At 40.5% G+C, this 204,608-nt stretch overlaps 1 protein-coding gene and 1 long non-coding RNA gene across 2 annotated transcripts; one reads left to right on the plus strand and one right to left on the minus strand.

Moving 5' to 3' along the window:
- Positions 1-53,104: 53,104 nt before the first annotated feature.
- On the minus strand, positions 53,105-57,503 carry LOC148123542 (uncharacterized). Its single transcript, XR_015739067.1, has 3 exons — positions 56,170-57,503; positions 54,160-54,483; positions 53,105-53,847 (listed from the first exon to the last, which is right to left on the minus strand). It is a non-coding gene; the product is annotated as an uncharacterized LOC148123542 (long non-coding RNA).
- A 542-nt stretch (positions 57,504-58,045) lies between these two features.
- Rnf217 (ring finger protein 217) lies at positions 58,046-168,108 on the plus strand. Its single transcript, XM_048425521.3, has 6 exons — positions 58,046-58,988; positions 130,025-130,258; positions 145,149-145,313; positions 160,298-160,499; positions 165,549-165,620; positions 166,645-168,108. The coding sequence occupies exons 1-6, from the start codon at positions 58,173-58,175 to the stop codon at positions 166,716-166,718; spliced, it is 1,563 nt and encodes a 520-aa protein (XP_048281478.3). The 5' UTR covers positions 58,046-58,172; the 3' UTR covers positions 166,719-168,108.
- Positions 168,109-204,608: the final 36,500 nt, after the last annotated feature.

The raw sequence follows: 204,608 nt of genomic DNA on the forward strand, positions 1-204,608 counted from the left end.
TCCTCTCCATTAGCTGCAATTGAAATTCTGGTACATATGCACATATATATCATATATGTCTGCACATATATGCATACATACTATGTGGGCATGTATACATATGTGTGTATATATTTGTGTATGTATATGTATATATTCGTGTATTTAGATGTATACATGCATATGTGTTTGCTTATAAACATGTATGTGTGTGTATAAAATCAGAGAGGCAGAGACAGAGAGAAGAGCAAATTAAGACACATTGTGTGTTGTTGTTTTATTTTTCAAGATTTTTTTTTTTTGCGTAACTAGTACACTTAGAGCCCAAGAATCTATCGACATAGTCGCATCAGTGGGATCAACAAAATCAGTGGGCACTCTAGGCCAAAGCACCATGAATGGAATATCCTAGAAAGGCAAAAACCTTTCAGACAATAGCCACTCGGCTCAAGCCAGGCACCCCAGGGTAAACAAACGTTAGTCTCCACAGAGTGAGTAAAAGAGAACCCACGGTTCTTTTTGTGAGGCCCTAATCTGGGACGCAAACTATTACCTTCCAGCCCTGCTAAACTTGTGCCAAAGGAAACAGGAAGCAGTCAAGATTTGTGTGCCAACCAGGTTCAGGTCCCTGCGTCTGCAGCATGGGGCAGAACCTGTGTGTGGAAGCTAGCATGCCATGCTACTCTGGCAGTAACGAGGAGCCCTCTGCCGGCTTCCCACAGCAACGGTTTCGTGTCTGTAGTGCCTGCGTTTCAGTCTCATCCATTCTAAGACAACTTCATCAGTGGTAAGAGAGGGAGTGAAGTTTCTTTCTTTTGCATGTGGCCACCAACTTCCCTAGACTTCTTATTGTGTCATTGTTGGCTGCCCTGTTTGACATAGAGTCTTATTTTACATATCACAATCTTCCTTCCACAGCTTTCCAACTGCTGGGTCTACACACGTGCACCTATATATCTGGCTGCTTGTTGTTTTAGACAATGTGTCTAATTGGGTTTTCTTTAATTCCAAGATTAAATCAAAGTTTCTGAACTATGTCTGTTTGCTACATATTGTTTGCTAGAAAATAATTTTGAGATGTAGATGTGAATTTTTTAATATTTATTTATTTATTTATTATGTATACAATATTTTGTCTGTGTATATGCCTGCAGGCCAGAAGAGGGCACCAGAACCCATTACAGATGGTTGTGAGCCACCATGTGGTTGCTGGGAATTGAACTCAAGACCTTTGGAAGAGCAGGCAATGCTCTTAACCTCTGAGCCATCTCTACAGCCCCCTAGATGTGAATCTTTAAATTTCATTATTATTGGTTGTGTGCTGTTAAGTTCTTGTCAACTTGACACAAACCTAGACATGTCTGTGTGAAGGGAATCTCAACCAAGAAATTGCCTCCCTCAAATAGATCTGTGGGTATGTCTATGGGGTATTTTCTCAAATGTTCATTGATGTAAAAGAACGGAGCCCACTGTGGCCAGTGCCTTCTTGAGGCAGGTGGGACTAGCTTTCATAAGAAAAGTATCTAGCAAACCAGGGGTAGCAAGCCAACAATCAAAACTCCTCTGTGACCTGGTGGTGATGGCACACACCTTTAATTCCAACACTTGGGAGGCAGAGGCAGGAGGATCTCTGTGAGTTGGAGGCCAGTCTCGTTTACAAGAGCTAGTTCCAGGACAGATTCACAGAATCCAAAGCTACAGAGAAACCCTGTCTCAAAAAACCAAACAAACAAACAAACAAACAAATAAACAAACAAAACTCCTCTGTGATCACTGTTTTACATCCTGCCTCCAGGTTCCTGACTTTGAGTTTCTGACTTGACTTCCCTGGGTGATGAACCTGTCATTTTCCAGATATAAGTATGGGAAAGGACTTTTTGGACAGAGAGCATCAGGATACAAGAAACAAAAGCAAACAGTGTAAGATGATTACTTTGAACTAAGATGCTTCTGGAGTGGTCTCATCCCAAAAATGGCAGAAGACTGAGAAATAATACACAAGGTTCACCTGCTTCCACACTATGCACAAACATTCTCACATTTTCTCTCTTTCTCTCTCTCTCTCTCTCTCTCTCTCTCTCTCTCTCTCTCTCTCACACACACACACACACACACACACAGAGAGAGAGAGAGAGAGAGAGAGAGAGAGAGAGAGAGTCTTTAATGTGTTTTCACACAGATCTTTAAAAATACTTAACCAGACAAGTCAGTTGTACTTTGCAACTTATAACCTAGACCTTAATTCTGGTGGGTTGTTTGTTTGTCTTGTTGTTTTTGTCTTTAAGATGAGGTTTTTCTGTGTAGCCCTGGCTGCCCTAGAACTAGCTCTGTAGACTAGGCTGGCCTTGAACTCACAGAGATGCACCTGCCTCTGCATCCCAAGTGCTGGGATCAAAGGCTTACACCACCACCACCCTGCCCATCTGAAGTTCTTATAGAAATGTATTTGGGTCATATTAAACCACTCTGTCATTATTAATTTATTAATAAGTGTATGTATGCCACATACATTTAGTATAAATATTATTTTTTTCTTTTTAAAAATTATCTCTTTTTTGTGTTTTATTTTCATACCTGCCATGAAGTTGACAGGAACAGCATATTTTTTTAATTCAATTTTAAGTATCCATGTAAGTTTTTTTAGTATTCATTTTTGTAAAACTTTGTAAAGCTTGTTCTAGTGGCTACTCACATATATGTACATAATCATATAACAACCCACTGATGTTGCTACTAACTATTATTGGTTTCAGTAAACAGAAAATCATATGTCCTTTTCCATGTCTTTACCTAAACATTCCCAGAATTAAATTTAGAAACTCAGAACATTTTATGTTTTTATTTTTGAAAATTTGATATGATAAATTTGATAAAATTTGATATATTTACATCATTATCTCCATCTCCTCTTATGTCCCTGTAACTCCTTATCAAAATCACAGTCTCTTACTCTTTAATTATAACATACACTTTTAATTATATCATATAAATATTACACACACACACACACACACACACACACACATATATATATCCTGCTGAATCATACAGCGTTACTCATATGTGTTGTTCAGGGCTGGCATCTTAAAGATCTGGTAATCTATCAGGGGTCCCTTTTCTGGAGAGGGTAGCCAGGAATGAACACGAGGCCTCCACCTACACTCCCTCTCTCTGCAGTTATTAATTCCCTATAACTCTTCTTCTAGGGTAGAAGCCTTATGAGAATTCCCCCATGTTAGCATGTCAACCAAAGTCATTTCTAAGGTCTCTTTTAGGCACACATATTGCTGAAATCTCCTGGTGCTGTTTCCCTGTCATACATAGAAGACACAGTCTCATAGCAGACAGCCCATTCCCTGGTTCTTTCCATACCTCTTCATCAGTGTCCCCTGAGCCTTAGGGGTAAGAGTTATAATGTACATACATCAGTTGGGGTTTGACACACAATACTCAGTTGTTTCCTGCACTTTGACCATTTTAACTTCCTGGAACTGTCTCTATCTGCTGCACAAAGAAGATTCTTTGGAGCAGGGAAGAGCTACACTTCTCTGTGGGTATAATGATAAATGTTTAGACTGTAGAAAACTGGAGTGCCTTAGTAAAGTGGCAGCAGTGGACTCTCTTCTAAGTTCTTGACATCACCACACAGGTAGTTGGCTAGGTTTACAATATCAGGCATGAATTCCCTCCTATTGAGTGGGCCTTAAGTCTGAGCTGCTGTTGGTTACCCCCGATGTATAAATGGCACTACTGCGCCTTTGGGGAGACCTTGTCATGCTAGTCATAGTTGCGGTGCAGAGTCACAGTCTGGGTAGGCCTTTTGATTGCTTTTCTACATTAGCAGCTTGCATGGCTCCTTCCGATATTATTAAAGCTGGCCCTCAGATAGGAAGCTTCCAGATCAGTTCCAGCTCCGTTCCTCTAGAAGTCCTCTGTCTGAAGCATACGGCAGCTTCAGCAACATGGTCTTGTCTTCAACTTTTAGAAGGCAGAGAGAGGCAACAACATTTGCATATTTGGAGGGTCTCAGACTCCTCTAGCCAACAGTTTGAAAGACGTTTTCCTATGTTTGGCACTGCAGGGAGTGGGGGTTGTGGGAGAGTCTATGGCTCTTGGGGATAACATAGTCTTTCCATGTAGCTTAACTTTGTTTTAAAAATAGATGATAGATAGGTAGGTAAGTAGGTAGGTAGATAGATAGATAGATAGATAGATAGATAGATAGATAGATAGATAGATAGATAGATAGAGGATAGACACAGATAAATGATGAAGTATGTACATATATCTAAATAAGCCTAATTAAATTATTTTGTTACTTCTTTTTTTTTAGATAATTCCCATCATTTCCCTCTTTCCTTCCCTCCTTCAAATGCTCTGATGTACCCAAGCTTGCTCTCTTTCAAATTCATGACTTTCTTTTCATCAATTGTTGCTGTTGTATGCATATATGTACATACTTGTATACGTGAAAGTTTAAGTAAGCATAAAACAATGTGATTCCATGACCTTTTCAAACACCTTTAATGTTGCCAATCTCACCTCCTCCCTTTCTTTCCCTCACTGTTGCCTCCTTTTTCTCCCCCCTCACCACCACTTTTCTCATTCCCCCTTCATAGTACCTAGTGTACTTCTGTTCCCCTACCTAGAGTTCCTTCTCCCCGCCACTGACTGCACTTCTGCTTTCTGGGTCCTTTCTCCTTTTTTGATGTTCAAGGTTCTTTCTTCTACTGTTTTTCTTCTGTTTCCAGATTTTTCTATTAGCCTGTTTGCGAGGACAGGTCTGTGGCTAATCCCACCTCAGATTTCCTTCATCTAACGATGCTTCTGTTTATGAATATTCTGCTGGCTTTATAATTCCATTCTTTCTGCCTTTGGAAATTTTTATTTCCTTCTGGTCTGCATGGTTTCTAATGAGAAATCTATCATTTAAATTGTATTTTTGTCCCATGGGATTGAGGAAGTAGTGCAATGGCCAAGCACTCACTTGACTCATAAATGTAGCACTCACTTGACTTGTAAATGTAAAATCTTGGATCCAACCCCAATATAAAAAAAAAATAGAAGAAAATAAGTATCTTTCTCTAAGAAAGGCACAAACACACCCTTTTCTCCTCATTTCCCCCCTGTTTTCCTTTTCTTCTTTCCCCTCTCCCATTAAGATTTTCTTTTATTAGATTTCAGAATCTGATGACTTTGGACTTAGCTGCTTGAGATTCACTAAACTTCTTGGATTTGTAGTTTGGTTTTGGGGGGAGCAAATTTGGAATGTTTTCAGCTACTATTTCTTAGAGTTTATCAGCACTGTCTCCTTTTCTCTCTGACGCCTGACTGCAACTACTAGAAACAGATCTTCCTCCACAGTTCCAACCTTCTCATTAGCTCTTTCCCCGGTTGCTTTTACTGCATCATTTCTATTACACTATCCTCACGTTCATCAATTCCTCTGCCCACTCCATGCTGCTTCTGAACCCAGAGATTGCCGTTATTAAACTTAGGTTCTTGTATTCCTTTCCATGAAGATTTTTACAGTTGATTCATGCACGCCTGTTTCTGTGCACAGGCTCTCTTTTTATTTGCCTACACTTGTTTATTATTGTCACTAAATGGTATGTATGATAGTCATTTAAAAGTATTTCTGCATTGTGGAAGTGATCAACCAATGGCTGGCCCAACTTGAGACCCATACCTTCTGAGAGCCAGTACTCGAAGGGGAGAGAGCCCAGAGACCTATGATAGAATTAAACACAGCTAGGCCAAAAAAATAAAAATAGTCAATGAAATGATTCCTAATGGTATTCTACTGTACTCATAGATTCGGGCCTATTCCAACTGTCATTAGAAAGGTTTCACCCAGCAACTGATGGAAACAGATGCAGAGACCCACTGCCAAACATTAGGCAGAGGTTGAGCAATCCTGCGGAAGAGGGGGAGGAAAGATTGTAGGAGTCAGAGGAGTCAAGGACATCACGAGAAAACCCACAGAATCACCTAACCTGAACACATAGGAGCCTGCATGGGACTGACCCAGGCCCTCTACATATATGTTCCAGTTGCGTAATTTGGTCTTTTTGTGGGATTCCTAACAGTGGGAGCAAGGGCTGTCTCTGACTCTGTTTCCTGCTCTTCCTAGTGGATTGCCTCATCCAGTCTTAGCAGGAAAGGAGATGCCTAGTTTCGCTGCAACTTGTTATACTATGGCTGGTTGATAACCATGAGAGGCCTGCCCTTTTCTGCAGAGAAACAGAAGAGGACTGGATGGGGGTGGATGAAAGAAGGAAGTTCGGGGAAGGAACTGGGGGGAGAGGAGGGAGGGGAAACTGCTGTCAGGGTGTAAAAACAAAACATGAATAAACAAATAAACAACAAAAAAATCACATTTTATTCTAATATGTCTGTTATCTCGCTATTGACATTTATTCTGTTTATGTTGAAATTGAAAGACTGGTTCCTACATACCTTTAGGATAAAGGAATCCAAGATAACAAGAATGTGCCATCCTACACACCATGATAGAAATGGGCTTTGAAGAAGGCAGATTGAATTATACCTTTAATTTAGTATAGTCTACACACAGTGACTACTAAAAATCTTTTTGCCCTGAGATTTTGCTCGTCCTCAATATACGAATCTTCCTCATTTTTCTACAGCTAGAAGCCATTCCGCCCTTAGTGGAAAGAATGGCTGAGAAGAGGGAGCTTTTTCTATGTCTGACCCCAGAGAGAGATGAGCTGCCGAGAGCAGGTGTGATTGGCTTGGAGAGGCAAGTAAGGTAGAGGCCCTAAGGAGTCAGTCTAAAGAGAACCCAGTGCTGGTTTGCGTTCTTGATTTCCAGTCTGTTTCTATTACGTGTATTTCCATCTCCCAAGGAAAGGTTATTTCAACTTTTCGAGACTTCATTTCCATAAAACCCTACATTTATTTATTCATGTATTTACTGGTGATTGTATGAGAAGAAAAACAAAACAAAAATGACAATGACAACCTTATCCCTTCTTTATGGAATGGCTAGCCTCGTTCCCACGACAAAGGCAAACGTAAAGAGAGTGCATATTCGTGCCAGACAATCTAGACTCGCTAACTCACTCCATCTCAAAGGCGCTCCATGACATACGCCCTGCAAATAAACTTCATCTGCACAGAACATGAGTTAGGAGCTTAACATCCATGATCCTGCAGCCAGTGAGTTCTGTGGCTGGGGATCAAAGGCTTGAAGGTCTTAAAGTATAACTGCTGCGGGGCCTCTTTCAGGTCTTTCCTAATCGTGTTTGCTAATGGATGTTTTGTTTATTGAACTCATCAGTACTGTACTTTGTTTCACTCACTAATAGGATTTACACCAGAAGTAGTGTGCAGCCTGGAAACCTCCTGGCTTCTGTTACCGGCGCACTGCCCGTGGATCTATGACATCAGAGGGCAGCTGCGCTATCTGCTGGAGTCACGAAATCCCCCCAGGTCTCTGGGAAACTCGGGAGTCGGATTCGATTATCTTTGAGCTCAAGGACTCTGCTGCTGATTCTTTTTTTCCTTTCTGGGTTAAATTATGAACATCACAGATGCTTCCAGAAGGTAATTGATTAAATTTTATTACATCATTTTGTTTACAAATAAAGCTAGGAAGATGCTAGGGAGTATTTTAAAAAGAAGAAAATAATTCTTTATATCAAATTTACTTTTAAGAAGCTAGGAAAATAGATAAATCCAAGTATGAAGAAAAATATGTTTGGTTTTTTTTTCTGTTCATTCTGCTGCAGCTGCTGGGTTGCATGAATTTAAATGTTCTGTTTATAATTCTTTCATGAGACAAGAGACAAAAATTTTTGCTCATTCTATGGCTGATGTGTTCTCTTTTGATAGGGCATTTTGATAAACAAATTCTTAATTGTTTTGAATTAATAACATGGTGGTTTGAATGAGAATGCCCCCATAGTCTCACCTACTTAAATGGTCCTCAGGCAGTAAAGCTGTTTTTTGGAAAGGATCAGGAGGCAGGGCATTGGTGGAGGAGGTGTGCCACTAGGGGTGGGCTTTGGCCAGGGTCCAGTCTCTGTCTCTGTCTCTGTCTCTCTTTCCCCTTCTCCCTCTCTCCCTCCTGCTCCCACTCTGCCTTGGGCTTGTGAGACAGAGCTAGGCTCTCAACTACTGCTCCAGGGTCTTGGCTGCCTGCCTGTTGCCATGCTCCCTACCACGATGGTCAAACTCACCCTCTGAAAGAGTAAGCAAGTCCCGAGTTAAACGCTTTCTTTGAGAAGTTGTCCTGGTGTCTCTTCTCAGCAATAGAAAGGCAACTAAGACCCTCAGCCAATCTATTTCTTCCCTGTATTTGTGATGTTATTTTCAAGGCCACCTTTTTAAAGCCTGTGCAGATCTTTCTGCTTTCTCCTAAGAGCTGTATAATTTTTACCTGTTTCATTTAGGTCTTTGGTCCATTTTTTAATTTAATTTTGTATGGGGCACTTATTTGTTTTGCATATAAATGTCCAGTTTTCATAGCATTATTTCTTTAGAATGGTGCCCTTTTTATTAAACGGTCTTAACACACTTGTTAAAAATCTTTAGTGACAAGCCTGAAGAGATGGCTCAGCCACTTAAGAGCACTGAATACTCTTCCAGAGGACCCCAGTTCAATTCCCAGCACCCATAGAGCATCTACAACTGCTTGGAACTCCTGTTCCAGGGAATCTGACATCCTCACACAGACATGCATGTAGGCAAACACCAATACACATAAAATAAAATAAAATTTTAAAAAAATCTTTGGCTAACCGTTGGCATGATGAGGCAGGCATCAATGCCAGCACTCAGGAGGTAGAAGCAGGAGGGATCTCAGTGAGTGTGAGCCAAAAATAGTCTCCATAGCAAGCCCCAGGCCAGCCAGGGCTACACAGCAAGACCCTGTCTCAGAAAAGAGAAGTCTTTGGCGCTAAATGTAGAGATATATCTCTGGTTCTCTATTTCGCTCCTTTGGCCTGTGTATCATTTGTCGATGCCACGCTACATTGATCACTGTAGACTTCAGAAAATGTTGAGCTTGGAAAGAATTAGTGTCGACTTTGTTATTTTTTAAGATTGTTCAGACTAAAGAAAACGAAATTGGGTGGGTAGGGAGGTGGGGAGAAACTGAGAGGATTTGGAGGAGGGGAAACATGATCAAAATAGAGAGCATAAAAGTTTTAAGAAAAAATAAATATTAAATAACAATAAAGTCTGTAAAGAGCGACTAACAAGTATGTAATATTTATAATATACATAATAACATAGAAATGCTCAAAATGCCTGACACACATAAACAGAGAAAAGAATTGTTCGGATAATTGAGGAAAGGTCAGTGTTTTAATGAAGCAAACAAACAAAACTCATTGTAAGAGCTGGGCAGATGGCTCAGTAGACAAAGCCATTAGCCATACAAGCCTTCAAAACAACCTGAGTTAGGACCCAAAACGTACATTTAAAAAAAGCCAATTGTGCGGACATGCATTTCTAACCTCAGCTTCTTTATGGTGAGATGGAAGGTGAAAATAGGAGAATTGCCCAGAAATTCTTGAACCTGTCATTTGAAAACGTGTAGTACAGAGCCTGACTCTGCCTCCAAACAAAGTGGAAGTGGCAAATCAACTCCAGAGTTGTCCCTGTGATCTCACACGAGCCCTGTGACTCATTGCCTGCCCCCCGCCCCCCCACACACAATACAAAAGCACACCACACCATTGAGGTTAGCCTTTTATATAATCATACAAAAATGTAATGATCTTAACCGAATAAGAATTCATCAAGGAGCTGCTTCTCTGGGAAGATTCATTCTCAGCATAATACAAAATAAAAGCACCATCAGATAAACAAGCAAGTTTCAGGGTTGCTGAAGCTTCCCAGGAGGGTTCATCACAGAGGAGGTAAAGCATCAAGTGTAAGAAGTAACCAGAGGTAACAATGAAAGTGTAATGCTGGCCCTTCTACTCTTTATTTTTACCCTGGTTCTATGTGCAATGGTGGATGTTTCCAATATACTTTTATATTATTTTTTAAAGCCATAATTTAAAAAGAAAAATCAAATAATCTCTTAGATAATGTACCATAATTCATTTCATTATATACTTTTCCAACTGTGAGAATAACAGCACACATATTTTCCAATATGTTTTTCAAACTAGTAAATTTAAGTGCCTTGTTTAAAAGACCTATAGTTTGAGTATCTGTGTGCATTGACAAAATAATTCTATAAATTGACCATGGTAGTAGTTACCTATGTGCATGTACTTTGTGCTACTGAACTGTACACTTACAAGCAATTAAGATGAGACATTTTATTTATGAAATTACTACTTTTGAAAACAAAGGCATATTTACTGTCTCAGCTATGATATCTTACTAACTGGAAATACTTTGTGTTTAGTTGATGGTCTGTAGTATGTAGCCATGATAATATGTTTCCATGGCACATGCGTGGCAGTTCTAGATGCTCCTGCTTGTGGGAGTAGATTTACATTCCAGGGTAGGTGAACTGACAATGTGGAACTACAGAAGGCAAAATGCTTCCAGGCAACTCTCAGGATGAAACAGTTGTTTCAGTTTAAATGATATATGTTCCAGAACATACAAGAGAAAATTATTATCTAGTCCCTCAGCTTAAGTCCCAGGCAATACATACTCAAGACATTAAGTCAACTAGATAGAATGATTGTGAAATTAAAATATATAGTGCCTGGGGTCCATGCGAAGTACTTTCTCTGGAAATTTAGTAGATGACAGAATGAGATCCATACCTGGGACTAACCATCAAGGATTGCCAGGACTTTTATCTTTTTCTCACCCAAAATGAATCTTCTCTTCCTGCAGTTTCTTGCAAAGATGAGTCATGAGACTTGGTACCAGATCCCCTTTCCTGCGTGGTGCCCAAACAAATATTCTAGATCAAAATTCTCATGAGGTGCTGGGATTGATAGTGAAGGTCTGTAATCTCACCAAGTAAAAGGTCAACGCAGGAGGATAGTGAGTTCTAGGGCACCTGGGCCCACAGGCATAGTTGTAAGCTAGTAGGGACTTCGTACGTAGCAAGGCTGTATCTCGAATGAACCAATCCTATTACCTAAAATGGACTCGAGCTGTAAAACAATGACTGTCTGTCTGAGATCTGAGAGCATGTGAGGCTTTCATTCTACCCTAGAACTGACCTTCAGAATTTGATCCTTCAGATTCGTTTCCACTGAAGTAACTAAGTAGTCCTGAACTTGACAAGATCCATGCATGTATTTGTCTCCTAAATGCCTGCTGAGACCTATTTTGCAAAACCAGCTGATGTGGGATTCCCCCTCTGTATGCTGTGAATATGTTTTATTACCATTCGTTAATGAAAAAGCTGTTTTGACCTATGGCAGGGCAGAGTAGAGTTAGGCAGGAAAACTAAACTAAATGCAAGGAAGAAAGAAGGCAGAATTAGGCAGACGCCATGTAGTTGCCAAAGGAGAAAGATGCTGGAAACTTACTGTTAGGCCACAGCCTTGTGGTGATACACAGATTAATAGAAATGGATTAATTTAAGATGTAAGAGCTAGCTAGGAATATGCCTAAGCTATTGGCCAAACAGTGTTGTAATTATACAGTTTCTGTGTGATTATTCAGTTCTGGGCAGCCAGAAACTAAAGAACAGTCTCCACTTACAGTCAGGGATTACACCTGAAATCCCAGCTTTGGGGAGGTGGAGACTGGAGGAACAAAAGGTCAAGGCCATTGTTGGCTGTGCAGTACTTTGAGAGTACACAGTACTAGGCTTCTTGAGACCTTGTTTGGAAAGAACTAAACAAAACAAGTTGTAATTTGCATATTGATAGGAAGAAAGGGGATATGACAGAGGCCGTTGATACCAATAATCTTTTAAAACAAAAGGAAAAGCTGACAGAATCAGACTCTGTGGAGTGTTTATGTCTATTATTATTACCAATTGTTCATGCATAGAGCAGTCACTGATTTTATGTCTGATGCAAGCCTCCCGGGTGATATATCTTGTGCAACAGCAAATTTTGTGTGTGAGCAGCAATCAGAGAACGGAAAGGGAGTACAGGCATTGGTGACATTCTGAGTTTACAGGGCTTTTGCTATATTTCAGACACTGCACTAAACACTGTGTTTGGAACGTTTCTGATCCCAGTCAAGCTTCTTTTAAAAACGAATAAACACCATTACTTTATAGTTTGGGAACACTGGAGTATAAAGAGGTTAAGCAATTTATCCATGTCAAAATTATGTTTTTCAAAAGAAGTTCTGTCAAATAAATGTAAACCTTTTTGTTACCAATCCAAAAAAAAAAATAGCATCCACACAACAAAAAGCAAAAGCAGGTCACTGTAGATTTCTACCAATAATAAGACAAAGGATTTAAAGATTAATTTTCCCTCTTTTTCCAAGAGATGACTATTTGCTTTTTTCATGTTTTAACTTTCATTTTTTTAACTTTTATCATGTTTTAACTCTCATTTTTTAACTTTTCATTTGTAATGAAAATGTCTCTGATTTAAGATGTAGTTCCCTAAGATAAAGCAGCATGCACTGTGGTACCATATGGTCTTACACCCCAACTGTACATACACGAAAGCCTGCCCATTTCTTTCCTGCAGAAGGGTTCTCATTTGATTCTGAAGAACATGTAGAATGTGTTGAGAAAGCAAAGCTCTCTCCCTCCACAGGAACTGCCATGATCCTGGGGTCTGATCCAGTCCCTAAAGATAGAGTGTCCATCCACACTTGAATCCAGCATATCATGTATCACCCAGGATATAAAAACCCAAGGTATGCTGTTTGCTGGTGTCCCTCAGCTGTGCTACATGGGAGAAACATAGAGACAAGGCTCATCTTCCCAGGGCAGTTTCTCTGAGCCCCTGAGACCACCTTACCACAAATCTGAGGCCCCCGTTACCCCTTGGTGCCTCTGGAAGTAACAAGTCCACTTTTTATGACCTGTGGGGGAAGCGCTCTCATCAGATTAAGAGCATGATGGTGGCCCACACTCAGTGAATCTATTTCCTGATCCTTTTGCCATAATTCATCAGAAAGAGTTCAGCTCCTCTTAGGCCGGAAGGAATTGTTGAAAGAAAAGTAAGCTATCCTTCCTAAGTCATGTTAATGCATGTCAAGTATTCCTACTGAGATGATATAGAATCCCCCAGGAATCCTGCCTGGGGAGAGACAGGGAAAACATACTCCGAATCCTGCATAGCTAGATGATTCCTTTGTTGTTGGTCAGTTCAGGCTTTATTTCTTTGAAACTCAGAAAATCAGAAGCAGTTCATCTACATAATTGTTTGCAGACTCTTTATAAGGCAAATCTAGAAAGAGACTTCACATGTGTAAAATGGTGGCCTGTGTACGAAACCAGATGCTGACTTTGGTGTATCCACTAAAGCTAGGTTCTAATAAGCTTTCCTTAGAAATTAAAGTAATGGAGGAGATGAGGCAGTTGGCACACAAACCTAAGAGAAAAATAAATATGTAAATAACCAGTTCAAGAGCTCCATTCATTGGTTCTAATCATTAAGTCATTCCCTACCTATATTCCTTCTCCAGAACCTGGATTATCACTGGACACTAAGACAGACAAGGTTTATTAAGGTCAAAAGTCAAATTAGAGAATTCATAATTAGAGATGTGACTAAAAATAGGAACAATAACGTTTTTTTTTACATCATAACCTTCCCCCTCCCCCAAGACAGAGTCTCATTTTGTAGCTCAGGCTGGCCTCTAACTCAGTAATCCACTTGTCTCTGCCTCCTGGGATTTAAAATTTGTGTCATTACACATGGCTCCATGGTAAAATTTTTAAAATGTATTAATAAGCTTTAGAAGTATAATTCTAAGTTCTTTCTCATGTCCTTTCTTTCATTAAGTAAAAGCTAACATCACTGGATCCATTTTCCTTTTCCCTGGGGCTTGCCTTCCCCTAATTAAGGAAGATAGTAATGGCACTCACGTTTCATGTAATCTGGCTCTAGATAATTATGCCTCATCGTAGCAATTATAAGTTACATTTATAATGAACAATAAAGGGAAAAGCTTTCGAGTGCACTTTATTAGGCTCTGAAACCTACAGAAGGGACAGTGAAGATATATTTAGAAGGCAATCAAATTCTTTATGGTGAGTATTGAATGTGGCTCTTAGAACTGTGATTTCATTTACTCCTCTGCTTAACCCTCGAAAAGCAGCAGCATTCAAATGCCTCCCAAGTAAGGCCTACCCCAGTAATTTACATAATACATAAAATATAATACTTCTAAGTATTTTATGAAGCTTTCTGTGCTTATGGTCTTGATTCTATGTATAAGCTCAGTGAGGGTGGAACTCATCTCTTTTTTGATTTCCTTTTGTGGAGCTTGATGCAAAGTCCACTTAGCATCTTCAGCTGCTCCCACCTCCCTTTCAAATCCCTTTCACTGGATGGTCCCCTAGGTCAACTCAAAAATCCTTCTAAAGCCATATCTTTTTAAAAACATCTTCCTACTTTAAGGCTGTATCCTCCCCACTACTGATCTCTAACACAATTTCTCATGTCTATCCTTTGCTTGATCCTTATAATATATTGTTTTATATTAAACACAGTTAGTTGCAGGGCTGGAGAGATAGTTCAGTGGTTAAGAGCACTGACTGCTCTCCCAGAGGACTTGGGTTCAATTCCTGGCACCCGCTTGGCAGCTCACAACTGTCTGTAACTCCAAGATCTGACACCTTCACACAGACATACATGCAAAGAAAACATCAATGCAAAAAAGTAAGAATAAATAAATTGTTTAAAATTAAAAAAAAAGATAGCTGCTTAAGAAAAGAAAAACTGGGTGTGGTAGAGCACATCTTTGATCTCAGCACTCTGGAGACAAAGTTGGGTGGGTCTCTGTGAGTTCAAGATCGGCCTGGTCTACACAGTGAGTTTCAGTATAGCCAGATCTACAGAGTGAGATCTTGTCTCCCAAATTAGTAAATAAATAAATAAATAACTGTAGTGTGTGTGTGTGTGTGTGTGTGTGTGTGTGTGTGTGTGTGTGTGTGGTCTAACCTGTAACGTGTTATATCTTACTTTGTACACTTATTCACAAGATGCTTAATAAATTTTTATTTTGATGTTTAGCCTTCATGTATTTTTGATGTGGGAGTCCCCTCTGTGTGCTGTGATTACCATTAATGAATAAAGACACTGCTTTGGCCTGTTGATAGAATGGAACTTAGGTAGGTGGGGAAGACGGAACTGAATGCTTGGAGGAAGAAGGGCAGAGACAGAGAGACACCATGGATCCGCCACCGGAGATAATCATGCTGGAAATTTGCTGGAAGACCATGACCTCGTGGTGATGCAAAGATTAATAGAAGTGGGCTGGGTTAAATTAAGACGTAAGCGTTAGCTAATAAGAATTTAGAGCTAATGGGCCAAGCAGTGATTTAATTAATACAGTTTTTGTGTGATTATTTCGGGTGTAAACTCCTCGGGTGACTGGGAAGAACAAACGGCCCCCTACCACCAACAGATTGGCACCCAACATATTTTCACTTCATCCTTTCTTTCCAACATAGTCTTATACAATGGCCTCCACAGACCAATAACTTCCAACAGCATCAACTCAGACTTTAGTGCCCAGTAAGAGATCACATGTACATAGGTCTAGCTTGTTCTCAATATCATCGTTTGCATATTCTCTAGACATACAAAAGTCATATAATCAAAAGTGAAGTTATCATGTCTCTCACCTCTGAACTTTGACCTAGTTGCTCAAGCTAGAAACTTGAATAAACCTTGTAAGGAGCCGCCAGGATGTCGCCTTGGTGAGATAGTGCCAGTGGTCCTACAGCCTGGAGGTATACAAATCCTTTGATGCTGCCGTGCAGGCCAGTGTGCTTGGGGCCTTGTTTTGCATTTCAGAGACTTGGTTCCCTGACCTGTCCTGTGGCCTTGGGCTCTAGCAGAATGGCATCAACCAATCAGCATTCGACCCTCTCACCCTAGAAAAGCAGCTGCCTTTGGGTTTTTCCTCTCTCTCTAATCTCTCTCTCTCCCTGTGCTCTCTCATCTCTCTCTCATCGCTCTCTCTGGCTTCCTGCTCTCTCTCTTCCTCTCTCCCTTGCGCTCCCTCTCTCTGTCTTTTCTCTCTCTTCCCTTCCCCCAATTTTCCTCAACCGAGTGGCTCCGAATAAAGACGTGATAAGGGAAGGAATCTCGATTTTGTGGCCGTTCATTCCTGCTGGTCAGGAAGCGCACCACAAAACCTGGACTGCAACTATTCTCTTCCTGAGAAATTACACACAAATAGATTGACCTATCATAGTCATGCTCTTGGTCTTTGCATCTGCCATTGTTGGGCCCAGCACATCCATATCTCGCAATCAAACGGTATGCTAAGAAAAACAAACAAACAACAACAACAAAAACCATAGCGGTGTTACTCACCACTGTATTCTCAGGGTCTCTGAAATGTGTATGGTGCAAATAAGAGGGACCTAATGAGAACTGACTGAGTAAACAGTCAATAATTTAATTTATGATTTCACTTTATGTCTGCCAACTCTGAGTGTCTCATCCACAATATGTTGAAACTTATTGCCAATGTAATATGATTAAAAGATGAGGCCTGGGGATGGTGTTAAATCACCATAATAGTGGAGCCTTACAAGTGGCATCAGCGACATTTATAAAAGAGGTGCAAGGGAGTTGTTCATCCATTCTGCCCTCTTGCCCTTGCATTTCATCTGCCCTAAATAATACTATCTATGAGAAATGAGGCTTTATCTTACATCAAACTTGCAGGTACCTCATTCTTGGATTTTTCTGCCTTAGGGCTGTAAGTACTACATTTCTAGGTATAAAGTACCCAGCTTTGAGTATGAATTAAGTCAATACCCTTTCATCTTTTTCTTTTCTCAACACCTGAGCTTCCTCATTGACTAAATAAAGTCAGTAACAGTTAACTAACTGCCTCAGAAGGCTGGAATGAAACTTAAATGAACTAATTGATATAAATCTCTCAAATATAGTTGGCACATGGCAATCACTATAAATGTCAACTCATGTTATTCTACTATTATTTACAAATATAGCTGGGCATAGTTGCACATACCTTTAATCTCAGACTTGGGAACAGATGCAGGCATATCTTTTTGAGTTTCACTGTTTGACTATGTAGAGAGCTCTAGGCTAGCCAGGGCTACATAGTGATACTATGTTTGAAAGAAGAAAATGAAAAAAAAAAACCTTCTTAACATGAGACCTACATGTTTAACAGTTCTAAAAAATGGCAGTCAGTTGGTGGTGGCACACACCTTTAATCGTCACACTCAGGAGGCAGAGGCAGACAGATCTCTGTGAACTTGAAGCCAGCCTTGTCTACAGAGCGAGTTCCAGGATAGCCAGGGCTACAGAAAGAAATCTTGTCTTGGAAAGCAAAATAAACAAACAAAAATGACAACATACCATTTAGCTATAGGTGTATGTCAGATGATGCTTGAACTCTAAGGTTGTCTCTCTTTCAAAAATGAAACAACTTCCTACTTGTTACTAAAAGACCAACTTTGTTATGGCAAAATTTTCAAATGTTTGTTTGAGCAGACAGGAGGCATGGACCAGGCAAACACTAAGTAGAAGAGGCCTGGGGCCCTGCCAAAGGAGCCTGGATATGTGGGCAAGACTTCACAGGATAAATACAGTAACTGGGAAGGAGACATCTCAATTGATTAAAGTATAGGCTTCGTTTGGGTCATTTTAGTGGAAATTTCTTAGTGAGACATTAATCGATATTTCTGTTTCGTTAAAGCCATTTATGCTAGCTTTGTTTGCCATTTGCTTAATTATGAACCAAGAACACTGTTAGTCACCTCTCAGTTACTATAGAAACACCTTTTACAAGCAGCTTCCCAGGCTTCTCCCCACCTACCTATGATAAAGCTCATTCCACTGTGTTTCTCAGTCTGCCATTTTAGATCTTGCATTAATGGAAACACGTAGCACTCTTCTGTGCCTTGCTAATGTCCCTAGCACGTGTCATGTCTCCCCACCCAGGTTGCCACACTAGGTAGCATGTTTTTCTCTTCTAAACTGAGATAACGGTCACAGTTGATATGTAGCATTCTTGTTTGTTGATTTGGTTTGGTTTAGTTTGGTTTGGTTTGGTTTGGTTTGGTTTGGTTTGGTTTTTGAGACAGGATTTTTCTCTGTAGCCCTTGCTGTCCTGGAACTCACTCTGAAGATCAAACTGGCCTTGAACTCACAAAGATCTCCCTGATACTGTTTCCTGTGTGCTAGGATTAAAGGTGTGTATAATCATCACCCAGCTGTGTATATGACATTCTTTTATCCAAAATCGTAAATGAATTCTTGGGTCATGATTATGAGTTCAAAGCAAAATATGCATTAGTAGTAGGAATTCATTAATTGCTTCTCCCACTAAGTTACAAATATCTCAAAACTGGTGTTGCAAATTTTCAATGTGGCTCTATTAAACTTATTTTCCAATGCACTTAAATTGTTGTTATCATAAGAAAGTATAATCCATTATATTCTGTCTTTGTAATATATTCTTTTATCAAAATACTGGGTTTGTCATTTTTAGGATAATATAAGCATGAAGAAACATTGTATTGGTAGCCATATGTTTGGGAGTGAAACTTAGAACTGGTGTTGAAATGTGCTACGTAATTTGTCAATTGTCATCTTAACCTGACATGCCGAGAAGTCATTAAAATATTATCGCTTAGAGTAAAGATCCACATCACCTTCTATACATGTTTAGTTCTTACTTGCAGTTTTCTTATGGCAGCTGGTTATAGAGTGAATGGGATCAGAATGTATATGACTCTCTAATAAATGATACTTTGGCGTACACCATTAGTTCTTAACCTTCCTAATGCTGCGACTCTCTAATACAGTTCCTCATGTTGTGGTGGCCCCAATCATAAAATTATTTTCACTGCTACTTCATAACTCTAATTTTTCTACTATTGCAAATTGCAATGTAAATATCTGGTATGTGGTTCCTATGAAAAGACCACTTAGCTCCTGAAGGGGTCGTGATTTACAGATTGGGAACCACTGACATAGGCTTTAAAGGATGGAGGCTACCGAGAACTGATACATGCAGAGAGAACCCTTTCCAAACCCTCCACTATCTGAGCCAAAGTAGCATCTGCTGGGAAATCAATCAAGCTACAGCAGGGAAAGAGAAGCTCTTGTCTAAAAAAGAGAAGGATTTCTCACAACTCAACTGACAGATGCCATCATAGACATAAACTTTTACATTGTTCATGTGTTCTTCAAAACTCCACTTGTCCTTCTGGAAGTTAACTTTTGGTTTTTCTCTTCTTCTCTCATGTCTCCCTTCTACCTACTAAATTAGGTTTGTAAGACCCAAACACTGGCCATTTAGCACCAAATATTTCATATGCTGGCTCTCTATGCACACCAACATAGCATTTAGCATACCAGATAGCATTTCTCTGTTAATCTGTATTTTGTTAGCCTCATTCACCATCCCAAGAAGATAAACACAATAAAGTAGTGTAATTTTTGGTTCCCTCCATCTATAAGAGCTAGGTTGCTAATTCTTAAATTCTAAAACCAATTCATAGGCTTGCAATCATGCTGTACTGACCTGTAAATTTTTATTCTCGAAGTGTCCTTTGGGTGAAATTAGCTAAAAAAAATAAATCCATCTATTTTAATATTGTATTGCTTTTCTATTGCTGTGATAAAACACCATGACCAAGGCCACTTCTAGAAGAAGGGGTTTATGGTTCCAGACAGATAAGAGCTCATCATGGTAGACAGGCATCGTGACAGAAGCAGGAAGCTGAGAGCTCATGTCTTAACTGCAAACAGGAGAAAGAGAAAGAGAGAGAGAGAGAGAGAGAGAGAGAGAGAGGAGAGAGAGAGGAAAGAACATGTACATTGGGAATGACTCTAACTCTGCAGCCCACTCTCAGTCATATACTTCCTTTTATAAGGCCACACCTCCTAAATCTCCCTAAATACCATCATCAACTGAGGCCCAAGTGTTTAAATACATGAGCCTATGAGGGACATTCTCACTTAAACCACCACAGACACATCACCAAAGTACTTTCCTGGATAAGGCCCAACAGTACTCTGAATGAGAGCAAAGTTTGTTTTGTACAGGGGATAGTAGCACACAAATGTCAGAGCCTCTAAGTCTCCAAGTGGCCACGCTCATGGTTCTGTCCAGGAAGCTGGTGTGATTGATGGCCAATACCAGCCATTTTTCTCAAGCCTTCAAATAGCCTATATCTAACTCTCACCTATCTATATCCTACATGTAGAATGTCCTTTAGATACAATCCTAGACACCTAAGAAATGAGACATATCCTTTGTATATATTCGATTTTCAAGTCACCAAGTTTTTTAATCAAGTTAACACTATGAAGGATTTTAAATGGGGGCTGAGGAGAATATCTTTCCTTCCAGCTCTAGGTATAATTTCCTTCTGTCTAAAAGGGAAAGTTTATAACAACAAACAATTCTGACTTGCTCTTTTACACAGAACGTGCTCTTGCTGTACAAAATTAAAACGCCAAGCACTAATTATTCCCATTTGGAAATACTTTGCTTTTTATGCTAAAGGGGCAGAAGCAAGATCCAAGTGTCAAAACTGGAGAGAAATGGCCCAGCGGTTAAGAATGATGATGGCTGTTATAGGAGACTCAAGTTCAACTCCCAGCATCTACTTGATAGCTCACAACAATCTGTAACTTCAGTTCCAGTGGACTTGATACTTTTTTTTTGGCCTCTGTAAATAGCAGGCAAATACATGATACACAGACATACATACATGCAAAACATTTATACACATAAAGTAAAATAAAAATAAATAAGCAAAATGCTTCAAAGATCAAATGCAAGAGGTTACTGTAGTGGTTTAAAAGAAAATGGTCCCCAAAGGGAGCGGCACTATTAGGAGGTGTGGCTTTGTTGGAGTATGTGTGGTCTTGTTACAGAAAGTGCATCACTCACTATGGAGGTGGGATTTGAGGTCTCTTATATGCTCAAGATACCACCCAGTGTCTCAGATATAGGACTCTCAGCTACCTCTCCAGTACCATGTCTACCAACATGCAACCATATCCCATAATAATAACAATGAACTGAACCTCTGAAGTGTAGGGGAGACACCCCAATTAAATGTTCTCCTTTGTAAGAATTGCCATGGCCATGGTGTCTCTTCACAGCAATAGAAACCTTAACTATGACAATTACCTAAACACAGATCTTAAACAGCAACCTACAGAATTTAATCCCCTGAAGTTCTACATCGCAGTGCTTTTGGAAGTGATTTGGATGGCCTGTTAGAATATGACTCAGTAGGGCTTACTAGTTGACAACTTATGCCAAGTGATACAAATGAATGGCATTTGTACCAGAAGTATTCATAAGCATTCTAATTACTCATAAAACTTAAAACCTTTGAGTAGTAAAATTATAACAAAAACATACGGTACTTTCTTTCAACTTTCTACTTTTTATTTTATTTATTTATTTGTGTGTGGTGTGTGTGTATGTGTGTGTGTGCACGCCATGTGTGTGCCTGTGAAGACTTGCAGAGGCTGTCCGATCTCTTGGAAGAGAAGTTACAGGTAGATTTTAAGCCATAGAAACAAATGCTGGGAGCCAGGTCCTCTGGAAGAGAAGCAAGTGTTCTTCACCTCTTAACAATTAAGCTACCTTTTCCAGTCACAACCTTCTACATTCAAAGAAATAAAATAAATGTGTTACGGCTACCACACACTTCAAACACTGCAAAACACACTACCACACACCTTTCTTTCTAAAGTAATTGAATTTTCAGTTAATAATAAGCCATTTTTCAAGTCTTTTATTTTATTTACAACAGAGCAGGTATTGTGAGAATCATTCTTTTTGTTTTTCTTGTTGTTTGTTTGTTTTAGAGAAAGAGTTCCTCTGTGTAACAGCTCTAACTGCCCTGAAACTCACTTTGTAGGCCAGGCTGTTCTTGAGCTCACAGAGATCTGCCTGTCTGTGCCTTCCAAGTGCTGGGATTAAAGGTTTGCACCACCACATCATTCTTTTTTGAGGGCCTGAAACCTTGTACTGTTTTAGGGTACTACGGACCCCATCCTTTTCATCACCCTCTCCCTCCCCAGTGGATTAAGATCTCCAGAAGCAACCGTGGAACATCTTACAAGCATCCATGCATCTTGTTGTGCTTTGGAACACACACCGCTCTGAAAGATACTCTAGTTTCTGTAACCATAGGACACATCTGTATACTACACCAGCATCAACCTTTAAATCTATTAGCTTTTCAATTCCACTTTTTTTTTTAAAAAAAAAAAAAAAAAGCTTGGAGACTTTTTGGATAAAGCAAGCCTTCAGTACACGCTGCGGAAATAAAGTAAGTGGGTCACACCCAATTGTCTGTATTCTGTGAATGTGGAACGGTGAAGTAGAGCATGCCTTGTGGTGCCCAGGCACAGCAAAGACCACAATGGGGTTTCTTTGAAATGTGTGAGCTGCTGCTGGCTCTGCAGAAGGTCAGGACTTCATTCGTCAGCTCCCCCTTTCTGGGTCAGTGAAAGCATGCTTCTCCTAGTTCTCCCTTCCCCCAAGTGATGACATGGGACCCCGCGGAGCAATTTCCAGGAGAAACAGACATCTTTGGCTAGACCATTACCCAAGAGTCACCTCAGCATTCCTTTCTGCCTACCAAACACGTCTTGAAAAAAGAAATCTATTTAATACCTTTTTAATGTGACCCAGTCTGTTTTCCCAAATGGGAGATTTTCTCAAATGTGGCATTCATACCAGTCTGCATGGGTTTATGTGGCATGAGTAAATCAAACAGGGAGCCTTGCCATTTTGACAGTCTGATTTAACAGAACCATTTTCATGCCCCGGAGAGCAGCAAGAACAAATACAGACAAGCAGACCGAGGAACTTGTAAACTGGCCCAACTAAACCTCATCTTTATTCACACAGACAACTACACTCACCTGAAAAACTCTGAATTTAATTATATTCCATGCTTTCAGAGATTCCATTAGAGATTTTTAAGGACAAGGATTACTCTGTGCCCTACCAAAAGAAATATTTGTGGTTAGCAGAAGTACAAGATCAAGATCATTTCTCCCACTCTTAATCACTGCATCATCTATTCCAAACCCAGAGAGCCTGTTTGGGCCAATACTAGACATAATTGTTTGGTTAATTCCATAGGAAGCTAGGGTCCCTGAACTTAATTAGAGAGAGCTACATGACTGGTTTTCTATGTAAGCATCAAAAGAGAAAAAGCCAATTTTGTTTCATGTAGACAAATTGGCTCAGATACTTTTCAGTCTAAAAAACTGATTTAGAGATGCTAGTCCTGACCAGACAGATTTCACCAAAGTCTGTTTACCTTCACCCAGGTCTTATAACTTTGATGCTATTTGAGTTGCTAGGGCTTAAGTCTCTGTAGGTATACCATGGTTACCTGAGAGCAGAGAAAGAGATGACTAAGAGGGTGTGCTCCCTTTCGAAGCCAGTGAGCAGTTTCCCAGATACTTGTAAGATAGGGCATTTCTCTTGGACTTAAAAGCCAGCTCTCAAGCTTCACTGTTTACGCAATGAAGAAATTAATCAATGAATGCTGGTCTAATTACTGTCAACACAACTACTACAGACAAGTCTATAAGATGAGTGTGGTGATTTAACAGGCTTTTCTCTTAACTCAAAAAAAAAACAAACTTTGGACAGGAGATACATGGGCGGATAGATAGATAGATAGATAGATAGATAGATAGATAGATAGATAGATAGATAAAGTAAATGAGTCAGGCATGGTGAGACACACCTTTAATCCTAGCATTATGGAGGCAGAGGAAATGGATCTCTGAGCTCAAGATTAGCCTGGTCTGCATTATGAGTTCCAGGCCAGCTAGGGCTACATAGTGAAGCCCAGTCTCAGAAAAAACAACAACAACAACAACAAAACAAAACTATAATCTAACACTATGGTCAGGTTAAAAAGAAAGAAGTATTTGGCCAAAGGGAAGAAAATAAAAATCTACTTTAAAGATATTCTGCATAAAACACCCCCTTGTCCCTGTCGTACTGGATACTAGCCTTAAGGAAGCAGGAATCATGAGACTGTGGAGCACTTGAAACATTGTCTTCTTAGAGCCCAGAGCTTTAGAATCAGATAATAACATGGTGAAATAATTGACTTGATAATAGAATATAATTTTTTTGCATCTAAGCAAAAACTTCAAACTAAGCAAATGTTCCAAAGAGATTATTGTGGGTCCAACTCTTCCTTAGGAGACAAAATACCTATTTTACTGCTCCCTAAAGATTTCCCCTTACAAATCTATTCCCACAGAGTTATAATGCCTACTTTCTGCTTTAGCACCATTACTATGTAGATTTGAGTGGGGTTAGTCCTGCTTTCCCTTGGCAAAAGGAACCTGGTTACTCTTTGCCTGCATTAATCTCTTCAGCAAATGATCACTTGGCCTTACCTCTGAAAGTCTCTCTCCAGGACACACATTTTTTTTTAAATCTTTCCACACAGTCAAGCTAAGAGCCATCCAAATCTTTCCTTTCGATTTCTCTTTTAATTGCTCTCTTTAAATAATGTCTTCTTTCATTTTGCTGTAAGTGTTCAAAAAGAAGCAGTGCAGCCCCTCGAGCCATACAATGTCTAAACCGGTGTCCTATCTTAAACTGTACAGAGTTTCAAAACATACGGTGCCTTAAATACTAGTGTCTACACAGTTCATCAATGAGAACTCATTGCTTTTAAATTCTGATTTCCACAAAGAATTTGGACAGAGACATACTTCGATCAACTTTTTGCAGCTATATAAGGATGGTCTTCACGTCACTCCTTTTTTTAAAAAAAAAAAGATTTATTTATTTATTTATTTATTTATTTATTTATTTATTATGTACACAACATTCCTTCCATGTATGCTTGCATGCCAGAAGAGGGCACCAGATCTCATCATAGATGGTTATGAGCCACCATGTGGTTGCTGGGAATTGAACTCAGGACCTCTGGAAGAGCAGTCAGTGCTCTTAACCTCTGAGCCATCTCTCCAGCCCCTTCACTTTACTTCTTAATACCTTGTTCCTCCTTTTTGACTTTGCCCTCACCAGGGATGAATCTACTGTTTATATTTTTGCCAAGAATATGATGATGACCACTTAAGCCAGTGGTTCTCAACCTTCCTAGTGCTGCAACCCTTTAATGCAGTTTCCCATGTTGTGGTGATTCTCCCAACCATAAAATTCCTTTCATTGTTAGTTCGTAACTGTAATTTTGCTGTTGTTATCAATCATAATGTAAATATCTGATATTTCTGATGGGTAGGTGACACCCTGTAAAAGGGTCATTCACTCCCCTCAAAGGGGTCACTACCCATAGGTTAAGAACTGCCGATTAAATGTTCCCTTTGAAAATTTAGGCATACTGCTTTTGTGCTCTTAGTGTTCACAAGAATTGTCCTCAATACCACATTCACGGACACGTCAGTATTTTCCTAACCTGCTCATTCAGCACCATCCAATCTCTACCCATTACCCAGTTCAAGTCACTTCCACATTTTCAAGTATTTATTCTACCATCAGCCTCACTTCTTGGCATCAACTTGCTATTTTCATCTGCTCTGTGCTGTTATCACAGGATATAAGAGACTGGATAATTGACAAAAGAAGAAAGAGAGAAAGAAAGAAAGAAAGAAAGAAAGAAAGAAAGAAAGAAAGAAAGAAAGGAAAAAGGATTTTTCTTCTATTATCTCTGTAGGCTGTTATGTTTAAAACCAAAGGGCTCACATCTGTCAATGGTGTTTTATTGCAACCTCCAAGAGTAGAAGACAAAGAGGAAAAAGAGCAAACTCACCATTTATTCAGAAGTCCTCTTCTATAATAACAAGTCCATTCCCACAATAAAGGTGTTGGATCAATTCCTGAGGGTTTTCAGTGTCCCACCTCTTGGCACTTGCATTAGGAGATTGAATTGGTCACACAAGAACATGGTTGGGGCGGGGGAAGAAGTCAAACTGCTGTACTCTGTCTTTCCATTTAGCCTGACTTTCAATGTGTCACTTAACGGATTCCTTATTAAGTTGTTACACAGTCTTCTGTCTTACGGGATGTTTAAAGTAGTTATGTGTAAGAGAGAGAGAGGAGAAGAGGGAGAGAGGGAGAGCGAAAGGAGGAGAGGGAGAGAAGGAGAGGTGTACGGTTGCAGTGTCTAAAACATCCAGAGGATGATGTAAGATAGATCCTCTCTGTAGCTGGACTTACAGGCAATTGTGAGTAACCTGATGGTGGTGCTGGAACCCAAACTCAGATCTTCTAAAAGAGAACTTAACCACTCAGCCAGCCTCCAGCCCAGGTGATTATGGTTTCTGAGATGGTCTCACTATATAGCCCAGTCTAGCCTTGAACTTATGTGCCAAGAAAGAGGAGGAGGGAGGGAAGGAAAGAGGGAAGAAGGGAGGGAGGTAAGAAAAAAAGAAGGAAGGAAGGAAGAAAGGAAAGGAAGGAAGGAAGGAAGGAACGAAGGAACGAAGGAAAGCAGGCTGTGTTAAGAATTCTACACAGCCGGGTGTAGTAACATACACCTTTAATCCCACACTCAAAAGCAGAGAGAGGCGGATCTGGCTGGCCTGGCAGCCTTTTCTACATGAGTTCCAAGACAACTGGAACTACATAGTGAGACATATCTGAAGAAAAAAAAAATCCACAAAACTAAGCTACTGAACTTTATGATCATGGAGCGTTGAGTTAAAATGCTCTGTAACAGCTGAATTATCTTGTACTATTTTGAGTCCTTTGAAAAGACATTTATTGCCCACCTCTATGTCTGGCCTAACACTCCTGCAACAATCAAAAGTCTTTAAAGTGTATTCTTAGCAAACCACTGACTTCTACCAATGCAAAGCTAAGAATGTCATTGGATAGTTGTGGGACATGTGATGGAGTTTTCTCTACTCTGCTGTGACCTCATACCGGCGGTTCCCACGAGTGCATTTATTTTATGATTTTTAAATCTTTTTATTTTACTACTTTACGTGTTTTGCCTGCATGTGTATCAGTGTACTCCATGAATACAGTACCCACAGAGGCCAGAAGAGGACTTCTGAAGCCCTGGCATTGAAGTTACAAACCGTTGTGAACTGTCATTTGGGTGTTAGGAATTGAACTCAGGTCCTCTGTACGAGCAATCAGTGCTCTTAACCACTGCGCTATCTCTCCTGTCCCCTCGCCAAATATATTATAAATGTTTTGTTTCATGACTTATTTTCTATCCTGTGACTCACAAAACTTCATGTAACTGGATCCACAATGGAACATGGTATTTGGGATAACCTAAGTCAGCACTGCTGGATTCTAGTCAGTCAGATTTGGTTCCAAAATAAACTGTCAGGTTGGAGCTGGTCTTTTTCTTTCTGTTTTGTTTTTGTTTTCTGTTTGTTTGTTTTAGACAGGGTTTCTCTGTGTAGCTATGGCTATCCTGAAACTTGGTCTGAAGACCAGGCTGGCCTAGAATTCACAGAGACCCGCCTGCCTCTGCCTCCAGAGTTCAGATTAAAGGTATGCAGCACCACTGTCCAGCTGGAGCTGTATTTTGGCACTGACGTCTTTTTCTGCCTTCAGCTTTCCTAGTAGCAGGATTATAAATGTGCCACCATACCTGACTGCGTAAGATCTTCTTTCTCAAGCAGCACCATCCTAGCTCCATATAGGGTCAACAATAATTTTTCATTTATTATTACTTATTTATTTTTTCCTTATATTCCCATAAAATGGGTTTTCTCAATGGAACCTGAGCCTGCTAAATCAGTTCTTGGGAACCGATGTGATGATAGCACATATCATCATCACACTGAGTAGACAACTTTCACCTGAATGTAGAAATATCTTTTTATGCTGTATTATAAATTCCAACTAAAGCAAAACGGCTTATGTTTTAGAATTGTAAGCATATTTTAAAAAGCAAAACGTTTGCTTTTTTAAAAAGCAAAACGGCCTGTATTTTAGAATTTTAAGCATGTTTTAACTACTTACAACATAAACACATATTGAACATCTAAATAATGTGCACTCAAGTCTTGAGCCTGAAAAATGAGTCTCTTCTCCTAGAAAGCTGGTCTTAATTTGCATTGAATTTCAATGGCTTCCTTAAGCAAACACCTGGAGGTCTTCCAGCAAAGTGAAACTACGTGTCCACAGACACAATTCTGCAAACACAGTGAGCTCTTTGGCAGTTTTATGAAATTTGAAGGTTGGCCATTTTCCAGACCTCAAGCTGTTCCCTGTGTTAGTCTCAGGCAGAAAGCTTAAGCAAGGTACATTATGCCTTTACTGGAGGAAGAGACTAATGCCAGACCGGCTACAATCAGATGTTTGTGCAAGAGAGGAGCCCCGTTGTCATTACGGCCACACAGAGAGGTTTGAGACATTGGCCAAATCTCTGAGTCCTGAAATGTCTCTCCAGAACTGCCCAAAGGAGACTAACTAGGTACAGATTAGAAGACAAACAAGAGCCACTAGCTTCCTTGTGTCTCTGTCCCCCTTTTTAGAGTGTGAATCTAAGGATATCTTCATTTCCTTTCTTCTTTTCTATTTTGTCAACAACAAATATTATAGTTAACCTAAAGAAAGGCAACTATTGATAATAGATATAGGAAAGGGAGAATATAAAAACCCCTGTTGCACAGCAACAAAATAGAAACAATACTTGCTATATATCAGGAAAACATTAAATGATGCAAAACAATAGGGCCCAGCTAAAGCGTAAGTCCTGAATCAAGAGAAATGGCAACAGTCATAGTCACACTAGGTTCTTATGGGTATGCGTTAACTAAAGGACGCTGTGCCCTACAGGGTTCTTCAGATTTTGTTCTATTGGGATTTTACACAATGTGGGAAAATCCTTTGTTGGACCTGCATCTGTGTCATGTGACAATGGGAAGACTTGGGTAGGTAGGCACGACAAAACAGTGTAAGACAGGCTCTACCAAAGAGGTAAGTAAGTATAATCATTGGCTGGGTATGTGGATCAGTGGAAGGGGATTGCCCAGGGTGCTGTGAGGTCCAATTTGACCACACCGTGGAGGTGATAGGAGACAGGACAGGAATAGAGGCAAAGACAGCACCTGTCTTCAGAAGTAGCACTGCGTATTTACAAACATGGGTAACACATTTGTGAGCATAAAACAGAGGTAAAGTATTTACCCCAAAGGTCTAGGTCAATAAAGTGGTTAAATGACATAGTGCCTGCAAATTCTTTTCTGAACCCTGTGCGACGCTGATTTGTTTTAGAGCCTTCAAAAGGACAATATTTTTGTGTTCTAAAGAGATTCTCAAGTTCAAAAATGTTGTGAATTAATTATGTAAACACCAACTTTAAACACCATTCTAGCCTATTTCTGACATGCACATCAAGGTATTAGGTTGTCAAGACCTATCCAAAGAACTGTTGATATACCCTGGAGAAAAAGAAAAATTTAACTATGCAAAAAGATTAACTTATTTTTATTTCACACATATGAGTGTTTTTCCACTTATGTATGACCAGGCACCATGTATATGCCTGGTACCCACAGAAGCCGAAAAAGTTGTTGGATTCTTCAGAACTAGACTTACACATGGTTGTTCACTGTCACATGGGTGCTGACAACTGAAGCTAGGTCCTCTGGAAGAGCAGTCAGTGCTCTTAACCTCTGAGCCATCCCTCTGCTTACCTCTACCCATTTAAAATTTTGAGGAAAATATGCTTTGATAAACCATTTCTAAATTTGTTAACATTCTGATTATTCTTAATCCCACAGATACAAGAAGAAAGATCACTGACCCAAATCATGATCAAATTAATTAAAGCAAACTTTTTTATTCATAAACATGGGCTGGCTTTCTCCAAGGTGGGGATCAAGAGATTGGCATTTGATGTGAGAAAGATAAAGGTTTTTATAGCTCAGGAGTAGGGGCTTTCCAAATGGGGTATTTGGTAGGCAAATAGGAAGAGGTATAGAACAGAGTATAAGTATAGCAAGCTAATCATAACAATCTCCTAAAACAAAGTCATGGTTACAAGGTGGTCATAACAACAGGTAGTCATAACAACCTTTAGAAGCAAGGGCATGGTTGCTGTATCAGGGCAGAGGGAGTACAGTACCCCCTCTGTACTCTATTTGTGGTTAAAGATATAGGTGGGGGCACAGTCCAATTCTTGAGAAGCAGAGATTTAATCATAAATAGAAAAGAATATAGTTTGTCTTTACTATAAGATGACTTTTTAAGCACAATATGGAGAGGAGGCTGTTTTATCAAACTTGTCAATCTTTCAACACATCATGGAATTATTTAAGTAAGTTATGTACTATACATTCTGGGAATTATGCCATTAGGAAGAAATAGAAATGAACAAACAAAACAAAAAGAATGATTTTGGGTATGTATTTGTCTTACATTAATAATCAAATTAGCAGTTATTAAATTTAACTAAAACTATGGTTTGAAGATCAGTTCTCTAATAAGCAGAGGAACTGTGTAGAATAAAATGAATTTCTTCAGGGTGAAAATGGATGATGTGGAGTCAGGTAATAAAGGTCATTTTATTACAACCAACTTGAAATAAGTATAAGGACTTTAAAAATTAGTTCTGAGGGATAATTTTATCTGAAGGTGAAGAAAAAGGTTAATAAACTGGTGAATTTAAGCTGTCTGAGGTATTTGTATAGACTGATTATCATTAATTGTTATATTTAATTATATTCTAGACTATTTTACATTATCATGAAACATATATATTCTGATTCATGAAAAGGGTGTTACAATGCTGTTTCTCTAAATGAACTTTTTAGAAATGTTCAGTGCTTAATAAAGATACAAGGAAAAAGAAAGAAATCTATGATAACAAGAATGGCTGTGCAGTTGAGAACTATATATGATCTAATTTAGGTCGTGCAGTGACTTAGTCTTAATTTGTTCCAACATTCACTTGCATATTAGAATGAACAGCTGGCTAATTTAATCCTTTCTGCTGTAATTCACTTGCTTCTTGGTTATAATTTCATCTGCTTGCTTTTTATCACATAATACAATGGATATATTCAATTCCTATCTTGGTTATAACAGAAAATTTTCAAAATATTTCCTTAGGAAACTGCCTCTTCAAATGCGGATTCATATAAGACTTCTACTCTCAATGAATTTGATCAGTATTTTAGACTTCTTTAAGATCTTCACCAAATAATATAAATTTGGCAAAGTTGTTTCGTTTTGATTCTACAGTTCTAGCTCTAAAGTGATGCTTTCACTTTATGCTGCCATTTTCGCAGCGGTATAATCTGTACAAAGCTCAGCAAGTTGCCTAAGCAAGCTCACTGGTAACTATTGTCTTTATTCTCTTTTGCTTTTTATAGATACCTGTTGAAATTGACAAACTTTAAACTTGAGTTCTTGAAGGCTAAAGTCCTGCATGCTGGGACACACACACACACACACAGAGACAGACACAATACAGAGTATAACAAGACAAACACAATCATGTGGAAAGAAGACAGACAATGTGGAAAGAAATCATGAGTCATTTGGTTCATAGATCTGTTTAATGAAGACATTATGCTTTTATATTCTTTTGTTTTGTTTTATGAGACAGGGTTTCTCTGTTAAAGTCCTACCTGTCCTGGAACTTACTTTGTAGACCAGGCTGACCTTCATCTCACAGAGCTCTGCCTGCCTCTACCTCCTGTGTGCTGTAATTAAAGATGTACGCCATCACACCCAGCATGGCATTATATGTAATTGGAAGTTTCTCTTCTACCAGCCAGTTCACAAATAAACATTTATAGGCTTATATTAATTACAAAAGTTTGGTTGATGGCTCACACTTATTATTAACTAGCTCTTACAACTTAAATCAACCCAGTTCTTTATTCTATATTTTACTGCAGGGCTCAAGGCTTGTTATTTCACGTCTTGCTTCCTCAGTGGCTGTTGCATCTGTAGGCAGAGGCTGCTCATTCATTTCCTAGCAGCCCAGACATGAAATTATTACACAGAAACTATATTAATTGCAATACTGCTTGGACAACAGCTTGACACCTATTTCTAGCTAGCTCTTACATATTAAATTAACCCATTTCTATTATTTTAGATTTTACCATGAGGCTCATGGTTTACTGGTAAGGTTCCGACTGACAGCTCATGTGTTTCTCCTTCAGCTGCTGCAAGGCATCTCTCTGATTCCACCTACTCTATATCAGATTTCCTGACTGGCTATATTCTGCCCTATATTACAATACTGTTTGACCAATAGCTTAAGCATAGTTCTAGCTAGATCTAGAATTAACTCATTTCTTTTATATTTCATCAAGAGGTGCATGGTTTACCAGTAAGTTTCCTGAGCACATCTGGCTCCTCTGGCAGCTACATGGCATCCCTTCGACTTTGTCTATTTCTCCTACTTTATCTGCTTAGAATTCCTGGCTTGCCCTATTCTGTACTGCAATAGGCCCAAAGCAGATTCTTTATTGACCAATGGTATTCACAGAATTCAGAGGAGAATCCCACATCCGGCATCTCCCTGACTCTGTCGCTTTTCTCTCTATACATCTGCTTAAATTTTCTGCCAGGCTATAATCTGCCCTGCTATTGGCCAAATCAGCTTCTTCATTAACCAATGACAATAAAACATACTCACAGCATACAGAGGGACATCCCACATCAATTATGCTTTACTCTAACTGCCTTATATTATTGCAGGGAAACATTGAAAATGATAGCTTATTAGAAATACCAATGATACCATGGACATCTTTCCTATGGCTGCTGACATATAGGCTTAGATCTAATTTGCTGCACGAATAAAATCATGGGTGTTCATAAGGAAAAATTCTAAATTCTAAATTCTAAAATGACAGCTACCAAAACATTTCTTATTTACAAGGCAAATTAATGTATCAATAATAGACACTAGGTTAGTGTCTTTAATATACATAAGATAATAAGTAGGAAAATGGCCAAAGCTTATGCTTAGGCAATTAAAGCAGAACTAAAAATAGTGAATAAGCATGTGCTAAAATTTTCAATACTGCAAGCAACCAAAAATTGAAGTCTTTTTATAAGAAGAGGACAAAATTAGACACAGAGAAGCAATTCGCTCTTGTGGGCCCAAACAGAGCAAATGAATAGTTCTCTGCTGTCATGCCATCCATGGACACTCTTGCTCCTATTGTCAGAGTGTTCACCGCTGTGACTTCAACTATTCTTTCGGTTAAACCGTGAAATTTGGATCATTAACAATTTAATACAATTAAGAAATAAACTAATTTGAAAAATTTTTATTTGACACTTACTTAAAAGGTTTTTCTTACTTAAAAGGTTTTACTAAATATGCCCTGAATTTTAATGGTTTGGTAATTAAGAGAAAATATATCACATATTATCACAAGGTTTTATGAAAATTAGAAAATTTCAAGAGGAAGCATAACAGTTTGATTTTTTAAATTATCATTGTTATTGATTTTATTATAGTTAAACTTTCTTCTCCAAGATATCAAAATATGTTAGATCTGAATATGACCACAGAGTCCAAGCACTCACAGGATGACTCCCAACCATTTGTAACTCCAGTTCCAGGGTATCAGGTGCCCTCTTCTATCTCCATGGGCACCAGTCACACATGCACAGAGTTCACTTACATACATGAGGATAAACACTCATACACACAAAGTAAAAAATACAAATTTTTGTTTGTTTTTTGAGACACAGCTTCTCTGTGTAACCCTAGCTGTCCTGAACTCACTGAGTAGACCACGCTGGTCTGTAACTCAGAGATCCACCTGCCTCTGCCTCCCAAGTTCTGGGATTAAAGGAGTGTACAACCACTGCCTGGCTAATACATTTTTTTAAGTTTGAAATGAGTAAAAATATTTATACTGTAAATATTTCTTTTATTATAGCTATATGACTGATGCGATGCTGCATACATGAGTGGTTTCTTTGTCTTGAAAGAAATTATGCTTTGGTGAAGAAGGACGAGCAAACAAATAGTTCCGAGCTGGTGAAATACCTGCAGTGTTAACTGGAAGAGTAGACAGTGTGAGAATATTGGTATAATAACCCCAGGATAGCTTCAAATCACATCAGAGAACACGGGAATCAGAGAAAAATCTCTTTTTTAATTTCCTAAATTTAAAAAACATGGTGCAATTGATAAGCACTGATAAACTCTGTAGTGATAATTACAGAAGTTCATTAGGAAATAGGTATTTGGAGAAGAAAATATACCTTAAGTCAGACTACCATAGTGAATGCTAGAATTTCCAGTTTAAAACATTTTTTTAAAATATATCATAAGAAAGACCATCTGTCTTATATGTTATGTTTGCTGACACAAAGGATATGTGTCAAAAACTTGTTTCATCTGTTTCGTAGATGACTTATTGTCTTGTAGATCAAGGCTAAATGTATGATAGTTTGGAGATAGAGATGGAAAATCCATTTTCAAAATTGCCATGAAGTTTACACAGGAGGACTGAGAGATGTCTTAGTGGGTATAGGCTGTGTGTATATGAAGCATAGGCTGTATGTGTATGAAGATCCTAGTTTGGGTCCCCATCACTCACATAAAAAAAAATGGGGCCCAAAGACCAGTGTCTGAATTCCCAATGTTGGTAAGGCTGATTGGGAACCTCAAAGCTCACTTGTCAACCAGTCTAACTGAATTGGTAAGCCCCAGGTTCAAATGGTCCCTGACTCCAAAAACGGGATGAAGAGTACTTGAGGAAGACATCTGATGCCTCTTTCTAACCTCCATGTGAACCTGCACATATGTATACACACACACACACACACACACACACACACACACACACACACACACACACAAGCAGATGTGCAATAACTTCCATTTTACGTTTGTATTTTCAGAAGCACAATACAGGCACTTTTTCATGTTCAGATAGAGCAAAATGTCAATAGACAATGTCCTTCAGGGGCCCTGTAGTTTCTCTTCACTTGAGAACCTGGCTGGCTGCTTTTCTTCCAGTGCTATATTTAAAAGTTTTCACACCAGATTAAGTTAGAATTTGTAAACAGAACAATTAGGCCTAGTTTGTACCTCTATTTTGCTGTTATCTGTAAATTACTGATGGTTTAAAACTTTTATTTGAATTACCTTTAAGATTCTAAGGAATAAGCCAGGCAGTGGTGATGTATGCCTTTAATCCCAGTATTTGGGAGGCAAAGGCAGGTGGATCTCTGCGTTGGAGGTCAGTCTGGGTTGTGAAACGAGTTCCAGGACAGTCAAGGATACACAGATAAACCTTGTACTGAAAAACAAACAAACAGATAACCAACAAAACAAAACAGAACAAAAGATTCTATAGAATAAGATAAAATTGGTATTTTTCCTCTATCTTGTGTAAAGGCATAGGATAAAATAAAAGACTTTTCAAAAATACTTTTGAGTAAGTTCTGTAAGAATTTCAAATACAATCAACAGTTTTAATCACCTCCAAAACATACCTTCTAGTATGGAACTTCCCTGTGCCCCAAAAAGTTATTAAAAATTTCAAACAGAAAATTTAAAAAGAATATAGTAAACACTCATTTAGCCACCACCTGAATTTCTCCATTAGCACATGACGATGTTTATACCTATCTCCCAATCTACTCATACATCTACTGACATAATATTGCATTGTATAAATAAACCATACATTTTAAAATACACTCTGTTCCACTTCTGTTTGGAGCTACTAGGACCAAAATTCTTACAACCACAGTGGTAGTCTTTCTAGTTCATTTGGTTTTGTGTTACATGGGTAACTAACTAGGATTAAAATCATGAAGTCATAAATATGACCATCAACTCTTAAAGCTTGATGTTGTAGTTCTTAGACTTCTTTTTTAAAGTTATTTATTTTATTTTGAAATGTGTGTGTTTGTGTGTGTGTGTGTGTGTGTGTGTGTGCGCGTGCGCACACACACATCTGTAAAATCCAGAAGAAGGCGTCCCATCTCCTGGAACTGTAGTTACAGGATAATGAGAGCTGCCAAATGTGGGTGCTGGGAACAGAGTTCTGATCCTTTATGAGAGGACAATGGGGTTACGATTGAAACTTTGTTGAATTCATAGATCTACTGAAGAAAAATGGCATCTTAATAGGTCTTCACATTCACAAACTTGGTATATCTGCATTCACTTTAATTTCTCTACAGTGCTTTCTAATATCATACGTGGAAGTCATTAATATCTTTTGTTAAATGGACTGCTATGTGTGTATCATTTGCAATCTATTAAAAAGATTTTATTTCATTTCCTAATGTTGCTAATGTATAAAAATCCAATAAACACACCCAATACTTCTAAAGTATAGATTAGATGTAGATTTTTAAACAATTTTATTTTTTAGTAAACAGTTACATCTTCTGTGAATGAAAAGTAGACCATTTCCTTCCTTTCCTCTTGCATCATGCTTCTCTTTCTGTCCTAGCCAGGACCTCCAATACAGTACTAAATATATGGTGGAGGTGGGTACTCCTGCTTTGTGAGTTACGACATTCTAAAAGTATGAAAAGAGGCCAATGGTGGCCTTTAATCCCAGCTCTTGAGAGGCAGAAGCAGGCAGATCTCTGTGAGTTCAAGGTCAGCCTGGTTGACAAAGGGAGTTTTGGGACAGCCAAAACTGTTGTTACACAGAGAAACCCTATCGTGAAAAACCAAAAAAAAAAAAAAAAAAAAAGTTTAAAAAGAACAAAAAAAGTTATCCAAAAATTAATGTGGCAGATGTTTCTTTAAATATTCAATTTAAGGAAATTGAAAAGGAATAATATTTTAGACTGAAAGCATCCATATTAAATTGGTATGTGCCCATGCGTATGTGTATGTGGTATACTTCATTTGTGTATGCTTGTGTGTATGTGCACATATGTGAACATGAGAGGTTGGTTCCTGGCTATTCCTCTAATGCTCTCCACATTGTTTTTTAAAACAGAATCTTCCACTGAAGCTAGGGTTCACAGGAAGACTAGGTGGCCAGCATCAGGGACCCTCCAGTCTCCATGTCCCCAGCGCTAAGACCTATAGGAGTACGTCACTATACCAAGCTTCTTATGTGGGTGCTAGGAATCTAAGTCCTTATGTTTGCACTGCAAGCCTTCGGTGGCTAAGCCATCTCCACACTCTATTTCATACTCTTAATCTTTTTTATTCCCTCACTAGCTAGGATAAGGCTGTACTATATTGCTTCATCCCAAAGATCTGTCTTCACATTGCTTTCCTACTTTCCCCTGAAACGTCTTTATTTCTCCTTTATTCTACAGGGATATTTTTATTTGTCAAGCAACTCTGAGTTGATTTTTTTTCCTATCTTGACAGCTGGAAGATGCTGTCACAGTATCTTTTTGGTCTCAGAGTTTAACGTGTCAGCAAACAATTGAAGCAATGTTTTCCTACACAATGTTATTTTCCTCTGCCTCACAAACACTATCTTATATTGAATTTTCAGCAACTTGAACACGACCAGCAGAGGCCTTTCCCTGTGTTGATTGTACGTGTGCCTTGCTGAAACATTTGGTCATTAAATTAGGGAAGTTTTAAATAGAATTTCCTTAAAGTATGCTTTTTCTTTTCTTTTCTTCTTCTCCTTTCTTGTTTGTTTGTTTGTTTAGACAAGGTTTTACTGTATCTTTGGAACCTGTCCTAGAACTAGCTCTTGCAGACCAGGCTGGCATTGAACTCACAGAGATCCGCCTGCCTCTGCCTCCTGAGTGCTGGGATTCAAGTCATACCCTTCCACCGTCCAGCTAAAGTACTTTTTTAAAGTCACAATCATTCCCTTTCCATTCTGAGATTCCAGTTGTAGACTGATTTCTGTGCTAGGATCAAACATTCTGAACAAAAACAACTTGGGGGAGGAAAGGGATTTATTTCAGATTATAGGTTACAGAGGGCTATCCAGGGAAGCCAGAGCAGGAGGAACTGAAGCGGAGGTCAAGGAGGAATGCTATCTATTGACTTGTTCCTCCCTATGCATGCTCAGTAAGGTTTCTTAAGAAGCCCAGGACCAGCTGCCAGGGGTGGCACTGTACACAGTGGGATGGGACGTCCTACATCAATCTGAAAACGACTCACAGGTAACCACAGGTCAATGCGAGCAAGGCAGTTCCTCAACTCAGGTTCCTATTCACAAGTCTAGGCTGCGCCCAGCTGACAGTTAAAGCTAACTGGGCAATGTGCAAGTCAGATATTTTGCTGTTCTTTCAGCAAACGAGGAGTATGCATTTAACGTTTTGCTCTCTTTCAGATTAAATGATCAAAATTTACCCACCTTCAAGGTTTATTGACTCTCTGTCATCTCTCTTTTGCTGTTATGCCCACGTAGTGACTTTTAAAGTATGGCATCCTGTATTTTTTTCCATTAGAATTCTCCCTCAGTTTTGTTTTATGGTGTCTACGTTTTTGCTGAAAATTCAAAAGTCCATCAAGAACATTCTATTGCTGGTCCTGAGAAATGTCGTCTTAAAGGCAAGAGCTATAATGTAGATGCTGTCTATGCATTATTTTGTCTTCTAAAAATGGGTTGCCTTTTCCTTTTTGATTATATCAAATACTTTTGGATTAAATCCTGGAAATTGAAACAGTGTGTTGTAGAAACTCTTAATTCTTTATATTTCTCAAAAAAAAGCGGGGGGGGCCTTCATTTTCAACCAGTTTACTGTTGACGTGATTCAAGTTTCAGAAGCTGTGGCAAGGTGCAGCACAGTTTCACTGTGTTATCACTTGGGTTACTCATAACCTGTTAATACACATGTGTTTTAGGGCCAGCCAGAGATTTTGGCAGAATTAATGCATAGGATGTATGGTTTGACTTCTAGTGTTTCTCTGAATTCCCTCTTCACTTTCAAGTAGTCAAGACTATCTGAACCTCTGTCTTCTGGTTATTCAAGCTTTTGGAATGCTAACTAGGTTTCAGAATGAGATGATGTTCCCTACTGCTCCATGTCTAGAGCTACCTGGAATATATCCACGAGGTTTGGATCTGTATAACGGTAGTTCAGAACCTGTGGGTCGTGACCCATTTGTGGGTCGCATATCAGGTATTCATTCACATTACAATTCACAATAGTTGCAAAATGACAGTTATGTAATAGCAATGAAATAATTTTACGGTCGGGGTGTCACCACAACATGATGAATTTTATTAAAAGGTCGTAGTATCGGGAAGGTTGAGAATCACTGTTCTACTACATCGCTATCTGTTACTTATTCTACGTTTCTATTGAATTTGGTGATACTCTATAATTTTATTAACTATTGAAAATCAAGAAGGGTTATGTGCAATATTTTAGAAGGGCAATCCCAATCATGATATAGATTGAGAAACACAAAAAATTTTCCATTATCTGTATAGAAAAGCACATTGGAGAGTGTGACTTGGCGTAATAGGCACACCTAGTATCAGCAAGATGGCTCAGTGAGTGAAAGCATTTGCTCCTTAGCTCAAAGGCCTGAGTTCTATCTGTGAGACCCATACGGTGGAAGAGGAGAACCAACTCCCTCAAGATGTCCTCTCCCCTCTGTAACATGAGGTCAGGCTTGTTGGAATTTCTGTCCTGCCCAGTACCCCACAGTCGGCAAGCTCCAAAGAAAAGCACAGAGGTCTCCATAAGATTATAAACTGATTGGCCCATTAGCTCAGTCTTTTTGTACTAACTAATTCTTACATCTTACGGTAACCCATAATTCTTGTCTGTGTTAGCCATGTGGCTCAGTACCTTTTCCAGCGGGGGGCAGGTTACATCTTGCTTCTCTGTGGTCTGGGCAGGAATGGAGGAATGGGCTTCCTCCTTCCTAGCCTTCTCCTGTTCTCATCGCCCCACCTCTACTTCCTGTCTGGTTGACGCACCTATACTTCCTGCCTGGCCAATCAACATTTTATTAAAATACATGATTGACAGAATACAGATAATTCTCCCACACCACCCCTCCTTACACATGCCATGGTATGTACCCCCATATACAATACAATAAATTAATTAATTAAACAATACTTTTTAAAACCAATCTCATATTAAAATACATATCTCAAAAATACTATCATCTTCCCTCTTCTCATTCTTACTATTAATTGCTTATAATGTCAGAATTAAGGAACACCAAAAGAAAGAATTTCTAGTCTTTTGGGGGGGTATCTTCTATTTTATTCTTGTTATTTTAAGATAGGTTTAAAACCAATGGCTTGTACTTCTTCATTCATCTGTAGCTTTTAATAAGTTTTCCTACATTTTATTTCTCTCTCTCTCTCTCTCTCTCTCTCTCTCTCTCTCTCTCTCTCTTTCTTTTTTGGTTTTTCAAGACAGGTTTTTTTTTTTTCTGTGTAATAGTTCTGGCTATCATGGAACTTGCTTTGTAGACCAATTTTGTCTCAAACTCATGGAGATCCGCCTGCCTTTGCCTCTAGAGTGCTGGGATTAAAGGCATGTGCCACCATACCCAGCTTTACATTTTATTTCAATATTATTTGTGTGTATGCGGATGTCAGAGAACAACTTGGTGGAGTCAGTTTTCCCTTTCACCATGGGAAGGGGGAGTTCAAACTCAAGTCTTCAAGGTTGGATTAACGTGCCTTAACCTGCTGAGTAACCTCACTGTGTCCCATGTGTTTGCTTATCTGTTGTGGGAGCTCTGTTCATTTAGCCAATGACTTTTGGGGTGACTTGCCATGGACATGGTTGACTTTGGAAATAAGACCTGATAAAACGGAGAAGGGTTTTGCAGGCTCTGTTGGGTAGTCAGAGCCAGAGCAAGCCTTGCAGTTGGTCCTCATCCCCCTTGGATCAGCAGAGACATCTACTTTGTCCTGTATTTGTGAGTTTGTTTATCCATTGCATCCCTTAATAAATTGTTTAATAGACTTTTGTGGGTTCTCATGACACTTATCTTCTAACAAGGAGGATATTCTCAATGCAAACTAAGGGCAACTTTGTGAAGTAAATGATAGTAAATATTTCAGATTTGGAAGGCATTTTGTTTTTCATTCTTTTTGTTGTTCTCTTTTAAAATAATTCTTTAGAGTGTGTAAAACCATTCTTAATGTGAGAGGCTGTATGAAAACAGATAGGGGGTTCTAGTTTACTATTTCTGCATTCTATATTCTTACTGCACAGTGTGGCTGAAAATCAGACAACATGATGCATGTGAAAACACATTGAAAGTCACTGGAGAAGGGTGAGCTATTATAATAATAGGGAAAACTACCTATTTGTCATTCAGAGGGCTGCACAAAGGTCTGGAGGAATTAAACATAGCCAAATCAAGATTTGGTGGGGGAATGATATTGGCAAATTCTAGGTCTTGTCAGATAAATATGATAAGAAAGTCTATTTTCTGTATAATATGTATAGCCCCTGTCCTAATTCCATGAGAAAGAGTGGGAGAAGAAAATTCAGTATACATAGCATTTTGAAATAGTTTTTTTTCTTTTTTTAATTTTTAATTTTTTTTTTAATTTTCAAGACAGGGTTTCTCTGTGTATCCCTGGCTATTTTGGAACTCATGCTGTAGACCACCAGGCTGGCCTCAAACCCACAGACATCTGTCTGCCTCTACCTCTTAGTGCTGGGATGAAGGTAAGTTTCACCACCATCTGGCTCATTTCCCAATGTTTCTAAAGCCAGGCTTTAGCAAACAAATCTGGTTAGTCTCGGGTTGGGGGAAAAATGTTGAGACCCTCCATCTTAATCATCACCAGACAGGAAAAAGCTATGTTGACTCACTATGACTAGATTCAGACATCCAGGTTGTCAGCAGATGAACTTCTCTCTGAGTTCCTAGCTTTCACTTTTATGCTATAGTTTTTCAACTGATTTTGGTTGGTTAGTTCAACAGTGAATGACCACACTCTGGGAGTCTTCACTGGTGCTTTTGAGTGGAAAAAAAAAAGCTAAAAGAAGAATCAATACTGGAGCAACAACTCAATAGTTAAGAGTATATGTGACTCTTACAGAAAACCCAAGTTTGGGTTCCAGTATCCATATCAGAGAACTCAAAAAAAAACAAAAAACAAAAAACAAAAAACAAAACAGTAACTGTAGCTCCAGGGAATTTGATCTCTCTCTTCCTCTCTCTCTCTCTCTCTCTCTCTCTCTCTCTCTCTCTCTCACACACACACACACACATGCACACACACACTTAAACATAAAAATAAAATCCTAAAAAAAAATGAACCTAAATTTTCAGATTTTTCATTGATCATGATATTTTTAGGAGACATACACAAGCCACCTTCCTCAAAAATCAAGTTCTATTTAATTCAAATTCATTGGAAACGAAGTATTTTAAAAATAGCACAGTGTGGCTTGTGAAGAAGGGACTAAGAGTTTTGTGTATTCATGACTCCTTCCAACAATTGGAGATGGGAGCCTGTCACATCCCTGTATGCTGGTGCAGGTCACACACAGTCAGTACAGCAACGGTGTCACCGTACTGGAGGGTACTTAGGTGTAGAAAGCACCGTGACTTTGCAGTTTCACAATATCTCTTAGTCATGTCTAGAATTGGAATCGGATGATTAGATAACAATGTGCATCACAGAGCGTGCTATTTAATCACATTACAAGCATTGACCAAGACTGTAACTTAACCACTGAGCGCTGAGTCAACTGAGGAAGTACAGGAAGATTAAGATGAACGCAAATAAGTATTAAGAGAAGGAAGAAGCTGGGCACTTTGTAGCCACAGCCCCTGTCATTCAGAACGGCATTAGTGCAATCTGTCAGTAGAAGATACCAATTTACTAATCAGAAGGACAATCTTAGGAGTGTGTTTCTCCATCACACAACACACAGGCAATCTCACAGGAATTGCTAATGCTTATGACTTACATCCATCAGGATTTTTAAAAATAATATTGAAAACTACCATTCAAAATGTGAAATTCAAAACAAACCAAACCCTTTTAGCAAATCTTCTTGACAGCCTTATAAGAAAAGGATAAACAATTACTTGTATGAAATCAGGATTTTCCTACGTGGGCGTGGAACAAGTCTGAGGCTAGTATTTAATTTTTTCTATTCTTTTTCTGTCACTCATAACTATGTTATACTATTACCATTTGTTATAGATTCTACTTTGAGTGGTGACTATCAGTTAATGAATATTTATTGAGCACCCCTGTAGAAGGCTGCAACCACACTCTCCACCTTAGATGGCGCTGCACCGCCAGGTGAGCTAGAAAGCTCACACGTGTTGGTATTTTTCCACTACTCCCAAGGTATCACCTGGGACTGGGAGCAATTGACCAATCAAAGAGTGACACGTCCAAAGCAGGGTCTGTTTCCTATATAAGGGATGGGTTCCATCTTATCTGGGTCTCCGCCATGTGGCTTATGCTCTAGCTCCCAAGAGACATAAAGCTTTTCTGCAGAAGGATCCTATGTGTACCGCGTGGTTCTTGCTGGCGAGACGGTAGCGCGGGGCATCTGGTGCCATACCCGGGAGGAAGAAGAAGAAGAAGAACTTTGCACCGCCGGAGACCCCTTGGACACAAGGAGGATTCAGAACTGCAGGCATGCATGCTTAGAGAGGTACGCTCTAAAGTCCAGAGAGCATATCAGAAACTGAGCAGCAGTGGGAGGTTGTGCGCGCGCACCCAAATAAGTTAAAAAGGACCCCCCAATGATTTTAAAAAAGTAAAAATGGGGGAGAAGGCTGATTTACAAGGTCAGAAGCTTTATGTTATGTTATGTGTGTTGTCTTTTGTGTACTGGATAGGAGAAAGATATTTAAACTTAAAAACTGCTAAGGATATGATGTTTTGGGAAAGAGGTTCTGTTTTCGTCTCCACAGAAAAGGAGAGCCTAAGGGTGTACTTGGGATTTATGTGGTTTGAATCACCGAGACCTCCTGAAATGTTGTAGTGTATACCCCTAAAAATGCAACGGCCCAATTTCAGCAGGAAGCAGCCAAAGAGACTAAACGACGCCCAAATTCCCTAAAAGATTAAATGAGGTCCTTTTAATGATTGCAGACCAGCAAGCCTGCTTCTCTGAGTTCCGCTTTGCTCCGTACACCGGTTTGGGCTCTGAGTGGGTGCAGCTGGGGCTGGAGGGCAGCTGGAGCGGAGCTTTGCTCTGTGGCTATGGTGGGAGGCATATTGCGCAGGCTCAGTTGGTGCCTGGCCTGGAGGGTGTCACCGAGAATGAGAGCGGCGCCACAAGCAGCCAGGCCAGAAGGCTTACAATGTACCTAAAACTGTGCTGGTCTCTGAGGGTAAAATGGCTTGGTTCCATTTGGCTACGCTAAACGATGCTGACTTCAGGCAGGGCTGATTGTATTTATCATAATAAAAGCGCAATTAAGGTTTAGACGCAGTAAACAGGCAGTACCGTATTACATCTACATAGTGCGACTTAAGTTTTTAAGAACTGCTTAGCATTTTAAGAACTCAAGTCCTCCTAAAAGATTGCTGTGTATACGCTTGGCTTGTCTGGTGTTTCGGGATCCGCAGGGCGGTGGATGCGAAGGGCCCTTGGATTTTGGGGTGATTGGGTCGTTGGCTGGATCTGTGAGAGTTTACAGCCGCTTTTGCTGTGGCACAGGTGTTGAGAGTTTGCTAGTAGGGAAGCGGCCCTGGTCGCCGCCTCTCCCATCGGCCCCTTGAGCCTCAGCGGCTCTGGCGCGGACATTGAGATGTTGCTGCCTGTGCCGCCTCGGTCTGAGTGTCGGCTCCCGCCACACTCCGCCACCAACACAGCCTCAGAGAACTAGGCTAGCCCCGCGGGGAAGGCAGGGGCCCCTGGGGGTGGAGCCGCTACTTCTTGGCCTGGGACACGGGGATCCGCGCAGCGAGCAGGCCCAGGTCCGCACACAGCCCTTGGATGGCGGGCGGGCTCTGGAACCCGAGGCCACCGTACCAGCAAGAAATACAGGAGCCAATAAATCTTAAACCTTATATCAACAAACAGGGCCTGGGTTTTTCCTAGGCGCCACTGGGGCAGCACAGCCTATACCATGGAAAACAAAGACCCTCAATCAGTTATCTACCACAGTGGCTACAGCCCTGGATCAGCAGGTTACCATAGATACATCTATTAGAGGTAAAATAATGGTTCTTAATCAAATAATTGACCTAATGCAAGAACAGGTGGATAGCTTATGGCAGCTTGCCCAATTGGGCTGTAAATGGAAAACTCCAGCCTTATGTGTGACCAGTGTACCATATGAGAACTTTATAAAAATGGCTAACTTGTCCCGAGAATTGTCTTTGTATCTTGCAGGAGAATTTTGATGATTTGTTGTCCTCCTTGAGACGGTCCATCGTGACAATCAACTCCATGCGAGTGGACATAAGCCTGGCCAAAGGATTCCAGTCCTGGATTGTGTCCTTCATCTCCTACTTCAAAGAATGGGTGGGGGTGGAAATGTTTTGGAACAGTCCTATACTATGGATTAGTGTTTCTCCTCTGGATGGTCTGCTGACTCAAATCCCAAAATCGTAGGGACAAAGTGGTTATTGCACAAGCACTGGCTGCCCTGGAACAGGGGGCCTCTACTGATGTGTGGTTATTTATGTTAAAGCAGTAAGGTTTAAGCCAACCAGCTCCTGCACCCCTAGGACTGTGGTCCATTGCACAGGGTGGAGTGCTTGGCTTAGCTAGCCCTGAAGGTTGTCGAGCTGAAGAGCATCACACAGAGAATGGCCCTCTCTGAGAGATAAGTCGCTCTGCTTAAGGGTTTCCTGCCGTATATTCCCTTTCCCAGAAAAATGGCAGAGGGCAGGCCGGATAGGTTCCAGGTGTCATGAGCCTAGGGACAGATTCCGTGTAAGCCCATTTTAATGTTTTCATTTTGGGAAGTGCGACCTCTATCTTTACCTTCCTAGGGAGTTGCCTTTCTGCAAAGAAGTAAATTAGGGGGAGATGTAGAAGGCTGCAACCACACTCTCCACCTTAGATGGCGCTGCACCGCCAGGTGAGCTAGAAAGCTCACACGTGTTGGTATTTTTCCACTACTCCCAAGGTATCACCTGGGACTGGGAGCAATTGACCAATCAAAGAGTGACACGTCCAAAGCAGGGTCTGTTTCCTATATAAGGGATGGGTTCCATCTTATCTGGGTCTCCGCCATGTGGCTTATGCTCTAGCTCCCAAGAGACATAAAGCTTTTCTGCAGAAGGATCCTATGTGTACCGCGTGGTTCTTGCTGGCGAGACGGTAGCGCGGGACACACCCCCTTTATCTGGGTGAATTTCCATCAACTACAGACAGAAGAGTACTTTTCTCATGGAATTATAAATATATTATAAAGTACATAACTAACAGAATAATGATGTATTAACTCAGGTGGGTGAATCCTTGGGAAATCACATAAAAGGAGAGAGGACTGGGATGAAGTGGACGGAGTGGTGATGGGGAATGATCAGGAATGACTTAGGAAGGTGTTTCTAGCAAATAGTCTTTTGAACAGAAACCTGAAGAAAGTTGGTCTGTGGATTTATTAGTTTTGTTTCCCACTGTTGTGGAAAAAAACACCTGACCAAAGCAATGTCAGGAAGAGAGGGCTTACTCTCGTTCATAGTTTGAGACTATAGCCCACCAATACCACATGAAGGGCAGAGAAAGAGGTTCTTTTCCTTATTCCAGCTCTGAACCCCAGAGTATGGGACAGTGCTAGCCAGATTTAGGGTAGGTCTTCCTTCTTTAGAAACAGCTCCATCAGAGTGCAAATCCTGCCACGCCTACAGTGAAGATGAACCATCACGGGGTGAGGAGCTAGTGTCAGCGTACAGGGCACAGATTAAAGAACTGAACCTAGAACATGATGGGATGTTTGAGGAAGAGCAAGAAGCGGATTAAGGTATGGGCAGTATTAAGGAAGAGTGGGCCTAAGGGTGGTGAGGAAAATGTCTACCACATAAAAGGTCAGAAGAAGACTTTGGATCACACCCTGGGACACAGGAAGCCTTTGACCACTTCCTATTCTTCCCACTTCCTATCCTTTCCCACTTCCTATTCCATCATGACTTACTAACATAGTCGCAAGAGGTCCTTTCTTCATAACCTTCTGAGACTCCATTCCCTAACACCTATTTGAAGTTGCCAACATAAATAGTTTTCTTAAACCCAGACTGGATCATGATTCTCTGGTTAAAAGCACTCCACAACAAAAAAACCTTCAAAGTCAAACCCAAATCACTCCAAAGGTAATCAAGTCTATATCATCAGAGTCTCTGAAGAATGCAGAAGATAGAAAGAATGCATTTCAGAGAACTTATTAATGGCATCAATTACAAAGACTGGACAGAGTAGGTCTTGAGTATGAGATAATTCAGTACCGTGGGATTAGAAATCATGGAGAGTGGTTTTCTCTTGATGTGAAGTAAGCTGTGTGACTCGAGAAGATCTGTACAGTCCAGATGCCAAGCACTTCAGAATGTTCTCTTATTGAGGTAGGATGGATGCACATGGAATTAGTTCAGATAAAGCCATACTACAATAAGGTAGGATCTTAATCCAAACTAACTACCATCCTTATGAGACGAGGGAAAGAGACACTGATAGAATTATGGCCACATGATGCCAAAGACAGTGATGGCAGTAAAACATCCACAAGGCAAGTGCTTAGTCAGCGTTCTGTAAAGACACAACATGACCACCGAGACTCCTATAAAGCAGAGCATTTAGTTGGGGCTTGCTTACACTTTCCGAGGTTTAGTCCATTATCATGATGAGAAGCATGGCATCATGCAGGAAGACATGGTGCTGGAGAAGGAGCCTAGAGTTCTCCATCTGGATTTGCAGGCAGCAAGAAGATAATGGGCCTGGCTTAGACTCTTGAAACTTCAAAGCCTGCCCCTAATAACATACTTCCTCCAAGAAGGCTATACCTCTTCATCCCTCCCAAACATTGCCACTCTCTGATGACTAAGCATTCAAATATATGAGCCTATAAGGGACATTCTTATTCAAACGGTCACAATAAAGAATGTCAAGGATCATTAGCATCACCAAAGGCTAGAGGAGGGAAGGAAAGATAACCTCCAGTACTTGGGTTGGGTTTCAGTCAATATCATGATTCTAGACTTGAAATCTCAGAACCACAGATTTCTAGAACTTTGAGGCCTTTTGTTTAACCAAACAACTTACCTTGGTTACTACTGTGAGAGCCCTGGAAAGGTGTTTTAGATACAGAGGCAGTAGCTCGGCCTTTGCCAGAATACATAGATAGTATATACTACTGACCTGTCAGGTTAGGAACTAGAAAAGTAAATACCTCCAACACTTTCATCACTTGTTAGTCATTTCCGTTGGATAAACTGAAAGAAAGAAGGCTAGGGAAGTTTCTGACCTGTGACATTGTAGGCCAATATCTAGAGGAACACAGGGCAGACAAGAGAAGAAATGGGATCTAGAATAGCCAACAAAACTATCCTGCCCAAAGTCTCTAGTGCAGTGATATTTTGTTTGTTTTTTAACAAAGTGTTTACTTGAAGATCAGAGTGCAGAACTAAGCCACTAGAGGCCGGGTGACGGTGTGTAATAAGGAGCATGGCCCCTAGTTCCTTCCTGCTCGGCTAGCTTATACCCAAAATAATCACACAGAAATTATATGAACTAAATTATTGCCCAGCCCATTATATCTAGCCTCTTCTTGGCCAACTCTCTCATTTTGATTTAAACCATTTCCATTAATGTGTATCGCCACTTGACTGTTGTTTTCCGGCATGAGTCTAACCAGCGTCTGTCCATCTCAGGCAGGAGAATCTTGGTGTCTGCCACACTGCCTTCTTTCTCTCAGAATTCAGTTCTGTCTTCCCTGCCTGCCTGAGTTCTTCCCTATCAACTAGGCCAAGGCAGTTTCTTTAATAACCAATGAAAGCAACACAAATACAGAAGGGCCTCCTACACCATTTCCCCTTTTCTTTTAAACAAAAAGAAAGGCTTTCACTTTAACATAGTGAAATTACATATAACAGAACAGTCATCAAGCAAGAATTACAGTTACAGTATTTATATATACTTTATCTTTTATCATAACTACAGAAAACTACAACTATCTATCCATTCTTCAACTCCATCAAAGACTCCAGAAGAATATAAAATTACCTAAGTAAACAGGAAATACATTGTGAGCAGCTTCCAAATCCCTAGAAATAATAGAGACGTCTAGCTGCCTGGACAGTCACCCAAAGTTATTCTGTACTGTTGGGGCATCCATCTTCAGCCTACTGGCCCATAGTATCCAGCAGACTTTTCCATGAAGCAGGAAATTTTAAAGACAATTCAGTCACTATCTACTATGTCCTGTAGAATGTCTCACAGACTCTTTCATGAATCAGGAACCCCGAAGGATCATCTCACCTTTAGGCAAGTTTAGCAGTCCTCTCTCTGTGGGTTCTTTGTGTTCAGTTTATGCAACAGTTCAGGCAAGAGCAGTTTCTTGCCAAAATGGCTATCAAACTCCATAAGGAGCCTCTTCAATGCCCATCTTCCTCTTGAAGTAGATTGGTGCTGCCAGGAGCAGATGTGTCTCATTGTCATGAAAAGCCCTAAGTTATTAAAACATTTTAAATGCCATATTCTGTACTCTTTTAAAGATATGAAGAATGCTTATCTGAAATATATCTATGTACATCTAGAAAATCTAACTAACATGACTACAAACTTGATTATAGATGATTATCTATTAACCTATATTTCTTAATTATACATTACATTTTTAAATGAGCTACACAATCACAACACCTTAATCAAGATCAGAAGTACATATACATATAACAAGATTGACCTTAAATTTATATTAATAAATCAAGATTTACACCAATGTAAATTACTCATATCTATATCAATGGTGTTCACACCTTTAATCTCATTACTTGGGAGTCCTACGCCTTTAATCCCAGCACTAGAGAGGTGGAGACAGGAAGGGATATCGTTGGGAAGAGAGAGGAATATAAGGTGGGAGGAGACAAGAACTCAGTGCAGTCTGAGTTTTGGTGGAGACAATTGGAGTCTGAGGACACAGTCTGTGGAGGCAGTTTGAGGACAGGATCACCCCATTTGGTCTGAGAATTCGATAGAGGTAAAAGGTTTCTCTGGTGGCTGGTTGCATCTGACTCCGGGCTTTATTAAGAACAATTAGATTTTTGTGTTATGCTCTAGATACTTTTACGTCATCTGCATGCTTTGCAAACAAACATGATCAGTACCTAGAGCTACTGCTAGCTGTCACTGAAGTCATCGTATTTGCTGTCACTGTGGGCTCATTCATGCAGTCTTATTTTTCAATGATTTGCTGCCTTTCTACCTTCTCCCACACCATACAATTTGCCATGATAGAAATCACTAAGAACTGATGTTCCCACAGGATTGAGTATATAGTTCAATGTTCATACCCAAAGAATCTGAACTCTTCATTACCTTTGTAGCTTTCTCTTCTTAATTGTAAGATTCTTCAGGACTCTGATTGCATTATCATCGCCAAGTATAAGCCCTATCTTATCAAGACAATAGGCACAAAAGACATATGAGCAAGTTGATTGAATAGGAAGTCATGATTCTAGTAATGAGATGAACTCTAGAGCAATTCAGTTAGATTTGCCCATTTTGCAGAAGTGAAAACTGAGGCCGACAGAGTGCAAGCAAATGGATAACTAATAGAAACCAGGACTGGGTTAGAGACAACCCTACTTACCTTGGCACTTCTACCACAGGATTACAGAACCTAAGTGATTCCCCTAAAGTTCACTGGAGCTGCATCAGAGTCATATAAATACCAGAAAATGTAAATGAGTCATGAATGTGTGAATAAAAAGCTGTTTTTGATACTTGCATATTGAGAAATTTAAATAGAAGTATTTGAGAAAATATTTTGAGCTATATTGATGCCACAGTATTTGAGAAACAGCTTGTGGCATTTAACATCCCCCAAAGGCAGCTGGGTTTTTCCCATTCCAACTTGGTAGCAGTGTGTTAAGAGATAAATAGATAAAAATTATTTGGCATAAATTTAAAATAAATTTAGCTGGATGGCTTAAACTGTTGGCTTAAAAACTTCCAGAACCATTTAATTCTCTTGCTAGATTTTTGTCAAGCAAAGGTTCATAACTAATTTCAAGTAGCCATTAAACCAGAAATGAAGGAGTTTCTTTTCTAGACCACCTGAGAAAAAGTCCTTTCTTTTGTGACAAGAACCATGTCCCTTCATATTTTACTGTCTTTATCTTGAATTGGCAGGTGCCCTATCTTTCCAGGGACCCCTTTCTACATGGACAAAAAAAGCAAATAAAAACCTAAAAGGACCAATGAACCTCTGCTTTTCAAGGATTGTAATTCAGGAGGTTTCTAAGAGAATCCTTGAGATAAAGAATTCTCTAGATGGGGCTGGAGAGATGGCTCAGCGGTTAGGAGCATTGCCTGCTCTTCCAAAGGTCCTGAGTTCAATTCCCAGCAACCACATGGTGCTTCACAACCATCTATAATAAGGTCTGGTGCCCTCTTCTGGCCTACAGACATACATGTAGACAGAATATTGTATACATAATAAATAAATAAATATTAAAAAAAAAGAATTCTCTAGATGGACACAGAACTTGGCAGAGCAGCCTGCTGTTAGCCATGATTTATCACCATGAAGAGAAAATATGGATACAAACCATCTGTAGTAAAGACACATAGAGCAGACAGGTTCGGGCAGAGCCACCTATTGTCCTCTGCCGTAGAGATTGGCCAGACCATGCTCCAATATTTCAGAAATGATATATAACAATATGGATAGAACATGGCGAACCATATGGCCAACTACTCAAGACTTACTAGGCTTAATTAGAATGTGCACGCACCTAGGTTATTTTCCATGGTATTCTTGAAGACAAAAGATATTTATAATAATAATCATGACCAAACAACAGTAGTAGCCTGTATGGTTCCCAAGAGATTATACAGCAATTTTTAAAAGAATTTTCAATGCTACATCATGCTCCTACAAGTTTATTATAGTTCTTCAGGGCCTCTTGCTATACAATTTGGAGGCCTATATTCCACACTATGCTTAAATCACTAAAGACTTTCTGCTATTGCTTAGACATCAGGTTGGGTACCAGGCTTCCGTATTTAGGTCAAACCTACTTCCGGCAGTTTGGTATATTTCATATATGGAACAAAGTCATTAATAATAAAAAATTGGAAAGAGGATTAGTCTCTCCATTGAACAAATCAGAAAACTTAGCTTCCCAGAGTTGTACACAGGATCTAATAGACATATCTGTTGAGCCATAGTAAAAGAAGCAGGCCTGTTTGCCTTCATATGACATGCATGCAAAGAGCTATCTTTAATGCCTAATCCATTCTTTTGTTCTTACAGATGAAATTGTTCCACTCTTCCTTTAAAAAATGTTTCCCCATTGTATACATTATAAATCAATCAATAAATCTTAACGTGAATGCTCAGTCACCAGGCTGTGACACTAATTGAGAAAGATTAGGAGGATTAGGGGGCTGGGGGTGTGGCTTTGTTAGAGGAAGTGTGACACTTGCCAGCCCCCTGTTCCCTCCCTCCCTCCCTCCTTCCTTCCCTCCCTCCTTCCCCCCTCTCTCTTTCTCAGCTACTTCTCCAGCACCATACCTGCCTGCCTGCCACCATATTCTCTGACACGATGATAGTGGACTAAGCCTCCGAAACTGTACACAGGCTCCCAGTTAAATGCTTTCCTTCATATGAGTTGCTGTGGTCATGGTGTCTCTTCAAGGAAATAGAACAGTGACTAAGACACTGTCAGGACCCTAACCTCAGGGACGGAAAACCACATCATGAAGATTTAATGATTTATGGCTAGAGGGGGCTTGACAGTTAGTGAAGGATTTCTTTCTCTTTTCTAATTTAAAAAGCATGCCCCTGAATTTAATTTGTGATGGAAAATAGTAAGCAATCTTTAGACCATTTGGAGAAGGAGATTATCTTATATCCACCAGGTTGCTGAGACTATAAGTTGATGCCAAATATATTTGATAATGTGTGTTAAAAGCCTTCAAAATATAACTACTGTTTTCAATAGCAACTTAATTCTTAGGACTTTATGGCATAATTACATTAAAATGCAAATAAAGGATACACTAAATGTTAATAATATATTAATACAAATGTCACATATTTAATGAGATTATAAATTAGCTATTTTGATATAGTGTAATACATATGACAGAGTATACACAGAATGATATTAAATAGTCACAAATCATAACAACTTACAAGTACAGCAATGTAAATGTGTACAGGACAGATTATTACATAATAAAGGCACAGAAACCAAACAAAAAACAAACAAAACCAAACCCTACAACTTCATATATATTATTTTTAATTAAAATATTTATTTATTTAATTATCTTTATATGAACGTGTAACATGAGGGCTGGCTTGTTGGGGTATCTGTTCCCGCCTGATACCCCACAGCCGGCAAGTCCCAGAGAAAATCAATCGCACAGAGATCTCTATAAGTTATAAACTGATTGACCCATTAGGTCAGGCTTCTTATTAGTCCTTGTAATTTATATTAATCCATTATCATTATCTATGTTAGCCACACGGCTCAGTACCTTTTCCAGCGGGGCAGCTTATATCTTTCCTCTCCAGTGGTCTGGGCAGAACTGAAGGGAGCTTCCTGCTTCCCAAAATACTCCCAGTCTCTTTGCTCCACCTCTACTTCCTGTCTGGCTTTCCCGCCTATACTGCCTGCCTGGCCAATCAGCGTTTTATTAAAATATGATTGACAGAATACAGACAATTCTCCCACATGAATGGGTGTTTTGCCTGCATGTATAAATGTGCATCAAATGTACATCCAGTGTCCTCCAAGTCCAGAAGAGGGCGTCGACACCCTGAAATTGAAATTACAGCAGTCAGTTATGAGCTATCAGGTGGCTACTGGAAATCGAACCCAGGTCCTTAGCAAGAGCAGCCAGTGCTCCTAACTATCAAGGCATCTCTGGAACCCGGCCCATTTATAGTTTATAAACAAAGATGCAAATAAAAGAACAATGCATACCAGTGTGTTAAAGTTATTTAAGTGGTTATTTGGGGTTGTGATGATTAGTAACCAGCTTATTCCTCCTCCCAACCCATCCTTACTCTCTCCTCTCTCCCCTCCCTTCCTTCCCTGCTCTCTTTCTTCTCTTTCTCTCTCTTCTTACCTTCTTCTGTTTTCCAAGTGTTTGGGCATGCACTATGTTACTTCACATTTTTGAAGAGACAACAATGTTTGCTTTTCTTAACTTTTTCGTAAGTTTTTCTTTTTGGATTTGTCTTTTCTCTCTTTTTCTTTTCCTTCTCCTTTGCTTCCTCCTCCTCTTTATCTTTTTCTTCTTCTTTTTTTCCAGACAAGGTTTCTCTGGGTAGCCCCGGTTGTCCTGGAACTCCCTTTGTAGACCAGGCTGACCTTGAACAGAGCGATCTACCTCTGTTTCCTGAGTGCTGGGACTGAAGGTGAGTGCCACCACTGCTGGGCGGGATTTTTCCTAAGGTGTTTAGGTGGGAAAAGAAGACAGAGACCTTTGTATTTCTCTTAATGTCCCTTTTCTTCATAATTCCAAAGTCTCTTCCTCCATAGAGGAAATGCAGAAAAACAGGTGAGGAGGACCCAGGGTCCACTGTGTGGCTGAGCAGTGGATTAGAAAGACATCCCACTCCTTCGGCTGCTTCAGGAACCAAAGTTTAGTTAAATAACTGGTTTCCTCGTGCCTCTTTCAATAATTAAGGGACTGTTCTGTGGATAGACAAATCCACTATTTGACATATAACAGTTACAATATCTTTCCACAACAGTTCCAAAGAATCTTATTTTAGCTTTTATGTACACAACTAAAGTGATTTACTTTTTAAGCTATCACGTCTTTTTTTTTCCCCCATTAGCTAATTTTAAGTTTTTAAATAGTCTAGTATATGACTAAAAGCTTTCAAGAGTGCTCCAAACAAGCCATATTTAAAGGCCAGGATAAGAAACGTGCAACAGAAAACATTTAGTAATGACAAAAAAACCACTGAGAGCGGCAGTCACAAGGCTTTGGGTCAGACCTTGAATTCCGAACCAGAGTTCAGATATTAAAGGCGGAGGCTCGTGGGAGCTGCTCAGCTCAGGTTAGGGCATGCTGAAAGCTGGAAGTGGTACAAGGAGACACTAATGACACTTGTGTTGCAGTAACAGCCACATTCAACTTGTCTGCTGATGGACTGAGCTGGGGCAATATTAACTTCATGGTATGTCTGTGGAATTCCTGCCATGTAGTAACCATATTTCCCATCAATCTTTTTAAAAAAAGAAGAAATTTCATCTGTACAATTATCACTGGCACTTCATGAATTTAGGAGAAACTGAGAGGGATAAAAAAAAAAAAACCCCACTATTATAGCCTCTGTATGTAGCAAGCACCGAGACAGAGTCTAAGACCTAGACCATCAGGAAGCCACATCTGACTCCACGTTCAGAACTTTTCTTCCTTCAGTTTTCTCAGGCCCTATGTGTGTTTGCAAGCTGATGTTGGGCACAATGCCAAAAGACTATGTTTGGGGCCAGGCAGTGGTGGCCTACGCCTTTAATCCTGTTTAATCCTTAATCTGAGCACTCCGGAGGCAGAGGCTGGCGGATCTCTGTGAGCACAAGGCCAGCCTGGTCTACAAGAGCTGGTTCCAGGACAGGCTCCAAAGCTACAGAGAAACCCTGTCTCAAAAAACAAAAACAAAAGCAAGCAAACAAACAAAAAACCAAGAAAAACTATGTTTGGATCTCTAGCTCCCAAATGTAACAGAGATTTATTATTAATTATGAAATCTTGGCCATTAGCTTAGGCTTGTCCCATTAGCTCTTATAACTGAAATTAACCCATTTATATTAATCTATGTTTTGCCACATGGCATTACTTCATCTCTGTACTGTCCATTCTGCTTCTTCCAAGTCTGACTAGTGACTCTGCCCTTCTTCTTCCCAGAGAGAGTTCTCTGTCCCCAGAATTCCCACCTAACCTCTTCCTGCGTAGCTATTGGCCATTCAACTCTTTATTATACTGATCACAGCAACACATCTTTATATAGTGTACAAATATCCTACAACATTGCAGGGTGTCTTGTTTAATACTGTTTGGGGCCCTCTGGGTCTCAGACCAATTCAAGGGGTTCCAGGCCCAGGAGTCAAGCCAGTATGGATTTACCTAAAGGAAGGAGATGGGGATCAGAAATGCCAGAAGCACCCAGCAGTAAGAAGACTTGGTGTGGCAATGAAGATGGTCCATCTTCAAGAGTTTCAGTAGTCATCTATTTGCCTGTCTGGGCTTCACCACTGGCTTCTTACTGTTGCGGTTGTACTGAGAGTTGACGGTAGGTCTCCTTGCTTTGACTGAGCTATCTCTCTCCAGGTCACTTGAGTATCACTTCATCTTCAAAAGAAGAATTCTTCAGCCTGTTGGTGATGGCACATGTCTTTAATCCCAGCACTTGGGAAGACAGAAGGAGGGGGGATCTCTGTGAGTTTGAGGCCAGCCTGGTGTACAGAGAAAGTCCCAGGACATCCAGGGCTACACAAAGACACCCTGTCTTGAAAAACCAACCTAACAAACAAACAAACAAACAACACAAAAACCAAAAAAAAAAAAAAAAAGAAGAAGAATTCTTCATTCTTGAAGAGAAGCAGCTCAACCTGCCCAGGTGTACCTGAGGTGGACTGCACCTGATAGAAATGTATGGGCTTTGGTCCACCGCTTGGCCAGTACTGAATTCTTCCTCACCTTGGAGCATTTGCGTCTGCCTTGGAAAATATTTTAGAACAACTCAATAACAACTTCAAGATGAAAAAAAAAAAAGCCTACACACTTCACAGTTTCTTTCTTTGACAAGAACGTGTAAATTGAATTTCCTCCCAAGTTAATAAAAAGGGGAGGAGAGGGGGGCTGGTTTCCCAAAAATGTTTTCATTGGCTTTAAAAAATCAAAACGCACCAGTGTTTGGGTGACTAATACTTCCTGTGAAATAAAGATAGAGCAACACATAATTACGTTCTGGCTCAAATATAATTGTTGTCTTGGAAACAGTTTTGGGTATGAATATGGTTATGTTAATCTCCCTGATTCCTAACAATGATCCAGTTGATTAATTAGGTCAGGCTACCCACTTAAAAGGGTTAAGGAACAAACAAACAACCCCCACCCCCACCCCGCAAAAACCATCTCCGGAGAGAACACTGAGCGGAGGAAAAGGGAGGGATAAATCTCGGATTAGTTATTTGGAAGAGTAGGCGACAAGTGCTTTTTAGATTATTTGTAGTTTTTAAAGATCCGGTCGCACTAGGCAGAAAACAGGGAACTAGGCAGAATACACAATAGCGTGAGGAATCCCTGCCGCTGCTTCTGGGGTGCAACATCCCAGAGTTTTCTCGGTCCGGGGTCTCAGTTCCCAGCAGTTTTGAAGGAACTTCTACTCAGAGCACAGCCCTAAGGGGCGCCGGCGGGCGCTTAAGGGTTTGGCTGGGGCCAAGTGTGAACTCTCGGCGTGCGAGCGCATCTCAGCTTGGCTCACACTCACTCGGCTGTGCGTGCGAGTGTGTGCGCGTGTGCCCGCGCGCGTGTGTACGTGTGGGGAGGTGTGTGCCAAGGGGGTGGGGTGAGGAGGAGGGAGCAGGGCCCTAGGTGAAGCACGAGGGGAGGGAGGTCGCCAGCTCCCGCCTCTCCCCCGGGGGCACCAGCGGCTGCCTACGGCTCGGCCACCTCTCGGTGACGCCACAGGCCTCGCGACCCTCGGCTCGCCGGCCGCGCGCCCCGCCGCGGGGACAGGGATGGCGCGGGACTGACGGTCGCCTCCCCCCTCCCGGGACTCCTCCGCCCCTCCCGGGGCTCGCGGGACCGCGGCACCGCCCCGACCTGCATGCGGGCCGGGCCCTCGCAGCCTGAGGCCCTCGGCGTCCCCGAGGCGGTGCCCTGCCGCGCCAGAGGACGACGACGACGACGAGAAGGAGGAGGAGGAGGAGGAGCCGGCTGCCCGCGCGCTGCGGCCCGGGAGCACGGGCTCCCCGGAGGGAGCTTGGGGCGTCCCGGCCCCGGAGGAGGGACCCGGAAGCAGAAGCGCAGCCGCGACTGGAGGCGAGCCGCTGCCCGCGCTGCCCGGCGCCGGCTGGGGGTCCCGGCGGCTGGATGGGCGGCGGCGGCGCGGGCCGCGGGCGGCGATGGGCGAGGAGCAGAGCACGGTGAGCGGCGGCGGTGGGCCCTGGGAGGCGCGTGTCCCTGCCGGGGGCTCAGCGGGCCAGCCCGAGTCCCCCAGGCCGCGAGGGGACCGCGCTGGGGCTCCCGGGCCGCGCGCCGCCACCTCCTCCTCCTCCTCGGAGGCGAGCAGCGGCGGCTGCGGAAGAGACCCGGACTGCGTGGACGCGAGCGCCCGGGAGCCTGCGAGCAATCGGGCCACGGCGGGGCAGCCCGCGGGACTGCCACTCACCGGGCCCCTCGACCCCCAGAGTTTGGAACTGCAGCTGGAGCGCGAGGCGGAGGGAGCGGGGCCACGGGAGGCGACCCCCGTTCAGCAGTCCCCCGACGGGCTGCTCCTGGACATACTTGCCCAACGACACCCGACCCCCGCCAAGCCGCAAGTCTTCTGCTCCGTGTACTGCGTGGAGAGCGACCTGCCCGAGGCCCCCACCGCCGAGTCATTGTCGCCGCCAGAGTCCCCACCTCGAGCACCGCCGGGGCCGATTCCCGCCAGCCCGCCGCCCTCCTTTCCCAGCTCTCCGTTGTCGCTCCCGGCTGACCCCCTCTCCCCCGACGGCGGCAGCATCGAGCTGGAGTTCTACCTGGCTCCGGAGCCCTTCTCCGTGCCTGGCCTATTAGGAGCTCCACCCTACTCTGGCCTGGGCGGGGTAGGGGACCCCTACGCGCCCCTCATGGTGCTGATGTGCCGGGTGTGCCTGGAAGACAAACCCATCAAGCCCCTGCCCTGCTGCAAGAAGGCGGTGTGCGAGGAGTGCCTCAAAATCTACCTGAGCGCCCAGGTAACTCCCATTGCTCTCTGCCCACTTTCAGCCCATTCACCATGCCAAAGGTCTGGGGAAGAGGTGACCGGGGCCCGCTTACCCAGGGCCTCTAGCAATTACTACCGTCTTAGCTTGTTATTAAGTGTGTTTTTACCACACTGGTTTACTGGCTGGTTAATTCTGCCCTGGGCTTCAGGTTTGGGTTGGCAGCTGCGGGAGGAATGAGGCGGATTGCCCTCTGACTATTTCTCCTGTAGACTGCATGCAAGAGCTTGCTCCGAGGAGAGCAGAAAGACTGCCTCACTGGCCTGGCATCTCAGAAACTAACAGACAGTGAGCATAAAATAAATATTTGTGGAGGTGGTGAAGAGAAGGGTTGGAATTAGTAGGGCAGGGCTGCGTGATACCTGCGTTCCCTTTGCCTATCGAAAGGTAAATTGAAAATATCAGCTCTTGCCCACTTGTCAGTTTCCACACCAAAGTTAAAGTACGTTTCTCTGCTGAAATTTTAAGCCACCACCACAGTACTTTTATTTCCCCAAGAGAGTATCAAAACAGAGCCAAACAAAGCAAAGAGAGAGCAAGAAGAGAATTTCACCCAACAGGCAGCGGGGGAACTTTCCCCCCCAGCCTCCTCCGGAGAGGAGCTGCTTCTTTTTTTTTTTCTTGGAAAGCTTGAGAAACATAGCAACCCTCCTTCATGGTTTTCAGGCTGCGGCGGCATTTCTGCCAGTGTTTTGCACAATCCTTACTGCCCTTTGATCCCATGTCTGATTGTCCTAGGCCTCTTCATCTTTCAAAACCCTGTCAGTTCAGGTGCCAACGCTGGTGTGACGCTTTCTCTCATCCTCCAGGCCCCCGCGCCGATATTTTTAAAATTCGTCTCCAAATCTCTCCTGCCCTGAAATCGTTCCCTTCCTGCCTGCTTGTCTTGCTAGACTGGATGTCGATTTGTAGTCTGGATGGGATAGTTTTCAGATGATAGTGTTGCACGTACTGGCTGAAGGGAATTGAGCAGGGCTCTAGACAGTGTGGTTCCTGTGTATTTTGTGGCCTCTCTGAGAGTGTGTACTGTGCCCCACTGAAAATGCAAAGAACGACTTAGACAGACTGGAATGTTACACAAACAGGAGTTTGGCCCAAACGGCTGAGATTATCCAAACGCCCCGGGAGAGATCGTGGTGTCTGTTTTTAGGATTTTTCCGCCAGTGGAGATTTAGAGCCGAAGGAATGAGGTTGCTTGTTTGTGGTCGTTTCTATGACATCACCCTTGTAGCGATAGTGCTGCCGTCCCTGTGCAGAGCCTCCGGGTGGGACTCGGACATTCCCAAAACATGGGCCTTGCTCCAGAGAACTCATGGTGAGAGCAAATGTCTCCAGAAAATAGTACGCAGTGACATCTAATGAGATGTAAGCAATAATACCAAGTCACATTTATTCATTCATTCATTATTTGTTTTTATTTATTTATAGGCAGGGTCTTTCTGTGTAGCTCAGTCTGACCTTGAACTGGCTAAGTACCCTAGGTGGGCCTTGAACTTTGAGCCCGCGGCCTCCACTTCCTTAGTTATGAGATTAACTTTGTGGTCCTACTGTGCCCGGCTCTAACCCTTACCTACTAAGTGCAAAACCACCAGCTGGTTGTGAAGTTCAAGGCTTGGTTCTCCTGGTGGGTTATGCTGCCTAGCAGGTTGATTTTCTTACCCTGGGTCCTTCCGCCAAAGCAATTTTCTTTTCTTTCTGTCAGCAGAAGTTAGTTTTAGGAAGTTGGTGTTTTGAGCGACAATGAGAAGAGAGAAGGGAGTAGTTCTTTCAGCACGTACCAGCAAATCTCCTTTGAAGTGACAGCAGTGTCTGAATCGTGTCTGCCATCTTTGTGACATCAGTGCCCCTCACCCCCCAAAGCACCTGGCAGGACTTTCTACAGCAAGACGTCGGTATTCTTTCAAATAATCACAGCACAAATTAAGTCTAGACTGCCGGGCATGCTTCCATCTCAGGCCTGCGTACTTGATGCCTGCGTCTAGCAGGTTCCCCTCCCGGATCCTTTACTTGCTCTGTCTACCACCTGCTCCTTTGGGTCCATGTTCACACACCATCCTTTGCTGAGTGTCTTTGTGTGTGTTCATGTGCACACGTGTGTGCATGGTTTTGCACGTCTGTGCACTTGCACAGAGGCCAGAGGAGGATGTTGGGTGTCCAGTGCCATCGCTGTCTTCCTTTGAAGACTGTCTTTTACTGAACCTGAAGCTTGCTGTTTCCCATGGGCTGTCTGACTGAGCTCCTGGAGTCCCCCCCCCCTCCCCCGTCTTTGCTCTCCGGTCTTGGGGTTACAGGCATGCATAACCAAGCCTCGCTTGTTTATGTGGATGCTACGCATTCGCACTCGGGACTTATGCAGCAAGTTGTTTCCTACTGTGCCATCTCCCAGTCTCTGTGATTACTTTTTAAAAGTTGAACCTCATCCCACACTCCCTGTGTCTCTTCCTGGGTTTTAGTTTTTCTACAATAGCATTAATACACTTTCTTGTATCTAAGAGTGAACTTCTGTAAAGACAGGAGTTTCCATATGACTTTGTGAATTTCTGCCAAGTTAGCATATAACTGATATTTGCTCAGTAGTTACTGAATTTGTAAAGAACCTGAGGTCACCCTAGAAAGCCTGGGTGCCTAATTTCACTCAGAGCATTTTTTTGGGGGGGGGTCTGTGGTTAAAGACAGGTTTTCTCTACTTGACTTCTCTGGCTGCCCTGGAACTCCCTTTGTAGATAAGGCTGGCCTTGAACTCAAGAGATCCTGCAGCCTCTGCCTCCTGAGCACTGGGATTTAAGGCGTGTGCCATCACTGCCCGGCTTACTCTGAGCATTTTACATTTAAGAGAAAGACTTAAAGCAGGTAAATGAAATTGGCCACGTTGGCTTTTAGATCTAAGAGTTTAAGCAAACTTTCAGCTTATGCAAACTTAAGTCCTTTTCCATTGAGTAAAATGCAGGACTGTGGCTGTAATATTTCTGAGGTGATCCTGAACTTTAAGATCTGGCAATCTTTATATTCCGAGGTCTTCATTGCATGGTCTGCTGTGCCTGAGTCTTCCCATTGGTAACATTCAACCGCACACAGTGATCTGTGGTGAATCCACCAGTGCCTGAGTGACACCATGTCTAACTCTGTGGTTGCGGGGGCAAAATGGCATTGCAGCCAGGTCTGACAATACAGACCTGTAATCCCAGCTGCTTGGGAGATCGAGACACGGTTTCTTTGTATAGTGTATGGCTGCCCTGGAATTTACTCTATAGACTAGTCTGGACTTGAACTCACAGAGATCCACCTGCCTCTGCCTCCCAAGTGCTGGGATTAAAGGCGTGTGCCACCACCACCCAGCATGATAAGATTCGACCTAAGCAAACATGACAAGCCTTAACTTCCAGGCTTAGAACCTTTTGATGGGGGCTGGGGGAATGACACATGTTTAAAGACCTGTTAGTAACGTTTTTCACATTTGAGTTTGTGCCATCTGCTTGGTGCATTATTTAACATCATTTGAGAATGTAAGGCAATCAGTATTAAACATTTTATACAAGCATTAAAAATGCATATTAATTGTGAGCTGGACTCATGCCTGGTTGAGTGAGCTCTTCTGAAAGGACTGGCTGCATTCTTTCACAGAAGACAGGAATTTGGGAGATGGACACGCTTTTAGTCTTGGAGCAGGGAAGAGTCTTTCAGGGACTGAAGATGTGGCCCAGGGGGATGTGTCTGTATCAGCAGCGTTTTAACATAGGCCTCAGCAGTTAGACAGTGACAGTGTCTCTGTGTCACGATTGGGTAGGGAAGTTTTCTTGGTGGGGTGACTTTATGGTACAGTAGTTACCACACACTTGCTGGTTACCATGGTGAAGAGGAGACCTGTAAATCCGAACAACCGTTAGTCACTGCACCGGGCACTGAGGTTATGGTACGCTGAGACAAAGAGAGTGGATGTTAACCTGGCTTACACTGCCTAGGTATATGCGTGTTTTGTACCTACAGTTTCAGAAGTGTGATTCCCAGTGACAAACATGACTGGCACATAGTTCCCAGGATGCCTGCAATGTCTCCCAGATTCCCAGGGTCTCCTAAGTGTCTCAGCTTGTTTGGCCTTTGCTGCGCTCTCCTTGGAAGAAAGATGAGCCGTTGCCACCTTTGCTCTGCAGAAACCATCCACAAATAGATAGAAAAATGTCTTGTAAATACGAAATAGTAACATTTAGTAAGTGCTTTGGATAACACAAAGGGAGAATTGAGCCTACTAACAGACTGGCTGAAGGCAGCAGCTGTTGTGGCCTTTAGCACACTGCTCAGAAGTGCAGGAGATTGGCAGATGCACATGACTTGGAGTGTGTACACCTGTCTCATGGGTATTAATAGCAGCAAGAAACACATTTCTTCTACACATTGTGAGAAGAACAACTGCTACAGGGTAATGTCCTAAAATGACTGCTACTGTAGTCACCCTAGGGCCGGTGACCTAGCGGCCAGAAGGAAAATGCTCCCTTAGAAAATCTAAGTCACCTAGTCTTCATGGGTAAAGGCGTCGAACTTAGTTCTCTTCCTTTCAGTCTTAATATTCTTAGGTTATCTGACGTGCAGTTTGACCGTCATTGTCTTCATGTGGGTAGATTTGCAGATGCTCCCAGGCCAGAAGTGCTCTGGTCATCTCGACAGGGTGAAGGATGGCGTGAGCGTGAGCTCTGCAGACTTCAGTGTATGGGTTTGTGCGTGCATGTGCGTGTGTGTGTGCACTCTCAGTGCATATTTACGGGGGTGTGCTAACGTTCGTTTTTGCACACCTTCCTGACTTGTGTCCTGTTTTCCTCTTCTTTCTCCACACCATTTCTCTTTAGCAATTGCATCCATTTTTCTTTGACTTTTTGAAGGCGCTTACTTTTGGCAGGACCAATCTCCCATATTGAGCTCTGGGACCGGCAGACCCTGGGCCTCCTGTGGCGGGGCTTTCCCTTGCCTTCCAGCTGACTGGGAGAGAGGCTCTGTAGAGTGTCCTACACTGAGCTCCACGGGTGGAAGATCTCGAGTCACACTGCCAGTACTACTGACCCTCCATATCTACTGACACCTTTAGATGTGATTTTATTTTCCTTCCAGAGTGGATGGAGCTCAACGGTTAGACCTCAACACTCCTTATTATAGAGGTGATTGACTGAAAGGATTGCAATGAATTTTGAGTTCTCAGTGATTTATTAAGAGTTTGCCATGGGCAGTGGAGACAGGCAGCTGGCAGTAATTTTTTATAATTACCCTGTTTACTAACTATTGTTCTGTTTTTGCATTAGACCTGTACCAGGAGATACTCTATAGGCATAGTAAGTGCTCTCAGGAAGCTATTTAATGCCTTGCTGGAAGTATTTTTTTTTCTAATTTTATTGATAAAAGCTCTTTTTAAAGCTGTTAGATACTTATCTTTTTCCTTTTTCTTATTCTCTGGGAGCTTCTTTTAAGACCATGCCAGGAGCCAACTAAGCTTTTATTAAATGTGCTATTTTTTCTCTTACTATGTTTAATTAAAAATAATAAATTTGTATGTACTTTTTAATGTGTATATGTATATTTATATATGTATACACACATGCACATGTATGTTTTAGAATGCATTGCAGCTGTTGGAAATAGAATATCTGTAAGTACCTTCCTCTTTAAAATATTTACTACATTAACTTTAGGGAAAACATAATTTTTGCTAACTTTGTTTTGGTTAATTCATGACAGTTTGACTGAATTTAAAGAAAGAGTGTTTTTTCTTTCCCTGATGCTGATGGAATGCTGTGTGGAATATGCTTATCACATGGTCGGGCCTCACTCACAAACCCTACAGCCGAAGAAAGTGTTTATCTTGTTCACATTCATTTTGTTAGAAGTATTTTACATACCAGACTAAAATGAAATTTCTTACATTAGGTTCTTTCATAGACTGTTAGTTAACTCACTGTCCCTAGGGATGTAGTGTCCTGTATTTACCGTTCTCTGTAGCTTTCAACCATCCTATTTACGCTATCCCTTATGGGATAATTGCGCTTGAACTGTGTCCGTACTCACAAATGCTGAGAACAGCCATTGACTTAGTCTTTATTCTAATCATTCTCATTCATAGTTTATCATTTCATTTAGTTGATTTGTGTATTAGCACCCTCTGTGTTATAGGTACTGTTGTCTGTCCTCAACAAGGAAAGAAGACAGCGAAGCCCCTGGCTTTGTGAAGTTTATATGGTAGGCTATGAAGAAGATACACATCTATTATTAAATAATATTAGAGGAAATGAGAGCTGTGAAGAAAGAAAAGCAAAGGAACGTTGGAAAATGCAGAGGAGGGGGATTGTTACCAGGTTCGTCCTTTGAGGGATTTTGTTAGAGATGGTTTCTTTTCCAAACTACCTTCTCATAAGATCTTCACAGGCCAGTGGTGGAACAGAGCGTATGCACATCTAATAAAGCCGCAGTCGAGTTCCAGTGGCAGAGACTGCTGGGGTGTGCGGTTGTTGTGCAGCAGGTACAGTGGGTGTGGCAGGAGGACAGAAGACAGGGATTTAAGGTCCTAGGGAGTTTACCTTTCTTCTGAATACGATGGGAAACTACAAGGGTGCTGCAGAGTAGCCAGCTACGCCTGTCCTTCTGAAGGGACTGACCGTGTCCATGCAGAATGTGCTGTGCAGATGGAGGAGAAGTAAAAAGATCAGTGTGAAGACAAAGGCATTATTTCAAGCAGAAAATGTATAGTTTAGACTAACGCGATAGAGGGGTTTGAATTTTGAATATATTGCAATGATGTAGATGGCAGAATTTACAGGATTTACTGATCGGATGTGGTGTAAGAGAATTAAGGATGATGCAAGATTTGAGTTCAGACAGAAAACTGGGTTTTCCATTCAGTATAATGAGTAACACAGGAGGAGGACTAGGTTTGGAGAGAATGAGGAGTTCGGAAGACTAAGTGTAAAATGCTATTGAGATATCTAGGAGGGACTTTTTACAGGTGGTTAGTATCTGACATCAGAAGTGAGATCTGAGTAGAAGATATGAATTGGAGTGTTAATGTATGAAACCTGGATGAGGTCACTTGGAGAGAACAGATAGAGAAGGAGGGCTGGGGACCGATTCTGGTCATAGCGATGTGCACACAAATGCAGCGTGGGTCGTATGAAAGAACCAGCAACGAGCTTGGGAGGGAGGAGCCAACCCATCAAGAAGAGAACAGAGATGTGATGCCTCCCAGAAGTTAATAACCACACCTTTAAAAGGGAAGGAGGGTAGGGGAGGTGGAGCAGGGCTGCATGAGTACCTGAGTTTGGAGCCCAGGCTCCTGCATAAAAGCTGGGCTCTGTGCACACACACTGCTGGGGAGGCAGAGATAGGCAGGTCATCCCTGGTTTATTGACAGAGAGCCTGTAAAAAAAAAGGTGGAAGGGACTTGATACAGGTTTCTAGTTTCCACACAATCACACATACAAGCAAGTCCATGTGTGCATAACACCATTCCAAGCACGTGTGCTAGCACACACACACGCGTACACAAGTATAAAATAAATGGGAAGGAATAGTCTTCCATCTCGTGGGTTTGAGTCCCCTTTCCCAACAGGGAGGTGGCTGCTAAGTGTGAATGGATCTGTTTTCATTGGCAGTTGTGCCCTTGGCCTTCAGAGGTCCAAGTGACCAAGAACAACTCACTTTATTTCAGTCTGTAGATAGTGAATAGTGGTTCCCAACCTTCCTGATGCTGCGACCCTTGGTGTGGTGGCCCCAATCGTAAAGTTATTTTTGTTGCTGTTTAATAACTATAACTTTGCTACTGTTGTGAATTGTAATGTAAATATTTGGTATGCAAGATATCTGATGTGTGACCCCTGTGAAAGGGTTATTTGAACCCCACAAAGGGGTCACAACCCACAGGCTGAGAACACTGAGGGTTAGAATAAGTCACTGAGCTATGAAATCTTGGAAGTGGGACTTAAATTTTGATTGGTCTGGCTCTGGAGGCTGCAGCCCTTTTATTATCTTTACATTTTGTTATCTTATCAAAAAGGTGCTGACGACGGAGGTCGCAGGGTGTGGAAGCTGGGTGGATGGGGCATAAGACTGTAACTAATTTGCATTTCCTCCAAGTGGGCTGAGTGGTGTAAGGAGCCAGGAATTGTCAGGTATGACCATCCCTTTGGAAACACTTAATGTCTGTGTGGAGAACGTATCGTGGGAGCTGAGTGGAAGAAGCCACTTATACGAGGAAGGCAGCATTCCAGAGGGGATTTATTTTATTATTTTTTTTTCAAGGGGGGAAACATTTATATCGCACAGAATCAAACCCTCCCGGCTGAAGAAGGAAAAGAGTGGGAGCTGCTGGTGGGATTTAGCAGGGAAGGTTCCCACGCTAATGTAACCAAGGAACACTCCAGAGAAGCAGTGCTTTGATTTGCTGCTCAGTTTTAGGGGCATGTGGTCCTGCTTCCCTCTTGACTTTGAGTCTTTCCTTGACAGCTCCCCAACTCTAGTGTTTGCTAACATTTACTCACTTTCATTTACTCCTGGAGTTCAGGCGGCCTCCATCTGTTCTTATCTCAGAATACTCATCTGAACCCATTGCTCTTCTATCTTTTGACTATAAGGCTTTCTTGGCCAGTTCTAGCAGGACGTTCTACCCAGGCCTACCTGTAGACAGTTCATCTTAAATTGTTCTGTTCATTTCCTTCCCAGAGCTTATTTTCTGCTGTAGGGACCCCTGGCTCCATCAGTCACACCCAATTCAAACACTCAGGCCATGCCTGAGTTCTTTTATCCCCACACCTCCACACGAAGTTCTTTTGGTCCCGCATCCTAAGGCTCTTTCTGTTTCTTTCTGCTATACCTTTCTCCATTTCTGCTGCCATCTCCTTTGCTCCTGTCTCCACCTTTTACCTCCTGGATCATAACATTTTACTTCTCTCTCTCTCTCTCTGTCTCTGTCTCTGTGTGTGTGTGTGTGTGTGTGTGTGTGTGTGTCTGTGAATGTATGTCACATATATGCAGCTGACTGTGGGGACAGGAAAGGGCTCTGGAACTGACATGACAGGTCATTGTGAGCCTACCTGGGTCCTGGAAATCTGACTTGGTTTCTCTGGAAAAGCAGGAAGCAGCCTTAACTATGGATTCATCTCTTGAGCGCCTCCCCCCTGGACTCTGGTAACTTGATTCCCGTGCTTCACTCTTGTCTCCAATCTCCTTTTCCAACACTGAAGCCAGAGGGTTTTTTAGAATGCTTGACCATTTTTGGCTCTCTTGTTTTCAGTTGTGCAGTGGTGGCCTCTTGCTTGTAGAGTAGAATGTGGACATTGTGTGTACATGTCCCTGAGCGAGCTGACTCTAACTCCTGTGTTTTCCAAGCTTTGTCGTTAAGTAGCTCTAAGCCTATAGCCGTGTTAAACTTTTTGATTTTTTTTTTAAATTTTTTCCAGACAGTCCTAGTTGTCCTGGAATTCATTCTGTAGACAAGGCTGGCCTCGAACTCACAGACATCTGCTTGTCTCTGCCTCCCACCACCACCTGGCAAAGACCTAGGACATGCCTGAGGTTTTGCCTTTGGTAACATGTATGTCTGTCTCAGGAGAGCCCTTGTTTTTCCCTTGCTGGTCCGCATCTCTGCTTCTTTCATACACCATCATTCTTCTAGCCTCAGGTTAGGTATTATTCTATGAGGTTTGTTCTTCGCTCCCTATCTATGGATTAAGCATTTTTTTTTATATTCTACCTTTTTTTATTTGTGGGTATAAAACAATGTAGGAATCTTGTAGGATTCTACTTATTCCATTGTATCTAAATTGCCTCTTTCCTGCTCCGTGTTTCTATTAAACTATAAAACAGTATGAAGATAAAACAGCTTTTAGAAAGCTCCCACTTTCGTATACTGTAACTACGTTTCTTTTCTTTCTTCAACCGGGGGAATTTGATTCTGCGTGATACGAATATTTTCCCTCTGGAATGCTGCTTTCCTTGTAGTAAGAACTCAGTGCTATTTTGTTTAGGGATTTCTGGGGTATCTATAAAGTGCTTGCTGCACAAGCATGAAGGCCTGAGTTCGGATCCCCAGGAACCAGGTAGAAAGCTAGGCGTGACAATATGAAGTAAAACCAGCATTGGTTAAATGGAGCTAAGACCTTCCACCCACTCACCCCCACACAAACATGCACACATGGGATACACACACTATACTTATATACAAAATAATTTTCTTTTGTGTTATAGGCATGGAATATTACATATAAAGTGGGCTTGTTTATTCTATTTATATTTAATACATTTAGGATGGTGTTGTCAGTATGTAAAATACTGTGCTAGGTAATGCTGTAGTTTGAATACTGAATGTCTTCCTAAGGAGCCAGACGTCGAGCCCTTCTTCTGCTGGTGACACTATTGTGAAGTGGTAAAATTCTTAGGTGATAGGAGTTAGTGTAAGAAGTCAGGACTTATGGACATGGTTTGGAGGTGATGTTGGGACCCTGGCCCTCTCTGTCTTCTACTTTCTAGAGCCATGAGCTTGGTAGCAGTTATGCATTTGCACCAAGAGGTACTGTGCTGTTACAGGCCCAATGGAACAGTGCCAGGTGACCAGGAAGTTTGTTCGTTCGTTCGTTCTTTCTTTCTTTCCCTTTCTTTTTTTTTTTTTTTTTTGTTTTGTTTTGTTTTTTGAAACAATTTCTCTGTGGAGCCCTCGCAGTCCTGAAACTCACTTGTAGAGCGGTCTGGCGTCGAACTCACAGAAACCTGCCTGCCTCTTCTCCCAAGTGCTGCAGTTACAGGCGTGTGCCACCATCCCTCTGTTTGTGTTTTGTTTGTTATAAATTGATAATCTCAGGTATTTTGTCACAGTGATGCAAAGCTAAGAGCCACATCAATCCTTTGAAATGACAATTTCAGTATTTCGTTCTCTTGTGTGAAAACCTGCAGAAGTTTCCTTCCCCTCACCTCGCATAGAGATCCTAGTTCCCAGCACTGCCAGAAGGATGTGTCTTGCCTTAAGGTTTTCAGCCCTCTCTGACTAAGCTCTCTTCTCTCAATGCCCTTTCTGTGGTCAAGTTCCCTCAGCCTTCAGGTCTCTGCCAAGTCTGCACATGACTCTTGCTTGTTGTCGGTGCTCGCAGCCTTTTTACCGTGTCAGCATGTCCTCGGACCTTTTGTATCTTGTACTTGCTTGTAGGATGATTGGTGTTTGATTCTGTCTTACTGTGATGCCACCCATGGTGTCTTTGTTACTTTCACAACTATCACCTTCGGTTGGTGCCCAAGGTAAAGTGTTCAGTTAATATTTATTAAAACCAAAGGGAATGATGGGAAAATGAGGTATGTTTAGATTGGTTGAAAAGTCAGTGATGTGAATCTGAACTTTTGACATACTGTTCTGTAATCTATTTAAATTTGAATGTAAATACCATGTCTAGCTAGAGTCTGTCTCAAACCATCTCCCAACACTCCAGAGTTTCTTCTCCAGTCCCAGCGCTCGCTCTGGTTACCATGCCTTCTGCTTAACGAATTCTTCCAGAACCCAGGGGCTTAAGATGACCATTTTATTTTGACCATGACACTGTGGGTTAGGAATTTGGGAACTGCTCTGGTGGCCAGTTCACGCCTGGAGTTTCTCATGTGGTTCTAGTCAGATGTCACACTCACTCAGCTTGCAGCTGTTGCCAGGGAGCTCAGCTGTGGCTGTCTACCAAAGTGCCTGCAGTCTTTGGGCTCTGCTTAGAGACTGCTTTCCCTAGAGCCAGCGTCCAGCCAGGTGGATGTTACTTAATCCTTCCACCTTCATTTGCAAGTCTGTCAGCAGCAGCATCTGGGCAAAGCAAACACAAGCCCACCCAGACTCAATGGGAAGGGGCGGTCATCCCTGTTCTCTTTTGGTTTTTTTAGACAGGGTTTCTCTGTGTAGCCCTGGCTTTCCTAGGATTCTCTCTGTAGACCAGTCTGTCCTGGAACTCACAAAGTTCCACCTGCCTCTGCCTCCCCAGTGCTGGGATTAGAGGCATGTACCACCAATACCTGGCCACCCTACTCTTTTTAAGGTTGTGTGGAAGGACTTTGGAGACATATTTTAATAATGACTGCACAATTTCAGATAAAATGCAGAAACAGTGATAATTTAGGTAGCGAAACTTTTTTAGAGTGTTTTACTTTGTTTTTAATGTTCATGTTTTACCTGCCTTTCACACAGTTCCAATATGCCATTCTATTGGTTAATACAATTTAATGTTGTTTAATGTTGTATTTATTCTTTGTGTGTGTGTGTGTGTGTGTGTGTGTGTGTGTGTTTCAAGACAGGGTTTCTCTGTGGCTTTGGAGCCTGTCCTGGAACTAGCTCTTGTAGACCAGGCTGGCCTTGAACTCACGCCTCTGCTTCCTGAGTGCTGGGATTAAAGGCCTGTGCCACCACTTCACGGCATAATGTTGTATTCTTGTGCATTGTGTTTGAATAATTTTATAAGGGCTCATGAAAGCTGTTCCTTCTCAGAATTATTTCAGATATTATTGTAACTGAAATATTTTTGGGTCAACTTTTTCTGATTAGTATTTCTTAAAAGCATTCTCTCTAGTACAGCTTCCTTTCCATTATATCAGAATTTTAGTCACAGTGGTAGTTAAAAATCTCCCTTGAAAAATTTAAGTTTCTGGTTTAAAAGATTTTTTTTTTATTGTGTAGATATATTCTATGTGGAGATGACATTGTAAATTAAAGATACTTTAGAACTACTCCTCCTAGTTAATCCTCATTAGCCCACTGTTGGGATTTGTTGTTTTTGGTAGTCTAGTTTGTATGAATGATTTTTTTGTTTGCTAAGTGTCTTCTTGAACATTTCCTGAAGCAAGTCTGTTGTACTCAGAAGTTCCATCTCTGTGCTTGAAGAAGAAGGGACCTATACTGGAGGGGGATCTATAATAGAGGGGACCTGTACCGGAGGGGCTCTATAATATAGGGGACCTGTACCGGAGGGGGATCTATAATAGAGGGACCTTACTGGAGGGGATCTATAATAGAGGGGACCTTACTGGAGGGGATCTATAATAGAGGGGACCTGTACTGGAGGGGAATCTATAATAGAGGGGACCTGTACTGGAGGGGGATCTATAATAGAGGGGACCTGTACTGGAGGGGGATCTATAATAGAGGGGACCTGTACTGGAGGGAGTCTATAATAGAGTTATCTATGGTAGAAGGGATATATATATACTTGTGTGATGTGGGCTTTTTCTCCTGGCTCAGGTAACGTAATTCAGGGATTAGTCATTCATGTGAATGACTAATCTCTTTTAAAGTCTTCCTAATCTATTTGCCTCAATACTATTCTCTACTGTAAAACTTGAAAGCTAATTATAGGCTACCTGGCAAATCATTTCCCTTTTGTGGTGTACACTCTTGCTGTGTTTCCTCACGTGATCATTGGCCATTCTCAGCGTCTGGGAGACTGACTAGCTCTGGGTTGTGTGTGGCAAGTACAATCGCCACAGCCCGTTCTCCTAGTTGCTGAACAATAGCAACAGCAGGGAAACGAGACAGTTGATTTTTAACTATTTTTCCTAGCGCTTGGAATTTAATTAGTTTGTATCTATCTAAGGACAGCTGTCTGGAAAATTTAGAAGTGACTTTGATGTCGCTGTATTGTCCTACACTTTCTGCTTAAATATGTGACCTTGGCAACAAAGGCCAGTTTCATTTCTCAGCCAAAGATGCCCTGGAAGGGAAATGATAGGAATGATCTCAAGTGTCCTCATTTGGTCCAACTTAACCACCGGTGCCTGTGGGTGGCTTCTTCTCCCTATGTGCTGTGACTTTTTCTTCTCAAGACTGTTTCTGAAAAATGCCTAATGATAGGGTCCCAAAATTTAAGAAAGTAATATAGTGTTGATATATTCATGTTAGAAGTGTGTGTGTGTGTGTGTATACTATGAGTGTCTGTCTGCCTGTCAACTTTCAAAGTTACTTATTTGTGTCACAGGAAGAATATTTACTAATTTTGAAAAATCCAAGTGTACTCTTTTTCCAGCTAAGTTTTTTTTTAAAGTTTATTAAAATATAAAAGTTTCCATTTTCGCCCCTCCTCCCACCACCCTCCCACTCCCCCCACTCCCTCTCCTCTTCCCTCTTCATCCCTAAGAGCAGTCCAGGTTTCCTGCCCTGTGGGTAGTTCAAGTTCCTCCCCGCTCCCTCCAGGTCCAGGAAGGTGAGTATCCAAACAGACTGGATCCCCAAAAATCCAGAATAAGCAGAGGAAACAAGTTCCAGAGTCATTGTCAATGGCTTTTTAGAAAGACTTCGGGTCAGCCACATTCAGGGAATCCAGTCTCCTCCAGAGAATCTGATTGGATCAAGCGCTCCTTCAGTCTCAGTCAACTGGCCTTGGTAAACTCTCATTAGATCAGTCCCCTTGTATCAGTGGGTGATTGCTCCCCTTGTGGTTCTGATTTCCTTTTTCATGTTCTTCCTCCTTCTGCTCCTCCTTTGGACCTTGGGGGGCTCAGTCCGGTGCTCCAATGTGGGTCTCCGTCTGCATCGCCATCCATCGCCGGATGAAGGTTCCCTCTGATCTTGCCCTCCCTGCTCACGTTCTTCTTCCTTCTGCTTCTCGCTTGGACCTAGGGAGTTAAGTCCAGTGTTCCAACGTGGGTCCCCGTCTCTATCTCCATCCATTGCCAGATGAAGGATCTCTCTGGGAAGAGCTCCTCAGCAGTGCAACAGGCCCAGCTAAGTTTTTGTTTCAAGTGTAGTTTGAATTAAACAAAACAGGTAATTCTAACGTTTCCTCTTGTGTTGTCCTGAGTTCTAATGTTACTGTGTAAGGCACTCTTAGTAACTGGGAAGTCTGTAAGAGAGAATGCTTAGGAGGAGAGCCCTGAAAGGATAATGGTGTTTTCCTCAACTTTGCTTGTGTCTGTGCCCTCTACATGAAGATTTTCAGAGAGATTTTAATCTGTCTGTTGAAAGATTTACAAGTTTAGTGCTGTATGTTTAATTATCAGAATGGTTGATGATGGTCAGGGAAGGTGGGCATTCAGCAGTAGCGACTTTCCAATAAGCTACAAATGAGAGGCAACTGTGAGTGCAATGATTTAGCAAAAATACAGCAACGGTGCAATGTTTTTAATCTGCCCTCAATTTTAGAAAGTCATTGTCAAAATAAACAGAATGCAGACTTCAGAACCCAGAATCTCCAACAGCTTACCCAATTTGCAAGAATAATGAAGGCTGTTCTCTTGCTTTGCTTTTATGTGGTTAATTAATTTGTTAGCCTTAAGATGTAAATAAAAACAAACAAACAAACAAAACCAAATCCCTGGAACTGTGGATTGTTCCATCTCAGTATCGTCTTGGTTTGTTACAATCTAGATGGACTGGCAAACCCCTGCTGGTTTGTTCAGCGCTTTAGCTAAGGAGGCCAAGGTCAAGTGGGCAGTCTTCTTCTGGCTGGTGAGCAACTTGCTGATCTATGGCCACATCCTTAACCCTGCACAGTCATGGAAGGACCGGCCTGATGCCGATCATAAGACCAGAGCTCTGGCAAGGTGGGGGAATAATTAATCTTGTCACCTTTTCTGAATGAACAAGTCGCAGGTCAGACAGGCAGCCAGGAGTTCCAGGGCTGGAATCTCACTATCCAAAGCTTTCTTTTCCTTCACTAGAGCCAAGTGTTGAGACCATCCTCCAGCCCTGAGTAAACAGAAGAGGAACAATGGAAGCAGAGACTCAAGTGTTGTTATTCTGTTAAAACAGTTTCAGAGCACAACATATATGGGCGTGCACACTCATCGTTTGCAGGCAGATGGTTCTTTACACAGAAGTTCATGATGTCTTCTCAGAAAATCAACGGGTGAGAAATAATTTCTCCAGCCGAAGATTAGGGTGTAACACATGAGACTAAATTGTACGTTACCTGTTGTTGAAGACAGCGGATCTAGGAAGGGAAAGCTGTGTTTTTGTAAGTAGTCAAAGTTGGAACTTGGCTGGTATCTGGAAAGTGGCTGTTGCCGTAGGATGGGGTAGTTGTGAGCTAGGGTAAGTGAACACACACACACAGTCAAAACACACTTGTGCAAAAAGAGAGGATGTGCAGGGGGCCATGATTGGAGAGGACACTGCGTCAGGCTATGTCACAGCTACAGAAGAAGAACCGATAGCTGAAAGGTGCTGAGCAGAACAGGGACCTCCCCCAGAGTGGAGCCGACCTGGCTTGGCCTTCAGGATCTGAAGGAGGCAGCAGGGCTGCAGCAACTCAGGCAGTGGGAGGCTGTGGAGGGCGCACAGAGGCCACTGTGGGTCAGATTCTAGAGCTCCTCTGTGGAATCGATACTTTATCCAAGTGTGATGAAAAATCACTGGACCGTTGGCACGGTTGTATAAGGGTCATTAATGTTTCAGAAAGATGCTCCCTTTTGTGTGGAGAGGAACCTGTGTTTAAGAAGAATGGCAGCAAGGAGGTGGTGAGGAGACAGTTGGCTTTGCACTGTCCTGCAGGTGCTGCAGGTGGCTTGTCTCTGCCCTGTCCCCTCCTTGCCCTTTGCCTTTCAAAGGTGGTGGGGGGTGCACCGCTGGAGGGCCAGACCCTGCTGGAGAAGCAGACCCTGCCAGAGCCTGCAGCCACTGTTGAGAGGGCTGAGGTTGTGAAACCCTGTGCGCCAGCTGCAGGCTTATCTCCCAGGCAGCGTAGCAAACGTCTCCTTAACTTGATTCTCTGTCCAGATTTCACCTGTCTAGGGTGGCTTTCTGTTTGCTTAGTTTTGAGTGGTTTGGAGACACTGTGTAAAAAGTCATTGCCCTAAAATAAAGATACCCATGTCTGTAGTTGTTTTACTGACGGTCAAAACCAGGTCCTTTTTAGAAGAGAAGTTAACCATTTGCTGTTTCCTTTTTTTTTAAAAAAAAAATTTTTTCCTTCCTTCCTTCCTCCCTTCCTTTCTTTCTGCATAAGAGTTCTCTCCTTAATTTGATGCTCAGTAGTTATCCTTCATCGTCATGTGACACAGGCAAAGGCTCCACCCTCCCCACATAGATAGCAAAGGCTGCAGCAGCAGGGGATACTTTAAGGTGCTGGTAATTCTATTTATGCATGGTAATTCTTACTTTGCTGAGTTGGTTCGTAACTGCCCTTTGCTTCTGCTGTTAACTGTGTTTAATCACTCGTCTTCTTCCTTCTAAGTCTTGGTTTTGTAACAGGCTTCTGTTCGTAACTGCACTTCCTCTGTCTTCAGTGGCACAGGCTGTGGGGTCACGGCTCCACCAGACACAGGCTATGCTGTTTTGATGTGGCTGTCCCAGTCTTTGTTTTCAGTAAGCATATGGTGATAAAGTGGCTGCTTAAACAAAGGTTTGCTCTGTTGGGTGTGTGCTGAGTAACTGAGTTGCCCCTCCCTCCATACATTGATTTATTTCACTCAGTGCATGGGGATTTCCTCTGATACAGTCTGTGTTTATTATAAAACCAGCAACATTTCAGTTGAGGTTAATTTCAGTGTCATGTTTTTCAAAGTATGATCAAAACCTCCAGCATTTTACCTTTCTCCTAGTTCAGTGCCCTAGAATGTTTTGCAGGCATTTTAGAAAACATATAAACATGTACATATGTTTCACCATCAGTCGTTCAGGGTACTGTGTGTGACTCGCCACTAGAAGAAAAGCAATTTAATGAGTAGTGTGCACTAAACATGGAATCTTTCCAGAGTAGTGTGATCCATGACAGGTACTGGCTAGTGTCCAGGAGTACTTCAGTACTTTAAATGGTTATAAAATAGTCTTGGAAACATTAATAGTTTCACTGTATTTATGTTAACAAAACATTGCAGCTCCTTTCAGGAACTTGGACTGCCTTTGTCTTATGTTGTCCTACTTTGTTTTCCCGAATGGTGCCCTTTCATCAAGGCACAGTTCACATCAAGTTCCATGTCACGTACTGCACACAGTGCACATGAGCAATAAGTAATAGCATCTTACTTCTAAAAAAAGGATTTCTTTGTATTTATGTGTGCACATGAACGTGTGCGCACATGTGTGTGTGTGTGTGTGTGTGTGTGTGTGTGTGAGAGAGAGAGAGAGAGAGAGAGAGATGCAGGTATGGTGCTCACAGAGGCTAGAGGGGTCATCAGATGCCCTGGAGCAGGAGTTATGGGCAGGTGTGAGCCATTCCACTCCTGTGCTTGGAACTTAATTTGAGTCATAACGATTTTTTTTTCTAGATTTATTTATTTTATGTGTATGAGTGTTTGCATGCATTTATGTATGTGCACCACAAATGTGCTCACTGCCTCCAGAGACCAAATGTAAGATCCCCTGGAACTAGAGTTACAGACGATTGTGAGCTGCCCATGTGGGTGCTGAGAATCGAACCTGGGTCCTCTACAAGAGCAGCAGACCCCCTTAGCTACTGAGGTTTTTCTCGCTCAGCATGGGGTTTTAACCACTGTGCCATTTCTCCAGCCCTTTTACCCTTTTGAAGGGCATATTTTGGCATGCACACAACGATGAATTTCATAAATCCTCTTTTATTTGACTGTATCATGTACTTTGGTTATATTTGTCTCCCTGTAACCATCCTTCACCCTTCTTCAAGTGTGCTTACTTACACTTTGATGTCATATATATGAATGAATGTATGTATATGTTTATATAAACACATTTTCTTTATCCAGTCATCTGTTGGCTCCATAATTTAAGCTGCTTCTATAATTTAGCTATGTAATTGTGCTATAAAAAACAGCTATGCAATTACTTCTGAAGATGCTGTCTTAAGGTCCTTGGGTTATATTTCTAGGAGAGGTGTACCTGAATCATGATAGCTCTGTTTCTAGTTTTTTTGGGAAAGCTTTCCTGCTGGTGACTATAGTGGCTGTGTTATTTACATGTTTCCCTGCAGTATCCAGAGTTTCTTTCTGCACACCCTCGCCAGCATTTGCTTTTGGTTACGGTGGAAGCCGTGTAGTTTTCATATGCAATTCTGTGATGGCCAGGATGTTTGAATAGTTCTCATTTACTCATTGGTCGTCTATCCCTTATTTATTGAGAAGTGCGAGGCACTTTCACTTCCCCACTTATTCGTGCTGCTATTTGAAATGGGGTGTCGTTTTCTCCCTCTCTGTATGCCTGATGTCACACTTGCCATCACCTTGCTTATGAACTTGATAATTTTCTGCCAGGTCTTTTGTCAGATGCTGGACCCCTTTGGATAAAGTCCTTACTAACGCGTTGTGTCAGTTACTTCTTTGGTTGGTATGACAACACCCTGGCAGGCCGCCTAGGGGAGAAAGGGTTTCGTTTGGCTCCCAGTGGTCAGGGAATGATGGCTGCGGAGCTTGAGGCAGCTGTTAGGTTGCACCTGTGGTCAGGAAGCAAGTGAACGGACACAAGTATCCAGCTGTCCTTCATTCAGTCCAGAGCTCCACCCTTCAGAATAGTGCCACGCAGAGTAAAGGTGACTCTTTCCCCATATCAGTTAATATAGTCAAGATAACCCTTCTAGGCATGCCCAGAGGCTCCCTTACTGGCTGATTGTAGATCCTTTCAACCTGATCATTTAAACCATCACGTGCCTGTACCTGAACTGTGTCCCCCAAGCTTCCCTCTATGGCTTCAGGGTTCCAGGTCTTAGTGAAGCTCCTTGCTCTATTTTGAGCTAATTTTGTACAGATGAGAGACAGGGGTTTAGTTCTAGTCTTCTATACATGGAGAGCCAGTTTTTCCCATTATCATTAGCTGAAGAGGCCTGTTTTTCTCCAGTGAATGTGTTTGGATCTTTGTGGAAACCTTGGTGGCTATTGTGGTACAAATTTGCTTCTGAGTTTTCTATTCTGTACCAATGATTTAATGACCTATGGGTTTTTTTTTTCCCCCTGCAATTAATGTTTTTGAAATTAAGTCTTGTGATGCCCAGCATTGCTCTTTGTGCTTTGGATTGTTTTGGCTATTGATTTAAGATCTTTTTCCTTCTTTATTTTGTGAAGATTGTCATCAAAATTTTGATGAGGAGTGCATGGAATCAGTAGACTCCTTTTGGTAATAAGCTATTTTCACAGATTGAATTTGGAACAGCCTTTTGTGTCTGTGTAACATGTAACCGACCATTGCTCGGTATGAAACAGTCAGATGTTGATGGCACTGTGATATGTGAGAGCAGTTTATTAAGTTCCTCGGAAGGGGACATGAATTTGTGTCACATGCTGCCTTGATCAGGTTGAAGGATCGTAAAGATGAGTCAGACACCTTTTTTGTTCTTGTTATTGTTGTTTTTTTGGTTTTTGAGACAGGGTTTCTCTGTAGTTTTGGAGCCTATCCTGGAACTAGCTCTTGTAGACCAGACTGTCCTCAAACTTACAGAGATCTGCCTGCCTTTGCCACCTCAGTGCTGGAATTAAAGGTGTGCACCACCACCACCACCCCGTTTAGTCACGTTTTTTGAGTTAGCAGTTTTGGGAAGTCAATAAAAACAGAGATGACTATTGTTGTAAAATGTCTTTTATAGACTAATTTGTTTTCAATAAAAAGCAAAACATTTGTTAGATAGTAGTCCCTCCTTCTCTGTGGGAGATGTAGTGTAAACACCCCAGTCGGTGCCCATGCTGGATGATGCTGAACACTCTCTGTACCATGCTTAGTGTTTCCTGAGATACGTCATACATATAATAGTTAATAGATTAGGCACAGTAAGATTAATAAGACTGGGAGCGTGGTGAGTAATTGGAACAACTAAAGATAATGGCACACTGTAGTAAGAGTACAGTTTCTCGGAACACCTTACTGTGTTTGTTGTACCGTGCTAACTCATTTTATGACGGTGATAATAGATGATAACATAGAGCCTGTGTGATAAGATGAAGTGGGGCGAATGTCCTACATTTATTTCTGTTGTTGTGATAAAAATACACCAACAAAAGCCAACCTAGGAGGAAGGGTGTTTATTTTAGGACATGTTACAGTTCATTTTTGTAGAGAAGTCAGGGAGGAACTTGATGCGTGTGATCCCATCCGTAGTCCAGAGCAGGAGGAGCGTGAGTGCATACACACATACTGTTCAGCTGCCTCTCTCGATACTTACGCAGTTCAGGACCCAGACCAGCCTGAGTCTTCCCACACCCAGTAATAATCAGACACACCCACTGGCCAATTTGATCTTGACAGTCCCTTATTGATACTCTTAGGTTGTTCTAGAAAGTGTCATGTAGACAGATAAGCTAACCATCACAGCGAGTGACGTTAGAATTGTCATGAGGTTCAGGCCTCATAGATGAGACTTGAGCCTAGTGTTTGAGACCATGGAGAAGATGCATGTGGCTGTGAAGGACAGAACCTCACTGATTTCAATCTCCTGGCACCTTGCTCTTTGTACACCCCAACTCTAAAACTGTAAGAGATGTACCCTTTGTTGATAAATGAACAACTGTGGGGTATTTTGTTATAGCAGCTTAAATAGACTTAGACACATACTTTGGTGCTTTCTAAGTTAATTGTAAATACCTAGAGGTATCCTTGTAAAGCCCGATGGGTGAGCAGTGCAATCTTTGAGATTTGTCTAGCCCTAGTTAGTTTCTGTGGTCATCACCCTGGTGATGTATGACACAGTATATAACAACAGCACGTCACAGCAGAGGTGGCTGGATTTAAACTCCCCTTTTCAGGCTGGCTGAACTATACACGGCAGTTCATAATTATTCATCATGCTTTTAGTTTTTTAATTTAGCATATAAAGCCATGGATTTCATTGTGGCATTTTCATTGTTTATCCTCGATACTTAGTAAAGTATAAATTCTGGGTCAGTCATAAAAGTAGAAATTATCATCTTCATTAAGGGAGTACAATTCACATCACACTCCTGTTACTCTCCCTTTTCTTGTGGATTGACAGGGTTCTTGAACTTCTGTTGTAGGGAGGTCCTGCTTGTTTGTCCTGGCTGCCTGGCAAACTTAGCCCCAAAATTACCACACAGAAACTGTATTCATTAAATCACTGCTTGGCCCATTAACTCTAACTTCTTATTGGCTAACTCTTACATTAATTTAACCCATTTCTAGTAATTTGTGTATCGCCACGTGGCAGTGGCTTACTGGGCAAAATTTCCAGTGTCTGTTTTTGGCGGCTCCAAGCGTCTCTGACTCTGCTTTCTTTCTCTCAGAATTTAGTTCTGTCTTCTCCGCCTACCTAAGTTCTGCCCTGTCAGGCTGAGGCAGTTTTTTACTCATTAACCAATACAAGCAACACACAGAGGGGACTCCCACATCAAACTTCTAACTGTTTTGATGTGCAAAGCCAGCGATCACTGTTCCTGCCAATGCTTTGCCCTCTTCTGTAACCTCTTTTGGGTTAGTGAGTGTCATGCTGACCTTTCCCTCTGTGTTGAGAAAGCTGCAGTTTTATGTTGGAGGGAGGACAAGAACTGCCAGACTGCAAACCTCCTCTTGCGATAGTGTGATGCACTGATGTGAGATGTGCTCTCCTGTTGTTGAGGTTCCCTCTGTGTTGCTCTGTTTGACCCCTTACCCCTTCATGCTATGTATTTTCATAATTGCATAGCCTAACTCCATGTTAGTAATTGTGCTGATCATTGTAAAGTAGACTCATTGTATTTTATGTGTATGAATGTCTTGCCTGTGTGTATTAAGTGTGTCACATGTGTGTGTGTGTGTGGTGCTCACAGATATGAAAATAGGACTTTGGATCCTCTGGAACTATACTTATAGGTGGTCATGAGCTGCCATGTGGATGCTGGGAATTGAATCCCGTTTCTTCTGCAAGAATAACAAGTACTCTTAAGTCATCTCTTCAAAATCTCAAAGTAGATTTTAAAATTAATTAAAAAAATAAAGCAATTATGTCTGCAATAGTTTACCTATTCAAAATAATTCTCTAACATTTGCCCATTCTTCATCATATATCAAGGGTAGGTTAACACTTTCTGTGAAGGGCAAGATTGGAAATATTTTGAGTTTTCCAGATCAAGAGTTAAAAATCACAAATTTTATGCAGGTACTTTAAGAAGTAGAGAAAATATATAATCAATTTGCACCTATTTTAAATGGCAAACTAAGATAACAGTAGTTGTGGAACTACCAAGATATTTAAAATTTATAATGCTTATCTACTGATATAACAAACAACTGTCTGCTTGATGAGAGTCTAAAGTTATCACTGCTGATTTTGTTAATATTGTCATGTTGTCCTGTATTGAGATTTTGTGCATTTTCACTATTGAACATCTTTTTACACAGATCGTACGAAATGCTGTGTCAGGCCGCTAGCTCATGTGGATATCCGTAATTCGGAAGTTCTTCCTGAGATTCTCTAGTTGTAATGTCACTGCAAAATAAACAGTTCTTTACTGTCTCAGCCGTACTTCACTGCGCCAGCCTTCAAGCATGGGGCTTGAAGTCTATATCATTTCTTCTTTTGGTACATAGAACTACTAATAATAAAGTGCTATAGTAGGGGCTGGAGGAATGGCTGCTAAGAACAGTCCCTGAACCCGGTGGTGGTGCACGCCTTTAATCCCAGCACTCAGGAGGCAGAGGCAAATGGATCTCTGAGTTCCAGACCAGCCTAGTCTGCAGAGTGAGTTCCAGGACAGCCAGGGAGGCCACACAGGGAAACCCTTGTCTCAAAAAACCAAAAACAACAACAACAAAACCAAAACAACAAACAAAAAGGACTTCTCTTTTAGAAGCCCTGGGTTTGGTTACAATCACCCATGACTGGTGCTCACAACCTCCTAAAACTTCAGATTCAGAGAATCTAGCATCCTCTTTTGGCTTTCCTGGGCACCTACACACGTCTGACTTACACTCCCAGACACACACATACACACAAATCTTTAAAAAGTCATTGAAAAAAAGAGTTGTAGACGGGTGACGGAAGCCTTTCAGAATGCTGTCAGGTTGTAGGGGTCTCTCGCTCACAGCTGTCTGAGTGGCAGAGTGTCCGTATCATCTCCGTCACAGGAGCGGCCACCACGGGCAGTGGTAAATCTGAAGCATAACTTGTTCCCAACAATGCTTTATTTGTGAACGTGGAGATAAGATTTTCATACATTATGGAATAGTCCTGAGTTTTCAACCACTTGGAAAGGTATAAACAATTCTTAGTTCACAGTTCTGTTCAGATCCTGCAACACACTGGATTTGGTTGATGGGCCGAAAATGGTTGGTTGACTGGAGTGTGTGCTGTGTCAGTTTTCCCTCTTTCTGGAACTCTCCCATCTGCACAGAAACCAACTGTTACTTCTCTGTTTTCAGGAACAGGGCATGGGTGGGTGGGTCACTGGCTTTTCCCTTTGTTGTAGCTATCCACATCTCTTTAAAGTTGTCTATCCTCCCTCCCCTTACCTTGTCATCCGATCCTACATCATCCAAGCCTCATCTCTGCCTTTCACTGTGAGTGTGTGTGTGAGGATCACTGTAGACTTTTGTTGTCTACAGTGGAGGGAGGTGCCGCTTGTTTGTCCTGGCCGCCCAGAACCGAAATGACCATACAGAAATTATATTAATTAAATCACTGCTTGATCCATTAGCCCCAACTTCTTATTGACTAACTTTTACATCTTAATTTAACCCATTTCTATTAATCTGTGTATCACCATGAGGTCGTGACCTCCCGGCAAAGTTCCAGCATGTCTATCTCCGGCGGCAGATCCATGACGTCTCTGACTTTGCCTTCTTCCTCCCAGCATTCAGTCCAGTGACTTTCCTTTAACTTGATCCGATGTGCCATTTTTTATTGTTGCTGTTCTTACATTATTTGATTTCTCAGTAGTATTTGAAACAATTGATCCCTTACTCCACTTTGAAACACTTTCTTTGCACAGTTTCAAGGACATTATAATCGTTTGAATTTCTTCCTTCCACACTAGGTAATTATTTGTGATTCTTAGTGAATTCATTCTGAGTCACTTCTTAATTTTCCTTTGAAATATTGGAACAACCTCAGCCCTTTTTCATTCTTGCTCACAGCTCCAATGACCTGATAGGTTTATGCTAAATGTTCAGTGCATCACAGATACTCTAACTGGTGTCTGTGAATTGTTTGCCCATCTGTATAATATACATGACTCTTGCATATCTTATATATACTATACCAGTCAAAGACTCAAATTCATATTTCTTTCTAAACCTGTTCTAACCATAGTGTTTAGGATCTCATTTGATGGCTGCAACATGTTTAAGGTGCTTGGATAAGAAACTTAGAATTGACTTACTTGACTGACTTTTCTCTGTCTTAAAACACACTCCCATATTTCATTTACTATTATTTATCCCACCATTAGCATATAAACAGAATAAAGCATTTCTTAGTTTCCTGGCTGCTGACACTGTGAACCAAGCCCCCATCATATCTCACCAGGAACTAACCATGAAAAGCCATGTTCTTCTCCCTGTGTCTGCCATAGTGCTCTTGTAGAGTGACCTTAAGAGTTAAAGCCAGAGGAATGGCTCAGAAGCCTAAATCTCACGTTCCTCTTTTATGTCGGCTAATCAGAATAAAGGCCAAGGATTCCTAGTGGCCCCGCATATCCTTTCCTTTTCGTTTCTGTGGCTCCATATCGCTTCCCCCCACATTGTCCTTGAGGACCAGCTCCCTTGGACTCATTGTTCTTACTGCGTTCTTCACTCTTGCTCACATGAGGACTGTTTCAGTCGCTGCTTGCTCTCCTGTGCCCTGGTCCTGTCTGTTCCTAGCGTTTGCTTAAATACCATCTTCTCCTGGTAATCTCCTCTTAGCACGTATGTGGAGGGCCACCAGTCCTCATCAGGCCAGCATTCTTAATTTGTTCTATTTTCCTATAGCGTTATTATCTTCAAACAGTATGCAATTTTATTCTTATTATCTTTCTTTCATTGTAAGACCTGTGAGCTGGAAGGACACTTTGGTCTCCTTTCTTCATTGGTGAAGTCTGAATGAAGGCTACATTAGTAGGTGCTCCAAGGAGAACTTCTACTTCAGTCGTCATTATCACTATTGCTATTATTATCGTCATTGTTATTCTACTACTGCTACTACTAGTTCTTTGGATAAGTATTTTGACTGAATGTCTGTCTGTATACCACATTCATGCCTGGGGCCTGCAGAAGCAAGAGGAGGAGTCCTGGAACTGGGCCACTGTGTGCATGCTGGGACTTGATCCTGGGTCCTCTACAAGAACAGTCAGTCTTCCAGGTCACCTTTCCAACCCTGAGAATTAGTTTTAAATGTTTTTTTGTGAATACGGTTTTATAAAACAGTTTTATTTCTCTTATTCTTTCAAATTTTTGTTTTGAGACAGGCTTTCTGAAGCTCAGGCTGGCCTTGAACTCTACGTGTGCCAGGTAGAAGGGTGTGTGTATCTGTGCGTGTGCTTGTGTGTGTGCGTGTCTGTCTGTCTGTCTGTCTATGTGTTTGTGAATTTTTTCCCCCTTTGATTTTTTTGAGACAGGCTTGATCTGTAGACCAGGCTGGCTTCACAGAGATCTGGGATTAAAGGCATTTGTTGCCAACACCTTATGGAGAGAGAGAGAGAGAGAGAGAGAGAGAGAGAGAGAGAGAGAGAGAGAGAGAGACTGACTTAGTTTAAAGTTGGTTCACACTCCAGGGCCTCGCAAATGTTAGACAAACACTATACCCTGAACTATTCCGTTTTTGAGACAGAGTTTTGGTTATGACTTAGGGTTATGGCCTAGACAAGTTTCCAAAGCCTGAGTTTAGTTGATTCTCCCACCCCAGCTTCCTAAGTAGCCGAGCCTACAGGCCTCCAGCACTGTGCCTGGCTGGGATTTTATAGTATAGCCCCTATATCTATTAATAGATACTTGGTACTGTGTATCTATAAATTAAAATAAATCATTATTAAATGAAGGATATAGCTCTTCATTCCCAATAGCGACATTGTAAGTGCTCTTGTGCACAGTGACAACAGTATTTGTCAGCACAGGCACAGAACGTTTCTGTCATTAGAGACAGTGATACTGGACTTTCCTGCCTTGGACCCTTGGATTCCTCGATGCCGTGCAGATCATGGTCTAAAACCCTGGCGATGCAAACTGCACAGTAGTGTTTCCCATGTGAGTGCTCTGGAACTCTTGTCAACACTGTTAACATAGCTCTTGTATGTGATGGGGGTGCAGTAAAGCACATGCGATGGGAGCACTCCTGGTATGGTTCAGGTTCTTATTGTAAGTCCCAGAGAAAATATCCAGAGCAGAGAGAAAGGAAACAAACTGACATGGCCATCAGACTGGACATGGCCACCAGACTGGACATTGCCTGGGCTATCTGAGAGAACAGAGACTAGCATGGAGAGGGCAGTGGAGAGAGTAAGAGTATACCAAGAGGGAATCATGAGAATAGCAGGGGCAGGGAATCAACCGTGCAGTTAGAGCAAGAGAACAAATGGGTATCTAGAGAAGGGAAGCCCAGGGAAGTTAAAACTGCTTTGCGGTGATGAACTTCTCATGCTTTAGATCAGAGAGTTCTGTGCTCGGCAGCCAGAGACCTACACAGACCGCTTGTCTCGGGTGCAGCACGTGCTGCGTTATGGTTGGGCATGGCTGCTGGGGCAGTGTAGAACAGAGGGCTATAGGAGGATGCTGTGACCTGAGGTAACAGCTGAGGCTAGTTTAGGAGTGAGCCAGGCAAAGAAAGTGCTGAGAAAACAACTGGCCCAGCTTCAGAGAGTACAAGGCCAGCATGGCTCACAGCTCCCTCCAGGGCTTCAGATTGACTCGGTAAAAGCAAGGGTTCTGGGGAAAAATAACCCTGAGTGAGAGCAAGGAGTTTGTGCCGTTATCCTGCGGCTAGTAGGGAGTCATTTAGAGATGTAATGTCGTACATACTAGAAAATAAATCAGCGGGGGAGAGTGCAAAGGAAGGATTTTTAAAAAGCAAAGAGCACGGTGTATATTATGAGCATGTTTTCATTATGTAAATTTAAAAACATCTAAATTTGCTGAGAGTGGTATCGTCCTCATATGCCCACTACAGCAAATTGGAGAAAAGTACTGGCAGGTCTCTATGTGGATGTAAAGTTTCACAACTTGCTTTTACACCCTTAATGTACCAAATGCTGATATGCCCAGGGTTTTCTGCTGCCCAACAAGGCTGCTAATGCTGTGTGTGGCATTGCGTTCCCAATTATACTTTCATCTTACTGTGCACCTGCTTCTTGCCCCTGGGTTCTGTAGCTCTATGGCTGAGTCCTGGCAGCCTCAAGGATCTGGATCTCACTGTCTGAAAGAAATACCTCTGAGATAGTCAGATCTTTGATGGCCTGGCCACTTACAGCTTCATTTGTAAAGCCAGGCTCCTAGTACTGCACAAAAGTGGGATTGAAAGTTTTTACACTTCCCCAAGCATGACTTGTTTAACAGCTCACTGTTAAGGACCCAAGAGTAAGATTACTAGTAATTCTGGACTGTGTCTGTCACTTTAAATCTGCATTCCTCTGTGTCATTTTCTCAACTCAACATAACAAAGTTTAGTATACTTTGATTGCTTTTTTCTAATCCCTTTAATATTTTTATTTTGCGATATAGTATACATGCAAAAGATGTATATAAAACATGCCATCAAAAATTTTAAAACAGTAATACAATGAATGTTTGCATATCCAGTGTGCATAAGGTAAGAATAACAAAGCCTCTGAAAGTCATGATGGTGCACACCAAAAACAGCCCACACTCTCGTTTCAGAGTTAAGCAGCCTCATAGATTTTCTGAGATCGTGTGTTTCTCTACAGATGTGTGCATTTAAACAGTGTTGCTTAGCTGAACCCAGTATCACCTTACTTTGAACGAAGATATATTGCTATGCTTTTTATAGGAACATTCCTGTTACTCAGTTATTTCAGAGGTGGGGGAGATGGCTTAGTTAGGGAAGTGCTGAAGTGTGCAGTGCACAAACGTGAGGACCCGAGTTCACTCTCCTGGAGTCCAAGTGACAGAGCTCTCCAGTGCCTGTGTCACACCAGGGTGAGGAGGAACAATAAGGAGGGTCTCCAGGGCTTGGCTCAGTGTCAAGCCAGCTAGCCAAATGGGTGAGTTCCGGTTCAGTGAGAGACCCTTCTTAAAAAGTAAGGTGAATGACTGAGGGAGACACTTGCAAGCGACCACTAAACGCCACATGACTGTACACACACACACACACACACGCACGCTTGCCTGTGTCACATGCACACCTACACATATGTACTCTAATGTCAAACATTTGGGCCATTTTTCTCGTTTGGTATTTCTTTTACAGATAGCACACAGGGAATTTTACCTAGGGAAGGTACAGCTGCTTTACAAAATTGTGCGTCTTCAATTTGGCTAGGATTGCCTACAAGTGTTTCCAAAGAGATTGTGCCAAATGATGTTTGCTCACATAGCCAGTGAAAGTTCCAGCTCTGACGTTACCTCTGTAGTAATCTGCGTATTGTATTCGGTTTGGCCAGTATGCTGTGTTTGAAGAAGAACCATAGTTCATATAGGTATTTCCCTGGTTTACAGTGAGGTTGAACTTGCCCTTCACTTTTGCAGATAACAGGTTAACAGGTTATTTATGTATTCTTTGTTGTGCTTTGTCATGGTTTGAGCCATTTGTCTTGATTTAAGAGTTCCATTGCATCTAAAATACTAATCCTTTGTTATTATAATGTGCCTCGAAGATCTCCTCCCCGTTTGTGGTTTTCTCTTCTATTTTTAGCTGAACTTGCCATGTTCTTTGGTTTGTTTGTTTCCGTGTTTGTTTTTGTGGTGCTAGACTTCCCTGCACCCAGGAGTGCTAAGAGTACTGATTCCCAGAGCAAAGTGTAAGCTAGTCCACACTGCCCTTGAGTTAAAGTGTCTTTAGTGTCAACAGTTGAGATTCATAAGGTAGACACACTCTCATGAAGACTTTTATGTAGTATCTGCACAGGTTTCCCTTCCACAATGGGAGTGGCTGTAGATTCTGGTGTGCTTTGTTTTCTCAGCCATTGCTTACAGAAGGGAGTTTTATGTTCTTTTTTGGTGTGATTTTTTTTTTAACTGTTAAACTAACAAGAAAACTTTGGTTCTGACCTAACACAGAGCACACTGCTTATTGCTTTGTGCTTGATGATAGGGGAAGGATTTTCTATACATGAATTTACGGCTCTGCGTCTCATACTTTGTTTGTCTCTTAGTGTTCGTGTACTTTAACAACCACAGCCAAGTCAGTGCTGTCCCAGTGAGATATTCCTGGAGTTATTCCCATACTAGTGTTGGACCAGTTACTTAACTGTATACCCCCAGTGACTGTGGAAGTCCTACAGAATCATCCTCCGTATTTGAAGTTAACGTAATCTCAACTTAGAGTCTTCTTAGGTAAACCTGAAGAAAGGCCTCCTTGTCAGTGCCTTGAAGACACCAGACACAGTCATGCAGGGAGAACAGAGTGGAAAGAGACTAGGGTCCTGACTGAGTGCAGCTAAAATGTTTCTGTACCAACAGGAGCGTAAATGAGCACATTCCTGAGTCCTGGGAAGACGTCTCTGTGTGTGAGAGTCCTGATGTTAGTCCTCGGGTCAGCCTGTTCAGCCTGCTGACTGGCTCTCCACACTAGTCCCTCCTTCACTTCAAAAATCTTTTCGTTCTTGGCCTTATTGCTCTCTCTCCATCACCGACATTTTCTAATCTTCTCTCCTCAATTAATTTATTAATCTATTTAGTTAATTCAATTAATATATCTTTTTACTTTCCCTTTCTTCCCTGGAGGAATCCTCCTGACCTCATTGATTCCATTATTTCTGCTGCTTTTACGCGGCTACCGTTACCTGACTTCTGCCCTTTAGCGGTATCCTTTCCCCCGACATTAGCATACCTTTCTAGAAAGAACATTTAGGAAAACATTTCCTCTAGACTTTTCGTCACAGCGTCCTCAGAAGCTCGGTCCAGCCCTTGTCATTTGTGTAAACATTAACTCTCACAGCTTCCCGTCCACTCCGTGCTTCCCGACTGCTGCCCTCCGGTCTCCCTTTCCGTGGCTTGTTTTCTCTGTACCATCTCCCCAGCTTCGCTCTCGCATTTTACACTGTCGGAAGCACAAACTGCTGTGGAGTACGGACACGGCCTATTCAGCTGTCTTTCTTTTTATGTGCTCCTGAAACAGATCTTCCCTCTGCTTCTGTACGCACTGATTTTGCTTTCCTCGTAACTTTATAGAAATTTGAGTGACCATTTGACAGCAGATTTTTTAAAGACTATAAAATTAGGAACTTACAATGGACAAGAAATCCTTGTCCTAGTTTTGGTCAGAAGCACGTGGCACGTAAACTGGATGAGGTTCTTTTTGAATAGACCCCTTCAGGGCCACGCTGGTGCTACTTCCCGCCTACTATAGGTGGAACACTCCAGTAGGAAAGCATCAGACTGAAAGGGCTCCAAAATTAAGATCATTTGAGTGCTGGCTGGCATATGAATCTGAAATGGTTTCTGGACTATTTCAGATTTTTAGATTGGGTGCTCGACTTTTAAAGTCTGTGCAAATATTTGAAAACTCGGGAAACTCCAAAATCAGACCCACGTCCTCCTCCGCCATTTCAGAAAAGGGAACTAAGCCAAGGGGATCTATCTTTACGTACAGCCTAGAGCCTGCCCTTGCCTCACGGCAGTATTTGATATCAATCAAAGTTTCATCCCCAAGGTGACCCTGATTGTCTAAGAAATGTTTAAGGAAAAAACATAACTGTTGTGAAGAGAACGAGCCAAGCCTGCTGGCTCTTGCCAGCTCTGGTTCTAAGTCTCTTCGTCGAGTTCTGAGAGGGGTTGGTCTTGGGATATTTTATTTTAAATGTCCTCCTGTGGGAACATCATTCCACTTTTAGCCTGCTTGTGACATCAGTGGCCAACTGCAGGTGGCCAAGGAACTTGGCACTTGCCGCTGGCAAGAATTCATTTCTTCTTTGCCTGATGGCCAGCAGGCATCCTCTCAGCTTGGATATACCTACTGCTGTGTGAATGCCTCTAAGTGTATCTCTTCCCCTTTCTCTCCCACTTACAATTTTTTTTTTTTGAGATTAAAGTATGGATACATCCCCTTCCCTCCTCTAAACCCTTCTATATACCCCTCCTTGCTCTCTTTTCAATTCCTGGGCTCTATTTTCATTAATTTTGTGTGTGTGTGTGTGTGTGTGTGTGTGTGTGTGTGTGTGTGTGTGTATGCGTGTATTCGTCAATACATAAATACAACCTACTCAGTGCATAATGTTACTTGTATGTGTTTTTAGGGCTGACTGTTTGGTATTGGTTAACCAGTTGATGTGATTTGCCTTGGGGAAGACTGTTCTCCAGATCTCACCATTCCTTAGTAGCCTGAGTTCTTTGTCTAGAGTTGAAGCCTCATGAACTTTTCCTGCACATGTTAGCATATGTGTCAGTGCCGTCCATGCTCAGCGCATGTTGAGGCATGCATGTTGGTGAGACTTTTGGGTGTAGCTTTTGACATTCCCCAGAGAGACTTTCTCACAGCAAATTCCCTGGTCCTCTGGCTCTAACAGTCTTTCTGCCCTCTCTTCCAAAATGACTCCCAAGCCTTAGGCTCAGAAGTTGGGTTGCAGATTTATCAGCTGGGACCGCGCTTCATAACTCTGCATTTTGGTTGATTGTGATTTTCTGTACTAGTCTGCATCTGTCGCCTGCCTCTTTTTATATTAAATTAGAGGGGCTGAAGAATGAGATGGCTTAGAGGTTAATAGTGCTCCCGTTCCTGCAGAGGACCCAGGTTTGGTTCAGGGCACCCACATCAGGTGACTCACAGCTACCAGTAACTACAGTTATAGGGGTCTGATGCCCTCTGGCTTCTGTGAGCACCAGGCATAAGGCACACATGTGGACCCCCCAAACTCAGGCAGTTACACACACATACACATAAATAAAAATAAGTAACTTTCTTTAAAGATTTAAAAGAAGAAAACAAATAGTCTTATTTTTTAAGTTTTAAAATTATAGCTCAAATTCACTTTTCTGTTTAATATGATCTTACTCTGTGTAGATTCATCATAGCCTACAGTTCTGGCCAGGTGACTGACCTGTGCCACATTTGCCTAATCTTGAAGATGGGGTTGAGCCCTATAGGGCATCATCAGGTGAAGGTAAGCTTTCTGATTATCTTAGGTTCCCCCTTTGCAGTTTACTAGTATTATTATTATTATCATTAATTTTTTTTTTAGACAGGGACTCAGTCTCCAGGGGCCTGCTAGGCAGTTACTCACCACATAGCCCAAGCTGGCTGCTGCCTCCTGCGTGTTGAGATTGCAGATAGGAAGGAGGAGGCTTTTCAGATGTTTTTGTAGTTCATCTTTTCTGTGTCTATTCTCCTCCCTGTTCCACCTTGCTACCAAGTATCTTTAGTGTCTAAAGTGAATTTGGCTTTCAGGTTTGTTGGGTTACATCAGAAAACGCTGTAGTAAAGGCTCTAGTGAATGCTGAATGAAGAATCTGATGCTAATGCTATCTCCTATTACTATTCTGCAACATAACTGGTAAGATGTAATGATATGTTTTGTCAACTAGTAATTAAAATATGACAATAGGAATAAATTAAAATCATTGAGTAGATTCCTTCCAACTGATTCTTAGATGTGCATTCTCTTAAATTACAGAGTTGAAATTTGAATAATAATTGTTGAAATTAGAAGTCATTGTCTGTTCAAATTCCATACACTCCACCTTGTTTTCTAAGTTCCCAATGTTGCGCCAAGGATAGATGTCTCCTGTGTGCAATAGGACCACGTTGTGATGGAGTACTCAGAGCCCCACTGCATGGGTTATGTATGATTTGTGCTGAGAGAGAGAAACAAAATGATTTTTTTTTATGCTGAGTGATACGATTCAAAGCAATGATAAGTGAAAAAAATGCCCAGTCGCTGAAGCGTAAGCAAGAGTGTCCCCGTCAGATTTCCTGACAAGGATGAGAGAGTTGTGAGCAGGCCTCTAGAGTTACTGTTTCCATCCAGGTGGGGAGAGGTGGGGGCAAACACCAGGATCCTTTCTGCACGTAGATTTGAGCTGCTGTTAGATTCTCAGTGTGAACTAAGATTTAGTTAGAGAAATTTTTTATGAACTCCAAGCTTCTGTGGATGGTCTGCATTGAAGAGAGACTGCTGGAGAACCTAATATCTCCCACTGTGACTGTCCTCAACAGGGTGCCTTTCTCCAGCTGGTAGATGGTAAAAGCCTTTCTTTCAGGGAGCCAACCTGGGTGCTGAGGGGTTAAACTGCTCCTTCCTGTGCTCAAAACCATGTGTTTATGAACCAAGTTCCATCCCCTGGACCCTCATTGTGCATGAGAGAGTCGATTCCTGGGAGTTGTCCTCTGACCTTCATGTGGGTGCCATGGCATGCAAATGTCTGCACGTACACACAATGCTAGGTATGAGACGAGTAGAGATTTACTGCACACCATGGTGACAGTGTGTCAAATATTTCAAAATCACTTACGTTGAAAATATTCTACCAAATAAACATAAGCAGATGAGGTGATGGATATGTTAATTAGCTTGATTTAATCACTCTAGAGTGTATGCTCAGATCTTCATAATCTAGATGATTATTATTTTTAAAACGTAAAGTCAGCAAAATGGTTCAGTAGGTAAAAGCACTGCCCATAAAGTTCAGTGCCAGGATCTGTACAGAGGAAGAAAAGAATCAACCACTGCAGGTAGTCCTCTATCACCATATGCACACTACCGTGTTCCACATATACATGCATTCACACATACACACATACATACATACATACATACACATACACACACTACACATACATATACACACACTACACGTACATATACACACACTACACATACATATACTCACATTAAATATTAAGCGTTAGAAAATAAAGATATCTTCATCAAAGAAAAAGACAAGCATATTTGGAGCATTTGCATGTGTCTGTTATTGCAGCTCGTACCATGCAGTTTCACTTATGCGCTGTCCTTTGTCTTTAACGTCTGGTGAGGTATATGGTTTCTGGAAGAGAAGCTTAGATTCAGGTGAGGTAGGAAAAGCCTATGATGGAAATCAAAAGTAGTTGACATCAACATTTATTTATAATCTCACTGTCCAACAGCCGAATAATGTCAAAGCCTGAAAACAATTGTACTTCAAATGCATGTTTTTAAGCTAGATTTCTGATTTTGATCTTTTCTTATATGATGAGATAAGGTTCCCCCCTGCCCAACCCAAATCAGTAGTCAAAGTTACCTTTCTTAGGTGTGGTTTTGAAAACCGAACCCTGTCAGAAAGTGTTAGCCACCCTCTGGAGCTTGCCGCTTTCATCTCTTGTGTCTTGATGTGGGGCTGTAGTCTACTCCTTACACTGTCCCTGCAGCACAGGTCGCATGGAGCCCTGGGGCTGTTGCAGAAATTTCCCTCCCAGGCCTGAGTCTAGGAGCCTGCTTGTGCCCCTCCCCTTCAGCCATTCCTGCCAATTTACAGCCAGGCCAGGTGTCCTGCCCTCAGAAGCTTATCCTTAAGTGAGGCCAGCATGGAAGCTGAAGTGAGCTAAGCAGAGTAGAGAAGTCCTAGCCATGGGAGTGCCAGATCCAAGGCACTAAGAATGATGGCCTTGAGTCCTTAAGGGCAAGCACAGAGCACGCAAAGTCATGATGTCATCCTTAGAGGAAGGCAAGACTCTCAGATGCTCTCTGGAGGTCTGGCCTTTTTAAACTTAGAGAAGCTTTGTGGGAAGAGAGAAACAAAATTATGAATGGATAGATATATACAAACACCAAGGACCATGACTCATGTGAATTCTTCCTGTTTCTTAGAAAGCTGGCCACCCTTCTCTACTGCCATACAAAGTCTTCATTTAGATTTGTGAATAGTGTCCTAAGGTCATAGAAGCTGCTTTCTAAAAGCCCTTGTATGGGATGTATAACCACAGCAGAAGTGGCAGATTCTGTGAACTCGCTCTCCGCCATGAGGCTTCCTCAGGCCATGCAGGGGATCGTCTGATGCTGCTATCAGCATATTGGGACATCAGAGGATCCGATAAAAAGCCTCTGTGTGAGCATGTTGACTCTGCAGTTTAAAGACAGACATGTCTTGCGTAACATGCGGGTTCAAGGTGAAATGACTTCATGGTGATGAGAAAGCAGAAAGAGATTCTGTTTTTCAGACAACAGAATAAACTTGCTGTCAGCTGGAAAGCCACAGCGAAGGTGGATTTATCTGGGTTGGCTTTGGGCCATCCAGCGCTCATTGCCTAAGCTTCCTTAGGAGGAGCAGCTCTGCAGATCCTTGGACGGTCTTCTGCAGTGTTTTTTAAGCCCGAATTTTTGAAAGGCTATTTAAAAAACCCTTTAATTTTTAAAATTCTTGATAAAATACTAGAAATTTATCTACCATGTTACTAAATAAGGAAGCACATGGTAACTGTTTGCACAAACTATACAGTATGGGGTGTTTGAGTATATAGATTACTTAAGTTTCCTGTGGAAATATGCAATATTCAGGCATAATTAAGAATTATGGGAAATAGGGCTGGAGAGATGACTCAGCGGTTAAGAACACTGATTACTCTTCCTGAGGACCTGGGTTTTGAGTTGCAGCACCCACGTGGCAACTCACAACTGTCCGTAACACTAGTTCCAGGGGATCAATGCCCTCCTCTGGCCTTCTTAGACAGTAGGCATACAAGTGGTGTGAGTATGTCTATACCTGCACGAAAACATTTATCCACATAAAAAAATTAAAAATAGAAAGGGTTGAGGAAATCCCTTTGAAAGAGTTACCTGATGCACGTGTCTTGTTCAGTGTTTTATGCTGTGAAAAGGCACCGTGACCACAGCAGCTTTGCTTGTTTTGTTTTGTTTTTTTCAAGATAAGGTTTCTCAGTGTAGCTCTGGTTGTCCTGGAACTCGTTCTGTAGATCAGGCCAGCCTCAAACTCACAGATCCACCTGCCACTGCCTCCAGAGTGCTGGGATTAAAGGTGTGTGCCACCACCACTTGACTATAAAGGAAAACATCTCATTGGGGCTGACTTACAGTTTCATAGGTTTAGTCCATTATCATCATGGCAGGAAAGCATGGTGGCAAGCAGGCAGACACATTGCAGGAGAAGGCGCTAATGGTTCTACATCTGTATCCGCAGGCAACAGGAAGAGAAGGATACTTGGGCTTTAGAAACCTCAAAGCCCACCCCCAAAGTCATACCTACTCCAACAAGGCCACACTCCCTCATCCTTCTCAAGTAGTGCCACTCCCTGATGACCTAGCATTCAAATATATGAACCTATGAGGGGGCATTCTCATTCAAACCTCCACAACAGGTAATTAATAATTCTCAGTTCTTAGCTACAATTTTACAGGCAGGATAAAAAGAATAGCCCCACCTCCCTAGTAGTCTCTCCTATTGTTATTTTACCAGTAGTTATTTTTTTCAATAGCATGGTATGTAGTCAAAATTATTGAACAGAAAATTTAGCATGCCTTTCCCCATTTGCTTTGATTTTACATTTCATCTTCTAATTGCAAACTTTTTTCTTGCCTGCCTTCCTTCCTTCCTTCCTTCCTTCCTTCCTTCCTTCCTTCCTTCCTTCCTTCCTTCCTTCCTTTTTTTGGATAGGGTTTCCTTGTAGCATTGGACCTGTCCTAGAACTAGCTCTTATAGACCAGGCTGGCCTCGAACTCATAGAGATCTGCCTGCCTCTGCCTCTTGAGTGCTGGGATTAAAGGCATGCACCCCTACTACCTGGCATAACAAACTTCGTTCTTAATTTGAATCAAGGCATACTGATCCACCCAATGCATATGGAACAGCCTAATACTCTGAATTATTACAATTATTTTTGGTTTTAAATTTTAGCATTAAAATTGACTCAAAAAAAAAATCCCTACCCATGTAGTTTTGTCAATATTTTTTTAATAATAAATGTAACTATTGCATATATGTTCACTTTATATATATTTGGGGGCTTGGTAGTTGAGACAGGGTTTTTCTGTGTAGCCTCTCCTCTCCTGAAACTCAATTTGTAGATAAGGCTGGCCTCGAACTCAGAGAACCGGCTGCCTCTGCCCCCAAGTGCTGTGTTTGAAGGTGTATACTACCATGACTAGCTTATTTTATATAGTTCTAGTCAAGATTTAGTATAGAGTTCTAGATAATCTTCTGAAACCAATATTTCAATTCACTAAATTGTCTCCAATTCTTGGCTGACTATAAATCAGTTTGTCAACTGAATTATTTCAGTGATTCTCTTTTTATCAAGAAATTCGTTTCATTTTACTTTATTTTTTCCATGAAGTTTCTTTTCTTTGCTAATAGTTTCTTTTCTTCTCATTGTTTGAACCTTTATGTCCTACATATTTTCAAGTCTCTTTTGTTCCCACTGGTGTCCTGTGGGAGTGTTTTTGGTACATGTGGGCACAGGTTTGTATGTGAACGTTCCATTCTCCTTTTTACAGTTGTCTTGTTTGCTAGATGACAGCATTTCTGTTTTCTCCAGATGTCTCATATTCTCTGGGTTATAGAACCATGTGGATAGAGACAATGAGTATTAATTACCTTGTCTGACCTGATCATGTCTTTGCTCTGTTTGGGGTTCTAGCACTTGTACCAAGTGGCGCTCCCATCAGCCCCTTGGAGGCCTGCTGCATGGCCTCTTGTAGTGACTTTTTATGCTCATTTAGCACTGAGAAGATAGCCTTTTGCTTTCATTGGGCATTGGAGTTTGGATCTTGAGATCCAAAAGCCAGTACATTATAGGCTTAATCTCCTTCCTGTGGCACTGTTAGGAGGTCTTGGGGCCTATAAGAGACTGGCCTAGTAGGTAGAAATTAGTTATATGACCTTGAATGACAGTCTCTTTCTCTGTGCTTCCTGGTGGCCATGAGATAATTTTCAGCTGGTATCTGTTGTGACACCAGTGCCCAAAGCAACAGGGCTAAACAACTGTGAATTAAAACTTCTGAAACCATGAGCCAGAATAAGCTTGCTCTGCTATCTTGTAAGGGGATCAGCCCTACATCTGTGTCTCCAACAAGATTTCCTTTCTCCAACTGTGGTTGTGTCTGTCTCTAACCCCTTCCCACTTATGATCCTGGACATTTTTTTTTCATTAGTTTTAAACTGAATTGAAATATTTGTTTTGTTTCATTTTATTTGGTACCGTAATGTGCATATGACTTACTTAGGAGATTTTTTTTCTATAAGTTCAATTTACTGTATTGAACTAAAGTTTCCAAATTACTGGTCCCCAAACCAGCAATATGTGAGAGTTATTCTCTATGCTGATGTTAGTTAATTAGTTAGCATGGAGTGTTGCCATTTATTCAGTGGTTTGAAAGTGATACCCTATTATGTGTTTTTATATATCATGGCATTCAGTTTTATATCACTAGTTAGATCTAGACAGAATCCGCTTCCCTGCGTATATTCCCTGTGGCAATATAGCCGTGAATATAAAGGATTTGTTCTTTGACCTTGTGCTGTGTTTTCCTACCTTCGTATTCATGGGTCTGTTGCCAGGATCTGGGTTAAGGTTCAGAGTAGGAGTATCAGACTGTTGTGTAGTTTCCTTTCTCATCTACATTCACGAGCCAGTTCCCAGAAGGAATGAAGGTGCATTATATGGAAGACACAGTGACGTAGCGGTAGAGTGCTTGCTTGGCATTTGTGAGTACATGGGCTTGAAGATCCCAGGTACTGTAAGAGAAAAATAAAATGCCCTGCCTTGGTGGTCCACATTTGTATTGGGAGGCAGAGCAAGGGGGAGCACAGATTTGATACCACTCTGGGCTACATAATAGGTCCCAGGCCTTCCTGGTCACTATAGTGAAACGGTGTCTCATCTCTCCCTTCAAGGAGAGACACATTTACTAATGTCTTAGGAGTCCTTAGATTTCTTCAAACACTTCTTGTCAGGCTGTTTCTGGAACAGCTGTTTCAAGAACTGGAACTTTTGGAGAACTTTTTTCTTTTATTTTTCCAAGAAGCAGAACTAGTTTTCTGTCAGTTGATACTGTCTCTTCCTGTTAGTAGAATAAGAGAAAGCAGGAGGTGGGAGGAGGGGTCTAAGAGAGTGAGTATTTGCTAGGAAGTTATCCACAGAGTAAAGTGCGTCTTGGTGCCAACAGTTCTTTGAGGCACAGCAGCAGTTTCTCTCCTTTCATGGTGATTAGCTGATGGCTTGCTTTCCCTCTTCTTTATTCCCTCTCTCCTTCCCCTCTTTTTTATTAATGCAGTCCTGAAAAACGTGGATACCAGAGTTTGTGTGTGTGTGTGTTGTGTATTATGTGATCATATGTGTGCATATGTAGAGACTAGATGTCTACCTAGGATAGACATGATCAGTCACTATCTCATTTTTTTTTTTTTTTTTTGAGATAGGGTCACTTGCTGACCTTCAGCTCACTGATTGGCTCAGCTCAGCTGACTAGCCAGCAAGCCCCTGAGATCTGCCTGTCGGCTTGCTCGTTTCTGGGGCTACAGGCCTGTGCCCTCATACCCAGTCCTGTGGATCCAAACTTGGGTTCTTTTGCTTGCACAGCTAGAACATTGCTAACTGAGCCATCTCCTTAAGCCTTTGCTTTGGAACTGACGTCAAAGACACTGCTGAGAAACCACGTTCTGTGTCCGTGTAAGATTGGGAAGCTGCACAAGCTCCCTCTTGCAGTTTTGCTTGAGGTAGATCTTACCTGTGGGGTACTATCTTAGACTCCTTAAAACAACTTAGATTCCTATGTGGTTCCGGTTGTTTCTGACCAGTTTGAGGAGCTTTTGGCCTCCTCCCAGTCCTCTTCCACCCATGCTAATGGCACGATGAGAGCTCTGCCTCCTTTTCTAGATCCTAGGGTCAGAACAGCAGGGTCAGCTTTCCCAGGCAAAGAGGAGATGCCAGTTACTGGCCACCTCCAGGTACCAGCTTTGTCCTCTGCACTCAGGAAACAAATCAGAATTTTCTTAAGCTGCTTTGTAAGGTATTTGTTTCAAAGCAGTGAGGAGGGAGTTTTCAACTAGCAGAGGCTGTGTTTATTGTGGTTACAAATGGTTACTTCTCAGATAGGACTGCCAGACACAATGATTTGCCATCTGTCTTAGTTAGGGTTTCTTTTGCTGTGAAGAGACATCATGACCATTGCAACTCTTGTAAAGGAAAAGCATTTGATTGTTGCGCTTACAGTTCAGAGATTCAGTCCCTTATCATAATAATGGTACCTGGTGGAAAGCAGGCTCTGTCACCGCCGCCCACTGTGGGCTGGGCTCTCCCACAGCAATTGGTAATCAAGAAGATACCCCACAGGCTCTTCTAGAGACCAGTCTTTTGGAAGTCTTCTTTCCTTCCTCTTCTCATATCTATCTTTTCCTAAGGTGACAAAACCTTAACCATCACAGTTTATCTTCCTCACTGTGCTAATGTGATAACACGTGCCTGCAATTACAGGATTCTGCAGGCTGAGGTCGAGAAATATGAGATCAAGACTAGCTTCATCTACATAGTGAAACTGTCTAACCGTCTTTAAAAAAATCCAACAAATCAAAAAGGAAGGAAGGAAGGGGAAGATGTTACAGGTCTAGATAGATGGCTTAGCAGTTAGGAGTGAGTTTGCTTACTACCTACATGGCTGCTAACAGCTGACTGACTCCAGTCCACCTTCCTGGCCTTTGTGGGCACTGCACGCACACGGTGCACAGAGTGGGCAAAACACCCACACATGTAAAACAAAAGACAAATCTCAAAAAGTTATACTGGGGAAAATTATCTTCATTATTATAATTGTCTCCAAAATGAGCAGTTTGTGGGAATGCTGACTCTGAAAATTTCTCTGTCTTTACCAATTAGTTTCTATTCATGTGATGAAACCTTCCTAAGATGTTAAGAAAAATCACATGGATACTTTTAGATCCTAATGTGTGACTTGGGGATATAAATTTTTTCATTCACATTCTAGGAAATTTGATCAGAAGTACATCAATCATGTATAATTTATTCAATAAAATGTGTTGGGTATAAGATTAGTGAACCTCGAGAATTTGGGATGTGCAGTGTTACTGCTTTGGTTTAGTATATATTGCTTTTTAGACTCAGGCTACTTAATTCTAGTGGCAGAATTCACAGGAAGGCCCCTTGCTTCTTTGTTCCTAAACATCTCATTACTTCACAGTCCTCCCGGGGAGAAACCTGCCCCTTCACGGGGCCTCTGAGGTTGGAGTGCCTTAGCCCCTTTGGGGTTGCCGGGCCTGTGCATAGCAGGCCCGAGATGTCTGCGCTTATTGAGAAGTCCTGGCTCCAGATTCCAGCCTTCCCTGTCTGCGTGGCTTGGAAGATTCAATGGTTAGTCTCATGGTTTCACTTCATATGTCCTCCCAAATAGACAAGAGGTGAAATTAAGCCATTACTCAGGCAGGAGGCCATTTACGGGGGTGACTGACACATTAATTAGCCCAGCTTCTTTAGATTTGTTAAGTCACTTTAGAAGGCAGCAATTTTGAAGGTGGCCTACTAGAGGGAACAAAGAGTCTCAGAAACGAGAGCATGTTAAGGAAGCAGAACACAAACAATGGTTATTCTTTTATTTTAAAGTTTTGTTTAGGAATAACTCTAGACAAATTTGAATTTCCAGGGACAGTAGAAGGCTGAGGACAGAGAAAGTGCTGAGGGCAGCTGGGCTGTCACCCTAGCCGTGCAGAGCAATGACCACTGCCACAGTCTACATTTAGTGCATGTTAAGCCATCACTTTCTGGGCCATAGTAACTGTGGTTTTTAGGTCTAATTTGAGTGCCCCAGCTTTTATTCATCTTCCTTCAGGATTTTGAGTCTCTTGGTTTCCTATTTCATACTTACCAGTAGTTTTCACTATTAAATTCAGAAATCTCTCTGCCTGTCTCGCATATGTGCCAACGTGGCTGTAAATGCATCATTTATCGCATTGGCGTTAATCACATTTCCTTAGGGAGAACAAAGAATTGTTGGGTTCTGGAAAAGTCACCTCTAGTTTTAGCAAACGACTTTTAAAAACAAGGTGTTTTCATTTGTATGTAAATACGTGCCTGCAGAGGCCAGGGAAAGGCATTGGATCCTGGGGAGCTGGGGTCACAGGTGACAGGCTCCAGGCTCTTCAGGTTCTCTGCAAGAGCAGAGGGCTTTAGCCACTGAGCAATCTTTCCAGGCCCTTAAAAATGTGGAGTAGAAACAATAATGTCTTGTTTCTTTAATGATGTTTCAGTCTACTTGTTCTTTCCATTGCAATTTATTTTTTCCCTCTCCCTTATTCCTTTTCTTTGTGCACTTTTCATTAGTGGTTCTGTGTGAGGGTTTTTTGTTTTCTCTTGATTTTTAAGATGGAGTCTTACTTTAGTCTAGTCTATTCTTGAATTCACAGTGATCTTGTTCCTTTAAGCCTCCCAAATTCTGGGACTACAGAAGTGAGCCACCGTGCACAACAGCAAAATCTTTTGGCTAGATTAACTAGTGTCTCCCTTTGGGTTCTGAGTTCTTGGCTATTTCTTTGCCTTTATAAGCACCTTAGTGTGAATTCAAGAGGTTATATCAGGAGATTGGCCAAATACCGTTTGGATATCTCAAGCCACTTTTTAAAGAGACACTGAGTATGTATTAAATTTGACCGAATAGTATAATCAAAAAAGGTAGTCAGAAGTGATTTGATATCTAGTCATGTGAAAGAAAAAAATACATTTAGGAGAAAGTAGCAAGAAATTATGAAAGAATAAAGGATCATGGCAGCTTAAATGTTTCAAAGTATTTAAGATATAGCATATATAATACAATGAAAAGTATTACCAAGCAGCTCTCTTGGTTGGCTTGACAGAATGAGTTTTGAGTTGAGTACTTCACTGAATAGAACTTAGGAAGAGTATTGAAAATTAGCATTTATTGACAAATACGAGCAGACTGATGTGAATGTGACATTTTAATGTACTCCATCATTTCTGCTGTAGTTTTTATATGAGTTGCATTAATGCTGCCTGTAGCCATTACGGTTAATGGTCCAGAAATTTTTATAATGCCTTTGGGAGTCTATGTAAAACATTTTTATAATTACTGTCATTTTATTCAAGTCTTTTTGATAAAGGGGGATTTACATATTCCAAGAGAGCATTAGTTTTGTGCCTTAGAGAAATTTACTCTGTTCCAAATTCTTTTGAATTTGTTCCTCTTTTCCATTGGTGCCATAGCATACTATGGTAGAAGATAGCTTGTTGAAATAAATTTAATTTCATTTTTATAACATGATTATCCACCAATGTTGGAATAAAATGTAAGATTTTTTAATTTCCTTTTAATTTTATTTGCAAATCTATAATCATTTTTGAAATATTTATTCATTGCTGTAAGGAGGGCTGCTTGTTGCTTCCTGGCTGCTCAGCTCCAAAATAATCACACAGAAACTGTATTATTTAAAACTCTGCTTGGCCCATTAGCTCTAGCTTCTTATTGGCTAACTCTTATATATTTATTTAACCTATTTCTATTAATCAGTGTATCACCACGTGGCTGTGGCTTACCGGATAAAGTTCCAGCGTCTGTCTGCAGCAAGGCTACATGGCTTCTCCCCGATTCCGCCCTTCTTTCTCCCAGCATTCATTTTAGTTTTCCCTGCCTACCTAAGTTCTGCCCTATATACAGACCTGGGCAGTTTCTTTATTAACCAATGGTATTCACAGCATACAAAAGGGAATCCCATATCAATTCATGAGCATTATGTTTGATAATTGTAGCCTTTAAATTGAAAGTATCCTTTCAGTACTAGAATAAAATGTTTTTTATACAATATATCTTTTTAATGAATAGGTTTTTAATACAGAATATCATATTTACTAAAAACTCCTACTACATTTTTCTTAAAGGTTTGTGAAAAGTATTAAAAATATTTGAAATACTAGGTATTTTATTTGATTTTTTTTATTGAGTCAACATATGTTGATAGAGCATTTATGTCTGCCACAATTTTTTATTGTTCCAGAGCTTTGCTAGTTAACCAAAATTATATAGTTTATATAAACATGAAACAGGATGCAGCTACATTAAAGAAGACACACACAGGCAGGTGCTGTAAGGTGTACATGGGAGTGGTCCATGTCTGTGCTCTGTTTTTAAGCATGATTGTAGACGAATTTATAGATTTACAAGATGAGAACTTTAGTTGTTTTTGAAATGCAGATTTAACCATTGTGTAGTTCTTACTCACATGTCTTGTAGTAAGAAAAATGTCCATGCCCTTCAAGAGAAGCATAGAAAAATAATCCATATTTATTCACCATGTTGTAATGATTCACTGTGTTACAAGACTGAGTTACAACCAGGAAGTGAGTCATAGATTTAGACCTAGCATCAAATCCCCACTTGACCACTATTTAACTACTGAATGATATTTACCAAGTAAATTAAATATAACAGTATTGTAAGTAAAAGGTTCTTATGAATTAATTTGTGAAATGTGTTATCATGAATCCTGTATATGTTGTCTTCTTGGCTATATGTACAAGCATTACTATCAGTTCGTCACTGTTGGCAAAATCATTTGTTTTAGGCCAGACTTGGCTTTTCTATTTGTTTAGTGTGAACACAGCTGCAGGGGACACTGCCTTCCTGGACAGCTCCAGGTATCACCCTTTGTACTTTTTTTTTTCCATGGATCTGGGCTCAGTGGTTGGTCCTAATTAAAATCAGTGATCCAGAATTGACAGAAAACTTTTCTTTTTTTTTTCTTTTTCTTTTTTTTTTTTTTTCAGAAAACTTTTCTTTACCTTTATCAAAATATCTCTGTGTGGAGTAGGCAGGGAGAAGTTTTGAGTAATGGGGTTGTAGTGACAGTTATTAGGTAGTATTGCTTTTTCATACCGTGCTCTAAGTACCCTGCTCACTAACTCTTGAAGCAACTCTGTGTGGTACCTACAGATAAGGAAATTAAATATAAAAGAGAAAATCGAATGATAATTGACGTAAGCTACGACTTCCTCATTATTTCATATAATGATTAATCATTTGGTACCCCATTCAGTCAAGCAGTATGTCTATCTTTCTGATTCAGGAAATGGGGTATGAATCCATTTCTGTGCTGATTAAATCTAATAGGACAGAAGAATCATCCTCTGGGGATGACAAGATCTTTTTGCCAATTACAGTCAGAAGCTGTTGAACGTCACACATCAAAGCTAAACTTTTCATTACCAAAATCTTCGTTCTTCCAGTGACTCATTCATGTATTTGGGGTGCAACTTTCTAAAGAAGCCATTTTCATAATAAAGAGAAATTAGTTTTTAAGTTGAAAATGAATGTTAATTCATGCCAAGGCCATCTCCTGCATACTTGGTCATAGTATTGTTGGGGGCTCAGTCAGGTGCTTGGTTGACCTGACCAAATGCAAAGCTGCTTCTTTCCTTCAGAGGTGCAGATTCTGTCTGTCACTGTCTCTTCCCCTCTCATTCTCTTCTTCTTGCTCTCTCTTTCACACACAGACATGCAGCCTGCATAGAGATTTGGGATAGTCTTTCTGTATTACCTTTAAAAATTAGATAACATCTGGAAATAGCCTCCAAGTTGACCAGTAAGATAATAAACTAATAGAATTTTGCATAAAGTGAGACATAATGCAGAACTTTGACATTTAATAAATATATAATATATGAAGAATCATGTAATTGTCTGAGGATTTCATTTTTCTTGCCCCTTGACTTCACATAGTCTTTTCAGTTGGACAGAAGCAGCTATACGCTGTGCTGTGATAATGACCGTATTATGGCAATACTGTATTCATGTTTATACACTGTGTATTGTTTTCCATTTGCCTTCATAACTAGAAAGTCTCCAGTTAAGTTGGAGATTAATGGAGTTGCCCTGTAAGGTTTTGTAATTAAGGTCTTTTGATGAACCTGCAGGTTGTTCACCTACTTCTGTTCACAGTGGGGCCTCTCTATGACAATATGTTTTACGGTTCTTTTGTGGAATAAGTTAGCCATGCAAATAAAGTATCACGTGAATGCCCAAAACACATAACTTGCTTCACGGGTAAAATAATTTCTTTTCAAGTACTGTTACTACAAGTGGTGTCTATGTTATCTCTGTGGGTACAAGGATTATTTGTTGTATAGGCCTTTAAGCCCAAGGGAATGTAACCCCATCTTTAAAATGGAGATTGAATCCTTCTTTGTGTATAGTCAAACAACACTGAGTTTTTACTGGGAAGTCACTGAATTGTAACTTCTTTTAGTGTGGGCAACAATCCCTTTAATCCTTCTATTCAAATTGTGTTCCGTGGTTGTTTTGGCACAAGCACGGTATTATAATGAATTAACTCATTCAGTAGTGAAACACTGGGGTAGGACATATAGTTACATAGCAGTGAGGTAGGAAAGCAGTTGATCACTTCATACAAGAGGCTGCCACATACATCTCTTATTAGTTTACATAAGAGGTTACTATATATTTCATTAGCCAGGTTTTTCTGAAGCATTTAAATTAGTTTGCTTACACCCAACTCTAACAACGTAACCTCTTGAATTAGAATTGTCCTGAGGACAAGCACTGGTGGTTTGTAATGTTGACTCAGAGCTTGTGAGAAAACAGCATGAAACAATTTAAGAAAGGCTTTGTGTTCATATAGAGACGTAGTGTGGCATTAGCACAGACTATAGTATAGAACCATGTATGGTTAGATTTGTATAGCGGTGGCAGAGAGTCTTAATAATTTCTAGTTAATCCTCCTGCATCACATTGGGAAAAGTTAAAATTAACTTTTATTTTCATCAAGTCATCTTCTCTCGTTTTTATGCCACAGAATGAACTCATTGTGTCATCTCAGGGACAGGTGTCCTTCAGCACAGGGATTTTCACTGAAAACGGCATATCTTGTTTGTTTTTGTTAAGAACTTTCCAAACACATAAACATTCACAAAACTTGAGTTTTAGCTCACTAGAACGGTGAGAACAACAGGGAAGACCACAGGGCACCAGACCCATACTGACTTTTAAAAGAGAGATTGTTGGGGGAATATTGACTTAACAGAGATCATTGAAGGTTAGGTGATTATAGAAGAAATACCAGGAGGAAATATGTTAGACCATACCAGTGAATCTCAGAAGATCCTTGGTGTACATCAATGGTTCATAGCCTGTGGGTTGAGGCCCCTTTGGATGTCAAAGGAAACTTTCACAGGGGTTACCTAAGACTATCAGAAAATACAGATATGTGCAATTATGATTCATAGTAATATAAAGTAGCAAAATTAAAATTATGAAGTAGCGATGAAATTAATTTTGTGGTTGGGGGTCACCACAACATAAGGAACTGTACTAAAGGGCCTCAGCATTAGGAAGTTTGAGGATCACTGGTGTAGATGGTATTTGAATATTTAGATGATGTGATAAATTATGACTGTGAAAGTAGTAGGATTTGTTACAAATCTGAGTAAAGACAGGATTGCCCAGCCTCTTCTCTCCAACCTTGAACAGATAGACAGTTCTTCTCCTTCCAGGGTAATGACTGCAGTCTCAGCCAGTGGGCTTGATGCTGTGATGCGGTAGAAGCACTGGACTGAGAATAGGAATGCGTGGGAAGTACACATAGCTGTGCCCATTCCCCAGCAGCTTCTGGCCACGAATCCCACAACCAATAACACTAGGCATAAAATAGACTCTTCGGAGAAAGTAGACAGCTCAAGGCAGCAAAACCTGGTAATGTGACAGGTGGTGATTTCCCAGCAAAAAGGCCAGCTTGTCAGTGATTGCAATTCACTTTTTACTACTTAATCTTAACTATGGCTTTGATGATACGTCTCCGAATATCTTCTTCAATGATACAGGAACCAGGAGGAAAGGAGCAGATCTGGCACCTGTCTGTGCTGGTCCTGGCCTAAACTTCAGAACGTGTGCACTGGGCCAGGCATGCCAGCTTGTAGCCTGTCTTTTTTGTTGGACTTTCTTTGGACCTCCAGCCCACAAATAACAGCATGGATACTTATTATTAATTATGAAAGCTTGATCATTAGCTTTGGCTTGTTCTCAACCAACTCTTACAACTTAAATTAACCTGTTTCTATTAATCGATGTTCTGCCACATGGCTTTTTACCTCTCCTTCACTCTGTAGGTCCAACTTTCGCAGTGTCTTGCTGCATCTCCTGAGCAACTAGATTAATCCTTCCTGAGTCTCTCTCTCTCTGCCCAGAAGTCCTCCTAACCTCCCCTGCCTAGCTATTGGCCATTCAGCTTTTTATGAAACCAATCAGAAGGTGCCTTTCACATGGCATGATCAAATACCCTGCAATACCAGTTTATGCTTGTAATCCATTAGGGTTTGGGGCTAGAGGATTGTTGTGAGTTCAAGGCTGGCCTGGGTAACTTAATTAGACCATGCCTCAAAATAGAAAATAGAAAGAGGGCTGATGGTGTATCTCTATGGTACAGCATTTGCCTAGCATGCACAGAGCTCCTGGTTCAGTCCCCAGTATTGCGGTGTGTGTGTGTGTGTGTATGTGTGTGTGTGTGTGTCGCTGTTTTGTATAAATCTCCATTTTCAGTTTTGTTTCAGAAGACCATTAGCTTGTGCAGTCACTATATCTAACTGAGCTTTTGACTTACTGACATCACTGAATATCTCACATTGACTTCAGAAATACATTTTTATGGTTCTGGTATATCCTGTTGGAATGACTGCTCTTTTGTCCTGTGTGTGATTTGCAACTGGAAATGCAAAGCTTTAGATAATTGTGGCTTCTGAATTTAGTGCATGATTGACTTGCCCGTCAAAATCTGTCTCGGAATGCTCCTTACAGCGTTGCTGTGGAAGGCCTTCAGAACACGGAATAGTCTCGTATGCGTTTTCTCTATCGTTTTTGTCACTAGGGGGTCTGCCCTCTATTTGCCAGTTAAGTTTTTATGTTGAAATCCCCTAACTCAAGTATATTTAGAATGCTTTGGGGCAACATAGTGAAATAAAAATAAAATCTTGTTTATTTCTATCAAAAAGAAGCATGTTCAGAACAGTGAACTAGACAGAGAGGGAACGCCCTGAGTGGGCAGCGTGGTGTGCCACAGCCGGCTTGAAGTCGAACTCCTCTGCATTCCGACATGGAAATTCTTGTGGATTTTCCACATGGTTTTGATTCTTGAATCACATTGTTTTACTTTCCAAAATCAAAATTAAGTAAAAAAAGAAAATGTTAAAAAGCAAGCCTAAATCAGGCCATGGTGGCACACACCTTTAATGCCAGCACTAGGGAGGCAGAGGCAGGCGGATCGAGGCCAGCCTGGGCTACAGAGCGAGTTCCAGGCCAGCCAGGACTGTTACACAGAGAAACCCTGTCTCAAGAAAAACAAAAAGAGAGAAAAAAGAAGGAGGAAAAAGCAAGCCTAAAACTAGAATGAAAAATGAACAAAGGAACTTAATTGTTTAGTGGATTGACTGCCACCAAGCCGGAAGAATTAACTCGGAAAAGTTACAGGCACCTTGCTGTGACAGTTACTCAGAAATACGCTCTGGGTAGAGGGAAAAAAAAATGTTAGCACCAGTTTTCCCACTGCAGAAAAGAGTCGCAGACCCAGAATGAGAATAGAACTGGAGGCGCTAATGTGTAACCCTAATTTAGAGTAAGGAAGGGGATGGATTGGAGATGCAGTTTTGATGCATGGTCTGGAGGTGGCGATGCTTGGAAACAGTGCATCTCTAAGGCCCAGATCAGGATTAACTCTCCACTCAGAGAAGGGGAGCTCTGGAGAATCAGCTGATTCCAGCTACAGGACAAGGAATTATGCAAGACTAATGCAGACCTGCCAGAAGATGCTGACATAATAGGTCTCCACTGGCCAAACTTGGGACAACTGGAGAGATGGTAGTGGTTTGTAATGTGATAATTTTAAAAGGAAATGCTGAGTATACAATGTTATTTTAAAAAAGGAAAGAAAGAAAAAAGAGCATGGGCTGTACTGTTTTTCCTCCAAAGAATTCCAGATTATAGATGTAAAAGGAATACAAAAACTAGAGAAAGCATTTTCTGACTTCTAGTGCAACATCTGATTCAGGGAAGATCACCAACAAATGGGAAAGCCACCATGTGAAACATTCTTGGGATGCTTTGGAAAGGAATACGGTTCCATGTCTAAGTACCAGCATATATATTCTATATTAGTCACCAAGGGAAGAAGCAGTGCCCTCACGGAGGGCTCCAGCAGACAAGACTGTAACTAAGCCAGCCAACAGCAGCCTTGGGAACTGGAACTGTGTGCCTCCTGGCGCTGTTGTTTGGGAAAACACAGCACCAGAAAAGGTCCGCCTGGGTTTTCTTAGGATGAGGTAATTAACACATTCGCTTTGTGAGACAGTCTTCAAAATAACTGACCTGAATTTCTCACGTTCTAGTGGCAGTAGCTTCTTGAGATGAAGGGCTGGAACAGCTGATCCTCTGGGACAGCTGAACAGACTCTGTGGTCCTTGGTCGATGTTGACGCATGTTTATAAACCAGCTGTAAAGAACATTGGAGAAGAAGTTGAGGAAATGTGAATGTGGCGTTTAGGTAAAAATATTGTTATCTATGCTGTTTTCTCATCACGTAGTCACATTGTGACTAAATAAATGCTTTCAAACGACCAAACCCGGTCCAAAACAGTGTGTTTGAAAGACTTGAAATGTTTCAAAATAGAAAACTAGAAATAAATTATTTGTTGGATAGATTATGGCCTTGTATATTTATTTATTTTTTTAAACAGAATTTATTAAGTTTTCATGACTCTTTTTTAATCTTTATTTTAAACTTTATTTAACTCTATTTTGTGCGCATATAATGATTCAGATTCTCTGGAACTGGAGTTACAGACAGCTGTGAGCTGCCATGTGGGTGCTGGGAATTGAACCCTGATCCTCTGAAAGAGCAATCTTAACCACTGAGCCATCTCGCTAGCGCCATTTATTTATTTTTTTAAAAAGAAGATAAAACAACAACAACAAAAAACTAGTAAAACTCTTTGTAGCTATGCTGAAATGAAATTCAGTTAGTTTATCTTACTATCCATGTAAATAAAAAAGAATATAATTATTCAGTCATAAAGAAGAAATTACATTTTGCAACAGAATAATTCTACTCCAAAGATGCTCATTCATGGTGAATAGAGGACAAAAATGGTCCCCACATTTCTATAAATTTCTCACAGCTTATAATTAGATGATGTTTTCTCTAGAATTTAATGTAGTGTTGTTATTGAAATTATGTTTTTCACTAGTCCTAAGAATCATGAATTTCAGATAATGTTTACAAAGAGCATATCATAATTTAGGAGATTAGATTATAGTTCATAATATTGTACATACCAAAAAACTTTAATATAAGTTTCCTTAGATAAATGCATATTGTTTCAGAAAAAAGAAGATATATTAATAATGTTTTGCCAATAAAGGAATTTGACATTTTTAAATTTGCAAGCAAGGGAGGTTGGAGCAGAAGACAACATTGTATTTTCCTAAATGTGGGTTAGCTCTGAGAAATGTTTTGGAAATAACGGATGACATCATTTTGAGACCATGTAAGTGAAAAGCACTTTCCCTCTAAAAGATCACCTGCGACCATCTGTTTCTTGAGAAAATGAAACAATGTGCTAAAATTATGTCCACAGAAGTCAGACATTGCCAGTTTTGCGTATGAGATTAAAGTAGCAGCCTGCCTTCTGGGTGGCCCTCTTTGTGGAGGGAGGCACAGCAGATGTGGGTCAGAAGCCTCCCAGGTCCCGAGGTTCCCACCTGCTCTCCCGCTTTATGTGGCTTCTCTGGTGCAGGGGGCTGGAGTGGGTGACTTGTGCCCTACAGCAGGACAGAGATGTCCATCCTCTGCCTCTGACTTGGGGACATGTCTGACAAGATTTTGATTATTTTGTTTTAATTTATGTCTGGTTGTGTGTGGGACGGGTCCCGGTGCTATGTCGGGTAGCGAGATTTTAAAGAAAAAACGCGGCATGTGCCCGTGAGAGGGAGGGATCCTGGAAAGAGGGCTCAAGACTGCTCATCAGCACCTTTAGCGAGAGCACAGAGTGGTTCGAAAGCGCAGGGACGTTATGCTGTGAATGCCCCTTGCCTTTCTGTACTGTCATATGCCTCCTCCTCAAACTGGAGGCCTGGACCCAGCTTCCAGATGGTTGGGGCCCTTTACAGAACCATGATTCACGGACCTGAGATCTGGTTGTATATTTTTTAAATTGTCCTGCTTTCTGATGCTAATTACTGCAGCTAGGCTGCCAAGTAAACATGTGCTCAGAGCTGGATTCTGGATAAAGGCTCCCCTTTGGCTGGGCTTGCTGGAAACCATTCATGCTTCACATAGAATATTAGATAATCTCCATGAATACTGCATAGTGTGGGAGCAGCAGTAGTCTGGGATAGGCCAGTACCTGGCTAGAAACCACAGAAAGGGGGAAAATGCACTGACATATATTAAATCTTATAGTTAGCAGCAGACTCATACATAAATACAATGAAATTGCTATTTTGCTTGCCAAATTGAAAAGATTATAAGGTGTGTGTGTGTGTGTGTGTGTGTGTGTGTGTGTGTGTGTGTATGCCTATTTTTTTCTTAAGGTGATCATCTTCCATAGAGAAAAGGGTGGTAAAATGGTTGATATTATATAGTATTACTACAACCCTGGCAATATGTTTTAGGAATATTAGGATAATCATTCCCTTTGGCCTAGTAATTTCCATTCTGGGAGTCTAGCCTAAGCAAATAACCTCAACTACAGAGCACTTTTTGCACTGAGGCCTTCATCCCACATTCGTGAACTGTGTTAAACTGGATGTAGTCTCCACCAGGAGGTTGACTATGGCTTCTCACTCAGGGGTAACAGAATGTTCAGAAATGTTCTCTGCTTCCTGGATACCGGATACTGATCACAGACAAAAATAACGTGAAAAGAGCTCACAGTACCTGGGTATGGAAAGGTGAGATACCAAACCGAGTCACATATAGTCTAAATATGATATAAATATAGTCTATTTATAGGAAATATATTAATAGAAAGAACATTCTCAAAGAAATAAAAAACTTATTTAAAATGGTAATATTTAGACGATAAACTAAAGCCTGATTTTTTTCTACATTTCTGATTTCCATATCTCTTTTATAAAATTCTTTATCAGATATAGGCCATCTCATTTTCCCTATACCAGCAATATATAGGAAAATCAGATATTATATCAGTAAATAAGACCATCCAGTGGCCAAAGCTATCACAAATATTTCCCGGTGCTTTCCAAACCCCCAGTATGTCTTCATCAGAAAAAAAGGAAGAACAGTAGCTACAGCTGCAGAGTAAATAAATACAGCTTTTGCAAGTCAGTTTGACAGATGTCTTAAGAGTCTTACAGTAATCCCACACTTTGACCCAATATTACACTTCATTTTCCTGATACTTCTACCTAGTGAGACCCAAATTATAGCCTCTTGGTTTAGGGGGCAAAATTAAATATTTTAGATCTCTCTTATGAAATAATGAGATTATTCAACAATTATTTGGAGAGTTCTCTTACGTTTAATAAAAATTAAACAACTTAGTAACTTACTCAGCCAGTGAAAATTTGGTAACTAATATATTAATAAATGTCAGCAACAAATGTTTGTGTTACTTAGCTTTTGGTCCTAAGACAAACACCTGAGAAAACCTCAGTGGGATCTTCTTGGCTCATAGTTTCAGGGAACTCTCTGGTTGGTTGGATCTGTTGTTTCTGGGCTATGGAATGTGTGGATATTGTGATGGAAAGCTGTTGACTGTATAGTTTCCAGGAAGCTGGGAGAATTGGAGGGATGGGGCCAAGTACAAGGTCCACCTTTCCAGGACACACCGTGCAAGCAGCCCTGCCTTCCTGAATTTCATTACCTCCCAATTTTCTATTGAGATTTTCAATGAGTCAGTGGAGTTCATTGATGAAGGCACAGTGCTCATGAGCACTTGTATCAGAGATTAAGCCTTTTATATCTGAGACTCTTTGGGGACACTTAATATCCAAACCATAATGTTGCCTTTTCTTCTAAGCTGCCTAGGAACACTTGCAGGAAGCTGGACAGTGAAGGATGGGCAGACAGAATCTCCCTTGCTCCTGTTGTCAGCACTATTGTCTGAGACCATAGCAAGCCAGGAGTCTGGGTGATCTCTTACAAAGTCGGCCTTCCAGCCGGAATGAATCTGCCCTGGTATTTAGGCCTGGTCATTTTTATCCTCATAACCACTAGTAAGGCCATTTTTCATGCCTCCTCCCCCTCGTTAAAATAGTCCAGAATATATCGTTCATTCCATAACAGGGTCATTGTCTCACTTATACCTTATCACCAATGATGCCTACCTGATCGTTACATAAAAAGCCTCGTGTAAGCTGTATTAACCTCTTTTTTAAATTTCAACACATGCTGTTTAAGGTACCTACTCTGTCAGGTAATCAGCTGAGTGTAGGAGGTAGAGGAATAAACAAGACATAGTTCTTATTATGTTAGGGAGTTTATAAGATAACAGGACATACAAGCAATTATTCTAACATAGGATAAATAAAATTATTCGAACAAAGAACATTTGCCATACTGTTTAAGATCACCAGATGCAGTTTTGAGAAAATAAAAAAAGTCTTCAGTAGGATTTGATATCTATACTAAAATCTGAAGAATTTATATGAGAAAATGTTCATCAAATATGTCCTAAATGATGTAAAATGTGCCCTGGCATGTGTAAGAGCCCAGAGGAAAGCAAATATGATTAAGACATGACCTGTAATGGGGGAAATAGGGAGCCTCTGAAGTGGCCAAATCAGGAATTAGGGCTTTGTTTCTCCTGAGTTTACATAATGAGTTTTCATTTTATTTGAATGTAAGAGTATTAGATATTTTAATTTATGAAATACGATGAATGATCAGAATTGTATCTTAAGAAATAATGCCTTGGAAAAAAATATCACCGCTATTGGTGATGATGTTAGCCCAGCTGTTGTAGAGTAGAGCTATCCTACAACCCAGTGATTCCACCAGTGTATATTCCCCAAAGGAAATGTAATCAATGTGTTGCCTTCCCATTGTGGTCCATTGCCAGCCCATTGGTTGTAGCTATGACGTGGAAACAGCCCAAATGTCCATCAGTAGATGAGTGGGTAAATTATGTACATGTATGCAATGAAATAGCCATAAAACAGAAGGATGCTCTGTCATTTGCTATAACCTAGGGGGCATTGTTTTGATCAAGATAAAGTATGCATAGACCCCAATTACCACACGATTTCACTAAAACAATCAAATCTAAAAGCACCAAAATAATAGCAGTGATGACCAGAGTGGGATGAGAGGTCTGGGAAAAGCAGGGACAAAGGACATGCAATGGATGCTGATGATCTCAGTTCTGATGATGGCACTGCATCCTTAAAACAAAGGAATGGAAGTATTTAAATTCTCCTAAATACATAGTTATAAAAATTGAACAGTAATACATATGTGACACCTCAGTTTTCCTTAAGCCCAAATGCTTGCTCAGTAATTTGTATTTTAAAAGCCCTTTCTGGTAATGCTCTAGGCATTGATGAGAAGAAGGAAAGCTAGCTTGTCAGAGAACCAGGATACGTTGTTGACTGCTAAATCTTGCTTAGTATCTCATTTCATCACATCCCAGTGTGCTTCTCAAAGAGGGAAATTGCATTGTATTTATGATTCTTTATAATAACTAAAGAAAAAGCACTGCTCTATAAATTCCTGAACCCAAGCATTCTGCATACCTATTAGGCAAAACTTTATTTTGTAATTAGTCATGAAGTGTTCTCTTCTGTTGCCATCTTGTTTGTTGAGATACAGTCTTATTGTGTTGCTGTGGCTGGCCCCTGATTTAATGGTCCTCCTTTCTCTGCCTCCAGGGATCTGAAGTTCTAGGTGTGAGCTGCCACACCTACTCACTTCAACTGTCCAGTGGAGAGCTATCTATTAAATGCAAGCATTTCCTTTAGACCCAATAATTATCATCTAGGGCATTTATCTACTTAAGTAATTGTGTACAGTTGAATAATATATGTAAAATATTATGCATTCCAGCATTGTTTAATACAGCAAAGTACTAAGAATAATATAAACATCCATATGGGCAGTTTAATTGGTTACAGCAATTAAATAAATGGGATACAGCACAGGGAGTTAGGAGGAAAACCTACTCATGTTAATATAAAAACAGCTCCAAGATGAATTGCCTGGTAAAGAGAGGAAAATGAACGTTATTGTTGTTGTTGTTGTTCCCTAACCTTTGTGTTTGGGGAGGATCTTTGCATTTCTCACTCGTCCTTGTCCTTTCAAGTTCTAGAAGGCGATCCCAGCCCTGTGCTGGGAGGACGAATGGAAGCAGGGTGTTGACGAGATCCAGTGTTTGCTTGCGCTTCATAGTTCAAGAACCATGAGGATTTACAGCCTTACAACATATGAGCTTAAATGTTTAAATTTACTTAAGTAAATGATTATCAAAATTCCGAGAGTGAAGGGGAAGTGCTTAAATAATACAGGAGGGTGGTTACTGGTGTTGTAAAATCCAATAGCCCATTAATTCTCCAATTGCTTTAATTATTTAATATTTGCCCCCCCCCGTGCGTACATACTGTATGTGTGTGAGTGTTGTGTCAGTATATGCTGTCGTAGTGTGTCAGAGGACAATCAGAGATGTTGGTCTTCAGCTTCTGTCTTATTTGAGATCAAATCTCTCATTTCCTTGCTGAATGTAGCAGGCTGCCTGGCCCACGAACTTCCAGAGATTCTCCCCTCTGCCTCCTATTTGAGCTTAGGAGCACTGGCTTCCCAATGTGTACCTCTGCTCAGGCGAATTCAAAGGCTAGTCCTTGTGCTTCCCTGGTGAGTTCTCTACCACTAAGCCACCCCTACCCATCATAGGCCTTGAAAGATTTGTTGATTCTCAAGCGCCTGCCCTGTGGCTCTCTCTTCTCTGAGAACTTAAGCTGAGCACACTTTGATGTCCTCATTGATCACATGGGCATCATCTTTTCTGAAATCCTTCTTCATCCTTTCACCATTTTTTACTGGGTTGGTAGTCTGTATTTTTCTATAACTTGTATTTTCGGGGTATGTAACACTTGTCATTTCTCTTTTGTGAATACCATCTCGTAATTTTGAGATTCCATTCTCCCATTGGTGAGTATAGTTTTAAATTGACCCATTTTTATAATGAATGTCTTCCTGTCACACGTCAGAAACCTTTCAGTTCTGAAAGTGTTTTTGATCATCTTTAGAAGCATCTTTTTTTTTAACTTTTCATGTATGTAACTATAACTCACTTAATGTAAAGCGTGTGTCAGAGACTAATTTTGGTGAATGTTTACAGGGGATCCAGATTAGTTACTGAAAACGCTGACTGTCTCGCTTCCCTGTGGGGTGCTTTTTGTTCTGTGCTCCCTCCCCTCTGGTCCACGTTGCCATCACTGGCCAGCCTCACTCTGTTGCAATTCCTGCAGCACTCTGATTAGTTCAAAATCTTGTAGAACAAGTTTTACTGCTGTGTTTTTCTAGATTGAGTGTTTACTTAGTCCGTTCAGGCCTTTATAACCAAATGCCACACGCTGGGGAGCTTTAGACATTGAAGCCTCAAGGCTTTACATGTGGGAGGCTGGTTAGCATCCTGTGGTGCTATCCTGTGGAACAATAGGAAAGTGGAGGTTGCTTTAGGAGGTGGGGGCTAAAGCAAGAAAGGTAGGTCACTGGTGACATGTACTTGAAGGAGATATGAGGATGTTCCTTTCCTTTGTTCATTACTTCTGTCACTCATTACTGCCACATGCACCATTGTAGCACTCGCTGAAGGCCCAAAGGGAGAATGGATTGGAGCTTCTGAAATGGAGCCCTGAGACTGCCTGTGTCTCCTAACCAGCTTGTTTCCAGTGTGTCCTCTCAACATGGAGGGAGAGAAGCAGATCTCTGGGACCTGTTTCATATGGGAACTGTTCTCACTTCATGACGTAATCACCTTCCAAAGGCCCCATGTCCTGATATTTATGCTGATAATTAAATGTCAATATAGGGACTTTGGGGAGCACAAACAGGAGAAAGTGTCATGATTATGCACATATGTTTTCAAATTATCTTATACTTTTGAGTCCACTTTTCCTGCAAAATAAAAAAGGAAAACTGCTATAAATCTCACTGAACTTGAATTTGGAACTCCTTATGGGTTGATTGTACATCTGACAGTTCAAGAATGCAGTATGTCCTTCCATTCATTTGCTGCTTTTCTAACTCCAAAATCCTTCACTTGTTTCTCGAGGAGGTATTTTGTTACATTTATTTCTGTTGGAAATATTTATATCATCTAAATATCATTGGCTCTTGAGCATTATTTTTATTTTCTCATAACCAGTCTATAGAAGTACACGGCATTTGTATTACTGAACTATTTAGCATACGTGTTTATGTGGAGCGGAGGGAGACTTAAATGAATGTGTGTGTACGGAGTGGGAGAAGGCTCGAGTGAATGTGTTTTGTTGACATGGGCACAGCTATGTCAATAACCCCAGTGCCTCAGACCCATGGGAACTGCAAAGCCTGCCTTTGCTGAGGCTCAGAGGAGCAGCAAAGCCTTCCTCTGGTCCAAGTGTGAATGCTGACAGCCTATGCAAGAAACTCAACCACAGCTTCCTCCTTCCAGATGATTGTGGCCCAAGACAGCGGCCCTGAGCAGACCGTGTTCAGCTGTGTACAGTAAACCTTCCTCTGGTCCAGATGCAGAAAATAAACATGCTGAATTTCTGGTTGCTGTTGCTGCTATTGGTGGTGCATCTCCATCAGGCCCCAGTTTTTCTGCACATGTTATGTGTCTGTCATTTTTTTTTTCCTTTGTCAACTCCTGTTAGGTCAGGGTTCCAGGACCAAGCCATTCAGGATCCTTCTCTTTCTAGATTCCCGTTTAATTCTAGGTGTTTTTCTGTTAGAACTTGAATTTTCTTCATGTATGGTCATGAAATCTGCAAGTCATGAGGGATTTGAGTTCTTCATTTCCAATGGTTTCACTCTCATTTCCTCTTTTTGTTTTCTTACTTTGGTCATGAGTTATAGTCATTGGCATTGGCTATAATTTGCCCCATGCCTAACTTCAAGAAAAAGATTTCACCTTTGTGATGTTTGCTCTGCGTTTTCTTGTAGCTATTCCTCATCACATTAAGAAAATGTCCATGTAACCCTAGTTTGCTAAGATTTTCTCTTGAGTGGATGTTGAGTGTATCAAATATGTTTTCCCGTGTGCCGTGTGCTGATCAAATTTTTTTTCTCCTTATTGTGTTTTAAATTTATTTTTCAAAAGTAGGATTTTTAAAAATTTGTCATTATTGTACTATTGTATTTTATATAACATATGCAAATTTTAATTATTTTAAATTTTTATATATTATGTATCATATAATAATTACAAATATTTTTTAAAACTTTTCAATAGACTGGTGCTTCATGTTCGTTAGCACCTGTCTCATCTCCCCACCAGCAGGTGGTCCAGATCTCTTGCCTTCACATGAAGCTCCAGGAACTTTCCCAGCTCAAACCTAACCTTCTTCAGCATGTCTGCTTTCCTAAGGAAAGCACCCAGAAGAAGTATATGGACTGGCAAGCTGCCCCATGTTTCCCTCAGTGCTGGCCAGAATCAGTGTATTAACTACTTCTTTCAAGACATCTGTGTGTACTCTTGGATCATGATTTCTGTTATCATCTTCCTGGTATGGCAGATGTGTTAGTGCTGAGGTTAGGAGATTTTGCCCACTGGTTGTTGTGTTTTGCAAACCAAATGGTGAAGAGAGGAAGCAAATAGCTGTTAGTAGGCTTAACATTACCATAATCTGTAACAACAGTCTGCCTTTATGTTGTTGTTTGAGAGTGTCGTGTAGGAATGTGTGTTTTGATCTAAGCCACCCCATACCACCCTCTACAATTCCATCCCTCTCCCCACAACCATTTTCCTTCCTAATTTCATATGCTTGTTTAAAAGCCTACCAAGCTCCTTTATGTGCCAGGGTGCAGGACTGTCTACTATAACAAAACTAGCCTCTCAGGGGTCTCATCTTTGACCCGACGAAAACTGACTTCACACCACACCACATCAGTTGCCAAGAGTTCCTTAGTCATTGGTGTAACTTAATGAGCTCTCCCCATCCCTGCTGGAGTTTTGGCTGGCTTTGTCTTACGCAAGTCTTTTGGATGTAGTCACAGCTGCTATGAGTCGAGATGTGCAGTGGCTCTGTCATGGCCTGCAACTATTATTTCTCTGCCAACAGTTGCCACCTCTGCTTCTTAATTTCTCACTATCCCTTTTTCTGTGGCGATCCTTGAGCCTTGAGAGGTGGGCTGTGATATAGATGTCCCAGTTAAGAGCATCCATAGTCTCGTAAGCTCTACATGGTGACCACTTGCAGGTGCCTATAATTAACCTCCATCTACTGCAAAGGGACACTTTTCTAATTAGGGTTGAGAACTTCATGGTCTATAAGTATAAAGAAAAGAATTTGTCTGTGTCCATTTGGAAGAATAATAATATTAGGTTCTTCCCGAGGGCCAATGCCATAACCACATTCAGGTTTTTGGCGCAGTTAGTGGTACTGGACATGATTTCGCCTTAATGTAATGGGCCTTAAATCTAATCGGAAAGTGGCTGATTAATTGCCTAACATTCCTGCCACTGTTGCACTAGTGGGTCTATCTTGTCCGGCTACTCATTATTTGAAAATAGTTTCCAGGGTTCACAGCTGGGTAAGACTGGCTATGTTCCTGTCCCAAAGCAATTACAATAGCCTGTAATGTTTAAGAGTGGTCTGTAGGACGTTTACTGACCAACTCCACTCTTTGACCATAAAATACATTTTGTTCCAGGTAAGATCCTTTCCGTGGAAATTAATCAGTCTTGCCTCAAACATCATCAACAGTTAGGTCAAAGCTCCAAAGTCGACCTCATTGATCTGCAGATCAGCTAGGCTCACCTCACTTCATACACAGCCCCCGATGCATGGGATTCGGTTCTGGTTTCTTGAGTCTGTGGTCATTAGTTTCCTACTATTTCTAATACTGAACTATCTAGAAGTTTTATACCTGACAGATATTAGAAAATGGCTGAACCAATTTCTGCTTGGCTCCCCTTTACTAGTGATTGTAGGAGGGCCACTTGTTTGTTTCTGGCTGCTCAGCCCTGAAATAATCACACAGAAATCATATTATTTACAGTATTGTTTGGCCAATAGCTTAAGCATATTTCTGGCTAACTCATTTCTTAAGTTAACCCATCTCCATTAATCTGTGTATTGCCACGTGGCTGTGGCTTACTGGGTAAAGTTCTGGCATCTGTCTCTGACAGGGTTACATGGCTTCTCACTGACTCCGCCTTCTTTCTCCTAGCATTCAGTTTACTCTTCCCCGCCTAGCTATCAACAAGCCAAAGCAATTTCTTTATTCACCAATGGTATTCACAGCACACAGTGTGGAATCCCTCATCAACCAACTTTTGACAATCACTTGTACTTCACAAACACCATGGTGCTGCTCAGAGAGCCAAAAAAGCTCCTTTGTACTATTCACATGTGAATTACTTCAACTGACAGTCTTGCATTTTTGAAATATAGTCAGCCTCATCATGCTATCTCTCATGCACTGATCTGTTTCCTTTGCTAATACTTTGTCAGGGTTTTTGCATCAATGTTTATAGAAGAGATTGCTTAATATTGGGTTTTTTTTTTTGCAACTTCATTTGCAGGTGTGGTTTTCAGGATTATGCTAACTTCATAAACCAGTCACTGCAATGATTTCCTCCTCTCCTCGTTCTTTCCTCTTTTCTCCAAAAATTACTCTGTACCATTATTGTTATTTTATTCTTGGATGCTTGGTGAATTTGCCTTTTTCCAAACTTGGCTGAAGTTTTTTCATTTGGTGGTATGCCTTTTTTTATTTGGTTGAATTTTATTACTAGTAGTAGTAATAGTAGTGTGTGTAGTGTTTTTGTTTCAGGTCCTTAAATATGATTTTCTTTGCACTGATTCTGCTTGTACCAGAGAGAACTCTGGCTTGATGATTTCTCTCATTATGAAAAGAAAAAACTCTTAGTGACCATCACAGGATACTGTGGAAGCTGCTAAGTGTGGGGGGTAAAAAACGGGTTTAGATGGCTCAGTAGAGAAGTACTTGTACGCGAATGAGGACAGGAGTTTTAATTCCCAGCACTCCCATAGGAATCCAGAAGGTATGACCCTACCTGTATTCCAGGCACTCAGGAGGGAGAGACGGGATCGCAGTGCTATGTTGGAATGCCAAACTAGCAAGCTTTGGGTTCAGCAGGAGACCCTGCCTCAGTCCATAAAGAAATCAATGAGTGAAAACACCCATCTGTCCCTAATCTTTGGCCTCCTCACCCAAGAGCACACACAAGCATACTCATCCACACACATGTACACATATGCTCCCACCCCAAAGCATGTGCCCCAGTAGAGCAGATATCTACCCTCCTGTGGTTACAGATGCTGGAAAGCAGTGAGCCAGGAAACCACTGGCCCAGTGGTACTCAGCACTCAATGCATGCAGTAGTTGCTGAAGGTGTCCTGTTGCTCTTCTCAGTTTCTCAGGACAGCGATTATATGAACTCCTTCAGTATCAAGTGAGCAAAAGGCTGTAAACACCCTGTAAATCTCATGTCTAACACTTAAAACCAAGGTCCAAATCAGACTAAACATTTGACAAGTTGAGTTTGAGGCTCTAGATTGTACTTTTTTCTGTCATTTTCTTTGGAGACTTTAATTAATTAATCCACCACTTCAGAGGCGCCTCTCACCTTAGCCACTAAATTACTTTTGAGTTCTCTCATGTGGCAAATTAGCCATCTAGCTCAGGTGTTAAGTGGATAATTATGCTTCCTGCTGACACCTTTGAGATTGTTTTACAGTTAAGTAATTTTTTTTTCTTACAAGAATGAACTTGTTCGAGAGAAACAGAGAACATAACAGAGAACATATTTTTCAGCGCTGTAAGTAGTGGTTTTAGCATTGAGCACAACAAAAATGCAAAATAAGTTTATGTGTATTCAGAACTTTAATGTATACAGAAGTTAACTGACATTTTGAAAACATTGATTTGATATTTAATAGACATGTGGGAAAATGTTTGGAATCATGGTTATGGTTGCAAAGGAACTTCTTAATTCTTGGAGACATATGAAAATGTTTATGAAAGAAACGGCGTGGTATTCGATAATTTGCTTCAAAGTAAGATGCAAGAACTAAATAAATCAAATCGTCAAAGAAACAGGGTTGGTCATTAGTTGACAACTGTTTCAGTGGAGAATGAATCCTTGAGGATTCATCACGCCTGCCTACCATTTTCATCATATGTTTGTAATTATTCCTAATGAAAGTTTTATAAAACATTGGATCGATTTTATGAAGTGGTACCATCATACCCAAGACTGCCAGCACTAACTGATGTTGTCAAGGCCGTGAAGGATGTTTTCACTCATTAATCTACTTTATATGCCTGTTATTTTTGTTCCTACCACCATAAAAATGGTACTACAAAATGTAAAAAGGATAAATGCTGGAGAAAAGAGAATGTGGGGAAAAGGGAGCCCTTTGGTGCTAGTGATGGGAATGTAAGTTTCAGTCGCCAGACTGGTGGAATGTTCAGTGGGTAAAAATGCATCTGAGTTGAGTCCGCAGGAGCTGTGTGGCAGAGAGAGAGAAGTGGCTCCTGCATATGGCCCCCTGACTTCCACATGTGCTGCGTGTGCTGACTCGCTAAAGTTAATTTTAAAATAAATAAAATAAGCTACACAGCCATTTTGTACAATGAAATGGCTCCCCTCAAATTAACCTCCACAAAGTCACTTATCACAAAATATATATCCATATATTTTGCTCATACATATATGCAAAATAATTATATATACATACAAAATAAATGTAAAAGAGATATCTCCATTCCCATGTTTATTGCATCATTGTTCACAAGAACTAATATGTAGAATCAACCTAAGTATCTATTAGTAGATGAAGACAATAAGCTTCATATCAGTTATTCTCAAATTTCCTAACTCTGCAATCCTTTAATCCAGTTCATGCTGTGGTGACGTCAACCATAAAATTATTTTCATTGCTACCTCATAACTGTAATTTTACCTTTGTTAATGAATCATAATGTAAGTATTTTTTAAGATAGAGGTTTGCCAAAGGGTTTGAGAACCACTGCTTTATATTGTCATATTTATAAATGTACATACACTAACATTGGAATATTTTTTTTAGTTCATAAAAAGAGGAAATCCTGCCATTTGTGGTAGCATTACAAATGTTGAGTAACATGTGAAGTACGCAGACACAGAAAGAAAAATGCGAGATGATCTTAGTTTATTTAGAACCTGAAAAGGATGAACTCAGAGATGCTAAAATAGCTCCAATTATTCAGAGCTGGCTTGTGGCAGTGGTGGGAAAGATATATATATATATATATATATATATATATATATATATATATATATATATATATATATATATTAGAGCTTGGTATGAAAACAGCTGCATGAGCTGGGTATGAAAACAGTTTGGTATTGGCACAAAAACAGGCAGGTGGACCAATGGAATTGAATCGAAGACACTGATATAAATTCACACACCTAAGAACTCCTGATTTTTGACAAAGAAACTAAAACTATAAAGTGGAAAAAAGAAAGCATCTTTAACAAATGGTGCTGGTATAACTGGATGTCGACATGTAGAGAAATGCAAATAGATCCATACCTATTGCCATGCACAAAACACAAGTTCAAATGTATCAAAGACCTCAACATAAAACCAACCACATTGAACCTCATAGAGAAAATGGGAAGTGGCCTTGAACGCATGGGCACAGGAGACCACTTCCTAAATATAACACCAGACACAGACAGTAACAATTGTAGGATCTCCTGAAACTAGGAAGCTTCTGTAAAGCAAAGAACATGATCAACAAAACAAAACGGCAGCCTATGGAATGGGAAAAGACCAGTCCCACATCTGACAGAGGATTGATCTCCAAATTATACAAAGAACTCAAGAAATTTGACATCAACCGACCAAATAATCCAATAAACAAAATAGAATACAGATCTAAACAGAGAACTCTCAACAGAGTAATCTAAAATGGCCAAAAGACACTAAAGAAAATGCTCAACATCCTTTGCCATCAGAGAAATGCAAATCAAAACAACTCTGAGATTCCATCTCACACCTGTCAGAATGGCTAAGATCAAAAACCTTAATGACAGCTTATGCTGGAGAGGATGTGGGAGAAGGTGAACGAACACTCCTTCATTGCTGGTGAAAGTGCAAACTTGTATAGACACTTTCGAAAGCAGTATGGCGTTTTCTCAGAAAATTAGGAGTCATTCTACCTCAAGACCCAGAATTACCACTCTTGAACATATACCCAAAGGATGCACACTCACACCACAAAGAACATTTGTTCAACTTTGTTCATAGCAACATTATTTGTAATAGCCAGAACCTGGAAACAACCTAGATGCCCCTCAACTGAAGAATGGATAAAGAAAGTGTGGCACATTTACACATTAGAGTACTACTCAGCAGTAAAAAACAATGACATCTTGAAATTTGCAGGCAAATGGATAGGACTAGAAAAAGCCATCCTGAGTGAGGTAACCTAGACCCCGAAAGAAAAATATAATATGTACTCACTCATATGTAGATGATAGACATAAAGCAATCTACAGGCCACAACCCCAGAGAATCTAGGTAACAAAGTGGACTCTAAGAGAGACATACATAGATCTGCCTAGCAAGTGGGGAAAAGATCTCCTAAGTAAATTGGGAACATCGAGAGTGGGAAGGGAATGAGTAAAAATGTATAGCACATTCCAATCCAAACAATTAAAATGAGAAGAATGTAATAAAAAAGTTAAAAATTAAAAGAAATATATATGGACTATTTGGCAAATGTTGATCAAAGAATACAAAATTTCAATTAGAAGGACTACATTCAAGGAAACTATTGTCCAGTATGGTGCCTATGATTAATAATGATAAGCTTGAATGTTGATCAGAAAATAGGATTTAAATGTTCCCTCTCCAAAGTAATAAATATTAGAACCAGATGTAACCAGTCCACAGTGTATCTGTATTTTAAAGCATCATGTGTAGCATAAACATAGATAATTTTTGTCAATTTAAAAAGACCCCATTGGTCTCACTTCCATAATTCATACTGACTGTCCCTGAGTTACCCAAATTCAGTCACCAGCTGCCTGCACAATGGAATCCGGTAGAGCCAGGCTTCAGCTGAGGGCTGCTATTGTCTTAGCTTGCATTTTGACTTCTGTATGGTACATTCTCTAAAAAGACCTTGAATGTTTTGTTTTTGTTTCTTTGCTTGTTTTGATTTTTTGAGACAGGATTTCTCTGTGTAAGTCCTAGCTGTCCTGGAACTTGCTTTGTAGATCAAGCTGGCCTCAAACTCACAGAGACCCTCCTGACTCTAACTCCCAAAGTGCTGGGATTAAAGGCGTGCGGCACCACCGCCCAGCTGTTTGTTTTTAATGTGACAAATTACTCCTTCTTTTCAAATCTGGAAATGATTCATATTGAATTTACAGTTTAATGCAGAATTCTTAATATGATCATATCCCACCTAAGATTCCAGCCTGATTTCTGTCCCTAGCATGGCAAACCTTATCCGCTGACCTGTGTTCTGTAGCATAGGCACATCAGGTTCCTCCTGTCTGGGAGCCACAGTCCTTGGTTCTTTTGTCTGTGGAAAGTTTCTCTGTATCACCAATCTTCAGGCTCAGTGGAAAGCTGCCCTTCTCCATCATGGCAAACATTGTAGTCCGCATTTTTTTTTTTCCTCCAACAAGGCCAGCATAGCCGTCCCCTTCTATCTGTCTAGGAGGCTGTCAGGTTGCCTACCCGATGAAGCCCACAGTTTGCTGCAATCCAACAGATGCTGTTATGCCACATACCACCCAGCAAGACTTAATGCTTAACAACTATTGCTTGAAGGACAAATTTTACTTTCTTGGTATTAAAGGACTTTTCCCCCCTTTAGTTAATAGAATGTATATTGCTGGATAAATAAGTGAGTACACATTGCTTACTTGTCAAGATGCCTGTCTAATAATCTTTTGAGAAAACCACTCTGAAAACGATACACATGTAACTGCCAAGAGTCAGATAGGTCATTAGTCACACTGTGCATGAGAAGGGGTGTTGTTCTTAGGAGGAAGCATGAGTAATTGAAAGGCTTGAGTCATTGTTCCAACTGCCAATTATTGGCTTCCTGAATATAATTCAAATTCTGAATGTTGTAGGTCTAGAGTAGGCCAGGAAACTTCAACTCTCAAAAGACTTTTCCAGGATCTTTTGTGCAGTTGTTCTAGAAGCTAATTATGTTTTATACCAAGGGAAGCCAGAAGAGAGGGCCAGATGGAGACAGACTGATGGAATCGCCAGTGGGCGATTGGATCATAGGTGCACCATGTCTCCCTGTGATCAGTAAAATGCTGCATGAGGTCAGTGACTCAGTGTTGTGGGGTAAGGATTTGAGAACTTGGAGAAAGGACAGAGACTATGAAAACTCCAGGAAATAAAGTATCCATGGAAATGGAATAGCTTTGCAGAAAAAACCAAAAACCATTGAAATAGAAGAACAGGTGCCTGGCTGGGTGCTGGATGGCATCCTAGTGTGGTCAGGTAATAAACACCCTCTGCTCCAAAAGAAACAAGATAGCCTCGTCCTTGGGATGCCTGGGATGGTTCTACTCTCCAAACTGCATGGCATCACCATAAGACCTGACTGTCCCAGTTAGCTCTAAAAGTGCTGCATCCCTCACTACCACTTATATGGTTAAAATACAAAATACAAAAAGAGAGAAAAGTCAAATCAAGCTGGGAGCATTCCGTAGCCTGGGTTCCTAAGCATAAAAGTGGACTCCCCCACCCAATAAATGTCAGAAACTGTGCTTCCATGTACTGAGAACTACGTATTTGTTTTTATAGGGAAAAAAAGTCCAGGGTCCTCAGATATGCTAATGCCCTGCCCTTGTGGGCTGACCCAAGTTCATGTTTACAGCCTCTTCTGTACTCATATTTTGGGATCAATCTTATTTTTCCACGCCCTTTTAAGGTGATAATCTTAAATTCACTTGAATGTTTGCTGTGTGGGTCAGTACAGTGGAGGTGACTAGAACACAGCACCCCTGCCCTAGAGATCTCGGCATTTGCCCCAAGGCCTTTCACCCCGTTGGTTCTTCTGGCTCCTGGGAGCAGCTTTGTTCTTATTGATTAAGTCCCATTGATCTTAAGCTCTCATCTGGCTTCCACTCCGTCAAAGAAGCTTAGTCTGAGGCTCCCAGGTCTGAAGAGACCAAGCCACCCCCATCTTTTGGTGGCATTGTGCAGCACCCTGTCAGGCTGACACTGTCATCAGTCTGGTCCCGACTGTGCCTGCCTCGTTCCTGATAGGCACCTGTCTAGCTTCAGCACCCAAGTCAGTGCCCCATTCTCGGCGGGGCTTCACAGATAAATACCGGATATTAAAAGAAGGAACATCTTATCATTGTAAGATACCCGTTGCAATCTTCATAAACCCCAACTCTTATTGTTCCGTGGATATTTTTGTCTCTATGAAAAGCTTATAAGGACTTCTTGCATGAAGTGTAGCTTAAAGTAATTTGTTATAAAACATAGATGGGAAGCGGAATGTAGAAGCACACCTAGCACTCAGGTGGCTGAGCAGGGAAGACTGCAATTGGAGGCCAACCTGGGCTATGAATGGAAAATAAAAATCTTAAACTCACACCCCCTTTCAAGTTCGCTGTTTATCACATACAAACTTGAGAGAAAGTTGGTAAGAAGTTAGAGGCGGAAAGAAACTGGAAAGAACATGGTAATGCCAGGAAAAGGCATGAGCTAACCTGACAGTAACGTGCAAGAGTCTGACTGGCGTTAAAAAAATTTCCTTACCAGTATATTGAAATTTGAATGAAATCAATGCTGAGGCATGCATGGGAGCCCGTATTTGCAGTTCTGCTGAACTTGTCCATATTGGGTTTCATGGTCTAAGTTGATGAGGATGACTGACCAGGTCTCTTCCTCAAGAGGGCATCAGATCTCATTACATCATGTGGTTGCTGGGAATTGAACTCAGGACCTTTGGAAGAGCAGGCAGTGCTCTTAACTGCTGTGCTAAAGTATGAATTACCCTCCAATTTTACATTAAAGCTGTATAAAATGTGTCAACAAACAGGTTTATTTTTTAAAATATCTTCATAATATTTATTTGTTGATAAGTGTGCTCATAGTTACAACCAAATTTTGCCATTGTACTGCAATGACATAATACCACCAATGTATTTTTACCTGTTTTATATTTATTCATTTGATGTATGTGTAGGGAAGGGGACTAGCTTTTGCCAGAGTGTGCATATGGAGTCAGAGGATAACTTTTGGAAGTTGGTCCTCTTCTGTTGTATGGGTCTGGGGGGTTGAACTCATGTCGTTAGGTTGAGTTGGCAAGCACTTATACGTGATGAACTATCTCAGCAACCCAGACTTTTCTTGTTTTTCTTTTCTTACTTCTAAGGTTGTGATAACATCAGAGCTGTTTATGTGCTTGTCAGGGAAGTACCCAAGAAAACATTAACTTTGGGTCATTATTTTTATAAACTGGTAGATACTAAACATAAAGGCTTCATAAAATTTTGCTTTCTAAAGATGCTTCCAAAGCAGAGTGCTGAAGCAGTGTGTGTATTAAGGTTGAAATCTCTGCAATGCCTTTGGTTGGCTGACTCATCCGGTGACTAAGAGCTGGCTCGCTGTCATTTGCTTCCTTAATGAACCTGTGGATCATCAAATAAGTTCACAAACATAATTGTAAGAGAGCATGTAAGCATCCTATGGATCACGATTGGTTTTTGGTACTCAATGTAGGTTTCAAAAGACTAGCATTCGTTAATGCGATCTGGAAAAATGGCTGATAACTTTTTGTTGAAAGCATAAGATAATTAGAGCTGTATGCAGAAACAAGCAACAGAGAACCTTAATAACCAGTGGGCTTTTCCTTTTCCTTCTGTCCTTTCACCTAGGTACAGCTTGGCCAAGTAGAAATCAAATGCCCAATCACGGAGTGTTTCGAATTCCTGGAGGAAACTACTGTCGTCTACAACTTGACCCATGAAGACTCCATCAAGTATAAGTACTTCTTGGAACTTGGCCGAATTGACTCCAGCACCAAGCCGTGTCCTCAGTGCAAACACTTCACAACCTTTAAGAAAAAAGGACATATCCCCACACCTTCCAGATCAGAAAGCAGATACAAAGTAAGCATGCTCTCCAGAGCAGTAGGTTAATGGTCCCAGGATGGGAGCAGGCCTGATGGGCCAACTGGTGGTGGGTGTGTGTGGGGTGGGTATGCGTGGCCTGGGCTTCCTTCTCCTATCCTTTTATCTAGAGCCCGAAGTAAGCAGACTTGTCCTGGGATTCTAGTCTGTAGTCTGGGAAGACTAATGCTGAGAGATTACTCTGGAGGATTTAACCGAAGTTTTCTCTTTGACTCTAATCATGTTAAATCCTTTTACTAACCCAATGGAAGGCTAAGCTTTAGAGTGACAGTCGTCACTGTTACCAAGTGCTAGTAAACGCTAGTGCTCCCCTCTCCCCTTATTTTTAAATAATGAGCTTGACTTTGTCAGTGGTCTCAATTTCATTTCCCCAGCCTTTGTCTATAATGAGCAATACTTGTAGAAAACATTATTCATTCAGTGTTTACCAAAAAACCAGAATGTCGCGATGTGCTTGGCATTTACTCGTATTAGGTGACAAATGGGACCGTCCCTGACTCAAAATAGTCTCATAAAGGTGTGTTGGATAGTTTTCTGTTACTGTAACCAATTCCTGTGATGATCAACTCATAGAGGGAAAGGTTTGTGCTGTCTATTGGCCAGTCTGAGACATTTTCGTCCAGGGAATTTAGTGTGGTCATTTTGGGCCTATGTAGGAGAGCCAGCTGAGCAGAACTACTTACTCATCTTGTGGTTGTACAGCAAAAGAGGCAGGGGTGAAGGGTGGGGGTTGGCGTTCCAGGGTCCCCTTCAAAGGCATAGCCCCAGTGATCCGAAAGCTTGCCATTAGGCCTTGCCTGCTATAGCTCGAACAGTTCTCACTAGTCCCACCCTGGGAACAAGCTTTTCTTTACCATGTAGACATCTGGGGGCGGTGCTTAAGATACAATCTGTTGCAGGAGGGACATATGTAATACGCATGTATAAGTGGAGTGCTTGGGTAGCACCAGCTAGGACGGTAAGAATGGCTTCATGGAGAAGGAATTGTTCTGGCTGACACAGGGGAAAGCATTTCAGAGAAAGCATGAGTCAGTGCTTAGGCCCAGAGGCTGAGGCTGGGTGAGTTGGAAACAGGTGGGGAAAGAAGGGAGAGGCAGCTGAGAAGATGGGTAAGTGCGGGTCAGGCTGAGTCTTGTACCGTGTGTTCACAAGCTGGAGTTTAATCCTGTAGGCATCAGAGAGAAATCAGACTGGCAGCATTCAGAGACTGCTGCAGAGAGCAAGACCAAGGATAGCAACCATGTAAGCGGTGGGATGCAGCCTAGGGAGCTGCTGAGACACAAGAGTACGTCAGCCCTGCCCAGAACAAACATCTTGTAATGTTAGGAGGCTGACCTGCAGCAGAGTGGAGCATTTTCAGTGGAGACCACGAGGCTGCTGCAATAATGCCCTTCTTCACCATCGCAGCCTTCTTTTAGGGACAGTTCCTGCCCATGTGCTGTGTCTTGGAAGCAGTGGTCACTCATCCTGTAGCCTCAGGGAGACTGTGGTTTAGCGAATATTTTCCTTCTCTCCACTGTGACAGCGGGGAGCTAGAGTCCTGTGTGGTTAGTCAAAGTCTCTTCGTGACTAATTGGCCTTTGGGGCTATTCAGTTCTCATCGCTAGAGAATTTTATTTGTGGTTTTGTTGGGCACTCTAGTTTCTTTAAGACATAACTGTCAGAAAAAAAAAAACCCTTTTGTTAAGGCCTGCCATCTTGAGATTATAACATTGTGTAACTGAAACAAAGCTCTACAGAGAGGTTGGATCTTAATAGACTATGTTTATTTCATGCTTTGTATTCTTAGGTCATTTTGAGGAGCTACTTCAGTTGTGTTTTTTATTAATGTTATCAAGAAATGTTTAGTTTTAGAAAAACTTGTCTTTCCCTAACTTAGAATATTTTATTTTTTTTCTAGATCATTTTTAAAATTAGATATATGTATAAAATGAGATACTGTTTTGGAATTTGTGATACTCAAAACATAAATGCATAGTTGAATCAAAGTGAAAATAATTTGAGTAATTTAAACTGTAATGTCATTACTAAATGGGTAACAAGTGCTATAATTTGAGGTACAATTATTGTAAGAATAAAATATTATGTCTTGTTTCATCAAAACTGTGTTAAGATAAGTATAGTTTATCATCTTGCATATATATTTAGCTATGTTTGGTTTGCTTGAAGAAGAGATGTTTGGATAATATTTCCCAATAATAGGCAGCTGCCAGTGTCTGTCAGCTGCTGTAGTTAAGCAAAGGAACAAGGGACAAATGGACCAGAAGAAAAGTTGCTTTGAGGAGAGTAGACATTTAGTAGGAAACAAATGTTGCTCAGAATGAAGTAGTTCTCAATCTTCAGAGATTGAGAAAGGATGGAAAGCCAAGTAAGGATGTGTTAGTCGGCTTTATGTCACTGTGAAAAATGCCGTAGATACTCAGTTCACAAGGACTGAGATTGCCTTCTGGCTTCGGTCCATGACGGGTTATCCTCATTGTGTTGGAACCTGTGGTGAGTAGCAGGAACATGTAGAGTGACCGAGGAAGCAAAAAGAGGAGGGATGGGCTGGGTCTTAATCTTTCTTCAGAGACATACCCACAGTAACCTAACTTCATCTCCTAAACCCCGCCCCCTAAAGAGTTCCTATCAACTGGCAGCATTGTAGGTAGCAGCCCAAAACTCACCAGGGTCCACAGGGTTTTAGGACATTCCAGATGCAAACTGCAGCACTACTGAAAGCAGAGCTGTTAAGCAGATCTCAGCAGCAGCCAGGCCCCCACCTAACGTGGGTGTGGTCAGGTTTGTTGTCCCTAGTTATTCTTCTAGAGGAGAAAAATCACAACAGCCCAGAGACATAGAGCCTTTCAGTTCCGTGCTGTCCGGAGTTTGAGGCATGAGTCTTGTAATTCCTGAAGCCGTACTTCTTACTGCTTTAGTGTAACATTCACATAGCATCTCTCATCACTAAACTCCAAGCCGTGCATTAGCACTGCCAGATTTGCACGCTCAAAATTATCTCCATACTGAGGTGAGGAGGGCACTGACATAGTCATTCCAGCAAACCCCAGGGCATACATGCTTGCAGGGTAGCATTGTGAATGGCACTAAGGTCTTGATATGTGAGGTGAGCAAATGGACTTTTTTTTTCATTTTGATGTATTTTAGTCATCTATCCCAATAACCAAATCCATTTCCCATATGATATAGTGAAGTACTCAATTAAACTATGACATAAGTTAACAACTAAAAAAGGTTGCCAGTAATCCATTATGTCTCTGAGTAATTTAATATATCTTTATGATAATATTTAGATTTCCTAGGCTGATTTTTTTTGTACTTATCAACAGGTTCTTTATCATGTTTACTTATTTTAGTAGTACTGTTTTTTGAATCATTGGGTTGCAGTATTTTACTCGAAGATGTCACTCTGAGCATTTATTATGGTTTTGGCTATCAGGTCAGAAGCACTTAAGGTAGCAGGTTAGAAATTGACTTAAAATATCACAGTCATTCTCTAGCTGAATGAATGCTTCTCACATGGAGTTAAGATCGAAAATGCCGTATCTGAGCCTTTCATTTGGATAGTTTTGTTTGTTTATTTTTTGTAAAGACCATTTGTTAAATATTTGAATTAAACAGATGACAACAGGACAGATAGAAGATAGCACCAGTAATCAGAAGTCTGGGTGCTCATTTGTCCTTCCAGGCCCCCAGTTAACAGTTTGCATAATTTGAGTAAAGTGTGCTGTGTGAACACCATCGTATAAATATAAAATTGAATAAGTGCTTTCTCGAGTTGAGAAACTTACACTGAGACAACCTTGTCAAATCAGTTTTACTTTTTTCCTTCAAAATATTTATATCATTTTGTATTTGTAACCACGCTATAATGCCAAAAATTTGTACAATTCCTTTTCTATAACACTGACTTCAATTTCTGATTGAGAATACAATTTCTAACCTAAATAGTCCCTGTAATGTGTTGATGTCACACTTAATGCCTATCAAGTTGCAAGCAGGTTCACACTGAGAAAATCAATGTGGCTGACTTGTACTCACATGACACCTAGAGACAAATGCATCACCCACTCCTGAAGTTCTTCTCCATAGAGATTATCATATAGGACTTTATGGTACATTTGTGTAGTTGTTTGGTTAGATCCTTGCCTTCCAACTGGTCTCTAGGAGGCTGGTCCAGGCTGACTTCATTCACTGCTGATAAGCAACCGTATGACCTTGACAGTATGCTTATGAAATCTACTTGCTAAGGGAATTAATAAAGGATCGATATGTAAATAATAATAAATATGTTCTGCAGTAGGTGGAGAGTGCTGGGGGTGTAGGAGAATAAAAAAGGAGAGATTGGAAGGGTTTCTTGAAAGAGTAAGTACATTTAGCTTTTAAATTGAATTTACCAAAGTAGGTCAGAACACTGGCTTTGAGCTTGAACTATATTCTCAGCTAGTCACACTTTCTCCAATACCACGCATGTAGTTTACACATCTCTAGCTGAGGGTAGGAATAGCATCTCTGCCCTAAGAGTGTGATGAGAATCGAATGAAATCACCCATGTAAAGGCCTAACATGACTAACACATAGTACATGTTCAACACAAACCAGAAACCACAATGGTCATTATTGTTAGGCAAGGGGAGCAAAGCCAACAGCCCTGAGTATTTAGAAAGGGCACAGAGTCAAAAAGAATAGTAATGGAGTCAGTGATAGGGCAAGAAGTGGATGTAGGAACAGAGGAGGGATGACATTGACTGGAAGGAGAGAAACAGGGTAGGTTGTTAGGCCATAGAAAACCACTTAAGTTAGAAATAAGTTGATGGTACAAAGTGTAAAGACCCTTTGGAACATCGGAGAGATGCCCATAACCGTGGGTCAGAAGTGGTCTTTACAGGTCATCAGTATTAGGAGGTTGGGGAAGAGATTTGTAACTTTATTCAGGGTTCTCTAGACTCTAAAGGAACAGAACTGATAGATAGCTGCCTATCATCTATGTCATCTATCAGTCAATATATGTAAGGGGGAGAGATGGCTAAGATCTATCTGTCTATATGGACAGATATGGATAGATAGATAATAGATTTATTAGGGTGGCTTGGAGATTCCGGCCCAGCTAGTCCCACAGTAGCTGTCTCTCAACGGAAAGTCCAAGAATCCAGTAATTGTTCAGCCTACAAGGGTGGATGTCTCAAATGCTCATCAGTAGAAGCCAGAATCCCAAAGAAGTAGGCTCTAATATCAGTGAATTGGGTGTGAGGGCAAGCAGGTAAAGAGCAAAGAGCTTCCTTCTTCCACAACATTTATATAAGCTGACACCAGAAGATGTGCCCAGATTAAAGGTGTGTCTTCCCACTTAAAATGATTTAATTAGAAAAAATCCCTTACAGCTGTACCCAGTCACTTGGGTTTTAATTAATTCCAGATGTAGTTAAGTCGACGACCAAGAATAGCCATCGCAGTAACTAAACTTAAAAAAAAAAAAGAAGAAAAGAGTTGCTTCAGGGAAGAAAAGTGAGCCATTCTAGGGAAAGGAGAGAAGCAGGTTACCTCCGAGGGTCAGACATAGTAGCTTCTTGTCGTTTACTGAGCTCCTTCGATTCTAAGGTCCCCTCTTTTTCCAAGTGTAGACTAAGAATGAGCCACCTTTTCATTCTGACTCAATTTGAGTTGAACAACATACATATCAACACAGAGAGCCTGTCCAAAGCGCCTCTGTGATCCCTGAAGGCAAAACTAATAACAGCCCTTCCCTGCTCACAAGTGATGATTGCACATGACTGCTCTGACTCACTCCAGGTAGAAGGAAAGCCACACAGATGTCCTGGAGAAATGGCCTTACTGCTTTCGCACCTTCTGGAATGATCGCTGCCCTCTGGGTAATCATATTCTATAAAGCTTCACAATTATGCTGTTTCAGTGTGTGGCAAAGTAGTTTCTTTAGGGTTTTCAGAAAGCTATGGAGTCGGTAGGTGTTGTAAAAAAGCGTACTTAACCTTTCTTCTGATAAAAAACACAGGAGGATTTCTTTCTATGTGTACAAACTGTTTCAGCCTTCCCCATGAATGTGAAATCAGTATGCTTTGCTCTTCTTTCTATGCCCTCCCCCGCTCCCAACACCACCCCCCATCACTTCAAGCTGACTGGTTACAAATGAGAAGTGGCCTGCCAGTCAACGGTCAGGTTAGCTCCTATCACACTCTGCTTCTCGTGGGAGTGATGCATCATCATCCGTGTCAGCAGCCGACAGAAAACAAATGTAGTTTCTCAGATGTCGTTGCACAAGAGAGATAAAAATGAAGTCGTCCAGCCAGATTTAAAGAAGCCAGTTAAACAAAGGGTGTGTTGCATATGTTAGGCTTGAAGCGTTTATGAATGCTCAGCTATGGTGCAAGCCTAGATTTTATGAATACATTTCTTTCTTTCTTTGTTTACGGGGTGCCTTGCCAAAGATGTCTTCTTTTTTCTTTCTTGATTTCATAAAATAACCATAATATTTTTAGAGATATTTTTCCTGCCTTCAACTTCTAACGGCCAATTATTGAAATTCAACTGATGTTTTATCCTTACATCTACCCCAACAACTCCCTAAATTATAATTATTATGTTGACGTGTAGTCAACATAAATTCACCTGCAGTGGTGTTTGGAACAGATTTTGTTTGTTTTTCTTTATCACTTTGTTCTTGAGTCCTTAGAACAAAAGACAACAAAAAATCATTTTTGGTGTTGACCAGCCAGGAGATGGGTAGAAGCCAGTAAAGTCTGGTGCTGGTGAGCAGCTGTCAGAAAATGTCCACGGACCAGAAGAGTTGGGATTCTGTATTCTTCTTTCATCCTCGGTACACCTGCCTTTTCTCACTTACTCTCCCTCATCTGTCCAAACCAGGAAGGTGCCACAGTGACCTGGGGATGAGGCAGCTCAAGACAGAATTTCCCAGTTCCTCCCCTTTTTATATCAATGAAAAAGTGGGTCCCTAATGAAGCTGTAATAGACTCACACACTCTAGGCCTTGAGGGACAGTCTAATTTCCAGGTGGGCTGGTATGTAATGGTGATCCCAGGTGAGGAGATAGGAGCTCTTTGGAAGCAGTCCTCTTCTGCAGCTTCTGACACACTGCCTGAGAAAAACATGCCTCCACTGTGAAAATCTTTTTTAAAGTTTAGAGGTGAATTTATTGTGCAATGACTGCATATGAAATATGTAAAAATAGCCACAAAGTTGGTAGTATGGGAGGTTGGCAGAGTCACATCTTTGGAAGCTTGATATCTTGATACACGTATTCCTGCCCTGCATGAGTCTTCACATGTTTTCTGTCCTTTTGGTTCCCAGTCTTGTGGACTTTCTCTTTTCTTTTTAGCCTGGTTTCATCCCTGCTGGGTGACCAGCAGGCAAGGTTCATTTGGCCACATCCAGGCTCTGTTAAGGGACCTTTCCTCATGAACCTTGTGGGTTCCTGTACTTCTAGAAGAGCCCCCAGTAGACAGTGAAATCTTGAAGAATAGGCTTGTGCAAGGTTACCATGAGACTGGCCACTGCTGCTACTCTGACTATAGGACTGGATGTTAAAAAGGATCAAATAGTGCCTCTTGGGGGTGTTTGGAGCTGCATAGCAGGTTCTTTTACTCCTCTTTGTAACACCTGCACACCTTCACATTCCTTCTCTACAAAACAAATAAATAAATGAAGAGAGAGAAAGAAAGAAGAGGATTTTCCGTTCTTAAAGAAAAAAATACTTATCACTCATATTCTGATAATTTGTTATATTGGCTAGATTCTTTATTAGATGATTCATGTAAAGGGTATCTGAACGATTATACATCTTGGTGCATATGTCAGGGTTGTAGGGATTTGTAGGCTGTTTAGTGGGTAAGTGAGCAAGGCTCAGAGTAAGCTGGCTGAAGTGCTGTCTCAGTTCGTGTTGTTAGAGTAAGTTGTTTCTCTGTGTGCTCTCAGGGCCCTCTCAAGCGCTCCGGTAGACTCTGCCTCACAGAGGGTCTTATCCCATGTTATAGCAACATTCCGTCATTGTGCAAGACCACAGTCCCTCACAGAATTTGCCTTCCAGCCTTCCCTGAAACATCGTTCCCAGAGCAATGATTTGTTCAAGCTTCCACCCTGGCTGGCAGTTATCACTCGGTCTTATTGCTGCCTGGCTTCGTGTCTGTCTGCTCCTAATAAGGTCCTTACAGACAAGATATTTTCATTCTTTTCTGTGTGAAAAACAAAACACAGTACGGTCATTACCTGCCACTCAGGTGCTATATAAATCTCTGTTATGAATGAATGGATGACTGTGTTTCACTATTGCAAATCTGTTTAACCTGATATTCTAATAAGGGAAAGTCCTCCTGGAAAACTGGGGGAGCTCTTATTGTCACAATGCTTCAGTTATGCATGGATGTTGTCTCACATTGAGCATAATAGGTAATGATTTTGTGGTTTTTTTTTTTTTAAATGACAGGGCTAGGCATTGGCTGCGTTGGTGAGCTCCAAGTTCAGTGAGAAACCCTGTCTCAAAAATAAGAGAAAGAACAATAGAGGAAAACATCAGACATTGACCTCTGCCCTCCACACCCAAGTGCAGAAACCCATATGAACCTACACATGCATACACCACACATGTACACAGATTTTTTAAAAGTAAAACTTTGTATAGGAATATGGAAATTGAGTGAAAATTACCTACAGCTTTCTTTGTTTTGGCTTTATTGTCTTGAGTGTTTACTTAGCATGGTGAGTTTGCAGGCAGACATCATTTGATTAGGGCAGCCGAGTTTGAGTCTTACCACCTGGGAGTTAGGATGACAATGGTGCCCGTGAAAACCAGTGTGCTCCTACTGTCAGAGATGTGCTGTAAGGGTCTCTTCTATGTCTTCCTTCATGCAGAAGAATCTGCACCTCAGTAGTGATGACCAGTAGAGTGTCATGAAGACAAAATAGTAAACATCACCTGGTGATATAGTCGTACCATGCTGGTTACTGGGTTTAATCAGAGAACTGAATGACTGCCTCTTCTACTTAGCCGTTTAGAGAATCCAGGAAGAACGAGACAGATGAAGTCTTTGCCCTCAGTGAATTTGTAGACTCTGGGAGAGATTGCATGACTGCATACATAACATAAATTTTCTGGGAAAGGTACTAAATCCAGCTGGGAAGTATAGGGAAGACATTTTGAAGATAGAAACCTTCTAAAGATATGTCAACAGACAGATAGTGTTAATTCGATCCTTTTGTTGTGGGGGTTTCTGTCCTGCCCGGTTCCCGCAGTCATTAAGTCCCAAAGAAATCACACAGAGGTCTACATTAATCGTAAACTGATTGACTCATTAGCTCAGACTTCTTATTAACTCTTATAACTTATATTAGCCCATTATTTTAGTATATGTTAGGCACATGGCTCAGTACTTTTTTCACTGGGGCAAGTCACATCTTCCCTCTTCAATGTCTGGACAGGACTGCAGAGTGAGCTTCCCTCTTCTCAGAATTCTCCTGTTCTCATTGTCCCGCCTCTACCTCCTGTCTGATTGTCCCACCTATACTTCCTGCCTGACTACTGGCCAATCAGCATTTATTTAAAACATAATTGACAGAATACAGAATTGTCCCACAGCAGATAGGTAATCTTTCTCAGCCCATTGCAATGAGGTTTGCAAAGTGTGCCCCATTCTACCCCACCCCTCCTCTCAGAAGTGAGAAGGAATAAAGCAGACCTCAGGGAGAACCAGACACTTCTGGTAACATAAGAACACAAGTTCATACCAGTTCTCTTCTCCAGAGAGCTGCACCTGCTCTTGTCTTTACCTCCAAGGTAAAGGCTGAATGTATGTGTATCCCCATTTTGAATCTAAGGAGAGAAGACAGAATTTTGCTTTTCATCATTGATGAGTGGGTAACCTCTGCTGCCAAAACATGCGCTATTTTTTTTTTGGTCCATCTTATTTTATTTTATTTTTTAAAAAACAGAAAACAATTACCCTTTTTTCATTTTACATATCAGTTCCAGTTCCCACTCCCTCCGCTCCTCCCACCTATCCCACCACCTCCATCCACTTCTCAGAGCAGGTAAGGCACTTGCTTTGGGGAAGGTCCAAGGCCCTCCCTACTATATCTAGGCTGAGCAAGGTATCTATCCAAAGAGAGGGTTTCAAAAAGCCAGTACAAGCAGCAGGGATAAATCCTGGGGCCACTGCCAGTGGCCCCATAGTCTTCCCCACACATACAACTGTCACCCACATTCAGAGGGACTAGTTTGGACCTATGCTGGTTCCTTCTCTGTCTAGTTGGAGTTGGTGAGCTCCCATTAGCTCAGGTAAGCTGTTTCAGTGGATGTCTTCATCAGGGTCTTTACCTCTTTGCTCATATTCTCACTCCTCCCACTTTTCAGATGGAGTTTGGGATCTCAGCCCAGTGCTCCACTGCGGGTCTGTGCCTCTGTTTCCTTCAGTTGTTGGATGAAGATCCTATAGTGACATTTAAAATCGTCATCAGTCTGACTACAAGGCAAGGCCAGTTCAGGCACCCTCTCCTCTATTGCTTAGCGTCTTCTTCTGCTACTTCTTAGCGGCTTGTTAGCTGTGTCAACTGGTAGCCACGTGTATTTGGAAGAATCTGTGGTCAAAGACAGGGAGTTGGAAGGTGTAGGCTAGTCCATTTCAAACTTTAGCCTGGTTACGAATCATCTGAAGACAATCTGGTAAAGAGGTAAACTCTTAATTCCTTGTGTATGGGTTTTCATGAGTTCTGTGTTGCCAACAAGCTCCCAGCTGCTGCTGCTACTGCTGTTCTCCAATTTAACTTTGAATAGTGTCTAAGTGGCCTTTCTTGTTGTGACAAAATATCCAGCAAGAAGCATTGAACATGAGTCGTTTGGGTCTACAATTCAGGAGCCATCCATTCTGCTAGGGAGCATGTGGTAGGAAGAGCATGGGGGCAGCTGGCCACATCGCATCCTCAATCAGAAAGCAGAAGAGTAGACAGGAAGTGGGGCAGGGATCTAAGGCTTCAGCAACTGCCCCAGTGACCCACTTCCCTCCTCTAAGGCTTGGCTCCTAAAGGTTCCACAGGCTTCCCCAACACTGCCCCCAGCTGGAGACCAGGTGCCACATTTCACATGCAGTCCAGTCCAAGTGGGAAGCAGGGAGTATGGTGATCCTGCCTGCAGACCGGTTTACTCAGAAGGCAGACTCTCTGTGTGGCAGCCCTGTGGTTGTGGACTAGCATTTCCTGAGGGCAGTAACAGACCTGGGAGTGGAGGAAGACGCAGTGTTGATATCTGTGTTTGTTAGAAGGCCAATCTTGAATATGGTTAAGGTCATAATGAATAAGGAAGGCGTGGCATCTTCAGACAAAAACTGGTACTGTGACAATTTGTGTATACTCTCTGAGTACTGAAGTTGCTTTTATTGTTTATTATTTTAGTCCAAAGTGTGGTAAGCAGTTGAGTGAGTTACTTCAAATCTTGCTTTATAATGGCTATCTCAGTTTGTCTGTACATTTGTGTTAATAAGAATTAATAGTAGGACTTATTTTTGTCAGGTACCACATTCTCTGGTTCACACACCAGCTACCAGGCTCCTTCATTGTGTTACAAAGATGAACAGCCTCCATGCCTGACTTTTGTTAAATGTGAGTTCTGTGGAATGAACTCAGATCTGCAGGCTTGTTTTATTTATTTCAAGATGGGCCTTACAATTTTTCAGTATTCACAAGTCTAATTAGCCAACTGAGTTAAGTGCTCAAACTTTCTGACATCTGCAAGATGAGCGATGGAAGTTCTTCACTTCTCTACCATCCCATCTGTATGCAAAAGGAAAGGCCCCATTTACAATGTTGTATATATAATGTTTATAGTCTGTTCTGCATTGTTGAATGACTTTTAAGAGAAAAAAATAGTTTCTCTTGCTTTATTTCTGAAGCTTACTCATATCATCTCTTTATTTTTTACTTTAAAAATGACCAGTGAAACAAAGGTAATTCCAGCACTTGAGGGATGGAGGTGGTGGAAGGGTCAAGAGATAAAGAGCATCCTTTACTACATAGTGAGCTGGAGACCAACTTGGCTACATGAAACCCTTTCTTTAAAAAAACAAAGTTCGAGGCCAGCCTGGTCTACAGGACAGGCTCCAAAAGCTACAGAGAAACCCTGTCACGAAAACAAACAGAAAAACAAAACAAGACAAAATAATGTTAGTGTATAGACACTTATTGTTGGTGTACCTAGCCCATGGTTTGAAAGCCAATCTAACGAACTCCCTTTTATTATTTTTAAAAGGGCAATTTTAATTTTAATATACAGAAAAGGCAAATGCTATATATATGTGTACACACACACATATATATGTATATAAATACTGAATAGTAAGAACCTTCCCCCCACAAGCCAAGAAGTATCCTTATTTATATAGTGGATTGGGAACCCTGTAGAATGGTGGCTAGTTGAGTAGTTTAACCATCGTGACCTTTGAGTGCAAGTTTTCACGTATCAAGGAAGGAATGCCACTGAGTATGATCAAGTGTTTTAATTCCGAAAAGACTATGCTGGCCATGTAGCCATACAAGTTTAGGTTCAAGTACCACCTTTCTTCCTCTTTCTCCTCCTCCTCCTTCTTCTTTCTTCATTTCGTTAATTTAAATTTTTTTTTCATTTTACATCCCAACCCCAGTTCCCCCCTCCTTCTTCCATCCCCCCACCCCTCCTCCCGTGCCACCTGACATCTACTCCTTTGAGGGGGTTAAGCCTTCCTTGGGGAGTCAATAAAGTCTGTCATACCAAGTTGAAGGACCAGGCCTCTGGCCCCTGCATCAAGGCTGACCAAGGTATCCCTAAAGAGGATAGGCTCCAAAGAGCCAGTTCATGAATGCAAGATAAGTCTTGGTCCTACTGCTAGAGGCCCCACAAACAGATCAAGTCATACAACCATCACCCACATTCAGAGGGCCTAGTTTGGTCCTATGCAGACTCCCCAGCTGTCAGTCCAGAATCTGTGATCTCCCACTAGCTTGGATTCACTGTCTGTGAGTTTTCCCATCATGATCCTGACCACCCCCTGCTCATATGATCCCTCCTTCCTCTCTTCAACTGAACTCTAGGAGCTCAATCTCAAGTACCTTCTTAATACATTTGTTACTTTGGGTGGGTTACTTAATATCTGTCATCATCTGTAATATACACTTATGAAAGCCATATGTATTTTGTAGCATTATTTTGATAATAAGAAAAATAAGACACATTATTCCCATTTAAACAGAATTTTGAAATTAAAGAATTTTGTGTAAAAACTAAAATTTTTATATAAACTTGAAATCAAAATTGTATCCCTTCATCCTTGCATAGAAAGAATATTACTTATCCTTGCTTTCCTTTTTTTGAGACCTGGTCTCTCTCTCTAGTTCACGGTAGCCTCCAGTCTTCTTCCCAAGTGTCCATACTGAAGTGTGTGCCAGCGTGTCTGGGCTTTTTAATTCTTGACAAGAGTGAAAACTAGAGTCTTCTGGCTTAGAGGCAAAAAGAGTCGTGATGGTAACTGCTTCTTAGTAAATAAATGTACGCAGTGGAGCCTCGCCGTCAGAAAAGCATCAGTAGCCAACAGTCTAAGTGACAATATTAACTACAGTATTAGGTACAGTTCCTATTCTTCAGGCTGTCCAAATTCAGTCTGACTGCTGTGATGCCATGTGCAGAAGCACAAAGAATAGGAGAGGGCTTAGGAGATCATTCGTGGTGAAGAATTTTAGTTCAGTTCATTTTAATCACATGTACGTGGGACCATGTATTTGTGACTATATACTTTTAAGGTTTGAATGGGGACTACTATGTGTAAATGTAACAGTTCACTGCCATTCACAACAAAGGAAGGCACAACAGATATCCCCCATATTAGACAATTTTAGTGCCCGCATCCCATAAATTCAAAAGAAGGATCCTTTCTGGTGGCTTCTTAGGTGTCACCAGCAGGATCGACACTCTGATACCTTTCTCACAGGATCCTCAGTGGTGAATGTTGATTCAACAGTGTGGCATTGAAGGTATGCTTGCCCATTGAGGAGGCATTGTAAAGTTAAGCTAGCCTTTGGTAAGAAAACTTTTTTTCTTACCAAAGAACTGGAAAGCTGGCTCAAGGGATGCATGAACGAACAGCAGTCAAAGTGTTTGGATTTAGCACCTTCGAGATTTACTCTGTGCTTCAACATGGGAGATTTTCATAAAACTAAATTGATTTTCAAAACGCCCCACTTGTTTATGAATGCTTGAGTAGTCTCTAGACAGCAAACCGTCCTTGGCTAAGCAGTTCTCTCCTCTTTCAGTAACAGAGACTCATATTTTTCTGAGGTCTGTTCTTGTTTGTTCTTGGGGAAAGTATTTCAAATAATAACCTTAGCTAGTTTCCCAAACCATTGACATCCTTATCCTTTTAGACACTATGCTGGTTAATTTTTTTTTTTGTCATTTTGGCATAGGTTTACGTCTTCTGTGGAGAAGGAACCTCAGTTGAGAAAATTGCTATCAGATTTAGCTGTAGAGCATTGTTTTGAATTGATGTTGAGTGGGCCCATCCTCCTGTGGGCAGTGCTTTCCCTGGGCAGGTGGTCCTGGGTTGTATAGGAGAGCAGGCTGAGCAAGCCATGAGAAGCAAGCCAGTAAATAGTGTTCCTACGTGGCCTCTGCTTTAAGTCCTGCTGCCAGATTCCTTCCTTGAGTCCCTGCTCTTATTTCCCTTTATGGTGGACTGTGGTTGGGTTATGTGAGCCAAGTAACTCCTTTCCTCCCCAGGCCCCTTTCTTTTGGTCATGGTGGTTATCACAGTAACAGAAAACATTCAGTGTATCTCAAAGTACTAATACTGTTTTTTGTTTTCTTTTTTTTTTTTTTGCACAGATCCAGTGTCCCACTTGCCAATTCATCTGGTGTTTTAAGTGCCACGCTCCTTGGCATGAAGGTGTTAACTGCAAGGAGTACAAAAAAGGAGACAAGTTATTGCGTCACTGGGCCAGCGAAATTGAGCACGGGCAGAGAAATGCCCAGAAGTGTCCAAAGTGCAAGGTGAGATAACCCTTAGCAGAAACGTAAAAAGAAAGTGACCCTGCATGTAGCTGAGTAACACTGACAGTACGAAAGTGTAGCGTGTTCACAATTGCCTACGCAGGCACGAAGAAGGCTTTGCTGTTTCGTTTTTCAAGACTAATGATATTGTATGTCAACCTGAACATGTGTGTGCACATAATGTCTATTGCTGTCATTAGCATTTTAGTTCAAATCTTACAAAAGCTACTAACAAATACTGGTCTAAAACATATTTTTCGCTTTTATGGTAAGATGCATGCACATGTAGATGCCACTGTGAAGACAGTAGAAAAGTTTATTTCCCTTGCTGACATAGCTGCAGTCCCTGTACTGGGTGCAGATTGAGAACCCTGGTCCTCTGCACTTCTCCTGCTGCTGGGCCTGTCACTGCTTTACATGCCTGTCATTACTTTATGTTGACCTCGTTGCCTTTTTTGTAAATCTGTCAAGGACAAAGCTAGTACGAATGTCAGAAATTGGTGATTTCTGAGTCCTGTTTTTCCATTTTCTCTTGACAATCATTCATACCTTCAAGAGTTAGCATGCCTTTGAGCTGGGACCTAGATGTTGAAAACCAGCTCTGCAGTAATCAAGAAAGATTGTCCTCTAGAGAGGTCAGCAAATCATTCTAATTTGAAAATGAACTGGATGCTACATGATTCACATCTGTTGGAATCTAACATTTTTATTTTGGGGTTTACTTTAGAAAGGTGTGTGTGTGTGTGTGTGTGTGTGTGTGTGTGTGTGTATATGTGTGTATAAGTGTTTGTACTTCTGCCATGCATGGCTTATATATTTGAACAAATTTACTTTGGACAACCATATTGGGCCCAATTTTTTTCAAGAATAATTTTACAGTTGCTTACTTGAGACCTAGAACTAGATAAATGAAGTTTATTATTAGAAAAAAATTAAAATAATAATGGTGAACCCAAATTATAGTAAAAGTGTTTTATAAGTTAATGTATTAGTAACATGGCATGTTTTGCTGTACTAAATTCACATTATTTTCTGCTTAAAGAAAGTAAATAGTATAGTGCAAAATTGGTGCTGAATTCTCAGTGACCAGAAGAAGGTTGTGAGAAAATTTCTTTCTATGGTATTCAGGCTGACCTGGAACTCCTGGCCTCAAGAAATCCTCATGCCTCAACCTCCTCAGTAGCTGGACCTACAGGTCAGCTTGACTTAATTCTTGGAAGTGGTCCTTGGTGATTTGTTAAGGTATTCTTACTTTTCCCTGCCCTGGAGAATAGAACGGTTTTTACCTCTCTGCTGCACCGATTGCTCTGTGCACAGTAGTCTGTGTCCTACTGTGAAGCAAGCAAATGATGAGGCAGTTGGCCTTTCTCTTACCTGCCTCTTCATTCTGAGCTATTTCTCAGTTTCAAACCCAATCCAGGCCAGCAGGAGTTGAGGAGTGTTATTAACTCTTTCTACTGAACACTGTCCTGAAGAGTACACTTCACATCTCTCTAAATGGCTGTAAAAACAATTTCCGTTTCGTCTGGTTCTAAAACTGTGCCCTGGATGAGTGACCATGCACTATTATGTAGTGGGGGATTTCTGGATGAACAGAAGCAGTTCAGAAAAATTCCGCTTTTATGACATCGGTGTCTTAACCTAACATTAAATGGAAGTTGAAAGAAAAAGCAGCCAGTGTGTTTATGGAGGGCCCTAACAGCTTCAGTAGTTTCTACAAATACAGATAAATAGCTAAGAGAAAGTGTAAGTGCTGGCAGCCCATTTTGGGTAGCAGGTAAAAGGTAAAGAGTCTTTCAAAAGAGTTACCCTATGGGTAACCCAAAAGAAAGAGCCATAGAACTGTCCACATGACTGCATTGGAGCAATCGTTTGCAGGTGTAATCCACATCCATAAAATGTAAGTCATATTTTATGGCTTGTTTGGATTGCAAGCATTCATTTTCTTCCAGGCATGACTTTAAAGCTCTACATTTTCTGATCTTTTTCTGTTTGGTCTTTGAAGTAACTTATTCTTTCCCCTGCAAGGAACCATTTCTTCTAGTAGGAACTGAGAAAGCAGATTCAGTGAGTGAATATTTTGCATGCTAAGACCTCTTTTGACAAATCATGCGTGAAAATTTACAGATACGAAAAAAATTGAAGCTTCCAAAATTTTGAAGATTTCTATACACAATGCTTCCAAGTGCACAATTGTCAATTTATTTGCATGTAAATATTATCAATATTTGTAACAAAGTACATTGGAATTTGTTTTGACCAAACTTATTTATATTTTGCATTCTCTTATCTTTGTGTTTTTAGTTAATATTCATAGTATTAATCATAGTTTGTATCCTTAAATGTTTGTTTATAAGTACATAAGACTTTATAGAAATTTGGGATGAGCAGGAAAGCATCTCATAGTACTACCACATTCGCTGTTAATATATCCCTGTTTCTCTGAAGCCTGTGGCCTTCTTAAATTACTTTTATAAAGGTTTTAAGGGTGGTATTGTGACTTCTTCATGTCATTAGTTTTTCTATTTAACCACTCAAATGTCTCTGATGTTGCTAAATTGTTTTCTGAACATTTCTGTTAACTGTATCATCTCTGTTAAAATGTCCTTCTGCTGCTGTTTGGTTTAGTTTACTGTTTCACTGTTTTCCAGACACATTTTCTTCTAAGCTTAAAGTATCACTTACCATCCAGAAGTTTGTTATAAAAATGTAATGTGTCTGTTTTCTTCCTTACCTTGAACCTTTTGATGTATCACTATTTTAACTTTTCAGTTTAATCCAACCTTAATTTATTTAGCGTTTATTATGTGTTAGATACTTAATGATTTCTCTCCCACTTTTCTCTCCAAACATCTTGGCTCAATTGTATTTATTTAATAATTCTGCCCTATCAATTAATTTGTAATTCTTACTAAGCAAATGTTAAATCATAATACTTAGTAGTGTCTTTCTGGGGTCTCCAATCTTGTTGCTAAGTTGCTAGAAAAATTCTATAATAAAACTGGTGCGTTTCAGATGATTGTGCCTAAGTAAAATGCATCATTCAGGCAGCACTAGCATGTGGTCACCCTTGTGTGTACTAGTATTTTAACTAAAATAGCTCATTCCTCTCCTTCATTTACCAGTGGCTCTTCTCCACAGTAAGATGCCTTTGCCTCACGTGGAAAGCGCAGTTTCATACATGGCATGGTACTAAAAAAAAATCTGACTTATGTAAGTAGATGAAAACTAGTATTTATAATTGAATTTTGGGGCCAGCAAGATGGCTCAGTGAGTAAATGCACTTGCTGCCAAAGCTGACCACCTGAGTTCAGTCTCTAAACACACATGGTAGAAGGAAAAATCCGACTCCCTCATGTTGTGGTCCAGCCTCTGTAAACGTGCTATGGCATATATGTAGACATGGCATGCATACACACATAGCCATACACAAAGAAATAAAATATAAGAAAAAGTATAATTGAATTTAGCAGGTATTAAAAATAGTGTTTAAAACTCCTTACTATCATTTTTGATCACAATGTTTACTCATAAGTGTGATTATTTTGTATTGAAGTAAACACAGAAAAACAATTCCAGAGATTGAGTTATTGTTATGAAACTATAATAACACCTTATTAAGATGGATTTTGTTTTACCAATTTGATGAATATCATTGCCTCTTTTTGATTAATTTATTTTTATGTATATATGTGAGTACAATCATTAATTTATGTACACCAAATACAAACAGGAGCTCATAGAGTCAGACAGGTCTTTCACTTGTTTGATTAGAGTTACCTCAAAATACTTTATGTGATTTGTGGCTATTGTAAATGGTGATGTTTCTCTGATTTCTTTTTCAGCTCATTTACCATTTGTATATAAGAAGGCTTACTGATTTTTTTGAGTTAATATTGTATGCTTCTACATACTAAAGATGCTTATGAGTTTTAGGAGTTCCCTGGTAGATTTTTTGAAGTCACTTATGTATACTATCAGCAAATAGAGAAAGTTTGACTTCTTCTCCTATTTGCACTACCTTCATCTCCTTTTGTTGTCTTATTACTCTAGCTAGAACTTTGAGTACTATATTAAATAGACATGAAGAGAGTGAACAGTCTTGTCTTACTTCTGATTTCAGTGGGATCACTTTGCATTTTTCTCCATTTAGTCTAATGTTGGCTGTTGGCTTACTGTATATTGCCTTTATTATGCTTAGGTGTGTTTCTTGTATCCCTGGTCTCTCCAAGACCTTTATAATGAAGAAGTGTTCAATTCTGTCAAAGGCTTTTTCAGCATCTAATGAGATGATCATGTGTTGTTTTTTTCTTTCAGTCTATTTCTATAGTATGTTACATTGACAGATTTTCATATGCTGAACTATCCCTGCTTCTCTGGGATGAATCCAACTTAGTCATGGTGGATGATTTTTCTGATGTTTTTTGAATTTGGTTTGCCAGTAATTTTGCATCAAAGTTCATGAGGGAGGTTGATCTATATTTCTCTATCTTAGTTGTGGCTTTTTTGTTTGTTTGTTTAGGTGTCAGGGTAACTGTAGTCTTGTAAAAAGAGTTTGGCAATGTTCTTTTTGTTTTGATTGTGTGGATCAACTTGAGGAGTATTGGTATTAGCTCTTCTTTGAAGTTCTGGCATAATTTTTGCCCCGAACCCATCTGACCCTGAACTTTTTTTGGTTGGGAGGCTTTTAATGACTTTCTATTTCCATCGGGGCTATATCTTGTTTAATTTTGATATGTGGTACTTATCCAGAAAATTGTCCATTTCCTTTAAATTTTCCAATTTTGTGGAGTACAGGTTTTTGAAGTATGACCTGATGGTTCTCTGGATTTCCTCAGTGTCTGTTGTTATGTCCCCCTTTTCATCAGTAGTTTGTTAATTTGGATATTCTCTCTCTGCCTTTGGTTAAGTTGGATAAAGGTTTGTCTATCTTGTTGATTTTCTTAAAGAACCAACTCTTTGTGTCTTTGATTCCTTTTAGCACACACAGGCATGCACAAATAAGCCAAAATACTAATGGATCATACTAAATTCTAGTATGCAGTCTTTACTTCTTCTTTTATGCTGTTAATGCATTAATGATCATAGCAGTACTGTCTAACACATGCTGACATTGACTGCTGCATACCAGCCCCTGACATAGTTAACTCTCAGTCATCCCACAGCAGCCTGTCAGGTGCTGAGATTATGGGCATGTGCCGTCATACCCAACCAGGACTGCATTTTTATGACCAAAAAAAAAAAAAAAAAAACAACTAAACAAAATACTTGCTTACACTTTGGAGCCTTCTGAGGACATGGGGACCTGAGCCCAGGGGAACTGTGGTAAAGGAGGAAGAAAGACGTGTGGGGCAAATTTGTAGCAAAGTTCTACGTGTAGATTGGAAATTGGACAGTTTTATGCCTGCTTCAAAGACTTTTCTTCATTAACTAACTGTAATACAGAAGCGTGCATAAAACTTTCTGTAACAAAAACTAAAAACAAACCCATAGGAGACAATTGAAATTATCAGAGTGTAGTAAGGAGGTTGCTTATCTGTTCCCAGCTGCCCAGAAGCAAAATAATCACACAGAAACTATATTAATTAAATCACTTCTTGGCCTATTAGCTCTAACTTCTTTTTTTTTTCTTTTGGATTGTGGTTTGTAGGCTGGCTTTCTTTGCTTTATGTTTAAAAACCACCTATGAGTGAGTACATGTGATAATTGTCTTACCTCACTCAAAATAACGTTTTGTAGCTCCATCTATTTTCCTGCAAAATTCAAGATGTCGTTATTTTTTTCTGCTGTGTAGTGCTCCATTGTGTAAATGTACCACATTTTCCTTTTCCATTCTTTGGTCGAGGGGCACTTAGGTTGTTTCCAGGTTCTGGTTATGACAAACAAAGCTTCTGTGAACATAGTTGAGCACATGTCCTTGTGGCATGATTGAGCATCCTTTGGATATATATACCCAAAAGTGGTATTACTGGGTGTTGAGGAGGGTTGTTTCCTAATTTTCTGAGAAATCGCCACACTGACAGCCAAAGGGGTTGTACCAGCTTGCATTCCCACCAGTAATGCAAGAGTGTTCCCTTTTCCCTACAACCTCTCCAGCATAAGCTGTTATCAGTGGTTTTGTTCTTGGCCATTCTTACAGATATAAGATAGAATCTCAGTTGTTTTGATTTGCATTTCTCTGATGACTAAGGATGTTGAACATTTCCTTAAGTATCTTTCAGCCATTTTAGATTCCTCTGTTGAGAGTTCTCTGTTTAGGTCTGCATTCTATTTTTTTTATTGGATTATGTGATCTTTTGGTGTCCAATTTCTTGAGATCTTTGTATAATTTGGACATCAGACCTTTGTCTGATGAGGGTTTAGTGAAGATCTTTTCCCATTCTGTAGGTTGTTGTTTTGTCTTGTTGACCGTGTCCTTTGCTTTACAGAAGCTTTTCAGTTTCCCATTTATTAATTGTTTCTCTATTATTGTTTCCAATTAATTGTGTCTGTGCTACTGGGGTTATAGTTAGGAAGTAGTCTCCTGTGCCAATGCATTTAAGTGTACTTCCCACTTTCTCTTCTATAGTGTTCGGTGTGGCTGGCTTTATGCTGAGGTCTTTGATCCATTTGAACTTGAGTTTTGTGCATGGTGATAGATATGGGTCTATTTTCATTCTTCTACATGTTGATATCCAATTATGCCAGCACCACTTGTTAAATATGCTTTCTTTTTTCCGTTTGATATTTTTTGCTTCTTTGTCAAAAAATCAGGTGTTTGAAGATGTGTGGATTGATATCTGGGTCTTCTATTCGGTTCCATTGGTCCTCCCGTCTGTTCTTATGCCAATACCAGGCTGTTTTCAGTATTGTAGCTCTGTAGTAGAATTTGAAGTAAGGGATTGTGATGCCTCCAGACGTTCTTTTATTGTACAGGTTTGTTTTGACTGTCCTGGGTTTTTTTGCTTTTTTCATATGAAGTTGAATACCGCTTTTTTGAGGTCTTTGAAGAATTTTGTTGGGATTTTGATGGGCATTGTGTTGAGTCTGTTAGCTCTAGCTTTTTATTGGCTAGCTTTTACATCTTAATTTAACCCATTTTCATTATTTTATATTTTACCATGAGGTTTGTGGCCTACCAGCAAGGTTCCACATACTGGCGTATCAGTCTCTGGCGGCGGCTCCATAGCTTCTCTCTGACTCAGTCACCTTTTTCCTAGCATTCAGTTAACCAATGGTATTCACAGCATACAGAGGGGAATCCCACATCACCATAAAAAGCTAACATTTTTATAGAAGATACCAAATAATCATAAAATCAACATTTTATTTAGTTTTAAGAACATGCTTGACAGTAAAAACAACTGCTAATTGCCTATCAACAAAAAGCTCTTACCTCCATTCTTAATATTGTCTATTGACTCCCTGATGGCAGCTACAGATCCTTTTTATTTATTTATTCTGTCTTTTGTTTTACATTGCTTTTTAAAATGGGATCTTACTATGTGACCCAGGCTGTCCTCAGGCCTCATGTTCCCAAGTACTTTATTACAGGCATATACTACTACTTAGCTGCTGTGGGAACTCCTTCAGGCCATAGCCTCTAAGATACCAGCCCACTTGGGCTTGGTCTATTATACTATAAATGCAGCCATAAAGCTTGTTCACTCTCTCTCGGCTGCTGGATTTGGTTCCTGTTCCCTGTTCATGCAGAGAACTGTGATCTGTGAGTCTACCCTGAATAAAGAACTCTTTATTATACTCAGTTTTGAGCTAGTGTGGGATTATTTTGTAGTGTCCAACTTCATCTGGCGCCCACATGAATCCCAACTCCTCACCTACCTGGATAGGCCCAAAAGGTCCACAGCCCAGAAAGTCTCCCATCCTCACCTGCCTAGTTTGATTTCACCTATTAAACAGTTTTTTGCCAAAACCCCACCATAGCCAAATGACCACGTAGCAACTTGGCAATTTCGCACATGCTCCCCAACTCTCCCCCACCTCACCCCCACCCGGCTTCTCTGCTACATGGTGCCTTATGAAGCTTCCGGTTTGTGTTCCCTGCTCTCTAGCTCTGGGTTCCTTGATATTCTGGCCACCAAAAAAACTCTCTCGGTGTATGAAATTGATTAAATTGCTTGTAATTTGTCAAGCAAAGCATATTTGTCAGCATTTAAGCAGGCGCCAAAGTGGAATCAAGTGGGATTGTTCACACTACCACCTGTAGCATCTTTTGCCACACAGTTGCAACTGTGACACCTGCTGGCCAGTAAAGATTATTACACCTTCAACAGTTTACTGAAATCTCATAACAGAAGTAACTTTATTTGATTAATAAATAAATCAATAAATTTAAAAGATATAATTGCAGTCAATATTATCATCCAGCATTTTAATAACCTTTTTGCTTATACTGTAGATGGTATTCTGCAAGGCTTATATAGTTTTCCTGATATATCCATTTATTGGGTATTGGGACTTAGCTTTGTTTTTCATATTATATCTTTTAATCTAGTGGTTTGATAACAGAACAAAGATTCAGGCATTTTTAGAAGTGATACAGTCTTTACAGACTAATAATGAACAGGTAGCTGGCAGGATTAATACGATTGAAAAGGATAACGTTAATTTGACAGACAAAATTCAATCCATATCAAAGGGTACTGAGAAATTATCTAAAAAGATTCATAGTGTTGAATTTGATGATCAAAATGTGCTAAACTTTATGATAAGTTAGCAGATAGAGTATCTCTCCAGGAAGGCAATCTCCATACCATCCAAATGATATCCAGGAATGAGAAGTTATACTTAATGGAAGAACTTCATACCTTGAAATCATATGTACAGAATTAAGGACCAGAGGCTAAATGACTCAATGAAAGCACTAGGATTATACACAGGTCAAGAAATTCAGGCTTTACAAAAGACAGTAATAAAAAGATTTGAAATAATTGAGGATGTTATCAGAGCTGAGAGAAGGTACAGCGACTGGATTTAACATCACCAGTACATGTCAGAGTTGACTTCCCCAGAGTTTTAGCTTCCTACCCTGTAATCACCTCTGACAAACCATCAACTTCTAAATCTAAAAAGAATCCAAAGAATGTAGATGGAAACCTATAGGTATAAACGATCTAAAAGAAATTAAGCACGCAGTAGTATTTTATGGCTTGTATTCACATTTATTAGGGAAATTATAAAAACATGGCCTTCAAGCAATAAGGCTGTCCCACATGATTGGCTTCTATTAGTCTCAGTTGTTCTTGAAGATGGACTCAACTGCTATGGAAATGCTACTGGTGAGAAGAGGCAAAAATTTTAGAACAACAGGAAAATCAAAAGGACTTGAGACTTCCCAAGATTAAATTCTTGCTGACTCACAGAACCAAGCTCTTCATGATGAACAAACATATCTTGATCCTATGCCACACAGCAGCCTTAAATGCTTGGAACAGGATTCAAGAACTAGGAAAAAGAAACATATATTAGGGTTAAACAGGGCCAAAGAGAACGTTTAAAAACGTATGTGAGAAATGTCTCTAGATTAACTATAAAACGAAAATTAAAACTTGGTCAACTAGCAGGAATAGACCCAGCAGAGATTATAGTATCTTTTACTACTGATGAAATTAAAAAATTATGGAAAGACAATGAACATTGGCAAAGAACTTGTGCTAATTTTTTAGGAGGAAAGATTAATAGCAGTTATCCCAAAGCAATAGAATTAACCTTAAAAGGAGAACGACTTGGATCCTTCTGTGCATTGTACATGGCACACGAATAACTGAAGCCGTCCATTCTATGCTGATGCACATAAATCAGGAAAGGCAGGCTGCCAATCAAAAGATGTAAGTAAGGTAGAACAAAGCCCATTATATGTTATTCTTATGTTACAAAGGGATTTTAAAGAACCTCTCAATATAGTTACTGATTTGTAATATGCAAAAGAGTTTTTTGCATATTGAAACCTCTGAATTTATACCAGATAATATAGAATTGACTTCATTATTCATTCAAGTTCAATATATAATCAGGAATAGGCTTTGTCCCATATACATAACACACATCCAATCTCATATGGATCTACCAGGTCATTTAGCAAAAGGTAATGCAGAAATTGATTATTGATTGGAAATGTGCTGAACACCTCAGAATTTCATAAAGAACATCATGTCAGTAGCAAAGGTTTAAAGAAAGAGTTTTCTATTTCATGGCAACAAACTAAGGAGATTATAAAGAGATGTCCTATTTACTCTTTCTATAGCCAAATACCACTACCTGCAGGGAGTAACCCAAAGGGTACTCAAAGGAATAAAATCCGGCAGATGTATGTGTTCTACTTTGCAGAATTTGAAAATTAAAAATGTACACCACACTATTGACACTTATTCAGGTTTTCAGTGGCAACTGCTTTGAGTTCAGAAAAGGCTGATTCAGTAATCACACTTTATTAAAAGTTATGACCATTGTGGATATATGTGTACAAATAAAGACATAATCATCTCTCATATGTCTATAAGAAAATAAAACAGTTTTTGCATATTATAATATATAATCATAATAGAGGTATACCAAATAATCCTACAGGTCAGGCAGTTATAGATAGAGCAAACCTAACTATAAAAGATATGTTAAACAAACTGAAAGGGGATGGAAAATACCCCAGAAATATATAGTATAATGCTTTATTAACCCTCAGTTTTCTAAATGCTAATGAGAAAGGAATAACGGCAGCAGAAAGACATTGGATAATAGAGAAAACTTCTGAATCAAAGATGTGTTGACTTCACAATGGAAACTAGAAGATGTGCTATGTTGGTGAAGGGATTTTGCTCCTGTTTCCACAGGAGATGAAAAGGTATGGATACCGTCAAAATTAATAAAGATTTTATTTGAAAAAGAGAAACCTATTGATAAAGAGAATTGAAAGTTCATCCACAGATGTGACAATCATACAGGTGTCGAGGAAATTTCATAAGGGTTGGGGCAGGGATTTGTTCTTGTCTTTGCAGGAAAATACTCATCCTCAGAAAGTCAAGAGACCCTGGACATTTAGATGCCTAAAGAAGAAGAGATAAGTATCCAGAAAGGATCACTAAGCAAAGAGAAATAAGATTTATGAGGACAGGTCATCAGCAGGGTAAAATTTTATTACCTGAACATGAAGATATCACTACTTAAAAATCAAAACTGGCTTTGAAGTTGAACAACGGCTATCCTTCTCTAAATCCAAGCATGTTATTTAAGGAAAACTTCAGAGTTGCTGTTTCGTGTCAGGAGCCATCTGGTATGGGACAGAAAGAAGAAAGAATTTAGGAAAAATTTTACTTTTCTCCATACTTATGTTTGTCTCTATCGTACCTTTTATTGAACATATGTCTACATGAATAATGTTTAAGTTTTCCATAATGAACAATAAATTTTCCTGCAGTAATCTGTGAAGTTTCCAGGAAGAAGATGGGGCCCCACAACAATTATTTCACCTGGTTGATATTCATCATGATGCTGATAGCACTACTTAAGATTGGTTTTGGCTACCAGCTGCTCAAAACGATTCCAACTTGGTTAGCTGAAATGGTGCACCTTCTGACAACGTTTTGGCCAGAACTTCAAATAAGAATATCAAAAAAAAAAAACCCTACTGAATATTCAGAAACTATTTGCAATTATATCAGACAGTAATCTTGAAACTTAACCATCATTTAGTATTGCAGGATCCCATAGTAAGAACATCGTCCCCATGACAGCTGGAAGCAATTCTAGAAGATGACATCCCCTCTCCCAACCAAGTTTATCCTCAGGGTTAGGGACATCAATTACAGGCTGATTATGACTGGTATAGGGTTGGGAGTTGAGGTGGAAATTATATAGGCTCAGGGATCTTTGAAAAAAAGGGTGGGAATTGGATGGGATAATAGGTAGATTAGTGTGTACATACTCACACTAATAATAGTGAATAATAGAGTGAATACTTGTGAGCTATTATTTATAGACAATTTACATTGATATAGATTCTTGTATATTGATACAAATTCAAATTATATTTATCATATTGAATATGCACCTATTTCTGTTTCCAATATTTGTACACCCAGGCAAAGTTATTTTGTCGTATTGTATGCATGCATACTTTTACCTCTGCTTAAGAAATTTTGTATATTGATACAATTTTAGAATATATTTATCGTATTGCACTATACATTATACCTCTGATCAATAAACTTATACATTGTTTACATTTTGAGGTCATTGTCCTCATTTGCTGCACAGTTGTTTAAAGATTGTTTAATATTCTAATATGAGGCCTTCCTCTTTAAGCTATATAGGTAATAAGGTAGTAAGAACTATAGGTCAGTAGTCATACATGTTTGTCATACTTATAGTTAGACTAATCAAGTTCTTTAAATACATAGAGATTGTATTTTGTATAGATAGGTAATCTTCAACCACTTCAAAGAACTTTAGAACATTGCATTTAAGTAACTTAGATTTCTGTTGACATGAGACATAATTGCTCCTGGCAGTACCCATCTATTCCTGAGAAAATGTTGGGCACCGAAGACACTCTATTTGTAGCATGTTTTCTTCTTGGCAAAGCAGACCTTTGGGCAAAGAACTGCCCATGCCTCGACCACTGACAAAAGACCGTCAAACCTTGCCAAGACAGGGTAAGACAGTTCTGAAAATTTTCCTTACTCTGAAAATGGTCTATCAGTTACTCTAGGCCTTAGCCAAAGTTGGTTGCCCCAACATTGTAAATGAGAATTTGGGTGATTGCCCAGGTAGCCAGTGTTGTTACACTAACTGTTGGCAGAGGCTGCTTGTTCATTTCCTAGCCTCCCAGACCCAAAATAACCACACAGAAACTGTATGAATTGAAACATTGCTTGGCCAATCACTTAAGCATATTGCTAGCTAGCTCTTATATCTTAAATTAACCTGTTTCTATTATTTTATATTTTACCACAAGGCTCGTGGTTTACCAGTACCAGTGCCACAGGCATCTTTCTCCTATGACAGCTACATGGTATCTGCCTGACTATATTTTGCCCTGCTATAGGCCCAAAGCAGATTCTTTATTTACAAGATACATATGGGTTTTCATGATAAATTATAGCCATCTGAGTGGTTAGTTTGTTTTTAGGAGAGCTATAGCAATATATATATATATATATATATGTATATATATATATATATGTAAATATAATACTAACCTCTGTCTTAAAGTTTTATGCTTTTAAAATAAAATTGACATTGTTATCAAACTATAACATGTAAATATATTTTATCCAGTACTTTACTTAGCATGTTGATTTAGTATTACCTTGGATGTGAGGAGTTCAGAATTCCAAGTTGCTTATTAGCAAATGTTTGTTATAAATGCCTCCTGCTGACATGAGGCTGCAATGTGCTTGTTTATTTCTAGAGTTACAAAATAATAAAATGTGTTTTATATTATTGCATTCGTCACTTTTTACATCAATGGGATCAAAATAGCTGATAGAAACTTTCATTATTTGTTTCCGTTCATGATTGTAGAGTTTAGTTTGTTGTAGTTGGGAAGCATGGCAGAGTGGCTTCATCCACAGCAGCAGAGCAGGAGGCCAAGACTATTCACACCAGCCCTATTCATGCCAGGAAGGAGAGAGTGGACGGGAACCCATGTTTGGAGTGTAACCATCAAAGGCCTTCCCCTAGTGACCCACCTCTTCCAGCTAGGCTCCACGTCCCCAACATTCTGTAGTCAAATACCTTTCAGAGGTCAGGTCATGAGTGAGAGTGATGGCACCGCAGGACAGATGGAAGACATAGGAGAAGCAGTCTTTGTACTGTGCCTGGAGCACAGCAGTTGTAAAGCAATCCAGTCCTCTCCTTTTGTGGGTCACCCCTGCCATCGCTGTGTTCTCTGGAAAAGCACGAACTGTTAACCTCCATTTTTGTGCAGCATAGAGGCCAAAAGTTGCCAGTAGATGTTGAGTGTTTAGCAGTTAATTTCAAACATGCTTTCTCCTAGTGTCTGGACAACTTGAAGGATCAGGGATGGTTCAGGAGTGCTTTGGCACACACATGTTATTGTTTTGGTTTTTTACTTGGTTTTGTTTTTGAGACAAGGTCTCACATAGTTCAAGTTATCCTTGAAATCTCTTCTGGTGCTGGAGAATGGCCTTGAACTTCTGATTCTCCTGCCTCCCTGTCCTCTAATGGCTGGCTCTACAGGCATGGTCCACAACACTCAGTTTATGAGGTCCTGTGTGCTAAATCTGAGGCTATGTATTGTATTCCCACCCCAGGTCTGAGTTATTTCTTAGTGCCACCTGCAGGCCGCATGGCTACAATCCCACAAGTACTGGCAAATAAGCCCAAAAAGAGGGTTCACTGGACCAGGGGCTGAGTTACTAGCATAGCCCTCTCTCTTAGGCCTTTTATCCCTTTTATCCCAGTTTTGTTTACAGTTTGCATTTGTTCTTAAAGACCCTCAGATAATTGATAGAGTGGACAAAGCCTGTATCCACTGCTCTTGGACCAGCCTACATAAAGAGATAGCCGTCTATCTGTAAAAGGGTCAGGCGACCAGTAGCGATAATCAACAACTTTGGTGATTTAGTAGCGATCCTGGAACATAATGTGTCCTTGACTGCGTACTAACTCTGTGTACCTAAGGAAAAGGAGTAGCAAGTGAAATGCTGAAAGCTGTAGGCTGTGGTCATGACTTACCTAATGAGTCAAACAACAATCTCTGGCAGGTTTGACTCTTGTGTTAACTATGAAGTTCCTAAGTATGTTAAAATAGTCACCAACACACAAGTTGCAAAGCAACATTACAAGCTTATAATGGTAAAAATAATATCAGAAATATTGTAGGTATAAATATGATTATAAACAAATTGAAGACTTCAGGAATGCCACAGAAGACTTTTGTTTTGGTCAAAGTGGTTCCGTAATATTTGACATTTTACTTTTTAAAGACATTAATTCCATTTTCTTTTCTTTATCCCTTTATCTAGATCCATATCCAGAGAACGGAAGGATGTGACCATATGACTTGTTCACAATGTAACACTAATTTCTGTTATCGATGTGGAGAGAGATACCGCCAGCTCCGGTTTTTTGGAGACCACACATCAAACCTCAGTATATTTGGATGCAAATATCGCTACCTCCCAGAGAGACCTCATTTAAGAAGATTAGTTCGAGGGTCAGTCTGTGGTGAGTAGTATCACACACGCTTGCTCTTGGGTATCTTCCTTAGGACCTGAGGTAGAAGTGTCCCAACCTTGAGAATTCACAGTGCTTGCTGTTGCCAAGAATTCTAGTAGAACCAAAAGCTAGGAAGAGAATCACTCCTTTTGTGATCAAAAATGAAAAGTTAAGTCTGTTAATATGACACTCTTTCGAGACCAGCACTTCTGAAACACTGAATGAGAACCAATTGATGACAAGGAGAATGTCATATTTATTTTTATATGGACATTAACAGGTGTCATAAACACATGGTTGCTCAATTGATTCATTAAATAAACACAATACAGCACAAAACAGGGAAGAATGATGAAAAAGTATACACACATCCCAGAGCCCAATAACAGCATTGTATAATATCTATAGAAATGATATTGTCATGTATCTTTGTTATTAGTAATCAACAACTAATCAGATAATGGTATTAGTATGAAGGCTCCCATAAGCCCAAGTCTAGGTACCCAAGTGTACCTAGACTGCTTTGTGAATAGTCTTTAACCCTCTCTTCATCAAACACACAGCCCTGTGCTCACACACATGCACAATGCAAATAGAAGCAGAAATGTTGTTCGTATCAAATCACCCTGGCCCCATGCCCTGCCTTGGTTTATACAGTTCTGCCCTCATCCTATTTCTTGCATTAGCTCCTGACCCCTGAGCCATTTGTCCTCTGTGAGATTTCTTCCTCTTCCGACTGCATGGATCTTAGAGGTTCTTTCTCTGACAGGCTTTCTCGTGTGTACCCAGCACTTTTTAAGCATCTAAACATCTTCCTTCTTGACTACCTCCTTTGCCTAGTTCATGAGAAGCGTTTGTGACTCTCCTCAGCCTCTTTGCCTGTAACTCACCTCACTCTCTGGAGTCATGATGGCTGATTCAAGAAAAGTTAGTCTTTATAATAGCTGCAGACTCTTCATTTTTAAGTATACTTGAATATGTGGAACCCTACGTCACCACTTCCTAAAACCATGCATGATCACTCTAAAACAACAACAGAACTATCTGTACCAAATTTTAATTAAACACACTTTTTCAGAGTCACTAGTTTTAATAATATCCAGTATTTTCTGACCCTTTATTTGCTTGTTAGGTGAAAATTACAATTATGAAACTAGGAGTTGCTTACTGCTTCTGTGGAGTTTGAAGATAACTAAGAAATGCAGACAGGATTTGTAAGAGTTGTCCCATGAGAGAAAGTTACGAAGTTGGGAGTTATGTCGCACCTGTAAATCTGTATACACAGAGAATGACCCCAGACACAAAGCTAATCTCTTCTGTGGCTCTTTTCTTTTCCTGTTTCAGCACCATCTTGGATTGTTTTGATTTGGGGTGTGTGTGTGTGTGTGTGTGTGTGTGTGTGTGTGTGTGTGTGTGTGTTGCCTATCTTGTATTCAGATGCATACAACACACACATCACACATGTGCATTCAATTAAGCCAAGATAAATCTGGCACTATAAGGAGCAGCTGGCTTAAAATAAGTTTCCCTCCCACACATTTTCCAGCCACCAAACACGGCTATCTAATTGGTTACGATGGTTAGTACAGTTGTCAACTTGACACAAGCCAGACACCACACCCCACTGGAGGAGTCCTACCCCTCTTATCCAACTGAAAAGGAAAATAGATTACTCAGTAGCTCACAATACTTACTCCTGCCATATGACAGGATATGAATTATAGTTCAGCCCTCACATCTATCACCCAGTCTGTATTAGCGCTTTTAAGTGCCCTTGGCCAGAGGCATAGCAAGTGCCTGCTTGTCCATCACAGCTGAGGATACAAAACTTGGTCTTCATTCCTGAGATCACATGCAGCTAGAGATCTTCAGGATGATGAGCAGCATCTTGGAAACAGCAGATTATTCAAGGAGTGGTACATTGAGTGCTTTTCAAAATTTTTAATTGCATGTATCTATTTATTCTATATATGTAAGCACTGCCATTCATGTGTATATGCCAAGGCATGAATATGGGCTTCAGAGCCCACGTGTGGAAATTAGTTTTCTCTTTCTACCGTGAGGGTTGCAGGGATCAAATGCAGATTGTTAGGGTGACAGTAAGCACCTTTACCACCTGAGCCGTCCTGTGAGCCTCCAAAATTTGAAGTCTTAAATTATAATTTTTAAAAATAATTCTTTAACTTATCTCCTCAAAGCAAACAATTAGTAGGAGTAAAAACAATGAAGTTGTCTCCAAAAATTCTTTTGAAAAATACTCAGTTTAAATAAAAGAAAGAGATAGGTAGATGACTCAGCAGTTAACAGCTCCTTCAGAGGCTCTGGGCTCAGCTCACAGCACCCACAGACCTGGGCTGAACTAGAACTGTCTGTAATTCCAGTTCCAAAGGCCCCTATTTCTTTACAAGGGAAGAAACTGTAGCAGGCATGGAAATGCACACCTGTAATCCCAGCACAGTGGAGATGGAGGCAGGATGACCAAGAGTTCAAGGTCAGATTGCACTACGTAGAGAATTAGAGACCAGTGTGAGCTATGTAGCAAGACTGTCTCAATTATTTTTTAATCAGACAGAAAGAAACTGAAAACAGAAGTAAAGAGTTCACATTAAAAATATTCACTGTCTGGGGCTGGAGAGATGGCTCAGAGGTTAAGAACACTGGCTGCTCTTCCAGAGATCCTGAGTTCAATTCCCAGCAACCATATGGTGGCTCACAACCATCTACAAGATTTGGTGCCATCTTCTGGCAGGCAGGCATACATGTAGACAGAACATTGTATACATAATAAATAAATCTTTTTTAAAAAATTCATTGTCAGAAAAATATTATAAAATGAGTTACTTTGAATTATTGATTAGTATACAATTGTCACTAATATTCAGTGTTGAGCTTTTGTAGCCTACAAAATGTATTGAAAATTTACAACAGTTTTTTAAAATAAATAAATATATATATATATATATATTTAACTCATGGGATGATAATGCACACAGAGAAATCTAGCATTCTGGAAGCTGAAGCAGGAAGACTGTGAGTTCAAGACCAACATGATCTATATAACCAGACCTTGTTTGAAAAGAATGGGTAGACCACTGGGCGGTGCGTGGTGGCACATATTTTTAATCCCAGCACTCGAGAGGCAGAGGCAGGTGGATGTCTGTGAGTTTGAGACCATCCTGGTCTACAGAGTGAGGTCTAGGATAACCAGAACTGCACAAAGAAACCTTGTCCTGAAAAACAGGGGTGGGGGTGGTAAGGAGTGAAAGAGGAAGGGAAGGAAGTTAATAGGATAGTAATGTGGACATTTTAAAACAGTAGGTAAAACTGTAGTGAAGCCTGATCTCAGGAGGGTAAGGCGTAGGGATTGAAAGTTCAAGTACAATAAAAGCTACCTAAAGACCCTATCTCAAAAGAATAAACAAACAAACCAGTAAATCTAGGTAGACCGTCAATGGTTACTGTGATAATATAGGATTAATAATTCTTTAAATTAAAAAAAATATTTAAACAAAATATAATTATGGATGTGAAAGAATATATTTGGCTACTGAAAATCATGTATTTAAGACAGTTGTCATTGGCCCTGGAATAAGAGAAAGCGTGCTTACTTACTCCTGTCACGGCAAGCTAAGATGCAAACTTAACTGTGTCCTACACTGTCAAGTAATTTCGCTTAAAGGACGGGTGCACGCCTGCTTGGATTCAGCCATATTTGGGAGGGAAAAGGCATTGCTGTCACTTGACAGTCGGTTCTGTTGCTAAGATGGTTACTTTAAAAGGAATTACGACAAAAAAGACTGAACCATGTGTAGGGGATGGGAAAGAAATGCAGCCTTTTAAAGTAACCTGGATACTGAATTCTATAATCTTCTACAGAGCCCTGCGGTGGACAGGCATTTGGCCAGTGACATTTAGTACTGCTTAACTAGCTTTGTCCAGACTGGGCATTGTGTTAAACTGACACAAGATCCATATATAAATTTACTAGATAGTAAACTCTATTCAGTAAAGAATATTCTTAAATTTGTTAATTAAAATTGTGTTTTTCCATATCTAGTTATCTAATTCCAAAAAGCTATTTTCAATAAATTAAAAAGTTAATTTTTTTCTTGCCAAACTCCCAACAAGTGATGGTTGATCTTTTCTCGTGTACTAATTGCTCACTACACATGACCTGTAGAATGGCGTCGCTGTGAGAGTCTCCAGTAGCTATGCAGTTGTGCTGCAGTTTTCGCGTTCCTCTAACTCTCTTTGGGGCAGTTAGTCTGTAGAGTTGTATCACATGTTCAAAGGCTGCAGCCTGGTGACAAGACATAAGTAACCGTGCTGGTTTTGTTCATCTCAGTGCCTTTCAAAGTCAAAAGGATTCCACTGGTGCCTTCTGGACTGCAGTGACATGTGACAATAGTGGTGATTATCACAGATCAGTTATTCATTCCGAAGAGCAGTTGGTTGGTGCTGCCAAGTGTGGCCTCCCTCCCAGCACCCAGCCTCCTTACAAGTGCTTCCTTTCAGAATTTGTTACAATGATTCACTTGAGAGACTTCCAACACAGCTTTTATTCAATGGTGGTTTTCTCTAGCACTTGTCTGGAGGTATCCCATTTGGAGGTCACTCTGTCAGATGGACTTAGGATTTCCCCTTTTACTCAACAAGTAAACAAAGCATTTTTCTTAGACATAGGCCCGGGCAGACACCGTCTGTGGTCCCTACCAGCTCTCCAATGTTGTGAGCTCCATAGGTTGTCCACTGCGCACTGGACTATGCTACTTCTTCCTTAAGCTTTCAACATTTTGAACATTGAAGGTGGAAGAAATCTAAAGGAAAAGTACAAAGAAAAAGTGTGCCAGGATAAAGGATTGGAATCTTTTTGGTTGTAAAGACTAAATGACTTGTAGATGTTTGGCATATGCCCAGGGCTTTGTAGCTCTGTGTACTTAAACTTCAATGGTGGATTACATGTGCCATTAATTGTTAATGCACTTCTTTAAAGAATTACTGTAAATGCTCGGAGATCAGAGCCGAGACTCTTCACGTTATTCTGGTCTTGTTTTCCAGCTGGAAAGCTCTTCATTGCGCCTCTCATCCTGGTCTTGGGATTGGCACTGGGGGCCATAGCAGTTGTAATCGGTAAGAAACACGCAACATCTGAGATTAGACTTCTCCCACGGCAGTGGAGACAATATGAGCGTGTGTATAATGGTGTGAGTCCATGAGTGAGCGTCGTTTCTTCTCTGTGCCTTGCTTTAAACGGACATGCAGCCTGGGGTGTGTAAGGTGGGAGGGACATGTTTCCAACAGGACGTTTATCAGAATCTTTAGTAGATGACCATGCATGTTAAAGGAGTAGTTCTCTGACTTAGTATGACATAGACTAGCCTGGAGAGCTGATGGAAACACACATTGCTAGATCCTCACTCAGTTTCTAACAGTCTGATGACCAGGCCCCCGGATTTATGTTTCTAAAAGGCTCTCAGATGCTGCTGATGTTGTTAGCCCGAAGGCTGCACTTTGGGTAGCGATGCCTTCGAAATTTTAACTTAAATGTTGTGGATAAAAGCTATTTTGATCATTATTCCTTATATAAGGTGGAATGCCTTTGCTGAACTAAATGGTTTTCCACAGGTAAACTTTTCTATAGGTAATGAATGTGTGGAACACTTAGAATTATGAAGTGTCTCACATTCAAGCTGTCGTAGTCAGTCAGGACTTCATACACCAGGTGTCACTATCTCAAACAGAGGGAATCAAGTCTCATTAGGATGTCAAAATTGTTAGAACGGGAACCACACGTATGTTCTTGAATAAAATATTACACTGACCAACGATGAAATGTGACTATCACAGAGTGTAAATGACAGGACTGACAATAAAGACATCAGCATAAAGCTAGCTAGCTTGCTAGGAAATACTGTTTCTCATTGGAACCGCTGTGACTGAGAGTGACAAAGGGGACAGAGAACTACAGAGATAGAACGAAGCCTTATAAAAACACATCCCACAGTATCTTTGTTTGTGAAATTTTAATAATGTCTGTTGTAAATAGTTTGCATGTAAACAAAGTTGGGAAATTTTACATATACCTCCCCACACATACACACATACACCCGTCAGCATTTCCTTCCTAATTGCCTTTATCCTTTTTAATCCCTAGGTTTATTTGTATTTCCTATATATTGCCTTTGTAAAAAACAGAGAAAGCGATCACGGACAGGTATGCACTGGTAATCTGCAGAGGATTTCACATGACATCAGCCGGTACCAGGGGGAGCTGTGCAGGATGGTCCACTGTCTGTGAGTCAGATCCTTGAAAACACCTAGAGGAACTTCTGCCATCTCGTCTCCTGTGGTTCTCTACAGGCCACAGTGCCTCTAGCTACGGTGCACTCCCAACATGGTATCCTGTCCTTTCCCGAAACAAATTGCTGCTTTTTTAAAAATGGTCACTTTCGTTAATTATAGACATTTGTATAGTAACTCTGACCTTTATGGTTCTTGGAAGAAGATATTTTGAGAACAGGGTATCCTCAGATGTGTTTTGAGGGCACCTCACAGGAGTGTTGTTTGGACTGTCTGAACCCTGTGCTTCCCTCCAGGCTGTCTGTGAGATTTGGTTTGCATAGCTTGAAGTCCTGTCTGTCTCAACAAACAAAGCCACTTTGCAGAAGATAAATCACCAAGTGCACCTGTTGTCATCTGTAACCCAAGTGGTACCATTCTTTCGTTCTTTGGATATTGTATTTGCTTTAAAAAAAAAAAATTTCAGTACCCAGAAGGGACTTAATGAAACTAAATTAATGAGAAGAACCATGAGTTACTGGTGCGTATGTGTAAGGATGTGAATGTGTGTATATAAACACGTATTAAACCAGGCTCCATAACCGTGTGCTTGTCCATTTCCATGTCTATCTTCAGAGAACCATTTAGCTATGATGGTTCCTTTTGTGGGCCTAACTTGATAGTGTACTGAATTAAAACCAGTGTCAACAACAGGTTATTTCCATGGTAACCCTGTGTGTTTCTTGCTCTTTCTATGGCCACACACAGAGACTTCTGCGATGTCACTCCAAGATGTACCAAGCTTTGTAAACTGACAAAACTGAAGGGGTGGTTTTGGAAAGTCCCCATGTTTAAGATGCTTGATCTCTTTGGATTCCTTGGATTTGGGCATACCTTATCCTGTCAATAAAGCCCTCCTGGGATAACTTAATTTAAAAAAAAAAATTTTTTTTTTTTTTGCTTTAAAGAAAACTGCTTAAATTTTTAAGTCCCATTCTGCTCATTATTTAATTACCTCCTTATTATCCTAGGTAATTCTACTTTAGGTCTAAGTTTTAAAAGATTACTTGATGCTTTACTCCTTCCCTCTTTCCTCTTTTTATTTGTCCCCAATTTTTTTTTACAAAAATAAATCCTAGTTTTGAAGAATTTTGCCTATGTTTACCACTGAGATGCATAAATTGTTGATATCTCCATACAGAGAGATAACTTGAAAACAGCTTTCTATGTACATAGTTTCATCTAAAATACAAACTGCTTTTGGAGAAAGAAACAAATGAAGAAAGTATTTTCAGGAAAATGAGGAATCTTTGAGAATAAAAAATGGAGTTTGATTAAAGAGGTCTATTTCCTTGCTTTCATCAGAACGTTGATCACAATGAAGAAGAGGCATTAAAAAGCCTGGGATTCCAGTCATTTAAACCCTTTGAGTTAGAGTTTCACCATACATTACCCTACTTACCGTAAATGTAACGACGTTGGACTTGAAGTAGTCAAACACACACTTTTGCATAACTATTTCATGGTGTTGGATGCTAGAGTGTAAGAACTTTGTATCCTTGTGTTTGACTGAAACACTCATGTCCGTGAAGGACGGTCCACGTATCAGCTAGCATGCTTGTATTCCCTCTGAACCATAGAGAGGAGCTGGACAGCGTCCCACTAAGTGGTGAGTCTCTGGCGAGAAGAGTGTGCAGTGTTTGTGGCTCTGGAATAGTCACTACACTATGGTGTGAGGTAAGGAACATGACTTGGTTTTGCAGGTTCATCTTGCGTGCCTTCAGCCATCCATCTGGCAATTGTTCACTCTCTGCTTTTGGTGTGCAAAAAGAATGAGAGCTTCTACCCCAAATACATGTTTCTGTCCTAAAAGCGCTTAATTTTTAGAAATTCATCTTTGCTGGACTTGGGCATCATTTTGACCATGTGTGAGTAGGATGAATCTGTCTGTGTATGATCTGTACGTATATCTGTATGTCATATGTAAACATGTCATGTTCATACATACCACCTGGGTGAACAGAGACATTCGGGTCTAAGATTGTCTTTATTCTTGGGTTATTGTGCCTGTTGTCTTTGGCCTACTCAGGGATTTTTATTCTATTCTTTAAATAACTTATCTTTTACAGGTATTTTTATCTGATTTGAAAACAATTCCAATATGTAAGTTACAAAGTGGTATTTGTTATGAGGAAAGATTGCTTCATCAGAGGTTAGGCGATTGCACATTGTACTGCATGGGCATCTCATTTGTAAGTGCATAGATTTAGAGAAGAAATGTATGAATTTTTCTCTTTTTAAAGACTATACACACACAAGTATATGTGTTCTTTCCATGGTAGTAACTTAAAAGTATTTGTGACTATTTTAGTCTCAATCTTTAAAAGAGTTAAAAGATTTAAAAAAAAGTATTTATATATCAGTGCCAACTTTGAATGTAGAACAATGACCCTCATGGTAAATTCTAAAAACTCCTTTACAAAGTGAAGTATACGTGTTGTGTCTTTTACTCATGGCTTGTCCTTTTATGTCACCATTGTAAATGTATGTCTGTTCCTGAAGAAAATGAAACCATATAGAATTGTAAAGTTCATGTTCCTCTGCTTACCTACTCCTTGTTTTTCTAGGGGCGCCTACTATCAGTGGTCTGATACCTGTCCTTCCACATGCTTCCTTCAAGTGTATAAATACGTGTGTATGTATGTGTGCATGTATGCCACTCGTGTGTTAATTTTCTACAAAAAATAATATCCTTTGCTGTGACTCTTTTTCATGTTTTTAAATATTAGAAAAATACCTTGCCATGAGTGTTTACATCCATTGAAAATAACTGTCTAATCTACGGTAGAGCTACATTTTAATTGGCTTGGTCTTCTGTTGAATGGGAAACAAGATAGTTTTCATTTGTCACAGGCTAAGCATTTTATGCATCCATATTTTTGTCACCTACTATGACCATTTCCATCGGATTTTGAATTTTATTTTTACAAAATATTTTTAATGAAGATTTTTAATGCATAGCCAGGCAACGAGACATAGAAATGATATATTTAAGACCATATTTGAATAAACAGTGTAGAGAGTGCCTAATTTTAAAGCAAATCATCTTTTGAAAAACTTTCTCCTATATAGATTAGCCAAATACCTTGCCAAAATTTAGAAGAGGAAAATTAATCTGTTTCAAATGAAGCTCAGATGTGATCAGCTGTCGCTGACAGTGTGGAAGATGAATCGGTTCTTGGATTGCTTACTTTTAGTCCTCAAGCCAAATGGATATTGTATGTCCATTTTCTAAAACACTCTTATGTTTGTGTGTGTCATTTATGAAAGGTGGGAGGGAAAGGAAAGGGGTCAAACTATGACACAAGCAACATCCTCTTCCCACATTTATGGTCCAGCAGTTAGCCACTTACTGTCACCTACAAAAACAGACAGAAAAACAATCAAAAAATAGTCAAACAGCAGACATGTTACAATGTGGTATCTTTTTCTGCTGTGGGATCAAGATTCAGTGGCACCACTTGGGAAATGCCTTAACTCTGGCACCATCTCTTGAGTCCCAAGATCCTGCTTGAGGTGTCTTTTAATATCACTGCCCAGATACGTGGCCCAGTGTTCCCGCAGAACACTGCTCTGCTACAGTCACTGCCTGTCCCTGATAGTTCTAACCACATTTTTGTTCACACCTCTACTAATTTTGCCCTCAGAGAAGAGTAGAAGAAAGTAGGGGGAGGAGAAAGCTCAAGCTGGTCTGAGTCTCAGTGTTTCTTTCTGGCTTCTCTCAGATTTCAGTGGATCTACCACATCTCCCCTACTGAACACATGAAACTGTTTTAACATTGGATTTTTGTGATTCCAGTTACGATGATTATAAAAAAGTTAATGGCCTAAATAACATTAGGTGGCATTCAAGGACAAAACTAAGAAAATCCATGTCATGAGCCGCTTTAGATGTAGTTGCACACAAAGCCTTAATGTGAGTCCTTCCATGTTAGCGGTTGAAGTCTGTTTCAACTCCTGTTTTATGCTATGTCTGCTATAATTGTTAGCCTTAAAATCGATGAACTTTCCAGTGTGTACCATTTAAATAATTAAGTGGTAATACAAAAGTGACTTGTGTTTTTCAGTGGCGAGAATAAAATCATGTCAGAAAATATGTTTGAATTCTTTAAAGTTGTGAGACATCGGAAGCTTAGAATTTTATGTAAAGCATTCGTAAATATATAGAACTATTCCTAATATTTTAGTCATCCTGGAAGCTTTTTTGCAACAATTTTTTACATGTAAAACTCATAGCAAATAATTATACTACATAATAATATCACTTGAATTTAAAACATTAATTCTTACTAAAAGTTTTAATTGTATTTCCATAGTTTGTGAATTCTATAAAAGAAAATATTTGTGACTAGAAATATAATAAATAAAAATAGCTGGAGCACATTTTGTTTTTCAGATTATAAATTATGTACATTTCTACAATTGTAGACACTAGCTTCCAGGATCACATATTAAAGTGTGTCTCTGCAATGATCATATCAATTAAACTAAGATACTTGTATAGAAACAGTATTATCTAAATAAAACAAGAATTCCAAACTTGAAAGGGTATTTAAGACTGTGAATGTAAGTCAATGGAACTAACGCCACTGTAACTTCCTTTGAATGTAAAGTTAAGACAGATTTCAAAGCCAAGTGCTGTATGGGATCTCTGTGCATCCATCACTCTTGACGTCTACGGCTCTCGTTGATGTTATCCAGACCCAGTGCACAGAGGCACAGTAGTGTGACACTCTTGTAATTGTCTATTTGAAGATTAACTGAAGCTTTGATATGTTACGTCTCTTCTGTGTCCTTTTACATATTGCCGGCTGTGCAAGCATGTCATCATGCATATTAGAAAATATAGATTTTCTTTTAAATAAAGAAGTGACTGGTTTGGAAATAATAGCTTAAGTGCAAAAAATATTTTGAAAAATACATGAAATATTACTAATGCCCTTTTGAGGATCAATTTTTTGTCTCTCTTGAAGACATTTCATTCATTTATTAGATTATATAAACTCATTAATAGAGAAAATATTTTTGTTTGTCAGTTTTGAGTCATATGATATTGCTCTGTTCTTGTTTGTACAGCAATACTTACATATCCCAATAACATGCACCTATTTTTTTTCCTTAGTTTCCCAGATTATTTTGTTTTTTACTTCAACAGTCCCCTTCCCTTCTCATCTTGGCCAAGTGAAGGATTTTTCTTAACCATTAGCTTCTTTTACTGTAATGCAATGAAATTCTCTGCCGAACAGTCTTTGTGACCAAACTCTAGTAATAAGTGCCATTTATCCTTACTGTTTATTAGCTGGAATGAAATGCCTGGGACATTTTTCCCAATTCTGGGTTCTAGAAAAGGAACTCTTGCTAGCTGTCTGCCAAGTAAGTCATACAAATGAGATATTAATTGGACCAGAGGGTTAATAAAACTCTAGAACCAAACTTCAGAAATTCATGGTTATCAATGGACAAAAAGCATGTAGACATTCATACCACCTGACTCAAGTACTTCATCCTTCATTCAAAATAAGTTATAGCTTTGATTATTGGTCTTTAAATGAAAGCATCCTCTAGCTTCAACTTGGGGCGAATTGAAGTATAGTAGCAATTGTATGTAAGATGCAACTATCAATTCCTGTTCTGTCATCATTATTGGGCATTTTGATAATCTAAAACAATCACTAATTTTTAATCTATAGAAGTTAATATGCTTTATGTTTCTTTACATAGAATTCTAGATATAATTACTTTTATCAGTTGACTACAAATTGTTTCTCTCATGTCCTTTTTTTTTAAGTTGAAATGGTAGCCCCTCAATAGCCAGTATTTATTATTGATCACTTTCATCACAATTAATTTCTTATAGATGGTGTTTTGAAAACTATTTCTGTATGAATTTCAGAATAATAATCGGTTTATGTACACATGCATATTTAGACACGATTTGCCAAGGCAAAAACAATGTTACAGAGATTTATGAAAACTAAAAGGTGCCAAGCAAGATAGGGCATTTGGCAGGTGGCCCAATCAGAACCCTTAGATCTGGAGTCAGCTAGATTTGCTTTTAGCTCCTTCTCAATTGACAGTGATGTCTTTGAAAGGTCCAAGTCTACTATAGTTTTGTTTCGTTTTGTTTCCTTCTCCGTCTACCCTTTGAAAATCGGTTCCATGGTGAAAAGCAGAAGGCATATTGAGTATGTCTGACATGCACCAGACAGCCTGCTGCATGTGTCTGCACTGTTGTCCTGTGTCCCTCTCCAGCCTTGGCCTCCCTTGACACAATACCGTTAGGGACTTGAATTTAAACCCTTGTTTGTGCAACCACTGTCCCCTGCAGATAAACCTCTGCCACCTTCTAACAAAGTCACTTTTAATCCCCTGGGGAGAAAATTACTTGGCAATTCTCTTTTGAAAAAATTGTTAATATACAAATAAGTGGTACATTTTTGAGTCTTACAAAAGTTCAGTCAAAACAGCAGCATGGCTGGGCATAGTGGTACATGCCTTTAATCTTAGCACTTGGGAGACAAAAGTAGACAGATCTCTGTGAGTTCCAGGCTAGCCTGGTCTACAGAGTGAGTTCCAAGACAACCAGAGCTACATTTTGAGATCCTGTCTCAAAACAAAACAACAACAAAAAACCAACGGCATAAAAATGTCCTTACATTAACCCACCATTTATTTTTTATTTTATTTTTTTTAAGATTTATTTATTATGTATACAACATTCTGCCTCCTTGTATGCCCGCACTCCAGAAGAGGGCGGCAGATCTCATTACAGATGGTTGTGAGCCACCATGTGGTTGCTGGGAATTGAACTCAGGACCTCTGGAAAAGCAGGCAGTGCTTTTAACCACTGAGCCATCTCTCCAGCCCCCATTTATTTTTTTTAAAAAAAAAAAATGAGTGAGTAGTAGTTGTTTGGCTTCTCTTTTAAGCAAAATTGGTAAAATATTTTCATGCAGCAAATACGCCATTTACTTGTCTGGGAAACCTGAAAAACAATTACATTATCCACGTCTTTTTTTTTTTTTTCAGTGTTAAACTGCTAAAAATTAAAAATAGTTGGGTTTTGAATCTGTGACTACTGCATATTCAGAAATTAGCGTTCTAATGAATATACCATCTTCTGTTTAAATCTGAGGTTATTATCCTATTTTAATTCTGCTCTAAATAACAATAGCAAATGATGATTCATTTCTTCATCTAAGGTGAGTAGTTTGCACCACTGATTTGTTCCAGGTCACCTTCCTGCCCCTTTCCAAATAATATGCCATAATGTTTTTCACGTTGAAAATGAACCCTGTTAAATATTTGATTTGTAAACGTTGTTAACTGTTTCTGCGTTTCAGTACTTGCGCTGCTAACTTTGGTCTTCATAAAGAACATGGAAGAAGCCATTTCGAATATATTTTTAGAAAATGGGCAGGTAGAAATAACAACTGAAAAAGAAAAAGAAATTCTACCAAAATTAAAAGGTTGAAAAAGAAAGGTATCAAAAAGACCCGATTTCTTATATTGTTGAAGGCATTGACTTCCAGCTGAGGTTTTTATACTGTTGGGTCCATGACTTGTGCACTGTCTACTCTCACCACTATGGTGTTACTATACTGATTATTGAAAGGAAAGAACTAGTGAAGAAAGCCAGGGAAATCAGCCTTGTTTTCCACTCTCCAGTAGCACTAACTATTGTAGTGTCCCAACCCTTCCATATGGTGCTTGTGTGATGATGTAACATTTGTGTATGTTACTAGTGCCTTATTTTTTCACGTGACTTTATTTCTTATCAAAAGAGCCATAAATTTTCTGTTAGTGTTCTTTGATCCCTCTGTTTAAAGCATGCTAATCATTTGTCTTTATGGATGTACCTAGTCTACATTTGCTACTGACTCTACTGTATTGTCTCTCGTATAATAAATTAGCTGTATTTTTCTCAAGTATATTGCTTGTTTTTAAGCTAAAGCAGGAAAATAAATATTAAATGCCAGAGATTGAGGCTAACAGAATTAATTTTTATTTTTAAACCACAAAAAACAGAAGGTTGAATAAATTGAAGTCTGTGACGAGGTTATCGGCGAATCCAGCTAGGGTAAAACTGCAAAACTTTGCAAAGAGCATTAAAAATAAACATAACTGTGATACTTCAGAAATGTGACCATTTCTCTACAACATGTCTTTGACAATGTTTTATTATTAATTTTCTTATGGATACCAATAAACATCAGTAGTTATGGAATTTACACATTATTCATTTACAGTAGGCTGTAGCAACTTCAAGCCATTCTGTATATTATCTGCTCTTCAAGGTCTGTGCCTTTTATTTTGTGCTATTCAAAATAATAGTTATGCTGGTATCTGTATATATCCATTATATCACATGCATATATATTTTGAATTTTCATGATGAATGTATGACAAATGGTTAAAGTAAATCAGGTGTCAAGACAAAGACATGGATTGTGTATGAAAATGTGTAAATATTTGACAAAAGAAAAAGGATCTTCTTGCCAACAAATAGGCCCTGCTGGAAGGGCCTGGAAATGAACAGATTTTCTTTTAAGCAATGGAATTTAATCCATTACCTCAAGAAATTTTAGTAGCTATGTATTATATCCTCTAAAGGATAAATGGTATATTCCTTCTGAATAAATACTATCTCACTTGTGACTGATAAAAACAAGTATCAGATCACACAAATTGTAGGAACAAGGCCTTGAGAAGACGAACAGACCTTACACAGTCTAGTTGTAGGCTCTCAGTAATGTCCCTATATCCTTTTGTTGTAGTTTGTTTTATATGATCATTATTTTGGGTTGGTTGTTTTAAATTGGGAGGTAATAATGATATCAGAGCTCATGGAAGTCAGATGGTCCCAGTTGTTACTGTGTGTACAGTACAGATTTCTGTGGCGTGCTATTTACTACATAGTATGTGTGAAATCCCACCAGTGTCATCCAGCAATCAATGACTAATAAAAGTTTTTCAAAGAGAAGACTCTTGTCATTTTTTCAGTAGATGTTGATTCTAAATAAATTAAGGCAAAATAAACTCCCACATATTATAAATTAATTTGGAATTATTGGAGTAGTAGTATTCTGACTGAGAGAGCAGATGAAGGAAGAAAAATAGAGATGATTACATCAAATAGATATCTGTTTTATACCCTAACAAATTTTCCCTAGTCCTGTTGCCTGAAAAGGGGGCATTTGCTGAGCAAAGAACATATACATATGAACAGTAAAATGCATAACTGCATAGTGACACGTTCGTACAATGAAATAGTACAGGACACGCAATGAAAATTAAATGACTGAAAAATTCCATTCCAGAAGAGCTGGATTTCACAGATATTGTGTTATATAAATTAAAGTCAAGCACTATTAAAAGTGTAGTGTAAGATAACACAGACAAAACTTTTAACTGGTCAAAAAGTAGTAGTTTTAGGGTTTGGGATTGTTGACTAGGGAGGAGAATGAAGAAACTTTCTAGAATAGTACCATCTGTCTTCAGGATATATGCATATACTGTTGTGTATTAAATTCTGGAAACTTTAAACATGTCTTGAATAAATATTATACCAGCAACTGAAAGAACAATTGAGGGTGTGGGGGAGATAATCTGGAAAATTCCAGAAGAAAAAAAAATCAGCTATAATCCCAAATATGGTTAAAGGTGAGTGATATGGCACTTGTTGAAATGTAAATTTTAGCCTCTTTTTCATTTTTACTAGATTGCTTTTCTTGGGTTGTTAAAATAATTCTTGACGTTTCAGCTAGCTTGTGCTAATTGTACTTCACTACTATCAGCAAAATAAAGGGACTATTCTTGAGCACAAATCCTAACGCTCATTCTTAGTAATGGATTTGGGGTTAGGCTGAAAACAACCATGTGGCACATGCCCCCTCTTACATTCAGATGGCATCGTTTAAAGTTGATGTCAAGTTATATTTCTGGTACCCATTTATAAGAGTATTCTTTTTGCTTACTCCTCATTGAAACTTCTTTAAAATATTTGCTATTTAAGCCATTGAAAAGAGTGGGCTCTGACAGCCAAGTCCAGTACACTGCACTGAGTTTTCAATTGATTAAATTCCTCTCATTTTAGTAAGAACTCAGTTCCAAGCACCATGCTATAGATTGAAATGCAAAAAATATGCTACACCTTATTATAGCTACAGATGCCAACAACACATTCATGCATAATACAGTAGAAATATGTTTCATTTATACACATGCCACAAATGTTTGCAACTTATGCTCTAAGCACTTTGGATTGTGAACTTCTATTTCTTCTGGAATTCTAGTTCAAGTGCCTCTACCAGTGTTGAGAATATAGAATATGGTCTTTAAACTCCATATCTTGTTCAGTCATGTCACCAGATTTTTAAAATGTTTCTAGTGTGGTGGTGTAGTATGTTGAGAGATTCATCACAGTAGGGTACCTCTTTATGGACATCCCATTTGTTCTTGTCTATTATTCTCCATATTTATACTTCATACAGTGATTTTTAGGAGTTTCCTGTTGAAAAGTTAATGATTATATCCTTCAGAATTTTACCATGGTGCAGATTTTAACACTTAGGTCACAGTTGAGTTAGCTTTATGAAGATGGTACATACACAGCTCAATCCCCATCTGAGACACTTTCAGGCTGGATAATTCGGGGCATGTTACTTAACTTTGCTGTGCTTAGGTTTTTCCTTTAATATGAAGATAACATGCTTCTGAAGATAATTTTGAGGATTAACTGGGTCTAAGATGTGTTTAAGTGCTTACCATCCTATCTTGGTGTCCGTAATAAGCTTTCAGTAAATATTAGCTCATACTTTAGTGACAGTTTCATTTGGAGCATGGCCAATACAAGACGAATCATTGATGACAGACATGAACACTAGAGAATGCTAGTTTACTATGGTTATTACCTATTGAGTCTAGGATTTCATCTGCAGTGTCCCCAGAAAATTATTTTAAAGGCAAATAAATGTCTAACATTTGCATTTCTGGAATTTCTTATTGGTTAAATGTATAATTTTTGCTAGAGAAATCTAGTACCTTGTTTTGGTCAACTCATCCTATTTTGTTGTCTGAATGATTCAGTTTCACCTGAATCATTTAACCATATGGCTCCTATAGAAGGTACCATTGTTTCTCATACTCCACCGTATCAGTAAAACCAAGTACTTCAGAGCTGGGCTTTAGAGTTACCCCCTGTCAGTCTCCTTCTCCAGCAGTCTTTGGACTTGTTTCCATGAAAAGCATTTCCTGTCCTTTAAGGGTGTGACTGAAATGTGAGAGCTTCCAGATACCATTTGTCTAACATCGAGAAGAGGTGACCATGTGCCTAGAGTGAAGCTTCTACCCGCTAATGATGACCAACAAACACAAGCGACTAGCAGAAACCCTGTCCTAGAGCTGCTAGAAAGAGCATGGCCCTGCCTATACTTTGACTTCTAGAACTCTGAAACAGCAAGGTTCTGCCTTTATGACCCACTCAGTTTAGAACAGAGCTGCCAACAGAAGCTGAGAGCTGGACAATCTTTTCAACATCTTCAGTGATGTGCCTTATCCTTAAAGACCTCGATGTTTGCTGTTTTTCCAAAGTATTTGATTATATGACCTAACCCTTGGCTCTGTTTTCCACAATCCTCACGGAAAACTTCTTTGATTTCCTGCCAGTGTGGTGGCTGAGTTCTGAGAGCAAATATCTCAATTGGTCTGGAAGCAGGGGCCTACCATTTTCTTAAAGCCCAGCCAACAAGCTGATGCATCACAGATGAATTCACAAGCAATCGCAGGACATCATGAAGCTTGCTTCCGTTTCCTGACTGGAGGGACTGACTTGGAGGCATAGTTGTCATTTGTTCATTCATCTCATATCTTCAGTCTCTTCTGTGTGCCAGACTAAAGTCTTGTTGATATATCAGGTAATAAGACAAAAATTCCTGCCTGTATGATATTTATGCTTTTCATGAGTGGAAAAAATAGACAAGTAAGTTACATATGTAAATCATAGAGATGAAAAATCACAGAAGAGAAATGGGTAGTAGGCATGACAGCTATAGGATGCTAGGAACCTAATGAACAGAGCAGGAGAGAGATGAAGGAATTGTGTTGATGACACAGGAGAGCAAAAAAGGTGAAGGAGACAATATCACCAAGGCTCCAGACAAGATTCCTCAATTAGAATAGAGTGGAAGAAAAAATGAATAGAGCGGAGGAAGGGGCATTGTGACAGAAGCAGGTGGAGAACTGTAACAATTGTCAGAGTGAACTGAGAAATCCACAGGTTAGGCAGAGAGGTCATGTCGTGTGATCAACCCTAAGTCACATCCTTATCCCTTGGTGCCACAGATTAATGGAAGTAAGAACCAGAGAAGTAGCGGAGCAGCCTTAAGGGAACAGGAATAGTGAAGCCATGATCTAAGAATGGCTTGGAACAGGGCAGTGACAACAGGTGAAATGAGAATTAGTTGGATTTGAATGTAGAATTAAGATTTGCAGGTGTAGTGGAGAAGCAAGTTGTGCAAGGTCTATAATGCATAAGGTCCATATTCAGCCTGAATGTTCTATCAGGAAGACATTATATCAGTGCAATCAAGAATTTCAGGACTTACACTTCTATGCCTGGGCTGTCTGATCACACTGAAGCACATTTCACAGTCTCAGGTCTGAACCTGCTGACTTAGGAGCCCATTGTACATGTACAGTATTGGGTAGCTCTTTATCAAATTGAAAATGCTTAGTCCATTAGCTGCAATCCCAGCTCTGTGGGTCTGGGTAGACTCTACTGTGTCTCCTAACAATGTTCCCTTGTATGCATTCTCTGGAATATGATGTGCCTGGATATCTTGCATCATTGTTTGGCTGGAATCATTTTAGTGTGAAAAACAAGAAACATGATTTTCCTTAAAATTCAGAAAAATAACTGGGAAAGAAATCAGGGAAACAACACTCTCACAACAGTCACAAATAATATAAAATATCTTGGTGGTAACTCTAGCCAAACAAGTGAAAGACCTATATGACAAGAACTTAAAATCTTTGAAGAAAGAAATTAGGGAGGATATCAGAAGAGGATCTCTGATGCTCTTGGATCAGTAGGGTTAACACAGTAAAAATGACCATCTTGCCAAAAACAATCTATAGATTCAATGCAATCAATCCCCATCAAAATTCCAACACATTTCTTTACAGACCTTGAAATAATATACTCAACTACATATGGAAAAACAAAAACCTAGGATAGCTAAAACAATCCTGTAATAAAGGAACTTCCAGAGGTATCACTACCCCTGATTTCAAGCTCTACTACAGAACTGTAGGAATAAAAAAAGCAGGGTATTGACATAAAAACAGACAAGTAGATCAGTGGAATTGAACCAAAGACCTTGAAAAATCCACACACTAATGAACACCTGATTTTTGACAAGCCAAAAAGTATAGAATGGACAAAAGAAAGCATCTTCAACAAATGGTGCTGGTCTAAATTGATGTCAGTGTGTAGAATTCAAATAGATCCATATCTATCATTCTGGACAGAACTCAAGCCTAAGTAGATCGAGGACCTCAACATAAATCCAATTGCACTGAACCGGCTAGAAGAGAAAATGGGACAGAGTCCTGAATGTATTGGCACAGGAAACAATTTACTGAATATAACACCAGTAGCTCAGACACTGAGATCAACAATAAGTGGGACCTCATGAAACTGAAGAGCTTCTGTAAGGCAAAGGACACTGTCAATAAAACAAAACAGTGCCTACAGAATGGGAAAATGTGGCCAGAAGTATTCTCTGTCCCGCTAGTCCTCCCTGACTGGACTGGTTTCTCTCCCACCCGCTAGTTCTCTCAGCAGTTTATGAAATAATCGCTCAGAGGCTAAGTACTAATATTATTGTTTGGTGAATGACTCACGCAGTTACTGGCTAGCTCTCTTATAAATTAACCCATTTCTACTGATCTGTATTACCACATGGCTGTGGTGTTACCTCTGTTCTGCTATCTTTTTCCTTAGGCTACCGTTGGCATCCCTCTTCTTGGGCTACTACATAGTGTCTCCTCAACTCTACCTACTCTCTCTCTGTTTGGACTTCTCACCTGGCTTTATTCTGCTAAACCATTGGTCAGAAAAAGCTTTTATCAACAAATAATAGCAACACATATTCGCAGCATACAGAAGGACGTCCCACATCAGGAAAGGATCTTCACCAAGCCCACATCTGACAGAGGACTGATATTCAAAATATACAAAGAACTCAAGAAACTAAGCATCAAAAAATCCAATAATTCAATTATAAAGGGTGTATAGATCTATAAGCAGAATTCTCAAGAGAAGAGTCTCAATTGGCTGAGAGACACTTAAAGAATTGTTCAACATAAACCATCTGTAACGGGCTTTCTTGGACCACCAGCCCTCATACCATGGCATGGAGACTTATTAATTATGATGCTTGCTCTTAGTTTAGGCTTGTTTCTAGCTAGATTTTCTAATTTAAATTAACTCAATTCTATTAATCTATGTGCTGCCCTCGGGCTCATTTACCTCATCTATCTATTGCTTTCCTGCTTCCTTCATGTGGGTGGCTGGCTGACCCTGGTTGACTGGCCCCCAGCTGATTGCCCCCCACCCCCACTGGCTGACTGGCTCCCCTTTTCTTTTTGCCTACCAGCCCCACCTCTCCCTCCTCTGCCTACCATTGACCATTCAGCTTTTTCATAGACCAGTCAGGTGTCTTAGGCAGGCAAGGTAAAACTAACACATCTTTACATAGTTAAACAAATGCAACACATTTTTACATTGTTTAACAAATATTCTATTCCACACAGCCACCAGGGAAATACAAATCAAAATGACTCTGAGATTAGATAGAAAACACTAGTGATAGCTTATGCTAGAGAGGATGTAGAGCAAGGGGAACAGTCCTCCACTGCTGATGGGAGTGCAAACTTGTACAGCCACTTTGGAAATCAATATGGAGGTTTCTCAGAAAATTGGCCATCAGTCTACCTCAAACCCCAGCTATACCACTCTTGAGCATATACCCAAAGGATGCTCACACATTCCACAAATACTTGCTCAACTATGTTCATAACAATCTTATTTGTAATAGCCAGAGCCTAGAAACAACTTAGATGCCCCCCAACCAAAGAATAGATAAAGAAAATGTGATACTTTTACACAATGGAGTATTACTCAGATGTTAAAAAAAAAATAAAATCAGTAAATTTTAAGGAAAGTGGATGGGACTAGAAAAAAAAATCATTTTCTTTTTCTAAGTAAGGTTAACTCAGACCCAGAAAGACAAACATGGTGTGTACTTACTCATAAGGGGATCTTAGCTGTAAAGTGGAGGATACCCATACTACAACCCACAGCCCCAGAAAGGCTAGGCAACAGGGAGGGTCCAAAGAGAGATGGATTTCCCTGAGAAGGGGAAATTGAAGAGATCCAGGTAGAATGAGGGCTGGCAGGGATAGAAACATGAATTGGGTTGGAAAGTGAGTGCAGTGGGAGAGTAATGAAGAAATGTCTTGATGGGGGTATTCGGGAACCAGGTAGAAACCTGGTACAAGGAAATTCCCGTGAATCGACAAAAATGACTCTAGCTAAGACTCCTAGAAATAGTGGACAGGTAACCTGAGCTGGCCATCTCCTGTAATCAGATTGGTAACTACCCCAGTTGTCATCAGAGATCCTTCATCCAGTGACTGATGGAAGCAGATGCAGAGATCCACAGCCAAGCACTTGGCTGAGCTCAGGGAGTCCTACTGAAGAGAGGGAGGAAGGATTGTACAAGCCAGTGGTGTCAAGGTCATCATAAGGGAACCCACAGAAACAACTAACCTGGTTTCATAGAAGCTCACAGACTCTGAGCCAATAGTTAGGGAGCCGGCATGGGACCGACCTAGGCTCTCCAGATGTGTGTGACAGTTGTACAGCTTGATCTTCTCATGAGCCCCCTGACAATGGAAGTAAGGCCTGTCTCTAACGTTCTGACTGACTTCCAGAAGCCTATTCCTCATATTGGGTTGCCTTGCCCAGCCTTAATACAAGGGGAGGAGTTTAGTTCTACTTTAACTTGATATGCCATTCTTCATTGACACAGGGGAGGCCTTCCCCTTACTGTAAAGAAATCAAAGAGAAGTGGATAGGAGGGAGGGAATGAGAGAAGAGAAAACTGTGGTCAGGATATAAGATAAATAAATTTTATTAATAAAAGAATTTAGAAAAATAAGAGTAAAAAGAGTAAATCTGTGCTCAAGGATGTATAAGGTAGAGAAGTGGATGCAGAGCTCAGCCTCTTTGGCCGTTTGCTAACCAAATTTGCAAGTCAAAGGGAAGGAGATTTTGTCCAAGGGCCAGAAAAAATGTTTCACTGCTTTTCTTGTCTGTGGACAAAAATATTTTGATGGCCATTTGTCATTTTTTTTTGTATTCAATGAATACCTGAGAAATATTAGCTCTTTTCAGGATCTTAGATTCCCAGGATATGTACCTGGCATTTCAACTCAAATGGTCATCTTTTACCAAACTAATTTTGGACTATCACTTGGCCCTATCTATCTCAAAGCCTAAACACTTCTCTAGTCACATTTTACCCCATATGCAGAAGCTCAGTTCTCCTTCAGATCAATGCAACCAGTTATGGATATGCCCTCTGTCCACTCTCCCCATGCCTATGGTAGTGGCTGGTCCATAGGAGCTTGGTCCACCGCGCTTGGGGATTGACAGTACTGCTTCCCCAATGATGCTACACAAACTACAGTCTGATGTTATTACTTGGGAAGGGCCCAGTTCTCTGCAGGGCAGTCTTTGGAAATGGAGATTTGCATTTAAGATGCTCACAGCTAAAAGCTAGCTGTGAGACAACAGAGGAAGCAGGATTGGGAAAGGAAAGAAAGGGCGCAATGAAGTCTTTCTGTGAGTCCATGTTCAAGAGGCCACAAGGATGGAGAAGCTCAGCAGAGTGGTCCATATTACAGCAAGCGGAACTTGAGGCTCTACAGAGAAGATGCTGAGTGTGAGCTGCTCCTGGGAAAGTAGTATGACATTTAGAAGAGATGATCATCTTCAGCTGAGCTCACTAGCAGGGCTCAGCTAAGAGCTGTTGATCGTCAGCACTCTCGCTTAGCCGGGCAGTGAAATCCCCCTGAAGTGGGACAGGCAGGATGAGCAGGGGTGATGAAATAGGTATGATGAAGGAAAACCTGGGTAGGATGGAACATAGTACATTACACATTTCTATTAAGTTCCCAGGACACGGGATGTTCTCATCCTAATAGTAAGCAGAGTTCTTTCTATAATATCTTGTAATCACCCACAAAGTTCATTTACATTTATTTATTCATTTTATTTATGTTCTGGAATTACTCTTGCTATGTTATTTATCAACATTTGTGAACATTGAATAACTTGCCCGCTATGCAGTATAGACAGGGTGGAGCCCAGAGCCAATCCTGGCCTTCAGGAGCAAGGCACCTACATTAGATACTTACCTTGTTGCTATAATCAAACATCTGACTTAGAGAAGGTAAGGTTTGCTTTGGATCGCAGTTCGAGTAGAGCCCATGACAAGTGGCATAGTTTAAGGCATGTTGGATCCACAGTCCAGGAACATAGACTCAAGAATGCTCATGCTCAGCTTAATTTTTCCTTTTACTCAATCCAGGATCCCACCCTAAACAATGGTTCCAACCATAGTCGAGGTGGATCTTCCTATCTTGACTTCTAGGGCCGTCTTTCTCATCCTGTGAGTCAAGACCCCCTTGGGGGTTGAATGACTTCACAGGGGGCACCTAAGACCATCAGAAAACACATATATTTGCATTACAATTCATAACAGTGTAAAGTCACCATTATGAAGTAGCGACAAAAATAATTTTATGGTTGAGGAAGGGGGAGTCACCACGATATGAGGAATTGTATTAAAGGGTTGCAGCATTAAGAAAGTTGGGAACCACTACTCTAGATGACCCCTTATACAAGGATGGTCAGAGGATGGTTTCCTAGGCAGTGGTTGAGCCTGCCGAGTTTATGGTACTAACCATCACAGTCCCCAAAGTTCTAAAATCCAAGTTATGGAGTAAGAACAGAATTGTTCCATCAAATGACAAGATGTATCTTAAAATGTTTTATAATGATAGATGTGAACTATCTGATGTTCATTCATTGAAAATTTATTCAAGTGCACTTACTCATTCAGTTCACTACTTTGTATTGAGTAGATGGCTTCTCATTTAAAAGATCCAGAGTCTAACCTTTCTAGTGGAGAGTCCAGTAGGCAAAGGCTGGGAAAATAAATGTTCATTTTTCTTTCTGACAACAGGTTAAGATGCACTACTTGCCAGACTTTGGTCTAAGACAAAGACATACAGGCCACCCTTAAACTAGTGGTTCTCAAACTTTCTAACATTGTAACCCTTTAAGACAGTTCCTCACGTTATGGTGAACCCCCAGCCATAAAGTTATTTCCATTGCTTTTTCATAACTGTAATTTTGCTACTGTTAGAAGTCACAATGCAAATATTTTTGGAGATGGAGGGTTTCCAAAGGAGTCTCGACCCACAGGTTGAGAACCACTGCTCAAATGTGTCTTTGGCTCTTTAACCTGGACCCATACAACCTAAGATCAGCTTAGCATAAGCCGTTCAGTTCCAGCATTTCTCTACCCCCACAGGCCCCCTCAGGTCACATTACCCTGTCATAGTGTAGCTCTCTATCCGTTGTTACTTCTCTGTCCTCCTCAGGCCCCGCATCTTGCCTGAACCCACACAGAGCACATACTATAGCTCTTTGTTAAGTACTCTGCAAAAGTCACTACTGAGAAAGGCCCATGTGTCCCATGTGTCAGTATCACAGGACTGCCAAAGCCATGTGCCACAAACTAGGTGGCTTGAAACAACAAAAATTAATCACAGATCTAAAGTCTGAAGTCAACATGTTCACAGGGTGGGCACCTTTGAAGGCTCTGAAGCAGAGTCCGTCTTGTGTCTCTCCTGGCTTCTGGTGGCTGCCTGCGTGCCTCTGTGTCATTTGGCTGGTAGTGACTTCACTTCAGTCATTGGAGTCATGGTCCAATCTCAGGAAATACGGTCTTGTTACAGGCTAAACTCACATGTTGCCTCAGAGTTTGGCTACACACGGAGGTAAAATATTGAAAAAGAGGATTAACGGAAGAGACTTGGGCACAATAGAAGGAACACAAATATTGTGTCTACCAAATGTTCCATCCACTTTCTAGCTTCAGCTACAAGGGCAAATGTGATTAACCTTTGTTTTAAAATCTTCGTCTATAACAGCTGAGTAGATTTCCCATGTAGAATAGTGGGTTCAAAATGTGGGTATGTGGTTCCTCAGTGACTTAAGCAGTGTCAGATACCCAGTAGCCTACAGTTCATTTTTCGGAGAGCTACAGTAGGTATTTCCTCTTTAAAATTCCCTCAGGAAACTGGCGCAGTTGTCAGTCATTCCAAATAACTATTATTTGGAATTCCAAATATCAAAAGACTTAAGAAAGGCCAGAGCAGAGCCTCAGAGAAACCCAGGTGTTCATGTTGAAAAATTCACTTAACACTCTCCCTTGCCCAGAATACCCTATTTTTAGGATGCTGAAGAAAACAGCCCATTCCTATTTTGCTTCTAAGAACTGTGATAGCCTGTTGCAGCCCAAATCCAGTCACAATTTGCATTAAATTTGAGTCAACTGTAGGGCGTCTACTACTACACATGTTGCATTGAACTTAAAATACTCTCCTATTTGACTCAACTTATGTCAATGACTCTAGTTCTTACCAAAGCAATATGGAGGTCTGGCTCAGCAGTTAAGATCACAGGTTGCAATTCCAGAAGTCCGAGATTAAATTCCCAGCACCCACACGGTGTCTTTCAACCATCTGTAACTCCATTTCCAAGTAATCCAGTGCCTACTTTTAGCCTCCACGGGCACCAGGCATACATGTGATATACAGTCATACATGCAGACAAAACACTCATACATTTTCCTTTATTTTTGAGATTATAATAATAGAATTACATCATTTCTCGCTTTTGTTTCCTCTCTCCAAACTGTCCCATATACACCTCCCACTCTCCTTCAGATTCATGACCTCTTTTCATTAATTATTGTTACATGCATAAATGTGTATGCATAGACATATATATTCCTGAATATAATCTGCTCAATATGTATAATGTTACTTGTATGTACATTTTTCTAGGCTGACCATTTGGTATTCACTAGTCAATTGGTGTACTCTTCACTATGGAAAACTGTTTCTTGAGATTTCAGCATTCCTTAGTTGCCTGCAGTTCTTTATGTAATGTTGAGCACCCCCTCCCTCACTCACACACATACACACTTTGGCATGTGTATTGGTGTTGTACTTGGTCAGCTCATATTTAGGAATTCATGTTGGTGAGACTTCATGGGTATGTTTTTGACATTATTAAGAAACACAAGTCTTACAACAAACTTCCTTGTCCTCTGGCTTTTGCAATCTTTCAGCCCCCTCTTTCATAATGGTTCCAGAGCCTTAAGTACCTGAGTTATTTTATGGATGTATCCTTGAGACTGGGCAATACAATTCTGCATTTAAATTGGTTGCAGTTTTCTGCACTTTATTAATAATCCCTAACCATACTTTAAATATTTGTCCTAATAGTCACAGACAATGTAAGTGTTACAGCTCTGGAACTGCAAAGGAGCAGTTATGAAGGCTGTAGCTGCAATCAGACAGTTCTGGAGGGAAATCAGGCAGGCTATACCTGAAACTACAATACAACAGTAAGGGGGCTGGAGAGATGGCTCAGTGGTTAAGAGCACTGACTGCTCTTCCAGAGGACCTGGGTTCAATTCCCAGCACCCACATGGCAGCTCACAACTGTCTGAAAATGCAGTTCCATGAGATCTGACACCTTCACACCAATGCACATAAAATAAAGTTAAATAAATCATTAAAAAATTAAAAAAAGAATAGATAGTAATAATATAGTTTTCCTTAGTCACGATGAAAGATAAAATAGATATAAATATTGTAACTATAATTCTTGCTTGATAACTGTTATATGTAATTTTACAATGTTAAAGTTAAAACCTTCCTTTTTATTTAAACAAAAAAGAGGAGGTGATGTGGGATTCCCCTCTGTATGTTTTGAATACCATTGGTGAATAAAGAAACTGCCTGTTGATAGGCCAGAACTTAGGAAGGAAGGGAAAACTAAGCTGAATGCTGAGTGAAAGAAAGCAGAGGCAAGGAGAAGCCATAGAGCCGCCACCAGAGACAGATACACTGAAATCTTGCTGGTAGGCCATGAGCCTCATGGTAAAATATAAAATAATGGAAATGGGTTAATTTAAGATGTAAGAGTTAGCCAATAAAAAATTAGAGCTAATGGGGCAATCAGTAGTTTAAATAATATAGTTTCTGTGTGAATACTTCAGTGCTGAGTGGCCAGGAACCAACAAGTGGCTCTCCTTACAACATTCTGTTTAATGAGACAATGATTTGAACAGTACCCTTATTTTTCTAGTGCTGGAAACAATTTTTATTTCTATTTCCTATGGTACTGGTGTTTGTATGTGTGTGTGTGTGTGAGAGAGAGAGAGAGAGAGAGAGAGAGAGATGATGATGTGATGTGATGTGATGTGATGTGATGTGATGTGATGTGATGTGATATGATGTGATGTGATGTGATGTGAGATTCTCCTTGGTATGCTATGAACATGATTGGTTAATGAATAAAGAAACTGGCTTGGCCTGATAGGGTAGAGAAGAGCTAGGTAGGGAAAACTAAGCTGAAAGCTGGGATAAAGAAGGCAGAGTCAAGGAGAAGATAGACTCCTTCTAGAGACAGATGCCGGAAACCTGGTAAGCCACAGCCCTCATGGTAATACACAGATTAATGGAGATGAGTTAATTTAAGAGTTAGCCAGAAATACACTTAAGCTATTGACCAAACAGTATTGCAAATAATATAGTTTCTGTGTGATTATTTCAGAACTGACCAGCCGGGAACAAGCAAGTGGCCGCTTAATACAGTGATACAAACAGCTGAGTGTGTATATATGGACACTCTTACACATACATGTGGGGGACAGAGCAAGATGTCAAGGATCTTCCTTTCTTGCTTTCTGCTTTATTGCCTTCTGACCATGTCTCTCAATGAACCTGTAGCTTACATTCTTCAGTCGTGCTGACTGGTCAGCAAACTCTCTGTTTCCACTCCACGGTGCAGGTGTTACACGCATGCACAGATGTTGGTGAGGCTTTTTTCCCACCCACTCCTGCAGCTGTTCAGTCCCAAAGAAACACACAGAGGTCTACATTAATTATAAACTGGTTGGCCTATTAGCTCAGGCTTTCTTATTAATTAATTCTTCCATCTTAAATTAGCCATAATTCTTGACTGTGTTAGCCACATGACTTGGTACCATTTTCAGTGACGCATTCTCATCTTGCTTCCTCTGTGCCTGGGTGACAACTGCAGATTGAGTCTTTCCTCTTCCCAGATTTCTCCTATTCTGGTCACCCCACCTATACTTCCTGCCTGGTTGCCCTGCCTATACTTCCTGCCTGACTACTGGCTAATCAGCGTTTTATTAAACCACACAAGTGACAAATATTTACAGAGTACAAGATCATTGTCCTACAGCACACAGCCATGCCTGAATTTTTTACTCATACATGCTAAGGGATTTGAACTTAGGTCTTCATGTTTGCAGAGCAAGTATTTTTACCACTGAGACATCTCCCTAGCCCCACAAAGTGTGGAGTATTGTATATTCAATTGGTAATGGTGACAAATATCTTAGGCCTTTCTTTTAATACAAAAAAAAGTACCATTACAAAAGATAAGATTTTAGTTCAGCACAGTGACTCATTAAGTGAGAACCCTTGCCCCAAAGTCTGGTAACTTGAAAGACTATGCTCTGTCCTTTCTCCGGTTCTTTGATGTTGATGGGAACTGACTGAAAGCTGGAAGGTTGTCCCCTGACCTCTGCTAGTGGCCACACACCAGGTAATCGGTCCTCTGTTGCAGTCTCACCTCCCTTTGTTAGAGCCAACTTTCTGATATGCTGTAACATACTATCAGCTTAATAGTGTTTAATCAAATCAAACTACAGCAATTATTACTCAACCTCCATCACAATTGTATGGCGTTAAATTTTGTGTTGGCGGCTGTCTAATGTGAATAACTATGCAGGGGTTCTCCTTAGGCAAGAGACTCGGGATGCTACTCAGTAAACAGACGCTCCTTTTCTCTTCCCTCAAGCAATTATTATGGAACTGAGAATGTAATTTCCACCTCTGGGTTGTAATTGTGATCCCCCAAATTAATAATGCCTTTCACACTGGCCATGCATTCAACACTGAGTGAACACACACTGTTCTGTCAAGTTAGAATTCCTGCCTGCCAAATTAGACATGATTTCATACTTGAGAGCTTGTTCTGACTTACTTTATTTCTTTTAGCCTATCTCCTAGTTAAACTGTGGGCAGGAAGTGCCAGAGTGAGAAGGGGAGCCCTAAGAAACAGTCTCAGCCTTCCATGAGGGAGGTTGGGTGACTCCCCCCTTAGCCAGCAGCACAGAGGCCCTTTCTATGCCCAGAAATAGATCTCCCATTGAGCCTCTGTTTATCTCCTCTGGCCATAAAGAAAGCAGCTGCTGCTGCAGGAAAGGCTGGCGGCACCAATTAGCTCCAGGAGGCCACAAGCCGGAATCCTGAGCAGCAGGAATAAAGGCTGCTCAAAGAACTTCAGGAGTCAAGTCATTAGCGCCTTGCGGGGAACCATTCAGCTTTCCGAGTAAGAAATCTGTGGCCTAAACACCGCACTCATCACTGCAAAATTTCCCGTGAGCCTGAGAGGCACCCAGAATCTTCTCATTCTTCAAAGACTCGCTTCCCCTTCCCGACGACTTTTTGTTACCTATCGTGTGGCTGTGGATGGCATGGTGTTTAATAAAAAACATTCTGTTTAATGATGGATTGATTAATTAATTAACAACATTAATAATTGTTCTCTCTTATTTTGAATTCAGTCTTGGTTCAGTATTGAACTAACAGTGATGGTGAAAATAAAAACATGGAATCTGCCTGTGGTTTCAGGGGCACTGGAATCAATAAGAGGTTCCTAGGGGGCCACTTCACACTTTGTTTTATAAAACTGCCATGCTGTTAAAAGCAGCATGGAGCATCACTTTATATTATTATACATGTATATATTATATTTGTATATATACAAATATACATATATATATATATATATATATATATATATATATATATATATAATATTTGCTAAGAGCCCTTGAGAACATTATTCCTATTGCTATCTTCTATACAGATGAAATAATTAAGGCCTGGAAAGTCCCGTAGCACGAGTCCAGGAGCAGAACTGAGTAGTGACCTGGGTAACCTAATGGCCCTCTGAATGAGTTTAAATTTGGCTTCCTGATGACACTTCTTTTCATGTTTAGATTTGGCTTTTTGTGTTTAGACAGAAGCTTGCTATATGGTCTCAAACTAGTAGGTAACCCAGGCTGGCCTTGAACTTAGATCCTTCTACCCCAGTCTCCAAGCATAGTGGTCGCGGGTCTATGCCCTACACTCAGCTGGTGCAGCTCTCTTATTATCCTAATGGTCCCAGGTCCTCGCCTTCTTAAGGCTAAACAAATGCATTGAAGTTTGCTGATAAACTTGGGTTTTTTAGTAATAGCTTTAATTCCTTTATGTAAAATCTATAATATTAAACAAAGCTGAACATACCAGGGAAGGGACAGAAGGTTCCATCTGAAAGGTGAGGCATCCATCCCTCCAGCACAGCCCTCCCACTGACTACAAGACAACAAGAGACAGTTACCAAGTGGTAACTGTCCAAGTGGCCAAAAACAAAACCAGGCCAATCAAATGCACTAAAATTAGAGAAGCAGCCCACCTGGTCTTGCCTCCAGGCATTTTGCCAGAGGTGCAAGCACAGCTGGCAAAGTTGCTAGACTCTCAGTAGACCCTGGACTGCCTTCCCTGCCTTTAAAATTGCAGAAAGTAGACTGGAAAAAAAATCTGTGAACTGGGAGGTTGGAGGCCCAGGGAAGTATGAGTTGGAAAAGGAAGAAGCCAAAGGGCAAATCTCAGCAGTGACGAGAATGCACTTTTAAAATGAGTCAAGCAGGAGTTTTAAAACGGATAGATACCAGAACAGAAATATTTTCCATGGGATGGACTCAAGGATGCAGTGGAGATCAACGTGTAAGTAAGAAGTAGCCAACTTCAAAATTGATCAAGAAAACGTATTGCCTGAGTTGGGCATGGTGGAAACTGCCTCTAACACAGCACTTGGAAAGAATCTAAAGAACAGAAAGAAAAAAAAAACCCTGAAGGTGAAGAAAAGATAACTAGCTCCTAAAGCAGCTGTGGGTCAAAGTCTATCAAAAGCTTGAATATGCAGGCGCTTTATATCCCACATATGGTAAGAAAATCAAGGATGGAGAACAAAAGGCATGAGGCCGTGGCTAGGGATGAAGGCGCATCAGTCTTGCTGTGTCTGGAAGGCACTGTTTCTTTGGTTCTTGGTTCCGTCCATCCCGTCTTCCTCTTACAGTCTTTCTGCTTCTTCTTCTTCTGCAGAGTTCCCTGAGCCCTGAGGGCAGGGATTTGATGGAAACATCCTGTTTAGGGCTCAGTGTTCAAAGGTCTCTCTCTCTGCACATTGTCTAGTTGTGGGTCTCTGTGTGAGTTCCTGTCAACCTCAGGATGAAGCTTTTGGTGATGGCTGGGTGAGGTAGTGATCCACTGGCACAGAAGATTGGACCTCTTTCCTTCCTTCCATACCTGTCTGCATTGCTCTACCATGCAACAGAAAATAGAGTTAAGATAGAAATAGTCTGTAATGGCATCATTTATAGTAATGATTAGTCCAGTGGTACACATTAAATATGAGTTTGGTGTCAACTAGAGTCCAACTAAATTATTTAAAATTTATAGAAATTTATATACATACACAAAAGAAGGAAGTAAATGCTTATACACCATACAAATAATGAATTACTTTTTATTTCTTATTTTTCTGAAATTTTAGAATTTATACTATGTATATCTCTCTTGTGTTTGAATTTTGTTACAAAGTTAGAAAAAAATTTTTTAAAACTTTTCTAAACATGTAACCTATATTAATTATAGCATGATCCATTTGGTTATAGACTGGATTTTTTTCCCTCCCAAACGAAGTTTTAAAGAAGATTTACAATTTGTGTTTGTCATATTTATTGATTTTTTTTCTGTGTTTTAAAAGTGGTTTTGGTGATATTTTACTTTGCTTAGCAATTTAAACATTGCTCTGTTTAAGCATGAAATTTAAGAAAAACAAAATTATATTCACCAAAAATAGTTGTCTTGGTGTACTTGTATGGTTCAACTTTAATCCCCAAATAATAGGCCCATCTACAACCCAGAACAAATACAGATTGGAACTCCTTTTGTGCCAGTGAGGTGGCTCAGCAGGAAAAGGAGTTTGCCAGTATAAGCCTGGTGACAGCAGTCAACCTGTTGAAGGAGAGAATGGACTCTGCAATGTTGTCCTTTGACTGCCACACAACACACACAACACCATACACACACACACACACACACACACACACACACACACATGCAAAAAATTTAATAATAAGTTTTAAACAGCTTTTGAACTCTTTATTGTTTCCTTGCACTTAAAGATGTGAAAATTAACATAAGCACAATGCTTTGCTTTTATGATGAACATTGTTTCCATAACCACTGCCTGATGACATGGGAATTATGTCTGTGTTCTCACATAAATTACTTCTACTATGTGACAATAAAAGCTTACAATGTGACCAAAAGAAATGCATTCCTTGATAGAAGTGTTTGAATTTGTCGTTGATAATTTGTAGGTCTAGGAACCCTAACTAGGAGGCCAGCACCATTGGTGCTACATGTCATTTTTTTCTTTTTGTTTTAATTGGCCTCATCTGGATTTTATCTGGACTCTTTTTATATTTATAAGTTGCGATTTAAGCCAACTTGCCTTCATCTGGAATTCAACCAAAAAACAGTTTAAGTATTTGTAGACACATTTTAATTAAGAAACTAGTCAGTGCTGCTCCTGGTAATTATGTCTCACCAAGGCGACATCCTCACACAGCCACAGAAACGAGTCCAATTTAAAGCTGTTTTCCCCACAGAGACAGAGTCCAAGGCTGTCAGGGACCAGCCTCAACAAAAATACCACTTGCCAGGGTATCAGTAAAGAAATATAAGTAAAGAGTAGGCAGATGCAAAATAATAAAACAGAAACCATAGAATAGTACCAGGAGGAAGTTCCAGTGAATACTGAAATTGCCCGTGTTTAATTTTCAATTGCTTAAAATATCCTGACCCCAAAACATAGGAGTAAGATTTTAAAAAAAAAAAAAAAAACATTAACATGATACAAGGGAATGAACCGACCAGCTGAAGGTTGTGGGCTACGTACATAGCTAAACATTCTGTTGGTAGAACAAAACAAGTCACACTCACACCCTAGACCCAAACATTCTGTAGACAAACCACTCCCTGGACAGAATCCATTGTTATCACCTTGGGGAGGGGGGTAGGAACTTCATTGTATCCTTAGACTTTTGTTTGGAGTAGAAACATATCTGTTTCTCTATTCCTGAAATACAAGGTCTGGATATTATTGTCAACACTTATTGACAAGAACCTTGAGAGAGCAGAACTCTCTGAACTCAGTCTAGGTGGGACCTTTGCTTGAGGTAGAAAGAGCCATTGACCTTGAAGAAATAGAGGTCGGTTCCAACTCTCTGACCTTTGGACAAGGTGGACACAGGCTCACATTTTTGGCTCCACACAAGACCACATCTCATAATTAACAATTTGTTAAGTTAACAATTTATTGTGGGATGTGAAGCTGAACAATGGAACCGAGTCCCTGAAGAATGCCACAGGGAAGGAGGGAAGATGAGCCAAGGGCACCTAGTCAAGGGGGTTCCTCTGTGGGCAGCACTGTTTCAATCTTACTACTAGAAGGGTTATGTATTGCGCCTTCGGATAGCCCACTCCTCAGGCAGAAGAGATACTGATGCACCAGCTCGGGTTTCCATTAGTCAGAGGTTCTTGGTGTACGATATCTCCACCCCACTTCTGCATCTCTAAGCCAGACTCAAGGGCTTTTCAGTCCTCACAAGACATCCTGTGCGGGAGAAGTGAAGAATCCCGAAGAAATCTGAAACAGTTCACTGCCAGATTACATTTGTGGCAGACCCGCTGCTTCTGTGGGGTTAAGATGAAAGGGCGGACCACAGAAACATCAGGAAAACAAATAACAAAGATCTGAATTAATGCAATTCCACTAAAAACACTTTAAGCAAGAAAAAAATGACTTTAGCCTCTAACACGTGCACACATACGTGTGACATGTGCTACACACATGTGTATGTCTCAGTGATGTGTCTATCATCTTGCCATTGTCAATTATGTCCATCTTTTATGGACTTCACCTGGTAACATCAGGTTGGTAATTAGAAATCAGCAAAGATGGGCCTGTTTACCCGATAGACATAGACAAACTATAAACCAGAGGGCATTGTAGTGGGAGGAGGAAATGTTGGGAGGCAGTGGAGATCTGGCTTACTAACCCATCCTTACTACGTGTGCATGTTCATTCATATGCACAAACAAGAATGATATGTAATTGATTTATATATTTTTGGACAACGAATGATAAAATTAACGAAAGCTTTAAAATTACATGCTACAGCTTCGAAGCTGACACTTCCCAGATGTGAGAAAGGCGGTATAGAATGTGGGTAAACATCACCACCTCTGCCTGCCAACCCATACTTTAAAGAGGAGGAAACAAAGGACCAGGGGAACGGTCACATTATAACAATGACCTGTCTTTGGACGGTGCCCTCCACCTCCAAATCTATGCTAACTACTACTGTCTCAGACAGTGATTGCATTTAGATATGGAGTCTTTAAGGCAGTGGTTCTCAATCTGTGGATCTCGAACCCTTTGGGGTCAAATGACCCTTTCATAGGGGTCACATATCAAATATCCTGCCGATCAGTTATTTATATTATGGTTTATAACAGTAACAATATTACAGTTATGAAGTAGCGAGGGAATAACTGGTTGGTTGGAGGTCATCTCATGAGGAACCGCATTAAAGGGTCTCAGCATTAGGAAGGTTTGAGAACTTGCTTTAAGGAGACATTTAAGTTACTATGATATTAGGGAGGACCTTAACTCAGACTGACTGCTGTCTTCCCAGGAGGAAAGGAGAAAGACAGAGGCTCATAGAGGAAAGTTAAGTGAAATAAGACGAAATGGGGTGAGGCGGGGCCTGGGGAGGGGGGCGGTGTCTGCCAGCCACAGAGAGATCTGAGCTAACACCAGCCCTGACCGCTGACCTCAGACTCTACAGGCCTGTGAGAAGATAAGTGTCCACTGTTTAGGGCACACAGGACTTGGTACTTTGTTGTGGCATCCTTGAAAACGGATAACCACTCCCGACAGGAACAACGGGACAAGGGCCAGAGTAGGAGGTGAGACTGGGAGCGTTTGTCCCAAGTCTGTCTGGACAATGAGACACGGGGAGACACATGCAAGGCCAGGGAGTCCACCTTCATTCAGCAGCCCTAGAGGGACGGTCGAGACTTACTCTGGGGATGAAGAGCCGCCTTGGCTGTTCAGAGCGCTGCCTGCTCTGCTCTCAGTTGGAGCTCCTCAGGCAACTCACCACAGCTTGTAACTACACCTCCAGCGCATCCTATGGCCTCCTCCGTCCTCCTCTGGCTCTGCCCGGCACAGGTAGCCTCCATGGGCATTACATAAAAGAAACAAACAAACTCACAGGAACGACTGTGCTATTAGAGTTCGTAAGCTATTTTTATGGTTCACATTCCACCTACCTTCCTCAACCGAGCATATTGCTCATAACTTCTGGAACCTGTGGGATCTTATTCATGGCGTGGCCGGTGTAAGCTTCAGCCAAAGCAGGTGGTGCTCCACAGAAGGAAGGAAGGAAGGAAGGAAGGAAGGAAGGAAGGAAGGAAGGAAGGAAGGAAGGAAGGAAGGAAGGAAGGAAGCCTGCTCAGGAGAGAGAGAGTCCATCCCAGGAGCCGAGAGCAGAAAAACCCGAGAAACCTACTAAGGGAAGCACGGCATTCTAGGTTTGTCTTCCCCATTGGATTCCAAGCTTGTCTGCTAGCTGACTCTTCCCTGGTTACTTAAAACTAAAATGTATATCCTGAAGGCCAAGGGTTTGGTATAGCACTCTCCAAATATGCTCAAGGCCTTGTATCTCAAAATGGTTGAATGGATAAATATATTTGGTAATGAAGGACGACTATCAACTTCTCATTTTCCTAACTTTAGATTTCATTCATGACATTTCTAATGCATCACATTTTTAAAAACGTAATTTCTTTGTATTAACATTTTTTTCTTTCCTTTTTTTCTTTCTTTTTTATTTTTTGAGATAGGGTTTCTCTGTAACTTTAGGGTCTGTCCTGGAACTAGCTCTTGTAGACAGGTTGGCCTTGAACTCACAGAGATCTACCTGCCTCTGCCTCCTAAATGCTGAGACTAAAAGCGTGAGCCACCACTGCCTGGCTGTGAGTGAACACTCTTATGTTCTGGTAAAAAAATGAAGAAATATTAAAGCCATAATTATTACCAATACTCTAGAATCTCTCTTCAATCTTTCTTCTACATTTCCTTCTTCCTTCCTTCCTTCCTTCCTTCCTTCTCTCTCTCTATCTCTCTTTCTTTCCATCCATCCATTCATCTTTCTTTTTCTTCCTCCTCCTTTTCTTCTTCTTTAAAGTAGGATGTTTTCTTGATCCACTACAGAGGAATATAATAACTTTATTTCAAGAGTGACTGAGATTCCCCTAAAGACTTTTTCTCTGTAGCTTGTTCTTCCTTTGTTGTGGGTCTCTCTACCATGTCATGAATTGAGCCCCTACTGTGAGTGCAGTTTGCAAGGTGAATCATCCAGGAATATGGAGCCATTCTCTTGCTTCCATAATGTATGCACATGAGCCATAAGATGCTGTAAAATTGCCAGCACTCGTACCCACATTGCTGATTTGTATGCCTCCGCTGATACCTTCGCCTAGCACCAGACTGGGAAATGACACAGGTAACAAGAGACCTAGATGTGTGCTTAGGGAGCAAGAGAAAAGGCAGGAGGAGACAAGGAGGGAGACTTTCCTGTGCATTTGTCATAGGTATTCAACATCGTGAAATCGGAGCTTTAGCTTCAGATAGATTTGTCTGCACGAATTATGCCTTGCATGTGTTTGGAGGAAAGCGAGCAGTCTCCCTACACTCCAGTGTCTTCATCGTCCCAACAAGGAGTGTAATACAACATGATCATGGGGTTATTGCAAATGATAGCTGAGCTGGGTCATATCAAACCCTAGTGCAGAACAAGGAATGGGGTTAGATGCAGTGTTAACTACCAACTGAAACAAAATAACAAAACATTTTTATCATCTGAAATAGCCTATCTACAAAATAGAGGTAATAACAGCTTATTTGAAGGATATTGTGTGGAAAATGAGCTTATATAAAAAAACTGACTAGAAAAAAATGCTTAGGATGGAATGCATAATCAAGAGATCTGGCTCTTAGTCTCATTGGGATTTGCTATTGAAACAAAGGCCTTGGCTGTGGGCTTATTTTAGACCATCCTTATGATTTGCCGCCACCTGCTGTCCATTTTGGACAATGCACTTTTGAATCTACTAGTAACTGTTAAAGCTTAGATTCAAACTTCCCAAAGCTAAGTATTAATCACATACTGTTCTTCCATGTCCAGATGAGCTGTTAACTTTTCAATATTTCTGTTGAAATTTATTTCTTTTTAAAGTAAACTTTCTATCATGAAAAGTGAGTATAGAATCAATATACACTAAAATAAAAGTCTAGTAATTAACATAGAAAAAAATCCCAACTTAAGTATTAATCTGAGTCATACTTCCTGAAACACTTTAGCAAACTTAGTTTCATATTGGTAGAGCCAATGATATGGAAGTCAAGGAAAGCTTCACAGAGAAAAGCAAGTGTTTAAGATTATTTCACAGGAATTACGAAAAGTTGCTTTGGTGGACTGACGGACAAAGGCGCTGGTGTTTTCACAGTAGATACTACACATACGACTACAGCCAGTGACAGAAACGCTTGCCTCACCAAGGAGCTACTACAAATGGCTCACCTTGTGCGCGCATGGCTGGACTTGAGGCAGTACTTGAGGAAAGGAGGGGACTGTAGGCTTCCCTAATGGGAAGTCATTCTGTGCCCTATCACAGAGGCCAGGACATATTAACAAACTCCCCACAAAAGTCAAAGATGTGTTCATGATGTGATATAGTGTGGTGTGTGTGTGTGCGCATGTGCGTGTGTGTGTGTGTGTGTGTGTGTGTGTGTGATGTTTTGGGATAAGTAGGTTGGAAATCCAGGGAGGTGAAATAAAACACAATAAAATAGAAAGTCAATCTCTGACTATATTAAGAGGAGTAAAAAGTGAAGTTTTCTGTTTTGTTTTGTTTCCCTGCAGGGCACTGAATTTTGCAGGCAGCCTACTGGGTCGCGTTTGCTTTCAGATTGATTGCATTCATCTTTCAGAGGAGCGTCTCTGCTCGTGTGACACACAGTTGCGGGCTAATTTTGAATTTCCCATTCTGGGCTGGATAGACTGTCACACTGCCTGAGAGCTCCCGCGGTTCCTAAGATTGTGTTAATCTCCTCCATTCTTTAGTGACTGCTTTAAACTGTTGACCCAGTACACGAACAGAACAGCTTTTCTTTTTAACTCCAGCGGGAAAATAGATGGGTTAATAAATAGAATAGCTGTGCAGACAAGAAGCAACCTAGCGTGGGTGTGAACGGCGTACTCGGGAGGAGGGCAGCATGCTGCTTTCTTTATAAGTTATTCCATCAATGCCATACAAAATTCAAGTCAATTTAATTCATTAGCTTTGGCTAATTTTTATCTTCACTGATGATTGCTAATGTGTTACAGGGTGAACTCTGGCACTAGTTTTTAACTGTTCCAGAATTAAAGAAAATTCGAACTCTGAAGCAATTTGGCAAGTTGGATGAGAGCAGAGGCAGAGAAACTTAATTGGTTTTCATATTCTAGCTGTTATTAACCAGTTAAATAATCTAAGACTCAGACTTTTCCTCTGCTGAAGCAAAAACATTAATAACCAGTATCTAAGGAACATCTGTACATATATGTAAGTATATATGCACACACCCACATACACACACATATATGTCTGTATATATACATGTGGGTGGTTATTACTTTAAAACTGTCCAACATTGCTGTTTGCTTGAATCAGTATTATTGCTTTAAAAGAAAATGTGTACATTTTTGTATGAACAAGAATGTTTTGGGTTGACTTTCATTGTGATAGCAACAAACTAGAAACAACATTTGACAAAGGATACAGGAATTTTATTACTTATTTAGTTCAACCAAAATGCCATGAGTATTCCTTTTCTTGGTGCAACTGTCAGCCTTCATTGACAGCCACTTTCAGAGAGTCTGGTTTGATCACATGCTCCATCAGTCCTTGGTGAGCTCCCATTAGATCAGTCCCACCGTCTCAGTGGGTGGGCGCACCCCTCGTGATCCTGACTTCCTTGCTCATGTTCTCCCTCCTTCTGCTCCTCATTTGGACTTTGGGAGTTCAGTTCAGTGAGATGGTGGGATTGGACCACATTGGTTTCTTTTTTTCTGTAACTTTTATTTCATGTGCTTTCATGTGTTGTGCGCATGTATGTCTGTGTAAAGGTGTACAATCCTCTTGAAACTGGAGTTACAGGCAGTTATTTGCTGCCATGTGGGTGCTGGGAATTGAACCTGGTTCATCTGGAAGAGCAGTCAGTACTGAGCCCCAATTAGATGGTTTCTTAATCTTCTATGTATTCTTATTTAAAGCCTTGACTGATAAATACACATGCACACATATGATACACAACTGAGTTTGGTTTGCTTTCACCTCATTTAGGACATTTCTATTTGCACTAATAGGTTGTCATAATTTTCTTTCCTAGGGATACACTTTTTAAAAGTTTCTGTTGTTTTTGTTGTTGTTGTTGATGATGATGTTTTTGTTTTTGAGAGAGGGTCTGACTATGTATTTCTGGCTAGCCTTGATCCCCCTGCCTCTGCTTCCCTGCCTTTATAATTCCATGCCTGGGCCACTACACCCAACTTCTAGGACTCTCGTTAAGTTTTGATAGTAAGGCTACAGTTGTATAAGGCCTTTGAAATTCTGGCAACTTCACCCTTTTCATGCTCATGAGGTTCAGGATATGTCATTCTGAAATATGATTACATGTCACCCCAAAATAGTTTATCGCACAGATTATTTTGAGCTAAAAGAAATCGAAAACTAACCAAAGCAGGAAAACTAACCAAATCAGGAAAAGATTTTGCCTTCCTGTCATTTCTCAAAAAAAAAAAAAAAACAAAAAAAAAAACACAAACCAATCAAAACAGAAAAAGAAAAGGTTTCATCCCTTTTGTAAGGAGAAATTTACGTCCACAAGGGAAATCATCCTTGATGACGGTGTGGGACTAGAAACAGCACTCTCCACACAAGTGCAGCATTGAGTCCCCTCTCCCTCCCACCATACTTCTTGGCCACGCCCAGAAGTCTTATCCTTTCTGTAAGAGGGGGAACATGTAAATGTTAGACACCTGGCTAGTAATTTTAGTATCTTATTTTTTGGGAGACCTCTGTGCATAGAGTATGACTTAAATTGTTTTTGTCTAGTAGTTATATTTTCTCAATTTAATTTTTTACTCCCCTTTGTCATGCTCCTCTATATTTTAAAAACTGTTTTCTAATCGGCTAATTTGGGTTATTTTTGACAGACTACAGCTTTAATTCTTTTTGTTTCATCTTCTTTACTTGTGCGTGTGTGCGCATGTAGATATATGATGTGGGGCACGTGTGTGCCACAGAGCACTTGGATGCCAGAGAACAATCTGTGGGAATTCACTTTCTCCTTCCACCTGGGTATCAAATTCAGGTCCTCAGTCTTCGTAGGTAGGTGGCACCTTCATCTGGCAAGACTTCTAGCCTGTCCCAAAGCTTCGACATACTTTTTCACTTTATAATTTCTTTTTATCACAATTAAAATATGAATATACTCCTCAAGCCTCAAAACAATAAATATCCAAAGATATTTTCTGTTAGCTTTTCTTATAATTTAAAAATGTTTAATGTTTTCACTTATAAAAATTAATCTTTCTGAGATGTTAATTGGATCAATTACTCTTTTTGTTTTGTTTTGTTTTGTTTCCCGAGACAGGGTTTCTCTGTAGTTTTGGAGCCTGTCCTGGAACTAGCTCTTGTAGACCAGGCTGGCCTTGAACTCACAGGTGATCTGCCTGCCTCTGCCTCCCAAGTGCTGGGATCAAAGGCGTGCGCCACCACTGTCCGGCTGTATCAATTACTCTTGAAGCATGATCAGAACCTTAAAGGAATACTAAAATTTCTTGAATTTTGCCATTCTTTCCTGTCCCATGTTAAAATTAACTTTGCCAAAATTTTGTTCAGTCCTAACAGAACCATTTCAAAAATCCTCACTAATAGGAAATGATTAATTTCTGTCTGAGCAACTTTTTAAAAAAATGTAACTGATAAATGAAAAGGAACTCCGTTCACGAGAACAACAATATCAAATTTAATGAATTTTTTTCCCCCACACAGTGTACATTTGACTGGAGTGGATCGGTGTAAAACAGAACACTCTGGAGTTGGCTGTTGCTTAGCCCTGAGACTAAGCAACTGAGACTTATTTGACTTACCAGCTTTTCCAGCTGATTTGCTTATTGATTCATTGTAGGAACACTCCCTGGAGAATGGAGCCCTTTTCTTCACCCATTATCCTGGAGGAATACTCTCCACTCAGGAAGAGTGGCCCCTGAGGGAGATCACAAAAAGATGTTTTCTGCATGAGTCTGCACACGCATTTGCTCTGCCTGCTTTGTCCGAAAAGCAGATGAACAGGTTAGCGGAAAAATCGAAGTTCACGGTGCTTCTAGGAATTTTTAAATTCCAAATGATTCTTTTAAGTCATTATTAATTATGGTTGGTTATTCGTCTACAGTGTGCTACAATACAAGGAAATCCACAAAACTTCAAATTGCAACTTTAAGTATTTCAGTCGTTTTCAGTTTGTGAAACCGAAAGCTCCCATTACTCACATGGTCACTCCTCCAGCAGAGCTGGTTTTCTGGTTGGTCTCTAACTAAGGCAAACCTGCACACCAAGCCACCCCCTTAACTTTGGTGCAAGCTGGTGTAGGAGCTTCCAATCCCCTGTTCTTATGACCTGTGGCTCAGTTGGTGTGATTATTTTGTATCTTCTAGCGTGCTTATTTAAGACCCAGTTTAGACTGTTTCAGAAAGTTACATGTCCAAATGAAAAAATTGTTCTTGTATTGACTAAGCAATTCTTAGCCACTTTTCACTGTCATTTGTGATCGGTCTTGTCACCACGGACAACAGAATGAGGATGCTGTCTTTGAGATAGTGCCCAAGAGTAGATGGAGACTGCTCGTTCCTTTCCCGGCCTCCCAGACCCAAATAATAACACAGAAACTATATTAATTACAACACTGTTTGGCCAATGACTCTAGCATATTCCTTGCTAGCTCTCACATCTTGAGTTAATCCATTTTTATTAATCTGTGTATCGCCATGAGGCTGTGACTTACAGGGCAAGGTTCTGGCATTTGTCTCCTACGCCTGCTATATGGCGTCTCCCCAACTCTGTCTACTTTCTCGCTATATCTCTGTTTGGATTTCCTGCCTGACTTTACTAAGTCATTGGCCAAGACAGATTCTTTAATATCCAATTATAATAAAACATAATTTATTATATACTCATAGCATAAAGAGGGGAATCCCACATGAGCCCAAGTTTCTACTCACCAGAATAAATAAACACACTTGTTGCTTTAATACTCCTTGGGGATCTTATTAATAATTTCTGTGATGTTCTATTTAACCTTTCTTTGCTTTTCAAGGGTCAATTATGGTGACTCCAGAACTGTGTATTGGTGTTTGAAAAAGAACCTGACAACAGCTGTCTTTCCTCCTTGTCTCCTTACACTGGTACAATAATGGGGCTAGGACTCAGGATTCAATTCATAGCACCCACATGACAGCTTGAAATTGTCTGTACATCCATTCCAGGGCATCTCACACCTTCACACCGATGCACATAAAATAAAATAAAATAATGAATGGTACAGTAACATCTACCTGTCTAGAGGTTCGACTATGCAAGGGAAGACCTTAAGGCAAATGTCCTCCAATCAACAAAGAACAAGAGAAACCCTTCCAGAGATAGTGTTCCATTCAGCAAAGAGCCCTGAAGCTAGAACAAAATCAAACCTTTGCGTTGTGGGATATTTGTACACTATGTGAAAATGTATTGCTGTCATTGGCATAATGTAAAGCTGAACAGCCAATAGTTATGCAGGAGGTATAGGCAGTACTTTCAGACAGAGAAAGAGGCAGCAGGAGATGAATCTAGGCGCATTAGAGATGCCAGTGGGACTCTAAGGAAGCTGGACATACAATACAGATCAGAGATAACAAAGCCACACAACAGAACTTAAGTTAAAATAAATGAGTAATATAACTTATAATTTCTAGTGGGACAAGCCTAAGCTAAGGCCAAGCTTTCATAATTAATAATAGACTTCTGTGTGGTTATTTGTGAGCTGAC

The sequence above is a fragment of the Myodes glareolus genome, chromosome 1 (genome assembly GCF_982192425.1).
Source record: "Myodes glareolus chromosome 1, mMyoGla1.1, whole genome shotgun sequence".
Lineage (NCBI taxonomy): Eukaryota > Metazoa > Chordata > Mammalia > Rodentia > Cricetidae > Myodes > Myodes glareolus.

Coding starts and splice junctions, on each gene's coding strand:
- Rnf217 (XM_048425521.3), top strand. CDS start 58,173: ATGGGCGAGGAGCAGAGCACGGTGAGCGGCGGCGGTGGGCCCTGGGAG. Junction 58,989..130,024: donor AAATCTACCTGAGCGCCCAG/GTAACTCCCATT, acceptor CCTTTCACCTAG/GTACAGCTTGGCCAAGTAGA. Junction 165,621..166,644: donor GGCCATAGCAGTTGTAATCG/GTAAGAAACACG, acceptor TTTAATCCCTAG/GTTTATTTGTATTTCCTATA.